The following is a 288358-nucleotide window of genomic DNA, read 5'->3' on the forward strand; positions in this document are numbered from 1 at the left end:
TACAGCTCTGCATCTCTGATTTGAGGATGGAGGCCTACTGTACGTGACTGACTAAGCCACTCAAATCACCTACATAGATTCTGTTGACAGATTTTCAAGTTGATCTGCTTTAGTCAAACTTATTTTGAAGAGTGCTTTTCCATGCAGCATCTGTTATTTATATGAGGAAACAACTGCAGCTGTAAGGTTAATCCAGTTATAGCCCTGCCTAGTTTGATGCTTAATACCTCCATATTCATGCTGTATAGTGTAAACATTTACATTATGATAAAACCCCAGTGTATTGTAGAACATTTGAATGTGTAATATCCTGTTTGTGTATTATGTTAAACTGCTGGCATAAGCACAGCCTAAATAGACATGCATCCTGCTTTCTGTCATCTCAGTGTCAGCTGTGTGCTGGAGCATGATTTAGTCAGACAGCACGAGGGGCTAGCACTGCTTGAAAAAGCTATTGAGACATAGGAACAGCTCCGAAGAGAGAATGCAGGCAAGCAGAACAGGAGTGGAAACATCACAAAACAAAATCGTCCTGTGAAACGCTAACCGACCTTGTGAAGAAAAATGAACACGAAAAATGTAGCAGCGAAGTTCCTTCTAGATCCCAAACCTGTAAGATGTCAATAATCTTATTGTACGTCAAATAATCCACTCAGAGATGTGAGGAAGTTCAAGGTCGAGTACAAAAATGCACAACACTCCATAAGCACAGACTGGATCTTTTCCCTCTCAGTAATGTTACCATAACAGTCTGGACCACTTACTTCATTGAGAGAATTTGCAAAATGAACTCCAATTGTGGTTCCTACCAAGTGTCCCATATATCAGGGGCCCATATATCATTTTAAACAGCCTGTGGCTCTCTGGCTTGTTTCCCTTCTTTTTTAAACATTCAGTAATCACACCAACCCTTAAAAAAACCCAATGTTGATCCTTCTCCATTAAACCGTTGCCAGCCTTTATCCAAGCCAACATTTTTTGTAGTTGTCAAAAAAATTCTTCATATTGCCAGGAATTACATGTTGATACCTTTAGCTCTATCTACAGCAAACAGCACTTTTAAAAGTCAAATTTTATAACAGCAGATGCAGGGAACTGCTCATTGTTGGGCTTTATTGGATCTTGTGGCTTTTGACACTGTGGACCACTCTGTTTTATTAGACTGCCTGCATGACTGGGTTGATGTCACTCTTTCTGCCCTTGAATTGCTCTGTCAGCATAAGAATTCACATCTGCATCCGCAGATATCAGCTATTGTGTGCCCCAAGGTTCAATCCTGAATCCTTTTCTTTTTTCTATTTTCTTCTTTTCAGTTCTGTAATATGTAGATATAAAATGTTATTTAATTGTTTTGTGGATTAGACATGGTTTTACCTAACTGTGAAGCAGAATTACCCCGATGGCCAGGAATCTCTAAGCCTATCTTGATGATAGTAAGTGCCGGAAGGCACAAAACGGAATGAGAGCAGGTGCTTTTTTCATTGTTTTGTGCTTTTCTTTCTTTTTGGTGCACCCAAATACTACTAAAAGTGGCTGTATGCAATTGTTCAAGCAGAGATAATGGTCTACAGTTTCAGATGATCTTTCCTGGAAGGAGTTTGTATATACTAAAAGTGGTGAAAGTGGTTGTGTAAAGAATGAACTAGAGAGCTTGAGAGAGTTTAAACCCTGTCTATACTACTTTCTCACCCCTGCACACCTTGCATGAAGCAGACTTTCTTGTTGGATTGTTGGTTTTGGAAAGTTTATTCGACTTTCAAACAATTTCTTACTGTATTCTAGACACCTAGAAGAAGTGGTCCATGCTGTTATTTCATCTTGCTTGGACTAATGCAACTGTCTTTACCAAAGCCACAAAACTCACCTTATTTACAACTTTTCCATAATGCAGCAATCTGGCTGCACATGTAGTATTCAGCCCTCTTATAGCCGTTATAATTATTGTAAACATTTGGCTTGCCCCCAGCCTCCTCCTACAATCTAGAAAGGGCCATTTATCTGTGTGCAGGCACACAAATAGATTGTATGTGGTCTGGAGAGAGAGAAAATAGAGGTAGGGAGGGGTGCCACCATTGAGTATTAACGATGGGGATCAGCTGTATTGTAATGAGGGGTAATCAATGAGCACTATTATCTCATTATGGTTTTGTTCCCTTACCCAAGCAGCCATTGCCCCTGTGGGCACTGCTGCCACTGCACGACTAACCTGTCATACCTGGTGTGCTCTCCCACTCCCCCCACTTCTCCAAACATAATAAATGTTATGGTTCCCCTTTGCCAGGGAGTGTTAAATTGAAAATGCCTGACACAAGCTGCCTGACTTTGCATCAGAGAAGAGGCTACCCCTGTCACTGTTTAACCGTAAGATTTTATAATCAAGTGAAAGACATTTGACAGCAAAGACAAGATGGCATCGCTGCTTCTGTCATGTGCACGTGATGACGGGAAATTAAATCAGGTGATGTTGTAAAGCGGTTCTAATTAACTAAAAGGTGCTTAACCTGGCGTGGTTTAAAAATGGTAATGCATCATGCATCTTAGGTTTATAGGCTTTTTTTAAGCAATGTAAGCCTCCCCAACAGACATAGAGGGATAATTTCAATGTGGCTCAAACACAGAGGACAGGCTAGGGATCAGACTTAACAGTAGCCTATGGTAAAATATTTACTTGGCCTAGATTCATATCTAATGAGCTTAAAGAAACCCAGTTATGCAACAGAGCCAATGCTAAATGATTAATGTTGTGTTGTTGTGAAGACACTGGAGAGACCTACACTCTTCTCGTCTTTAAATGAGTTCATCTTGCTTCCCCCATGCAAAGCGTTTGCAGAGTTTAGAATGAGCTCTTTAAGCTTTCTTCTTATGGAACCCTCTCCTGGTTGTCAATCAGTCAGTTTCAGTCACGTCATACATGCTTGACCTTCTCCTCCAGTGTGCCATCCGCTGAATGCGTTCAAATGTTTTACAACGTTGTTATTATTATTAATCATGCAATGTGAATTGGACTCCTACAATTGCCTGATAAGTTCAAAGTTTTCCTCCCTGTGTGTACGAGGCCCGTCTCAGTGGGAACTGTTTGGTGATATGAGCAGCGCCATTGTTCCTACACGTCTCTAATTATCTGCGAATATGCCAGCTCTATTCATGTAGCTTGTCTTAAAGTTCCACACTTTAAGGAGCCCACTCAGCACTCATCTGTGCAGATCTGTACCCCAGGGCTGGAGAAAGACAGTAAGGATGAAACGCAGAGACCCCGCTTGGTGGGTGAGCTTTTGATGAACCTAATAATCCAACAAAATCTGTCATTTTCATGGCAAGCTTTTTGATTCTGTTTTTGAGGCCTTTTCATTGCCTGGGCCATGTGTCTGTGTCACTAAAGGCAAAGTGTCAGAAGATGAGTTGCTTTGAGACTAAGAAGGCCCCATGGTTCCTTAGGAAATGTGGCTGAAGAGATTCTGCTTTATAAAATGTGCTTTTGTTGTGTCAGTCTTTCTTCAGAGTTTGACTTTCTTCACATTCATCAACAGTCGTCCACTAACCTTGCCCCAGTCAAATAGGAAGATGACAGCTGCCGCAGGTGCAGAAATCTACATTAAATAAATTGCTGTAGTTATGTTTGAAACTATGAACCATTTTTAACGTTGATTTGAATCATGGCAATCTATCCAATTCAATTGGTAGAATAAAGGTTGGCTTTGTACGTTTCTCCAAACCATTGATATGTTGAAACTTAACGTTTCTTTACGTTCAAACTTTGCATTTCCATTTTATGTTGTGGCTAAGATCTAGTTAAGTTGAGGCAGAAAAAAAACACTTGGTTAGGTTAGTAAAAGGCTAAAAATACCCAGTTTTGTGGGTGTTTTTACAAGACTGGAAAATGTCCCGACTTCTCTTTAACAGTGTGTGAAGTTTGTCCTACCCTGCTCTATGGTGGCTGCTAAAAAGGTGAAAAATGTGAAGACCCTCTCTAGAGCCAGGGTTTGTCCATTCTGTTCTACTGTAGAAATAATAAAATTGCAAAAAAAAGAACAGATATTCAATCGTGAACATTCATATTTAATTGTGGAGGAAAAAAACTGCACTATCACGACGTCTGTTCTTCGGTGGGCCCACACTGAATGTACTGCATGACACACATGAGTCACACAACCTGAATTTCCCTTATTCTGTAATTACATGGGTTTTTTTTTTTTTTACCAGAAAAATCTTTTGAAGTCTGAGATTTTATATAATCTCTCTGGTCATAATGTTAGATGTGAAAATATTTCGAGGCTACTCACTCGATTACATCACGGCCCATTTCATGGCTGCTGGCTGTTGCACCCTTGCTCAATACTGAAAAAAACTTTGTTGTCACCATTAATCGTTTACTCACAAAAACATGGGAAAATAGGGTCCATAATCACAGATAATAATTGACTTAAACTTCTCCCATTTCTCCAGGACATTAAAATCTTCCAGAAGGCATGGACAGACACCAATTGGAAACTGCACAAATGTCGCTTTCACTGATTGAAGATGAAACACTGCTCCTTGTGAGGAAACACTTAAAAACATGAGAATAGGCTAGTCAACTTGGAGCAGGACCGGGACGGTCAAAATCAACTCTAGTTGCTAAATGCACAAGTAAACTCACGCGAGAGTGAAGAACGGTTGGAGGCTATAAAACATAATCCGGTGATACTGAGTAGAGCTTTCCCTGGTGCATGTTTCAGAGCTTTTCTGTAGGTTTTAGCTGACTATGCAGGTTTTTGCTTGCATGCAGGTGTGTGGGGATGGGGGGGCAGCACAGCACATCTTGTCTTTGGCATTCTAGACAAAGCCTGAGTTACAACCTTCATCAGACAGTACTGGGAAATCTCCCCTTCATCACCAGAATACCAACACCAATCCACCAAGGCATTCAATTGCCACCCCCTCTCGATAAACAAGGGGTGAGATTGAGCCCAGTGAAGTTTTGTAATGCTGGTTGAAAAACATACTCTTTATAGTCCTCATTCTCAGAGTCCTCCCTTGGAACCTGGGAGGTAAAAACATAACAAAAGGGAATTTGCCATCACTGCCATTTCTCTCGCAAAGTGTTCTTAATTGTACACTAACAAGGAAGTAAATCAGAAGGTGTAATTTAAGTGAGCTCATCAGGCAAGCTTACATGGGGATTTAATGGGATTCAGGGGTAGAGCAATTAGTATGGAAAGCTCAGATTATTCATTGTCAGAACATACACAGATATCCTACCATTTAGACAAGCCAACTTCTGATAATTAGGATTTAAGAGACATTCAGTGAGCAGACCATTAAAACAGACTGATGCCACAGAATCAGTCCTGCAAAATAAGTAATCAGTGTTGCACAAGTGACAACCCCGAGTTCCAGGTGTTTCATTCATTCATTTATTTCAATATATTTTGATAAATGAAATAGAAAAATGATTAATATTTATTTTTGAACATTAAAAACAGGTGAAACATGGGAGAAAAATATAGATGGAAATTTTAAATTGATTTTGAAAGTTTCCCATTCAGTGTTTCTTTGGTTACACTTAAGAAAAATGTATACATCATAAGCGGGAAGACTAAGGAGCAAAAACTCACTTACCCAGTAGTTCTTGAATAACTCTGACTGACTCAAAGACAAAGATACTGTGTTAATGAACCAGTACCTACTATAGATACTCAGGTTTACACACGTGTGAAGCTCATCCATTACTGCAGACGGGATAACTTGTTGTAAATGACTCTAAAGCTCATGAGGTGAAGAATGTGTGAAACAATAGGTGACTGTGTTGTAGCAGCATGGAAGTATCTGATGGCAGTCGTGTCTTTGCAGACGGTAGCTCAGAGTGTTTGGCGGCCAGGGAAACAATTAAGCTGCACAATCACTATTGAAATGAGATACGACTACAGCTAATGGGGTGGTGTCTTGCTGTCAGAATGATATTTACCACATACTGAAACAGGGCAGATGCAGAAAGTGCTATTAATTTTGAGTTTATGGTGTGTGTGTGTGTGTGTGTGTGTGTGTGTGTGTGTGTGTGTGTGTGTGTGTGTGTGTGTGCTGGCAGAAGATCTAACAGGAACTCTCTTATGTCAAGGTAGGCAAGACATGCTCATACTATTTGACATAGACATGATATACAGACTTTGTACTAAAGGCTGAAAAATGTATTGTTTTCATCAAATATTTATTCATATGGTCGGAAAACCGATGGGCCTTTAACATCCCGTCGTGCACACTTACACACATGGCAGTTGGCCTCCAACAACTTCGGGACTCATCCCACAAGGAAGCACTGTCGTCTAATCCCTGCTCGCTCCTCACCTCCATAAATAATTCATTTAGCACAGCATGAAAAACGCATGTCAATTAGCCAGGTTTATTTTTTCCTCCAATGAAAAACAGCGGGTCTCTCTTCATGCCAGCCAGAGGAGAATGTAGTGAAGCAGTGCATTATTTAGGATTTCTGGACATGGCTGCTCAGACTGGCCTCATTCTTCTTAAAAAAAAAAAAAAAAAAAAAAAAAAAAAATTCGAGAACAAAGTCTGACAGTGTCAATTATTCTGTTTGATTTGAGTAGGCACATCTCTTTTTTTTGTTTTGTTTTTTATTTATTTACGGGGATAGATTCTTAGTTTGCCTGCTGTGTTGCAGCTGTGATTAACTATAGTTTCCATTCCTCCTTTGCAAGCACTCATGTTCTATGTATCAACATTGGCTGCTGAATTTAATTGCCAGATCTCTTCAAAGAGCTGGCTTGCTCTTTCCGTGTCTGCCTGAGAGAATAATCACACGAACAATAACACCAATAGCCTACACACTTATTTCAATCGACATTCAGAAATTCCTCATAAAGCATAAAATGGACATCAGACTTGTCATAAAAACATCTTATGATATGTGTACTCTAAGTAGACTCAGAACGAGCACCCAGTAATAGGCAGGCGAAACTGATGCACATGAGCTGCTGCTTTCCCGTTTGAGTTTTGACTTGATGTCATCTGACTGCATCCCCTTCTCCTATGGTTTAATGACACCTGGGAAATGGGACCTAACTACACTTCACTGGTTAAAGTTTGCACTTCATGTGGATGGAAACCTGGCTGATGTTGAAACACTTAAAAACTCAATTAGGTGCATTTCCATCAGCTGGTTGAGGCAAATAAACTGTCTGTCTTAGCAAGGGCCCAGGAAAAAAAACATGGGAGAAAAAAGACCTTGGCTGTCTAGGCTTTACTGCTGTTGAACGGGTCGTTTCAGCTCATATGAGATGATATTTTGTTGTTTTAGAGTGACACAGAGTAAGCAGAAAAAGACAAAATGTTAATTGCACTTATTGATATGACAATTAATCATCAATATAAGTTTCACAACAACTCTCACTTGATGCCATGTTTGCACATCTGGCAGCTGCCATCATTTCAACCGTGTGTAATTCACGTTAAAGTTAAAGTTCAAAGTTGAACTTGAACATCGGGGCTCAATAATAATTAAACAAAAATGATCGATAATTAAGATACAGAAGATGGCCCGTTAATAACTTGTGTCCGACACCCAGCCTCTCTATGAGTGGTGATGTCCAGTTACCGTTGGTTTGTTTTGACAGAAGCATGTCTTCACTCTGATCATCACATTTTTCATGTCACAACAATAGTTGCTGTACCTTATTAAACATCTCCATTGCTGTGCGCTCCCTCACTAAATACAAGAGCACTTTTTAATGATTCTTCTGGGAACAATAATGAGTATCCTTAACTTTAAGTACCCCTGTAATACACTGTAGCTATTATCACTAAATGTGTGTTTAGTGATTTTGTGAGGTTATGAGATTAAATGTGCTAAAAGTGCTTTGAATGTGAAACAGATGAATGTGGACGTTTTTCAAAGTTGACTTTTAAAATGGTAAAATATTGAAAAAAGTGACGTAGAGCCCTGGCATCATCATATGATTTTAAAGTGTCCCCAAAACTCTGATTTCTTCAGATTTTTTTCATGCATTTGCATCAAAAACTTGTTCTATACCTAATGTATTATGTCTAATATCAATTCACATATAACTTCAGAATCTTGTTATCTAGCACTCACATTTTGTCCTTTTGGATTACATCTTAAAAAACAACAACACCAAAAAAGGGCCTGTTTGAGCCCCGTTCAGACAATTTTGCCTAATACTGGTTTAACCTTAGCAGTAGCTTCCCCCAGTAAACCCAGGAGCCCCCATTGTTCTAGCCTGACTGCAGTCCACAGAGATGATGGTGTGTGGTTGTAATTTCAAACCTCTTCCCAGTTTCTGTTTCCCATCAGTTCCTCTCCTTTTTCATCCTGTTTCTTTAAGTTTTGTAATTTTGCTCGTCCAATGAAGACTCTCATAGGATCTAAGACCTTGGTGTACTCCTAGAGGAATCGAGGCCAGGAGATCCCAAAATAGAACATCAGTTTTTCATAATAACAAAGTAAGGTTAAATTTCACAACAGTGCACTTTAATCAAAGTGGGATTTGCAGACATACTGCTCAAGGCATAGGGGTCTACCTTGGAGTTATTGTCAGCAATGAACACCACAAGCAGTCCTGTTGCTTGGTTACTGTACCTGCAGTGAATCGTGACTCTGATGGCCTTGGGCTGCTGAGGTAGAATTAGCTCAGCTGAATAGGATTTGAGAATTTGCTCGGACAGAATTTGATATTTTCTGTGTCTGAGAAGCAGTCAAAGGAAAGCAAAAAAGCGGACTTCTTTCTCCTCTGGCTTGCAAGGAACTTAACAAGGATTTGTGAATATATTTAAATTTCTCACCTGTGCTTATTTTGTCTCTTTCTCTCTCATTCATGGTCTCACATCCTTGACCAACACAAACACTAAAAAAATGTGAGTTACACTAAACCAGCTGTTAAAGTTCATGTCTGCTAAATACAGCCCAGTTGTGCTTTTTCATCAGCAGTCAATGGCAACCGTGGATTATTCTTAGACCACATAGTTGCACATTTTGTCTGATTTCAATTACACTTTTTACTTCTTGACTGTAAATGACTAAACGTGGTTGTGCTGAAGTGTAATTCCTACAAGTGTGCATTTATATAGAATCTTTCCCTTACAGCACACTGACCTTTTCAGTCAGATGGTGCTACAGCATGTGTGGAAGTGACAGACTGACCCCACGTGTATATCTTTGTGCTACTTAATATGGTAGTTTATGCTGTTCTGAGGTGGATGACGAAGTGGAGGTTTGCTTTGTCACATGGGGTCCTCCCTCCCACAATAAATGTCATATTGGCAACCTTTGAGATTTATTACAGTAGATGTGCTTGTGCATTCAAAAAAGACAACTACAGTAGTGTGTGTGTGTGTGTGTGTGTGTGTGTGTGTGTGTGTGTGTGTGTGTGTGTGTGTGTGTGTGTGTGTGTGTGTAACTTTATGAAGCCCCTCATGGTTTTGACTCCACTCGCATCTGCACTGACAGAACGTAGCAGTTGGCTCTTTCAAACATCAATCATGACCCGATCAAAAGCAAGCTCCAACACAGTGGTTTAGATATCCCCGTTTCTGAATAATAGAACAATCCCTTGGGCTCCTGTATTAGGTGTTACGTCACTACCGCTGAGCTGAGTATGGAATAGCAAAAGTGAGACCACATTTGCTGTGCAGATAGGAGCTGCCCCCTCTTGCCTTTTAGATTTTTGGGTTTTATTCTGTGGATAGTGAGATGTACTATTTGTGGATCTTACTGTGCTATAGGCAGATGCAGTAGATGTTGCTTAATCAAAGAAAAATGTTAACCTGCAGAAGCTGAGATGGAGGAGTGAGGCTGGTAAAATCGGGTCAAATAGCTGGAGGATGGTTGCCAAGGGTTTGCAGGCAGATCAATACTAGTGGTCTTTGGAGAGTCTGTAAATGGAACCTTAAGCAGTTATGCCAGCAGGGGAACAAAATAACTTATAATAGCAATGCTAGATCAGTCGTTCAGAATAAATTTGTAGTTCATTCCTTTGTTTAGCATTTTACTATGAGTAACCCCAATGGCATGGTCATTCTCCAGTGTACCATTGGTTTTAAAGGGACAGTATCACTGAGCAGAAGGAACTGATATCTGCAGAACACTGCAACTCGCGCACAGATTTTGAAGTGAACGTTCCCTTTAATATGCATCTGTGCTACTTGCCATATTTCTGGTTGTGTTTTCTCTATTTGGAGCATTTTTTTCTAAGTGCTGTACATGTGTTGTCAAATTGGTTAAGATGTTTTTGGAATTTGCTTGTGGTTTGTGTATTTGCATGTGTTCCTCTCTTAAGCTGCAGTCCTTTGGGCTCTCAGGCCACTGTATATTTATCAAGATAAGACTAATTGGAGTATTGAGACCTGTAGCATTCTTGACAGGTTTAGCTTAAAGACAGCTGCACCACAGACATCTGCACTTTCTTTTGAGGTGGGGACTTAACCCTTTGAGTCATAATTTATGCACTTTCATGTATCTACACCTAGAGGCCCCACTGAAAGGAAGCTAAGCGGAGGAAAAGCACATGTTAAGGTTACTCCATATTCCATATTTCTGTCACATTCAGCAGTTTCAGTAGATTGTGCTCTGTTTTTGTAAATGCATAATGTTACCAGTACAACTACACAACAGTCAGTGCAATGCACCGTTTCAGAGTCAGAGTTTCTCAATAACCTTTTGGACCAAACTTGTTTAATTTGGTGGGTAACACTACACATCTGTGTGAATGGGCTGTTTAGAGTAGAGGCTCTGCTGTGGGAGAAGAAAGCACCCTGATTTTAATGCATGTCCAGTTCAAACACAACACACACACACACACACAGAGCAGATATCACGTTAGAGAAAACTTCATTGTGTTTTAGTGGATTCTTACATAACACAAACATGAACAACAAAATGTAAGCATGGGGGATTATTGCTATACAGAGTATAGTTAAATGCACTTAACTGCACTGATGTTTTAAAATTCAAAACAGCTTCAAACGCAGACTGTTTGAAACATACAGTATATACACACACATAAATCCAAATATATAAACAGGTCAGTTTTCATCAACCTCAAATGTCAAAGCCGGGGCTACAGGCTGGAACTCTTGAAAAATAAAAGTTCCTCCTCATCAGAGAAATGTAGACCTTATACGTGTTTACTATAGAGTTTTCAGCATTTTAATGTATGAATTAGACCATATCAATAAAAAAAAAAGCATTTGGCCAAACATTGGTATTATAGGAGCCCTGAAAAGTTAAATTGCATCTCATTCACAGAGGCCCCCCAAATTTAAAAAAGAAAATTAACCACTGAGACAAAAAAAAACAAAACACTAAAACCAGCAGCCTGTGAGGGATGTCAGTGCTTTATAGCTCACTTCATAGGCCATCAATAAAGAACAACTTTTGGACTGCCAGGTAGTGAAACAGTTCTTTGGCTGGTGTTAATCCTCCAAATATAATTCTTTGTTTTGTTCAGGTGGTTTCCTGTGGTATCAGAGGTCAAATAGACCCTCTATTTAACCTCTGACCTTCTGGGAAAGATACATTTTTAACAACCTTTCAACCCAGAAGTTGTTTGTGAATGGTTTATAATGAATTATTGTGCTTACACAAAGAAACAAGGAATTTAAAAAAAAATGAAAATTTGCTCCCACTTCATACTGCTGTTTTACAAAAGGAAGGGAACTTTAGCTCTGCTGGCTAGCCACTCTTTGTTGGCCATCTTTCTGCCGGTAGTGGAAGAGGCTGGTTGTGTCGAGCTCACCTGCATAGCGAATAGCCTCTGCGAACAACTTTACCACCTAAAACACAGGAAAAAAACAATAAGCCTAAGTCCAACAAGTGACAGACACAGTATGTGAATATTAATTTAGCATATCACCACTTTTCAGGAGTCACTGGTAACATGACATTTACTGACCTGGTAATTGGTGATGAGGGGAACACCGTGGTCGACAGCCATTCTGCGGATGCTGAAGTTGTCCTTCAGGTGGCGGGTGTTGTTATTGGGCAAGTTGACCACCAGGTCAATGTGACCCTCACTGATCAGTCTATAACAACAGAGATAACACAATCAAAGCAATAAATCTAAATTACTTAAAGCGCCCTATGTACTGTAATATAATACAGTTGAATCAAACTACTTCATGTGATTGGATAGAGTTGTTTGTACTTTTATATATTATATGTGATATTAGTTACCTCCACCGTTGTGTGAGAACACTCATTGAGTACGTTCACTGGAGTTGTGAATTTGTGCCAGCTGGACCAGGTGTTTTTTGGCATCAGGCATCATTTGAGTTTGTGAACTCATGTGGGCCATGTTTGTGCGATTCTGCAGGATTTAGCTGCTTTGATTTGGTTCGACAGTCAATACATTTATGTCTCCAATGGCTCTTACTGATCCCCTCTATGAACTTGTCAACAACAACAATTAGTCAACATTAGGGCTCTGCTGTAACTTTGTTTATAGGCCTCTGTAATCACGTGCCAAATAAAGCTGAGCGGCGTTGTACAGGTTGCACACACAACTGCCATTTAAAATATTCAAAGAAATCTAATTCCTAGAAAAATTGAAAGTTTAGTTTGTTAAGTTTCCTTGCTTGGAAGATTTTTTCATGTCACAAAAAGTTGTAAAATAATTTAGCAAAAAGGGCTAGAAACCTGATATTACCCACTATTTTAGCAGTGTTTGAATTAATTTTGTTTACCCCCTCTATATCTCACCCACAGTCTCTAACACACTCTCGCACTCACACACATACACACACAGAGCAAAACCCTGACTTGTGTATTACTGCTTTCATCTGAAGGCCTTTGACAGACAGCCTCGAATTAGGCCTGAATTCTAATACAAAAAATGGAGGACAGACAACATTGACAACAAAGGTCATGTTCTTCTCTATAAAGAATTGGCCTCTATGCCACCTTGCACAGCTGATGCCAGCTAACCTTGTGTGTGTGTGTGTGTGTGTGTTATTCTGGTCTGGGCCTATTAAATTCCTTTTACATCCTCCTCTTCACCAGCTCATTTCCAGACATATGGTCCAGATGGCTTTATTGTAGCATGATCATGACTTGTTTGTGGAATCATTACCTCAAAATTGCAGTCACACTCAACCTGCTACAATTATTCTACGTTGCTGGAATGTTTGAAAAAGGCTGTACATTTGACAACTGAAAGTGAATGGTGTAAAACTTATGCTTCATTCCAGCAATAACTGGAAGAAATGCAGTCAGCTTCACTTCAAGTGCATTGGCAATTAAAGGTTTTTTTTTTTTTTGAATGTTAAAAATATATCAGTTTTATTTTTCCTTTACTTTTTGGACCGGGCCAAATGAAAACCATGATGCTTCAGCTGCTTTTTTGATTTCCCCAAACTTAACTTGGCACTGCTCTGACGTAAGACTTTCCTCATCCTCCCTATTTGAGCCCTATTTCTGGCTAATGCAATGACTCTGGACTTCTAAGTCTGCTACATATTCTTTGATCTTGTCAGCATATTACAGAGATAATGAAGGGGCTATGCCCTTAGATCTTAAGGCAGTATCTGATTAGATATTAGATTAGATATCCCAATTTTGAATCTAATGAATCACAATTTATGTATAAGTTAAGCCTTGCCTCGGGAAACTATAAGCAAGTCTCAGAGCTTTGTCTCAGAATTTCACTTTAGCTGGCTTTGTTTTTATGTTTGTGAACGTGTCAAAAGAATTAAAACATCCATGTAGTGTTCAAAATAAATGGATGATTTCCCAACCTCTTAATACTGGGCAAACTGGTGTCTCCTCCCTTCTCAGAAGGCCAGGCAACTGGAGTGGCAGGCACATCATTGGCACACAGCCAGGCAGAAGTGGCTTCAGTGGCATAGAGCTAGAAGACAGAGATAAACAATGTTGGGGTGCGTCTTTTTTAATGAGGGTACAAGCATAAGAATCAGGAACCTGCGTTAAGAGTCATAGAGGAAAATATCTGAATTTCAATGAGGAGTCTGGTCTGTAGTGTTTGAAACATACAATCTTTCAATCCTCACCTTGAATCCCTCCTCTTTCAGCTGGTGGGCTGTAGCCAGGAAATTGGGTCGGAACGAATGCTGGCATGATGGGAGGGGAGCAGAAGGAAACAAAATGCAGCATTAGAAATACAGAGAAAAGACAACTTTTGCACAGGTCATCTTTGAAAATTTACTTTAAATCTCCCCTTTTCAAATCAGTAGTCATACTGTGCAATGATGGTGCCTTTAGCATGATGGTAATCAAGACCAAAGATGTCTAACTGTTAGGTTATTAGTACAGAATAAGACAAACTTTGGAGAAAATACTGCACCTGCAATTCTAAAACAACTTACTAACAATGTAAACATAATCCCTGGTTTTTGTTAATTTGCTCCCAAACTGGATTACTAGAAGCACTAAATCAGAAACGATCCTTAAACAGACAACAGGCACATAATATTTGAGAAAGGGTTGCTCTTAATTTGGCCTTACTATCCTGTGTATGGTGCAGCTCACAGGGACAAGTGCTGAACCGGTGGTTTCAGGAAATATTTAGACCCCTTCACCTTTTGCTATATCATAGTTGTTGCATTCTGTTGTCTGAAATGTGATGGCACTGTGGAGTAAAAGATGGACTGCAGTACACATATCGAGTGAATCTTACCAATAGGTTTCCAAACAGAGTGTGAGTGATGTGGAGTGCTATGGAGCTGCTTTTTTAACCATGGAGTGTTGGAGTTCTCTGACAGTTCGTGTGTTCGGTGTGACAACAAACAGTGACTGCATGTTACAGCTCAGGCTGAATAATTTCCAAGCTTAGCAGGAACTCCAGTTGTAATTTTCTTTTTCCTTTACTCAAAGTCCTCTCCTTCCTGCTCAATCATTGAAGCTCGGGTGAAAGTCTCAATGTCACTAAAGTAAAGAAAAAGAGGAAGAAGAAAGATACGTCCTTGGCTAGATACGTCTAGCCGTCTTGTGTAGATCCATAATGTTCACATCCCCCTGCGCCTCTCTATTGACTGAATCCATTCATGACTCTAAATACTGCTTTATCACTTCATGTATCATATAGCTGAATGGCAAATGCTGCTGTTCAGCTGTATTTCAAAAATCTGGCTTTGGTAACAACTGTGGTTTTTGGAGAACGTTGGTGAAATCAAGTTTGTGTATTTCCCATTCATTTAAAGGTTGCCATTGTTATGTCGGTGCATTTCATTCTTCATTTAGTTCTGTGTTGGTGACAGATGTGCCAGTCTATGGTCAGTCTGTTGACAACATTGATGTTGAAAAAGAAAACTGAGGCATATTCTGTAGTGGCCCGGCATGCCTACCCACTGCAACTAGATGCCGAGTTGTTGAAGTTTTGATACGTGTTGTAGCCCACCAGTGTGTTTTGGGTATGAGGAGAAATAAATAAGGAATCTTCCACAGTCATTGTTTGGTTTTCCAACACTGTGCATCAAACTGTGAACCCTGTATTGTGCCAAACTGTCAGGCGACTGTATTGTTCAACTCTAGTCGTGGGCTTGTGAGAGTAAAATGTTTTTCCGATTTTGCCCTCTTAACTAAAGGCCACTTTAGATCAAAGACATGTGACAACATGAGGAAAAACGTCCAACTGCCAATCTGCAGCATTCTGAAAACTTGGCAGTTTACACCAGTGAGACTAGACGACAGGGTGTGGGTTTTTTTTTTTGTTTCTTTTTTTTGGTCGACAGATAGAATTGCATCTTAAATGTGTGTGTAGAGAGTGTGTGGTTGATCGAGCCAAAGAAAGCAGGCTTTTATTTGGCCACCCAAGGTCTTTGGAGATTGGCCCTGAAGCCACTTCAGCATTACAGTGCTTTGTGTAAGGGTTGTGTTCATTCCACGTTTCAAATGATCTATGATTTCATTTTATTTTCAGTTTTCCTTTTTCTTTCGTGTGTACTGATGATTATTTTTAAAGATTTTTCGGACATTTTGTGGCTTTATTATCACGTCAACAGAAGAAATATGACCAACAAAAACAGCAAGTACAAGGGGGTCCCAACTGGTGTCCCCAGGTGAGGACTTATTAAATAATACAAGAGCCTCGCTTGTTGTTTGTGATGGCATATGTATTTATGTTAAAGGTATTCACCCTGCATCTGTCAAATTTGATTTATTCTTTTTCTTGTCATTGCAGTACCTTGTGAGTTATAAATTTACTTTATATTAAGCATATATAAATAAAACTTGGAAAAAAAAGTAAAGAAATCTGAATTACGTGTACAGATACTGTAGCTAACATGGTTCAGGATTAAGCTAAGTTCTGGTTGAAAACCTTGAAAAACGGCCTAATTTGTACAGATAATAGCAAGGTCTCTTTTGTATTGCTAGAATTAAACAATAAGGTATGCCTTGTTAATTAAGAATCTAGGGAAAAACATGCTTGAAAAGAAGCGAGGTCCCACAAATCCAGTTTCCCTGTTGATTTGGATTTGTGACGGGTTTAAGGCCTTAATTTCAAATATTGTCATAATATTTGAAATAATATTTGTCACATACACAACACAGGATTTAATGGAATAAAAACTATTTATGTTGTTAGACATTAAAATGACCTACTTATGGATTCCACCAAACATACTGAAAGTGCTGAAAGCTCCTTTGTGAGTTTTTGCAGTTAATTTGCAACTGATTATGCTCGAACTGGGTGCCCTTCAGCTTAGTAAACAATATGCTTGCTAAAATTACTGCAGTCTAACCCAAAATCATTGTGATATGGTTTGATATCTTTTGTATATTCTGCAGAGTACCATAATAAGTCTGATATGACACATGAGTTTCTAATTTGGTTTTCAGTTTTGACACACAGTCTGGGCATTGGGACAAAATAGGTGCAGCTAATTTAAACGACAGTGGAGAGAGAGACTGTAGACGACAGCAGATCTGGAGACAGTAACAACTAATGAGACTGTATGTCTTAGTATACTAATACCATGAAGTACACACTATGTGGTTTTCTCCATAGTCATATCAGTTTTGCTGTGAGCACATAAGACATTACGGATGTGCATCAAAGCACCTGCATCTATTGCTTTCTATGTAAACTGTCAAGAGACAGCAGGGTTGTGTCTTGACACTAGTCATTTTGGGTCGAGGCGCGTGAACTCTTCAAAATGTGTATTAAATAAAAACAGCAGTTTTACTACATTCACTCACTGTGGTGTCACATTGCATCGACTGTCCTTTTCTTCATTTTCTGTCTATGTGAAGCATCAAGTTTGAGCTACAAGCGTAAATTAAATCCCGTCGAATGACACAAAGTAACCAAAGTATGCTGCACTACAAACTGCATTATTTGGTTGTTTTGGCCAGTTGGGGGCTGGGGCATGACAGGGCAGCAGAAACAAGCTGAAAACACAACACTGATTCCTAATTATAACACTAACATATAACTCATAGGGTTGGGCAACTGCTTCTATTCTCATATCGTCCAATTATGAGCCAAACACCAGGGCGTGGTGGGAGTAGGAGGAAGTGGGGGGAGTTAAGTCACAGCACACCAGTGAAATGCCAACATGGATAAAATAGTCTTAGTGTCAGACACAAAATATTGTGTATTTGAGGATATTATGGGTTTACACAGCCTATCTGCAAGCTATATGCCATTTATAGAAGAGTGTGAACATTTCATTCAGAATATTTAAACTTTTAAATATAATGGCAATATGTCTTCTATTCTACCAATGGCTCCTTTTTAAAAGTCTGTGCTACTTGGTGCGACAATAACAAAGCATTGTGTTCCATTGAACATGATTATCTTAAGTTTAATATCGCAGTCCATAACATTAATCACCCTTATGACCTGCAGAGCAAAGTTTCGGTAAGCAGGCATATGGAGAATGTGGGGTTATTACACACATGGAAAAGGGATGGCAAACTGGTTTGCAATTAAGGATTTAAAATTCACTCATCACTTACGCTGATGAACAGGGCTTAGCAGGCAGACATGCCACTCTACCGGAAACATCGCCAAATACACAGTTGGGTGCAGATTATAGAGTTACTTAAAATCGTCTTTCAATCATCAATAAAGGATCCAGTCACCAATGAGCACAAGACTATTAGCTCATTAGCCAACAGCATCTTATTTTCAACGTTAGCATTCATTTGGGGTTAGATTTCTAGAGTGGTGAGACTGTACCAAAGCAGTAAAGTTGTGGGCTGGAAAACCAAAACAATTAGCTGAATGAGTCGAAAATGTTAAGTCAGGTGATAATTCTGAGTTTGTCATTATGTGTGCCGCCTTTCACATCACACATTGCTGTCGTCGAATCCATTTGTTAATGTACATAATAGGGATAAGAGCAGCTTTAATGTTCTTAAACATTTTGTCTTATCTGCAAATTATACTATCAGAAACATGCACCAATACATATAAATCAACTGTAAACTAAATAAACATCAGCTGTGGCTAACAATTAGCTTTTGACATGCCAAGCTAATTTATTAAACTGACCTTTTAGTATTTCCAGCTGATTCGTCTGAAAATGAAAGTCCTGAATGTTAATTTTGTAATCTGTACTGAAACCCCCAATCTGTGGATGGTAAGCTAACATTTGCTGTTTGCCTCCAAAGTTTGACCGACAAGCCTGGAAATGGTTGCTTTGCCATGAATGGACAACCAACCAGCTGAGGTATTTAGCAAACGCTCAACTGAAACACAGAGAGATGGAAACCGTGACAACCCTGACAGACGGACGGTGTTAATGTGTAATGATATACGACACATTTCCAATATAGTACAACCACACCAAAAGAAAGTGCAGAAATGGAAAAAATAGTTTTCTATGTTTTGCTTGTTTGAATGTAGGGGCAGTAACATATTAGTAAAATTTGTATATTGTCAGCACAATAATGTGAAACACTGCCTTACAGTATGGCAACAGTATAGTACAAGGGAGTCCCGACACTAACACATGTCAATGCCACCTGTATGAAACTGTGAAATTTGCTGCCCTCGAGCTAGAGCCCACAGTCCTATTCACCAAGATAAAATAAATGAAATAAAAAAGGTTTTAATCCTCCTTGCCACAATATTTCCCAAATTGGAAGTAAATCACATCTGTGTAGCTGTTTGTTCTGCACCTGTCAGCCTAAAGTGTTTCTGCTTGTCAGCCACGTTACGGTGAGCATGTGACCCCAGGTACTTGCCTTGAAGTGGACCTGTTCCCCAAGAGCACCAATTACACAGCTAGTGTTGTGAGTGCTGTGTTAGAGCTGCATTAGTCAAACTTGCAGTATAGCAACCCAGGGTGGCAGCAAGACTTAATTACCAAAACTCACGTAATGTGGTGTCATTAAAAAGTACAGTGCTCATGCTTACATTTGAGTCTTTTCTGCAGCTGGAAAAGGGAAATGTTTTTTGCCGCAGGTCTATCCAACAATGGTGATTCAAGACTTCTTTTGACAGAGGACTTGGTTGGTGAGGATGATGAAAACAGTCTTGTATTAAACTAGTCATTTTTTTGTGAGATGTTCCTCTTCACAGAGGGAGATCTATAATGGAGATTATTGCTTGTGTGGATAGTTGTTGTTGTTATAACATCAGGTTTACTCATCTTATCCAGTCATCTGACATGACATGACCAGATTTGCTGGGTCATTCACAGAAGGTCATTCGAGTGCCATTTTCTTTAAATTACGTAAGAGTTGTTAAGTGTTGCATGAATCAAGGTGTGATTCAGTGCGAAGCAAACTGAGGAGTGCCAGACTGGCATTGTAAGAAGCCGATAGCCTAAAAGATTTAGGCCATCTGTTCAGAAGGCACCTCGCATTTGTTGTCTTGTGGGCAGGAGGCACCAAAAGGAAACACAAACAGGAGGCAAGTGGACTTCCAGATGGCTGTAGTCTTACCTGAATCCCAATCAGGATGCCCTTCTGCGGTAGCTTAAAGCCTGTGGAGAGCATAGCCTTCAGGAAGGCTGAATAAATGTTTGGTCCAAAACAAGCTACCTGCAATAAAACACACAAGCAGACACATGACTAACTGTTAACACTGACATTATACAAGTATTAACACAAAACTTGGCTTGTGTGCCTTTGCGGGGCTTACTTCTCCTGTGGAGGCCATCTCACAGCGAAGGACAGGATCTGCATCCCTCAGCCGTGGCCAGGAGAACATGGGTGCCTGGTGAAAGAAGAGGAGAGGAAGGGATTTGTTTTGGCACGCTTTTGATGTAGAAGGACATCACTGCATGTGATGCAATGAACAGCAGTTGAAAGTACATCTCGTCCTTTAGCTGTGACCAGTTGTTACTGCAGGTCACTTGATCAGTTGGATCAGTTTACCAAAAAGGCAACGCTCATGAGAGTTAAACATGAACTACAACCATTTAACTACAAATTCCTCTTAATGAAAAAAAACAACAACTGTGAAGATATTATAAACTAATAAACACTGCAAAGACAGTGGCAGTCAATAGAAAATCATTTCCCACATAAATGGCTTCACTCCATTGGAATCATATCAGGGATTTTATAACTCTGCTGCCACCTAGAGGTGACACAAAGTTTGCATTCCCTTAAAAAGCAGGTGATGCAAGCCAGTGGCCTCATATGCTTATGAAATGTGTATGTGTAATGATGAATAATGGCTTATACCAAATAACACTAAAAGTGGGTTCTTCCCCATACTAGTCATCATTTCATTTTGCCTCTTCCAAACCACCATTTCTGCCTCAACTATGAAACTTGAAGGGCACATCAGAGAAAAGAGGGAGAGTTATGGTATGCATAGAAAGTTAAGGAGATTAGTGCTACTGCTACTGGTGCAGAAATACTGAAAACATGGAAATCTGTAAAGAAAGGAGGCTTCTCAAACTGGGGGCCACCAGTCGCACAGCCTGTCAGATGCGTCATCGTCACAAGGAGGAGAAGGTTGGTGGCCTGAGCGGAAGGGCGATGGCAGGGTGAGCCAGAAGAGGAGAGAAAACAAAAGAAGTTGAGATAGGGAGGAGAAAGAATCAAATGACAAGTAGAGAGAATGAATTAAAAGACTCCAGAGAGAAGAAGGGAAAAAGTAAGGAACAAAGAATTAAATGTAAAGAATGGAGAAATAAACTAACCAAAAGAAGATGAAAGGAAGGGAAAAGGGGAAGAGAATAAAATCAAAAGAGAGGGAAAGGATTGGACAAAATCATAAAAATAGAGATGCAGAGGAGAGAATGATTGAAAGGAAAGTGCCAGACCAAGAACAGAAGACAATAGCTTCTTGTTATTGTATTACAGAAGAATTAAGAATAGTTGGGCGCCATGTGGAAAGCTGTTCTTATTTCTCCATTTAAAAGCAGACAATCCCCATTACCTTGAAGAGAGGGAAAGAGCGGTGGTGGTGTGGCATTGTGTGGTTCATGTGCGCGCACACACTCAAAGAGGCGAGGGCCACTAGGGGGGGATTCATCCTTGAAGCGGGCTATCTAATCAGCTGAATGTAATGTTCGCATACTAATGTAAGGAGGGACGGAGAGAAGGGAATGCAGACGGGGAACCAGCATCGCTTATCATGGCTTTGTTCAAAGAGTCAGAGAAAGACAGAGAAGTATGCAGAGATAAAATGGCAGAATGTAACCAAGAAAGAAAATGAAATAGAGGGAGAGGAATACATATAGAGAGAGGGGAAACTTTTAAATGTGCATTAAAAGAGAGACAAGAAACTAGGTGGTGATTTTGGTGAAATACATAAAGACAGTAAGACAAAAGCATTTGCTTGTGGGTCTCTGTAAATCCAGAACAGTGGAACTGTATGTAAGAGAGGGGATCCCCATACTAAATGCAGAACCAAATCTGCAGCAGCCAGTTAAAACTATGAAGCTCGGTAGTGGAAGTTTAACCACCAACAAGCTAGAAAAATGGTATCACTTACACCAGTGGAGATTTAAACCACACACAAGCCTTCATGAAGCAAATAAGGAAAACCTCAGTGGTCTCATTCATAATGTTATGCCCTCCAATTGCAATGATTCGTCTCCGGGACAGACTGTATGCGAATGTCACAATAACCAAGGCTCTGTAACTACAACATCCTACCGACACACACAAGCACTCCTTCCCCATCTCCCTGTCCCACACCAACCGCCCACTCCCAAGAGACAGTAGAATTGTGAAGCTCCACAACATGAACAATGTTATCTCGGTGCACCAGCTGAGCTTCAGTGGAGACGGAAAGGAATAAAGTAAGACATTTCCACATAACGTTGTTGCTAATGTCATCTTGTTGGAGGGGAAAGTGGCACCTGTGTAAATGCGTGCAGCTGATTGGAAACTAACAGCCATATATGTGCTTACAGATTTTTGAATGACAGTTCCCACATTTTTTACTGATGTTGCAAATGATGGCTATTTCAACACTGTAACAAACGATTTAGGACTGATTGTTTTCTGAAAATTTACTGGAATGGGTGTACTAAGGAGAGCTACATGGTTGGCATTGTAGGGCACTACTAGGGGTTCGCTTGGGCTTTCATAGGTCATGAAAAGACTTTGGTAAGTGATTACTAGGTTAATTTTCTAGATGATCAATGCCAGGTGGTTACTTGTCTTTTTGGTTGTTATTCCTGGATATCAGTAGCTTTCTATAGGATATTTTGCTATGTTACTAGGTCGTTGCTAGTGTGCTTCAAGTGGCGTCTTTTGGCATTGTTAAGATGTTGCGAGTGGGTGCTAGGGTACTGGGACTGGTGCATTAGCATAATTAGTGCAGATAATTAATGCTAGGGTTCAGTGTTGTTGCTTTGGAAGTTTCGGCTGTGATTATTCTGGTTGGCAGATGGAGTATACTGTGCAGGTACAACTGTCAAAGAAGCAGTACTGGTGCTCGTATTAGTAGCATTGGAGAGTAGTAGCAGTACTACTGCTTTCTTTTCCCGTTCAGAAAACCAGATCAGCAGCCAGAGTGGGTGATATCACCATTAACATCCCCACTGTACAGTAGCTGGTCTAAAGTCTGACAAAAAGGATAAAACTTTAACCAATACAAGTAAACTTCAAAAAGTGATTTGAAGCAATAAAGTTCGATATGTAGTGACTTAAAGATGGAATTGGGTGGATTCTGTCAAATGACTCCCATTTTTCTCTACGGAGAAGAGGAGCATTATAGCAAACTTCTACAGCTGTATAATAGATTGCCACCAACAGTCAAAGCACACATCTCAGTGAGCAAATTTTTTTCAATGCATCAAAGGAATATGTGACAACACAGCACTGAGAGGTGAGATATGATAATAGTGCACATTGATCAGCAAGCACACTAGAAGGCATTATATTTGAAGAGGTGGACATATGCATTAACCACTATATTATGTCACCAACACATTAAATAGCAGATATTTCTGTGCCAATGTGTTTCTGTTCAGACAGCACTTAGTTGGTATTAACATGACCTCATACTGCAGCTTTTGAGATGTAATGGCCAGTGTGATGTTTTTAGCATTTTCCTCAGTCACCAGGCTCACAAGAAAGTGTCCTACCATAATGTCCTGCATGCCATGGTCAAGGGGACAAAACATTCAATGTTGGAAGTTATTTTTCTTCAGCCAATAAGTGTGCACTGGGGACTGACACCAAACCACCAAACCCACTTCCTCCTCCTCAGATGTTATTTTCGTGCCCCTCTTCCTCTCAGCATCATAAATACAACTGTGTTATTGTTCCTATGAGTTTGTATATAGAGACAGAAATTACACAAAGGGGACTTGTTAGTGAAAAGAAAACAATGTGGCTTCAAACGAGGGACTGTTGGAGAGAGAAAAGAGACAGCGCAAGCAACAGAGTGAGGTTGAGAGGGAATGAGACAGATAAATGAAGATGGTCTCTCTGGATGGCAATGACTTGTGCCTTGTGATGATATGAGGACATTGAGGATGAAGGCTTAGATAGAGTGCATTTTGATGGCACACACTTCAGGCTACTAAGGCTGGATAATGGTTTCAGACATCACAGTGTGTTTACAGAGGGGGCTTGATGTTGAGGCAGCAGTAATGTGTTAAACAGGAAGAAATTAACTACAGTCGCACTATTTCATTAAACAATCGTCATGTATTCTGTCAGGGTTTCCAGCAAGGCCCATATTAGTCAGGGGGTATGAAGTCTGTATCATAGACTCCAAGTAAACTCTGAAAGTCTTTTAAGCCTGGCGCCTGGAGTATTCAGAGCTCTGATTAATATTCTTCACCACTATGCAGACTAGAAATTGAAAACTTTGGGTGGTGGGGGAGAGTGGGGGATTATACCTGCGTGATTGGCTCCAAACTACAGCCATTGTTACAGCAGCTCTGTTGTAATTAGAGGGAGAAATTACTTTGGAAAAAATAGCTTTGGAACAGCTGGCGACACATAAACTCTCTCACATCCAATCTAAGAAGTAAGCCTCCCAGCCGGCAAGAGCAAGCACCTACTACACCCCCCCCCCCCCCGGCATCATGCCTAGGTAGAGGGATGGAGCAGTAGTTGTCGTTTTTGTTATTTCATCCAATGGAAGCTGTACGAGCAGAACCTGAAGTACCTAATAACAGACCATACATGTAGAGTTCTTTACATAGGAACTAATTTTCCAACCACACCTATTACATCGGGCTGTAAAACGTTCAGAGACATGGTTATTAGGACTTGAAAGGAAAATTGAAAGTCCCTTTTACACAGCAGGTAGCTATTAAACCTTTAAAATCCACCATTGTGTTGGTGGCAGTTAAATCTCTTAATTCTGAATGTACTTTAGTTTAAGAACAACATAGTCCCGTATGAGTTCAGAGTATTTTACAACTTAATAGGTATTTAAAAATCCTTTAAAACACACTGATTGAAAATCCTCTGTCACCAAAGAATGTTTGTCTTGTACAGTTTTTTGTGTGATTTAGTGTTACTCTTCACATTCAGGAGTCGTTTTCTTTTGTCCAGAAACTGGCAACAGCCTAGGCAGCACTGGGAAACATTTGAGCCAAGGATATTCCCATTCATTACCGTGGACCCTGCACATTGTGTGACTATGGGAAACACTATAGAGGCATGCTCAGGCTCAAGATAAGCAGTAAAGCAGCATCGGTTGGATGTAAAAATGGATGGTTAACCCGATGACCATGACCAAGCAAGGATGGAGCAAGGTTCACCACTTTGTGAAACAAGCGATTTTATAAAGGATATTACTACATGAGCTCAGGCACTCGTTTTACTGCCATTGACTGTAACAGTTCATTTGCAAATGACTGCATTCTGTTTGTATTTATGTTTTACACCCATCCCAACCTTTTTGGAAAATCTTAAACAGAATCAGAACAAATCCCTTCGTGAAGCCTGAACCAGATGTTTTAACGTACACACACAGACATCAAAGCTACATCTGCAAAGTTTGACGCAACAGCATAATGGAGCTAAAATGGGGGCATCTCTATGACTGGTGCCTTTAGCAGAGCTACACTTGTACTCATCAGAGGCACCTGGCCAATGAGACAGCGCTTGTGCTGACTGGATACTTTCACAGCAACTTGGGCTGACCTGGGGTCACATAGGCCAACCAAAGGGGCATTTGTTGAGTAGTTTTTGACCAAAAAAAGCACTGGGGCTCACTGCAAGGGCACAGGGACTGAACACACAGTCAACAGGCCCTTAAAAGGGGAACGTGGTGACCAGCTGTAACTTGGGCTGACCAAAGTGACACATGTGCTGACTAGTGGTTAGATCAAATGGGTGTCTGGTGTGACAATAGGGCAACAGTGTAAACGGGTTTAGCAGTAGTATGTCAGTATTGTCAGGGGGGATCCCTGGGCTAGGGCTCAGAACACGTTTTCATTTGGATTAAGGATTGTGTCTTTAATGTTGCTTCCTCAGTGCTTACTCAATGAGTCCATTTAGGCTACTTGCTTCCTATTCTGTGACAGTTTAAATGATCCAATCGGGTCAATCAATCAGGTCATGATCGTTACCCTTTCTGCCCCGTCTAACAGCACAGATTCAGCTTTGAATCATTCCATTAGGTTGTTACACAGGTTTATACAGCTTTATAGCATCACAACCACTATCATTATATAGTTTTTCTAACTTCTCGTTAGGAAAATTGGCAAAGAAAATAGGCCGTTTTCACGGCACAATAGGAAAAGCACAGGTGTTATTAATAATACGAATGATGGATTCATTCTGCACAATACCAGGACCGTGAATCATCTCTCATTTTATTATTTACACCTGCGCTTGTCCCACTTTGACATGTCATAGAAGTGGAAAAAAAAAACACTGTGCTGAACCAAAACTATGATGAATTTTGACAATGAAGACTGAATAAAAAGCAGAAATATGATTAATTTGGTTGTTCATACCCATTTTGTACTGCACTTGGGCCTTTTTTACAGAGGGCATTTTGACATGTTTCAATAGTCCATCATGATTATTATCTCTGGTACTTAATACTGCATGGCCTGCTTTCCCCAATAGAAAAACATGCACAAGGCCAGCCCATTGTATAGCATGCTTGTGTTCAAACCACAAATCTCCCTTACTTGGAACTATTTCAACTTTTAATACATTTATTTATCCATGCATCCATCCATTTTCTCTCTGCACTCTATAAATGCCCAACATTATATATAACAAATAATAAAGTTTGAAGAAAGCCAGTCAGGCAGGCAGTTTCCCTTCTCACCTTGATGCCAACAAAGTCAACGGGAATGATGGGTTTCTCCAGCGAGGGCAGGCTGGCCTCATCCAAAGGCTCTCCCACCATCACTTTGGTTGCCACATTGATGAAGTCCACACCAATTGTTTTGGATACAAACGGGAAGGAGCGCGATGCCCGCAGATTACATTCAATCACCTAAAAGGGTACACAACACAATTACTGTCATTTCAAAAGAGCACTCAAAAATAATAAGATGATAAACACGCTGAGTTCCGATATGTAAATTACCAGCAAACAAACATACAAATTGCAATATTATCTACGGTCACATTTCCTGTGTGTGCACTGTAGCTGAAACATCAAAGCTAAAGGCAACATAGATCAGAAAATCCATCCAGTTTCTGCAAACAATTTTTGCGAGTGAATTGCTTTTGATGCAACCGGGTGTGAAAATGTCGATCTATCATTTAGTCATAGCCTGAGGAAATATTACCTACCATGACATCATTGCCTTTAACCAGAAACTGAGTATTAAAGGGCCCCGAAATTTCAAATGCTTGCGCGATTTTCCGGGTTGCAATCTTAACCTGAGAGCGATGGAAAAAGAGCACACACACAACAATACGTATGAGGCTGTCATCAACAGTTCCATACCATGATATCTCTATGTACACAAATGGAGATTTTATCTTTCCATAATGTAAACTGTGATTTAAATGCACACAGCATATGAATGGAGTATCAACTGGGTCATATATTATGTATATATCTTATAGTATAATTCATATGGTGTGAGTCATTATGTGAATGCTGGGTGTGATTTAGCTGACCTTTTCTAGCGCCCCCTGGCTAATAGTCTGTGTTGGGAGCATTAGGGTGGCATCTCCCGAGTGTACCCCAGCATCTTCCACATGCTCTGTTATGGCATGGACCAGAACCTGGACAGACACATAATGATTATATATTTGCATGTAGATAAGAAGAAGAGCAAGCAACAGAAATACTCACTCAAGGCAGCTCAACTTTTGCAGCCTTGGTCCGTTCTCTGGTGATAACTTTTCAGATTTAGAGGCAGATGGCCTCCACACATGACGTGTTTATACCGACAGCATGTCACAGTGCAAACTAGTATACTAAAATGCAGTGTCAACAAGTGTGAGTGAGTGCAGCACTGTGCATAGAGAGGACTCAGGCCAAAAACTGAAAATCCATTCAAGACAAAGAGCTTGTATTTGCTGATGGACTAGCCAAGAAACAACGTATGCCGATGTGTAGTGTCAAAAGAATAACTTCCAACATTTCACCCAAAGGAAAGGAGATTTGTATCTCCAAGCAACTCTGTGAGTGTGTGTCTGTAAATGAGCTGCAGTATCATTAGCTCATTTAAACTGCTGCTAACCACAACATTCATTAGCACTCTTCAGATAGAGCCTGTAATTAATACGTATTATCTCTGACTTTTCCGCTCTCCCACACATATACTCATGCACACACACACCGCCTGGCCAGGAATAATGAGGCCTGTTTGGTATTCAATGAGTGGACAGCTTGTTAATGTGATACTGAAGATAATGGAGGGGCTGCATTCAGGGAAAGTAGAGAGAGAAAATCTACCATACAACTGGATTGCCCACGTTCAAACTGACACCCTTGAAATGACTCCCACAGCCTAAACAATAGAAAAACAGACGGGGCATTCAGGACAAGTACCTAGGTGGCTCTGTCGCCTACTGCAACTTAAAATGCCAACAATTATACAGACTTTTTCAAAGTTAAATCAGCTTAATGTAAAGTGACTCTTAATGTAAAACTTTAATGAACAGGAAACATCGATCCATGTGTCTCAGGAGTCATTTAAAATCTAATTTTGCATTCTGCCTTTTTGATATCCTCCCTAAATGTGCCCCATCTGTTTCTTTAGGTGATTTCTAAGTTCTCCGACTTCATCAGACATGAAAATGCCCTGCTGCTATTTGTGTCTAATACTGTATATGATAAATAATGTGGTTTTCCCACCAAAAAAACAATTGTCATTAAAAATTCAAATGGAAGAGTGACTTAAATTCTTTTTTAGATTTTCTTCTTAAAATGATTTATCATTTGTCAGGTGGCCAGCAAACATAAACCCAAGTGACGCTGTGGATCGAGCGACATCTTCTTACTCAGTTTCACCAAGTGTTGGCAGTAAGAGAACAGTTAGCTCACCTCGCTCCTATCCACAATGGGATTTTCATACCTTTGCGCTGACCATCCCAAAGGGAAAATTCTGATTGAAAAAATAAACCTAGTGTCATGTAGCACACATGTTTTGATTGTCAATGCGTAATTAATCTATTAAATTAGTACATAAATATTTGAATAAAAAATATCTGCGGTTTTTCTGACCACCTGTTGGTATCTGTTTACTGGTCACATTGAAAAGCTCTCATCTTCACTTTTCCAATCAGGCTCTGTGCCCTTTTATTCCTTTTCTTTGTCTGCCCTCAAGTTGGGAAGCAAAAAGTGAAAATTATGATTTTTTTTCCCCCACTGAGGTTCCATGCCATGCACGTTCTCCAACCTTTGCCACCTTTGTCTCAAAGAAAAAAAAGAGGAAAAACCCAGGCCCTGAACTGAAGTAATCTAAAAAGAAAAATTCATTTAGTATCACCACTTACCTGCATTTTTGTTTTAATGTATTCCATTCTCCCAATCAGATCTGTCTGGGCTGTAATGTCTTTTCAACGAAGATGAATGAGATTACTTCTACTTTATTCATCTGCTAGGCTCAATATCTGTCCTACTCCTCCATCTAAACTGAAAAATAATGGAGGACTGAAAAATGCCAGGCTACAGAGATGAATAACAATGATACTGTTATAAATGAAAATATGGTCAAATGGGGTGTCATTTTAAATGAAAGGGGGGCAAACATTGTTGTTTTCAAGGCTGTTACACTGTGCAACATAATCTTACATTATGTCAAAGATGTATAGTCATATTTTAAATGAAACAACACTTTTTACCTCACCTTCTGGCACTTCATGTAATTATTGTAGGCAGAACACAATAATACAGTGCATCTGGTGCATGTTGTGTACTTGGCAAAGCATTAAGTCTACAGTGCAAAGACTTCTTTACATTCACAGAGTGGGAACAGAATGGTATTAAAGCAAGTAAGACAAAAGTAACTGAACAGAACAAGTCAGTAATGTCTCACCTTGCCACCCTTGGCCACAGCATCCACCTCTACCTCTCTGGCGCCACGGATGAACTTGGTGATGACCACAGGATGCTCCTGAAGGAAAGATAGCAGGATGGTTCATCTATCAATGAATCCAAGGTAAAGAAGCCAAGTCTGAACAAGGTTGTTGCCTTTGTGTGTCTGTGTAGTGTGTGTAAACTTGTAAGTGAAAATCTTGTTATTTTTGGCTCTGAGCAAACTTCTATTTTGAGGGTGTTGACATGAACGTGAACCAGTGAGTTTTTTAGGACCAAGCAGTTTAATGTTCTTGAGTTGTTTGTCACCTAACCCTAACCCAACTCAGCCTGTTTCACTTCCTAAAGACAATAAATGATGAACAAGTGAAGATGGCTGCAGCACAAGCCTGGTAAAGCATCTCCAGGGAAGGTCCTGCTGGTGTCTGTGGGCCTTAATGTCAAACACAGCCATTAATTCAAAGACTCTGACACCAAATATTAAGTATTTCAATTACACTGGATGCTAAAAAACAAAGACTTCGCAATAAAATTGACACAATTCCTACACTGCTCATCTGACATAAACATGGCCACTCTTAAATTAAGCTGAAGGTCGTGAATTTCCAAAGCACAGAAAAACGTGTTTGGTTCCAAAAATGTGAAACAAAAGTATTTCAATAGTGCTCTGTTTGGACCTTTTAAATCACCATTAACAGGCTCGCTTTGGTGCTCTGCAGGTGTGACGTGTGTATGCTTCTAGCCTGAGGAAGGAGCTCTTGGAGGGGCCGGGTGCCCCCAAGCCACGTGGGTGTTCAGTGAAGTAGAGACGCACAGACAATACTAGCCAACAGCTTTGCCAGCTGGTAGCATTAGCTAATTGAAAGCAGAGGGAGAACGCAACGTGAAAAAGACAGTGTGAGAGTGCTCGTGTGTGATGGAGAGACAGAGATCACTTGTCCTAACATGTTAATTTAATACAACACGGCCAAAAAATGAAAAGCCAAGGTACGACTTATGGAGGCAATCTCTTCGCACACGTGCAGGCATGCACAAGGTGATCTCACCTGGGACACCTGAGTGGCCTCCTCCAAGAAGCGTTTCATCTCCTCCTCTCCGTACGCAACGTTCATTGCAGAGCCACTGGTGAGATGCAAGCAGGAGAGAGAGTGAGGGAGAGAAAACAAAAGGCCACAGGAGAGGCAGAGACGCAAGCAAACAGGAGAACATACAAGCTTCAAATGATCGTTCAAAACACTCATTATCTCTCCGTTGCATCACTATTACCATCGGGAACAAGGTCTGGAAACAGTCAAAATGAGAGAGAGGGAGAAGAGCTGCTATTTAGGTCGAAAAGCACTGCAGGCTCTTGAAGACGAGTTCAGAACTTAGTCATTAAAAAACAACAGATTTAGGCTAGTTTTGTTGTTGTTTTTGATTTTAGACTGCTAGCTGGGCTATCCTCCTGTTTGAAACGGAGCGGTTGAGAGAAACAGGACAGAGAGAGGCCACAGGCTCGGGATAGATCTTTATGCCTCAGCTGCCTGTTGCTCACAGGCAGACATATGTCCAACCCCCAAACGAATACTGACCCCTCATTTGAGTACCAACGATATGCATTTACATTCAGGCATATCCTTGACTTGGATGCCATCTAGTTTCTGCATGACTGTTCTCTGACATTTCACATGAATGCAGTTTTTGGGAGGATATTTCTATGGATATGCTAGCCCAGTTGGTCCCTGAGTCAGCCTTTTGCAAGAATAAAATCAGTATGCAAAAATGTGTTTTTCGGTTTATCTGCCCTGCTAATACTGCCAGTCGGAGCAAACTGTGATGAATAGGTTCATTGGTAACAGGTGAGTGTATCATGATTGGGTATGAAAGGGGCATCGTGGAAAGCTCAGTCGTTCACAAGCAAGGATGGAGCGAGGTTCACCACTTTGCGAACACATAATTGGATAAAAGATTTTATGTGGGCTCGTGAACTGTTGTCAATAAAAACAGTTTCTTTGCAGGTGATTGCTTTCTGTTTTTATTTACGTCTTACACAGCGTCCAAATGTTTTTGGAATCAAGGCTGTAAAGAAGACTGACCCCTGGTTCAGAGGGCAAAATATAAAGTAACTAAGGGGAAATTTTTAGAATGCCAAACAAACACTGGACTTAAAAAAACAGAATATTTTCTCTGGCAAACCATATTTTTGAGCAGTTAAATGGTTACTGGCTGATGCTCAGCATTATTATTGTTTCTGTGTAGCAGAGGGTGGCATATGCCTTAACACATTATGTGGCAGTAATTACATTTTTCAGTCTGTCTGAACAAATACTATTCAGTGGTCTAACCCATTTGTTCACCACCATGTCCTGATTTGATTTCAACTTCCAAAACATTGAGACCCAACACCTAAAAAAGTCCCCAGAGTGAAAGGAAATTCAACAGATACAACAATTCCAAAACAATGGCACCACAATCAATTCACTTGATGGATTTTTATGAAAGTAAGTTCATTTTCAGTCTTGTGTTTATTACTTAGGTCTAACTGGGACATTTGTCACCCACACAGGTTTGCTCTCACACAGAGAGAAATTCCTCAGAACGACTGAGCATTTGCATTTCACTCTCTTGCCAACGTCGGCTTTTGCAGCACTTGTAACAATGAAGAAATGAGACAGTTTCCAAATGTTTAAGCTTTGCATTGACATTTTGGAAGCTGTTTTACTAAAATGGCAAAACCTAAACTAGTTTGAAAACTGTCTTATTCCTTATGCACATCATGGTACAGATGTATCGAGCAGTGCTGGCATGTCACAGCAATTATACTGCTAAAATGTTTTCAGAACCAAAAGGAATGATGGATTTAAGTATGCAAATAAGATATACATTATATGGATCTTCCTTTTAAGTTACTGCATGAATATATTTCAAGGCAAAACACTTGAGTTTTGTTGTGTGTGTGTGTATCTCACTGCTACAAAAATATGAAGCACGAGTCTGACAAGGAAGAGAGTGTTTGGTGTGTAAATGTGTGAGTTTGTGCATATGTACCGAGGCTGGGAGGAACATTCAAAAACCATTAACAAGTATGTCAAAGGGGAAGAGTGAAAATGCTTTGGGGATGGGAAGAGATCAGAGAGAGTTCATCCCGCGCTGATGCTGGAGAGGAGAAGGGAGGGAAGCCTTTCCTCCTTAACATGGAACACAGTGAAATTGTGAATAATAATAAACTCTGTAACAATAAATAAACTCTTCATTATTAGCATGACCGTGGCTACATCAAGATGAAGTGGATTACTCTGATGCTAAATGTGACCGGGCGCCTGACACACAGGGATTCCCACCACGCTTAACGAGCAGGGACAGATTCCCTTTTTAAAACAACATCACAGCTCGCATGTAGAATCGCTAAATGTCTCACAAAACTCCCTCTTACACAAGTTTATTGTCTGTGACAAAACCCTGCTGGATGCAGGGTCTGATCACGACACCTGCTGGACAAAAGTGTCACTGCAAACCTGAATGAGCTGTGGTGGAGTAAAGTTCATTAATCATCATAACTGAAATTGTATTTTACTCAGTTAGCATTAAGTCTCCAGATTAGTTATTAAGAAAGCCTCTCAGCCAACCAGGACTGCTCTGTTTTCTCCCCTGTATTTGTTTAAATACTTTATTGGCTAGAAATACATAAAATGTGCTTGTTATGAAGGTGTTACAGTGAGTCATGATGAAGAGACTGCTCACATAATTACCTCATCTGCTGCAGTTTCAGTGTGTTTTGGCTGACATGTGTTTAAACTGACCTGAGAACGTAGGAGGGCCGGAGCAGACAGGGGTAGCCCACCTGGTTGGCGAAGGCAAAGGCGTCTTCCTGTGAAGGGAGAGGAAAGCGGAGCAGATTGTTGTAAGCTTTGTTTATCATTTGGAAAAGACAAAGAGTGTGCCGTGTCACAATAGAGGCGCCAGAAATCATCCAGGTGGTCTGTCAAACTTTGGAACCATTTGAAAGCACATGTTAATTTCTGATGATGTGGCATTAAACTTTAGTCTGTTTGGCATCAAGTTTTACACAAAGACTGTGTACTAACAGTTGAAATATGAGGAGGAAAATATGGTTAAAACTGACGTAAATGTTGGACTATAAAGTTACCATTACAATTTCACACAGCATATGAACGATCCACTGAACAGGTGGAACATTTAGTGTAGTCCTGATAGTTCAGAGGTCACTGGCTAAGACACCGAAGTGCATTAGCCGATCTGTTATTTATTTACTTTGTATCTGCTGTAACAAGCGGAGGAAACCTGAAACATAAATGTCACCAAGGTACAAATCATTTCAAGGCAGACAAAGAAGAAAAAGTATTCCAGCAAACACAAAAACATCAAACAAACAGTCTATAGTTCAACAAAAATGCATTTCTAAAGAAAAACTTGAAGTATTTTGTAAAATAGTAAAAATCGTTGTGTTTTTCTATGGATTTAACCTGAGTTTTCAAGTTGTATGCAACTTTCTGTGTTTTTATCATTAAGAAAGTCATAGAATGTTAGAAAGCTGTATGATTAAAACCACTTAAGACAGAAAACAAAGAACTAATATCAAAATCAAGTGTGTGTTTGCATTCGTCCTCATTCTCATACAAAGAAGTAAGCCCCATTTTACCCATTCTCAACACACACACACACACACACACACACACACACACACACACACACACACACACACACACACACACACACACACACACACACACACACACACAAACTAATAAAAGAGTAAAAAAGGAGAGTATAAGTGCTCCTGCAGTCAGAAAGAGGAGCTCAATTCATCTCGCTTTTGATTTTCTTCTCTTCCATTCAGTTCACATGAGGGATGAGACAGGAGGGAGTCGTGGAAGAAGTCTAGCAGTGAGAGAAAGGCAGTATGTCCTCCTCCTCCTCCTTATCATCATTATCATCATCGCTCTTTCTCTTCTCCGTCTCTCTGCACGTCTCGGCTTTTTCTCTCCATCATTACCCACTGTTCACTCGCCAGGTGGAGTACCATTAACAAACACAAACCAGCTTCCCAGAGACGCAAAAGAACCATCTCCCCACGGCTCTGCTGGAGTTATTCCAACCCAATAAAAACGAAACGCTTCTTCACAATCGACAGGGAAATAGAATATGTGTGTAGACTCTGGAGAGACACAGAACTTTATCCGTGTGTGCCGGCTAATCGCTCCTCTTGGTACCTGAATACATGAGCAACGGTCATGGAAGAGACGAATTTCAGCACTGACGGCAGACACATTTCAGCGCTCCACGTGTTCCACAGAGGGCCTGCCGGTGCTTCATTGTAACATAGCCTTGAGCAAGTTGAGAGGGCCAAACAGGATAAACAGTTAGCAAAAGAGTAAGTAGTGTGGCACGGTGCCTCAATGAGGAAGAAAGTCCTGAACATAATGAGACAAGTTACGAAGCAGAAACGCTGAAAAAAATAATCGAAAAAATAATGAGACAAGTTTGTCTGTAGGGAAAGGTGTGAAGTTATGGGGCTGCTGACTAAAGCTAATGTTACGTGTGTTCTTTTATATAAAAATAATCCATGTTCATAAACAGAAAAGAAGCAACTTTGCACCAGGCTGCAGTGTGTGACGGAAATCCCGTCTCTTAATTGTTAGTGATGTCATGATCCCTGCAGGAGATGCTTTGGTTCAATGACATACTTTTTCCATATTTTTTCCTCCATAGGAATAAGAACATGATTTCTTATTACACTACAAGACAGTATGGGTAAAACTCAAATATTAGATCCATATGTACACAAAACTATATTAGAGCATAAAAATGAACAAGATGGGGACGTCTTTTAAAAGCAAACGTCATCTGCCTGGACTAACGTTCTCCAAACACCACGAGCTCACTGCCTGTGTTAACTCATTTTCTGGAGGAAACCCTGATACCACTCAGGGAAAACATTCTTTTACTGTTTGCTGCCTGCACACATGCAAGCAGCCAAAGCAAATGGACTCAGCTCACTGAGAAGGAGCTTGACTAGGACACTTATCAGTCACTGAAACCGCTCCTTTTAGTTTTTTTTAGCATAGCGTCACCATGCACAACACATAATTCATTAACTCCCCCACTATCCAATATTTGTTTCCTCTCACCAGTGAGCTGAGGGCCCTCCATGGGGCTTGGGCCACCCCGAGGTCATCTAGTATACTGGAGAAGACGGAGCGCTCCTCTGCCCGGTCGATCTGCAGGGGGCTCGTTCCGAGAATCTTCACCCCGTTCAGGTGCAACGGGGCGGCCAGGTTGTTGGGGATCTGGCCTCCGACTGACACAATGCTGCCGGAACAACCCTGGAGAGGAGAGGATGGACAAATGAGAATGTGCAAGACAAAACGGATATAGCAGCAGGTAGGATAAAAGAATGAGAAGTGGAAGGAGGAGAGAGGACAGGAGACGGAGACACTCTTTCAAGTCTTGGACCTCCTGCCAGAGGCCTATCAGCCAAGATTAACAGTCTGAAACCTGTGGCCACTTCCAATTATTCTGGCCACTGATCACACAGTGAAAATATGAGACAAACAGAAACAGTTGATCTCAGTCGTGCCACGGGTTTAGTTATCACCAGGGACTCTGTGTGTGTGTGTGTGTGTGTGTGTGTGTGTGTGTGTGTGTGTGTGTGTGTGTGTGAGTGAGAGAGAGAGAGAGAGAGAGAGAGAGAGAGAGAGAGAGAGAGCAAGTGTGTGTGTTCCTTTTAATAACAGCATGCTACCCCTTTTCCTGTCTAGCTGATCCAGAGGGGATGCTGTTTCCATGGCAATGCCAGGTTGTATCTCTTCATTATTCATGGGCCTGCTCTCCTGCTCCTGTCCAGGGTTTATCTCCATGCTCTAATGTTGCATTTATCTCACAAAGACACACACACATAGAGGAAGAGGGGACTGTAGCTGTGAGAGAGGGATTGATGGTAATGCTATCACCCAGAACAAACAAACACTTAATCACACTCCGATCCCATCGCGACATTAACTGGATTACAATTCCTCTGCAGAGGAAAGTCAGACAGACATTAGTTAGCAAACACGCAACACAGCATAAATACACAGACAGCAGCAAACATATACACAGGAAAACCACAGTGAATCACAGTCATCACAGGGTCAGCTGGGCTCTGCCACAGAGCAACACATCGAAGTGATGTATCCTTATATACGTGATGTATCAAGTCTGCTCATGTATGTGAAATCTTAATTAAAATTAGATGAACACGATGGTAGCCTAACATGTTTCAGATAAAGTAAATGATAATTGCTGCACTAGGAGTCATTTTGTTGTTGTTATTCAAGTCTGCACTGGCATTATCATTAATCTAGGCCAGAGAATTTTGTGAATGTGAGACTGTATTGAAATGTGTCTCCATGATATTCCTCAGAAAAGCATATATAAGATGCTAGATACTAGATTAAATCAACATCTTCTAAGCAGTTCATATAAATGGTCCAGATTCTACATAGGGATACAAACCACCTAAGAATACATTCACCCCCCAAAAAATATTTATCAAGCACAACCATGTGAACTATGAGTGTTACAGAGGTTATTAAAGAGGTCAGTAAACCCATAAAAATATTCTTCATACCTGTGACTACACACCCCCAAGCTCTTAAAGCTTAGATGAGCCCATTGCTCTGCATAGTAAATGTCCCAATTAGGACTCATTCAGAGTTTTCCCAGTCTCTCTCAGACAGGGGGGGCTTTTGTTTGGCTGCTTTTAATGGCCAAGACCATCCCAGAGGATAAGGCAGAAAATGCTGCACGCTTAACCAGCTTCTGACTTTCCATAAATATGAAAAAATAAATATGAATCAAGACAGAGGTTTTGGATATTTCCGGTTATGTTTCATCCATGCCATTCTGAGCAGGGAAGGTTTTTTTTCTCTCTCTGCTTTTTTCTTCCCTCAGCACTGTGGAAGTCTGCTCTGTGAGAAATCCATAATAAGTCACAGTCATGCTGCTAATGTTTTATTTCTACTTTTTTTTATAATAAGAATTATTCCTGAGCAGTACAGTCACGTCAAAACAAATCAGAAAGCTTTAGTTGGAGAAATTATTATGCCATTATATGTACGTTGTGTGCCAGTCTGAGACCAGTAAATCTATTTGCCCATAATATTGGGCAAATATTGTTTTTGTTTAAATTCCACTAGTATTTCCTGCCTCTGACTTGGCTGACATGATTGATTTTTTATTATTATATACGTAATGTGTAATTGATCAATACTACTCTGCCGAGGGAAGCCTTGAATTGACTGCAGTATTTCAATCAGATTCCACTCAGTACACATGAATATATAAGTAGTTATTATCAGTGATATAACCTTTTGATAGATTGGTGCCCTGCCTCTCCCTGAATGCATGCTGGGATAGGCCCAGACCAGGATACTGTAAGTGGGTGTAGGTGCCCATCTTCTGCCAATACAAAAATCTTTTCCATGATAAAAAGGGATATATATATATATATATAAATAGAAATAATAATTTCATCAAATAAGAGATGTCCGTGTCCTAACCTCCTGTTGGGTGATGTCCAGGATGCGTTCTAGGGTCAGCTCCTCAAAGTAAAGGCGGTCGCACTCGTCAAAGTCGGTGCTGACCGTCTCAGGGTTGTGGTTGACCACCACTGTCCTCTTGCCCATCTGTCTCAAAGCTCTGATGCTGGACACCGCACACCAGTCAAACTCAACACTGCTTCCTGGTGGATCAAACAGTCAATGAATTTGTTGGCCATAAAACAGGAGTTCACAAATTCAACATAATAAACAGACAACTGTGAGACTGCGACATTCGCTTTCCATGCAAATTATATTCTGTCTTTGTTTCCTGGGCGACATTATTGCATCCTCCAACCCTTGACAATAACCTTTGCCTATGCACTGTAGCTCCTGTATGAAGGTATTACACTGTGTGCTTATTGGGTACAAACACCAAAAATCCTTGGTACATTTTGTTTATTATCTGGATTTCTTCAAATAGTGGCGAGGGCCTGTATTTACCTCAACTGCAGAGGGTACCAAGCTTGTATTAGAGACAGGCCTTTATTTCTAAATTCTGCTGTCTGACAAGTATATTTGATCATATTTTAGTACAAAGTGTTTGGGTTTTCCGATCTGCTCCCATTTCTATTGTTAAATGTGTGTTACTGTGCTTTTAATACAAACTCAACACTTACTGGATCCATTTCAAAGTAAAAGCCATCCAGTGGTTCAATGGACAGAATCACTTAACATGTACTTCAAAGATACTACGATCTTGTGGCAATAATTCTTTAGATGAGTAATCCAGAACAACAAAATAAATTACAGGGATAGAAATGTACATTATATTTAGCTGGCATGCACATTATATGTAACAGTTTATCCACCCTTATTTTTCCCCACCCTGTATATGACCACCTGCTTTTATTTGAGGAAATAGGATAATCAGCAAAAAATTTGTATAAACATGGCAATATAAAATGATATGAAAGCTTATTGTTGGACTCACCAATATGATAGGGCCCACAACCAAGAACCATAATTCCCTGGTCTGTGAAATCCAGATCATGCTCCTGATGTTAAGTTGGCAAAAAAAAAAACTGTTAATGATGCATCTCTGTCAGAAATATATCTATCACTAATTCTCCAGCACTATTATACTTTCTAATATTTTTCCTTATAAAATGTTGACATTTTTGCAATACTAATTTTATTTTCTATTAGACAGCCGTTGTGTTGGCTACATACATCAAAAAGGTAAAACAATACTTTTTTTCTTTTCTCAGTCAGCAGAGATGACTCACCTGACCATGATAGGTACAATACAGGTAGTTGGTCATGGCTGGATACTCTGCTGCCAAGGTGTCAATCTGAGAGGAGGGGTCAGAGAAAACAAGGTTGTGTGTCATTCATTCAGACAGTGCTGTTAGGCGACTACACTCACTTACTTTAGTAAATGTTTAACTTTACTGGTGATGGATATAATTACATTTAAGGTATTAACATTGGTAATTAAATCACAAACACAATTCAAGAAAAAGACCAAAGCCAACAATGAATTTATGCCACTAAAAGTATTGCCTGTGTAGACAAACACTGAACTCAAACCATTTTTTGAAACAATCTGGCAGCTGAACAATTAATAAATTAATTATGAGAATATTTGACAGATTAATCACTAATGAAAATAATAGTTAGTTACGGCCGTACTGGAAGCTCCAAGAAGGAGCCCAGACATGCTCACCTGTTTGACCCAGGGTTTGATGCCGTGGGTGAGCCTCAGCTCTCTGGCTGCTCTCTCATTGGAGCCCAGAATCTGACCAACCTGGCGGTCTGAGAAGCCGTCCTGCTTGGCCTTCAGCAGCAGGCCCTTGGGTACTGTGCCACTGCAGGACAAGACAATAAGTTAAAATGAAACAGCAGTTTCAGGAGCCACTCAGAAGCTTTATGGAATGAGCTTAATAGTCGGTTTTTCAGTGCACGTTGGATTTTGATTCAGTTTTCAGTGGTGTGCACTTTGGAGGAGGGTTTTTCCTGAAATGATGGCTCTACATTTGACTAATTTAGACATCAGGATCACTGCCAAAGACATTTCACTCCATTTGCACGGGAGCAACAAGAGTGTGCCATAACCAAATCTCCCTTCATGCCAAAGGAAAAGCGCATGATTTAGTGTTAAATTCATTTCGGTACGACACTATGTCACCTGCCAAGAAGAGGGAAGCAGAGTCTGTCAATCATTTGCTGAGCTTAAAAGTTTAATACACAACATGCCTGACATGGAAGCCTGGAAGCCTCCTGAGGTGCATGAACAAAACTGACAAGTAAGCTTATTTTTCACATTTTCTGTATGTACCCCCCTCATGCATCTGTGTACTTTCAAGACCACTGAACTAAGAGGGTCAATCCAACAAGTGGGTCATGACTGGCTCTGCTACCCAGTGGTGTGAACAGCAGGGACCGGCCCACCTCAGAGCGATCAATAAGGCATCGGCAAAAGAGGTGCGAGGTGCCGAAGCGCCAGGTTGGCAAGTGCAGCCGTTTTAAACCCATTTTAAATCGATGAAACTTTAATGTGAGCTGCGAAGAATGAAAAGGTGACAGAAATAAAGTTGGGAATCAAGAGGCGATTTTGAAGTGGAGCAACTGGACCAATATATGAAAACTACGAATTTGCTTCCTATAAATTCAAACCACTCTGGACGTGCAGCATGTGTCAGTACAGAGTTTATACACGGACAGTCACATCTTGTTGGTTCTCTTTCCATTTTCAGATATGGTGAATCCGAATGGTACAACAGAGTCAGTATCTTATCAAACCAAAAACACAGTTAGATCCTTGGATTCTTTGCTGTATAGATCGAAAGGACTGATATGAGATAAATTACTGAGCGTTGATTAGCACAGTTGAACAGTTAGCTTCTGCCATGAGTGGAAAAGAAAAACTTGTCTTTGCACCATGTTTTCAAGTAAACTAGCCCACAATACATCCAAAAGTCAGCTGGGGTTTAGCTCAGAGTTGGGAAAAGTGTGAAAAATCAGCAGATTCACAGTGAAGGGACAAGACAGGAGATATGCTGATGCATTTACTGGACTGAGCTGATTCTGTCATGAAATAGTTGCAGTAAATAGGATATCTTCTTATTACACTACGCTAGGCTGGTTTTCTGTTTCTGAACGTGCTAAATAAACTGCAAATACGACAGCTATGGAGTCCACTGCCTCCCTTTGCTTTCAGTTTCATTTTTTAAACTAAACACATGATGAAACTGATATTGATCTTCTCATGTAACTCCCACTAAGAACGCAACAAGCGTTGTTTCCAATAATGTCACAGTATTCCTTCAACCCTCGGGTGAGACAAAAGGAATTCTTATTTGTGGTAAACCACAACCTGCTCTCCCTCCTGCTTATCTGAATTATTTATGACCTTGTAGCGTAACAATATTGGAAATGTCAAGTGTGTTTTAACTCCCACTGCACATGGCTGGGCTGAGAAATAACAACGAAAGGCGCGAGCGGCGTGAGCTCTGAGTCAGAATCACAGGAAGGAAAGGAATTTGATCTGAGAGTTCGGTTTGTCTTGTGTACAATTATCCTCTCTGGAAGAGCAGTTTACAGCGAGAGGGAAATCTTTTGCATGCCATGAACTTCTGTACACACTCCTCACAGCAAATAAAACATGAAATACAGATTAAAACAATGTGTGGTGCGCAGAAAGTGAGGAAAAGGGACCGACATATTCTCACATGCATGCATAAAAACTTTTCATTTTGAGCATTCAAAGTATAAGAATGAGACCTCTGTGTCATGTAATTTCCTAAGTAAGTCCTTTTAATTGTAATTCATGTCAATTATCTCTGTTCTAAGACGCAGGTGTGTTGTCATGATGTCATATACTGAGTTTTGCTCAGTCATCTAACTTGAAGGGGCCACCCATAATCCACCTTTCAACTGGTTTTGGATGCAAAATCTGACACCAGCAGACCAAAAAGCTGATCCATGTGTTAACGGGAAAAAATTTGGAAGTGGTTTTGGTCATGTCGGCTTGGCTAGCCTATCTGACGTGGTCCTTTCAAGGTCTTTTAGTGAAAATATGGGCATGAAAAATATGCAGCTTAGTCATCAATGCAGATATAATAACGAAGCAGTTGGTTATGTAAAATGTGTGGAGCTCTGAATTCAGCCTCACACCGACATGTGGACAGAGGGTGGAGGATGCAGGCTGAACAGCTGTGTAACTGGGGTTGGGTTTGGACAGAAAAATGCGACCCAAGCAGCACTCTAGTCTACGAATGTACCTGATCATACTGTATTTTAAAGCAAAATGCTTGTACAAAATACTGACTATGCTAAAGGAACGATACAGGTGTAACATCTGTTTCAGTGATTTCCAAGTAAAAATGAGAAACTTTCTGTGGTTCAAGCATTGGCAGCTTTTATAGATCACATAATCAAATCAATAGTTGGAAAATTAATCACTAATGACAGTGTAGTATTGTCATAATAATATCAGCAATACTGCCAACTTCATGTCCTCATTGTCTCCTAACAAGATCACATTTTACCAAACCAGTTTCTAATCTTATAAATATCGATATTCATATTCATAAAATTGTCATATTGCCATAAAAGGATAAATTATTGGTTGCTGTTACTATCGTCCTCGTACCTTTACCAACCAGGATAAAAGAGAGTCAATGAAAGGCAGATCTTCACTGTCAGTCTGAACTACTTACTTCTAATCTTCCCTCTACAAAGAAATCCTAACACTGCATGTGACTCTCGTTCAAATGAAGGATAAAATGTCCTCGCTTTGAAGGCTTCTTCTCATCTCTATCAGTAAATATCCTCCTGTCCCAACTACAGCAATAGAAGATTCAACACGCCTCGGCACAGACAGAGCGAGTCTCCTGACCAGCAGAGCCTGAAGCCCACCTGCATTCAGCTCTACGCTCCATCAGTCTGGCAGTAGCCTACTGTTGTGTGCCCATCCCAATGTCCCCTGCTCCAGAGGCAGCGGAGACTACAACAGCCTTCCATGTGTCAGCGTGTTGCGGCGGGCGCCCACCAGACGGCCGGCCATTAATTATTAAACAGCAGAGTCAGAAGGAAGCAGCGGGTAACCTGTGACTGAGCCATGAAAATTCACAGCGGCTGTCCAGGTAAGAGCCCGAGGGCAGAGAGGGAGCTGAGAGGAGGCGAACTGCGAGTGAGAGAGAGGCAGACGTGAAGAGAATGGAGCCCATCTGATTTTTAAAGATGAACATTTTCCTACAGAGAAAGATTCAGTGATTTTTACATAGAACCCAAAATTCTACCCCTTAACACGTTTATCTGTTTCTAATTCCAACAGGCACCAGCTGAGCTTTTTTAACTCAACGCACAGTGTTGTGGGTGTGAATATAAGGTGCATTTGTGTCTGAAACCCCGCTGAGTAAATGCAAGGTTGGAAAAACACTCCAGCATCGACAAGAATCAAACGCACGGCTGTGAAACCATTGAACAAGCTATGGAAGCAGAACTTCCACATACGGTATGTGCATGTCTGTTTTCAGTCAGTTCAATTCATTGTTATATTTTTCCAGCAATAAAAGGTGGGGCCAGAAAAATGCAGTTAATTGATTGGCCAGAGAGAATCATCGTCTGCGCTTTCTTAAGCAGTCTTTTCTCAAACAAAGCTTGTCTCCCTGTTGTAGCAAACATCTACACACCAAGAACAAAGAACATGAGGCATTCAGTGTCCTTTGGAATTTCCCCTTGCGGGACAAATAAAGGTATAATTGTATAATTGAATAATTGAATTGAATTGAATTGAATTGAATTCCTTCACTGTGTTCTTGTTGTAAGTGTAGCCTAGATCTGTGCTTAAAGCTGCAGCAGGTAAGATAGAGAAGAGAGCAGACTCAGACCCTGTTTACACTCAGGGAAAACGCATATGTTTTCACACGGTTTGGCCTCTTGTTTACATGCAAACAGAGTTTTTTTTTCCAGGGAAAACGATCATTTTTAAAAACTCTGGCCAAAGTGGAGATTTCTGAAAACGCCAGCTATTTGTCACTGTGTAAACTGGGTTAAACAGCGTTTTAGGTTCCGAAACGTCGCAACATGCGACTCAATACTTGATGTCATGTGAGCGACCTGTTTACACTCACGCCCATAGGTTTGGCAAAGTTATGATGCGCTCGACGGTGTATTTATCCGGGTCCATGTAAACGACAACATTTTTGAAAACGATGTTGTGTGCACGATGTTATTTTTGAAAACGGAAGAGCCAAAATATCCGTTTTCCAAAATACCCTGCAAAGTGTAAACTTGAAAGCACTGAAAATTTGAACCAACCCAAGTTCACGTCACTCCCCCTCCCTCTCCACTGCACTCATGCCCTGCCTCCAAGCCCCTCCTCCCTGCGGCATCTGCACGGCTGCCGTGACAACCAGTAACATTAGCCTTAGCATCGGAAACAAGCTTAGGGACAGTTTTAGCAAATACTGTATGACAAAAAATACCTTTTATACAAGTTACCTACTGCAGCTTTAATGTGTTCATATAGCCAGTGTGTGGCTGAGCGAGCGTCAGAAATGTGACGATTAATGTGAGCGAGTCAAGGAAAAGGTTAGCAGTAAGTCGTCTGTCCAGCAGTAAATGTACAGTATAGGTCACAGTGCGTGTGGAAAATGGAGCAGAATGGCCCCAAAGGTCAGTAACAACCCCACCCACATTTAAGGGCTGTGTGTGGGGGAACATGTAGGTGTGTAGGAAGTAGCAAAGGAATATATTAATACATATGGAATATATTCCATCAAATTATAATAATCCGCAAGTTGTCTGCCTGTGGTGCAATAGACTGCAACCTTATGGGTGGATGGATGTACTGTACGTAGGGGGAGATACTTCCCCTTGATTAGATATTATCAAAGAGCAGAGAGTCATACAGATACTATACAGTTAGTAACTTTTACTCAAGTTCTGGAGGCCGTCACAGCACTATTTACACAGCGTGCACACCTGCACACACACACACACACATAGACACTGTTGAATGTGTGTGTTACCTCCTGTAGCTTGCCAGGTGCTGCTCCAGCTGCGTTATCCTGTGGAGTTTGTGGAGGAACCACTTGTCTATGGCCGTCAGCTGGTGGATCTGATCGACACTCATGCCACTGTGGAGGGACTTAAAAGCAGAGATATGAAACAGACGAGCCGTTACATTCATTATTCATCGTCGTCAAGTTCATCATTCATGCCCCTTATTGGAGCATTCTGGAAGCAGACATCAAATAGGTTTCACAAAGTTTCAACAGAATCCAAAATCAACTGCTTGTGAGCAAAATCATGTTACAAATCAGTCAGTGAGCCGTCGCTGCATCCGGACGGCCATTCAGAGCCGTCACTGTAAATCTGTTGTCATCCATTACTCCAAGGACTGCGAGCGAAATCTATCGCGGGGACAGTGTATTACTTTGCCAGTATTGGCCTGTTATTGACAATCAGACATCCAAAGCAAGTCTGTCTCATCAGCCTATAATATGACGGAGGCTGTGCCCTGAAAACAGCTTCATAAATATGTTTCATCATCTTTCTGTTAGATGTCCGAGCAGAGAAATGGATCCAGGTTCATGTGGGAGGGTTTCACTCAGCGGCCTGTAAAACATGCAGTGAAACCTGCCATGAGGAGCAGCTAATCAAGCTGCAAGTGATTATTACTGTGATTTTCACTAGTTTTAGTGTCAGAGAATTGATGACGACTGAACTTTAATCACATGCAGTTCATTTTCCTCTGCTGTCTTTTCTCTTTGCTCCTCATAATAGCTTATGCCTGAATAACTGTTTAGCAGGATAATACTACTAATACTAATCATAGTAAGTTTGTTTTACAGTTGTCAAAAGAACGCATTCATTTTGATTAATAGAAAAAATAGCATATCAAAAGGATTAATGCAGATTAATGATGCTCTGTGATTCCCCTTGTCGTCATGCATCCCTGAACATACAACCGTCCACATTAGCTTTGTGAACATGATGAAAGCAGGGGCACTTCACACCTCGCAAAGAGCAAAGTGCTTACATAGCAGCGAGCTCGGAGGTCAGACAGAGCATAGACCGTGATTCAACCGAGAAAGCCTGTTACGGACTAATTAATTTAGTTTACTTAATCACAAGTTAACAAATTTTTATTCACTCGACAGCCCTACTTTATTTACCTATTACCTTTACAAGTGCTTTGACAGGCCAAGCAAAAACAGGATATTGCAGACAATATAACGACAGACAGCTAAACTGTAAGGCTGAAAAAGAGCAAGATAACAATTAAGGTTAAGTTAAGCTGAAGTTAAAACAAGAAGAAAAAGGATCAACATGAATAAATACGCTCCTCCTTGAACTGCCACCTTATCGTGGTGGAGGAGTTTGAGTACCCGAATGATCCTAGAGGCTATGTTGTCCGGGGCTTAATGCCCCTGGTAGGGTCTCCCAAGGCAAACAGGTTCTAGGTGACGGGTCAGACTAAGAGCAGTTCAAGAAGCCCCTTATGAAAGAAATTAAAGCAAGGAAGCGTACGTCGCCCGGATTGGCGTCACCGGGGCCCCGCCCTGGAGCCAGGCCTGGGGTTGGGGCTCGCAGGCGAGCGCCTGGTGGCCGGGTCTTTGCCCACGGGACCCGGCCGGGCACAGCCCGAAGGAGCGACGTGGGCCCGCCTTCCCGTAGGCCCACCACCCGCAGGAAGGATCAGAAGGGGCCGGTGCTATGTGGAATGGGTAGCAGTCGTGGGCGGGGGCCCCGACGACCCAAATCCTGGACAACGACTCTGGCTATGGGGACATGGAATGTCACCTCACTGTGGGGGAAAGAGCCTGAGCTAGTGCGGGAGGTTGAGCGGTACCGGCTAGAGATAGTCGGGCTCACCTCCACGCACAGTCTGGGCTCGGGAACCCAACTCCTTGAGAGAGGCTGGACTCTCTTCTACTCTGGAGTTGCCCGCGGTGAGAGGCGGCGAGCTGGTGTGGGCTTGCTTATAGCCCCCCAGCTCAGCCGCCATGTGTTGGAGTTCTCCCCGCTGAGCGAGAGGGTCGCTTCCCTGCGCCTTCGGGTTGGGGATAGGTCTCTCACTATTGTTTCGGCCTACGGGCCGAACAGTAGCGTAGAGTACCCGGCCTTCTTGGAGTCCCTGGGAGGGGTACTGGAAAGTGCTCCAACCGGGGACTCCATTGTTCTGCTGGGAGACTTCAATGCTCACGTGGGCAGCGACAGTGACACCTGGAGGGGAGTGATTGGGAGGAACGGCCTCCCCGATCTGAACCCGAGTGGTGTTCTGTTATTGGATTTCTGTGCTAGTCACAGTTTGTCCATAACGAACACCATGTTCGAGCATAAGGGTGTCCATCAGTGCACGTGGCACCAGGACACCCTAGGCCGGAGGTCAATGATCGACTTTGTAGTCGTATCATCTGACCTTCGGCGGTATGTCTTGGACACTCGGGTAAAGAGAGGGGCTGAGCTGTCAACTGATCACCACCTGGTGGTGAGTTGGATTCGCTGGCAGGGGAAGAAGCGGGACAGACTTGGCAGACCCAAACGTACCGTGAGGGTCTGTTGGGAACGTCTGGCGGAACCCGCTGTCAGGGAAGTTTTCAACTCCCACCTCCGGGAGAGCTTCAACCAGATCCCGAGGGAGGTTGGAGACATTGAGTCCGAATGGACCATGTTCTCCACTTCCATTGTTGATGCAGCCGTCCATAGCTGTGGCCGTAAAGTCGGCGGTGCCTGTCGTGGCGGCAACCCCCGAACCCGGTGGTGGACACCGGAAGTAAGGGATGCCGTCAAGCTGAAGAAGGAGTCCTATCGGGCCTGGTTGGCTCATAGGACTCCTGAGGCAGCTGATGGGTACCGGCAGACCAAGCGTGCGGCAGCTCGGGCGGTTGTAGAAGCAAAAACTCGGGTCTGGGAGGAGTTCGGGGAGGCCATGGAGGAGGACTACCGGTTGGCCTCGAGGAAATTCTGGCAAACCGTTCGGCGCCTCAGGAGGGGGAAGCAGCTTTCTGTCAACACTGTTTACAGTGGAGGTGGGGAGCTGTTGACCTCGACTGGGGATATTGTCGGGCGGTGGAAGGAATACTTCGAGGATCTCCTCAATCCCTCTGTCATGTCTTCCGTAGAGGAAGCAGAGACTGGGGACTTGGAGGTCGATTCATTCATCACCGGGGCTGAAGTCACTGAGGCAGTTCGCAAGCTCCTCGGTGGCAAAGCGCCGGGGGTGGATGAGATCCGCCCTGAGTACCTCAAGTCTCTGGATGTTGTAGGACTGTCTTGGTTGACACGCCTCTGCAGCATCGCGTGGCAGACGGGGACAGTGCCTCTGGACTGGCAGACTGGGGTGGTGGTCCCTCTTTTTAAAAAGGGGGACCGGAGGGTGTGTTCCAACTATCGGGGGATCACACTCCTCAGCCTCCCTGGTAAAGTCTATTCCAGGGTACTGGAGAGGAGAATCCGGCCGATAGTCGAACCCCGGATTCAAGAGGAACAATGCGGTTTTCGTCCTGGCCGTGGAACACTGGACCAGCTCTATACCCTCCACAGGGTGCTTGAGGGTTCATGGGAGTTTGCCCAAACAGTCCACATGTGCTTCGTGGACTTGGAGAAGGCATTCGACCGTGTCCCTCGCGTCATTCTGTGGGAGGTGCTCCAGGAGTATGGGGTTGGAGGCCCTCTGTTGAGGGCTGTACAGTCCCTGTACAACCGGAGCAGGAGCTTGGTCCGCATTGCCGGCAGTAAGTCGGACCTGTTCCCAGTGCATGTTGGACTCCGGCAGGGCTGCCCTATGTCACCGGTTCTGTTCATCATTTTTATGGACAGGATTTCTAGGCGCAGCCAGGGGCCGGAGGGGGTTCGGTTCGGGGGCCGGCAGATTTCGTCTCTGCTTTTCGCGGATGATGTTGTCTTGTTGGCTTCCTCGAGCCAGGACCTTCAGCATGCGCTGGGGCGGTTCGCAGCCGAGTGTGAAGCAGCTGGGATGAGAGTTAGCACCTCCAAGTCCGAGGCCATGGTTCTCGACCGGAAAAAGGTGGCTTGCTCCCTTCAGGTTGGAGGAGAGTTCCTGCCTCAAGTGGAGGAGTTTAAGTATCTTGGGATCCTGTTCACGAGTGAGGGAAGGATGGAACGTGAGATTGACAGGCGGATCGGTGCAGCGGCTGCAGTAATGCGGTCGCTGTATCGGTCTGTCGTGGTAAAGAAGGAGCTGAGCCGAAAGGCGAAGCTCTCGATTTACCGGTCAATCTACGTTCCTACCCTCACCTATGGTCATGAACTTTGGGTCATGACCGAAAGAACGAGGTCCCGGATACAAGCGGCTGAAATGAGTTTCCTCCGCAGGGTGGCGGAGCGCTCCCTTAGAGATAGGGTGAGGAGCTCTGTCACCCGGGAGGAGCTCAGAGTAGAGTCGCTGCTCCTCCGCATCGAGAGGAGTCAGCTGAGGTGGCTCGGGCATCTCTATCGGATGCCCCCTGGACGCCTCCCTAGGGAGGTGTTCCAGGCATGTCCCACCGGGAGGAGGCCCCGGGGAAGACCCAGGACACGCTGGGGTGACTACGTCACTCGGCTGGCCTGGGAACGCCTCGGGATCCCCCCGGAAGAGTTGGAGGAAGTGTCCGGGGAGAGGGAAGTCTGGGCGTCCCTGCTCAGACTGCTCCCCCCGCAACCCGGCCCCGGATAAGCGGAAGATAATGGATGGATGGATGAATAAATACGAAGAAAAAACTTAGGCGATAAAAACACATCACACAAAAGCAAGTCTCTAAAAACAGGTCTTAAGAAGTGATTTTACAGAAGTCACTGATCCTGTGAGCTTTATGTCGTCACGCAGGTGGTTCCAAAGCCGAAGGGTCCTGATGGCAAAAGCACAGCCACCTTTAGACTGAACCTCGTCTTTGGGACAACTAGAAGAGCCCCACCTGAGGATCTAAGGCTGCGTGCTGGCTCTGTCTGTTTTCAATGATTTCAATGATCCTGGAAAGGCTCAGTCATTCACGAGCAAGGATGGAGCGAGGTTCACCACTTTGTGAACACATGATCATATAAAGGAGATTAGTGCATGAGCTCAGGAACACTTTATAAAACCGCTGTGGGTAAACACATCCCACCTTTTCTGGATTCGGGGTCATATGAGGGAAACACACAGGCTAGCAGCATTGTAGTGGACAAGTGAAAAAAACATTTCAGATTGTGTGATTTTGATTCATCCTCATCCACATTTGAACATATTTGAAAAGGCCCTGCTGTCACTTCACCAATCAAACACTGTTCATTCTGTATGTGTTACCTCCTGTGCATCTATTTCACTAAATCAACATTTCAAACACAAGCTTTCACAAGCAGACATGCAGGTGGACCAGGGACACATTTTGCTCCACGTTTCATGGTTTTTTCATGATCTTTTTTTTTTTCTTTTGCACTTCAAAATGTGATTTTAATGAGAAAAACTGGAGTCGGCGTCATTTATTATTTACGTTATGAAAGATTAGTGTACCTTGGCGAGGGAGAAGATGCGGGTGCTGGAGGGCACAGCCAGCTCCTGTTGCAGGTCCTGGGAGTCGGCCCAGGCTTTCTTGAGTGGCAGCCGGGGCACGAAGCCATCCACTGACGGATGACACATCCTCAGGGCCTTCTGTATGCTCTCCTCAAAGGTCCGGCCTACTGCCATCACCTGAATCCAGAGGAGGGAAGTACATGACAGAATAAAATAAGCGCGTGAGGAGAGTGAATGAGCGAACGTTTATCCATGGATCCGGCCCCAACCTCTCCGACGCTCTTCATGGCACTGCCTATTTCATGGGACATGCCCTGAAAGCGGTCCAGGTCCCAGCGGGGGATCTTGGTGACGATGTAGTCCAGACTGGGCTCAAAGCAGGCCGTGGTCTTCTCCGATACCGCATTCTTGATCTCTGGCAGGGGGATACCCAGAGCCAGCTTAGCGGCAACAAAAGCCAAGGGATACCTGTGAGACACGGGCCGGAAGGCAGGGAGACCAAAATCAGCTTGAGGTTGAAGTGTCTGTCATAAACTGTGATGCTGTATTGGCCCCTCAGATCTTTTTAACATTTAATAATTGTGGAAATCCAAAACTTTCTCCCAAAAGAAGCTTTTGTCATCTCATCTAAATTGTTTACAGGACAGCATTTCCTACATGTTGTATCACCAGCGCTCTGTTTGCATACATATATTCTCTCACCCGGTGGCTTTGGATGCCAAAGCGGAGCTTCTGGAGAGCCGGGCGTTAACCTCGATGATGCAGTACTCCAGGGACGCCGGGTGCAGGGCGTACTGGATGTTGCATTCGCCCACGATTCCAAGGTGCCGAACCACTTTGATGGCCGTCTCACGGAGCATGTGGTACTCCTCGTTGGACAACGTCTGGCTCGGTGCCACCACTATGGAGTCGCCTGAAGAAGAGGAAGGACAAGGATGAAGCTTGATGAGAGAGAAAGACAGTAGATTTTACTAAATACTAAACACATTGTTTGTTCTTTAAAACATTTAAGGATATATTTTGCATCACTTTCTTTACGGAAACATCAAAGCTTATATCATTACAGTTCTGTAAAAGTACTGCACGGTTCTTTAAATCAGCGACAAACATGTAATAATTGAACAGCTGGCGTTCATCCATCGTTTTACAGGAGAGGCTCTGGGGCCAGACAGTACCACGTTTTAGACACTGGTCTGTTAATCCTCCTTAAATCTGTAAGGAGCACTCTTTAATCTTAGGTACACTTTAAGTGTCTCAGCCTGCACAAGTTCAGGATGTTGGCTAAACCGACAGGCTTAAGTTTGCCGCTCAAGTATTGATTCTTAATGCTTGACAAAGGACAACAACAGCTGCCAAAAGCATCCATACATCCATATCCAGGTACACAGTAAATCTGGTCTACATGAACAATCTGCAGAGAGGGACAAGAAAACATGCTCGACCTCCCCAGAGAGAGAGAGAGGGAGAGGGAGAGTTTTCTTTGAGGACAACAGAATACAAAAAGCAAACAGACCTGAATGAAACAGCAGAACAGGAGACAGTAAACACAACCAGCCTGAAGACAGACGCGTCAGCATGTGGTCGTATGTTTCAGTACCTGTGTGAATGCCCAGAGGGTCAAAGTTCTCCATGTTGCAGACGGTGACGCAGTTATCAGCCACGTCTCTCACCACCTCGTATTCCACCTCCTTCCAGCCCAGCAAAGACTTCTCCACCAGGATCTGGCTGCTCATGGCCAGAGCCTGCACACAGTGTTAGAAACAGAGACGCTGCGTGGCCACATTAACCTTTACACCCCTGAAATATCATTCAGTACATCCATCCATCCATCTATCCCTTTCGGGGTTGCGGGGGGCTGGAGCCTATCCCAGCTGCAATGGGCGAGAGGCGGGGTACACCCTGAACCGGTCGCCAGCCGATTGCAGGGCCACATGTAAGGACAAACAAACATTCACACTCACACTCACACCTACGGACAATTTAGAGTCATCAATTAACCTAATGAGCATGTTTTTGGTCTGTGGGAGGAAGCCGGAGTACCCGGAGAGAACCCACGCATGCACGGGAAGAACATGCAAACTTCACACAGAAAGGCCCTGTCTGACCCGGGGATCGAACCGGCAACCTTCTTGCTGTGAGGCACACGCACTACCTGCTGCGCCACCGTGCAGCCCTCATTCAGTACAATCGCTCCCAAATATAAATGCTACAACTGGAAAACTTCCAATCATTGGTGGTAATTTTCTGAGCCTCTATCTAATACTTATTAACGATTGATCGTTTAATTTTTCCAATAAAAAGGTCAGACATTTGCTGGTTGTTCTGCCTTTCTTTGGCATTCATGATCAGAAATGTAGAGTCTTTGGACTGTTTGTTGGACAAAAGAAGACGTCTCTTTGGGCTCTGGGTTAATTTTAGAAACTAAAGGATTCATTAATTTAATGGTGGAAATATTCAGCACATTGATTCATAATGAAAAGTCGTTAGTTGCAGCTGTACTCATTATCCAGAAGAGATGAATTAGATGTTAGTTCATGTAAGCAAATAAACTATTTGCTCTAATGATTTAACATAATAAACACTTTGCCGGACTGCACTGATGTGTTTTGTGCTTAATTTCTTTCCAGTGGAGGATACAGGAAGTGGCACAGCAGCTCCAAGAAGCTAAATCTTACTGTTATCAAAGGAAGGAAACCTTTACAAATAATGCAATTCAATAAAGCCACACCATGAACTGCAGCCTGAATAATTATCATGAGGTTCAATGAGCACATCAGTCTCATCAAAAACTAAAAACTGTTAAGTTACACATGCTATTGTCTATTTGCAGGATCCCTTGTTGCACTGCATCAAACTCCATTGTGTTACTGTATTATGTGTGCCACAGTCTCCAAATGACTTTCCACACAAACTGCAATAAACGTGCCTTTTGGGGGAAGAGGAGGGGGGGATTTCTTTTGTTTTTGCTGTTCAAAACATATTAAGAAACTAACAAAAAAAACATGCTTGCAGCCTCCCTATATAATAAAATACGTAATTAACACACAGCAATTCTCCTTTTGATAATGCTGAGGATGCGGGATTAAAGGAATACGTGTTTAACTCCATCTCTTCTCTGATCTTGATACAAAACGGAGCAGACCTGGCAAAGAGACATTTGCCATTCAAACTTCCAAATGAAGCAAAAAATGAGGAAAGCAGCAGAACGCACAGCGTTGCATAACAAGTACGCTCTAAGTACGATCTAAAACAGTGTGGCACAGACAGTTCATTTTGCAGCCTGTGATCACAGATTAGAACCAATTGAGCTGTCAGACATAATGCTGGATACTGAACGAGCACAAAAGAATGTTGCTTAGCAACAGCAAACTATTTCTTTCCTGGCGGAGCACCAAAGAAACATATCTAAACAATTTCAAAGCTTTTATCTTCGTCCGGGTTAATACCGTAAACATGGGCGAAGGTATAAAATCAACAAAGTTCGTCAGTGAAAGTCGTGGTGAAACGCTTCAGATGCTCATTTGATCAATCAAACATAAAGAGAGAAAAAAAATGACAAAGAGTAAGAATTATAATTGTGCCCACATGCTGACACTGCACCATTTCTTCTGACCTTGTGGGCGGTTTCCTCCAGTTTTTCCTTGTTGGCACACAGACCAGAGCCCAGTCCTCCCAGTGCATAGGCCGATCGCAGCATCACTGGGTAGCCAATCTGCTCGGCTGCTTTCAAGGCGTCAGACACCTGAAAGACACACACACATATTATACTGTAAAAAAAAGGTGTTAGTTTATGTTTTAAACACGCAAAACATCCACACTGTGTGCAGAATGTATAAACCGTTTGTCTCACAAGGTTTAGAGAAAGTAGGTCTTTTTTCTTGTTTCTGGATCCTTACCGACTCCACAGCGATACTGGGTGCAATCTTCTCACTGATCTCCATCAGTTTGTCAGCGAAAAGCTGTCTGTCCTCTGTGGCCATGATGGACTCCACCGGGGTTCCTAAGACCTTCACGCCGTACTTCTCCAGCACGCCACGCTGGAATAATTCAACTCCTGGCCACCGCACAAACACCAACACACACAGACGCGTTTACAGGCAGTTTAAAAACGTATGAATGAATCCATCTGGAAGTTAAGAGCCTTTTTGTCATAGGCCGCTCCTGCTGCTACACCCCCTTTGTGCCAGTTAGCATGAGCAGCTCATCAGCTGTCCTTTCTGAGCCAAAAAGACAAATTCATGTATAAAAGCCAGAAAAAGGAATGAGTATGTTCCACTACTTGATCTCAACAGGGTGAAACACTGAAACAGGTCTCACCGCAGTTGAGTGCGGTCTGTCCGCCCATGGACAGCAGGATGCCGTCTGGACGCTCGGCCTTGATGACTTCAGTTACAAATTCCGGCGTGACGGGCAGGAAGTAGACGGAGTCGGCCTGCTTGGTGCCCACCTCGTTGGTCTGAACCGAGGCGATGTTTGGGTTCATGAGCACTGTTTTCAGGTTTTCCTCCTACAACAGCGTGTGAAGACAGAGCAGGAACCACACAGTTATTCAAACTCGTTTTAGGAACTATTTTCAACATATAATCTGCCCGTATGTATCTATATTATGTTCAGGTGTCACAGCAAACCGAAGCTTTTGATAGATTTCTGTGGGTTACAGGTTAAGCTGCTGCTTTATCGCTTACCTTCATGGCCTTGATGGCCTGCGATCCAGAGTAGTCAAACTCTCCCGCCTGACCGATGGACAGACCACCAGAACCCAGAACCAGCACCTTTGACACCTGCACAGATAGCAGCAGCATGAAATATAGTAACAAGGAGCAAATGTGAAGCAAGAAACTCAATTTGCATTGAAACACAAATAGATTGTCTTTAACATGATGAACATGCTGTGAACTTCCTGGTTCCCAACATCCTGGTATTTTCCTGTAAAGTGACCTATTTGATAAATTCTCTGTTCAGCTTTTATACTTCGAGTTAGTCAAAGTCATAACCTTCTGCTGCTCATGCAGTTGGAGGTGAACCTGCTGACGTACTGTACCTGCGCTCTGGGGGGGATGTAGGGTTTCTTGGGCATGACTGACACTATGTTTGCGTTTTTTCCTTTCTTGATCAGGGATATGAAGGCATCAAAGAGGAACTGTAGAAACAAAGAAAAACGCCAACATAACCATGCCATGAATCACATATGCTTCATTACAATGTACAGAAAAAGCACACAGAGGAACATCTCACTCATTTTATCATTTCAAACCAGTAAGAAGAAACAAAGCAAAACCATTTATTTAGCATTATTTGTACAGTTAAATGCACTTTTCCCTCAGCCTACTGATAACGATAATAGAGTAAACGCTGTGTTTCAGTTGGAATGAGTCTGTGTGGTGATTGCCAACAGTCAAAGTAATTACCAGACCGGCAAACTCTTATTTTATTCGTTTGATTAATGTTTGAGAGAAACACATTAATAAACAGCACTTTCTGCCAGTCAGTGTGTACAATATTTGTCATGCGCACCGTGCAGAATATCTGTGATGACCCCAAAAAGTCAAGCCCAGGTGGAAGGCTAGAATTCTCCAGCAGAGCTGTCAAGAGGACAGGACTCATTATTCTGCCTTAATATGACAGAGGTCACAACATACTTTGACCAGGATTTGACCTGCAGTCTTTGCCTGCCGAGCGGGAGACAAGAACTGCAGCACGGAGTCATCAGCGCTTTATTGTAGGGACAGGCGCGGGCAGACGGCCGTCTTCCTAAACACCTGCGGCCCCGGTGCAGCTGGACATCAATCAGGCACTGATGTGGCGACCGGTTATAAATCCTGTTATTTTTCACTACAGTGACTGGTTTACATACAATATGCATATAAAGAAATGTCACCTCATTGCTGCCTGCAGCTGCTGTAACTTCTAATACAAGTCTGCTTTTGCAAGTTTCAGTGACAGCTTCAACTTTTACCAGGTTGCATCCTGTTAAGATACCTTTACTTAACTCAGCTTCAAAATTTAGATATTTCACATAGCAGCCTTTAATTACCTCTGTGTCGGTGGGACCGCCTTTAGCCTCTGGATGGAACTGGGCCGTGAAAACGGGCTTAGTGTTGTGCATGATGCCCTGGAAAATATGCAGAGTTGATATAAGGCACTTAAAGTAAATCCGTCAGTGTTCTGCATTTCATGCGTCGTCTTTTCAGCAGCAGGTGAGTCTATTTTTGTAAACTAAGGTCTGCGGACTTATTTGCTTGACCACATTCAGTCTGGAAGAGAAACTGGGTGCTTTTCCCAGAAACCCATGCAACACAAACATTAAAATGCCAGGCTGTGTTAGAAAAAGGCTTCACACAGAGAGAAATCAACCTCGTTGGTGCCATCATTGGCGTTGATGAAAAGCGGGCTCCACCCCGGGGGCAAGGACCTGCTGTCTATGCCGTAACCGTGGTTCTGCGCCGTGATGAAGGCCTGGCCCGACATCACATTCAGCACCGGCTGGTTCTGGCCTCTGGGGAAGCGCAGACGTGCATAAAACACAGTACGTATTTATGACTCATTTAAGGCAGACGACTATTTAAATCTTTGAAAACCAGATTAAAACTTAACAGCACAGAGAGTATAACATGACAAATAAACAGTGTTTATGTACGGCGAGACTTAAAGCTTCCCTGTGGAGTTTTAGACCTCTAGAAGCTGCTGGAGCTGTTTTTCAGTGAGTGTCTTTTGATGATAACATAACTTTTGTTTGTTTACATGAAACCTCCAGAGGGCCCCTTTAAATCGTTATGAGGATGCTTCAAGAGCGTGCATGTTGTGCTTTAATTAGCTATTAAAGTTTCACCTGTTGCCCATAGGTAGCTTATATGACTTCGCTCCTGCAGCCAGAGCGGTGATCTGGTTGCCCATGCAGATCCCAAACACCGGCTGGGGACGGTCGCTCTCCAGCACCTTCACAGGACCAAACACTTATTTTATTATCATATATTTAAATAAAAGAAAATACAAGTCAGATTACTCTCAAGTGTAAGAATATATCTTATGGGTGAATTATTCAAGAGCCTTTATAGCAAAGAAGAATTCAACTTGCGGCAGTATAAATAACACCGTGTCCTACCTTGCCCACATTGCTGATGAGCGTCTTGGCCAGAGATGGATCTCCTGGTCCATTGGAGATGAACAGACCGTCGTATTCTAGACTCAGCAAGTCCTGATCCCACGGTACGAGGTGCACCTCTGCACCCCTCTGCATGCAGAAACATACGGAGAATTAGTTTTCAGAGTTAATAATTACTGAGATACCTTTTGTCTCAAAGTACCAATTATTGAACAAATGAGAGTGTTCAGACGTCCAGAAACTCACCAGCAGAACAATAAACGGCAAATAAAGGACCTACTATTACAACCTAGCACAAGTTAATATATTCATCAGAAATAAGTGGAAATAAATGAGAAGTCCACTTTCTCTTGCACCTGCAGGACACAAACAAATCCTGGAGGACGTCTTTTTGTCTGGAGCTCATTAGATATTACCATCTAACATTGTCCCAGTCAGGTTGCAGAAAACATGCAACAGGACATGTGCAGAGAGAGTCAATCAGGGTTACGTCATAAAACAGTGTGTGTAATCCAATGAGGACGCACACTCAACCACTCCCTCTGCATCCATTCTCACCTTAACCAGCAGGCGAATGATGTTGTGTTTAATACCACAGTCAACAGCCACCACCTTGATTGGGTTTCCTTTTCCAAACACCTTGGTTTCCTGTTGGTTGAGCGGACACAGCAAAGAGAGGTTAGCAGAAAATCTGATCTGATTTGCTCCAGGTCTACCTGTTGTCATGGGAGGAACGATGGTTTTAGATAAACAGTTAGCAGCTGTTACCTTGGTTGAGACTTCTGCCACCAGGTTTTTCTTGTTGGGGTCAGATATCTCAACAGGCTGTCCATCAAATTCAATCTTCCCCAAAACCGTGCCCTGAGGAGAAACCACGAGCGGAACAACCGTGAGTGATCAGCCGCTCCATCTGGAAAAGACGCAGCAGTCCGGGCCTGGATTTACCTTGTCTCTGATGACTTTGGTCAGCATTCTGGTGTCGATTCCAAACAGTGCAGGAACCTTTAAAGAAGGAAAGCAAAACTGTAAATCCTCCAGCAGCAGAGTCTCACCTGCGAGGAGCTCTGAGATTACAGCAGATATTTGGACGCTTGAATCCCAACCTTTTCCTCCTGCAGCCATTGTCCCAAAGACTTGACAGAGTTCCAGTGGCTGTACTCATGGCTGTAGTCTTGAACCAGAAGAGCAGATACCTAGAAACACCAAAGCACAACACCAGTGACAGAAAAATCATTATTTGATTCATCGTTCAGTCCATGAAAGGTCCGAAAACAGTATTCAGATCACTATGAGAGGAGACCGAGATCCAACCTGTTCTCTCTCTCGCTGGAGGCTCTGTGTGCTTTGAGCTAAATGCTGACATCAGCATTCTAACATGCTCACAATGACAATGCTAACATGCTAAGGTCTCCAGGGTTTAAAGGACTTTTTTTTGTTACACAGTGAAATGGGAAGTTGCTCTTTCTTATATTGTGGTTTGCATAATAAACATAGGAAATATTCAAAAGTACTATATATACAACTAGAAAATAAATGCAACAAAGAGCGGATAATATGTGCAAAAACTATTAAATAGTGATATAAATATGTAAATTTTTTACCATGTACAGCATGACAGTTTAGCATGTTAGCAATGTACTGTAATATTTGCTTATCAGCACTGACATATAAATTGCAACTGGGAGGGATGGGAACATTTTTTTCTAAGAATTAAGTCATAAAAAATAACAATAATAATAAAAATGTTAATGAATGAAGAGATCCAATTTAGTCTTTTTTTCAGCTTTTCTTTGGAGCACTAATTGCTGAATATTATATGGCCATAACACAAGTCAGGGCAGTAACAAGGACAAAAAGAAAATTAAAATATCATAATGATGTGAGCGGGTCAAAGCAGGAATATGAAATAAATACCCTGCAGCACTGAGGCCTCCGCAAACCCTGAAACCATCAAATCGCTGTCGAGTTTCCTACCTGGATGTGCTCTGACTCCACGTGTTTTCTCAGGCCCAGCTCGTCCAGCTCCTGGGTGTTGGGCACTCCGTAGTTTCCTACAATAGGGTAGGTCAGGGTCAGGATCTGACCCCTGTAGCTGGGGTCAGTCAGGGCCTCGGGGTACCTAAAGCAGGGAAACAGCAGGACGAGGATATTGTGATGTGATGAAGCGTGTCGTGTTGTTGGCTCGTGGTATCTAATGAACACACTTAAGATGCATGCTCAAGGCAAGGTTGATATTTTGGTATTTGGTATCCTAAAATGTGACCTGCACTTGTTGAAGTGCACTTTTTTCAGTCTAAAATGTAATGTAGTTCAACTCGTGTCAGCACGTCTGCTTCTTACCCCACCAGGCCAGTATTGAAGACCAGTTCCCCGGCTACAGAGGCATCGTGCCCAAAGGAAAACCCTTTCATCCTGGTGCCATCCTCCAACACCAGGTGAGCTGTCTGGGCCTGGGAGTTAAAAGAGATCGAGGAGCAAAATCTCACCCAAAAAATAACACATTCCCTTTTTATGAGGCAGGTTTGGACAGACCAAAGGCAAAACTTTGAAAAAGACATGTCGTAGACTTTGAATTTAGGAGTGGTGGCAACCAGTGAGCCTCTAGGACTTCATGCTGAAACTGCAGCTCAATGTGAACTGTGCTGTGAATGCTGAGACAGACAAATCTGTTCTCCTCTGTGTGTGCGCGTGTGATAAATATGCAAATATAAAGGTTGGTGACCCACTAAGACCTCCAGCCAGTGGCCATCAACACTACTCTTTTTCCCTCTTCCAAAAGTCTCATTACAGATAAAATGTTATGTATTGATATACAGCGTTGATGCAATGTGTTGAAACCATAAAGTTTCTTTTCAGGTTCAAGACTTGAGTTAATTCTAGCCTGCAAATAATAAGGTATGCAATCTGAAACCTGACCATCCTCCACTCTCACCACAAAATGTATGAGCTTTTCTGTGGAAGTGTGACAGGAGAAAGTAAGGTGTTGAACTCAGGGTGGATCTCAAACGTGATGCAACTCTGCCTTTGATTAACAGACATGATGCAACGAAGCATCAGCGTTTTTCACTGTCGTTTTATTACTACACAGGAAAAGATTAATAGTAACATAAATGTGTCACATTTAAACTCTTCTGACTCAGTTTAACCTGATTTACAGCAGGTTCCTGGTTTGCAGCACATGAAAGAGAGAATCATATTACAATCCAAAAAATAAATAAAATGAAACAAGACTATAACAAAACATGGGCAGCTATACAGCCACTACAGAGGAGAAGATGGTATATGTGCAGACTGTGCTTTGGGTCAGTGGTTGCAGATGTGTCCTTCCAGCAGACAGCATCTGTATGCTACACATGTGCCTGCAGTCTGACAATCTCATCAACTAACAGCAGAACTTTTTCTGTGAGTAGGTAAGTAAGTAGTAAGTTTCCTTTGTCCGTCAGCGCTCCAAACTGCACTTAAAAATCATCCAATTTACTGCATTCTTTCTCAATGGCACAAGCACATACATCAAACAAATTACTTACAATACTTTCTAGAATCACATGTGGCCACGTGTCAATTCGGCGTGATGACAGTGTACCAGACAGAATTTATTTCAATGCAATTCCGATTTTTCCAACTGGCCCACGCTGCAAACTGCCGCACATTTTGCAGCATTTCTGATGCAAGAGTGGTTTAAGGTTGACTGGGAAACTACAGCAAAGCTTAAATTATGTTAAAATAGCTGCTGTTTCTTGTGATGGACCTATGCCGAATGTAGGACTAGCTCCTGCTTTTGGGGGGGTAACAAGGTGTAATAACTTTTCATAGTTTGTACATTTGTGCATAGGCAAGATATCACAGACTTTAAAGTTTTTTCAGCGGAGTTTGGCCTGAAGCCCAGAGGCACACTGCGGCGTTAGCGTTCAATTGGCAGCACTTCTGGATAACTCTTCAATGTAACACTGACAGCAACAACCGTTTTCACCCATTTACACATTTTCTTACCTTCACGCTAAAATGTTTGGTAGTTTGAAGTCTCAGCCAGGCCGACGTGTTGGCCACCCCTCTGCCAACCACAAATCCATGTCTCAGAGATTTAACCACGCTGTAAGCTAACAGGATTTTTGTCATGTTAGCTTGAGTTACTCTTTTCGTAAAGTTGCACAGACGCGAATGAGAAGTTGCCCGATATAAAAAAAAAAGAAACAAACTGCCAACTTTACAACTCCGTATATTTCTTCTGCGGACACATGAGTTGACTTTTGGGCCGCCCTCGTGTCCACACACACAATCCAACTGTGCGCTTGAAAAGTTGATCGGGATTGGCCGCCGGGCGTTGTTTTCCTCACCGCGCCAGGCGCACAGCGTTTACATTGGTCCTCGGGAAAACACCTCGTTTTTGTCCAATAAAGAGGAATAAACGTGGGATTTACATCTGTCTAAACTCCCAAACACTCAAAGTTGTCGGTGTGAACAATAAAGTGATTCTGCAGATAATGAAATTTAACTCTTTCTGCTGTGTCAACCTGTCAAATAGACAGAGTGCTAGTTTATAACTTCTTTTTTTTACTTCTTCTTCTTTTTTTATGTGTGTTGAGTTTGAGCACATTAATATTGGATAACTTCAAACTTCAAATAGGCTTTCTGAGCAAAATGTTCACATTCTGCTGTTTTTCAACCTGCTCCTGTATTGATGCTGTAAAAGAAAAGTGCCACAATGGCGACTTTATAAATGTGGACTCGTGAGGAAATATTGATTACACAAAGAGCCTACACTTTAGCACACTGAAAAGGAACTGAAAGATGGCTGACAGAGAATGAATCCACCTGCTCACAGCAAACTTGTGTATAGTGCTTTCAATGCAACGAACTCTTTGCAGCCTTTTCTTTGAGGCCAGTTGCCTGCAAAAAAAAAAAAAAGGGCAAACTGACTGTGGAAAGGCTGCACGGTGGTGGGATTAGAGCGGTCTGTGTGTATTTGCTGATCACTGCAAGACTGGTCCTCTGTGGAGAAGGCTGCCTGACTGCCGCTCTGCTGGGTTCAGCAGTCTGAACAAAGTGGGTGTGAGTAATGGGACCTGTGTAGATCAGGAAATACCTCTGCACTCCAGAAACTGGACTCGGAACAATGGGCCGTGCGCTCTGTGTAACCTTGTATTTCACTGAATCCTCTTACATTTACCTGCTCATAATAACACAAACATACTCTAATTCCTGACTTTAGGCTTGTGTAGCTCCTCCACATTCGTCAAAACAAAACCTCCCCCTTGATAACTCCTGATCATGTTCCCCCTTCAGTCCAAATTTAGCCTGTGCTCCTCCTGGATGGTACATCTGTGGAGCACTGGTGACATCCAGTGGTTATGTTTGTTAAAGGGATTCAGAGTCAGTAAATGTTGCTCTGGTGGCTTGATGCGTAGGTGACACTGCAGCTCTATATATATATGAGTTATAGCAAGAGTGAGAGGCCTCTAGTATCATTTAGCTGCCAGCGTGTCAAGGCTGTAACAGCTTTACAGTTGACACAACACCTACATTTAAGTCTTTATATCTACCACAGATATATGTTATGTTATGTTATGTTATGTTATGTTATGTTATGTTATGTTATGTTATGTTATGTTATGTTATGTTATGTAGGAAGTGATGCATTAAAGTACACAATATGTGTCTTTTTGCACTATGAGATATTTACTCTCCACAAAGTACGATTAAGGATGATGAGGATGACGGCTTCCTCCCACTACCTGCTGTCTTCAGCTTGATTACAAGCTCTTATCTATTACTTACAAAAGCCTGAGAGGCTCCAAGATATCTAGCAGGTTTTTTATTTCCTTGCGTCCCTTCCCACTCCCTGAGATCCTCACATAGGTCGTTCCTCGTTCTTCCAAACTCCAGATTAATACACGAAGGTGAGAGACATCTTCGGTTCAATCAGGGCTCCTGGACTTTCAAATGACCTGATGATTAGGACTCATGTATGTGTTGCCTCCAAGACAGCAGCATTTGTTTTTATTGGATTTCTTGTACTGCCCATGACGCTAGATAATAATGAATTTCTGATGCCACTTAAAGGAGAACACATGGACAAAAGAAATACAAATCCAGTAGTTGGTGGGAGTTTGCACCTGAGCAGAATCCATCAATGGGAGGAAAAGAACATGGTCCATTCATAACAATGAGTTGTTTTTCAGAGATCCATAAGTGTTGAGTAAAGGGGCAGCACTATTTATCTAAAACACACTAAGCTACTATCTCTTCCTGATTCCTCGCCTCCATTTAATCAATCATGAGCCCATTTAAAGCTGTTCTTAATTTCACAGGCTTCATATTAACTGTGTAAATTAGAGTTTATCTCCACACATTTTAAACCTTTAAAATACGATTATTAGTACTGAAAGTTTAACAAATGAAGCTTTCGTAAGATGTTTGAGGGATGTTTACACGCTGATTTACACAATATTGTCCCGCTATCCTCCCAGGCTTCCTTACTTCCATTATAATAAGCTCTACACACAAGCTTATTTTAGCACCAATCAAATGAGATTTTTAATTATTATTATCCTCATTTCATTTCTATTTTCAAACAGTCACGCTCTCAAAGCTATCGCTCTCAATAATGACAGAATCGCACACAATGGAAAATTGCTAGGTGATGATTGGGAGAACACGAGAAGCCTGTGCAATGTACTGTATGGAGCTTTATTACAGCGGAGGGCTGTGATTAGCCGCCTTCTAAATTCCTCCACTGATTGGCCGGGGTGCAGCCTAATGAGCTCCAGCGTCTGTCCTCGGCAGAGGGACCCCACATTGTCTGCGGTTTCAAGTGTGAGTTTCAGATGGCGGCCAAGCTTAAGAGCGGCCGTGAATAGACAGACAGGCTCCCTCGCCTTTCTCTTTGCCAGGTTTCCAAGCGCTGTCTTGGCCTCGAGACGACAGAGAGAATAGATGACTGTTTCAAGGGTCCATGAGGATGTTTGTTCAGCGCAGGATTAGACTGATATACCAGTTGGAAGATACTGCACTGGCATATTATTCTAAGGCAAGACAGGTTTATTTGTACAGCATCTTTCAACATCATAAACAGATTAAACAGGTGCATAAGAGTCACAGTGCAGTGCAGCATAGAAATGGATAGTATGGCATTTAATTTAATATGAGGGAATGGTAAACAGCCTCCATTTAAAAGAACTGAGAGCAGACTTCTAGCACAGGCTTGTCTGTGCTTAGTTTTGACTCTGGGGACGTATCACTTCAGATGTCTGGATGGTTCATAACTCAGCTGCAGATAGAAATGTATTTTTTGCCGTTAAACTTTCAGTGCTTGATATAAAATAGCGTTTTAAAAATCAGTTGTTTAACACAGAGGAAGCCAGTGCAAAAGAATGAAAACTCCTTTATCGCTGTTTGAGCCTGATGTAGTTCTGCGAAAGCACACTTCAGCTGGGTTTTATACATGTATTAGCAGTACTGAGTTGATCATTGTACGGTCACGACCAGAAGTAATCCACGCAATGAACAATTTATTATTTTAAATAGATTATGTGAATAAAAACCGCTTTAATGGGGTTCACATGTTTACTGTTACCTCCATCTTTTGAACTGCACTTTGCTCCCATCCTGATTCAGTGTTACAGTATGTGCTGTCAAGTAAGAAGACCCACATGCCGCGATCTTGTTTAGGGTGATGGCGTCATGACATTAAGACACTGTGATTGTCCTGCAACTTCACCCTCCAGAGCGTAAAAGGAAGACCAAGCCAGCGGCCGGAGATACGAAGGAGGAGACCGTCCCTTTAGGCCGCTGTCGGATTCCCTGCCTCTATAGTGATGTAGTCCCCCCAGCGAAAAGGGCAGCGAGTGGCTTTGTTTAGCCTGCCCCCATCTAATTCCTCTGTGGCCAGTGGAGGGCTTTCGAGAGAGAGCGAGAGAGGGAAAGAGAGCATGCGGGCCACAGAGGCTGCATCAGCCCCCTTAAGGAGCCATGGCCCCCGCTCTTAGAAATCCCAAGAAACTTCACACCTCTCTGTAGGGGCTATAAATAGGCTCCATCTGTGCCCCCGGGCTCAGTTACAGCCTCATTCCTTTTGGCATGGTTGGAGGGCAGGGAAGGAAGCACTCAGGGCTTGAAAAGGAGGGGGTGGGGAGGGGATCCTAAATCCAAAATCTACTCTCTAGTCATAGCTGACTGGGTGACCTCTGCTGCATGTTTTGTGGCAAAGGAAGTCCAGCGGCGCTCTCTGTCATTTCCTTCCCAGCAGCTATCCTCTCAACGCTCCATCTCCCCGCAGAGGCAAAATGCCAGTGACCTGGGACCATCGGCCATCTTTGGAATCTTACACCACACAGCGCACAGCGTCGCAAGATTGTTTTTCTCAAGCTCAGGTTCTTCACATTTCATGAATCAGGCTCAGCGCAGGAGGGCTCCAGGGTTAGGACAGGCTGGCCGTCATTCCCCCCTCACAGGATCCTAATTCAGACCTTTTTTTTCTGGTCAGTAAGAGTTCATGATCCAAATCAGAAACACTGAGAACTGAGGGGGAATTTGAGAGATTACTACGAATGCTTAGCAGCAAGTTAAGCTCAAGTGCTCCAGATCACACCGCCGTTCCTCGGAGGAGACGTTATAGCGTCTGTCCTGAAGCAAATCTGGAGGTGATATCATGAAATGCCCTGCTCGTCCCACCCAAGGACAAAGCCAGAGGGTGAGGAGGGGACACAGAGGAAACAGATCCAAGCAGGCTCGCTGGCAAAAGAATATCCCCCCAAATCCCTTCCTCTCTCATCTGTCTGTCCTTCAGTCTAAACAAACACAATCCAGGAAAGCTCCTTCGTCTCAGCTGATGAAAATCAAGCTTGTTTAGCACAGTCTGCGCTTCATTCGATTAACATATTTTTCATCCCTGCGTGTGAGATCTTGTATCCCGCAGCATCCCTCTCTTGGCTGTAATATCTCTCCAGGATACTCATGCAAATTAGGCTAGATGATTTAAATAAAGCCAAGTAGCTGGCTAATAATAGCATTTTGTTTAAATACGTCCCATTTTGTCTGTACAGTTTTGTACTCCACTTTGGTTGTTACGTCCCATTTACTGATGCTTAAACATCCCAATTATCCAATTAGCTCAAAATAATATTTTTGATGTTTAAGACACAGAAGCTGACTAACTTCAAACCTTTGTGTGTGGAGGGAAATATAGGTATCAATACATAGCAATTAACGTTTTTTGAACAAATCAATTTCCACCACAACAGCATTTTATTAGGACTTTTTGCACACATTCTTAGCTCAATTGCCCTAAAGGAAAGAAAATATATGACTGCTTGAATTACAGGCTGAAGAACCTCTCTGTTAGAGCTCTTTTAGCGTTGGCCTCCTGAAGACCAGACGGCCAAAGAAGGAGCACAGGTCGTGACAGAAATGTCAGTAGCTCTGACAGCTGTCATTATGGTCTTGACCCTAATCAGGATATTTATAGATCAGTATTGTTTGAGCTTGGAGGAAGACAGGCTAACTAGCTGCTTGCATCATTTATGCACTGTACTCTAAGCTTATTTAATAGTACAAGCTTCAGCCTCTCTCTAATACTTTTTCCACTGAGCTCATCCTTTAAAAAATCTTAGCCAAGCTATTTCATTAGATATGCTAGATGTTACGATGCATGTGCATTGTGCAATGGCACTGGAGGAACTACTTCAAGGTGATGAGGTGCTTACACTGGAGGGGCACTGAACAACTTTTTTTTTTAGCCGTGCTAGCAATGTGGCTCTGGGGATGACAAGCCGGTCTTTCCACCAGTCAGTTGGTTCACCACTTTGGTCCAGACTGAAATATCTCAACAGCCCTTCTGTGGATTGACCTGGAATTTGCACACACGCTCATGTTCCCCAGAGGATGAATCCTGGAGAGTTTGGACGTCCTCTGACATTTCCTTGAGTGTCAACACACACACACACACACACACACACACACACACACACACACACACACACACACACACACACACACACACACACACACACACACACACACACACCACAAAAAGACAAAGTATCATTTATCTTGTCAAATATCTCAATATCTACTGGATAGATTGGTACATCCATGGCTCTCAGATGATGTATCCCATTGACTCTGGTGATCCTCTGGTAAAACATTTGTCCGATATATGTTAGCATGCATTTGGCTCAAAACACTGCTTCACCTACAGAAGTGTAGCCAAACAGAGCCGTTAGCATGACTGTAGTGGACTGTCTTTCTTTACAGGTGATTGTATTACAGATCAGCGCCATGCACCGGACGTTAATTGCACAGGCACTGAGTGCAGTAAAATCTTCGCCTTCCCAGTATTCCCATAAAATGGTGGCGGTAGTAATGACTCGTGCCTCTGTCTTGGATATATTTGTTTGGTCAGTAAAGCCAGTAAAGCAGGATTTAATATAATGCCACCAACTGTATTGAAGTGGCTACACACTGGTCTGTGCAAAGCAATGTAAACAACTCAAAAAGCTCTGTCTTCCACAATAATATCTCCGATATTCTCCTCAATAACACACTTTGCTAAATTAAAGCAAAAGGTAGAAAACACCGCCGGCCGTGGCCCAGGGACCTTCGATTGGAATTTCCTCTTTCTGCACTCCACCATCATGGAGGGCACAGGTGGTCACTAAGAGCGGTTGCTGAAAATCATCTTCACCTGGCATGTGTCACTGTAGTGGCCTTTACTGTACAGCTGAAGCCCCCAGACCTCACATCCCAAAGGAGCCACGAACGAATAAGTAAAGTGCTGAATGTTTAGTCAGAAGGGGATCGTTATCTTCACTAATGTGATTCTTAGAATGACTCAGTAACAGTATACTGACGTGTATTCAGATCCCTGTTTGTTCAGGCTGTTGGAGCAAACGTTAACCACACAGACTTAGTTATTTTTGTTGTTTGTCATGGGAACTGGCAAACTGGAGTAACAGCGACAATAGCAGAAATATTGCAGACTGTGTTAACACGGCTCACACACTGCATACTAACTCACTTTGGATTAAAAAAAGCACTATTTAGAGACCTAAAATAACTGTAAATGTCTGGCATTAATAATAGATAATTCACACATTAAATGCCAAATGAACTTCACAAGATGCCCTGCTATCACGTCTTAATAAAGCCCAGCTCTACCGTGCTGCTGAATCCATTAAGATTATATAGTGGACCTCAGACTGGACTCCAGCACAGGTGCGGGGACTGGGGCAGATATTCTATAGGGCTGAGGGAGTGAAGGGAAGTCAGACTCGGAGAAGGTGCAGCGGGGTGCCGGGGGTGAGCCCAGATGACAGCTGAGGGACTGAGGATTTCTCTGGATTGCCCTAGTGGAGATGGGGTCAGTGAAAGCAAGTCGGGGGCAGGGTGGGGGGGCTGTAGGGTGGAGGAATTTATGCAGTTCCTTCGTCACCAGCCCCGGTCACGGTGGTGGGGGGAGGGCTGTGCCGCTGGCACTGAGAGACAGATATAGACAAGAATTAAGGAGACAGAATTTGCACTCTTAGCCTTGTCTGGGTTACTGGCATCAGCAGCTGAGAGCTCCACTAGACCTCCATCTCCTTGTGCCTTTACGTCACATCCTCCCCCGGAGCGGTGGTGGTGACTGCTCGCCCCACCAGCACAGAGCCCTAAATTGAACACAGGTGCTGCTCTACCCAACACACACATTGTCAGAGACTAGAAATAAACAACGGCTCATTATTAGATCTGAAAGACACCACTTCCACCACCTGTCCCCCCAAAGCCTGACCCTCTGACAGTTTCCCCAGTACAACTTTGAACTACTTTGGTCAGTCGATTCTTCGCATTTCTTTTTCTTTCCACAAACACTTCCACACTGTTTGGCACTGAAACATATTCATCCAAACATGCCGCGCTCTTATAGCTGCACCATACCATCAAATGAAGATATCCCACATATGCTGTGCATCATTTCATACACATTTAGCCCAAATTCACGCTGATGTAAACGCATTTATATTTTTGAAACTCTGGGATCTATGCTGTATTTCAAATAAGGCTCAGTGCAATGCTTGGATACACAGCAGCTGGTAAAGATGGAGCCATTTATGAGTCCAGCAGAGCTGCAGTCAGAGTTGAGTTACTCTCACATCAGTAATATTACGCTGAATTTAATAAAAAAAAAAGTTAAATCATGACGAGGTAAAAACACTAAAATCATATATTGATGTTTTGACTTAACAACCACTCTTCTGAAGCTGCTTATGATGTTTGCTGTGACTCCTGATGAGCTTGCTTAAAGAATAAATGTAGATAAAACCATCGAATGAGACAGTCACTTCTAGGAAACTCTCCTCGCCTTAACTCTGGCCATTCATTGAAACATACATTTCTACCTGACAGACGCTGGTGTTTACCAGAGTAAGGTGTTATGTAATTCCGCACTGGATTGGCTCAGTGTTCTTGTTATTCCTTAATGAGCAGTTTCCCTTCAGAGACTAGTTGCCGATCAGAGTGTTGATTTCCACATCACATCAGATTAAATAAAGGCCAAACATTACTCGTCTTCTAACGCATTCAAATCTCAAAGCTGTAATCCATCCTCAAATAACCTAGAACGTTCCCTACGTTCGTCCGGATTATGCGTATCGTGCGCAACGCTGTGCGTAAAGCTGGAACAGCTCGCCTGTGATGAGGAAATTGCGTCCCCAGGTGACACGCAGAGTTTCCAATGTTTTCGTTTTTTATTACAGATATATGGCATAAATAAACACTCTGTGGGCCCCGACTCTATATTCCATGTTTAGAGAGGACCCCTCAACACACATACACACCCCTCCCATCCGCTATCCAATCCTCACACGGGGCCAGCGTTGACGGGGGTCAAGAGACAAAATAGCCTCATATATATACGCCCAGGCGGTGATTTCTTGCTCCGAGTCCCCTCCACTCTGAGCTACACTCCTTGTGTTGTCAAGCGAACCGGGATTTGTTTGTGCTTCAAGGACAAAGCAGTTCTACTATCAGCTGAAATGGCACCCAAGAAGGACCCTAAGGCTCCCGCCAAGAAGGCCGAACCTGCACCAGCACCTGCACCAGCACCAGCACCCGAGCCGGCCCCTGCTCCTGCAGCTCCCGCTGTCGACCTGTCCGCTGTCAAGGTACAATGAGCGTGAAAGTTCTGCTGTGGGGAGGGCTGGAGATAAGGATGATGGCTGCTCGGGAAGAGCTGGGACTTCATTTTTCCCATTCATACTCAGAGTTGCATGACAGAGCTAGAGCGACTGTAGCGGTTCTCAGAGGGGTCCTTGAGGGAGCCCCCGAGACATCAAGCAACGTTTTTGTCATTTTTATGGCACGCACTTGAAGGAGGGACAAAATGAGAGTAACAGGATCATCACAGTGTATTTACAGTGTAAATGCAGCCAAACTGCACACCCAGAAAAAGATTCATATTAAATTGGGGTCTTTGGTTTAATGCACAAATATTTTCAGCTTAACATAACTGGCTGAGTACTAAACATGTATGAGTGGATGCACAGTTCATAATGGGGTAGTGGGAGCAGCCGCAGGTTCTAAGGACCACGTTCAGAGGGGACTGAGGAGAATGACTAGAACCATGGATAGCTCACAGGGGTTGAGACCACGCCCCCCAGCTCCCTGGATTGGACTAACAGAGTGGTGACTAATGTGTGATGGCACTGCAGGGTGACTCCAAATGTGGACATGTTAATGTAGCTAAAGATGGACCTCCACAGATCAAGTGCCACCAGCTAATTTTGGCAAAGAGACAAGTTTAATCCCTGCAGAGACCTGATTAATTAGTCTAGATTAAGTGTAAATGCCTGCTTATTCTGGCCTCTCCAATAAAAGCGGCCGCGTTGCTGATAAAATGGCATGTGACAAGTCTGCCATTTGTATGTTTTATACTAATATGGCTGCTTTGTATTGGCTTCCAGATCGAGTTCAGCCCAGACCAGATTGAAGGTAAGTACACGTCATTTTAACCATCTTTGCTCTCATGCAGTCTATAAAACTCATCTTCCCTGACATGTCTCTCAGCAAAGCCATCAGTATAATCAATCACTATGCAAAGAGCACTGCAGAGCCCTTTGGCCTTGTCTTTAAGATGAACACTGGCTCAGTGCCAGCCTTGTACTTTGTCATATAGTGTTGGTGACAGATGGTCACCTCTGTCATTTTTGTGTTTTGACATTCAATGAGAGTAGCAGATGTCTTGTGAAATCTGATAGTGGATATGAAGCTCAGAGACCATTCAAGCGTCCCGTAAAGTTTAAGTAAACTTTAAAGCGTCACTAAACAAAAGAACAAGTGAGAAGCTGAAGAAAAAAAAAAAAACCACATACACATACATGCACATTCTTGGCTAAATGTGTTGCTAGTTATATTTTGCCTGTAAAATAAAGAAGCGTGTTGTGCAAATGTGCTAAACATCTGAGGCTTTGATTCCAAACACAAGCTGATTTAACTAATTATCACCTTCAACCAGAGCAGGTAAACCTAATGCAGGAAATTAGCTGGTTTCTGGTTAAAAAACATTCACATTATATCATTAATCATAGCAGACCACAAATGTAGGGGGCCTTATTGAATGACTGGCGGGCAAATTAATTCAGCCAATCGCTGTGTCCCGATATGAACTGCAGGTTGTTTATTGGCTGCTTGTTGGTGACATGGGACTCAGTGACAATCAGTGATATCTAAACATTTGCCAACTGGTTTTCATAGCAGTCGGAATTTTCAGCAGCTCATTTCAGGGATTAAAGGAGGATCGTTTAGAATAGATAAAAGTTTGATAGGAAGAAAATCGTACATGCTGTTAGTCTCTTCTGATCCTGGACTGGACACCCCCGGACCAGACCTGTCGTCTGGCCGGCTGCTTGTTACACTGCAGTCAGCATTCCCTACTTTTACTCCGCTCGCCCACAGAGGGCCTTGCCTTTAAAAGGAGGGGGCTCATATTCTCAGCTATGTTTATCAATTCCAAGGTGGTCTTTTAAAAGAGCCCATAGCCGTGCTGAGAGAGAGAGAGGGAGAGGAGAGACAGCTGAGATAGAAATAGAACAAGAGGTGACGGAGCTCGACAGGAGTCTGTCCATTCAGCCCAAAATACCACAACCTATAGAGACGTCTTGTCCTTGTTATATGATTGCCTTGTCATTTTGTAGAGGAGCTGCCTCCACCTGCTGGCAGGCGTGGAGCAGCCTCAGCTCCACCTGCTGAGGTGCAATCCGCTGTCTGGAGTTGCAGGGAAAATGCATTTATGCCATCTATAGCAAGAGCAGACATGAAGTGAATGAAAATACATTCTGAAGCTGAAGCTTGGATTGCATCGATTATCATACTTTAAAGTATGTTAATTATCTAAGCGCAATATGATACGACTTTGCAGGAACATAAAACATATCACAGAAATAACAAAAGCCATTCACGACGAGATAGATCCACTGTGGGTTCCAGTGTTATGTTTGGTACTAAACGTGAGCCTCGGGTGTAAGCTAACTCAGGTACTCTACATTAATATGATAAAAATTAATAGAGAAAAAGAAAAAAAGGATTACAATTATTGTTTTAATTCAGCGCTATAATAAAAACTACACACTGAAGAAGTTAATCTCCCACATGAACTTTCATTTTCCAAAGGAATTAACATAGTGGATATAATATTCAAATAGTTTAAAGTCCCTCAGGCAATATTATAAAATTATTATATTTTACAAAACAGACATTGCAGGGTGCTTCTTCATCGTCCTGCACTCACTGCTGAACAGTTTACAAACAGAGGTGCATGAACATGAGCGCTAATCCCGGATTCATGGTGACGCCTTCTTCTCCCTCCACTCTGCAGACTACAGGGAGGCCTTCGGTCTGTTCGACAGGGTGGGCGACAACAAGGTGGCTTTCAACCAGATCGCTGACATCATGCGCGCTCTGGGACAGAACCCCACCAACAAGGAGGTGACCAAACTGTTGGGAAACCCCACCGCTGATGGTGAGACATACATGTTTGTCCCGTCACTCTTTGAGTCACTATCACGCTCAATCAAATCAGTCTGCTCATCAAAAATGTGTTCTAGACGAAAATTTCCCTGAAATGAAGCCATTATATATTTTGAGTAAATAATCAGGTTGCTGTAAATCCTGCCTACAGCAGCAGGCTTTATGCACGATGGTCTGTGAGGTCAGACATGCAACAAATTTGAAATTCAACCCTTAGAGGTCAGCGCAACAGTGCTTCTCCTCCAGTTAAGAACTGCTCGTCTATACTGTATATTTTATGAAGTTTTGCTTGGTAAAATCGTAAAATCATGCCTCTGGTTCGCTGTGTGCAGACAGGAGATGAGGCGTGTGTAAATGAACAGAACTAAGGTGCAGATGTATTATTGATGCTGAAGATGTGTTGAGGGATCGTGTCCATGTGGTCTTCTCAAACCCACCTGGCGTGTTCACCTCTGGATGGAACTGACTCACTTCTGTCTCCTCTCATGCAGACATGGTCAGCAAGAGAGTAGAGTTCGAGGGTTTCCTGCCCATGCTCCAGACCATCATCAACAGCCCCAACAAGGCCGGATTCGAGGACTACGTTGAGGGTCTGCGCGTCTTCGACAAGGAGGGCAACGGCACAGTGATGGGTGCTGAGCTGCGTATCGTCCTGTCAACACTGGGTGAGTGAGGCCAGGCTGCTGGTGTGTCTGTCTGTGTGTGTGTATTTTATTAATACTGATTGTCCTCTGCTTCCCCCTATAGGAGAGAAGATGACTGAGGCTGAGATTGATTCCCTCATGGCAGGACAGGAGGACGAGAACGGCTGTGTCAACTACGAGGGTGAGCCACAAATAATGACATAATGACTTATAATATATACTAATATCATAATATTTTGTATTATCTTTATTTTATATATATCTTTATAACAAAATCTGAATGAATGCTGTGTTGTATTATGGGAAATGTAGGACCCAGTATATTTAAATGCAAACGTAATCCAGGAAGTGAGGTGTCAATTTCCATATTCCATAATTACTCCAGTAAAGAATATACAGTATTTCATATGGTGCATAAATCAATTTTTATAGTCAACATCTCAGCTGTGCTAAGCTTTCACACATTCATCTCCTCACTCACTCACTCACTCACTCACTCACTCACTCACTCACTCACTCACTCACTCACTCACTCACTCACTTCCCCTCTCTTCTGTCCTCTCTGCGTGCTGCCCCCGGTGTTCATCTGCAGCCTTTGTCAAGCACATCATGTCTGTGTAAGGACCCTGCCACTGCGGTGGTGAGCATCGTGTATGTGCAGACGACCCCATGGTGTCGAGACATCCACTCGCTGTTTCCTGTACCACCTGAGGAAGCAGGGGGAACAAAGGACTATGAGATGTCATTTCCTGAACCCTTTTGTTTTGTTCTACTCTTTTTTTTTTCTTTTTTTTGTCCAAGTGGTGCTTTATTTGTCTCTCCTCCTCCTGCTCTTCCGGAAGCCGTCCTGATTTCCCACAAGATGTTTCTTTCCTGCCATCCAAGTCTCATTGGGGTTTTTTTTAATCATAACTGGTTTTCACAGTGGAACAGTGATGGAGGGGAACACGGGATAACGATGACCATCCCCTCCTGTCACTTAATGTCTGGCTAGCTCTCTATCTGCCAGTGAAGTGACTGGTTTTGACCTGGACTGACCATCGAAATGAATCCACTCCTCGCCCAACCCACCCCTAGGTCTTAACTTATTGTATCCTCTGCCGTTTCACAATAAACTTTTCACAAACTCCCATTTTATTTCCAGATTTTTGACTCTATTCATTTGATGCAGATCATTTTTATACAAAAAAAAAAAAAAGCCAGATGCATGATAAACGGAATAGTCTGATGTTTCAGGAAATACACTTATTTGCTTTCAAGCTTGAGATTAAAAGGTTGATACATGTCTGTCCTTCAAATATGAAGCTAACAGATTAGCTTAGCACACAAGTTTCAACAGCTGCTAATCAGGGAGCTTTAAGAGCTGGTAGGTACATTTTGTTAACTTCGGACAAAGCTAATCATGTGCTGGCTGTAGCTTCATATTTACTGCACAGACAGAGCATGGCACTGATCCTCTCATCTAACTCATAACAAGGAAGCATATTCCCAAAAATGCCATCCGACTATCAGATGCGTGTCTTAATCCGAACAGAAGACAGTACTGCAGTCTCACTTTTTGTCCTTTTTATTGTCATTAATTATTGTAATTGGTGTCATATCAACAAGAGAAAAACTGCGTACATCTACTTGACCTTTTAAATACATTTACAGTTGCTGTAGGGTGGAGCAGGAGGTGGGAAGGGGGCACACGGAGATGGGGTATGCAGAAAAAACACAGAAGCAAACAAACAGTCGCAGGTGAGGGCAGTAATTAGGCAGGAGGCAGGATATACCACAAATGGTGTCTGAAAAAGAAACTAGATCACCCAAACACTTTTTTCCTAACAGATGTAACAGGATCCGAGCGCCCTCGGTCATTTTATTTTTCTTCAGTAATTGTCTTTTTAAGGATTTTTTTGTTTTCAAAAGATTTTTTTTTTTCCACTTTCTTCTCCCACATATTGCAACAAAACATCCAGATACGGTAGCATACGTCGTAAAACGGCATGGGATCTGCACCAAACGCACACGCACAGACAGGTTTCAGCTGCAACTTCTGCTCAACCTCAGCTCGCCTCCGCATCTTCGTCTTCCTCTGCGGCTCGGACAGTCCTGACGAGCGCCACATCAGTCGGCGGAGGAATGTCTGTGCTGTTCGTTCACGTGAGCTGAAAATCTGCAGCTGCAGAGACAACATACTTTTAGCTGTTTCCTTTTTGGATGGAGGTGTGTGGAATGAGCTCCGGTGTTTAATATTGCTCTGATGTATAAACAGGCGTCTATATTGAACTACTGAGCAGGTACAAGTGTATGATGCTCGTCAACAGGAGATGCATTCCTTAGCAACACCAATTCAGCTGTCTGACATTGTCACCAAGCATTACACTGTAAACAACTAATAACTACAAAACATGAACTTGTTTTATCTTTATCCAATAATTGAGGAAATAACTTACTAAAATCCTTTTTTCAGATTACAAAATAGCCTCTTTTCATATTGGAATCAATACATGCTTGTCATAACATGACCTAGTTCTTGCAGTAATGCAATTTTACAGGTATATTTTATAGCCATATTGTCACTTCCTTTTAAAAGGTTTTTAGGACATGTAGATGGCAAAAAGAAGAACTCGTAACTTGTAATTTTATACATGTTTCTATATATATTTGTTAAATATATTATATATTGGATGACGAGAGTGATTTGCAGTAAGGATGCTTGGTTTGTTAGGGGGGTTTGGCGTCCATGCACGCTTACTGAGCAAGAACAACACGTGCTGCGTGGAGCGCTGGCCACTTCTTATTTAATGTAGAAAAAAGGCTGTAGCTTCTTCAAAACACTGATCCAGGACCAGTCAAGCCAATACCTGGTCCCCACTTTTTGTACTTCCACTTAATCTAGGGCCAGTGCGCTGAACTATTCTATGCAACATCATTCAAAAAGAGAGAGGCCAACAAAATGAATCAGAAAGAGCACATATTTGGATTTAAAATAGGAAATAAGAGGACAGTACAGTAGCTCCTAATTCGAGTCTCTACTTAAGAGTTGAGTGATGGATGTTGAGGTGATGTTTGGAGGCTGTGGTTCGGCTGAGTTTGGCCTCGGGGTGGCAGAAGTGGGCAGAAAAGTTTGAAGGGATCAGAGTGAGGATATCCGGGGTGCAGAGATCCAGTGTTCACAAACCCTGCTTGGCCAGCGCTGCAGTGACATCCTCAGCCAGGGTTGCTAGCTGCGGCGAATCCATCATGTTGAGACTGCCGGAGGAGGACAGGTGGCTGTCCCGGTGGCGCTGGGGGGACAACGAGCCGGACAGGCCCGGGGACTGGACGATGATCTCGGCCCCGTGGTCCACTCGCGCCTTGGCGTGGTCGCGAAACAACAGCCTGTGGCTCTCGATCTAACAGAGGCGGGCGGCGTGACGTGAGACGTGGGTGAGGAAGAAGAAACAGGTCATTTTCACGTCATGGCCAATAAAAACATTTCTATGTATGTTTGTGAGTGAGCTTTAGAGCAACTGCAAGCAGAAGAACAGCAAAGTTGAACTCGAGAGAGCTGTGCTCAGAGGCTGCTGCTCTTGGTCTTGTGTGTTTGATGATGAACACAGTTTCAAGTGTTTGGATTAAGCTCTAATGATTCACTCATAGCGGCGTATACTGTACCTTTCTCTCACAGGCAGATAAAGGAATCCAAGTTTTTGGAAGATTGGCTTGTTTATATTTCTATTTATCATATATTACATGTGTGCTTCATCAAGTTTTATTAAATCTTTACTGGTTTTACACTACAGAGCTGTATATCAGACTATGCATCACTCTTCAATGATTACAGTAATGTTTACGGACACATGGATGATTTTTCTGTCGACATTCTCGTCACTTTACAAATAAAGTGAGACACTGAAAAGCCTGTGCTCCATGACATAAAGGAAATTACACTCAAAGAAGAGGGAAACGAGTTTATATCTAAATTGACTGGGAAGACAATCTCTCAAAAACTTGTTTTCCTTTAAATCATGGATTGAGAGCATGGAGCTGACACTCACCATGACGTGGCCTCCACCAGGAGTGTGGTGAGCATTATCCAGGGAACCCACCTTGGCTTGGGCTTTGTCTTTGAAGTCCAACTTCACAGTCTCTATACGCACGTTACCGCCCCCTGGGGAAAGGGAGGGAATGGATGAAGGTGATGAAATGCAAACACAGACAGGGGGGAACCAGCAGAGGGAGCTGCAAGACCTGAATCAGTCATCAAAACATCATCTGAGAGGTGAAAGGGGGCTTGCATGCCTCAAACCTCTCTTTAGTCTTGCTTATACAACATATATAGCTTAGTTTGAATCAGAACTGTAACAGTAAGGACTTAAAGGGCCAGGTCACCCTAATTAAAAATCTATAATCTGGATCGTTTTTTCTACCGCAGCAGCATTTGATCCCATACAGAGCAATTGTGCTCTGCTGCGCTAAAAACTGCACCTGAGAAAGTCTTAGACAGGTGCTTCAGATCATAAACTCTGCCCGTGAACACACTGTCCTTCCTTACTTAATGAACACCTGAAATAAGTGAGTACAAGCCACTGAAAGTTAGATTTTTCTGGTTCCTTTACAGTCAGTGACTTGAACGGAAAATCAAAATTGGATGTATAACCGTCTCCAGGTGTGACCCGACACAGTTCATCAACAATTCATCAACATCCTGCTCCACACTCACACACTCAGGGTAGAAACACACAGAACACAACAAGGCCGCCAGGAATCACAACACCTCCCACATGCGGCCGCCTGTGGACCGATCCATCGAGCTGTCAATCCAAATGAAGTTTACTGCTTGTTTCCACGGATCAGTTCCGGAGCTTCATCTGACGGGAGTGTTATTTCAGGAGTTGGATATCAACCGCAAATTACTTTCATTATTTAAATTGGATTAGATTGTACTTTATTGCCGGTTGACAAACAGCAGCAGTGCATTAAACTTCATGGCTTGCTCTCATGCTCGGTGGCTTTCAGTATGTACAGGTAAACAAGGCTGAGAACACCTAACCTGTGGGACTCGTTCTGTCCTCACATATATTCACGACCCTGCACAACCACCGTTTGAGCAGCAGCTCATGGAAGACAGGCGCTTTGATCAAGTGCATCTCAGCAGAGCTGGGCATCCTCCATATTACAGACTGCACCAGTGACCTTTTGGCCGCAAGCACGCGTCTCTAAACTTTACTCCATCGCTGCCACCCCCCCTCGGTTCTCCCTGAACGAGCCCGGGCTAACTGTTACCTGGCCGATGATGGATGTTGTCTAGAGAGCCGCACTTGGAGGTCACATGGCTCAAGTCAATCTTCTTGTTCTGTATCAGCACCTGGAAGAGGCAATGTGAGGAAGAGGCAAGGTTAGAGCTCACAGTTCGCCAAGAAGACACAGAGGATCCAAACAGGATCGTCCCTTTTCTAAATTATAGAGGACACAGCATATCTGATCTGGACTAGACTGTGGCTGCTGTTTGAGGAAAATGATTGGGTACCAACTGAGACATAAAGGCTGCCGTTTTCCGCATTCACACTGATATCTAATTGCATGTAATTATTAGAAAACACAAGCAAGAAAGCACAAGAGCAGGAAACCAGTGACTATTAGATAACAGTCCTTGTGTTCTGCTGCGTGGAGCTGCTGGTGTCCAGCAACCAAACGGAGACTGACGACAAGCTATGTGCTGTGACTGTGTCAGAAAACCTGTCGAATACGCTCGACAACAGCGAGGATTCAGCGTTGGACAGTAAAGTGGGAGCCCATGGTTGAAAGTGGCCACAGGCCGAGAGGAGATAAGGATATGTAGTTAAGTGACACACCCTGGGGATCCGAAGAGAAAACCACAGAGGGATATATAAAGAGCGAACCGATGAGACGGCAAACAGAGCGGAGCTGCAAAGTTTTAGACGCAGCGCAATGAACATGAAAAGAGATGCGCCGCCACGTCCTGAGACGAATCGCTGGCACACGCCTGTGGTCAGCAGTCACTTTGCCAAGTCACCGATTCGGCTGATACATCTTTTGTAAGCAGTGATTTGGTTTTCGTTTTTGCCTTTTGCTTTCTTACATGGCCTGAGGGAAAAAAAAGGAAAAGAGGGACGACAGGAAAAGTGAGACGATGACGGACAACGCAGGTCGTGAGCCACAGTACGAACCACAACACCATGACAACAAAGTACAGTCTGCACCTCAGCAGTGGTGGAATGTAACGAAGTACATTTACTCAAGTACTGTACTTAAGCACACATTTCTGAGGTATTTGTGCGTTGGGTATTTCCATTTTGCACTACTTCATATTTCGTTTCACTCCACTACATTTGTCTGACAACTTGAGATACTTCCTGTCCAGTGAAAACCACGGATCTCCAAATATGGTGAGTGTTTGTGATAAACTGAAGGATTAAGTGTTCCTGTATGGGCTGAGAAGCAGAACAAACTATTCAAAAACCCTTTGATTAGGTGGAAAATGCATTGTCACAAAGCTGAAAACAGGGCTGTAATTCTTTTTAGAGATATGTGGTTCTCACAGGACAGTGACGCCACAAACATACGATGATCTTACAGAATATGAGGCATTGCTGTAGATTAAACTACCCAACAGTATAAGTGAAATGCAGCACACACATTAAACTAAGAGTAATATTGACCCAAAAACACTTTTACTTGTAGTGGAGTATTTTCACAGCACATAGACCGGTACCACAGTACTTTTACTTAAGTACAGGATCTGAATGTGACTTCCACCACTGCACCTGAGCCTGTTCGTCTACCAGGAGTCCCTCACACATGCACAACACTGGCACAGATACACAGCATGAGCGTAAAGAGAGATGAGGTGTGGTTTGTGTCAGCGTGGGTGAACGTCAGGCTGCAGGTTCGCTCGTCCACTCAGGTGTAAAAAGTGTAAAAAGCATGAGAGGAGCGGATACAATATACTAGTCACTGAGCAACCTTTAGTTTCTGCGATTACTCTTACAGACTGTATGTATGTCATATATGTACAGTTTAATAGAAAAAAGAATGAAATCAGACAGCTGAGGTTTATTTCACTTTCATTTTTGGGTAAGCAAGTTCGGTAGTTGTTAAAAACCTTTAAAATTAAAATCTTTTTTTAAACTTTATAATTTAAATTTGGCTCCATCCACTGGCCCAAACCTGCAAATTCAATCCAATTCATTCAATACTCTTTAATCTATGTAGACCCAACACTTGGCGACCACCACATCAGTGATTATTGTGTTTTCTGTGTGTAATGATACACAATTTGGAGTTACGATGATCCGCAGTCGCCACTTAACCAGAAAATAAAGCAACGACTGCAAAAGGAGGAATGACGGCACACACCTGTTTCCCCAGTAACCTGGAGCTGTCGCAGGCTAATATAAAGTGAGGCTATCTGAGGGAAGCTATTTAAAACCAAGAGAAAAGTTCTAATTGTCTCATTTTAATCATCAAGCTTGCATAACTGTGCTTTGATAATGTGCATTACTCAAATCAGAGACTGCAGATGGAGCACACGCTGTACCAGCCACCTTCAGATGGCTGTAATTGCATTTAATCAACTAAGAGGGAAGCGCTTTATGAGGCGTGCTACCTGTTGTCGATGACGGATGCTGAGTCTTTTTCTATGCATTTAGATCTATTGTGCGACTAATGTATAATAAAGCTGAAATACATGGGCACAACATGAATAAAAGGTGTCTGTGTTGCTCTTTTTAGAGTGTTTTAAGAGCGTGCCTCCAACAATCATAGTAAAATTAAATATCAGAACACGAGACAAGTGACGTAGGCAGTACATTTAATCCTGACGCTGAAATTATAGTGCACTGATGGATTACCAGATGACACCCCCCTAAAGTGCCTCTCTTCTACTGTGGCGCACAGTGAGTCACCAAAGAGACACAGCTGAAGCCAAAAAGAGCCAAAACTACAGCTACAGTGCTGGAGAAGAAGATATTCAGCCTTTAGTATCAAGACTCCTCGCAGGACACAAACCACCTCTGGAGAATGCCGTGTCCATCAGGTAAGGAGCGCTGCTGCCTTAGTGAGTGAGTGAGTGACTTCATAACCAATAAACTGTAAAGCCAGGTGAAAAAAAACAGGAAGGAGACACCGAAAGCACAACACAACAGAGGAATCACAACGACATGAACACTGAGACAATGGACTTGCGGCACAGGACTCACGTTTCCACCTCCTGCCGAGTAGCCCCGCCTGTCCAAGGACCCACACCTAGACTGAACATGGCTATAGTCCAGCTTAACACTGGGGATGAGAACCTGCAGGGGCGGAGGTGAGGAATGAGGTGGGAGAAGGCTTGGGCTTTTCTGGCATGGCACTTCATTTTAAATGTCTCTTCAACAGCTCGTGTCCTCCCACTGTTTCAATATTCTGTCCTAGACGTTTGACAGTAATGTTTGACCTGGTGGTTCCCTCGCTGCTCTGGACAAACATCATTGAGTGGATATAGAGACTCCAGGCAAGACAGACTCATCTCACTACATGTCTCCCAGCATGAGCTTTGTTCCTTTGTGGCAGCCTGGCTAATGTACTAAACCTACGCCTGCTTCCAGAAATCAACATAACTTTTAAGTTGAAGGCAAAACTTGTTAGTGAGCCTTTTAATCGTAGGAGGATTTTGAGGTAATAGATGGTTTGTGTGCAGACTATCATGCTTTGAGATATCACTGCGATTAATCTGACTTTGAGTCCATAAACAATTGCAAAACCTCCAGGAGAGATCACACAAGAAGAGACAAGAATGTGCTTAAATAAGTTTCCTTCATGGTTTTGCACTTCCTGTTTCAGACGATGCAAAATAAAAGCAATGAACTCTTGAGACCATTAGTTTAGGGTGCAGGGATGATAACGTGTGAGTGAGCTGCGATGGTAAATTGCGCTCTGTAGCTGCAAGGAGAGAGAGCAGGAGTGAGAAGCAGACACAGCAGAGAAACAAGAAATACATTTTTCCAGCGGCACAATAAAAGCAATGGCAATTAGACTGGGTAGCGAAAAGACATACATATTCAAGGCATTTTGTGGAGAAAGGACAACAGAGCTCTAAAGGAGAGGAAAGACCACGAGGAGGTAACTTGAGTGGACCAAAGCAACACTTCTAAATGCTTTGAAAGACTGTAACATATAACAGACAAGAAGAGGAAGCTTCAGTTTTGAACGAGGGGGTTGTTCAGCAGCATTTGTTCCCGTCGCCTTCCCTTGAGTGAGCCACATAGTGACAACGCTTCTGATAAGTGAGTCCTTCTCATCTTAAGTGAGAGAGCAAAGGCAGGGAATAAACTGTAGCTGAAATGAAACAGTCCTCACAACCAATAAAGCAAAGTGCTGCCATAAAAATTGCTCTCAGTTTGAGCTGATAACAGTGTACACTTCTGAATGTTGGTAAAATGCTGGAAATTGGAAGTGGAACTGCACATTCGTAGAGCTGTTTCCAGAGAAACGCTCCTCATTTCTTTATGATAATTAATTAGGGCTGATGTTTCATCATCTGTTCCTAATTAAAATAACATAAACGCTTAAGGCCTTTCTTTCTTACAGCACTGTGAATGAACGACGGCAGAATTCACACATTTGACTTCAAAATTTAACAAAAATGACTTGAGCAGCCAGTTTTTTAGCATCAGACCCATAAAACCTCACACTGCTGTGAATCATGGGACACGCTCCAAGCTGGAAGCATTTATTCCATCGCTGGCATGGAGGAAAAATAAGCGAACAAGGAAGATCAAACTAGATTTAACCTTTTCTGTAAATCTCATCTCTCATTTTGGTGGAAATCAGAGCCATCACCATGGAGGGAAAAAGCAAGAAACTCAGTGTTTGCAGACCCATTAATAGTTTTTAGGAACATCTACAATAGCTACAACATGACAGTGAAAACTGACCACCAAACTCAAGACAAAACCTTGTATGTGCAGTATTGAAGGATTCAATGACAAACTAAACACAGAGCAATTTAGTCCCCCTGCCAATGGGAAGTGAAGCCACAGGTGCTAGATGGAGCTGGTAGGACTTAAAGGGACATGCTCAAGGATATTTGAGCACAGCAGACGTTTGCCAGCATATGGCAGCCTTTGGTCGTCTGGCTCTCTCTAACCATGAGGCCACCTTGGTGCCAGACAGTTGGGTTATTTTGAGTTTTATGGCACTGCTCGCACAGCAAGAAGGTGGCTAAAATCAGAAGCCGTCCGACCAGTTGCTGTGCTCCTATTGGCTGTATGTGACCAAAATGTAATCCTTAAAAGAACAACTGCAAAGTTAGAGACAAAATAAAAGGTGCAGAGGCAAGGGACAAACTACAGCACTAAGATACTAGACCATCAAGCTAACCATGTATCCAGTTTTGCAAGAAAAAGCCACTTGTTGCTGATTTAATAAAGAAATATACATAAGGAACAAACTAGAATTAACTACAATAAAGTTCTTTCTCCATCGAAGGATCAACGGGGAGGAGAAGAGTCGGTCAGGACAGAGGGGTACATACATTTCCTCCAGGGGGAGAGGGCTTCAGATTATCCTTGGAGCTGCACTTTGACAGTACGTGACTGAAGTCCAGCTTCTTGTTTAAAAAATGAATCTATGGAGAAATACAGAGATAGTGTGGGCCTCTTACATGGTGTATGGGAATGAAAGCTTGTCATAACACCACTGGGAAGAGAGACTATAGAGGATACCGATGTACGATGAATTAATAAATGTTTCCAACTATCACAAAAGTCTTAAAGAATCAGTGTGTGTGTGTGTGTGTGCATGCCATGTACTCCATTGAATGTATGCTGTATGAATGCATTAGGAAGGTGTTGGAGATCATGAGCTTGTGGGCACTAGTGATTTTTAATAATGTGGCACTGCTGTTAAATGCATGAAACAAATACACCAAGTTTTCGGAAAATTGTCCCATCAATCATCCATAAACCCCAATATAATATAATGATAGTTGCTCTAGTTCTCTAGTAGGTGCGCAAAAATATATTATTTCAGAGGAACATGCAAATTGACTGTAAACACAAGTACATCCTACATAAAAACTTTACAGTACTTTGGGACAAATTTTCTTTACTTTGTCCTATTTACAACAATTTCCTGCTAAACCTTGCAGCACATTTCAAGAGATCCTATAAACTGTGCTTTTCTCACCAACCTGATGAGTCAGGGGAATAGACGCTCTGTCATTCACACTAATCATCACTGCCTTCCCATCAGGACTAAGTTGATAAAGCGGCCAGAAACTTTAAAGAGATTCCTTTAAAGAGATCCTCGGCTGAAAACTACGGAGCCTGGAGTGTGGCACTCAAATAAATATAAACTTTTTACAGTCCAGTTATAATCACAAATAACTGAATAATAGTCAGTTGGTCACACTTTATATAAAGGGACACATATTCACATTTACAAGCTGCTTACTAGCATGCATATGAGTAGCCTATTGCCTCTTATTAATGGCTTATTCTTGAGGTCAGGGTTAGCTTATTTAGATCATAATTCATGTGTTATGGCCTAGTAGTTGTAGAATATGGTCATGCAGAATAAGGCATTAATAAGTATTTTGTAATAACTAATAAATAGCCAATATGCTACTAACATGTACAGTATGCTAAAAAGCTACTAGCTCATTGTGAATATGTTCCTTATATATCCTTCTATTTAATGAGCGGTTAGTTTAAAGACAAACCTCTTGAATTTAAACATGTCTGAAGCACCTGAAAGTTAAATATTAAGTCTAACCCACAGAGCTGGAGCTCTGATTAGCTTTATCCCACACCTCCTACAAGAGCTGACCAAACAGCTCTCACTGCTGCTCTGTGGGCTGCACTCAGTTCAACATCTGAAAATCAAATATCAAGTCATCATGTAAAGTAAAAGACTTAAATGGTAAATTAAATGATTTGCTTAACGTTCTTTTCTTACTTTGACTTTATTAATGCGTCATTAAAATGCAGCTGTAATCATTTGTATTAATTGATTAAAACTTAACTCTGTAAAGGTTTTTAATTATTTCAGTGGCACACTCTTATCCAGGCTCTCTAAATGGTGCTATAATTAACGGCGCTGAGGTGTACCAGCAGGTCTTTGGTCCAGGTCACACTGTGTGCTGCTGACAGACACAGAGTAACGGAGATGAGGCGCAGCACTGACTTCCATATCCAGGAGGCCCTGTGTTTGGCCTCTGTTGGCATGTTCTGGTCCGTGTGCTTCTATGAGGACAATCATTGGACATGTCAGTGGCTGGGCGGAGGCCTGCTACGAGCTGGGGGAGGCTCACTACAGCTGCCAGGAAATTGGAACTACTTGGACCATGGAGCTGCTGGGAACTACTAAAGGTCGGGAGAGGAGTATATTCCTGCTTCGTGGAAAGTGTTACTCGTCCACTACGGCTGATCGAGGATTTTACCATCCCTAAGCTAATAAAGGCTGATCAAAACCCACAAGAACACTGAAAAACTAATGAGAGCTGAGCTTAAAACATGACTGCACTTCTCGGTTCTGACAATGTGGAAATAGGTCCTACTGTATTGACAATTTGCTACAGAAGGATAGTTCAAGAATATTTCAGTCACGGGGGGGAACAAAACAGACAAGTGTGTTGAGAACCACAATTGAACCATTTCAGATTATTTGAGTGGGCAGGAACTTAGAGATGATGTGACGGGTGGATTTTGTGCATCTGTTTCACTCCACACTTTCTGCCGAGGAACAGCAAAGCCATCCTTACACACCTGATCAGGTGGAAACAAAGCAAAAGGCTCCAAGCAAACTACCGATTTCTGTTAACTGCAGCAGCTAGTTTGGCTTGCTAATTAATAAAAATTCATATATATAACCCCGATTTCAAAAAAGTGATAATTTTTTCACTACTTGCCTAACCCTAACCCTTACCTTAACCAGTCTCTCACAATGTGACAGTGTTAATCTTTTGACCACTTGGGGGCAGAAAAAATAAAAAGTTGTGAATACAACATTGACATATCACTTTTCAAGCTGTTATGGCGATTTTTGACAAGTAGTGTCTATGTTCACCTGATCATTGCACGCCTAATATTCCCTCTCTTTTGGGTCTGTTTTTGGTTTCTACTCCTGAGGGAGCTAAATGCTCTGATACAGTCACCAACTCGTCGCTAACCTTGTAGTCTCACTGCAATTTGTGAAATAGACAGGAAACTCAATCTGTAATGTTTGTGTGCATGGAAAGTCAAGCTGATACCGGACCGGTCTGTCTGCTGTTTGGTGCTGAGCAGGTAGCGTATACCTGAAAATAAGACTATGAGCTGAAACTTGATATTAAGCCAAGAGGAGCTGTATATTCAGGTGATAATTCTCTGCGGGTTCATCACCACACGAGACACCTTTTACATTGTCACAATGTTTTCATACACTGTTGATATAAAAATATTGACTTAAATGCTGATGTTAAAGGAAAAGTAGCTGTGAAATCTATATTATTTTGTATGGTGGATAGGAGTTAATATGCAGTACGAAGTGGTACTCCTGCACTAGATTTATGCGGAACGATGAGGCTGATTCCAGATGGGTTATAATTTTTCCAACATCTTTCATCCGTCATGGCTCTAAAGCAAAGAAAAAAGAGTATTAAGAGGAACCACCCTTCAACTCCATAACAAGCTCAATAATTTCGGAGAAGATTTCTGTACAAATTCCCAGCTAAGGTTATGACAAGAAATACTTTAACACTAAACTGTTTGGTGCATCAAATGAGGAGGTAAAGCTCTTAGAGCACACCCTGTGTTGCAGATCTACAAAAGCCTGAAAGCCAAACACAAGCACAAACAAAGGACCCAAACTCCCCCTTAAAGTATTGGCCAGTTAAAATGCCTTCAATGTGGCACTACATATGCTGTAAAGGCAACTGCTCGCAAATGCTCACATTATGTCAGGTAACAAGACATAAACAAAAAAATCACACCCAAAATAAAAGTCGAGAATAAAAATTTGTAAGATTCAAGTGGAATTGTCACTTTCTCTGCACAGCGTGCCACTTTTTCACCCTCTACACGCCCCCACTCCAAAAGAGACTTGCATGTTAAGAACAGCACTGCCAGCCTTGATAATGCATAGTGACTGATTATGACCCAGCATGCACGCTTGCACACATAAACACACATGCAAATATGCACAGAGACTCTGCTTTCTCCGTTTCTCCTGCAGATGACAGGCAGGCATTTGGAGCATGATCCCTCCCTATTTTGTGGCTGGCTGCACAGAGCAGCGCAGAGACCTGGCAAGTCATAAAGATGTCAGCCAAATGCTTAGACTCCTAATCAGGTCATCAGAGGAGGCCTGTAAGAGGTGATGGCTACAGACACACTGCTGTTTTCATCACTAGCATTTCCGTTGCAGTGCTGACTTTGTGTTTTAGATTCATGCTGGAACACAATATTTGTCACACTGTGGGGTATACACTCCCAAACACCCTGTTAATGCAGATTCTGTGCAGTGGCAGAAAACACGATTTGAAATGCAGATTTCTGCTCAGCTGTCCTCAGTTCACAGAGCTGGGGGAAAAACTGAAGGGACAAATACTGCTCACAGTTCCCACACTCAGTGAGATGTCAGGTCACTTTTCTCTTTTATATAAAATATAACATAAGTACACCTGATATCATAGAGGCATTCGTTTTGTCAACGTAAAAAGTAAAAAATAACCATCTAAGCTTTTATCCTCAGGATCAGGAGGATAAATCCATGGATGACAACACAGCCAGAGATCTGAGGCACATTGGTGCGTTTGGGTGTTTTCAACATCTCAGTGATGTTAAAGCAGCTTTAAGTATTTTCTGACTAACGTGCTCTCAAAACTTCTATTTCTTGACATTTGACAAATCGGATATTTTCTCACCTTTCAGTCCCAAATTCTTGCTACACAGCTGAATCTCTTCACTTACCCCATCTCTCTGCCATTTTACAAATGGCATGAAGTACAAAACCATGTGTGTGAGCACACATGTCAGGAGCAGCTGCCTATAGGTTTATACAGGGGAACTGATGCCAAAAGTAATATCAAAAGTATTGTTTAAAAAGCTTTTATCGATTTTTAGGATCTAAGGAACCCTGAAGTGTCTGTCACACTAGCATTTCATGCACTGTAAGTTAAGAAACAATGTGCAATATTCAGAATTTTAATCGTTGCATATTCGGTATATAATAAATAGTTGTGAGAATTAACACTTTTTCTTAGACAACACACCACTCTTTCTTATCTCATCGTTCTTGCACACTGGTGAGTCAGCAGGGTGACTGAAAGACTAACAGTAGAGAGAGGTAACTAAGACTAAAAACAGACAATGAGTGTGGAGAGGTGGGAGAGAGGGGCCATGGGAAATAAACATATCAAGGCAGAGGAAAAAGCCAGATGATGTTAGACAAAAACACATTTTACAATACAATTCATACCAGAACATTTACCACTAGCCTTGGTACATACCAATGATATATGTTCTGCTGATATTTTCTCTATAAATAGAGGCATAGCTTATAGGTTATTCTGTGTCTCCCTGTCTTGTCATGGCCGTTGAACACTTTGCTGTTGCTTTATGGTTCAAGGACAGAATCCAGGTTATTCTCTACCTGCACAATGTAGTGTGACATATATCCGTTTACACATCTGTTTACTTCCTGTCAAGTCCACAGTAACATTACCTTCACCTCCATTGAAGTGACTGATGTATGCTGTCTAAACCTCCAAATTTTAGACAACTGTATAGACACATACAATTCAAACCCCTTATATGTCCAGCTAAATCTTTAATTTAAAAATGTTAACTTCCCACTTTACCCTGAGCTCAGCATTAGCTGGAAAGGAGTGAAACCTCACAGAGGAGAACTTAATTTGTGCTATCAACAATATGTACAAAACTACTGTAACTCTGAAAAATGAACCAACTTAAGGATGAAAAAGCACAGTGTTCCCTAAGACTGGAGGTGAAAGAAACATTACTGTAGAGTTGACAGGAAGTAAACAATCCATAAAACGGATCAACATCACACTACGTTTTGCAAGTAGAGAATAGTCTGATCAGCGATAATCACAAAGTTTCTTTATATGCAGATGATTTCCCCATTTATATTGGCCAATTCTTCATATTATATGAATCTACAAAAATACTTTTTGATTAAGATAATCATCCCTGAGACCATAAGTGAAACAGAGACATGTAGGAGAAATAGAAACCAGTAAAAAATAGGAATGCAGCATTGCAGAGATCAAAGAAATAAGTGAGCAGTTATATTGGAGCTACAAGTTTTGGGGGAACTGAGGGAGAAGACTATCACCTGTCCTCCTTTTGGCTGATACTTGATGTTCTCTGTGGAGCCGATCTTAGACTTGATGTTCTTGAAGTCAGGCAGCGGCTGGTTGATGATGCGGAGCTGCTTGGGTGTCGTTGCGGGCGATTTGGGTGGGGTGCGGACCACGGCCACCTTCCTCTCCTGGGAAATCAAGCTGAGAGAGCGTGGGGTTCCAGGGGTCCTTGAGGATGATGAGTAGCTGGGAGGGGTACCTGGGGTGATGGCTGTGGAGCCAGGGGTTCGGGGGGTGGAGTGGCCACTGCGAGCGGAACGGGAGCGCACTGATTCTGTAACTGGTGGGGAGGAATAAAAGGATGAGGGTTGGAGCTGAAGCTGTAGAGGTGCAGTAAAAAGTTCAACTTTTCTAATTGCCACAGAAAACACAGACTAGTTCAAGTCTCCAATACAGTAACCCTACAATAAATCATTTTCCCTGTCAGATTATGAAAGTATAAAGAACGCCCTCTACCTGTCATACTAGGGGCTCGTCCTGTCCTATGCTCTGCCCTCATCTCTGTGCGAAACGCTGCAGGAAGCAACAGAGGAAAGGTTTCAGATTTAGAAAGGGAAAGGATGAGAGGGAAGAATACACACATACATACGCATACAGCTGTCACTGACATTACAGCAAAGACTCATGCTATGCACATCTTATTGTTGTTAAAAAATATCACGTCTCACTTCAAATGTTTCAAATGTTGCTTTGAAAGTAGATAATCACATACAGTATGCTACATACAATAAAACACAGACCTCTATGAATATGCTTTATGACAGTTGAGGAACAGAAGCTAGCTGGGAAACGGGACAGTACTTGAGTTCTCTTAAGCTAAACTCACAAAATAATTTATCAGCACTGGTACACCATTTGCTTTTGTATTGGTTGAATTTACTAGTTTTGATATTATTTTTAAACTATCGCATACCACTTAAATTAGATACTCTGTGAAGATTAAAGGAGCTGCAGCCTACATGTGGGTCTGCGAGGAGCTGTGGAGCCAGAGCTGGTGATGGAGGTCGAGCTCTCCTCCTGGTCATGGTATCCACGGCGACTCAGAATTGAGGCATGCCGTGGCAGAGAGGACCTCTTGTCAGGGCTCCATGACCCACCGTCCTGTAGAGAAACAAACACCAGAGACAAAAAGCAGATCCTGTAGGGCCAGTGAGGCTTTGATTTGTTTTTAATACAAGGTGAACTGACAATGGACAATATCGCCAAGTAAAAATAATTTTTAAACATGTTTTCATGTTCTTTACAGCAGTTCTGCAGCTACAGTGCTGCTCTATCATTCACCTACCTTGATGAGGAGTCTCTGTGATACTGGGGAGCCTTGAGGCTCTACTGAGGATGGCCGGGGTCTATCTAATGAGGCAGCCACTCTGGATATGGAGGTGGGGATCTTTGTTATTGGCAAACGATGGGCATGGCACTGAGATGATACAACGATGAGGCCCAGAGGGTGAGTAGCATGGCACCAACAAACAGGACACAGGGTGACACAAGAGTGATGAATATAACAGTACTGTAACAAATTATCCATGCACAAGATCTGATGCACAGATGTATCCTTTGGGGGATGAAGGATGTGATACTAACATCAGATCTTGTTTGTTTGGCGATTAATCATAGCCCATTATAACAGCCATTTAAGCACACTTATTGTGAACTTGTACAGAAATAAAAAAACATATATGACATCAAAATGCTAAACAAATAACAAGAATGTGAAAAATATTGTTGGCCATGCTCATGCAAGATTTCATGTCACACTGCAGACAATAAATCACGTTTCCACCACAGGAACTTTCCCCAGGGACTGGAAACCTTTGGATGAACTCACTGTCCACCACAGGAAGCAGGGTCTAAATTAAGTTCCAGGGACATTATTTTACCTCCAAAAAGTTCCTGCTTAGGGGGGTAGTACCTTGCAAAAGTACAGGAACTTTGAGGGTGAGGCTTGCATCCTCAAACCAATTTGTTGTTCATTGTGCTTCACGAAGCAACATATGATACTAGTAGAATAATAAAATGCCTGTCCATCACTTTATATGGCATCATCATTGTTGTATAGTTGCACATGTTGCTTTCTCATATTTCAGCGGACTAACTGGCCTATTCTTTGTGGGTGCTTAGTTTGCAGTGGAGATGCAGAAACAACTTGCAGAAGGAACCTTTTCGTTCTTTTCCTGGCCCTAAAAGTTTCTGTTACTTTGGGTGGAAACACAGCTATAGCAACAGATGTATTGGAAGACAGTAAATTGAAAGTAAAGTGAAAAATAATGTGGGTTCAAAGTGACAGAATACACTTACAATATGCTGAAATGACATGACATTTAAGAAATGCAGAAACTGTGCTGTTTTAGACACAGTAACTGTCATTAGCATGGTGGAGGAGTGAAATGGAGTCACGACCACAGACGCTAGAGAAAAGTCACAGGGTGCTTCAACACCCACTTAGTAAAAAAAAACAAAAAAAAAACACTCTAAATGGATCTGTCTTGTCTACTTGTGCAAAAACCCATTTAACAAGGCAACAATAGGAAACATTTTACAAAAAACAACTAATGTAAATATTATTTTTTTCATAAAATACAAAGGAAAATGAGCTGTGGTGCTAAAATAGAAATACACTACACTGTTTTCCATGCAGGGATTAGGGTTTAGACAGAGGGCAGACAGCGCTCACTTGAACAGTGTGCAATGTGTTCATCTGAACAGATGATTAGGTTGCTCTGGAAGTCACACGAGAAAACATTTAATAGCTTTTTAAGAAGTGTTAATTCTCTTGATAATCATTCTGCTTAATTGATGTGATGTTTATCCTTTTCAGTGTCTGCACTGCAGAGTCTCGAGGCAGCCTGTGTATGAGCTCCATGTTGGTAGAAAAAGGGGACAGTTTGAAAACTTGAATATGCTGTAATCGCACATTAACATACAATGTCAGTAAACCGCGCACAGCATGCTCATGTTCACCAACCTTTCTGTTCTAAGACTGTATCCCGAAGGATGCCAAAAAGATGAGTGACAGCAGATCTAACGTTGGAGAGTCCAGTTTTGTGGAGGCAGAGAAAGCAGGACTGACCTGCTGTTGAGGAGAACGTTTTGGTTTCTACCTTCAGTGTCACTTTGTCCTGACTCATATTTATTTAGTTGCTCTACTGAAAGTCCACTTGGTGATTCAGGCTGTGTGACACTACAGCTTCGATATGGTATTTCTCTGTCTGGTTTTGGTGCCAGAGGTCAAGCCATTGCTGGGCTGGTGGAGTATACTCACTGATGCTCTGTCGCGAGACTGTCTGGCAACACTGAGAGGCTGACGACTGTCTGGCAGTGCCTCTGAAACAGACAGAAACAAATTTATAGAAACATTAGACCACATAGACAGAATTCATGTTTTAACCTTAATACACAGAAAGAGAGGAAGCGAGAACCTTTTAAACGTCCTACAGAAGAACAAAAATACAACATTTATTCCCTAACCTGGCATGGTAAAGCTATATGACAAATCAAATGTTCTGTGGGAGCGGGTTACTGCCCCCTTGAGAGCTCTGTTCTGCAAAGATTTGGCAAGATATCACACAGAATGGGGGATTTTGTATTATGTAAGGCAACCCTGGAAAATAATCTAATTGGGGCAATGCAGCAGTATACTGGGCTTTCATCATCAGTGACACAGAATCCAGTCCGTCAGGGGAAAATGAAGTGAAAAGTGCCTCTGGGACAAGGCAGCATTACAGAGTCTTTATATTATCAGGTCCATAGAACAAAACCACGGATTACTTGTTGCCTGGCAACCATGGTGAAGGTTGAAAAGAGCTCGAGAGGATATGTAATCTTTAAAAAGATCAGAGAGGTCAGGAATAGATTTTTCACAACAAACAGCTTGTCCATGATTGTCAGAGAAACTTTAAAATATCTGGAAAACTTAATTATTAGTATATTAATGTGCAAAGCATCAGACCACCGAGAACATTAAAACAGTTGGTTGAAAATGGTTAAAACAAGAAAGGATGATTTTTAATAGTAACTTAACACCATCTGAAAATCTTGTTTTTGCTGACCTTGCTGTGGTGATGTAGAAATGTATTTGGAACATGTTCAGTGAATCCTGAAATCACAAATTTTAGCCAGAGGACGTCAGTGAAACGATGCTTTCAGCTTGGTGTCAAGTCGAGAAAGAATGTGCACAAAAACAAATGAAGCCAAATGAAACACGTACGGCAGTCAACCTTTATTGGGATCAAAAACAAAGAAACACACGTGTCCAAAGCAAAAGGCGGTAGCCAATAAAAGAAAATGGATGTCAAAACCAAATGGAAGCTGACAGTGGAGGTAAGACATGGTGGGAACTGATGGTCTGGTGGCTCTCTCAGACCAAGGCAATGTGTCACCTGTGGGTCTCCTTCTAGGACAGGAGTGGTGCTGGGTGGGGCGGGCCTGTCGGACGGCTGGTTTCATCACAGTCCTCTTGGAGGGGGATTGAGTCTGAGTCTCCATTTTTTTGGTAAGCTCAGTCTTCCTGATCACAGCTACAGTATTAGAGGAAGCAGGGCCATTGACAAAAGCAGAGACACCACAATAAGCACAGACAGATGCTGAACCTAAAATATGCAGCACTGCAGGATAAAAATTCTACTTATAACCGCTGACTCAAATCAATGTGTCAGGTAGATATTAAGACAACACATTTTTTGACACAAAGTTATATAAATAAGAATTATGAATTTAGAACAGCAGAGAGCCCCATTTAGGCACATGATGATTTTGAGCCTTTGAATTTCTTTCCTCAACATACAGGACAAAGAAGAAACGTGTTATAATATCACTTCAATAGCAAGAACTACAATTTTTCAGCAGCAGATAATGATAACAGATAACAGATAACATGTTATTGTCATGTCATATTATTACACACAAGGGGAGGCATTTAGATATTTAACTAACTGAATTCAATGAATCAATTAATTCAAACTGAGGATTTTGATGAAGGCTGTTTTATATTTTAGGGTGATGAGGTCATAAAATTACAACAGGCATTGTAAGTGAGTGTGATAATATATCACTACAATATTTAGAAAGAACAACTATTTCAACTATGAAAATAGTTTAAGAAATCAAGTGTCGTGAGAACCTTTTTTCTTCTTGACTTCCTCTCTGGGGATGTAGACCGGCTCCTTGCGGACAGGTTTGCGTTCTGGTGTGGAGATTCGACCTTTGGGCCGCCCTCCCTTGGCTTTTGGTTTGACCGGCTTTTCCTGTTTCTCTGTCTTCTTCTGTTGTGTCTGCTTGTTCTGGACTGCAGCAGGCTTTTTGGCTGGGCTGAGAAGGCTGGGCAAAGGCTCAATCTGCTCTGTTGCCATACTCTTATCATCGTCTGCGGTGTGTCAAAAACAGGACATGAAAAACATGAGACAGTATTAAAGGTGTGTATTTGAAGCAGACAGAACTATATGAAGGAACAAACCATCAAAGAGACTGAACCCAGAGTGTCAAATACCAACATTTTGTCATGTCCACTGGTGTCTCATACGGATATACAAAATAGCCTTCTGTGTGAGACTTCAACTAATCCTAATGTAAACACATCTGCAGCCATATTAGACCACTCATAGCAACTGTTCCACCCGACATAGCAGAAAAAGCGCCACATACAGGACTGCCACCCAGGAGACCAGGTCTTTGAGGAGGCAAAGCAGTGTTGGTATTTGACATGCTGGGAGGAGAATGTGTTGAGAGATCTCACCTTGTGTGTCCACCCAGGAGCTGTCCAGGATGGAGTCGTCCATCGTGGTTTCGTCTCTATCGTAGCTTTCCGTCTGCCCTTCAGTTTCTACGGTTTGAGCCTCTCTCTCAGGAGAGGCGGGGGTCTCAGGAACATCACCCACCTCCTCTAGACTGGCAGCCTCTATGTCCGCTTCTTGGGCCAACTCCACAGACTCCTCCTCTTCCTCCTCTTCCTCTTTCTGGGCAGCGACACAGAGGGCTTCAGCCTCAGGTGGAGCAGAGAAACGAACGCTGTGTCCCGGCTCCTCCGCCTCATCGATGGTCTGGACCACAGTGATGAAATCATCTTCGACTGTCACCACTGATTCGATGGCGGCGCGAGTCTCTGGAATCTCCTTTGCTGCTCCTGCTCCTGCCCTTGCTTTCTCTAACACATTGTCCTCAACTTCCTCTAGCTCCTTCTCAGACTCCACAGGTTTTACAGCTTCTTTCTCCTTAGGCTTGTCCACCTCAGCCGCTTTCTCTCTCTCCTCCTTCTCTTTCAGCTCCTTTTCTATCTTCTCTTTCTCCTCCTTCTCTTTAAGTTCCTTGTCTATCTTCTCTTTCTCCTCTTTCTCTTTTTGTTCCTTCTCTAGTTTCTCTTTCTCCTCCTTCTCTTTCAGTTCCTTTTCTCTCTTCTCTTTCTCCTCCTTCTCCTTCAGTTCCCTTTCTATCTTCTCTTTCTCCTCCTTCTCCTTTAGTTCCCTTTCTATCTTCTCTTTCTCCTCCTTCTCTTTTAGTTCCCTCTCTATTTTCTCTTTCTCCTCCTTCTCTTTTAGTTCCCTTTCTATCTTCTCTTTCTCCTCCTTCTCTTTTAGTTCCCTCTCTCTCTTCTCTTTCTCCTCCTTCTCTTTTAGTTCCTTGGCTATCTTTTCTTTCTCCTCCTCTATTCTTTCTTTTTCCTCTCTTTCTTTCCTTTCTCTCTCTTCTTGCTCTAACTTTTCCCTCTCTTCTCTTTCTTTCTTCTCTCTCTCTTCTTTCTCTTTCCTCTCTTGCTCCTCTCTCTCCTTCTTCTCTTTCATCTCCTGCTCTTTCTGTTCTTTCTCTTTCCTCTCTTGTTCTTCCCTCAGTATTCTCTCCGCCTCTTCTTTCTCTCTTTCTTCTTTCTCTCTCCTTTCCCTCTCCTCAACTTCTTTCATTTCCCTTTCTTTCCTCTCCGCCTCTTCTTTCTCTTCTTTCATTTTCTTCTCAGCTGCTTCCTTCTCTTGTGCTTCCCTCATTTTTCGTTGTGACTCTTCCCTCTCCTCTCTGTTTATTGCTAACACTGGTGAAGGTGATCTTTTGGGGGAACCGTAAACTTCTCTCTGTTTAAGCTTGGAAGGTGAGAGCACTGGGGAGAGCAGCTTGTCATCATCGATGTTACTCTCCACAGACGAAGTAGGTGAAGTTTTGACAGGTCTTGCAATTCTGTCCTTGGCCACGCCAGTCAGCTGGTACACATCTTCGGCATCCACTTCCTCATAGGCCTCCTGGTGGACGAGTTTCACCTTCTCTCGAAGCTCCTGCAGTTCTCTTTCCTCCTCCAAACTCAGAGGCCTGTCCTCCATCTCCAATTTGCGGATCTGCCGCTCGTAATCGGCAATCTCTGTTTCTGATACTGAGCCTTCACCGCTGCCTTGTCGTTCAGTCTCACTCTGTGACCTCCCGCCTTCTTCTAGAGTCACGGTAACTGTTGGTGTCACAAAGGACTCACTCGGCTGAGCGTGGGGAATTTCACTTACAGTTTTACTCAGCTGATCATCTTCAACCTCCTTGGCTTTTTCTTCAGCAGAGTCTTTTCTCTCTACCTGCTTCTGGTCTTTCTCCTCTGTGACACCAGCAGCTTCTGATGGCTGGCTCTTGTCCTCCACAGATGTGTCTCTGACTGCTAATTTCCTAGCCTGCTCAGCCACTTTCTCCTCCAGGACGGAGGGGGTGAAGACCTGTGCAGAAGTGTCTGTTGGGCTGAACACATCGGCAGGGGAAGGCATGGGTCCTGAATATTCACTGAAGACACAGTAGCCCATCTCCTCCAGCTGGCTGTCACTCTTTCTGGGACTTTGTTCTCCTGAAACTAGGCTAGCCAGTGGGTCATTAGAGAGGGCAGGAGCATCAGCTTGAATTGACTTTCTTCGGGTGATTTCTTGGTCATTGTTTTCTGATGCTAGTCTGGAACGGGTACCAGCAAGATCCAGCATCTCAGGCAAGTCTTGTGCCATTACTGTGCCATTTTTAAAGGTGTTCTTAAGGGGCTGTGGCGATTCTGGCGACTCTGGTTCAGGGCTGGATTTTGAAACTGGTTCAGTGGTCCTTGGTGGAGATGATGAATCTGAAGTGACGGAAGCTGCAGTCTCCAAAATCAGGGGAGGGAGGGATGGAGGTTTATCCACAGAGGGTGTAGTAACTGGGAGGTAGTCTGCTGACTCATCTAGACTTCCACTAGTGTATGACATGATATCTGTGGCTAATGGGGAGAAGTTCCTTGGTCTGCCTTGGCCACTCTGATCCATTGCTCCAATGGTGATGTTAAGTGAGTAACTCCTCTGCTCTAAGGCTAGTTTACCCGGGGAAAGCCTGCAGTCATTACTCCTGTCAGGAACTGTGAACACTCTACTGTCCTCTGTTGTACTTTTTATAGTTTCAGGTTTATCCTGGGCTCCAGCTAGCGAGCTGTAGCTGATCTCCTGAGATCTGGTATCAACTGTACTCTTCTCTTCACCAGCTGTGCTCAGTTCATAATAACCCTCACCTTTACATTGGGGAGCCTCATCGACCTCCATGGCTGATGTTTCAAAATATGCTGACATACCAGATCTGTCTCTTTCATCTCTTGATGAGTCTCCTCCTTGCACTTTATCTTCTGAGAAGTCAGAGATGCTGCTGAACTCCACCACCTCCACCGACGGCTGTTTCTCTGACACTGTGATCGGTTCACCATATGTAGGCTGAAGTGTGAGTGATTTGGCAGATATATTGGCTTGGTTTTGAACATTAGGTGGCACAAAGGATGGCATATCCATGGTGGGGCTCTCTGGCACAACTCGTTCACCAGCAAAGAAGCCTTGGACTTGGGGCTCAAAAAACTCCTCTGGGCGTTTCTCCGATCCAATGCTGTCTGGGCTCATGGAACCACTTTTCTCACTGCCCTGCTTGTCTGAGTCCATCTTCAAAGCTGAAAGGACATCTGTAAGTTGGCTGTTTTGATCAACACAGAGAAGTAATACTTTGGCATGCTGCAAGTGAGGTATTTATTAAGCCAGGGACTGGGAAAGCCGTTATCACAGAAACAGGCAAAGCTTTCCTCAGAAACTTACAGCACAATGATACGGCCATCACTGAAGAAGTACGGCGAGTTTACGGAGCCCACCAAGTCACAGATGGATGAAAGTATGGCATGGTTTGTGACGGAACCGGCATGAGGCAACTGTGATGCTGATTTATGGGAAACAAGCAATAATAGATGGATATGGATATCCATGCGACTCTTCAAAACATCAAATATACAATGAGGAGCATTTCTGTCATTCTTTGTAAGCACAATGAAATGTTACGAGAATTTGACCGATTCACACCTATCAATGTTCACTGTTTAATTAACACCAAATTAATGTTGGTTCTTAATAATGATTGTCATATGTCATTACATAATTCGAAGAATATTAGCACAAATACAGAAGAACCTTACTGGTGAATGGCAGAGAAATGCTGTACACTGTCACTAACAACAACAAAAACAAACATACCAAAAAAAACAATGAATCTGCATATTGCTGATAGATAATGCATTTGATGAAACAACTGTACCACACTTAACATGAGACAGCCAACACAAAATCCTCTGCAAATTACGCACACAGAATTATGATAACAATATGAGTGATCATACTAAGTGTGATTCATGGTTACAGAAAGCGCGCAGCACCGGCACACCAGCACCAAGCCACGTGTAAACATACCGATAAACCTGTAAGCCTCTAGCTTGTGAACAAAAGCACTGTTACGTTCAGCAACACGTCACTTCATCATACCAATACAAAACGGCCGGCCCCGAAACCACAGAACAAAAAGAAGACACAAGCGCAAAGATAGCACACAATAAACCCAGGTTAAGTTAAAAGAATGTGACTCTTTTCACCAACAAGCCTGTGTTGCCTTGCAGCCACAGCAGAGCGCAGGGAGGATTACTTGCCATTCCACCTGAATTATACTGCTTATGTTATATGCTTATGGGTTCCTTTTGACACATCTGGCATTCTTATACAGTGGACAATGCAGTCACATGCAGGCAAGGAGAGCAGAGGGCAGGACACACCTGTCTCAGGGCTCTCCTCACCCTCTGCTTCCTCCTCCTCTCTGTCCATCGAGCTTTCTGCAGCAGCACTAGCTGCTTCAGTCGGCTCCAGGTCTAGATCCTGGGCCTCGTCTATGTCCTCTGCCTGCTCTAAGGGCTCAGCTTGGGGGCTGTCCAGCTCGGGCTCTTCCCCGCTCCACTGCTGCTCATCAAGAGCTGCCTCGGATTCTGCTGCCTCTGCACTCTCCTCCTCCTCCTCCTCCTCCTCATCCTCCTCCTCTTCCACCTCCTCCTCGTATTCAGCTGTAAGAGCCTCCATGGCCTCTTCTTCTCAAAAACAGGGTGAGAGGGGTAGACATTAAGACTACAGGCAACACAGACTTGGGCTATGTGAGAACAACTTATGATGGGACACTTTCAGCTCTGGGAAAAGATGACCTAAAGTGTATGTCTGCTCACACATATAGGTACATCACACATATATTACAGTATATATGAGTGTACGTGGTTTTGCATATTTCCTTATCAGTATTTACTGTATAATCAAATATAAACCACTTCTCTCTTTCTGTTGCACACACCATACCTGCAACCCAGACTGGCCTATCATCATTTATGACTGGGGAAAAATGGAAACATAAATGAAATAGCAACGCTTCAAGGCCTAACATTGCGGTATTGCGCAATCACCTCTGCTCATAACACTTCTGAAAACCCTGACTCTTTAGAGAAGGCAACCATGAAGAGCTGCAGTCCAGTTTAGTAAAAAGCAAAGTGCCTCAGATTCTTGACATTGCACAGACTGAGTTTTTAACTGTGTAATGGTCAGTGAGGGGTTGTGCAGCTTTCCTCTTCAGGAGCCATCGCTGTGTATCTTTTTGAGTTATTTCGAAGGTTATACTTATTCTATTCAGCAGCTTTGCAGCCAGATGTTGCTGCATGTGACACAGCTGTTGGTAAAAACAGTGTTTCCACTAAATTTATTTTGTCAGCAGTGACGATGGGGGTCAGGGAGGCGCTTGATAAGCATGAAATTAACATTATTGATACAATTCATACAGTTTCACAGTCACTGACATACTCTTTTCTTTGTCATTGTTTACTGAATTAACATGTACATTTAAAAAAAAAACAAAGATGGATCGATATAGCTTTTGGGAGATTGGTCAATACTTTCTTTTGCATTCTAGTTTCAACCACATCAGTGTTATGAATTGTATTAGTGTAGCTTAGACATGCTGCTATGCAAAGGGAGTTGAATTCTATCAGTTTAAGCTTGGCAGAAGGCAGAGGTATAAATGAAGTTCTTGTCCACTGCTGAAGCTGCCCAGCCAAAGGAGTTATATTGATGGATGGATAACACAGAAGGCTATATTGTGTGTTTGTTAAGCCTAAGCGTAAATGCACTTAAGTCCTAGGTTCCCTTACATAACTGCCTGCATCTTGTATTTCTAAGTGTAAGGCTGTATGTGAGTGTTTGCCAGTGTGCTGAGCTGAAAGTCTTCCTCGTTGCCACAGTGTGTGAGAGTAGTTTAGGATGAGGTTGGGGTTTGACATGGTGAGGGGTCATCTTGAGGAATGGACCAAAACACAACAAATGATTGGTATAGAGAAATTTGTGCATGGAGGTCATCAATGCACTGTCTCTGAGATATTCATGAAAGCCATTTGGACGTTAACGCATGACCCAAAAGTAAGCCATGTGGTCTTACTGATGAGAACTGTAGTGTATTATGTCCATTGAGTGAATCACAATTGAGACATTGTCTTACTTAGGAGACATCACTGAACGGAGTGGCAACCACAGGTAGCAATGGCTTTGGGTGAAGTAAATAAAAAAATTAACAAAAAGACTGTTAAACAAAAAGTTAAATTGCTCAGGTTGTGAGAGCACAAACATCACAAGGACACAAACATACACAAAGACGGACGAGGAGACGAACTGACGGACGAAGAAACGAACTGACGGACGAAGAGACGGAGGGACGGAGATAGGGAGGGATGGAGGGAGGGAGGAGGTCAAATCACAGAGGAAGGAGAGGTAATTGGTGTTAAAAAGAGAAAGAAGAGAAACAGAGTGAGAGCGAGAGAGAGAGGAATGGTGGGTGGGGAAATGGCAAAGAGGAACCATGCGTGGTTCACCTTCAATCTGTCTAAAGGCCACGGCCTGCCCTGTGGGGCGAGAGCCCGAGTGCGTCCACTCTGGGCTGAACAATGGGTGCTCATAGTACTCCTCGTCGGAGTGGTAGGGGTCGTCCTCGGGCACGGAAACTGAGATGGAGGGGGCGAGGAACTTGCACCTCTCCCGAGAATTTTGGAAGCGGCGGAGAGGCCCCGCCTCCTCCTCATCCCCTACATCTACAAACAAGACAGACACAAGGAGAAGAACTGCAGGGAAATCTGGACACACGGACTGAAAGAGAGAGTGAAGAGTAGGAAGAAGATAAAGGAAAAGGAAGAAGGGAACAATGAAAGAAAATGGAGAGAACACCAAAGAATGCCCATCTTAGAGGGGATTTAACATATCTGAAAAACAGTGACAGGAGGCCAAGTGAACAGGGGTTTGCATTGTTGATAAAAAGAACTAACAAAACAAATGTATCATGGAAACATTGTCTCTCAACATAGATATGTATTAAAGCAATGTATTAAAGTAAGCCATACTTGGACCATTGCAACAATTTATCTATCTTTTTCTTTATTTTTTATGGCTTTTTAAGGTCCTCAGATGGAATTTATAGCTATGAGATGATATTTATTTGAATGGGAGGTCACACTAAATCAGAAGTTTAACTGGAGTCAGCTACAGTCCTTGAATTTTTAGGAAATGGTCAAATGTTCACAATGTTCTTTACTAGATAAATCCTACAGTGACTTTTTAAGATGGACATTTTTTGCAGTGAAAGGGGAGATAAAGTTTGAGGGACAAATTCAAAATAGGCAACAGAAAGAGAGAGAGAGTCACCAGAGAGGGGAATGCAAGAAAAGGACAAAGCTTGGTTGAGAGCAAGAGAAACATAACACACAGGACATTGACAAGGAGACGGTGACAAGCAACTCAAAGGTGACAAAGCTTTGGGGGCCAGCCATACTCTGAGAAGGACAAAATTAGTATGCTGCATTGTTTGATGAGGGTATCAATACAATTCCCATATGAACGATTACACCTAAATAAAAGACATACAACAGAAAACGTGATTTAACACGTATAACAACAGTTATAATACTAAAACAGCAGTATTTGTAGTAGTAACAGCATCAGAAATGTGTGTGTTTTGTCATTTCCACAACACAAACAAGCCTCTATACCAGTACTGTACCAAACCTATGGATCCAGTTAAAGACACCATCTAATTATCATTTTTAAAAGACATATTTGCAACATCTCTAAGGTCCTGAGATGACTGAGCCTTTTCAGTAAATACCTGTTCAGTGTCAAGACCACAAACACAACAACACCCCTAATAACTAAACCTCTATCTCTACATTGTCACATTCTGCAGGTACCACTGTGACTGAAAATCAGCTGTTCTACTATACAAGCAATACAATGTTCACAAACCTGACTGTATTTAGTGCATGGCTGGCCCACCTACAGGCTCACCTCATGACATTCCAGTCACTTCAGACTCAGCAGACATGAAAACAAAGGCCAAGCATAAAGCAGTGACGTTTTAGATAACACCGTACAACCATTTCTTGCAGGCAGCTGCACAAAAGCCACTGCATTGCTTCAACTAAAATTTTGAAGTGAAAGATAAAGAACCACACAGTGTCACAGTGTGATTGGGAAAAACTGAAAGGCAAAGAATTGTTCTAAATTTAAGGTATAAAATGAGTTCATTTCAGTCAATTTATCAGCATATTTAAGGCTAGCTAACAGTTGCCCACTTAGCTAAATGCTAGTATGCCAAGTTGGAGCCTGGATAGTCAGGTAGGCTCACCAAGATTATTCAATTCATCTTGATTCCATTTCTACAGTCCCCAGTGGATTTATTATACTAGTTAATTTCTTCTTTTAACCTTACTTTCGTTACTGGGCTTCAGTCAGAAAATACTTTGGCTTTAGCTTGAGCGCAGCTATGTCTTCAAGTAATGTTTATAGAGCTAAACCTCTGATCTGTAGCCACAGCCAAACACATATAAAAAGACTGACAGTGGACGACGACAAGAAAACACAACACCATGATTGTACATGCAAAACTAAAGACATAATTCAACAAAAAAGACAAACAAGAAGTTGGACGGTTACCTAAATTGGCTGTCATATTAGTGTGTGGGAAGACAGCGATGTGTGGAGGTTAGAAAGGGAAATGGGAGAAGAGGATGATAAAAAATGAGTGCCCTTGTAAAAACAAGGTGGTCACGCATGTGAGCGCTTCCTTCTTTAAGAGATAAATGATGATGATGATGATGATGAAGACACAAATTGTATTCGCTCCAGGTTGATGATGAGAAGGAGATAGTAGGGTTTCAGAAGAAATGGATGTCTGAAAAATGGAGAACATGTTCCTGCTTTTAGCAACTCTGGTGTGTACACGTTTCTTGACTGGACGCCAATGTGTGGTTTGTCCCCTGTAGGTGAGGTGTGTCCAGAGAGGGGGGATTAAAGATTACACCCAGAGCCAACCCACATCAGTACCCCAATGTGGTGGCGATCACCATCACGGAAAACAAGGAAACCAAACTCTCCTCCATTAGAGACACACTCTCACATCCACACAGAAGTTCTTGGCCTACCTTGTTCCAGAGGACCAAAGTGCTCTGCAGCAGGTGAAGGGGGAGGAGAGGGAGGCAAATTTGTGGTGTCTTCAACTACAAAGGGAGATAGAGAATGGAGAAAAAACAGTATAATCATATAAATCATATATTTTTAACAGACAACAACAACAAACAAACTGACAGCAAAAAAAGTACTTTGCGGTGTTCCACAAGGGAGCTGCTTTGGCCTCTTTTATTTTAATCTTTTATAAATGACTTACTATATGGTTTTAATGATGACTTAACTTTGTTTCATGTGTCAGAGAGAGGAGCAGAGAGAGAATCTACTTGTCGAGTTACATAAATAAATGAACTAAAAAACTAAATAGATGAAAATTAACAAAGTAGCACTCGGCATTGCAAGAACTAAATGTATTTGGCAGTCGGAAGGTACTTGTTGAAGCGACTGCTTGTCTACAGATGTGATATGAGTTGCGCAGGCCACCAAAACCAAATTACTGGGTGTTGAATTAGATATCTTGCTGTCTTAGTCTGACCAGATTGATTACATTATCTCAAAGACAGTAAAGGGCATGGCAATTTCATGGAAACGTGATGCAAATGATCCATCTTCTGTTATGATTGATGTTGTTTGGTCACTTGTTCTGTTACATTTGGAGTACTGCCCAGTCATCTGGTCAAGTGCTGCTGAAAAATATCTTTAAAAAAAAAACAACAAACCTCCAAATTGTACAGAACAGAGCAGCCAGATTGGCTTGTTTCCATCGCTGTACTCTTGTATAACATTTTACACAGCACAAGATAAAAACAAAACAACAAACAAGACAAGCGCAGACAATGGAATTAACATATAAATAGAAACAGCAGGAAACACGGTAGCTTTGTCCACATGGTCATGTTTTCTTGTCCATGAAAAATTTCAAGTTGAATGGTACATGGTATTTTACTACCATTTCTTTAAGGCACTTTAAACATGGTCTGTGAAACATTCAATTTCAGATTTGTGGGCAAATTATTCCAGTGTTCTGCAGCTCTGTAGAGAAATGTGCTGTTGTCCATAAGAGTCTTAAATCAAAAGGGTCTAGCTCTTATGAAGTAGCTATGACTGTCTCTTAGTAGTAAAAACAGATCAATGTTCAAAAAGGAAACAATGAGGCTCAACTAGATGTTATTTTGTTTTTTTGTTGTTGCTGTTTTAGGAACCTTTTTGTTTCTTTTTTGGTGCTTTGGGTGTAGGAGTGAAAAGTGTTGTTTCTGTTTCCACTGTAGGCTGCTGCTGTTTGCAGTTGTGTAAAGCTTGTTCACTTGTTTTCTGATCTTTGTTTCTGGCTTGTATTGTGTTTTTTGTTGACACTGTGTGACTTTAATGGTTGTTTTCTTTTTTTCTTTTTTTTTTTAACTGTTCCTGTTTTGTACAGACCCTAGGTAGACAAGCGACTTGTGGAAGCTAGTAGGGATCTGATTAAAATAAAAATAAAAGTACTTTCTATTATGCTTCTATAATATTCTAAACTCACATCATTAGAAACTGACTTGGCAGAACCAAAGATATTGTCTTTTTATTCCACACATTCTTCCTCTTTCTCAAAACCTACGTTAACCACATCCAATCTGGAGTTTCTATTTTCTAACTCAACACCCCCACATTTTTTAATTTTTTCCTCTTCAACTCCAACCACAACTGACTCAAGTGACATCACTTGAGGCAGGTTATCAGATTCCAGGCTGCTACCTCAGGACACACAAAAGGCTTTATACATCTTTTTACAGCTTTCAGATTCATGTGTAAAATCTAGATTTCCTTATTTGTTACTATATGTAGGATGCTTGATGCGTAAAGAAATCTTTTACTAAGTCTTTTCCTGCCTAATCTATCCTCATTTACTGCCAAAGTCTTCTATTGGTGTGTTGAGTGAATACAGCAAAGCCTATGAGCAAGCTCACACATGACATAATCCTCTCCCACCAAGATATTTTTTTTTCACCATATGCATATGTTGGGCTTTTCAAGCTAAACTACTTTGTAAATATGCTGTTTTAATCATGATTTCAAAAAAGAATTAAAAAAAAAACTTTTTTTTAAATGAGAGACCTGGCTATTTTGTCCCATGTAGTTTGACTGGCCACCTATCCAGTATGTAACCTGTCTAATGCCTGGCTAGAGAGGCTCTAGTCCCCTACGACCACAGGAGTGATGTCCACTGCAGCTCTTGTACAAGTGTATGTGTCAGTGTGTGTGGGTGTGAGTGTAAGTGTGTCTGTGTATGTGTCTTACCTGATGGCAGCCTCTGAGTCTCCTGTTCTCCCTTCAGTACCGCCACTGCCTCTGCTGTCACTTCCTGCACAATCCGCGCTGACACTTGCTCTGAACACACACAAAAACACACACAGTTAATAAACTCTTAGATTATTGTAAAAAAAAAAAAAAAAAAGTCGCAGCTTAAGTTGGAAAAAATAGGAATTAATTTGGTTTAAATCTAGAGACTAGTTGGGAAACAAAGGTGCAGCGAATCCCCAGCCTCTCCAGCACATCGGGGCACTGTGGTTGCACTGAGCAGCTTCCAGGTTTCAGTCTGTGAAATAGCTGTGTGAGGGTTGCTGAAGGACAGCATGCAGCCCAGTCAACCTTCAAGGGATATATGGATGAAATCTTCCATCCATTTTGTATTACTGTATTTTCGAATCATTTCATGAAACCCTGAGATGAAAGCCAGTGTGAGGGAGCTGAAATTGTTTCCATAACTGCGGGGATGCTAGGGCTGCTGGAGAAGGCTGTGACTGTCACCATGGAAACCCAGCATCCCTAAACAAGTGCAGACTATGAATTAAGCGTGTACAGTGTACAGTATGAGATAAAAGACATCTAATTTCATTTTCTTTTCATTTGCGAGGACGTGCACTCTTCAGCGCTTCTGAGGATGTGAGGTTTCGAAAAATGATACTGACCCTGGACCAGATGCACATGTTACACGGTCAAAAATGAATCCATGGTGGCCTTAATATTTGCAGTGTTAGTTGTTCACTATTGCTTTTTCTTTTTTTTTTTTTTTTGAAGATTTGATTTTCAGCGCTGCAAATAAAAAGCAAAGATTGTATTGTCTTTTTTTATTTAGCTACTACCAAACAAACTGTATACACTGTAATTCACACTAACACCATTCACTCTGGCCTGAATCCAACCGTATCCCTTTTTTTAATTGAAGCGTACTGGACAAAATGATCAGTGTATTGTTTCAAGGTGTTGTTTGGCATGTTTTGCTTTACTTAATAGTGACAGAGATAAGCAAGAAAGATTCCCCTGAATCAAACCGTGCAAGTTTGTGCAAGATAAAGTGGGCTGGTGAATATTTTCAGCTGCTCAAATGACTGCAGTGGACTGTGAGCAGCCAGACTGCAGATGTCTATTACAATTCCCCTACTTGCTCATTTATCTATTCATGGTGGAGGATCTCATCCCTTTTGGAGGTGACGCTGACATCCCATTTCAGCTTGCATACAGTTAACATTCCTAAAATTCAATATCGAATTCAGTCTTTTACAAGAAAATTGAGCCAAGATGAGATTTTCACTCCTCATGACAAAACTAGAGTCAACATTTAGAAAGAAGCTGCCAGCACCGTGTGGTTGTCTGTCACTGCTGGGCAACGAGGGATGAATGAGGACAGTCCTGTAGGACAAGTTTCAAGCTTACAACTACTAAGACCAAACAGGAGATGGATTTTTAAGTTCTGTGACAATGATGTACAAATATATTTTCATGTAGAACTCTTGATAAGACTGTTACCTGAAGCTGTCTGCTTGTCTGTACGGATGGACTGGTTTAAATATTGTCTGGATGGAAAAGGGGGGGGGGGGGGGGCTGCACAGTCTAATCAAACCAGCCTTCATTTGCATAGTAACAGTGGTTATGTGGGTTTGGGTGGCAGTGTGGTGCTTTTACTGCTGCTGTTTCAGGACCTTTTTCTATCCAACGTCGCCCACACATCAACACAAACAAGCTGGCAGGCATACACACATGCAATTACACATATACACACTTCTTCCGGGAACACTTAACACAACCCACTCACCAACTCAAAGCAGCCATTTCCCATTTTCAATAGCAAAGCGCAATGAACGTGTACCACCTATTCACTGCTTACAGGCAAAACCCATTCTTTCAAAACTGGAAAATAGAGCCGCTAATGTGCCAATGCCAAACGCATTCAATGGCTGTGACATCAAACAGCTACAAGCAGCCCCTAAAGCTTAAACCTGGGGTCATGTAACCCTGCAGATGTGTGTGAATACTTCCATTTTGTTAGTGAGACAATACATCCAAAACAAGTGCTGGAACACTTTACAAAATGTTAGTAGTCATCTGCCATCCATGGGCAGAACCCATGGCTTTGGGATCATTTTCATGTTCTTCTGTAGTTCAGAGACCCAGACCCAGAGAGGCAAGATGTAAACACATACAAAGGCTCTTCTAAAGCTAGCATCGAATGATGGAAGCAAAACTAATAAATAATGAAACAAATCATGACATTGCTGATTGCTGGTACGTTGGCAAACAAGTAAAGCTTCTACGACCCAGCCAGAGCACACTGTTCTTATATCAAAAATCTTTCCTGTCTTTCCTTCTGTATAAGAAAATATAGTTTATGTAGGCTTGAACCAACCAGTTCCAACCAATAACATCGTGACATTCACTCACTAATCAATTTTCAAGTTTTAGCAGCACTGACCTAAGATTCATTCATTAGCTAGCTAGCGACAGCATCGTACGCCGGAGTGTCTTCACATGTTCGCCACCCAAACCTTGTTCCATTTCCCCAAAATACTGTGGTTACGACCCTGCTGGGCAGAACTTGCTATCCTGCTGGTGTACACTGTCGCGATAGCTGTAATACTCCTCCTCCTGCAGTTCGAGGGGTTCGAGGGGTCTGCCTGCTCCAGTAAAAGGGTTGATGAAGGTGAAGGAGGCGAGCAGTCCTCTACAACTGAAGCTAGCATAGGGTTAGAAGCTAGCATTCAACTCTAAATCACTGTAATTCTCCATGTTTGTAATGACACACTTTTTAATGTTCCAAACAAATTCCTCCCAAATTTCTGTCTGCCTATCCTGTTTCACTCAGAAATAGGTTTAATATATTTGCAAACATTTTGAAAGTTCTGCCCTGTCATGACAGGGCATTGAGTCTAGATTGAAGATCAAAAAAAACAGTTTAAATGATTTCATCATAAGGCTGCAACATAAAATGTGAAAAAAGTGAAGGAACAGTTTCGGAATGCGCTGTGTATTCAAAACTGATGAAAGCAGTGTTTTAAAAACTCAGTATGTGGAGACAGCAAATGAAAAGAAAAAGAGAGCATATCCTACCTGCCCTGCTGTTATTCTAAAGGGGCTTCATGCATGTGCCTTGGGAGGATGAAAGCAAAATGAAGTCTCTTCCAGACACACACTTAAAGGTACATTAAATTGGATCATCGAGGGCACTGGGTTCAAGACATCGTGGAATTTTAGCCTTCCAGCCAAATCCACAGAAATGCACACTCACAAAGCAGCAGCGCTGTAACAAACGACCTTGTCACATCCACAAAGCGAGCCGACAGTGATGACAACTAGTCTGGTCCGGTTGTCTCAGCATTTCTCTGATAGAGTGATGTCAAATGACGCAGCAGACTGCCCTTCTTTGGCTTTGACGGGAGAATTAACCACATGCACAAACGGCTGCACTGAGATACAGAAGAAATCTGCTGATCTACATTCATAATCAAAGGTAACCACATACATACACAGACGCACTCTCCCAATGAAGTAAAAGCGTGAATTACCTGTGTGACAAGCAAGCTGAAGCTGAGGCTGCTTCCTCTCTGAGCAGAGAGGACGACTGGAAGCCCAGAGTCAACGCAACACACACAGCCAAACACACACACACACACACACACACACAGCAGGACTGAGAGGGCATGGAGAGAGCAGGAGTGCTGTTTGGTACGTTACCAGCCGGCACCCCAAATGTGTAAAGCAAGGGGTTACCATAGCAACAGACTGGTGGGCCACTGATTTGGGTCCCAGTGTAATTCAGATGCCAGCAGCACGCCGTTGATGTTTCAGCCTCTGTGTCTGCAGCCTTCGGCATAAAGGACACGATGGCTGCGACTCGGCTGAACGTTTAAAAAGACGCTGTCCAGAAGGCAAGAAAACGTCAAAGTAGTTTATTACTTAATTGTGCACAACGGGTGTGTCTTTTTCCTTTTTCTAGCAAGATCTAGCAAACTTTTTACAGAAGGGTGTGACGATCCCATTCCCAAGATTTCTTCTGCTCCCTCTAGCTTAATATATTTGTGAAAGCAGGTGATATGGATTCAGATTTATGGGATGATGAACATGTTGTAAAGTTCACATATAATATATGTTTGATATTTTGAAGTATGGCTGAATTGTTCATTTATTTTAAATCCTGGGCATTTTGGATGGTTAACCACACCTGCCACCAGCAGCAGTCAGCCTGTCGGTGTGCATGATATGTAAATATGGGTGTGTTTTCCATTTTTCAAACACTCTGAACCGACATGTGGCATGCAGTAAATGTGCAGGCATTAGCTTTTTCATGGATGCTGTTTTCTGACAGCTTTGCGCCTATGTGACGAGCATGTGATTAACACGCTACTGAAGCAAAACCTAATTTTTTGTAAAACATTTAGCCTTTTTTTAATCGAAACACAATCCTATTAAACCATGAATTGAGTGCAAAATATGTATTACTATTGATTTTTAATCAGTGAATATTATTTCTGCTGGAGGGTCTGTGCTTTGACACAACAACCTCTATTCTCTGTGACAGCTTCCTGAACCCCTCCAGATCATTTTGTAGAATAAATCTGTTAACAAATTGTACGAAAAAAAACAAGAAAGAAAGATATTTTCATGGTTCTACAAAGGACACTGTTTGAAATGATCATAATGGAGCGCGTTCATATAACATTACCGTTCATCAGTGTTTGATGAGCATAGACCTGACAGCCAGCGTCTCTAATTAAAAAGCTGTAACTGATCATATAATTGATGTCTGTGGGTGTCAGAGGTGACCACTCTGACAAACCATATTACCCTTAATATTAATTTATGTTTGTATTTATGTATCTAATGTTACGTAACACAGTTGTGGGTAATGTAGTGTGTGGAATTAAAAAATGGTGATATTTCAGGTTCTGCAGCATCATATTTAATTCTTAAACTCTGTCGCGAGTGTGACAATGCTACAGAAGTACAATGCCGATCACTGGAGTTCTCTTTTAATACATAAAAATACATTAATACATTGTTATATTTGCATTTTGTGCTGAAGTTCTAAAATGTTTTGCAAAAAGAAGACATCCTCAAATTTTGGATGTGTCCCTTATTGTTTATGTCCATGCTTAACACCACAGCTTCATTTGGTCACATATCCTCCCTGCTGCAGCATACTTATTTGGGCTGATGAGATCGAAGGACAGAAAATCTTGTCCAGGATTCTTGACACCAAGGCCAAGTTTCTTCTGTCTTCTGTCATATATCTAATATAACACAAGGGCTTCTGCGATTTATGCAAGCCAACCACTCTCTAGAATAAGCTCAACAACAGTTTCTATTCTTTCTATTTCCATTAACTCACTCTGTTTCTTTCTGTCTCCCTCTCTCCATGTCTTTCTCTTGACCACTTCCAGCACGGCTGACTGGCTTTTTCAACTTTCGTCTCAAAGGAAAGTCAAGAGGGCAATTTCGTGCTTCAATAGGATCTTGTTGTGTCTGAAGAGCTTTTCACAGGGAGAGAAGGCTCACCGAGTGCCAGCATCAGCCCTTCTGTCACCCATTCTGCCCCACTTACCCCCGCCCTGCCCTGCTCTGGAGCAAAGCTAATGTATGCTGACAAGGTGCTCGGCAGACAAACACAGCTTTGGTTACACAGCTGCTGAGAGGATGTCATTTTCATGCAGATGATTAGAAAACATGTGCTGAAACGCTGATCATTATCATTATTACAGATTACTGTCTAGAAAAGCTGGAGGAGAGGAGAGAGTTTCTCTTCATGTGTAAGGCAACTTTCATATGGAACATTTTATCCATTTCATACAGCAGTGCACCATTATTAGCTATTGTTTTCGAATTACGTTAGCTTCCACTTGCTTCTAGTAGATATATTTATTAGTAAACTGATTTTCAACACATCCTCTCACTTGATCTCAGGATTCATTAAAGCATTTGATGCAGGCTGGTAACAGAGTGTGAGGACAAACTCTTGGAACAAAAGTTGCATTGAAAGGATTTATATCATATCTAAGTCTGTTCAGCTTGCTAATGAACACAGGTTTAAATGCTCGCCTATGACTCAGATTGCAGTACTGTTTTCTTTTTGATGTCACTTTGAAGCTGGAAGGAGGCTGTTATCAGCTCTCATGTGTTTGATACATGCTAATAATGACCCAGAGGAACACACAAGGCATTGGCAGTTGCTAATTACGTTGGCCCACTGGCTAGCCTTTTTATGAGAGAGCAATAGATTGAGGCAATGTGACAAGAGCTAAATAAATGGACTGTATTTATATGACGCTACTTTCATCTGATGACCACTCAAAGCGACTTTTAACAACACAAGTCTGAATTCATGACAACTTACTGTATTCACTGCCAAATCTAGAAATCTATTCAAATGTCATAGCCCAATATTTTGATGAATCTGTCAATTCATGATATTGTTGGAAAAGTAGCATCAAATATGAAATAAAAAAAATACTTTTGTGAACACATAAGTTCAAATGATGCTGACAAAATGCAACTTGAATTCTGGAGTGATGTTGGCATTTGAAGGGCCGAGCAATCTGTCAAACTGCATTTCTTGGACTGAAAGCCAATGTTTTTTTTGTTTTTTTTTTTTAAAACTGACCTGTTAGTTCTATGTGCACATCGTAGGATAATAGTATTAATTATATAAAACATGAAAAAAGAACAAATGCAGAAAAGTTTAATACTATTAAGGATAAAAGGCATCAGATGAATAGTTGCAATGTGTTTTGTCTCTTTTCTGTGTCACAACACTCAGAAGAAACAACTGTTGACATTTTCAGGAGTGTTTTTCTACCCACACATTATGTTTGCTGAAAAACAAACAAAAAAAAATTTGTGGTCACAGCAGGCCAGCAGAAAAAATGCACAAAAGAGTAGAAAGGTAAATGTAATAAAAGCACTGGTCAAGGATTTTTTTCAACAACAAATCAGTTGTGCTGCTTCTTTTTCACCGGTGGAGAAACTACCCAGATTCCCTTAAAAAATAGCCTAATTTTGTGAGTTGCTGCATTCGGTGACACTTAATAAACTTGAAAAGCTGCTAATGACAAATTCTTCAGTATTTTGGCCTTCTTGTAAATTCGGTATGTTATATGTTACTAAATTATTTCTTCCTTTGTATAAAAACATCTGTGTCAGCATGTTGGCTACTACTGTTGGGCCATCAGGTAAAAACAACATTGCATTTGGTCTTTGCCAACAGAAAGATGAAGATGTGTATTTGCATGCAGAGCAGGGAGGTTGACATCTGATCAGAAGTGGTCACTCGAGATGCATTGTAGTGTCAGGTGTGAGCTCAGATCAGATCACCAGGATGCATTTTAACACCAGGTGTAATCAGGTTCATTGTCTTTATGAGTGTTACAGTTTGCTGACATGTACTGTAAGCGGCAGATATTCAGTGTCCGAAATCAGAAATGTAAAAAAATTTAATCTAATCTCAAAAATCATTACATGAAGATTGTATTTCAATCATATTTTATATATTTTTTTCATATAACAAATAATCTCTGAATAGCTTTTGTTCCATAGTTACTAATGCAAATCTACTTGATGTGAGGGTCTCTAATCAAGTGTCATTGTGTGATAATATAATGCAGTGATCTGACTCTTTCTGCCTTTTCAAACATTTTAAACACCTCAGACAAAACATGTGAAATGTTCATCGAAGCAGCTGTAATCACCTCGCAATCATCTGCACATTGTCGGAAAATTTGATCTGAACGATAATAGATAATTAAAGTTGGGCATTTAGGCCATGAACACGGTCAAATTGCAACAGAAAACTTGCCAAAAAATACTTATATCAGCCTTTAAGGATGGTGTCAGTTAAGCTCTAATAATGGGAAGATAGGAGGTTAATTGAGCTCATAGCATGCTGAACGGCCTCGTCTGTGGCAAGCTACAGGCGAAAAGAACAAAAGCCCTAGCAAAGTAAATTGTAGGGGAGCCGTTCCCATGGTTACAGCATTGGTACATTATTGTTCTTGTCTCCAGGGCATGAGTGAGGGTGGGGTCGGGTCGAGGGGGCTGAGGGGTAGAGAGACAGATTTTATGTGTTAATTATAGCACTGTTAATAACAGTATGTGATTCTAGTGAGGACTCAGAGTGCTGCAAGCCCACGCACAAGAAGAGACGGGACACACATGCATTTAATAACACTGTCAAAAGTCGTACACACTACTGCAGCACACACAAGCATGCATATGCAAACACACACACACACACACACACACACAAGCCCAAATCACAGACCTCATTTTGTCTTCACTTATACATTTCCATCTTTTAAAAGTCCCAGCAGATCTCATTAATATGTTTCCGATTCTCTGGACTGGGACCATGCACTGGCTCCCAGTTGTCTTGGATTTGCATGTTTTGCTGTGCATTTACATGTCTGCACTTGGTGAAAGTGGGTTGGAGACACATCACATTTGCACTTTGCTGATGCAGTGAAATGCACCACTGAGCACCTCCAGCAATGAAGCTTACAGCATGGTTTACTCATACATATCATGGGCCAGATTATAGTGCATGCATGATACACATGTTTCATTTGATTTGTAAAAAAAAATAAATAAATAAAATATTTCAAGGTAAATACTATGAATGAAACTCAAGTGGAAAAGGATTTAATGTTACTTAATTTGTTTTTGAACTAATTCAGAGGGGATCTAGGGATGCCCATTTCTGTCAGCAAAAGAAAAAAAAGACCATAGGTTCAGAATAATGAAATTAAAAACTAAACATGATCATATTAAATAATTGTTAGAATTTCTCTAGGGGTGTCCCGCTGGTCCGGTGTTTGAAGGCAGCACCAATAAAGCACAGCGTCCTTGGTTTGAGTCCCGCTGAGATCCTTTGTTGTATGCTGTTCCTTGTGTTTCTCTCTACTGTCAATTCATTAATACAGGCAAAAAATATCAGTACTTTTAAAGTCTAAATTATGGTGAGCCTCTGAACTTACTTCTATCAAGTAAAACAGAAAACACAAAATATAAAAACATGTCCTACCTGCAGTTACAGCGTGAGCCCCAGTCAGCTCCCCGTTGAAGCCGTTCTCCCTGGCGGAGTAGGAGGCTGTGGCCATGTGGGCGGCCCCAGGCTGGCAGGTCCTGTAGGCAGAGGAAGAGTAACCATTGGCCCCATGGGTTCCAGTGGACTCCTGCCCCCCTGATGGGTCCCACTGGGGGGCACTGTCTTCTGGCTGTCGACTGTCTGCCATGCTGGTGCTAGCTAGCAGCAGGGGAGGGTGGGCAAGGGATGGGGTCTGTCCTTCTGGTTGGGAGACATGAAGGGATGGAGGAGAGAAGGCGAAGCACAGTCAAAACTCAGTGTCCTTAACTGCAATGTTAGCAGTGCTTCATGAAGGAGAATGAACAGTGTGCAGACCAGAGGACACGCTGCATCAGTCACATTCACAAATCTCTTTTTGTCACTCATAATCCCCGCTGCAGCTCCACTGAGCTTCACTGTCAACAATTCTGAAAGTGTATCTGTGCTTGTGCGAGTGTGTGTGGAGGTGGTTGTGTGAAATACTGTCCTTGGATGTTAGCGGGCAGGTGACAGCCACTGGATTAAACCCTATTGATTTGTGTGTGGTTGTGTGTGTGTGTAATGACTCATACAGCCAGCGGCCCAGGTGGAAATCACAGCTGGCTGAAAATGAACAGAGCAGACCTTGGATTGGTGTATGACGCACACAAGGTTGTGGGGACGTAAGGTGGGCTCTGATCAATCCAATCTCAAGACCCAGCCCAACACTAGACACATTTCAAGTAGCAGTATTGTTGAATTTTAATCCAACAGCAAATATACCGAAAACAAAAATGCCATCCTAACCCTAACCAATATGGAACGGGGAGGACGGGGATTCTGATCTGTACAACAGGTCAGTCTAGTGTTGACGAGAAACTTACAACCACTGTGGGGCTTACATGTATATGGAATCCCATACTGAGTGCAGACGATTGATCAGAACTGCATAGGGAGGAGATCAAGCAGAAGCAAAGGGGGGAAAATATTGATCAACACACATAATCGCCTGAGGCAGGGACGGGCAGTAAGATTCAATGATCCCTTAGACGATACTGGGCAGAAGGTGGGGGAAGCAGATGAACGGGTTTGATTTAGCGGAAGATCAATGCACAAGATTGTGTATGTCAGGACATAGTGCTCATTGGAGGCAGTGTCAGTCTCACCATAGCAGCACCAGTACTGGCCTTCAAACACTCAAATTAATGTTGCTACTGTATGTTGAGAGAGAAAAAGAAAATTGTGAGCTTGCAAGCAAACGCAAAGACAGAAAACGCTTGAAAAAGGAATGGTTTTTGCAGGCGGTTTGTGGCCGGTGGTACTTCAAGCCTTTGCTGAGCAGACTGTGTAGTTGTGCATAAGGGGATGTGTGAAAGAGCAATTTGTCATTTAGCTCTGCAGTCCACAGAGACTCGGAGAGTGAAGGGAAGTCTGCAGGAGAAAACAGGAGTCAATAACTGCAGCCTGGGACCAACGTATTGCTACAGTGAGCACTAGTCACTGCATCCACAAGACATTCAACACTACTGCTCGCTGTCTGCACACTGAGGGAACAGAGAGGAATGGAATACAATAACATAGAATAATGATTTCCATAAAAAATGCAAACATATTAACATAAATAGCATCAGGAAAACAGTGTAAGGCTGATCTTTAGCATATTAAATAAGATTATGCCTTTCATTAACCCAAGTAAGCCATACATTGAGTGTGTTTACATGCATGCTAGTACCCTGGTTATGATCCAACTGTTGGAGAAACCTTGTTATTTGTTACACATGTAAAACTCATATCGTGATTTCCAAACCCTGGATAAGACCTTGAGAAACTTAGACATGATGAACACAGTGACAATCCTACAATGCTGGTGTTTACCAAGCATAATGTTTACCATGTTCACTATCTTGGTTTAGCTTGTTAGCATATTTGCTAATTAGTACTACACACAAAGTGCAGCAGAGGCTGGCGACAATGTCATTAGGTTTTGCACATAAACCAATGCACTGGATGAACTGACACCTTGACCTTATGGTGGCACTAAAGGAAGATAAAGCGGACTACTGGCGACTACAACTCATCTTCTGGGCACCATGAATATCCATCCAATACCTGTTGAGATATTTCAGTATTCAGTATTCATTAATCATTAGACTACATACTGGCCAACAGAACGACCAGCCGACATAACGATCATTGAAGCCATCCCGTCTGTGTGGCTGAAAATAGACAATGCCAAAACACCTACAATTATATGACTGGCTTTGTTTTGTTCAATAAAAATCCAACAATGTTCACTTTTATGTAATTGATAGTGTTAAATAACAGGTTTAAAACCCATTGAAAAACACATTTGGAAGATGTTGGGCGGCGTCAGTACAGCTGAACTGCCAGGTCCGTGGGGTTACATCACACAAAAGCTCGAGAACCACTGCAATAGAATACCATGAAGATAGAGCACAGAGGAGCAGAATAGCATTAAACAGACAGAAAGAGGAGAATAGAACTGAGTAGAATATGTGACGGCTGTAAGCCCTTGCAGTCTAAATGGATCAGAGTCAGGAGTCAATGGAGCTTTGCATGACTCAGCTCTGAGGGGAGCATCAGTATGAATGAAGCCTCTGCAGAGACTCCACAGCACACAAAACTGCACAGTCTCCTCATTAAATCCCCACCCTGTGTCGAAAAGCCACAGCAGTATATTTTGCATCGCCCCTAACTGTCAATATCCATTCTGTTGCCTGTTCCACCACTGTGTCCCTGCTCGAACGTCCATAGAACAGCACTCTCAATATTAAAAGAGCCATAAAAAACAGAGACAAGACGGCTGTCTTGATGTCTCAGTGCTGTCTGCCTGACGACGAAGGTCACTTTGGGCTCTGTAGCTGATTTCCAGACCCAACAAGGTCATCCTGACTGGTGGCCAGGCTCAGGAAGTCAGTGGTGGGTCATGAGGAAGGAAGGAAGGAAGGGGGTGCGGCCTGGCTTCCTGGATGCCTGCTGAGCTGCTGATGACAGTGCTTAATGTATGGTCTGTATGTTTGTGAGCACGGGTGTGCTGCATGTGTGAATAAAACAGCACCACCTGCTGGGCGAACGTCTGAAAGAAGCCAACTGGGGCCATTACCAAGCATTTTGAAAACTCAGCATGCTGGGTTTAGAGATTAGAGAGGCATTAGGCAACATTATCATGTGAAACTACGCTTCGCTCATCAGCTTGAAACGCGAACCGGGGCTGCAATGCAGTACAGCGCCTCATCCTTACTAATTAACATGCCAGGCATTTTGCTGTGTATTCAAAAAACCAAATACTGGTTTAGAGTATGATGTAAAACTGTTGCAGACTGTCAAGGAGACCAGAGCAAATTTAATGAGGACAGAGGTGCAGTAGGTTTATAAAGTCTAGCAGAGGAGCAAGAAACTACAAAAAGGAGTCTTTTCAAGTTCACTTTAGAGAGGAATGGTGACATGTGAAGAGCAGAAAATTGTAGCTCACGGGATACCAGACAATGTGGTATATTGTCCAGATAATATACTGTCCTCAAGGCATTGTGTCCAGTGAGGAGTGAGACTGTATGAGATTGTGATATGATAGAGTTAGACGTTGGGTGTCTCAGGAGACAGCGGGTCTGTTGCACTTGGCAAAAAGCCTGTGGCACTTTGCCAGAGGGATGGCTGACGCTGATACGCTCCCGCTCTGTGCCAGAGAAGAATGGAGCTGAATAGTGAGCAGACGAGTGAAGCTGGACACCGCTGGACATTTTGGACAGTAACTTGTCATTCATGAAGATTCTAGAGTAGTGTTACTAATCAGCATTTGGGAAAGAATACTAAGCTGCATGTAAATGTAAGCTTATGAAGAATGCAAAACCTGATGTTTGCATTGTGTAAACAAACAGACAAACAAACATTAGCAGAATTCATATTTATAGTGGTTGCTGACCACTGCTCCTGCTGGTTAAAATGACCAATGGTGGTAGATTTTATCAGCTGTAGCTAACCAATGTTATTCCATAAGAGCTTCACTCAAACATGTGGAGTCTCGGAGCAGCTGACTGTACTCGCTCTGTAACATCACTCTACAACAGTGAGTGAACTGTGTAGTTCAACAGAGTGCCGACTCTTCTTTGGAGAAATAATTTAGCTGGTCGCGACACATTAAATACACAACTGGTATCTCACTGTGTCTGAACAATCAAAATCAATCAACAATCTTCTGATGCTAATTTCATTTTCAGGTTGTCAGAGTGTTTGAGTTGTTTGCCAACGATGAAAGTTAAACAGACACTGCTAACTCAGAGCACCCAAGAGCACCCGAAGTTGCAAGGACAAGCTACCACACAAACCACTCAACAGCTTGAGATCTCACCTGGTACATTGACAGAATAGCAAACAAATACAACAGCTAAACACAAAAGTTCTACCAATTTGTGATGAGGTATTTTCTCAACAATTGCTGCCATCCATCTACCTTCACTCACTTTCACTCCAGTGCACAATTTAACACTGCTACTCAGAAACCAGCCTAATCCACAGCTGCACCCTTTACCCCCCCCTTTGTTACTTGAGGCTACAATGATTTTACAACAATGATTCCAAAAAAGGTGGGACGCTGTGTAAAAAGTAAATAAAAACAGAAAGCAACCATTTGAAAACATTTGTAACTGGGTAATATCCATTATCCAATCATGTGTTCACAAAGTGGTGAACCTCATTCCGACTGAGCCTTTCCAGGACGCCCCTTTCATACCCAATCATGATACTATCACCTGTTAACAATGAACCTGTTCACCTGTGGAGTGTTCCAAACAGGTGTTTTTGGAGCATTCCACAAATTTTCCGGTCTTTAGTTGCTCCTGTCCCAACATGTTTGAACCGAGGTGTTGGCACCAAATTCCGAATAAGTATATATTTGCAAAAGTTGATGAGTTTTCATTGAGTATATGTCAAAAAGGATAAGCAAACTATCAGATTTCTGGTATAATGGTATAAAGGTATGATACAGACAATCCATGTTCATAACAAGAAAGATTCCATCAAGCAACAAGATCATCACATATATTTGCTGCTGTAGAAACAAACCTATCGCTGTGATATATTTATAACCCTTCTAAATGTGTAATGATGCTGGTTTAATGTTTTGACCCCCACACTATGCAGTGTTTTGAACAGCAGTTCATCAAATGGGTTGCTAAGCAACATGTACGTATGTCTGAGTACCAACAGTGATTATTGGTTCACATTTGGATGTGTTCTACAGTGCACATTAATAATTCATATTTGTTTTATACTGACAAACTAAGGCTGCGCATGCCTCTGCAGTTTGAGGCTTTGACTTCTCAAAGTGTTACAAGTGCACAGACAGCTGAGTATACAGGTTCGGTATATCTGCTCCTTTCACCTACTGCATATTGACAAACTGATCATTTCCCAGGGATGAATCAGCAGTGACAAGCTGCATTTTCCAACACACGGTGGATTTGAGGTGATGAAAATAATCCAAGAAACATGTTGCATCTTTTACCCTTATGCAAGGCTGTAATGCAGCATTACAGGAAAAGCCTGAAAAGCCCTCTACAGATTCTACAAGGGACAATTTTCTTCACTCTGTCCTCAGAATAGAGCACTCAGGGTACTTTTCCTCCCCAGACTCTGTATGGCTACAAGCTGTGGCCTCAGAGGATTATTCAGAGGAAGCAACAAAGTTTGCTGTTTTTGTTGAGTTTTCATTAGATTTCTAATGTTGACAAAAGTGTCTTGTATATTTATGTATTTTTCATTCATTTGTGTCTTTAAGGAAACATGGCAGAACATCATGATGGCTTCCGGCAAGAACCCACTTCACATTCAGACAAATCCACACTGTAAGCTGTATAATCACTGTGTTTTATTGATGTCCACTGAGCTGCTCCACCAGAGCAGCTGGGGGTTTAGTGCCTTGCTGAAGGGCACCTTGACAGTAATTGTCAAGGGAGGGAAACGTGTGACTCCATCACTTTTTCACCCGTATTTTCCCACTGAGGCACAAAAAATAACTGATGTTCAGTCAATAGAAGGAAGATATACTGGCAAGGACACACTGTTATAGGTAGTTGAAACAGACCACACACACACACACACACACACACACACACACACACACACACACACACACACACACACACACACACACACACACACACAGAAACACTTGCTCCACTTAGCCATTCCCATGGCCTCAAAATAGCAGGTGGGCTGTCTGCCTGAAACAAAAATATAGTCCATTAAGAGATGGACGGTAAAATTTTAAATTTTGATCTGGTACTTAAATGCACTTGTCACTCGTCACATAGCAAGAAAGAGCTCGGTGAAGTAGAATTGTGGTTTTTGTTTGAGAAGCTAATAGTTTCTATTCCTGACCACTGTTGCTTTTACTGGCCCGCGATCAAAGATTAGAGCTGGATGAGGTGGAAATGGAAAAGGTCCAAATTCCCCTGAAGTCTTCGAGCCGGATTAAAAGTTACAATGGCAACTTCTTAACCTTCATTTGTCATAACTGCCAATAAATAAGTGCAGTGTTTCTGCAGAGTGAGAGAGGCTGATGTGCTCGGTTGGTTTATGCTGAAGTTACAGCTCATCGACTAAATGCAGTGCTTTCTGTTAATTGTGTTGTTGCTTTACTGTTGAGTGCTGTTTTGGCAGTTTTTATAGACTTACATGAATTATCTTAGCTCAACAAATTATCAAGCAAGAGCTTGCAGATATCAGCGAACTGAAGGCTAATTACAGGCTGTTCCTACAGAATATCTCCTCACAACAAAAACAGCAATTAGCAAAGCAAAACCTAATCATGACGTCACTCGGCAATCAAAAGTTTTCTGAGACGAACATGCTGGCTGTGGGAATATTCTGCTTTATTTTCATTCATTCATTTCCAGACAAACGCTCCCTCGTCAGTTCAACCGCCACAATGTGTGTCCAGTTTAGAGATGAAGCGGGGCTGATAAACTGTCTGTGAATGCATCAGACATCAAAATTCTGCCCAGACAAGGTAATCACCGAGTTAATTAAGTAGTCCATTTGTCATTTCCATGGCTCTTATCTGGTTCTTCTTTTCATCTTTTGTCTGACTTCTTAGCATTTTTTCACCTATAAATCTTCCTCCCACCCGTTATTTCTTCTTCCCTCTTCACCTTCCTCCACCTCCTCCCATCACTGTTCCTCCTCCTACTCAGTCCTCCTCCTCCTCCTCCGCTTCTCATCAGGCTTCATCTTTCCCCTCACTCTGCTCTCTCTCTCTCTCTCTCCTCATCTCCCTCCTACGATCTGAGCACTTTCACGCGCCACCATCGCACTGTGAATGCCTGTGTGTGCGTGCATGCCAGTGTGTGTGCCCGTGTGTGTGTGCGTGCATGTGTGTGTGTGCATGTGTGTGAGTCACACAGATGCTGCATTGCAGGGCTCTCCTCTCAGGGCCGTCTCACTGCAGGAGTCAGAGAGCAGGAGAGGAGCTAAGGCATGCAAGCTGTAGTTCCTTTAAGTGTGTTTTTGTTTACTGTACACACTGTATGCTGGATGGATGAGTGTGTGTAGCTGCATGTTTGTAGATGTGTGAGGGCATGCAGATATTTGAAAGCAAGGGCAGGTGTAGTCGAGTTTAAAAGAGTGCTTTGGCATTTTGGGAAATATGCTTATTTGCCTTCCTGGCAAAACCAAAGTCTAAAAACAGCAACTTGGTTACGTCTTTAGTGGTTGCCTGCGCAACGGGTTGTGATCAAGAAATAGTCTGGCACAGCAAAGTATCCAAAAAGCAAAAAAGCAAATAAATGTATAGCCCAAAAAGATCAAACTATTTTATTCTATAGTCTACATTTTTGTCATGTTAAAAAGCCCTTATTAGTCCTGAGGCTGGTTTTACTGGAACAGGAGACACTGGAGTTTCTTGTGAATAACTAAGCTAAAGTAGTTCAGGGTCAGGTAATTTTATCCTAAACAGCTGGACAAAGTCCGTCCCTGCAAGGCCTACAAATGTCCTTGTCACGCTATATGTACACGGCCGCTGCTACAATCTGTCTTGACAATAGTTCTTCACAGTAAAACATTACAGAATGAATGATCTATTCAGGTTAGATTGATATATTAAAATCATGTTCTCAATTTTGTCTAGTTTTTACTGTGAAAAACTGAAATAAACCCACCTAATGCACGCTTTAAGATGATTTGAAAAAAAGACCTTAATAGAGCGCATGTCAGCGGAGAGTTGTAGTGAAGCGTACGGTAAATGCGGCTTCAAAGGCTTTTCATCTAAGAAATACACACACTTATGATTTTTTGGGGGGGATGAAAGCAAAAAGATGCCGAACAGCATAAAATAATGCCTCTTAGCAGCTTAATCCAAGAAATATGCTATTAGTACTGGATGGGCCTTAAAAACCTATGACCACGTACTGATACAGTAAAAGATAGAAGGTACAACACAGGAAGACACCAGTTGCTTTGAGCCGGCTTCTGGCCACCACTGACCCACATATGAGCTGGAGAGGTAACTCATATACATATACATTCATCTGTAGTGCTAATTAACAGTAATATGTTCAAACTGCCAACCAGGAGAGAACACTGCAGTTTTTACTAGACGCATTTCCAATCACCTGAAACAAACATAAATGCCATATTTCACCATTTGAGGTTTCACTGGCACCCTTAACTATGTCTTCTTCTACGTCCCCGGGCGCCGGTTGGATGGCAGCCCACCGCTCCCGGTCTGCCACGGAGGAGGGACCAGGATGGGATAAATGCGGAGGACAAGTTTCACCAATTGCATGTCGTGTGTGTGCATGTGCATGAAAAAATTGTGTGACAAATAAAGGGGATTGTCCCTCCGATTCTTCTTAGTCGTCTTCTTCTTGCACCTCCTTCATCTACGATGGTTTAATGACACCTGGCTGGAGCATTAGCGCCACCTACTGTTTAGCTCTATTGAATCATCTTCTGAGAGTCACACAACAGCAGTGGATGGACGGATAAAGTAAAAATATCTTGGATCAACAGTCATTTATTGAAGAGACAAAGTAACCGGCATTAGCACTGTCAGCCAGACAAGCACAATGAACACTTCTCAATAGCAGCGTGGCTAAATTCATGATACAAGTCTAAAACTAATTATTTGTAATGATTATCAGCCACTTCAGGCTGCAGCATCCCTCTTCAACAAATTTGATCTTTTTGACAATATTTCACTTCAGTTAGTCCTTTGTTTCATTACTCCAGCGCACACTTTTTCTCATTGCCCATCTCTATATTGAAGGATTTTCTCATGTTATTTCCAGAAAAATCAGTTACATCACAGTGTCTTCAGGACAACTCGTAGCACATCTTCGCTAAAAGGCTTCTTTTTATACATGTTTTGAACATAATGTGCTGTTTCTGCCCAGTCTATTCAGTTTATTCTATAAAGTTTCTGGCCAGTCTTGTACCTACAGTTGATATTTTATTATTTGCCTGAAAATAATAGGAAGGAAAACCAGAGACTGACCGGCACACATACACAAAGAAACAGACGACGGCAGGCTTGTATAAAAACACTCTTATCCATCATCCATCACCAACCTCACTACATTTGTACAAGTGCAGAAAACAAAGAGAAGCCATGAAAGCGTGACTGCCTTTCAGCAGGCCTTGGTGCTGATCGTCTCACTGAAGCAGCTCTTCTCTTCCCACTCAGTACCAACTTCCCACTCACAGCTCCTAGCAGCCTGCACTCACATGTACATCCTCCCACACAGCCATTTCATCTGTGGAGGTAACAGGCATTCTTTCCGTCTCTCTCTGTCTCTCGTTGTAAATGTTTCTTTTTCGCTTTCTGACAGGTATTCACCACATCTCAAACATTTAGGATACATGACTGTGGTTCAGAGCAGACTTACAATAATGCTGTATGAGGTTTTAGGTGGTTTTGTTTTCACTCATTCATGGTGCGCTGCCCCAGCACACGTGGTGCACAATAACACTTAATTTCTCTTCATTATACATATTGCAAGCAATGATTTTCATGCTTCTATGGTCAAACCAGGACCCCGGCCAGAACTACATTCAGGTCTGAGATGCCTGTGTTAAGAGCTTGTGTGGCTACTTTCAACTGGATCATTTAGCATGAATTGTATTGAGAACAAAATATGATTTAGCTATAATGCAGTCACCACATTTGGTAACACACATGTCAGGTATCCTTACCTGGTTAGGTGGTCTGGGGCGGGATGACGAGTCAAGCTGGGTGGAAAAACTCTTCTCTCCAAATCTCACAGGGCTGATGTCAAAATTGTCAGAGGAATGCTGCGAGCCAAGGGGGACAGCCTCCTTGTCACACCTGGAGATGATGAAAAGAGAGATTGATTATTATTTCTTAAATTAACCCATATTTTCACATCCACGTACATGAGTATCCTCTGATTATCAATGATTTCACCCTGTTAATAAAAAGGACATCACATAATAAAGAGAAAACGTTTTTGTGATAAAGCAATTTCAGAAAAGCTCAAAGGACAGAAGCAGGAAAGGAAGCGAATCAGTTCACTGTGAGACTTTCCTCACAGATGAAGTGTACTTCAACAGCAACACAAACAACAGCCTCTGAACACCCCTCTCAGCTGTGTGTACCTAATAAACTGGCAACTGAGTATAAATGGCCATAATAAGCAATCATCTGTAGTAGACACAATTTGCATACAAACAGCACATTTTATTACAACCATTTGTTGTTTGTGTGCCAAACCCAGATGGATGCACGGTGCTGTGCAGGAATTGTGGAGAATTAATCAAAAAGATGGGCACAAACAAGTTACCAAACATCCCAGAACAACAACACCAAAAATGTCCGACAAGCTCTACAAATCCACAACTCCACAAGCTACAGCTTGAAAATAGAATAAATGCCTCGAAGTTGTTTGCCTCCGCAAACCATTCAAGTTGCTGTTTACGTCCGTGTCTGTCCAGACTCATAATATCTGCAGTGAAGACTATGAAGGAATTCAATGAAAGGTATTAAGTGTAGTTTCTAGGTGAAATAGAAGTTATCACAATATTGACATGTATGATTCCAGTGAGGGGGCGGCACGGTGGAACAGCAGGTAGTGCGCGTGCCTCACAGCAAGAAGGTCGCCGGTTCGATCCCCCGGGTCGGGCAGGGCCTTTCTGTGCGAAGTTTGCATGTTCTTCCTGTGCTTGCGTGGGTTCTCTCCGGGTACTCCGGCTTCCTCCCACAGACCAAAAACATGCTCATTAGGTTAACTGGTGAGTCTAAGACTACCCTTAGGTGTGAGTGTGAGCGTGATGTTTGTATGTCTATGTATGTTAATGTTGCCCTGCGAACGCCTGGCGACCGGTTCAGGGTGCACCCCGCCTCTCGTCCGTTGACAGCTGGGATAGGCTCCAGCACCCCCCCGAAAGGGATAGTCGGGTATAGACAATGAATGAATGATTCCAGTGAGAAACATGCTGTCTTCACTTAGAGTCTATTTTTAAAGAGAAGGACAGGGGACTGGTAGAGAGCTTCATCACATGGTGCGACAACAATCACCTGAAGCTCATTATCAAACCAATGAGTTTCTGATGCTTCAAATATGGATGTGGCTGCAAAGAAGCTACAGACTCCATGTTTTACCTGAATGCTTCACACACTTCAACCCAGCAGCACAGAAGATCTAAACAATCAGCACAGTTTCAAGGTGGACACACAAGATTAGTGTCACCAATCAGTATCTGACCAAATGTGAAATACGGTCACAATCTCCCCTTCTGTGTCTGAGTTATGGGAAGCTGACCATTGACCTTCTGGATATAAAATGACGTCATTTCATCATTTCATCCTCTGAGACATTTGTGTGTTGTCATTTTTGGTTGTTGAGTTATGGTCAAAATGGTCCCAGTGAGCTTTGACCACTGCAGTCTAATGGGTTCATCTTTGAATGCAAGTGAACATTTCCAAGAAATCCAAGAAATCCCCTCAAGGCCTTCCTGATATATTGTCTTTATGAGAATGAGACAGACAACCACTGCTGTTGCCAGCGTGGAGGCATTAAAACCTTTATATAGTTGGCTAAACACCAAAGTGACACACTTTACAAAGGTACAATTAAATCCAGAATTAATTTGATGCTTACTCCATATTTATTACTTCGTCATAGGATTTAATATTTGATTAATTGAATGTTTGACAATGAGTATGCCATGACTGCTGAGCTCAGATGAAGGTTACCATTAGGAGCACATGCAGGTGCAAAATGAGCAAATACCTGGAGGCTAAGAACACTTGTTGTTTTCTACCACTAATGTTAAAACCTGCATTCAAAACTATATTTTCCGTCAAGCAGAACTGATGGATGCAAGTAGATCAAAACATTATTCCTAACTTGAAATAATTTGAGCGCACAAGAGATGTGTCTCTCGTCTGCCAATATGTAAAACATTAAGAGCCATACACGACAAATATCAAGCAAGTGCTTTTAAGCAAATTAGTTTCAGGCATCTTAATATTTCAATTAGAGTACAGGATTGGTATAGAAACACTTCCACTGATGCGGACACTTGTCTATAGTTTACAGGTTTTCCTGAGCAGTGTCCAAAAAGGTCTTTTTATATCTCTACTCCTGCAAGAGGATGTAATCTCATTTTCCTCCAGCAGTTTTGAAGAGACCAAGACGAAGATATTCCATTTGAATAATTGTCTTTAGTCTGTATAAGCAAACTCTTCTTATCATTACTGCTGTATCTTGTCCAAAGCAATCAGCTAATGCCTGGACCCGTGGACCAGGCAGTGAGTTCAGAGCCTCTATTGTAATTTCAGAGAGAAAAACATGACGATGATCAACGCTTTCATAAATTCAATGGTGACAAATAGGCCACGCAAAACATTTATCAAAGCTGCAAATTCAATAATGTACAGTTTTGGTTTTGTTCTGCGTAGCAAAAAATCTACATCTTAACAACTAAACAGACGGAATGAATCAACATTTCTGGAAAAACGCTTTTTCACGTTATTGCAAAGAGTTAGATAACAAGATCGATACCACTCTACCATTTGTCTGTTAAGCATCAGACTAGAGCCAGACTAGAGAAACTACTAAAAGCTTCCTTTTCCAGACACAATCAGAGTCAGTCATCTTCGAAATGGTTCTACATTTTCAGCTCTAATTCGTACTTGATGTAATCAAGGTGACTCACTGCCACAAGCATGGAACACCAGCGTAACTCCTCCTCATCAAAGTCCTGCTACAGAACTGTGGCCAGTACCTCAATAATAATAATACATAACACATCTTTATTTGCAGAGTAGTTTACGTGGTGATGAGGGTTGCTGCTTTTTCAGAAAGGATCAAAGCTGAATGAGTCAGCAGCACCACAAGCCTTTTCTTTACCGTATAACAAAAAGTGGTTTATATTCTGTGGGAGTTCTGGGGGAGAGAAGCAAAGGAAAAAAAGATGCTTGCAGACTTTGGTTGCTAGTATACTTTATTAAAAAGTGCAGGAGTGCCCTGATAAACAGACTGGATCTCCCCATTGTTTCATGTCATTCATTCAATCTCGAAATCTACCTGAATCAAAGCTCTTGAACCAGACTTGTGCTGCAGATACATATCTACAGCAAAATGTACATAATGTATCAAATAACAAATAATTTAGTGTAGCATTCGACATCAGGTGTTCTGATTCATTCTTTCAACTTTGTAAAATCTGTTCCATTTTCTCTATTTGGCTTCTTCTGTCATGTTGTGGTGTCGGCCCCTTAAAAATGGTCCTAACTTATGGAATAAAATGATGTCAGTACATTGGCAGATTCAACACATGGCACATGTCTGTAGATGCCCTTTTGCCCTCATCTGACAGCACTGGCAACATGGTGGCACGCATCTTTTTGGGAAAATATGGTCCATTAATGTGATAAAGGGCCACCCTGATGAGTTTTCTTTTGTCTTACATTCATTTTTGACAAATGCTGAATGAATAGCTATACTTTTCATACTGAAACAAATGCGGCAATCAGAGAATGTTATTCAAGTTTTCTCTATTATCAAGAACCATCTTATCTCAGTGCCTTCTGATGTACTTCACAGTCAATAGAGAAAGCAGAGTGACTGAGCTGAGCCAGCCTGTGGCTCAGAGAGCCAAAGCCTCAGAGTCGAGAAACCAACGATGCTTAGAAAAGCAGAAGACACTTTTTTGTTCTTTGCTGTGGTTTCGACAACAGCTGAGGGTCACAAGTGAGTCATGCATCAGACAAGGACCTTGGACAGGCCTGTATGTTCTCTGTGTAAATATGCAGTTTGGTTCCCACACAGCGCGTTACACCAGGAGACAACACACCTCAGGCACACAGCACATCTCTGGACCTTATTATGAGACTTTATGATACTCTATGGAGCACGTCCTTCTTCATGAGGAGGGAAAGTTGTTTTATGGAAAAATACAGGTCATCATTTTTATAGGACCATAAACATATGAGGCATGAAACAAGTCCTAAAAATGAATGACCCAGTGATTACTGTGCATCTAACAAATGTGTAAAAAGAGGCTGCGTTAAAGCTCACTGTGAGATGTACCACACTGCCCTACATGATCAACCCATGTAACTTCAATTATGTATGGTCAAGAGTTTCCAATAAAAATGCAAATGAAATGCCTTGAAGCGAAATGAAATTAATAGAAAGAGAAAGAATGAGACAGAAAAACCTTTGGTGGATGCCTTTAGCAGAGACAAATTTGAGCTGCGGCGACAGGACAGCAGACAGCAGACAGAAACCAGAAGCAGGTCTGGTGAAGCTCTGGAGCCGTGGCCCGTCTCTGGCAGCCACACTCTCCAATTTGTCCACGACGTCATTACAGCCTTTTGCGAAGCACAGTGGGTCTAAATTATACCGTGTGTTTAGCCCACCGGAGTTGTCCTCCAAGAGCCCATGAGGAGTTTCCAAGTGGTCAACCATCAACCAGAAGAGAGATCAACTCTACTGTTATTTCTGTTGCAGAGATAGCAGGCAGACCAGGAATTCAGTCAGCATTCACTTGAATAAAGACACGAGGAACTATATTCAGGCTTTATTTGTCAGTTCATCCACTCAGTTATTTCCATTATGTTACAGCTTTAATAACTGGGAAATGAGAGTCGAAGTTTTGGTCTACTAACACTATGACCGAAACCACGTGTCACACATCAGGACACCTTGTTGAGCATCATGGCTTCTATAGGAATACTCTGATTAGTTTTTTACCCCACAAAACCAGTTTATATTGCAGTTAAACCTCAAAATAGTTACAAAATACGTCATATACATCTGTCATATGGAGGAAAACTTCATACTGTGCAACCACAGCACGTCACTTCTTCGGTGCTTCAGTTTATCTTGTTTAATGCTGAAATCACTAACTTTTCACTCGCTGTGACTCTCAGTAAACTCCTGGATGCTGTGTTCTTGTATAACAGATGAAAATGTTTCGGTTCTAATAAAATCTTCACTGCACTGACTCATTCAGTCATTTCGGTTTTTGCCTCCATATTGTAAGAAACAGCCTTGACTTTCTTATCCTACAGCAACAGACAGAGCACGCACATGCACATGCACATGCACATGCACACGCACACGCACACGCACACACACACACACACACACACACACACACGCACGCGCACGCACACCCAATGAAAGTGCTTTGTTCTGTCTCCCAGGACTGCACATCCAGCAGCCACCTGTCAGCCCATATTTAATGCAGTCTGCAGGGGGTGATGTGTGTGCGTCTGTGCACATTTGTGTGTTTCCAGTGGCCGAGCATTTCCCTGTTTAGAAAATCCGAGGAGCTCACGTATTCACAATGTGACCGGTTTGAGGAGTTAAAAGTGTATTTGCTGATTCCTCAACATAATAAATGTCAAGCTTTGGATTATTCAGTAATACTGTAAAATGAGTTCCTCGAAGGTTTGATTCTGAGTTGTTATGTAAAGCTTTTAAATTTTTAATGAGTGTGTGCCCTGCAGGCTGCATTAAAAGAAGTCCTTTACCTCTGGTGGTACGATGCCGATTTAAAACTCGAATAACGTCATCAGTTTTTTCAGTAAGTTTAAAGCACATTGCTTTTAAAGGCAGACAACAATACACACATTTTTGGCAGAGAAAACCAAATGCTCAATTATTTTCTCCTGCAGTGAGATCCAGGAACCTTAAAGTGCTCTTGAAGATGACAAAGCAAACAATTACTGCACGTGTGAAGCTTCTAGTTCAATCGAGAGTAATCCATCTGTTCATTTCAAGCTATTCCCGACTATGTCCACGTGACAGCCTGCAAAAAGCAATACTGAAATATAAGTGATACCGAAAATGAAAAACTGTGCTTTTACAGTTCCAGCTGAGCAAAGTGATTATTCTTCTCTATTGGCCTCTCATCTATCATCCCCTCTCCTCATTAACCTGCTCTCCTTCTGAAGTACTGGGTGCTGCGATCTACTGGAAATGTACAAATGTGTGAGTCCATCTGTGTGTGTGTGTGTGTGTGTGTGTGTGTGTGTGTGTGTGTGTGTGTGTGTGTGTGTGTGTGTGTGTGTGTGTGTGTGTGCCACAAACGCCCAAATGAACACAACTTCAAGCTTCAATCATTAAGGAAAGATGACACCCAAAAAACTGTCACTGTATTAAAATGCATTACATGAATACAGTGAGTTTTATGTGCGGGTTTGGAGTTTGGAGAGATCTGTCCTTGAATTTTGCGGCGCTAATTTCATGTTATTAGGTACGCTGAGATTTTAGAGAGTCAATTTCAGAACCATTTGCCACTTCATTCACACCAGTTGGCATTTTTGGCCGAAAATGTGTTGATGGTCGACAGAATACACTCCTCCAGTACAGTTTATGGTTTATGGCTGAAATCCTGTGTAAGTAATGAAATGAATGAAAGGACTGCAACCTTGAATGCAAAAAAGCTGTGACTAAAAACAGAAAGCAATTATTTGCAAAGGAACTGACAAAGGTTTAATGAAGAGCCCATGAAGTAACATCCTTTAACAATCATATGTTCACAAAGTGGTGAACTTCTCTCCATCCTTGCTTGTGAGCGACTGAGCCTTTCCAGGACGCCCTTTTCATACCCAATTGTGACACTATCACCTGTTACCAATGAACCTGCTTTTTTAACCTGTGTTTTTGGAGCATTGCACAACTTTCCCAGTCTTTTGTTGCTTTTGTCCCAACTTGTTTGAAACGTGTTGCCGTAAAAAGTAGATATTTACAAAAATCAACGAAGCGGATGAGGTAAGACTTTAAATATATTGTCTTTGTACTGTTTTCAACTGAGTATATGTCAAACAGGATTACCAAGTAATCACACTTTGTTACACAGAGTCCCAACTTTTTTGGAGTCTGGGCTGCATTATCCATGCAAGAGTTGATTACTGTCAGTATGAACTGTTGAGTCTCTTTATGGTAAAACAAAATCCACTGAGGCTTAGTGAAGTACTATTACAGGTCGTCATTTCATTAATTCAGTCCATCAGACTTGAACAATACAGTCCAATAATGAAACATTACAACATTTCTGTCCATCAATGACGACTGTCTGCGGCTCAAAGCACATTATTTTATCCATACAGTTTCTCTTCGGAGTTTGAACTATTGTTCATGACCCAGTCTTAAAGTGGAATGTAAATATCTCAGTCATATTACTCTGCTTATGTGGACATCCGAGGAACAGAAGAGTGTATATATGTATGTACTTAAGGGTTTATAGACAGGATGCTTTCGGCTCTGAGCGCCAGCCTCTACAAGAAGCCTCGTCTACAAGAAGCTGAGCTCTTCTGGGTTCATAAGGATGGAAAAAAGCTTTTCTAAGGCTTTCAGGCACAAACTGTTGCTTTCTGGCTTTTGAAAATGAATAACATGTTGCGCCCTTTACTATTTCGGAGTGTATTGTTTCTAACACAGTCATAGCTACAAAGCTTTTGAATGAGACAAAGATACATATCTGCAAATACCATATGGAGACCGAACATGCATTTATGTGAGTATATTTCATAACAGTTGTTAATATGTATGAGCGCCTTGACAACAAAGGGAGCAAAGGACGCTGGAAGACCGTCGGGCTGCTGAGTGAGATGGAAATAAAAACAAGAGACAAAGAGATGCAGGGGAGAGGTGGTCAAGAAGAGAGAGAGAGAGAAGGGAAGAAAATGAAAGTCTAGCCTGAGGAGTGGGGGGAGTCTGGGCCATTACATCACTGCTGCAGTGGCTGTCATTACTAACACACACTCTCTCCATGTCTCTATCTATGGGAACTGCCATTGAACAACATATGGTTGTGAGAACTATTGTGATGATGATTGTGAGAACTATTATTTATAAGAAATATTCAAAATTTCAAAATTAGCATTCAAACCACATCGAAGATAATCCAGAATGAAACTTGGGCAGGACTTCATACACTCAAAAAAGTCATTATAAAATATTATCTCGATGTTAGAAATGACATAAAAGAATGTTAAGTCACTAAACCTACAAGATATGCTCAAAGCCCTCGTGGAGTATTAAAGGAATGTTAAAGGAGGTTTGATTTGATTTGACTAAGTGAAGTCGTGCTCAGGATTTTGGTTTAATTTTTTAATAATTCAGAACTTGTTGATAGCATTTCTTGCCCTCACACTGCTTACATTTTTAATGCGGCCCTGTTGAATAATGTAACACATCCCCTGATGCTTTCATGACACAACAAATATAATGATAACAAATCGAACATTTAGGCTGTTATTCTGTGGATTTGGTTCGGTAAACCGCCCAACACTAAAAAGAAGGTGACACAAGGTTCCTCTTTTTTAAGAAGCTGGAAAAAGAGGTCCTGGAAATGAATCTCTAAAGATTTATGACCAGGACCTCAGGTGAATTTAATGTGTTTGTGCGGAGGCTAAGAGATATTAGTAGAGTTATGTTACACCATAATGAGACTTAAATAGCTTTTTCAGTCATCTTAGCAGCAGCTTTGCACATTACATCACTGGATGTACTGGAGGCCATCGACTGCAGTGCACCAATTTTCACAGGATTTATCTAATTCTGCTACGGCATCAAAATGATCTGAAAGATGCATTTAAAGTGCACACAAAAATCTTTGTGGCTTTCAGGCTGCAGACAGATTGCCGTCATGGTTCAGTTTAGAGAAAGATCATGATCGCGCTTAAAAGGGCTGACGTTGTCTGTTAGGAGGGAAAACTGTGGTCTCAGATCAGTCACTTTGTAAGCCATCCACCCAAACCTCCTCCCTAAGACTTGTATGATGCTGCAATCATTATTTGTATATTTGCAAGAGGTTACTTCTCTGGTGAGGCCGGTCTTGAATGAAAACATGCACCGTAAAAATAGTCACATCTTCAATATCTTTAATAAGGTAAAATTAATAAGATAATAGGGAATTTTTTAAAACATGTTGTTTTAAACATTGTGACATTTGTGCATGTAGACGATCCAAAAACCACTGTATGCTGTACTATAAAGTACTGTATTGTATTAAATGCACAAATTCTACCAGTCCTCTCTGTCTGCAGTGGCTTGTCATTTGTAATGGGTCTAATAGCTGATAAAGGAATTGAATAAATGGTTAAGATGTAAACAAAGTGAAACTGGGGTCAGGATCGCCTCTCTGTCTGGTTCAGCCACCAGCGTGTTGGAGTGGGTGAGGAGGAGCGGGCAAAAAGAGAGGCTAAACAAACACGAGAAGGTCAAACAGACCTGCTGGGAAATGCCACTAATGTTTTCCCTCATGAAGACAGCGGGGGAAAGGAGACGGGGGGAAAAGCTTACATGTTTTCACATCAGATACTTTCATTGTGTTTGAATGTACACGTCGTGGTTGAAAACGGACAAACAGTGCCCTGCCAGGCCACGCTGAATGTCAGTGTTTGTGTGAGTTTAAAGGGGGGCAGCGTGAGCAAAACAGCTGTTAGGGGGCACTAGAGTACACAAACGAGGTGAATGATCAATATTTACTGTGGAGTTCTGAAAACTTGAGAGGCAGCCGTATGAAAAACTACTGGTGAATGCTGTCACCTGGAGTCGGTTCGGACCATCTGAGAAGTAAATGAAAAGCCTCGCTGATGTGCTGTCACTGATGAAGAAGCTGCTTATAACAGGGATCCCAAAAAGGACTGTTTGACACTGACTTGCTGTGCAGCAGCCAATGAGTGTGTGTGTGTGTGTGTGTGTGTGTGCGTGTGCGTGTGCGTGTGTGTGTGTGTGTGTGTGTGTGTGTGTGTGTGTGTGTGTGTGTTAGGTTTTTTATCTCCCCTACCTCCTCAAAAGAAACTCTCGAGCAATTTTTTTAGCATGCTAACATTTGCTGATTACAGTAAAAACCAAGTACAGCTGAGGCTGATGGCAGGTATTTGGTCATAAACAAAGCAGCGGACATGTTATAATGTTTGACGGCACTGCTTAAAAAGTTAAGGATCACCAAAGTTATTACAATTCATCCTTAGGGGAACGTGAATGTTGGATCAAAATGTCATGGCGATACATGCCATAGCTGTCCCTCAAAATCACAAATGTCAACCTCATGATGGCGTTTTGGGTTTTTTTTGTGTGTTTTTTTTTGTAACTCTTGCTGGCTCGTGGCACAGACTGAGAAGCTAAGTATGTGATGAAGGACTGATGATTGATGACTTGTTTGGGCTCATCATGTTGATTTTTCTCAACTTTCTTAAACTTTCTTAAATAACCCTTCTTGGTTGATGATTGCACTGGCACTTGGTCTTATTGCTGCAATTAGTGGTTTCTAATCGGTAATCTAATCTAATCTAATCTATGGGGCAATGATGAGCTTTTAGCTAAGCGAGTTGCTGCTGTTAGCATGCTAGCACACAATTGCAAACCTTCACATCCAGCCATTACAGCTGGCAGTTATCTTGTATTAATGGGAGCAGCTCCTTACTGTTTTCTGGTATTTTTTTGTTTGTTTCTTGAGCTTGTTGGTCCAGAAGTTGCAAAGTTGAGTGTTGATTATAACTGCAATTTTAAGTATCCGCAACACTCTCAAACAGGTGAGTAATTTCATACAATGTTAATATCGAAAATATTTCTTAATAGTAATTTTAAGGCAAAAAAAACTGAGAACAGCAAGCTCTGATATATTACACAGTATTCATTTAATCAACACACAGGGCACTATGTCTAATTAAATAAAGTGTGAAAGCATAAGCAATTAGCATAATCTTACTTACACACCCAGCAGGCCAACACATAAGAAAAATGTTTCTAACTCTCTTTGGCTTCCAAGTTTCACCAGACATTAATTTGCATTTGTCTCCCCACCATTTCATGCTGGCGAGATAGAATGCAATCAGCATGAGCTATAGCTAAACATAGTTGATGACAGCCAGCCACTCAAGGCAAAGCACAACAATGGCCTGCAGAGAGCTGTGGAGTCTTGACTCTCAGTGGGATGGGCAGTACCAGCAGCCCTTTCCCATTAGAGGGGGTCGGGGTTAATGTAAAAATAAACGCTCAATTACATTTTGTCCAAAGAATTACCTGCTTACTTTTTGACATAAAAGCATTTCAATGAAGGCGTGCATTAAAGTTCAGCTGACTCTAATGATGCGTGTTGCATGTTGATGCGGTCGGTATTGACTTGACAGAAAAGAGGGCAATTTCGGGTGCACATTGTGTGAAGGTTGAAAGTGTCAAAGCTGCACTTCTTTGGTAATCTTTAGGTTACTGCACTCTCAAAAAGCTGAGGTAACGTCAGTTAAGTACAGCCAGATTATGACGCTTTAACCAGTCCATCTTCTGTCTGAATGGGGTACTCGACAAATTGTACTTCACCTCTTTAAGAGGGGTGACCAGACTTTACACCAGAAATGAGTCTGGACAAACAGAGTGAATCTACAGTGTCTCAATTAGTGAGGATGATGTGTATGATGTAGCACCTGAGCCATGTGAGAGTGAACCTGAACAGAAACTGACAGAATGACTGTCTGGGAGTGTCTAGACATGTACATGTACACACACACACACACACACACACACACACACACACACACACACACACAAAGCACTAATAAAGTGGGTTGTTTTCACACTCACACGCTCAACAAAAATGACTAAACTAATGTAAGACAGAAACGCCTATTGCTGTAAATGCTCGGGGTCTTCGATGATTCATGAAAACATACGAAAAGCATTCATGAATTCTGCTACACACACGCAAACACACGTTCCCCAGTATGGCAAGGTAACAGAGATACACAGCGAAACAGGTGGGACAAAAGGGGATGCATCTGTTTTGCTTTTTCTGCCACTTCTGTCCTACAAAAAAAATCACAACCGTGTCTATATGAAACCGGCACAGTGACGCAGCATCTTTGCAGCAGCACCCACATCCATAAGCAGTGAAGAGAAGGGGAGGGGGGGAGACAGAGACAAGAGGGTGAGATGACAAAACAAAGAGAAAGGGGGAGATACTGACTCACCTGGCTAGACGGGATGCTGTCCGCGGCTCAGAAGAAGGGATAACATCCGAGACCTGGAAGGATGAGGGAGGATAAGGGGAGAACAGTAGTGAGAGAGAGAGAGAGAGAGAGAGAGAGAGAGAGAGAGAGAGACAGAGAGAGACAGAGAGAGAGAGAGAGAGAGAGAGAGAGAGAGAGAGAGAGAGAGAGAGAGAGGAAGAGAGATTAGATTTGGCTGCCAGGACTTTGTGAGTGCAGTGGCAGGTGGCACCGTGGTTAATACACACATGCATGCATGCACACGCACGCACACACACACACATATGTTTCCATCACATTTGGGGACATTACATTAACCCAAGTCTTCACCCTAAAATGTAATATTATAGGGACAGACGTTGTAAGGACAGTGAGTCCCCACAATGTGACTGCGTAAACAGATAATATGTCCTCACAATGTGAGTAATACATGACCACAAACACACAAACAACACCGTCAGTGTATCTTAGAGACAGTTGGACAAGAAGACGTAGAGGCAGAGGTGAGAGTAGTAAGAAGTCCAAGGTGGGAGAGTATGACTGATAGTGGTGTCCAATCAGTTGAGGATCTAAAGGAAGCCCTGTGCTATCACCCAGCTGAGAAAAGCAGAGTGCACATGAGAAAAAGAGAGAGAAAGATAAAGTGACTGCAAGAAAGGGAGAGCTTATCAGTGTGTGTGTGTGTGTGTGTGTGTGTGTGTGTGTGTGTGTGTGTGTGCGCTTGTCAATGCCACATGTGCAGCATTCATTCGACAGCAGCCACAAAGACTCAGACATATCTCTGCTTCTCCTCTCTCTCTCTCTCTCTCTCTCTCTCTCTCTCTCTCTCACACACAAACACACACACACACACACACACAACACACACACACACACACACACACACACACACACACACACACACACACACACACACAGTTGCAAGCTTCATGAAAGGGTAAACAAAACCAATGCAGCTCCAGTGAACAGACACATAGTTGCACACAAGAGCACACACACACTAATTGGCTTCAGTCCAACAGCCAGAGTCTGAACATACTGCATGTGTAGACACTGTGGGCCATCAGGGGTATCTCAGCAAGAGGGCAATGAGTTCATGTCAATGTGAATCGCACTGAGGTAGTAAAAGACTATAAATCATTCATGTCAAATACTTAGCAGCCAACATTCCTACTCAGTCCTTCCCTATGATCAATAACAGCAAATTTCTTATACCGAATCTTGAGGGTTAAGGGAAGCTAGTCGCGCTCAGGATGGCTGAGACATGGAGGCCCTTGAACATATCATGAACGTACTCTTACACCAAAACCAACCACGCTGACAAACCAATGACCAAACTCATTGAAGAGGAGCAGCATCGATGCCGAGGTCTACAGCTGCTCCTTAAATGTCAGTGATTTTTAGCATGACAAGGCGTAAACTGTGACAGACCTCGCCTCAATATTGCTTATAGTCACTATAACGGACGCAGAGAGGGGTGAGGAAACAGATTCTGCTCCGGTGCTGAATGCTACAGCAGCAAAGTCAGCTAAACACAGATCTCACCTGCCATCCAGCCTGACGGGCTCATAGCACTGCCAGGAGCCATGCAGGAGGGATGCACGGCATTTCTTATCTCTTTGTCTGCGTGAAGAAGACATGTTTTCTCATCAAAGGTGATGACCGTAGGCACTGAAACTCTGTTATAACTGCACAGTAGTTCAGTGTAGTGGAACACGGATAATATGTTTCTCATACTCGTAGGTGCACTGAAGAAAAAGGATCAGTAATAACGCTGAGTATTCATAAACATAGAGGCAAACAAAAACAATCTACTGTATTATGTTGTCCTCCCTAAAAAAATTTATATTCAGCCTGAACTGCTGACTCATTCGGGAAATTCAAATTCAGGTAGAGCCCTAACAAGGTCCTTTCATTGAACTCAGCAAGGACATTCACCTCTGAATAAACCTAATCTTGAATGCCCAGAATCTCATTCTTGAAGTCATTACACAAAGCCGGTGACCATGGACACAACAATAAGTAAGCTCATTGTTGAAGCCATTACACACAAGTAGCAGTGCAGAGCCACCTGAACCTGAACTCTTGGCCCTCCTTCATAATTCAGAAAAATAGTGTTCATGAGCCTTTCTCGGATGCTGGCAACAAGCCATCACAAATCATGTATTTGTACCATGGCCTCAGACATGGAATTACTGATGCTCAGCCTTGGTTCATCCAGAGCACATCAGAGGTCAATGTCCAATAAATATGGAAGGATGTCATCACCTGGAGATGCCATCCCCATAAGTGAACTGAATCCTGCTGCGCCACGATATTCTGTCTATGAATGTTACAAAACAGTAAAGAGGAGGCACAATTCAGGTCCAACGGCCCTAAATGTGCGAGACGTAGAACACATGCTGTGTTCATAGTCTTGGCACTGACTGCATGTGGACTGACTTGCAGAATGCATTCAGCATAAAGCCTCTTTTACTCCTGCAGCACCTCCATCTGGAAAAAAACTGATTTTTGCACATCCAGGCAGCAAAACATAAAATCCTATATGAATTAATCTCTGAGATGGCCCCCAAAAAAAAAAATGAACCAGAACGGAATCAGGATTCTTCCTCCTGAAGCCTCAACAGTCTGTTGCGAGCTTCTGTCCAACACCTTTTGGTGGGTTTCTCCCCAAAAAAAAGTGTGATTCTACAATAACTGTAACTCACTGTTTCAACTCAAAAGTCCCGGCTGGCTGGTGCACAGCGCTGATGCACAAGGTGCAGCAACATGCAAAAGATGTCAAGGTGCTAGTCAAGGTCTTGGGAATTGAAGTGTGATGATTTTTTGCACAGATTAGCTGATTAATGCGTTTTTTGCATTTGTCTCTAAAGCTATTAGATAATAAGTTTATCAACATTTTAAAAAATGCTTGTTTGGGAGGTTTTCAGTGGACTGATGAACTTCAGTGACTGACTAGTTATTTGAGGCTACCAGTGGCTGCAGCCCTCTTTATTGTGCCGTCAGACCTCCACAAGCACACATACTCACACAATCCCCCTCACAACACACACACACACACACACACAAACTGACACTCAAACTATGCTCAATCTCAATACACACATGCTGTCCACACAAGATCTGTCTTTTATTCCAGCTCCAATAGTAGCTTATATGATTATACTGTATTGTATTTTACAACAGAGACAGAGAGACAACAGAGATTGTATTTGGATTGTTTTTGCAAGAAAATTCATCACCTGTGGCTGCAGTGCGACCACAAGGCCTCGATCATACAAACACAGTATAAAGCATGATATATAATAGGCTGAAGCTTCATTAATTTCAATCAGAGCGCTTCAGTGGTGCAAGACAGTTGTGACCACTAAAGGCACCAGGGAAGAAAAAAGCAGGGTCACTCAACATCTGCATCATCTGTAGACACACAACATCTGCGGATCATTCCAGGAATAATACCTAGTGGTGCGTAATGTGTAGGTAACCCTCCTGTTCAACTGATGGAAATCAAGACGGAGAAACTTCCTGCTGCCAGGATAAATTTCCTATAGAATCCTGCCTGAAAGGACTATGAACTGTTGTGCCATGTCTTTGTGTCTGAAGAGTCTTCAAACTGGACTTCCTGCTTTGTCTTCTCACCGCTATCTGTAGCAACATGCCCACACAAACACATCCCCTTGTGTTGTCTTTTTTTCCCTTTGTTCCAGCTATTTTCAGTCTCAACACATGTTGCCCAATTAGGCTGAATCTTGTACCCCTGAAAGGACAATAGGATTAGAAGAAATGCCACAGAGCACCAGCAGGGGGGAGCACACAGGCCTGTAATTACAAGGCTGAAGTAAACAGCTGTAACACTTAAAGCAGTAATGGTTCTTTTCTGTTAGATGGACCTCAGATGGGCGACTAAAACATATGGATAACATGGAGGGGCGAGAGGTAAAGAGACGATGTAGGAAGGCAGGTTTTCCAAGCAGCTATAATGATATATTGATTAGTTATTTAAGCAAAAGTGAGGGCAACATTTGAGGCCAACTCTGGGAAACTCAACTGGCCATGAATTTTGTAGAATAATAATAGAAATAATTGGTAGTTGCAGCCTGAGAAGCTCAACTGTCACACAGAAAGAGAAACACGGATTGGCATATAAGATATTAAGTGTCTTTGTAATGTAAACACGCAGTCAGCAGTCATTTAATGCGTGCTTGCTTCACAGCTTCATCAGACTCTTCATCAGACAACGCCACTCTGATCAAAAGGAAGACAGCTTTTCAGGAACACACCACTTCCTGAGGCTTTGCACCATTACTGCACAGTGTCTGTCTGAATTTCCATCATCATTTAAAAATGTCTTTAAATCAGCAACCTTTTACCTTTTATGTGAAGCTGTTCCAACGAGCAAATTTTCTCGAGTTACGTGCCAGGTTTTTTTTTTTTTTTTTCATTTCCAGAGGCGACATTCGAGAAAAAAACAAATCATTAGTATAAAAGCTTGTCAATTTAATTTCATGTCTTGCTGTTGCAAGACCACACGTGGTAATACGAACCAGTCCAACAGCCCGTGCTCTCTGTGAGCTTATTGCAAACATCCATCAAAATAACAGTTTACATGTGTATATATGCTAATTTGGTTGCTCTTTGTGGGTTTCTCCAAATGGATGGGCACTTACACCTCATCAGAGACCTCAGCAGGCTGTCCTGCTCTGCTTCCTGTCTGCCCCGCTGTTATCATCAAGAACTATTCTGAATCTGATCAAATGATGTTTGACAAAGACGCTGGATTCCACACATGACGCAGCTCATGACTGACCCCTGGACCTGGTCATTGTGTCAGAAAAATTACTTCTGCCACATAAAAAGTTTTAATTTGTCAGCTAAAAAGGCCAAGTGAGTGAATAGAAACAACCAAGTGACATTGGATCTGCAGCCATGCTGTGATGACACACGCGTGAATACACCTATAAATACATTTCAAACGGCCTCTGTTTATTATGCAGTTTAACAGTTGAGCATGAACATTTTTATGTCTGCCCTTTCAGGGACCTCCAAGCTGTCATGTAACTATAATTCACCATCAGGCCAAAGCCCAGAGAGTCACACACAATCTATGATGAAGGCAATCAGCTGGTGGGACAGTACTGCAGAACGTCAGCTCTGATATTGTGTTGTCAGTGAGCTGAGGACAGATAGGCATTTTTCAACATGGAGGAAACAGCAGGTCATTATGACTCATAAAATCATCGTCTACTTCAGGCAGGTTTATTCATCCAAAAGGCAACACAGGGAATTAAACTCCTATGTGGAGAGATTAGATTTAAGCAATTTCATCAAAAAGCAGACAGAAAGAAGACAGACGTAAACTTGATCCAGTTTATGTTTGTGTCTGCAAAGTCCCTGAAATGAGATTCGGAAATCAAATTATCCGCTATCATCAGAGGACATCAACATCCAGAGGAATAATAAATGGATTGATTCCCAAGGGCACTCAGCAGCAGATTTTTCTTTCTTTAAATGGCAAAAATGAGCAGGCTGTGGCAAAGAAACGTTTATCCTCTACATATTATTTAACTACGTATTGTCTTAGTATCAGCACCTACACGTGGAGCTCCCACAGTGCCCAGAAGAATGGGTGCATTATTCTTAGTTATGTTGAATACTGTTGACAGAGGAAGGTCGCACTCAATGACAAGAAGTCACTTTGTTTACATATGTGTGCATGCAGATGTGTTTGTGCATATGTTCGTGTCACAGCTGTACATAGCTGTACGACAATGATGAAAGGAAATTGGTAAAATTGTGTAGAACTATAAAAAAAAAGAACAAAAAGAACACGTGAAAGGCCAAAAAAAGGGAAACCTTATTTGTACAATCAAAGTCACTTACATTGACTCTTGATCACTGTACCTGCTGTGTCTTCCAAAGGCTGAACTGTCATTTAATAGGAGGTGCTCATATATTGTGCCCAATTTTATCCCCTGTTTTCCTCAACAATCCCAGCCACTCTCACAAAACAGCACAAAGAGTAGTTACGGCCCTACCTGTATTTTGGCAAAGCAGAAATAGGACACCGGGGTAAACAGAACAGACTCTGCCTTCCTAGAAAAGCGGCAATGGCTCATTATACCAACAGGATATACACACCGGGAGGCAGCAGGACAAAGAAAGCAGGGAAGAAACTGGGGAGAAACAGAGAAACTGGAAAAAAAGGAGAAGAAATAAGAAAAAAAAATCATGGCAGCATTTGGTTGCCATGATGCGTAGGGAGATGGGAGTAAGTATTCAGCGTTAACCTGTTTAAACACTGCTTCATCGTGTGATTGGACTCATTTAATTTGGATCTGAGTATCTAGGAAGATGAGCCAGAAGTGTCAAAACTGTGGTTTTATTAGATTTATTAGATTGTTCTTTGGACAAAGCAAGATTTTTAATGCCTCGCTTTGGCCATTTTTGACTTTTTTCAGATATATGATTGGTTAATAAAGAAAACAACCCTCAGATTAACTGATGTAAACTTCTGTTCAACAGTATTTTTCTTATGCCTTTAAAAATCAATTTCTACCTGAACCCTTCATGAACCTTTTAACTGGTTTACTGTAAAAAAAAGTCAAAGATTCCTCAGGTTTGTTTAGACTGACGGTGTGGCTGCCAGTGTCATTCATGCTCGTGATGACAGACTGTTTTTCCTCTGTCCTACTCTTTTTCAAGAAGACAGGATATTCGACAAGTGTGAATCGAGTCTTCTCAGCACTATTTCCAAGGCAGGACATAAATAAAGGGAAATGCAAACAAAAGGCAATCCTCAAAGGACAGAAAGAAGCTTCGCGTCATCCGTAAGTGTCACTGAACGCTCACCTCATCAGGTATGATGCATTATTACACGAGTCAACAGAAAATTCAATCTACAACTTTAATGTCACTGGTAGTGAAGTTATGAGCGACCTGGGCGGTATTAAATCAAATCAAAATGTCTGTGAATCTACTGGTGGCGACTCACAAGTGTACAAGTTTTATTATTTGCCAGTAAAGAGTTATAAGTTAATTATGTGAGGTCTGCTTCTATTCAAGTAAAATTCTGCCCACAACTTTTCCTTTTGCTGCAGGCATCTCGCTCCATCCTGGCATTGCTCCCTTGTGTTACAGGAAGCAACACAGTCATGCTTAAAATACTCCAAATGTTTGTGTGTAAACAATTGGATTCTTTCAGGTTTTCATGCATGAATATTCCCAGAATTGTGGCCATATTTAAGCCTCCTTGTTTGCACCGTTGCCTCTGTTCTACAGCATGTGTGCATGTGTGTTTCTATGTGACTGCTGGGATGTTGGAAAAAGTGAAGCACAAGCAGCCAGCTGGTCGGGTCCTCCCAGGCCTCTGTGGTCGGTTCTGAAGCCACATCACTCGCTCCTCGGCTGGGTGGGGTTTGGAAGATGCTGGCGCGCACACAGGGCCCACATTAAAAATGACTGCGAACTGTCACTGCGATGATGTTGTTTGAACATGAGGAGCATTTGTTCATTTGTTTCAATTAGATGGTGTCTTGATTATGTGCAGTTGCTGTTAATTCTAATTTAACAGCGGCTAAACACAGCTAAATATGGAACCGTCAGAGAGGTCTAACTGTAACACAATGGAAATGATGTTTGCAGTTTGAGTTCATACTTATGGTGGCACTAACTACTACAATTGACAAGAGTTATATCTTTTACTGGGCAGGATTTCAGAGGTTTTATTCATGATATTTTATATTGGCACAAAAATATTGGCGTTCAAAATTTCAAACTGGCTGATTAAGATATCTCAGTATATGAAGTCTAATTTGCTGGTACTGGGCCTTGTTCGGACTGCTGGCCTAAATCCCTTTTTGGCATATCCGAACTATATGCAGTGTGATTCTAGAAAGTCTGGACTGCAAACAAAGAAACAAAATAGACCCATAAAATCTGATTTCGCAATTGGATCCATTTGGAGGTGGTTTGAAATGCGATTCAAATTAAATTTTCACAGATGCGTCTCAGCCCAGATGCTCTAGCCACTCAAATTGGACTTCAAAGTGTCTGGAGAAAAGTCACAACGCGAAACACAATGACGACGTCAAATCCAGAGTGATGGAAGCGCATCAGAGCGGCTGAGCAGAATCCATGCTGCTACTAGCACAGCGGTATGGAGGACAACACAGAGAACGACAGACCGTGGACGGACACTGAAATAAGTTGTCATGCGTACTTATGACAGTATGCAGATAGGTCCGTGATGTCTAGATGAACAAATCCAATCTGATCACTTGTAAATAAGTGCAGACAGTCTGTCTTAAAGATCGGATTTGAGAAACAAATCTGATTTGCTCGCAGTCTGAACAAAGCCTGAGGTGCAATCACACCAGAAGCCTTTACTGTTACTTTTGGCAGGAACACGTAACATGACAATTCTTGCTGCTGGGATGCTCTTTAGCAAACATGTATAGACTAAATGGGTATATATGCAATATCAGAAGTTCATTAGTTCATTAGAAGTTCATTAATTTGTTGTCTAAAGTTGTTTTCAAGTCTAAGTGAAGGGAAACTATTAGTTTGTAGAGAATCTCATTTTTCAAAAATGAAAATCTAAAAATGTTTTTGGTAGCACAAAAAAAGTTTTGCAGCCACCTTTTCAAAATAAGAGCTCATACCCCAGTTGTTCAGTATTTACATCAGACCCCAGTGAGCCAGCGTTGGTCCTAGTCAACATACAACCCTGTATTTAGCATCCAGGGCCCTAGATCAAAATTATATCTTCTGTTCTCTTCAATGTCATTTCTCAATGTTTTGGTCACAACTGCAGCTTTTTACATTAAGCCACAAAACCACAACAAGAATTAATTCAGGGGGAAAATGTCTATGTGGTGAGGAGTGAGTGATGTAAGGAACGGTGTGAAAAGAAAATGTGGTCAAAGCAGTTTAAAGTAGCTTAATGCAAAGAAAATACACACCACCTCCCGTTTCTGCTGCACAGTAGTGAAACACCATATGGGTGATGTTATCACAGTGAAATACTGTATCCACAACGCATTATGTGTGAATGTGTGTGTTTCAGGGGGATAAACATCCTGCTGAAACACTGTGGCGAATTCAGACAAGCGTTTCCTCCACAGCCGACCAAAATAACCCCTAATTTCCATTTGCAAATGAAAACAGAAAAAAGAAAAGAAATGAACTAGGGGGTGAGAAAGGAGAGAAACAGAGGGAAACTCTGCACACAACCTTTCTGACTTTTCTCTTTCAATGCATTTCATTTATTTGCTGTGTTTAAAAACAGGAGGAAAAGAGTACAAGTAATTACAAAGGCTCCACACACATTAAAGAATAAATGACTTTGCTAAAATTACCTTTTTCTCTTTTTCCTCTATATGCCTCTGTCACCTGTTATCTCTCCCTAATTTTGACCCGTCCCCTGGCCTTTCTCTCTGTTTCAGCGGCACTTACCAACAGCCACAGTGAAAAGAAGCCACCATATGTATCGTCAAATAAAAAGCTCGTCCTGTCGGTGTCAGACGTCGTGCAGCTTCAGATGGTGGTGCTCTTTACAACAGAGCAAGCGTTTTCACAGCTTCTTTATGAGTTCGCGTGGGCTGCAATATAAACAGCACCACTCAATTATGTTACCAGCAAGCTGATGAACACTCCCTCGTCTGTGATCTCGCACATGTACCTACAGTGCACGCACACACGTGCACAAACACCCACTAGCGGACACATATGGAGAGCTTGTGGTTGTGATTGCTTAGTATTGTTCTGTGGCAGCAATCTTTAGATCATCGTTCATATTTTTATCATGACAGCACCAATGGTTCTGGTGTGTGAGGCTGGTCGCATTCCCAGAGTGTCAAATACAGATGCAGAAGGTTCCCATTAGTGTCTGTATGAGACGCACCAAGCTGTCAGCTAACTCCAACGTAAACCCATCCATGGCAATATCACACAGACATAACAACTGGTCTACCTGATGTAGAAGAAACAGCAACAAAGTCCTTAGAGGTGTGGAGGCTGGGTTTGAGTAGTGGGTTATACACATGAGCCTCACGCAGGAGACCAGAGCTCATGTCCCATATATCTGATAGCTCAACTAATTTGGTCTTTCTTTATCATGCAGCTACAAGGTTGGTAAGTGAAGTAAGAACATAGCCTGCTCTGACTGATTTTTTCAGTAATTTTATGGCAAAAAAAAAAAAAAAAAAACTATGGAGCAATCAGAAAACACCCTCCTAATCAGGTGCTCTGATTGCCTGACAAATTTGTTAACATGCACATAATCAATACATTAGTATGTCTACAGGATGTTAACATGCATTCTACGCTAAGCAAATAAAAATAAACAGAAAGTGAGGCGTACATAAGAACCATGCAAAACATGAAAAAGGTGCTTCCTACAACTACAGACATGTCCTGCGTGATCACAGCCTTTATGTAATTTCCATCCTCTGGCCTACATATATCACACTAAAGATAATTTTAGCTCTACAACATTATTAAGAAAACTGTGCTAACACACTTGAATGTAGTCCAATATTGTGTTTAGTGTATCCTATATTAAACACCATATGGGACTCATTGCAAAGCCTGTTCTGTGGGCCTCCTGGGCAGTGTGCAGTGTGTGTTTTGTATATCACCACCACAGAGACAACTACCAGGGGAGCAGTGAAACGGTAAACCACGGCAGGCAACACAACTACTGTTGAATTAATAAACAACTGCAGGCAGAAAGACCTGCTCAAGTGTGTGGGTCAAGCAACATCTCAGTGTTAACACAACTCTACTGATGCCAATATTTAGTCTTTTATGTTATTTTCAAAATTCCAGAACTACGATCATTTAGTAATTCACATTAATTTGATTACATTATTACATTGTAGTACAGTATATTAATTGAATGTATTTACAGTGATTTTATGGATATAAAGCATTGTTGAAAAAATAGAAGAATGAGCCCTATAACTGGTTAGTGACGTAGTACACCTGACAAACTTTACTTGCACGATATTGCAAAAAGCAGGCAGGGCAAGAAATAGTGCAGGGAGGGCTGTAAGAACAAACAGCTCAAGGCTGGAAGCTGTGGGCTTTCATCATTCTACAAGTTCTACTTTATCTATTCACTGTCATTAACCTCTATCGCCTGCCATTCACTGCAGCAGAGCAGCATCCCTCCTTTTCTGCTATTATTCTGCCATGCAGTCACGTAAAGAAAGATGTAAACAATCAATACTTCTTGAATGAGAGGCCACTCCCATTAACTCGCTCAGACTGTCTGAGCACTTCGCATGTCAAAGTTGAGTCAGACTGAACTCTGACTGCGTGAGGCCAACGAGGCACGAGCAAATTGTGAACACAAGCGATTACGTCTTGCTCACTTCCTCACAGTCCATTCTCACGGCAGACATTTTGACATGCCGCAGCATGAAAAGCACAATGTAAATAATAAAATTAACAATGGCTGAATTACATTTAGCTGCTTCAGTCTCAGGGTCCTGGCGTTATGCGTGCTGGTTCACTGTCACGCTGTCAGGGCTCACTGGGACACTTGAATAGAGCTGTGCTTTGACATGTGAAAATGACCTATGGGGAGCACCTGGAGGCTGTGTTACAGGTGCGGCTGATTGGATTGCTAAAGAGCATGTCGATTAGTGATTGACTTCTGTGTGCTGCTTTATTCTAAACATCCAAACAGCGGCCAGCATTCACTGTTATTCACTGTGAAAAATATATATACCAAAACTTCTCAAACCTTTGTTGCAGCACAGTCTCTGCACTCAGTCTACATGTCCAGTGTGTTGGAGACACTCAATTTGACCAAACTGTGGCTAAACACACAATTTCTGTGCTGCTGCTATTGTGCTTTGTGACATTAAGGATGAAAGGAACAATACATTCAGTGATGTTGACCAATGAATCATCCTCCATGTCTCAATTCAATTTAGGCCTCACTGTCGCATGAATACAGCCAGAGCAGCACATTCGTATAGAAATACATCTGTCTGTGTCTGTCTGTGAGGTTTAAATAAAAGACACGCACCAAATCTGTCATATTGACAACTCTGCTACATCATAAAACACATGTCTGAGTGTCCATAAGTGTGTGTGTGTGCGTTTAAATGTGTGTTTAAATGTGTGAGGTGCTGGTTGGCTGAAGGGAGCGGGGAGGACTGCTGTGGGCGGTGACGAGCAGCCACTCAGTTTCCACAGCAACACCCTAACTCAGTCAGTCTCCATGGCAACTGATAACAGCATTAGCTGATTCAGCCTAAGTGAAGGTTCATATGTTCATATCACAGGGAGGAAAATGGATGTCTTCCCCTTTTTTTTTCTTCTTTTTTTTTCAAAATAGGCTGCTGATGACAAATGGGTGTGGGGTGTGGGGGTACTCCTGGGATACATTAGCAAACTGGAAGGGGGCTCGCAGAGGGCTCACCTCTGCCATGGCCAACAGCTCACTCTTTTATTAAATGCAAATCGGCAAGCACCACCACTACAAGTCTGGATATACAGCATTTCCAAAACTATAAGAATTATGTCAAAATACCGTTGTGCCCAGCTGAAGCCTCATCATCTCAGCTGTGCAATTATCGACTTCTAAACTGAAAATATTTAGTTAACAAACATTTATGGTATATACACTGCATACTGTGTGAGCGTGTTAGAACAATCTACCTATAGCTTATATAAAACAATACCTTTTGGCGGTCATTGCAAAATGCCAGCACATGCAATCAGGGTAAACAGGCAAGCTCTAACGATGGTGACAACAATTGTATGACAGGGTAACTTCAGCTTACATTTAATTTGTCTGGCTTGGGTCAGGATCGGACATTAAAAACAGAATGCCTGTCGGGTTTGGGTCGGGCTAGGTTACTACCCTCTTAGACTCGGGTCGGGTTTGGACAAAAATATGCTGCCTGAGCTCTAGTGAGGACCTCACTGGGTATCTACCAAAGTGACATGTGCAGGTATGTTTACACCCTGGTAAATACACTGCAGCTGAGCAGCTAATTAGCTACTTAGCCCACAAACTGACATGAGCAGTGCACTTTCCCCGCTGAATGTTTGTTTGGTGGCTCATTCAATAAGCTAAGATGCAGGGGGAGACTTGTGCTCTTGTTTGTGAGTTACATATTAAGGAGACCTAAGCAGGAAAGCTAATGTGGGTTGTTTTCCAATCTCGACACCTCTAAAATTCACTTCACACTGAGAGCGAGCACATATTTAGGGGACACTGGTGAAGGTAATGAGGTGAAAATACATGGGAAGCCTCTGGGGCCAAGCAGAGTCTATAACACAACAAAATCTATGTAACGTCAAATAACCAATAAGTAGTGACCAAAGACACTGAAGCGTAACTTCAACAAATGATGCAGCACTGTGAAATATAACCCAATTAACACAAGCACAACCCACAGCAGATGAATACAATAACTTGACCTTGGTATTAATTTTCCTTTACTCTCGCCACATTTATCATCACAAAGTAAATAAGGAGGAGGGATTGGGTGGGATGGGCGTAAGGTTAAAGGAGAAATGAGAAAATGAGGAGGAGGAGGACATAGCATAACAACTGGTAAGACACTCAAAGATCAGTGACAATAAGGTCAGAAAGTGCTGAATTCACTGTGATACAACACTGCAGGTTTATTTGTGACTACAGGTCAGTTATGTTAGTTCATGTGCTCATTTGTTTTGTAGTGTTGTCATGCATACTATGAATTGTCCAATAATCTAACTTGTCATTTTTGCAGGCCTTATACCTCTTTTTCATGTTAAAAGAAGATCAGACACAAAAACTGGGATTACATTATCAATACCACACACACTGCTATTCAATTCCAATCAATCAAAATCAACAATTCAAATCAAGGAGTCATAGAGGAGTTCTGACACCTGTTTTCCTCCTAGCTTTTTGGACACTGGGGGGATGCCAGATGCAAGTAGAATACATGGAAATAGTCAGAAATGATGATAGCATTGCTAATGTACAGCATGCTCACTGTTTCATGGCCGCCTTCCAAATCAAAGATAAAGTGGACACAAAGTGTAACTCTCCCATCTCTACCCCATTAAAAGAGCCCGAGGGGAAATGCCTTGCACAGCTCAAATAATTACTGCTGTTTACTTCATTTGGCACCATGTATCCGCCTTGTTTTTCCAGTGAAGATATGGGACATAACTTTGACCGTCTCTACTGTTAATAAAAATGACTCAGTTGCCAGCCTGCAGTCATCATTGGTTTTCTACTTTAATTCTTTCCTGTGTATGTTACATAAATGCAAATAGTGAGCAATAATTATTGTTATCTCTGCATTACTAGCACCAGGTTGCCATGGAAGCAAAAGAGGCGGTTGATGCATCGGCTGAGCAAACACATACTTGGCATACAAAATATGCAGAGGGAAACAATGAGAGAGAGAGGGAGAATGATCATGCTGATCTAGACTTGCATTTCCAAGGCTGTTCCCTGCAAGCAGCTACTATATATAAGGAAAGAGCTGGCAGGGTGCGAGCGGTTGCACCTCCAGGATTCCTTCATCCCTCCCCTCATTCCTCTAGCCCCTGCTGCTGAAAACAAGAGAAAGGCACACAGACCCATCACTGCAACACAGCAGAACACCGCATTGAGCAAATCAAAGAGGATGTGGATTGGATTGCATTAATGGATTGGAGACTGTTAAGGAGCAGCAAGCTTAACTGTGTGTCTGTGTGTGAGTGTGGGGCATGTGTGACAACGGTGGGTGGTTTGACTTAATGGCTGCCACTGGGAGAAAGGAACAAGGCTCGATATACAATTTTAGCTGCAATTGTAACGGCTGGGATGCGCTGCCTACCTGAGCAGTGCGTGTGGGTCGCAGAAGCTCTTGCTTTTCATTTCGGGGGCCATGTTAACAGGTTAGAGAAGCCACACAGCAACGTGAGCAAGACGGCTGCAGCACGGCTACAGCAGCACATCATCTAGAGAGTCGCGTGTGTCACCTATTTTTTCACAGTCCACAGCAAAAAACTGTGAAAATGATTTGATAGTTATATTGACATCATACCAGCTACATTACACCTGTCACTATAGTTTTAATGTTTATATCTGTAGAATATTCCACAGAGCTTGGGCAGCTCTGGTTTAGACAGCTGGGGATGTATCTGGGCTAGTTGGAGCTAGCTAAGCTAAGTATGAGCTAGGTGAATATGGGCACGACAGCTAAGGTCACAGTTTCATACAATGTTTCAAAATAACTGTATATGTTAAAAGTGAAGTTTCATGCCAGCAGTGTAGCACAGGGTAAAGGAAAAATATCTGTCAACACTTCAACCAGAAAGGTAAGCAAAACAAAAGCATGGCTGTTAACTCTTCAACTCGAATCCTGAAAACTCACTGGCTTTAAAATCTACCAATGGATTCACTAAATTCAGATTGTACTAGAATTAAGAATTATTTTCTGTATGCTGTTGCATTAATCAGCCATTTTGTCTTTGATAATGACATTAATTTCAAGACAATTCCTGAAGGGAAGCTGTGCCGGAACAAATGCCGTTATCTAAAATGGATTTTTTTTTTCTTTTTTTTTTGGAAGGCTGAATATGAAACTCATGACGAATGATGAAATTACTCGTTAAAGTGAATATTTTGAACTTTCAGGATTAGTCTGTGCTCGATGTGTTAGATGTGCTTGGCTTGAGTCATGTCACTAACCCCTGAATACAGGCTGGCAGGTAGATTGGCTAACCGTCCATCTCTATTTGTTTTGCTTGTCACTTGGCTTGTAGTGCATGACATCTTTCCTGAGAACGGTATGTGTGTGCAGTTCAAAGCTATTTAGTCTGAATTATTCTTTCCTGCCTTTTCCCAGTCACCTATTCCCTCCAAGACATATTCTTCCTGCAATAGGTTATTTCTTGCATATGTGCAAGAAATGTGTGTGTGCATATGCGTGATCTGCCAGTACAGTGATCCCATCCTCTGTTCAATTGGTGTAATCCTGTAATTTCCTCCAGTAGGGAGGTTCCCACTTGCACTTAATCTTATATAAACTAGCTCTTAATCCGGGAAATCTAATAACCATCGTATTGTTTGTGCTGCTGTGTCTGCAGGTTCTTCTGTGTGCCTTTACTTCTGGCCTCTATGGTTTTCATTGAGTGTTATCATGTTAAGACAGGTGACTGACAGGGGAAAGTCAGCACAGGCACATGGAGACCATGGATGGCAGGGTTATGTGTATATTATCTGAATACAATTTCATGATGAAAGGATCCAGACACAATCCAGTAGACATTCAGTCCAAAATGCATGAACAACCCACAGAAAGCTGTTGATTCATTTCAAATTAACTGGCAGACATGCTTATCTGGAACCTTTTCTCCATACAGTAGGTACATGTAGAAAATACATCAGTTCCAAAGTTTCACTGCACTCTGACTTTTTGATTGACACCTCACTTGACCAATTAGGATCTTCCATATCTTGTCCATAGTTTACAACAGCCAACAACAGCCAACAAGAGTCCACATTGAAAAGAAGAGCCTGGCCCCCTCTTATGTCATGTCAAGATCAAGCCAGTTGCAACTGTTTGTGCAGAGGACTGGTGCTTCGAACAGCAAATGAAATTTTGAAAACGACGATATGCTGCTTGAGTAGGTAATTTAAAGCCAAATCAAGGAATTCAGCGCAAATAGGGTTTGAAATGATATATACAGTCAATGGCCTCAATATAAAGATGGATTGCCTAAATATAATTCTAGATATTTATTTGCAGAAAAACAGTGTACAGATTTCCTAAATGTAAATATTGATGTTTATCTAGAAGCCAAGAGAAACCCTTACAAAAACATATGGATAATATTCATTTTCTGTGGTATTTTTATCAATTCTTACTGAACTTGGACCAAAGGTGAGGCTTCATACTGTGGTCTTGTTGTTTATAGTCATCTGTAGGCAGATATTTGAAAAAAAAAAAAAAAAAGTACTCAGGCAGAAATAAACCTTCTCCTTCAGTGTGTTCACACTTCTATTACTCAATGTCAATAGTAATCACCTCTCAAAGGTGACAAAAACCATGCATGTACTCCAAAGTGTTCAATAACATCTTTAAAATTACTTATTTACCCCTTGAATAGGTGTTTTATTCTAATTTTACAGGAATGCAACTTCCATACTGAGCGCTAAAATGACATATATTATCCAGCTCAATGAACAACATGCAAACTGTGCACTTTGCATACATTTGTTTGACTGAACAGCTACTTCAGCATACATACAGTCAGGTGCAGCATGTTGCGTAAGGTTGGGCGTGATCAAAACGGAGTTTGGCTAGAGCAGATGGTCAAAGATTAAAGCCTAAAAGAAGGGAGCTGCTTCCCCTCCCCCTCAAGAGTCAGCCCACAGGTTGCTTGAGAGAAGAAAGGACACACGCGCACAGTGTTGTGTTGTGTTTCCATCACTTTTGAGGACATTACACAGGCTTAAATTCATTTCCTGGAGACTTACCCTAACCTAAACATAAACTTATCCTAACCCTAACACAGGTAATGGGGACTTTTGTTTTGTCCCCATAAGGAAGGCCAGGCCCCACAATGTGACTGTGAAAACAAATATACGACCCCACAACATGAGCAATACACGCTCACTCACACAAACACAAAAACACATATTCACAATAATGGATCTGTGATAATCTTTGGTGGTGCCTCAGTTGTGACAGTGGGTATCTGAGAATAAAGCTCTGTGGTATTTGGGGGGTAGTCTGGATCCTGCTCTAAATCGGATTTGGTGACAGCCACACTGAAGCTATCTGATAGGATTGGTCTGTCAAGAAGAGAAAAGTCTAGAATAACACATACGATGAGACACAGCTATCAAAAGTGTTCAGAAAGTACCAGATTAAAGAGAGACACGCCATCTAGTCATCTATTTTAATTGACTACCAAGGGATGTTTGTGTATTTGTACATCCAGTGAATGTGTGAATGTCTGATTTTGTTCTGTGTGGGTCTGTATGCGTGTAGGCACGAGTGTTTATTACATAACCGAAAAGGGCCGACTTGCCTCCCCAAAGACAACTGCTGAAAACATGAAACGCAACCTTCAAAACAATGAGGGGATCATCCACGTTCCTTTCTTGTGTCTAACTTGTAAGCTTTTACGCTCTGAATTCCCACAGATCTCCAACAAGTTCAGAACCGCAGATCACACACTTAACAAAGCGTCTGGCGACACTTTCAGCATTATGATGGGAAATGGGAAAAACCAGCACGCCAGGCAATGAACAAAACTCAGACATCAGATGAGGCCAAACTGTGACTCAGCATTTTGTACCCTCACTGTGTTTAAATATAAAATCAATTAATTTAGCTCAGTTTAAGTTACATTAAATTTCATCACCTGTATTAAAAAGACATTTTGTTTTCTATCCTTCATCAAACTGCGGACAAATACACACATCACTGTCTCAGGTAACATTTACCCTTATAATCGGCAGTATTATCCGAACCTTGCTTGTTTCACAGCTACAAGAAGCCTGACATTTCCTGTTAATCTGAAACATAGTGGCATTTCATTAACTCTCTGTTGTTGTTAATGCAACGAAAGGCATCTCTGACTATCCCTGGAGAAAATAAATGGACTTTTAGCAAGTCTCAGGTGCATTTATGCCTGAAATTGATGGGATTTTTGCATTTTTCTGAACGAATGCTATTATCCAAGACGTGTGTTACTTAACGCAGGTATAAAAAAAGGTCATAACTTGGTATTCACTTGAGTGCTCTCGGTCTCGGGCTGTCATTCAGCAGCTCCTGTACCTGTTCTGTGTCGCAGACCTTACGTTGTATCACCATTAACCTCTGTGCTCTACCAAGAAAAAAAAACACCGAGAGAAGCAGAATGGAAGTAAGAGCAGTAATATTAAAGCATTTCAATGAAGTGATGTGAGAGGCAATTATCCTGACAGAGACGGTAAAACAGGTTTACAGTGGTGTTCAGTATCAGCATGTACAGTATTAAGACTCTTCCCTCTTGTTAGGAAGGGATTCGAAAAAGAATGGCTATATACACACAGTCAAGGAAGATCTTGACACACCGCACATAAAAAATGGCATACCAAACAATAAGCCAGGGCTTAATAACATTTCCATTTAATTCTGCAGGGAACCACCTGAAACCCTGTCAGGAACCTTTAGGAACCGCTTTTCTATTCATCTCTGTCATAGATTATTGCATCTTGATTGACAGGATCTCTCAGATGAGTGCTGGACTCTGCAATCAGATTGCGAGGCCTGTCATCAGTGCATGAAGGATACCTGATAGAGAGACGAAAGAGGAAAACATAGAGAAAGCATGGGGATATTACATATTTCTTCTTTAAATCCTTGGAGACCATGAGGCGGTGGGTGGTGGGAATTTGATGGGCACTAGGTGGGAAGATCTCTGGATCATCTTTGATCATCTCGGGGGTTTTGACTCTCTGATAATGAGCGAGTTGAGTCCCAGTGTCTGCACTGCTCACACACACACTATCAGTTTGCTGCATTTTATCAGGTCTATAATTGTGTGATGCTGTCAATAAGAAGCCTGTTTCCCAGTAAGTACATGTGCTTATGTAAAATTATTCATTACTAATATGTCAATGGAAGCACATTGAACATGCTAACCCACATTCGACAGCATCACCCATATGAAAAGAAATGTATCACTATGCATTTTGTTTTTTTTTTCCTGATCTACCAAATAACACGTGACTCCCAAACTGGAGTATGAACCGAACTGTGTACTGGTACATCCCTACTGTACTACAGTGGTGGTTGTGTTCGAGAGATATTTTCAGTGCAACCACAAAGGAGTTTGCTTATGGGAAAACAATCATAAACCTGAGGTATCTCTAACTGACAGGCCATTTAGCTGCATCTCTATGCCCACACACTCCTCTATGGAGCTTGTTATAAGGCCTTCTGCAAAATGCAGGAAACCACTCAGTGTAACTGAATTGGATGGAGCAGGCTGAAAGAAATCAAATTACAGCATTATGTCACAAAATAAAGCCTGAGATGCACTAAACATCACACATGAGGTATCAAAGTGAAAGACACAGAGGGTGATTTGTTTTCCTTTAACACAAGCACAGAAAACTGTAAATGATACCCACACACAAGCATACACTCCCACACGCAGACTGAGTGATACAGCGCATCAACACTGATGCACACACACCAACACACTCTTAGCTATCGCACAGATGCAAGACACATACACGCGTACTTGTTTCCTTGAGCAGAGGAGAGGCAATACTAAATAGTTAGGTGAGCTGTGACTCACCCTTATGTTTTTCCTGGTTCAGCCCACACATGTTTCTCTATGCGCTCTCTATCTGCTCTGTACTGTTGGGTGAAGAGAATATGGCTCTATAGATATACTTACATCCTATAGACTTCTGACATCAGGCTGGTGCCAAAAATAAAATCGCCATTCAAAATTCCATTCGCATCTTTTATCTATTTCTTTACTGCTTTCCTATATGTGTTATGCAGCAAGAGCACAAACACTTTCACAGCAAGTCGTGCCTCAAAATGTGCGAGGATCTTCTTATGCTCTGAAAGAGAAACTCCAACAACACCTGTAGAGGGTGACAGCTGACCTGTTGTCATCTCTGCAACTTCTTCAGTCTACTTTTAACTCTAGAAGCATTTTTTTGGAGCTCTGAAGCACACAGTATGGCCTAAACAGGCTGACATTTGCATGAAACACAGAAATGATCGTGCTGCATTTTCTATATGTGTAAATACAGACTTCCCCAGTCCCATTTCATGCCACAACTTAAGCAAGAGCTTCGATCTGAGTGTGCGGGATATCGTGAAAGCACAAAACGCTTGCATACCGGAATAACACACTCAGCTGCCAGTGAATTAGGTATACCTTGCAAAATGTCTAACAGTTGTATTAGTCTACACTACTTTAGTTGTTATTATGATAGTAAAGCCACGTAGCAAAACTGGACCCAGGCTGCTGAGATAAGGACTCAGCTTTGATGCATGGTACGACCTGTGCCAGGTGAGCTACCGGAGCGGCCCCCAACTGAGTGTATGAATGAGTGTATTAATAATCTTTGGGAACATACTGTTAAGGCTTCAGCATATTAACTCCTGGAAAGGTACTTTTCTAAGAAGTGACATTCCCTCTAACAGTTTCATCAGTGGAGGGGTTCACTTATGGAGGTTCAGTATACTACACACAGCAGTGGTCTATCCTGAACTCAGAGCTGTCAGGAAGACAGATATAGCCCGGGTGTTGGGATGGACTCTTGTGGGTTTGACTGGTCTCAGCCTTCCACAAGCTAAAGGTCAGCTAGTTTGACTTCAAGTGCTCCTCAGGGCAAAAAAAAAAAAAAAAAGACAGCTGAACATTGAAGAATCCAACAAGACACTAAAAAAATGGGAATATCACTGTGCTCTGTAGCAGGTAGAAATGTGTCAGTGTAGTAAGTAGATATCCTTTAGCTGAAGATCAGGTGAGAGATCAGCTATACCACTCTACAGACAAAAAATGGACTTGAGCTTAGACTTGTCAGCAGCCCATTCCCTGACAGGACTGTCAATGCACAACAACTGAGCTCAACGTTCTGCAGTCCATCAACATTTTAATGCAAATCCAAGATTAAGACTTAAACTTTTTATTTTCTTTGACCATGGAACGATTGGTGAGCATTTCATTCTGTGGACATGAGATGTACTGTACAAACGCAGGACAACCTGAGTCTCAAACGTAAAACATGAAATCTGACAGGGAGGCTATTAAGTGGAGGTACTGGATTGGAGAAAAGTGCTTCAGTTCAGTGCACTTTCTCAAAAAGCAAAGGCAGGCATGACTTTTCTCTTCTTGAACCCACCATATGTGACCTTCACTGCCACCACAAAGTTAAAGTTCCATGAATACACAGATCCTTTCTGACACTAAATCCTTTATGAGCCATCCACAGTCCACAGACCTCACTGAGTAACCTGCTGTAACATATAATATAGGTTATTTTATTTTATGTTCAGTAGAAGGAGCATTGCTCAACCAGACATTCAGTCAGAGGTTAAAACCCTGATGTCCGCATGTGCTGAAGTGCCCTGGAGCTTGACACTGACTCCACCATTTAATAACTGCCCTTCGGTAACTGACCATGACCTGAAAACAACCTATAGATGTCAATATCAGTTTATTATCACACAGGCCATGTAGGCATCTGCCCTCCACTGTGAAGCTGAACATAAGCAACCAGCTAATGTTCAATGCCAAGCACTTTATCAGTGACATGCCAGCTGTTTATGGACCCTGTGTTCCAGCTTGTTTTTGTTTACTCTCCCTACCCTTGAGAAGAGGAGAGGTCAACTTCAAGAGCAGAGAGAAGAGTGCGAAATGGCTTTTGAAGTGACATGTGACAATAAATAAAGAAATGATGATGTCATTTATTGATGACGTCACTTATATGTGCCTGTAAAAATACTATTTCTCAAATGAAATGAAAGTGCCACAGTTTTGTAGCTCGAGCCTTCAGTTTATTTCTGTCCTGAACATCTGCTACTTTCCACCACTCTCATCCAACCTCAAAATAAACACGGCTGCATGGAGATGGGGGATTTTCCCTCATGGGTTGCCATATTTTAGTTTGGCAACCCATGAGAGTGGCCCGTGTGAAATATATTAAGTGAATATGGGGTACATAAAATACCACAGTGTTCAAGTTTTGAGGGATTATGTCTAGAAAATCAGAACTCATAGCAACTCTACACATAAATGGTAATGCTATAATAAGATTACCAGTTTTGTGTATCAGATTGGTACAGTTTAAATTAAATGTAATATACAGTATACGACATAAATACAGAACAGCACATTCAAGCACGTTGACCAACAAGCTTCTCTCCTAAAAAACCTGGAGGACTTCACTTCGGCACATAGAGAGGGAGCGAGATTGGCAGCTAGCTGGCAGACATGCCGGCTGATTGTGTTGGTGCTCCTGCCAAAGCTACCACCAAGTGTCTCTCTTCTTTCGTATACAGAGCCTTTCCCACATTCTCCGTCTCACACACATAACACACAAACACACACACAGCAGCATTACGTCAGTCGCTGAATGTGACAAGTGTTGGTGTGTTTTTGTGTATGTATGTGTGTGCCTGGCTGACTAAGTATCTTTGTAGGAATCAGGATTAGGTTGTCTCACTGGCACACAAGGCTTATGTAAATCTGACCTACAGTACGTGGCACCACATGAGTGTGAACCGGCCTGCTGCAGTGCTACCTACACTGGCACCTGTGCCTGGACAGCTCACTCACTGACAGCCAACTGGACTGAAGACAATGAAAATTATCAGTTCAGTGAATGTTTCCTTTAGATACCAATCAAAGAAATGTGATTGCCATATTTTAATGGTCTTTAAAGGATTATCTTTCTACAGCCTGGGCCATACTTTTCCATTTCAATCCAATCCTAACAATTTCACACATGCTATAAATGTAATTGCCGAGTTAGGAATGCAGTGACACAGCAAGACGTGGGATTAATGTACAAGAGTCCATTAGGGCAAGCAACACATGGTCAGACAACAAATCCCCACTTTAACCTAATTATCCAAATTATCTAATCAGGAGCTGAACGCTACATTTGTTACCTAAACTGTCCACTGTTTGTATCCACTAGATCGTCTCTGTAGTGAACTACAGACACTGTAACAGAGGGGATGCTCGCCATCTTTCCTTCACTGTCTCTTTGTGTTGAAACTGTAGTTTCCAACTCGTTTTGAGTATAAGATGTTTCCATCTTACAGCTGATCCACTGAAACATACAGTGATGTTGTGTCTGAGGGGTGAGAGGCGTGTATGTAGAAATTGTCTGTGCCTTAATCTCTGTCTGTCTTGATTTCTTTCTACCTCTGCGTCTGTGGGAATCAGCCAGTCTACTCTGCAGGTGGTCTAAAATGCTGCCACCAGGCTCCTGACTGGCACCAACAAGAGAGTCTATTAATTCCTCAGCACTCGCCTCCCTTCACTGGTTATCAGTCAAACAAACAATTGGTTTTAAAGCTCTGTTTTAAAAGTGCTGCATGTTTTAGGACCATTTTCCTTCTCTGAGCTCCACTGACTTTGCTCCACTTTCAGATTCCCTCACCCAATTACTGGTCCCCAGTAGCCGTTTGCCAGTGAAAACCCAGGGGAAATTTTAGATCTGAGACTGTCTGTCCTTTGTTTTGTTTTTTTGTTGTTTTTGTTTTTAAGTGTTCTGTGTAGAATCCATACCTCCTGGACAGACTTCGACTCTGAAATGGGCTTTATTATCCTATTTAAAGTGCAACCCCAGGCTATGCTAGGCACTCACCTCGTGGTTAATTTACTCACAGAAAAACTCAAGCTATACCTCTACGTTCATCCACACTACTCCTGTAAAAGTTGGATTCATTTGGTACTGCTGCAAACCACAGGAGCAAAGAAAGACCATGAAAAAGACCCTCTCGTATAGGAAAACCAGTCAGCGCTCTGGTTCATCTTGATTCCTCACGCTGACATCTGACTGACATCCAACCTCCTGCTGTATCGACCGCTCACAACACAGGCAGTGATTCATTAGCTCAGGTATAGACCACCAATGCATCACCTTGACATATGCACTTTTACCTGACGTCTCTGCACACGATGAATAATTAATGAATATTCACTTATTATTCAATTGCTTCTATAAATCAGATTGTAACAAGGAATTTTCAGGATGAGTTTTGAAATGAAAGTACTGCTAACTCAGTGGGCAAAAGAACTGGTTACTTCTATCACTGGTAGAGAGCAAGTACGTCATTGTAAAGACAGGCCAGCACATCCCATCTCAGAGGTCCACCTCTCTAAGGCCCTACCAAAGTTTCACAATATCTCTATCAAGTAGTCAGCACTAGAATTAGGTATTTTTGCGTACACAAACACATGCAAGCATGATCACAGAGTTGCAAACATGAGATGCCAATGATAATAATTATTAATTAACCATAGAGAAATTATATAAGAAGATCAAGAAGAAGATACATTTCCATGTTTCAACAGACACACAACAAAATATAGACATCAGCTGCGACATATGTTTGCGTCACCTCTCGTCTGTCCTTCCTCACGGTCTGGCTTGAAACGCGTAATGGCCAAAGAGTCACATGAGTGTAAAACTGAATCTCCTCCTGTGCTTAACAGTTACAGGAGGCAAAAAGTAGACTGAGGTGAAACAATAGAAACTGATTGACAACCAGCCTGGCCCCCCAGGAGTACGAGCCCACACCATCAATGAGGAGGAGCTCCGAGCTGCTGCCTCATCCTGAATGCATCATGCATTTAAATGCATCTGCACGTACTGCTGGCAAAGTGGGCACAACAGAGGGAAATCAAAATAGCCAGCCCCTGTATGTAAATGAGACTGGACTGCAGCCCACAAATTTAATATCCCATCAGTATGAAGTAAAGGATCTCCGAGGTGGAACAGCCCAGACCGCTTTAGCTGCATTTACAATTGGTGGGTTCATGATGAAGCTGAGGTTCAGCGGAGAGATCTGATCTTAATGTGAACACCTTTCACATATGAATTCAAAATTAAATCAGCTCAACAACACGAATGCAGCACCTAAAAACTGGTCATGATGACAATGACAAACATGCACTTATTAAGGTTTAAATTGTGTGATCAGTCTGAGAATAACCAGCTAATATGACTCAGCACCTGTATTTGCACCCCTCTCTCTCTTTCTGTCTCATTAAGCAGCTTTGCTCAGCATATAAACCACTATTTCATTTCCACAGGGGCGTATTCTCAGTGAATTTTTAACAGTGACCTCATGTTATAGCGCTCTATAATGTCTTACAGGATGAATACAGCCTGGTAGCCGTGCACTGCCACCGCAGCAAGCCAAGTTCCCGCAGTGACCGCAATAGGTAGAGCCTTTATGTGGCACAATGCAGACATTATCCTTTCAACTCATCCACAAAACAGGCAATTAAGTGCGTAATTGGACCATTAACAGCTAAGAAATCAAAAAGTCTTACCTATCTCAGAGATTTGCTTGCTTGCTTGATCTGTTGCTCAGCTGTGATTTCATATCAGACTAATTCCGCAACACTGCTCATTTAGACCTGGCAGAAAACAGAGATGAGACAGCGTAAGAACCCAGACCCAGTTCTCCTGTAGACGAACAATGCGTCCTTTCTCCATCCACACAGAGAGGGGCACCTCATCATTTCAGCTTCAATGCCTGCTGAAATACTCATTCACTGCCGGCGAAAGCCTCCCTCTGACCGCCAATGTCACAAGCTTTTGTTGAGTCATTGCCATTCAAACACATTCGCTTGTATTATCACGCTGCTATGCAAATAAATAAGTCATCTTTTTTTTTTTACCTGTTCGGCGCAGTGTCTTTCAGTGCAACTCCCGGTCTGTCGGACACAGAGGCTCCGCAGCCTGTATTTACCGTAATTACTAGACTAGTCACACCGTTGTATTTTGACTGTGCTGTGGTAATTACGGTGTTGCGCTCCAGCAGTTTCCGAGAGATTAGAGGCAGGTTTAACATAAATTGCGTATATTTATTTCAATTTTGGAAAAAGTTAAATGCAACCCTACTGTCTATCTATAGTTTTGCCATCCGGGTTGTCCATACTGTATTTTCACTATTTTCCTCTATGACAGCTAATGCCTATCTTATCTGTCCGGTGAGAGGGAGGGCCCGTCCTCTGCTACCCTGCCCCAGGTTTCTTCCATTTTTTCCAATAAATAGGTTTTTTGGGGCGGGATTTTTTCGTTATCAAACAGGGTCTTGGATAGGAGGTCTCATATGCTGGAGTTAACACTGTGAACCCCCTTGAAGCAACATGTACTTAAGGATATTGGTCTATATAAATAAAGTTTAACTTGAATTGAATGTAACTAGCTTATAGCGTAGCTCGGCAGCACTGCTAACATTAGCTAACGTTAACTGATCAAACTCACCGCAAAAATCACTGAAACTAAATGATGAGAATGTGGTCACTGCCCTAGCTTGCAGGTTATTCAAAGTAAACTGTCGTGTTTTAATGGATACCACATACTTCAACGTCATTTAACGTTTGACCATCAAACTCAACGGTTCTGCTGCAGTTAGCTTGGGGTATTAGCGTTAGCATACAAATATTCGCTAGACTAGCTAGCTCCTCTCTCCACACCCTTCCTATTAAAAAATAAATGTATTTTACCCACCCCTTGTAATAGCCCACTCATCCAAAAGTTGCAGTTTATGTCTGTTAAACTTGCCTTTGCCACCTCTGGAAACTTACTGTGTTCAATTTTTTGTCTAAAATCACTTCGAGGTTGGACAGGTGCCCCTCTTTCAAAAACGCATTTACCGCGAATTTACATAGGAACTACTTTCTGTCAAAGAAATAGTCCCTATAATGTGAAGTTGACCTTTTAATTTCATCAGATATCATTACAGTGCAGCCACAATATTTTCTTTGTGATTTAAAGTAAGTAGAAATATAGGTTATGTATGGACAGACGAGGAAACATAAACTTTCATTTCAATTATTATATGGCTGCATTACTTTATACTGCATCTAACGTTGGTTTGTTCAAACTGTTCTTGGATATGTAAGAGCACCCTCTAGAGTGGAAATGCTGTAGATACAACCATGTAGAAATAATGTAGAACAAAGTGCTGCCCTTCACAGTTGTGTCCATAATACATACACAATCATTCATTGGGCTAATTTAAAGAAATACTAATATACCAACAGGTTACATACAGTTTATCCTGTTAATTCCACTTACATTAAAAGTTGCTTGAGGAATTCTGTCACAGTGTCGACTGAAGTTGACTTCTGAGGAGCAATATGGCCCCCATGTGGCCACCAGAGGCTCACTTTGTCCGCCAGCTATCAGGATCAGACAAATGTGCCTGAGCAGAGCTGAGGTGGATCTCCTTCATGGAGATGAGAGGGTTTCCTGATGACAGCACCCGAGCAAAGAAGCAAGTGGCCAAAGTGGAAAGTGGTGGAGGAGGAAGAATCCAGCTGTTCATATATGGTGGCTTTTTTTTGTTGTTGTTTTTGTGCCACTGTACATTTTACATGGAATTTTTCCAGTAAATATGTTGTTTTCTGAGAACCCAGGAAATATGTTTAACATCACCAAAGAGGGGATCTTGTTTAAGAAAGAATCAAAATAAAGATCTGCCTCAGCCGACATCTAAAGCAATGGAGATGGAAAACTCGATTAGCAGCTAAATCCTGTTCACCTCCAGAACCAGATAATTACTATGTATAAATTAATTTCATGTGATTGAGTTTCTAATTCTGGACACCCACTCTCTCATATCTGGTATAAAGGAGGTGACACACATGCATGTGGATGGGAAGGATGACCTTGAACCACCATCTGCCCATTAAGCCCCATGGTAGCTGTGAAGGATATTATAAGAGAAGGGTATGCATATGGGATCAAAGTATGAGCTGTTTCACTGGGGCTATGGCTCTAAAAAGCAATGACCTCCATAAATGTTTATCATCCCAATGACTGAAATGACCTCACATTAGTTTGTCCTTCCAGTATTAGCTTGTACAGTACCAATGACATCTAAGTCAAGCACACTTGGCTGAAGTTGCAGACATATTTCATGTGGTTGAAATAAAAAGCTCCTGACTGATGAGATGCTTCACTTAATATTTCAGTTTTAGGTTTTCTGTGTCTTAACCTGTACTTACACATGCATGCCATAATTCTATATTTCCTTTTTTAATTTATATATTTCTGCTTAAAGACTGTGAGATGTAACATGGCTTTGTACATTTTTCTCCCACACAAAGGTTTGTGCAATCCAGTGATCCCTTCATAAAACTTGAGAAAATGTATGTAAGTATGACATCCACCACTAGAGTATGTTTACGAATGTTAATATTTACTAATCATATTTCGTTCTTCATAAAAAATACATACCAAAAAGACAGTGTCAACACACAAAAAATCAAATAGCACATGTAAATCAGGTGAAGGTTACATAAATATAAGTATGTTCTACAGTCTTTCTATACAGACTTTTTAAGACAACTATGAAAATAAATAGCAAACGACAACTACAAACAGTATACAAACCTGAGACTATAATAGTGTTGTGCTGGCACATATTTCTTTACATACAGTACCGGTTGTACATTAAAATCTGAAAGTGTAGAAGAAACTAAAGTAGTCAGCTCAAACTATTGTGACACATTACAATACTTGCTAAATAACACTTTTGCTTCAAAGTATTAAGCAAATAACATCAAATCTCTGTAGTGGTGGAATGTATAAAGTATCCCAATTAAGATTCCCAGGGCACATTTTCTCCTCGTGGTCCCAGACGTGAGGAAATCTGGAGAAGAAAGAATATAATCACTAATTAATTTAACTTCCAAACATAATCATTTAAGTCACTTTCAGAAACACTCTTGTATGTCGACTCAATCTTTGAGATCTGCTGACGGACTGTGAACTTTTCTTACTGACTTCCTAAATTACTTAAATTACTGGACTCCGAATGAAGGAATGAATGAATTATGCCTTTGTTAATGACTACTGCATGTATGTCCTGAAAAATGAAACCAGAAATCCATTAACAAATTAATAAACCATTTGTGCAATGAATTACTTATTGGTCAGATGAATGAATGCACAGATAATTAATTAAATGACAAAATAGCTTAATGAATGAACGACAAAGTGATTTAATATATGAACCCAAGGACCAAATGAATAAATTGCTGTAAATTTCAAAATTGTCTTGTTCATAAACACCTTGCAGCTGACTCATTGAAAATCAATTATTTACAAAAAAATGATTGAACAAAATTATGAATTTGTTATGAACGAAAGATGTATCAAAAACATTCTTCAAAAAGCTCCACTGGGCACAAACAATCTTGTGCTACAGCGTTTGAAAGCACTACATATGAACATATTATTCAACGGGGCGTTCTCTGTATTTCTCGACTTACATGTAGAAAACGTAAGGCACTGCTCTCTCAGTGGCCATTGGGTGTTCTGCTCTTGCTTTGTCCACCAGACGGCACTGAAGCACCAGAGGACCGAGAGAGGGAGAGATGGGAGTTGGAGTTCTTTGATGTGGAGGAGGCAGAGCTCCACTCTGACTGCCCCGATGGGACTTTTTCTTGGTTATCAGAGAGCAAGGCTTCTTCGTCATCCTTGTGCAAAGGAAACACTCGTGGCTCCCAGGGCGTCTGAGGCTGCTGGAGGACAGAGGGCGCATAATGTAACTGAGTAAACGTTCACATACTGTTCAACCCTGATTCCAAAAAAATTAAGACACTGTGTTAAACATGAGTAAAACATTATGTGATAATGTGCTAATCCTTTTTGACATATACTCAATTGAAAACAGTACAAACATATTTAATGTTTTATCATCATCAACTTTTGTAAATATCTGCTCAGTTTGATGGTTTCAAACAAGCTGGGACAGGAGCAACAAAAGACTGGGAAAGTTGTGGAATGCTCCACAAACATCCCACAGGTAAAAAGGTTCATCGGTAACAGGTGATAATGGTACTATCATTATTGGGCATGACAGGGGCATCATGGGAAGGTTCAGCCGTTCACAAGCGAGGATGGAGGGAGGTCTCAGCTCCCTGGCTGGACATCCCCTGGAGCCGACAGCGGAGCACTATGGAAGGTAACTTGTTGGAGAATCACTAAGCTGGTCTATTCAACACAGGAGGCATCACTTGGGTATATTTTAATTGGCCAACTCTTGCATTGAGTCTCAAACTGAGTATTTTTGAGTGCTTCCTGGGATCCAGAAGCAGGGTTTTCTTTTTGTTGAGATAATGACTCATTCATTAGTAGTTGAACTGTGACTTTTGTACTGAGCACTGACTGCCTCCTTTGCAGTTCTAGTTAAGTATTGATTTCTAATTATTATTTAGGCTAATTAGGCCTAAATCATTCTACTTTTATTTGAATGTCTGGCTCCCTCTTTGTTTGCTTAGAAAATGTCTGGCCTTTGGACAAATGTAGTTGAGGACCCCTGGTATAAAGGCTATATGGGCTCCCACATTTTGAAAAAAACATTGTCAGTAAACACAATTCACTTGCAAACGATTGGATTCTTATTTACGTACACACAGTGTCCCAGCTTCTTTGCAATCAGGTGTGTACACATCTGTAGGTTGAATATAATTAATTAGGATGAGAATATAATACATTTATCAATAAATCTGTAATGTAATGAGCCTTAAAATTTCATAAACTTAATCCAGAATGTGCCTGGTATTAGACTGTGAAATAATGTCCAAAACCATAAAAAGTGTTCCTCCCATTTCAGTCCCTTCATTGAGTTTTGACTGTTTCATAGGTGTGCATGACTCTAATGCCAGTATGAAACCAACCTATGGTTGTGCTTTAATCAATGTTTGTATGGGTGCTGAGTGCTCAAGACGTGCAAAGGAGTGAAGTGGGGGATACTCGCGGTGTGGAGAAGGTTGATTAGGACAGTCTGGTTTAGGGGCAACTCATTCCTTTTCCAATCAATGCAAAGTGGTGCAGAGCAATCATGCAACTGGAGCCGAGTGGAGACAAGTATCTGTGTGGGCTCTCAAGGATCCATCTCGGCTTTATAACTCACACAATACGACTGCGAGAGAGTATTGATTAGTCTGCGGTCCATTTTTGCCACTTTAAACTCCTCCTCCCTCTCCTGAAGAACACATAACACAGCCTTATCTTTGACTGGAATGTTACAGAAAATATCCTTCAGGGGCTGGAGTGGAAAAATTACCATTTATAGGCAATATTCTTCTCATTCTCCTCTTTACACAGTGACACTTCCTCTTTAGTCAACTCATTTTACCTTTCTGGGCCTTTCATTTTTTCGGCATTTTTAATGTCACAGGGATCCTCGACCCACTCTGACCATAGACTCATTATTGTTTGATTTTAATGGCATTCAAGCCACCAGTTGGCATCAGTGTGAAAACACTGACTCAAGTAAATCAGTAACACTGTCCATCTTTTAAAATTCTCCTTATTTAATGAGAAAATAAAACTCCAAATGTAATAAAACCCATATGTAATATATCATTGGATGCATTACGGCCTTATAAAAAGCCTGTGATGTGTTTTTTATGTGCATACAATTACCATGTGTCACTATGTTGGAGGCAGATATATGACAACAGAAAACTGCTGTGTATGACTCTGCACGAGCTCCCTCCTATGACACCTGGATCATCATACTCTGATATTCCAAGTTTGTTTGGGGGACTTGGGGTTTCAGCTGTGGTGCTTTTGATCTTACCAGCCACTCCTCCGAGCTTTGCTGTTCATCAGTATCCAGCTGAGCGCAACTCAACTCCACAGAACTCTCCTCTCCTGATGTGCACAACCCGCCCCCACTGCCTGACAACCTGCTGCCAGATCTGGAGCAAAAAAACAAACACACCCCATGAAACTGCACTGGGAAATAACTCAACACTCCACTTTCACACGCGCTATATTTACAAGCGCAGAGACGAGCGAACAAAGTTGGAAATAGTTGCACTGTGCAGTCAGCACGGGCTGTGGGTTTAGGATTGAATCCAATTGTTGAATGCGTGTCTTCATTCTCTGTATCTTCTGTTAAAGCATGAAATAAGACAAACACTGCCTGACCTTTCTGATGTTTGAAATATTTGTTCCACCTGATGTGCATACACCTTATATTTTGGTGCCACCTGATGCATCAGTGATCAATGAAACAGTTTTCAATGCTGCATTTGTGAGCCTGTGTGAACGTTTGTGTGCATGCGATTTCCACCTTTTAAGACGCCTGCAGCAGTTTCTCTCTCCCCAGGATCCCCAGCGCAATTTCTCTCCTTGCTCTAAAGCCGCGTGTCTCTGGGCAAAGATTTCATCAGTGAGATCCTCCACCTGAAACACACACAAATCAAAGTCTATATTTTATTCCACAAGTCACAATAAAGAGCTCATGTCCGAAGGGATGAGATACTACCTCTCCCTCCTCACTGTCCTCCCCCGTCTCTGCCTCCCCAATCGTCAGCGGTGACGTGCCAACCACCCGCCAACTGCAAAGAAAGACACATTTTGAGCACAGCAAATTTCATGCATTGTTAGTCGATTAGTGTAATTAGAAACTCTGTCATGGGCCAACGCGCTGTACAAAACCAGGACCTGGACCAGGAGCTCTAACTCTTTTACAGGCAGTATTGTTCCATACCTGGGAGTCAGAATGTCTTTGTACTGCAGCTTTTCCACTTTAGCCACTGACATGGGGATGACGACGTTGTTGATGTTGTACACACTCTCTCCCTGGCGTTTGCGAGCAAAGCCCTGAGAGGAAACATGGCCAAGTTGAAGTGGGAGCAACGGGACAGTTCGTACCAATAATCCAGAAGTGTTCACACATTCAAAGCACTTCAACGGCACTGAGGTTTTCTGAGGACTGACCGGCTTGTTCACATGTGACACATACGCACGTCAAGTGATGCATTTTGTATTGTTTCCTTCATTTCACTGCAGTCCACTACCAAACCTTGCAAGTAAGATTTCTAAGAACAGTTACCTGTGGGGTCTGCTTGCGTGTAACCTGTGAGAAGCTCTCCTCCAGGACTTCATCTGAACTGTCCTCTGTGTCGCAGAGCTGGTACAGAGCATCTTCTTCACCTGGGTATAGCACACACACAAATCCCCATGTTTCACCGGGATCTACTCCTCTAACTACTACTACTAATATAATTTTATTGAAGTTACATTCAATAATTTCAGTTAAATTATTTAATGTAATTTTAAAATGGGTGTGTTTAACAATCCTGCTTCTCAGAATCAAGAGTGTTCAGTGTGTCTGGGTTTACTGTAAACCTGGAAAACAGGGTGAACACACACCTTCCACCAGCCTATGGATGCGTCTTCTCTTCCTTTTCCTCTGATTGGACCTCCTGTGCTGACTCTGAGCAGGGCCTGCCATCCCGATTGGTGACAGACCCATAACTCTGCTTTTATGATGCCTCGTATGCTTCTTGTATTTGTGACCTATAGTGACACACACACACATGCACACAAACTGATTTAATACACCACAGGAATTTCTTTTCATTCCAATCTAGCCTTCAGTTCCTCTGGGATTTTACGCTTTGGTTGTGTGTACAAAAGCTAATCCTTAACCATTAGTCCTCTTATTTTGGCAGGTGACTGCCTCTCAGCTCTCTGTTCCTTGCTCACATCACACCAGCAGCTTTATGTAAAGGAATCCTACTGCAGATTACTTCACAACCAAATGCAAAAAAAAAAAAGTTTAATCTCGGGATTCTCCTTTTACATCCATAATACAAAACATCACATGTGCTGTAGTGCTTGTGCTCTATTCTTACACCATACAAAAAGCTGCCATAGTTAACTATTGATTAAGTTACGTCATTAGACATTATTCTCCATGTCATTTGCCAATATTTCATCTCCTGCTTGCTTTGACTGTTGACATAATCTCCTCTATTTTAGCTACAATCGGCTATGAAAAGAGGTTTGTATCCATGTTCCAGGCTATTATTTCAGCTGACGTCTACTTGACAGACTGTCTTCTTCCTCTGCTATTGACAAAAGGAGAATAAGATCATTCAGGCTGACAGGAAATCGACAGAGCGGCGGGTGAGTGACGTCTTCGCCAATTTCCAATCTGCCTCCTTTGTGAGTCCTCCGCTGCTCTCCCTACTTCTACCACATCACGTCTTGTGTCTTTGTTCACCTCACCGTAGTGCTTAGTCAAGTTTAGTTCCCTGGATAAACACAGGGCAAATTCCAAAATCAACCAATATACAATGGGCACAATTTGTGTGAGCAAGGGGCCGCTTGAAACCCTGAAACCACAGCTGCCACATGTATGTAAAGGCACGGGTAAATGATCGCTCAGTAGCTTCAAACTAATACACGAAGACATGTATTGACATTGGTGAAACACCAGATGATTTAATCTCCATCTACTGCTCAGCTGGAAGCCTCATACAGAGCCAGTGGGGTATCTGATATGCTAGGAACCACTTATGATGGTGCACAGGGAGATAACAAGCAAACACAGCGGTCAACTCTGAAGCAGCCATTTTATTCACAGTGGCGTTGTTCCTTTCACTGAATATTACCAAAGAGGAGCATTGTCTGAACAAGCTGAATTGATAAATTACTATTTAGCAACAATTTCAACAACTCGATATATAATATTTAACTTTGTACAAATGATATGTTAAAAATGCTACAAATGCAATAAGATATTAAGTGCGAGTTATTCACATTATTCTCTGCCATGCCTTATCAAATTGGGACCAAAGCGGCACCAGAAATGATGTAGCTAAGCAAGTCTATTAAAAGGCACAGGCTATTAGCGTGAAGCTGCAGCGAGTAGCGCTGACTTTGCATTATCATCAAATTAGCACAGACTTCAAAAACAGACTCCACCACAGCAAAGAGGAGCGGATCAAAAGCCGGTGAGGCTCCAGTCTACTAGATGAATAACAGTAACAAGAATGCAGGTGCAGTCTCTTAAATGGCACCTCTGCCTTCCCGTCGTCATGCTCATCAGTTGAGACATCAACACAGCAGGTCATAGTGCTCACAAGCAGCACCTAAACGTACTGGCACAGCAGACGTGCTATGCTGTGGCAATGTGAAATGTTACCGAGCGGAGTACATGCCGAGCGAAAGAGAAAAGACAAAGCAGAATGTAAGAGAGGAGAGCACCAGAGAACAGAACGGGATATGTAATCAATAATGCTAAAAGGTCAGGATCTCACTGTTGTGAACTGGCGTGGAGCTGCGTCTGTTGTAGTGCGCTGGACTGGATGGTTGGACATTGACAACCAGAGGCCTTTGGGACCATTCCGGGGCCCTCTTTACGCGGTGGGACAGAGGAGCATCTGGAGGAAGATGACACAATTTTAAGCGTGTGGTCAAATATAACAGCAGTGTCAGCACTCTACACTTTTTATAAATCAGAACATCTCTAAATGCAAGCATGCAATCAGGGGCAACACCCATCTGCAGTGTCCAAGCACCCACATCTACTGTTTTCTGTGCAAACCCTCACACTCAGCAGCATATTAATGCAAAACAACACATCAGGAAATGCAACGGTTCTACTCCCAGGTGCCCGTTTCAAAGAGAACTCCAACAGGTTTCATTGAGAGAGAAGAAGGATCGAGAGACAGGAACTAACTGACTGATGCCTGGGATCCATCTTTTAGATCAATACCGTACATCCCTTGTGTTGTGGTGCCTGTGCTCTCTATTCTTACACTGTACAAACAGCTACCATAGTTAACTATTAATTAGCCGTTACTCTCCATGTCAGTTGCCCATATTCTCCATCTCCTGCCTGCTTTAACAGTGTGTGTAATCTCATTCTATTTTAGCGACTATCAGCTATGATAAGAGGTTTGCATCCATGCGCCAGGCTATTATCTTAGCTGACGTCTACTTGACAGACTGTCTTCTTCTTCTGCTATTGACAAAATGAGAATAAGATCATTCAAGCTGACAGAGTGGCGGGTGAGTGACGTCTCCATAAATTTCCAATCTGCCTCCTGTGTGTCTCCTCCGTTGCTTCTACCACATCTCTTCTTGTCTCTTTATTCACCTCGCCGTTGTACCTGACACAGCAGACTCAGCGGGGTTTCTGACGCGTGCTGATGCGAAACGACACATCAGGATACGCCACTGTTCTATTTCTATTTCCCTACTGCCGATGTGCATCGACGCTCCTGAAAAGCAGCAATTTTATTACATTTCCTCCCCAGAAAGGCACATCGAGCTAGCACTACTTCTGCATGGCACGTCTAGTGTGCTACAGGCAACTGACCCAACATAGCCAGTGTGTGTTGCACCTCAAAGTAGGTCTACTGTGTCGATTATGAAGTCAAGAAATGCCTGTTGTGAACTACGCCCTTCAGAAAAGTGTACCTGAATCAACATCAGCAATTTCTTTCAAAAGGAAAACATGGCTTTGTGGACTGTAGCTGTTTCACACTAGCCATGTTATGCAGCTCTGTTGATGTCTGCCCTACCAGATGCAAGAGAAAACGCAGGGTGAGGGGTGGAGCTGGGGGTCCTGGAGGTCAGGGCACGACTTGAGCTGCAGTCAGGATCAGAGCACAGGAAGACGGGATCACAAGACGAACAACATGAACAGGACGACAATGAGAGAGAGGAGGGGAGGGTGGATTTCCCCGAATCCTGAAGCAAAAGAGAGAGACGAAGAGAGAAAGTTAGCATTCACAAGATGCCAAACCGCCAACAGAGCTTCTTTAACAGCAGTATTAACTTGGCTTTCTCTTGGTGTTTTGTTAGAGTATGAGTCATAAGGGTTTAAGAGAGCCACTCTCAGCTTAAGCACAATGATTAAAGTCATTAAGTTGTTAAAGGGCTTTCTTTGTCATCTGGCAATATCACAATGGCGGTGGCTTGGTGCCGCTTCTTATTATAATGGCGACAATCGCTCTGGGCTCTGTGCACGAAAAGTAGCGTTCAGCAAAATGTTAACAACTTGACTGGAATGTCGGCATGTCAAAATGTTGGACTTCTATCAGAGAAGAGAAACCTGTGTCTGGTTTAAGTGTTTGGATATGAGCTTAAGAAGGAGACTGGTGAATGAGGCTCACACTGCATGTTTCTATCACAGGCATCCGCTATTTCTATTTAGTTATGCGTCACTGACTCAAAGCCCCCGCTGACCATCTCAGCCACAGCAACAACAACAAAACACAAGATCCTGGCTCCACTAGTGATAGCACTAACTTGCCTGTTAAATCTAGATTATAATATGCTATATTAAAGCTGTATCCATAGATTTATTTTGGCCCCATGGGGGGCAGCAGAACAAGCTGTAAACACAATACTGACACATTATTTATGCACAGTCTTTGCAGCAAATGTGTTAGCAATTACTTAACTATTCACCAACCCAGCAGGCACAGAGCAACATAAAACAAACACTGATTTGAGGTCAGTTTTTCTGGCCACCTGACAAATGGTCCACTCTCCTTTAAGATCCGTTTTAGTCTCCATCAACTGTAAACAGCTGTCTGGAATTCAATGTGGGTTTGTCACTAAGAGACCTTTTACATTACACCTAGTGATGATCCACTGTTAGCATAAAATACTGATTGGTGCAGCTTTAAATAAAGATGACAAAAAATGAGCACACAGCTGAAATGTCTGAATAAGTGAAACCGAATATAATCTGCAATGATAGAGTATGAATTCTTGCTACTAGAACCTGTGTGAAGTTAAGCAGGTCACTGCCAACCACTTGACTCCCAGCGTTATCACCACCCCCTGATTTTACTGGCGGTAAGAACGCAGCACTGTGCAATGTCCCGTGGTTAAATAAAGGCTTTCAAATAATCACATGCACTTGCTTATTTGAAACAAATCCAAGGGATACTACTGTTTAATTAAAAGCAGGTGTCCAGCTTTAAACATTAATTCCTGTTTAATTTGAGGAACTATTTTAGTGATATGGCATTCCACTGCTGAAGCCTGACTTGGAGCTGCATTTGATATGAACGCACCTTCATTAGCTTTTCAAACTTTATTAGAAAACCCCAAAACGGGTTCACAGTTGGATTTTATCAGTGAGGCATTGCAATGAAGTAAATTTGGGCAGCAATACAGTATTTAGGCGGAGTGCACTGCTGTCTTTACTGTCACATCCTCAGAATAGAGATGGGAAAATATGCAAATCCGGCTGCTGTAGTTTAGCATCCGTCCATTACACCCACTTACACTGCGCAGGGACATGAGAGGCATTAATGAATAGAAACTAATGTATTCCAGCGGGGAAACTGAAATGTTTCAGGAGCACAGAGTGGGATTGAAATAAAATTGTGGTGCAAATAAATATTAACACTGGCTGGACACATTGCAAATGAATAACAGGTAATCCCAGAAATAAAGACAACAGGGGCGGACCTCCATTGCTGAAGGGGATGTGTACATGTGTCCTCCAGCCATTCTAAGTATGGGAAGACGAATCTTGAGAAACATGTCCGGTTCTGCAGTATAATCTACCCACATTATCTGATTTACACCTGATTGTCATACAGAATGTGCGTGTATGCCTCGAGAGTTGACTAAGTAAACGGTTCACATGGACAGACTGGGACACGGAGGAGACGGGCTACCTGTGAAGCGCTGGGGTTGTAGGTGCTGAAAGTAAACAGTTTGGGCTTATGGTAGGTGACCAGGGGTCGTGTCCGGGCGCACACACACGACACATCCGCTTTGAAGAGCCTCCTGGTCCCAAGTCTCCTTCTCTTAGAGCTCCCAGGCGCAAAAGCTTCGTCTCCTCTCTGACCGCTGTGGGAAAGAGATCAGATGAGGTCATGGAAATGTCAGGGATATGACTCATGCTAAGATCCCAAGCACTAAAAAAGCATTTCAAGGTGTTGTTGGTTTTAACTAATTATAACCCCCTTGTTTCATGCATGAACAAGCAGAACGTCTCTTTTTTTTTCATCATGTGACTTTTATCTTCACAGCCAGACGGCAGCAGGAAGGAAAGACGTGAAGGGATGATTCAAGTAGGGCCAGATGGTGGGGCCAAGCAGGCTGTTTCACTGGATTACATTACAAACAGGGAGCATCCTTTCAACCCTGATACCTTAGACGTTAGCCTCGGCCTAAACTGGACAATGGACAAACCTTTATCAGTGCGTTTGTCTGTTTTGGTCTTCACAGTAGATGGATTTTTTATGTTACTGCAAACACAGAATAAGTGTTTGCTTTAACTACCTTCTACGATCTGCAAGCCATGAAAGAAACACAGTCGATTTAGATTTGTCCGTATGTGTGTGTGCTCTCTACCTTGTGAATGCCCCCTTGCCTTTCCAGGTGTGTGCTTGCTTTGATAGCGGCGAAAAGCTGAGAGGAGGCATCAGACTGTTGACAATCTGGCTGAGCTGAGCACTCTGCAATGAAGACATCACCCAGACAATGTGTTTCACGACTGACAAATCAAACAAAACACGATCCACCTCTTTAGCAGCAGCGAGTGCGTAAGTGTGAGTAAAAAAACGAGCTGATATTATTCATACCTATCTGCTGTTCACGCTACCATTTGCCTGCTGCAGCACTAAAGGATTATTCTGCGTCTTATTCCTCTACTTTTGTTCTTATGATGATTGACATTTTGATGTGGCTCAAATGTGGCCACTGGTGCCCGATACTTGCTGATTTTAAACAGCACATACGTGCATCCAGTGTCCAACCACTTATGAAGAGAGTGGAAAGCTAAAAATATATGCACACAAATATGCACCTATGATGGTTTAAAATCCAAAGAACATTTGCTGCATGCTGGGCTCCAAACTCACTTCCAGTGAGGTAAATGAAGGGCTGAGGCTGCGTTAATGCACATCAGCTGGTGCAGGGCAATTTTGTACTCATTATGGTGTGGTACTGTACATGGCAATCTGCCTATTGAGACCATGTCTTAATGCAAATTTTAACACAGGTTAAAATGGAGATTAGTTAGTGGGTGTGAGCGGATTTTTTTTTTCCAGTGTGAAAGGGTTTTGAGACTAACAGGCGAATCTCATCTTACCGTCTACGGCTTTCCCTTTGAGTTGATTAAATACCTGCTGGCTTTATAAAGCAGCAGGAATTCAGCATATTAACACACTGGAACAGCATGCATACCATACTGAATTAATCCTCTCAACCTGGCACCGGAATATAAGTTTACAGATTCGCATCAGACTGACAAGCCCACAGACTCAAAGGATAGTGACATAGTGTACTGAGTCTTCATACTACAGGTGTGCGTACCAGTTCCTCCCCCCTACCTGTCTCTCGATGTTGTGCAGGAGGCGTGTGGGGCTGCAGGGCTCAGTGTCAGCATCCGAGGCGGTGCAGGATAACCCCGCCATCTCTCTCAGCAGGGTCTGCTGAATCTGTCTGTCTGTCTGCGGCTGGGACTGTGCGAGCACCACACCACGCTTCGACACACACGCAGACAAATGTTAACCTTTTAACGCTCACGCTCCTTTTGTGGTATGGTCTGCCTGAATTAAAATATCTGGATTATTTATGACTGTTTTGGATACTTGCACTGTACACACTGACAGGCATTGTACCTAAAATGACCATAGCAACCACATAGAGGAGAGTCTAATCTACTGATACATATATTACATGTTCATATTCATACAATTTTTCAAAGTCTATGAAAGTTGGTCGCATTGCTTAATGCATCTTTAAAATGTGCCTTCTACAGTAGCTTACCTTTCTATAAAATACTTCAGCTAAAGTGCTACTCATTTGTTACAGAAAGACAGCCAGACTAAATGCCCTCTATGGCTGCCAGTTGGCATATGACTTAACTTGGGTGGTTACAGAGGACGTTTGTCTTACCTTGGTAGACCGGATGTGCTTGTGGAGCTTCACCAGTTGTTGTATCCACTCCTCCAAATCGGCCAGGCGCAGCTGTAACCAGCTCCATCTGCTGCCCAGCTCCGCTCTTTCTTCCAGCCACCGCCGCTCACAGCTGCAGGGGTAGGTTCGGGCAGGATCATGGACGACAGCGAAGGACAATTAGATCCATGAAGCGGTATTACAGCATTCTCTCATTTTTTGTCAAAGGTTTTAAAACCCTGCTATAACCTCACAAGAAGGTCATGCACAATGCTTTGGAATTTGGCCATGAATGCAGAAAAATTGCAAGATACTGAACACAGTCATAAAATCCAGCATGACCATTAAAAATTGACCACTGGAAGTGCGTGAGGAGGTTAACATGTGAGAATAATTGGCTGGAAAATGTGTCACCAGAGAGAAAAGTAACACAAAAAAGGGAGGAGGACAAAGGGAGCTCTGACAGACCAAATCATTTGTCAGTTCACACATTTGTGCTGCAGCACTGTCACCATATGACCTATTTTACAGTAATGTTGCCATGTGTAAACTGTTCAGCATCCTACCAGCATGGAGGAGGCCACAAAAGCTTATCTAGGCCACAGAATAAAACAATGTTGACTTGTGTGGTGTGTATCTATAGCATGTTTCCATGGCACTAGCCTGTTCGGTTAGCATTTATCTTCTCTGTGTGTGCGCATGTGTGTGCATGCGTGTGTGTAGTTGGCTGGCAGGGCAATAGTTGCTATGGCAGTGTTCTTGGACCTTGGCTAGGACTGGGGGGGATTACCCCACCTCACACACTGCTGCAGGACAGAGAAAGGTTAGGCCAGCCAGCAAGCAGCTACACGGAGTGTTTGACAATACCCTTTGGTATTATGAGGTTGTTCATTTAAGATCAGCCTATTACGTCAAATACCCAAAATGTTGTTTGCTTGCCTGATTACAATTACACTCAGTCTGTGGTTGATATGAAGGAGAACAAATGAAAACGAGGCCTATGATTGGCTAATGACTGCTTCCAGACCGAGTTTCACTGGACCCTGAGCTAATGTATGTTTGTTTAGGACTCGGCCCTCTCTTCCCTCCAGAGACAATGACCAGACCTGGCGGCCCTGCTGCTCTTCCAGCTGTATAATTAGAAAATTCCTGGAATACTTGCCAAGCAGTGGGCGAGACAGGAGGAGACGATGGGAGAGGAAAGTTGGCTTTATACCTGTTAGTGTGCAAATCACATATTAACATAGATATTTTTCATTGCTGTATAAAATGAGGGGTCTACTAACCCACTGGCTACCTTCCACAGAGAGAAAGTTCTCCAAGGCCAAATCCTGAATAAAAGGCCAGCCCCAGCACGTAGTTCTGGGGTTACGAATTCTCCTATTTGAATAGTGTTTCTTGGCTCGTGCAGAGGCTTTTGGGTGTGTCCTGCACTGAAGCTTTCCAAAACATAGCCTTTCCGAACGCTCCGACGCTGTTCATTTAAAATTACAAACATACTGAAAACTGAAAATGAGCAGCAGCTGGAGGTGTGACGGACTGCTGCCAGGCCAGAAAATGAGCAATGTGGACACATGGTTTCAAATTAGAGTCAAACCATGTCACTGCCTCGCAAGTTCACACTTACAATGTTAAAGGCCAACTATTTCCACATTTTCTAAAGGAGGGCAAGGAGCTGTAGCTCCTCCAGCAAGGAGATGCATCCTCCTCAAGGAGGAACCTGCCATAAAAACTCCCCAGGGGAGGTTTAGTGACGAAACACAGAGGATTGTTCAACAGACTGGAACAAAAGGCAAGCTGACACTTCCAAGATGACTGTAGCTGGCCAAATAAAAAGACACACACACACTACAAACATAAAAAACCCCTTTCTCCTTCTTGTTCACAGTACTAATAAACATGCCCCAGTTTTGTAAATGGCTCCTGTTTATTGCACTGATTCAGGAACCATATGAAACAAACAGAGGGGCTGAAGGACTAAATGTAACTGAAGAAATAAATGGCACTGCACTTAAACCAGACATGACCTGAATGCAAAAAGAAAGGTTCTAATTGGACTAAAGCCAACACCAGGATGTTACCCGTCCTGACACATGGACGTCCCCACACTGAACCTGGTAACATGACGTTGTTAGCATGGTGCTAAAATGAATTAAACTTGGCCATCTGCACAGCTCTGCCTTAAATCTTTCAAAATAATCTTATTTCCAAGTGAAGATGTTGCACAAAGAATCTGGTTTCAGCTGTATTTTTGGGACTGTTTATCAGTTTAATCTTCAAATCAAAGGATACGCACTGCACGGGCAGGGACAGACAGACTGTCCAAGCTTGACACATTACATTGTCCTTAGATTCTCTGAAATATTTCAGACTTTGTGCATGAACACTTGACATCCTCATCCTAAGCAAGGTAAATGTGCCTTTTCAGGATGTCCTGGTGGACAAGCAGCCAAAGACAGACAACAAGGTCTGCAGCTCAGCTCCAGCTCTGGGCTCTGTTTGGATATCCCTGTTTGTCTCTTTTTCTTCTTCTCTCTCCACAAGTGTTTCCTATCACTCTCTACTGTCAGCCAGAAAAACAAACTTCATAAAGGAACAAAAGACTCTTTCTTCCACAGAAAATAGATTTGTTGTGTTTGGGTTTCGCATTGCTGCTGCTCCCTTTCCCTGTATTTAATACTGCTGTTTTTCCCACCAACATATGCCAAAACATCAACCTGACCAATGCAAAAATAGAACCTGAACTGGCAAAATATATGTAAAATCCTCATCATTTCAGCGTGGAATGCGCACAGTCGATACTGTCTTGTGGATTGGCGCATGCAAAAACGCTGCTTACACACAATCACACACCGTCTTTCTTTGCCGGGGGAAATACCAGCAAGGACATAAGTACAGCAGCACCGCCCATCCGAACCACACACACTGGCACGCACTTCAAAAGTTGTTTTTTTTTTTTTTTCGCAAGAAAGAGGAGGAGCACGACGGCACAGAATGGATGGCATGCTACAGGCTCGCCTTGTGTTATTTCCTAGCCTGTGGGTAAAGAGAGCTCGCTAGGCTGATGAATGTGTGATGATTGCAGCATGGAAAGAGAATGTGTGTGCATGGTAAAAAAAAAAAAAAATATGTCATCACACTCTCCACAGCTGGAAGGACAAAACCTGCACTCATTACAACCACACTGCAAACTTCACTGAGGGCCAAGTTAAATACATGTGTAGCACTGCGGACGCACAGCAGACCTCATACGCTGAGAGAGATGACCAAACATATACTGTCCTCCTGAAATAAGTCTTTCTTGTGTCAACCTTGGCATCTGTAGATGTGTGTGACTTAATGCCCCACTTCTTGTAACGTCACATAAACTTAACTACACGTGCTCCTTCTCTCCAAATTCCCCCATATTTGTAATTTTTTTCAACTAGTTCCCTCACTGTGCTCGCAGCGTCCTCATTGTCGTGAACTGAGAGGTCGCCTAGAGTGAATTAAAACAAGGCCAGTGGCTCCGGTGTTAACCACAGCTGGCTTCTGGCAACAAAATCCCAAGCAAAGCACAACAAATCTTTTGGCAGTGAGACGATAGTGAAGTTTGCGAAGTGGTTTCTTCTCGCTGTTTTCTTCGACGCTAGCTGGGAAGCACATGACACGGTGTGAAATGATGTGAACTTGATAAGCGAAATACATGGTTCAGGGGATTTCTAAAGACTAGGTTGTTTATTTGACTGTAATAACCAGCTGTGGCAACCGCATACACACTGTGGTTCTCAAAAATACACAAAGTTATAAATAAGAAACAGGCCTCAATTTCAAAGTGGCCCACAACTCAAGACAGGAGGAAACTGTTCTTATAACTTGCTTGTAAAAAAGAAACCAACCTTTCCATGTTTTGGTATGGGTGGAAAACAAACTTTGAACAGGAGAATATGTCCCATTAAACAAGTAAGGCTTAGCTTGTTAACAGAATAGAATAAGAAAGCCATGATGTGTTATGAAACTAGTATTTCTCTAATAATTAGCAGCTGGTTTTTGTCGCCAGCGTCAGTCTGTTTGTACTGTCCAGCACCTTTGTTTTGACGAGTATTATCCTTTCTTTCTCTAGCAGCCACCTTCAGAGCTTTAGTCTTAGTGATTCATGTGCATATTTTCACAGATCACATGCAGCTACATATAAACTACCTCCACTTGCTGCATACTCACAGGGGTGAAGTCTTGGTTTTGCTGCGACTCCTAACCTCCTCCTGCTCCTCGTCAGAGCTGCTGCTGGCCGTGGTCTCAGAGTCCAAAGCCTCCTGCAGGCCTCTCAGCACCGCCTGGCTGCAGCAGCTGAAGTCTATGAGCTCCGTGAAGAAAGACGAGGCTGTGGACGACTCCGGCCAAGAAAAATGGGGTTTGCTGTCCGCTTGTGGAGGTAGTAGATCGGGATTCACAAAGTCCAGGCTGTCCAGAGACACACCTCCAAGTTGACAGTGCCTTTTCAGCCCCTCCAGCTGCTGGTTGCAGTGTTGCACAGCATGCTCTCCTAGCAGGGCTTGCAGCCTACTTTGCAGCCCCTGAGCCCGGCTGTGCAGCCCTGCCTGCCTGGAGAGCCGCTTCTTCACAGCCTCGTCCTGCACAACTCTGGATTCCAGCTGGTCAGAGTTCATCCTGCCACTGCAAGGCTGCACTGAAAATGGAGGAGGATAGCCCATGCCAGCCACTTTCTCCTGTGTCGATGCAGGCGGAGGTGCAGAGACAGAAGTGCAGCCCTGGCACTTTATCTGCCCGTGGGAATATGAAGGAGGAACAATGGTAAGGGTAAGAGGGGAGTGATGCACATCACCACCATCTGGCCCGCATTCGGGAGCAGCACTGTGTCCATGAAGCAGACAAGCCTCTTGGCTATTGTGCTCAGGGACAGGGACTAAAAATGTGTCTGGTACACCTGGGAAGACGGAGGCCACCTGGTGAGAATCTCTCAGGCCTTTTCTGAGGGAAAGGAGGCTGAGGAGGGAAGCAGGGCTTGGAAGGAGCACCGTCTCACACTGACTGGCAGACGCCTGCAGACATGGGGAAAGCACAGGGACGTCCAGGGGGCTCACAGGGAGACAGGAGTCCAGAGAGGGAAACGAGGAAAGGTTGAGCCACATCTTCTGGAGGTCACCGTCATCCATTGATCTCATCTGAGACTCCAGCTCAGCAGTTCGCATGGCTCTGCCATCTGAGTCCATTCTGACAACGGCAGGAGGCGAGGACAGGTGGATCCCATGGCCATCTTTCAGGATTTTGGTCAGGGCTGGGGCCATACCACTTTCTGAACCACAGACTCTAGGTGGCCAAGGCAAAATCACCTACCAATGCAAAATAATACCTCATAATGAAAGTGTAATCTCAGATTTGCATAATACAGTGAATACACACTGAACACTGAAGCCATACCTCTAACATGCAGTGGGATAAGTCTGATAAAGTCACTGGTTAGAACCACTGGAGACAAACTGGGATTTAATGATAGGAAAAACACACGGCACAGGAACAGCAGCTGCAGTCACATAAACTGTCCATTAACGTCAAGCAGCTTCTGTTGACGCATTTTTACGGTTAACGGGTCTATATGTGGGAACTAACGACTTAACGTGAACAGTCCTTCCTCCGCCCTGTTCTGTCCTTATCGGGACACATATTTTGGAGATGACACGCATTATTGGGCACAGCAATTCCTAATTTTTGCTCCTACTGTTCAGTCTATGTGGGTTAACCCCGGTCGCGTCCGTTTTTCCCGCTGCCAGTTGTAACGGTGAAGTTAACTAACGCGTTAGCTTCACTGACCGACTCGAGGCGCAGATTCTCGCCTTGATAACAAACAGCGGCTTAGGAGGAAAGACATGAAAGTGATGTGAAACGATAAGGTACTAAAAGAACAACAAGCGTTCAGTACGCAGGTGAGAGCCCGGAAAAACAAGGGGATTTAAGCTCTGCTGGATACTGGTTTTTGATGCTCCATGCTAACGTTTGCTAAACCGTGTCCAGTAACGGAGGTTAGTGTTAAAAAGTCTGACTTTACTCACCTGACCAGGAGGTAAACCGCTGATTTAACATCGTTATTCCGGTAAGATGTGCGGCTGAATATGTCACGATATTGTTTTGTTACCTTCGCTAATTGTTTCTGAAAATCATATCTGACTGTCTTATCTGGTTATCCAACGAAACGTTTATTTTGCACAGAATAAATCTCTCCTCGCAGCTGACATTAGTCCGCCTTCCCCTTCACTCATCAACTGCCGACAGAACAGAGTACAGCTGAACGAGGAGGGGCTGGACCAGACGCATGATGCCTTCACGACCCCTCAGAAGCTCACATTTATGCCCACGAGGAGTGAATTAAATTAACCTAAATTGAATTTACTTTATTATATTACATTAAGAAGGCTAGGATTTGTGCCTGAAGCAGCCAGTTTGTGGTTTTCCCAATTTGTCCGATCTGTATGCAAGTGCACTTCATTCACAAATGATCACTTTGCTGTCTTGCCATTTTTCGACTTACCGTCCAATAAATTCTAACCTTTTCATTTCAAAATTAGGGCAAAATATCCCATAATTAGATCTTGTCTCATAACCACAGGACAATTATCTTACAATTGCATGAAACTTATCTCATAATTACAAGACATTTGTCTCATAATTACATAAAACTGATTTCATAATTGCAGAAAAGTTCTCTCATAATTACAAGAAAATTATCTAATATTTACAAGAAAACTGTCTCATAATTACATTACAAAAGTCGTTGATGTGCGTTTAACCTAGACTGCAATATGTCCGACAGACATTGAAGGTTACATCTTTGAGCGTTTGACCTCTGTCAGCATCAAAGGGCAAAATCAGTGACAGAAATGTATTGTTATCACTCTTAATGTTTTACTGTTGAATCTTTGCAAATTATCAGTAGTGGAGGAAGTATTCAGGTCCTTTACTTAAGCAAAAGTAGCACTATTACACCTCAAAAATACTCTTTTACTACAAGGAGGCTCTGAAGCTTGAGGAGCAGCTTGTAATGTATGTGGGTTAAATCATTCGTGATCTGATCTTTGTCCAGGTCCTCTGGTTTGAGCTTCAGTATCATCTTTGTTCAGACTGTACTTCAGGCTCCTTGCTCCACTGTGCTGCCCTGAGCCGGATGTCTGCTGCTCTCTGCCTGAATACACCCAGGTTGAACATATTGCCTTCAATGTACAAGGTGATGACAGTGAAATGGGTACATGGACTGATGAACAGGGAGGAAATGGAGTCACACACAGTCCACACAGCACAGAGCACATGCAGGACTCCCTGCAGATGTCAGTGACAGTGACCCTCACCTGACCGTTGAACATGCGGACAGAAGGGCTGAAATAGAAGTGTCCTCTCCTGTTGTAGTACTCTTACAAATAAAACCAGCGAGGCATTCAAACTCTGTGCTGAGGCATCTACATCTCATGCCAGTCAGAATATGTTTTTTCCCAACGTGATTATTTTCCATTGTGTTGACATAATTGATTTTACAATCACAATGACTTAAGTTTTTAGAAATTTAAACATGAAGTTGCAGCATCTTGTGAGAAAGCTCAAACAGTATCAGTATCATGTGAGGTTAAAGGACCAACATCAGGCAAATGATCTGAATTTGGTGCCTGATTCTGACAATGCACCCAGATGTGACAGGAACAACAAAAAAAAAAAAAAAATGCTGACTAAAGTAAGGGTTTTCAGTGATATGTTTATTAAGCAGACGCAGCACAGAAGCTGTATGCAGTTAAGGCTTCGACACATCTTAGATGTGTACATGTCAGATCACAGACATTCCTGACTGATCATGAAGGCAACATCTTTAACCTCAGCATCAAAGAGTAAAATCACTGACAGAAGGTATTGTTATCATTTACAATATTTTGCCCTTTAAGTGCCTTAAATGTGATTTGGAGGATTTGCCAGCATAAACACAACATGATGTGCAGTGACAGCAGCTGGTGGAAGCATAAACCCATTAACCAGCATTTAGCATTCAGAACCGCTATTTAAACATTTAATATGGCTTATTAATAATGAAGTTGTAAGCTGATATGAGGACATTTTAAAGTGTTCATTGATGTACAGTAATCTCTCCAATGGTGGCATATTTATATTGTCATTCATTATCTGTGGATACACCAGCCTCTGCTTATGGGTGCCATATGAGGAGTTAGAGTTCTTGTTCAATACAGATACTATACAGATAGTCACTAAATCTACATGCAACTACATTGTAGTGTGTTAAAAGTAATTTATTTCATGCTTATATATATGACAATGCTAAATGGGAGGACTTAAAGTAAAGCGTATACTTATCGAGATTCCATCTTCACCTAACTGTATTTTACAAAATAATTGCTCCTATACATTTGAGGTGTAAATAGGACCTACATTACACATATTATATCTGAGTAAGAAAAAAAGCTTAAAGCGAGCAACAACCATGCAACACACTTTTTTGTTGCAAGACAGAGAGTTAACATGAGCAAATATTTTGTCTAAAAATTTCTTATAAATGCTCCTAAATTGTGTTGACACAAAAGCAAATCTACATGTTTTTACCTTTAAAACACAACAGCAGTCATTGTGTCTGACCTCCTCCATTAATATTACAAGTTACAGGGGCAGACTGCATATATGTAGATTCATAAGAAAGTGCCTTAAAGTAAGTTCATCTCACCAGTGTCATCTCCAATCATCCTCCTTGTTCAGACTCTTGTACTTTAGGTGCTTTGCACCACTCAGCTGCTCTGAGCCAGATGTCTGCTGCTCTCTGCCTGAATACACCCTGACCGGCTCCCAGGTTGAACGTCGTACCTGTCATGTACAAGTTGATGACAGTGAAATGGGCATACGAAAAGCCGTATATGGTTGAAATTTGCCCAGAAAAAATTTTGTACATAGTCCATATAGCACAGAACACATACAGGACTCCCTGCAGGATGCCCGTGATGGTAACCCTCACCTGACTTCTCAACCGTGGGCAGGAGAAGGGCTGACCATTTGCTGCCATACGACGCATGTGTTTGCACAGGTAGACTACAGTAGAACCACTAGACATCACCATAACACACAGACAGATTAAGTAGTGGGTCTTCAATAAGCAAATCAAAATTAGGAGCGCAATTCCCAATTCAGGTGAAGGTATTTGGGAATATACCATGTTGTGATGCACTGTGGAATTGTAACTGAAACCATCGGGAGTAAGATAATTTGAAGCATGAAGGTCTATAAGCACAACCGCACAATCACACAAAGTGAGTATTCTCTCAAAAAGCAAAATGCAGTAGATGATGGCTTTGATATTCTTCTTAATCCACATGAAGAGGGCTCTGTGTGCAGGTACAATCTGGGTTTGGTAGAAGAAGTTCAGCCAAACAGAGGAGGTCATACTAAGAGAAAAACTGCAGACAAACACCATGAATGAGGCTAGCATGAAATACAGGTTGTCGTCTGTGGTCTTGACGAAGAACAGCACAGTGGCTGCAGTCATGTAAGTCATTGTACAGGAAATCAAAGACGCCAGGAGACTCTTCAGAGGCTGCTTGATCCTTTCTCTGTGAAGTGGGAAGACCATGCAAAAGGTGAAAAAACCATTAGCTATGATGTTGAGAATAATTAAAGTCCCATTAATCAGGCCACAGGTGAGAAAGTCCATCCTCAAGTTTGACTCTGATGAAGACGCAGCCGTGTTGAAACGTCAGTCTGTTTGCAGTATCAAAGGTTGCAGCTTGCAGGTCAGTCAGCGAGCTCCAGTCCTTTTTTCCCCTCTGAGGTTTCTCTGTTCTGAGAGGCACCTGATTCAGCTGCACATTGCTGGAAGATCCCTTTCATCCATCTTCACTTTGTTGTTTCCATCTCGGTGTCTTCTTCCCATATAGTGCTCTTACATACTAAACCTGCGAGGCTCTCCAGCTCTGCTCAGTGTAGCAAATCTGAGGTATTTGCATCACATGCAAATTAGAATATGCAAATAAAGCCTATTATTGTGAAATCATATAGAAAACGCCATGTTATTAATTTATTTATCGCTATTGCTATTCCATAGACCAGAACATTTCACCAAATGAAACCTCACACTGTATAAAGATGCTTGTATCAAGCACTACCATATCATACGCCCTCCAATCAAAGTGACATTTGGACATCGACAGCTAGAGGATGAGCTATTTCACCGGATGTCAACTAGCTGGTGTGCATTTTCACATCATTTGTTACCACGCCAACACAGCACAGGGCTTTGAGTGCTTTCCACACCTCGGCTGCCCTTTTCCTGAATGTGGTCTGACCGATGCCCAGGTTGACCGTGGTGCCTGATATGTACAGCGAGGTGACTGTGAAGGAGACCCAAAGACTGACGGCCATGTCCGAGAACAAGATGGAGGCGAATGAATCAAAAAGATAGAAGGTGCTGTAGAGGAGGTAGAGCGCTCCTTGAGAGACCCCAGTGATGGTGACTCTCATCTGACTTTGAACCCTCGGAGTGCCCTGCGCCACGCGTCTTATGTGTCCCTGCAGGTAGTGGAAGGTGGAAAAGCTAGATAACATCATTATACACAGACAGCCCAAGATATGTACTTTGACAATGACGACGCAAATGCTGCTTGCAAGGTGCAGTTCATCAATCTGACATCCAATCCATGTACTGTTGATTTCAGTCAACGCCTTGGAGGATCGGACTAACATATCAGCAACACTCACAGCACTGCTGATGGAAAAAAAGGGCCCATCAAGAAACACAGCAATGTAGATGACAGGCCTGATGTTCTTCTTCAGCCAGACCGAAAGAGCTCGCCGTGAAGGGACGATCTGGACGTAGTAGTAGAAGTTCAGCCAAACAGAGCACGTCATGCTGTTGTGCACATAGCACAGAAACGTCATCCACAGAACAATTATCAATTCAAAGCTTCGATTTTGCTTCACCACACCGTAGATTACGACCATTGAGACAGAATAAATAATTGAGCACCAGACAAGAAGTCCCAGTAGCATCTTTAAAGGCTGCTTGAGTCTTCGTCTGTTGGACGGTGGGAAGATCAAGCACCACGCATAGAAGATGTTTGCAGCGAGGTTGAAGCAGATGAGAGGACCATTGACTGCTAAGAAAGCCTGCTCGTCCGGTTCAGCGTATTGATGTTCCATTGGTGGTTTAGAAAAGTCAGAATATCAGGCGGAAGCTGTGCCTCTGTGTGTGTGCTCGTGTCTTTCCAGCCTTAGACTGCACGAGACCTTATAGGGACACAGGAAACAAATGGAAATGGACCAGAGCGGCCAATAGTCAGAGCAGTCAGAACAGAAAATCATTATGTAAACGACTGAATCCGCAAAGGAAGGAATATCAATGTAGCATATGTTTCTGACATGCACCTTACCCGATAACATGTATGTGGAACGCCGCACAGTCATGTTAGTCATCATTTTCCAGTTTTAGAAATAGCATTGTGTTGCTCTCTGGGGGTTGCTGGGGGTTGGGATCCTGACATGCAGACCAAAAACAAAATCATAGACCTGTTTTGGACACAATACTCATGCAAAGTTTACTAAATTTGAGGCTTTTTGCATATTTCATTACGCAGATATGCTACATTAAAAATCTTTTCCCTGTGCCCTGAACGGCATTCAGCTTCAGCCTTTTGTTTATACAGCATCTAGAAAGAAAGAAAAAACAGCAGAGAAACAAATAATATGGTGGAGATATTCAGATTACAGGCCTGTCATTGTCACTTGTCAACACAGTGAATCTGTTGAAATATAATTCATGTTTTTCCCTTTAAAACATCATCCCTCATTAATGTTATTGTGCTTACAATGTTTGCCCTTTTGCCTTCTTCTCTGCTGCTCACTCTTTTATTACTACATGTGGATCTGAAAGAATCCATGGATTTGACTTACTGTAACTGAGCGAGTTCCTTCAGTATCTACCATCAGTCAAATAATGGTATATTTAGGAAGACGCCATCCAAATTTTAGATATTTATATTATTTATTTTTTCCTGTTTAGGTAAACTTTTCCAGTGTAACTGGGGCTTGGAGCTTATCCAAGTATGCACTGGGCCTTCAAAGTACCCAAAGTAGTGGTGAGCTATATGTTGCTTAGCCAATAACTACACATCCCTATAGGAAAGCAACTTCAATGGACCAGAGCACATGTAAAAACTTTATCCATATAGAATATCTTTGTCTTACAAATTAGGGGAATGTTTTTGCATCTCTTGAATATGGAACTGATGCTGCTGTATATTAACAACTAGGAAGTACCAGTGTACTGTGCAGAAGGGACACCAAAGACAAATTATTCTAATGTGGACAAGATGGTACCACTGACGCAAAGTCCAGAGACAACGTGCACACATAAGAAAAACACGGATCTGTTTTAGATAATGTAGATATGTACAGGGCTGCACGGTGGCGCAGCAGGTAGTGCGCGTGCCTCACAGCAAGAAGGTCGCAGGACCCAATTCCCGGGTCGGACCTTTCTGTGTGAAGTTTGCATGTTCTTCCCGTGCATGTGTGGGATCTCTCCGGGTACTCCGGCTTCCTCCCACAGACCAAAAACATGCTCATTAGGTTGATTGGTGACTCTAAATTGCCCCTAGGTGTGAGTGTGAGTGTGAATGGTTGTGTGTATGTGCCCTGCGATCGGCTGGCAACCGGTCCAGGGTGTACCCCGTCTCTCGCCAGTTGACAGCCAAAATAGGCTCCAGCCCCCCTGCGACCCCGAAAGGGATAAGCGGCATAGAAAATGGATGGATAGATATGTACATTTTGTTTAAATCACACAGATTGCTTTCATTTTTATGCTGCAGTTACACATCCCTCCTGATTTTAAAAAGACTTTAAACAACATCCAGCTGTAAGCACTGACTGCTATAAGTGGGATTTAAAAATGTAAACTAAAACATGAACATTATTTGTTTCAAAAGTATATTTTATTGTTCTGTTCTTGTTGCTCTGTGTGGCATTAAGTGTGCAACACATTCAATTTTGTGGGAGCAACTGAAAGCTGTATAAATTCAGGCTCGAACTGTACAAATTGTGTTGATTATAAAGTAAAATAAAAAAAAAAAACCTAAAAAAAAGACTCAGAGAAAAATTGTGGCGCAATTTTTTTTTATTTAAATAAGCACATCTGACTAAAACGCCAGAATCCACAGATCATATGAACACACAGAAAGAAAACACAAAAAAATGATTCTCCATGTCAGAAACTGCAAACTAATTATGATACATCTTTACATTCAAGCACTCACTGACAGCTATGATCCTTCTGGGATACAGATAATTACTCCTCGCACGCATACACACACCTCACACACACCAACACTTCAGACACGCGCTCTCTCTCACACACAGACAGACACATACACACTTAAGGCCACAGATCTACCCCTCTTTAGTCCGTCAGTGTGCTTGCATGAGATGTCCATTATGCTACGTGTCAAGGACGTGGACATACGGGGAATAAATAAACGTTGGCATCAAAATTCGTTCCTCAGTTTCTTTTGGCATAAAACCGAACTTTGTGCATCCTTCAGTGGTTTGTTGATGTTTCCTACTTTATATGCAGACTATTAGCAGAAATGGATTATTTTCAAATCACAGCAGTGGCACGCACATTTTATTTTAGATTTCAGCACTGTAAGGACCATTTCAGTGTTTCTGCACGCTCCAGCCCATTCGCTGCACATCACATGCACTTTACATCACTGCCATTTTTTTCCCGCCTTCCTGACTTTGAGCAACACTGATTGACTTCAATCAACAATTCACATTCATTTCTGTGGGTGAGTCTGCTTTTCTCTATCATTGTGCATTAATGCAGACATTTCGAGCAAACCTGCACTGCATTACCAGACAGCAGCAACGCATCAGCAGATATGCTGCATGTTTATGATGCGTGGATCACGCACGTTTCAAGCGCCTGCAAACTGTCTGTAAAAACACATCAGGGACTCTTCAGCGCGACTGCAGCAATGTGACGCCTGAGCTGAAGTAAACGAGCTGAGACATGCAGAAACGCTGAAACGTCCACACAAGAGCCCTCGCAGGAAACATTTTACTTGCAAAAATGTGCACTTTCATGACATGCATGCACGCACACACACGCACACACATATTTTCATACTGTAGTTAGCATGCAGCCCTGAATGCAGATGGGCCCACACATTAGAATGGACACTTTGACAGAAAACCATCGTGACACATCAGTATAAGAGATGGTACGTTTCTGTATGTGTGTGCGTGTGTGTGTGTGTTCGTTCAAGGTGGAGCATTTAGAAGTAGTCTCTTCGTCGTGAGTCGTCACTGATGAAGGAGGGGTTCCACTGGGCGGGGTAGATACACGAGTGGCGAGAACCCGGCAGGCCGGTGAACGGGTACAGGCCGTTTCTCTCCAGGTCTGAGTTACGCAACGCAGGCTGGAGGAAAGAGCACAGAAAGAGAGAAAATGTATCAGATGTGTTTAATTAACAGGCTCCTTTTGTCTAATATAGTGACTTATCAGTTGTGTCCAAACAATGAGGACAAGTGGAGCGGATAGGAGACAAAACGGATGCTGCATGTCTACTTACCGAGTAGTAAATGTCGGTCATCTGCAGCAGGTTCTTGGTGCTGCCGTTCTCCTGCATCTCTATGGTCTCCCTGCCCCACTCCATGGATATGCGGTTACTTTTGGGGAAGTCTGCGTACGGGGACATCTGCAGGTCTCCACTCTTGAAGATGATCTTGTTAATGTCGTTCTTGTCTTTCCTTGGAGATGAGACATTTTCAACAAGTTAAACCTTTGCTGAACTGATCCTTTAAGTTACTTAAAAAAAGAGAACTGCATTGTAAACCGAGCGTAGTTTTTGTGCTAACAGTAGCAGCAGTCATACTTGCAACAGGTGACAATGAGAGCGATGATGAGGATGAGGAGCACAGCGCCCCCTGCAGGTGACACCACAACTGCAATCAGCTTGTAAACTGCAAAGTCAAACAAGATGTTAAATGCTAAGCTTTAATGTCGAATTTGTGACTTAAGTTAACAAAAAAAGTTTGTCCTGTTGAGGATTTTTTAGGGAAAACTTACAATTTCCACAGTTGAATCCTCCAAATCCAAACATGCACCTGAAAAGCAGAAACACAACCTGCAGTGAGAATGTGCTCTTAAATCTCTCAGTGTTACTGGATTCATCCGGAGACGAAAAAAAGTGTTGAACTTACGGAACACAGGTGCCGTTTTCCAGCTTGTAGCCGTCCCCACATTCTGAAACACATCCAATTGCACAGTTTGATAAAGAGTTAGAAAGCTAATGTTGTTTTGCTAATATTCTGTGTTCCTTAATTTCAAGCACCACACGCACTCACAGTGAAGCAGCTGACACACACTCACCTAAGCAGGACAGGTCTTCTGGGTTGTGTTTGTAGTATCCTTGAAGACACTGACAGTGGGCGGTGCCGCTGCTGTCTGCGCAGGTGGAGCGCTCAGTGTCACACTGAGTCTTCTGGGCCACACACAGACTTTCCACTGCAACACAGAGAGGACACAAACAGCCGTGAGTACAGCTACACAGGAATCTGACCACGGCTTGGACCACATGGCTAGTCCTATGTAAAACTGTGACTGAATATGTCAGCTCAAGCTCATCATCCTCTTTTTGAATTCTGTGCAATATTGTCTCAAATGCATCACGGCACTAGTCACGATGAAGCTATTTATGGCTAAATTGTGCCCTCTGGTGGCTGTAAACATACTAACAGCTACTTTTGGTGATCCGCCCTCACTTAAAATAGTAAACACTGTATTAAACTTAGCTAAAATGAGTAGAAATACACATGATAGTGTTCATTATGATAACTGGCTGCTGCGTTTACCGTGATAGGTGAGCTGGTGGTGCAGGACCATCCGACAGTGGGCCAGCGAGGAGCTGCAGTTGCTGAGAGACATCTGGATGCTGTTGTAGACCTCAGCACTCGTCACATTAGTGGAGATGGAAAACATGTTGACAGCTGAGATACGAACCCCGTCCTCTTCTCTGTGGACAGAGAGCCCAGAGATCAATACAGAGGATAAAATGGCCATGCTGCATCATCATCATTGCGATCCCAACAAAAACTAATTTTCCAAATAGATAACTATTGAAAGTATCTGACACGGTAGATTTACACTAATGAAGGCCAAATTCTGCTACAGTAAATTTCTAAGCACCTTTTTCCTGATGTGATTTTGACAGCATAACAAGAAATTACAGAAAATTTGAAAAAGTGATGGCAAGAACTTACTTCTTACTCAGCAGTGAGCGGCTGTAACCTCGGAGGACTGACAAAGAAGCATTGAGCTGAGGAGGAGGCAGGAAGAGAGTGTGTGTCAGACATAAACAGACATAAGCCCGATGGAGATTTTCTCAGCAATGAGACGATGCAGTGATGTTTACTGCGTCTCACCAGCTGAATGATCTCTCTCTGGATCTCATGCACGGTGCTGCTCTTGAAGATAGTGGGGTCATGAGGCAGCCTGTTGACGCTGAAAGTCCCCAGAAACGTCTTTGCTGTGGAGGAAAAAAAATATTATTAAGAAGCACTTTCATCATCTGTGACTAGATTATAGGTAGAAATTTAAGGTTTTACCTCTGGTGCAGGTGCGTCCGTCCTCCAGGTCGAAGCCGAGCGGACATGCACAGCTGAAGGAGCCTCGGGTGTTCACACACCTGGACCCGACGGGGCAGGGGTCCCTCTCACACTCATCCATATCTGAACACATGCGGGTTACAATATTACTATTGTTATTACAATATGAATACTAACCTGAAGCTATCAGAATGTCAGGGAGAAGAGGAGAAACTCACCCTGGTTGCAGGTTTGTCCTGTCCACGCCTGCTGACAGTGGCAGGTGTACTGATGCTCTTTATCGCTCACACACATCCCCCCGTTCATGCAAGGGTTTGACACGCAGGGGTTTCCTGGAGTTCAGAGAGGGGAGCGGGCGTTTTAAAAATGAGAGATGAAACTGATCCCTTAAAAACAGTGTAATCATTCGGCACATGCAGTGGTTTCACGCCGAAAATCATTTGGTCTCACCAATCCTAATGGCAGTTATTTATAGCGCATATTTCAGTTTAACTGCAGGATTTTTCTATTTTTGTGAAAGGTGTGCTTTTTGCATCATTCTCAGTGCTGCTCTCATACAATCGACTAAAAAGGTCAGTGCAGTATAATAAGCATCATAAGTTGCACATGAGAGGAATTTGTGCATCACTATCACCTTCTTCAGTGTTATTCTTTTTTCTTTTTTGTTGCTATAAACTGAAATCTGTTACACTGCCAATCATTTTTTGTGCATTCTCAGTCTAACTTTATACCTTATAATGGCCTAAAGAACAACATTTACATCCACATCCGCTGAAAGCCGCATGCCAAGCATTGCTAGTTAAAATGATGGAAGCATGTAAACCACTGACTCGGTGGTGGAGGAGGTGCCTTGGTGGATCTGACATCAGTGGGTGATGTCGTCACCACCGGCTCTGTGGTTCCTCTGTCTGTCTGCGTCCCGGTGGTCCGCAGAGGCTCCGTACTCTCGGTTGGGGTGCTGTGGGTGTAGGTGGTGGTGATGTGCTGACTATGAGCTGTGGTGATTCCCAGAGTGCCCGTGCTCGTTTCTATCTGCAGGGTGGTGGCGTTTGGGGTGTTAGCCATGCCCGTCGAGGGCCCCTGGGTTTGGCTGGATGACGTGCGGTGGGTTGGGTGCGCTGCACTGGTCTGCAGGGCCAGGGTGGAGGCTGTGGTGGAGGGAGGAGTGTACGGGATGGTGGCCGCGGTAGGCGATCCTGGAGCAGAGCTGCTGGTGGTGCTACTGAACCTGGAGGATGAGGATGAGGGTAGGGGGGATGTGGTAGCGGCGGTGGTGGTGGAGGCAGGGGCTTTGGAAGTGTTTTCCTCTGTTACATGTGGTCTGTTAAAGAGAAAATAAATCAATCCAGACTGACAAGAACTCAAACGAGAACTATTTTCATTAGAAAATGATGTCCTCATTTAGAATTTGATGCCAGCAGTTTTCCACTTCGCCTCAGTCCATCTGAAATGAGCTCAGAGAAGGCGGCAGCTCTCTGGATCTGGTTCATACTCAGCTTCATTTGTGGATGCAGCCATGAACTGTGCTCACAGACGACGGGTTTTGGAAGAGTTCTGAGCACACGCAGTGATGTCCACTACAGAATCGTGTCTGTTCTCAAAGCAGCGGCCTGAACATCACAGCCAGCCAGTGTTGGTTTTGGGCCTTGTCCCTTGTGTTTTTTAACATCATGTACTGCAGACAGTGAAATCCCCAAATTCTTCGCAATGTACATAGAGAAAACAAATCCTTAATTTGTTGCACTATTTGGCAGCACAGAGTGTCACAGACTAATGAACCTCTCCCCATCTTTACTTCAGAAACACTTGGCCTCTCCGGGAGCCTCTTTTTATACCCAGTCAAGTTACTCACCTGTTACCAGTTAACCCAATTAACTGTGAGATGATCCACCAGCTGTTTCCTTTTGTTGCCACTGATAAAAGATTTTTGTAACATGTTGCTGGCATCAAATAGTAAATGAGGATATCATTTTCTAAAACAGTTTCAACATTTGACATGTTGACTTTGTGCTATTTTCAATTAAATCAATTAATAACCATTAATTAAGCACAACCTTCAGTAAACAATAAAAGGTACCTTTCTGTGACGGTGACAGGTGTGGTGGTGAGGAAGACCTCTGTAACCAGCACTGGAGTGTTTGTTAGAGAGTTGCCCAGGTCAGATGTACTGCTGCTGACTGTGGGGGGTCCTGTGGTCAGACCAAACCCCACGCTTTGCTCGCTGGTCTGGGATGAAACCCCCTCAGTGCCCTCCTGGTTCTGAGTGCTGGAGCTGTGGACTCCAGTGGAGGACTCAGTGGAGGTTCCAACACTAGACCCCAGTCGCTGGTCTGTCCCTGAGGTGTATGTGGGACCCTCTGCGGGTGAGGTTACGGGAGGTATGGAGGAAACAGACACTTCAGATTGGTCAGTGCTGGGCTCTGTCACTCTTAGAGGTGGTGTTGAGTCTGAGGTCTCCTCTGATGTTGAGGCGTGTTGATGCTGGGTGGCATTAGCTTGTCTGTTGAAAGTCTGGGTTCCTGTGGGGCCCCCTGGGCCGCCAGTCTCTGAAGACATCCCACTGAAGGAGTGGGTCATATGCTGGTCCGTGGTGTCCCCGCTCTCAGTCCTGGTGGACGGAGCACTGTGGGTGTAGTCCTCAGTCTCTGTAGCGCTGGAAGAAACACCCCAGGTAGAGGGGTTCTGATGGGACCTGGACTCCTCTGTAAAGGCATAGGAGGTGCTGTTGCTGGAGGAGGAGGTGACAGACAGCAGGGTCCTCTCCCCTGCTCGGCTGATGGTGGTGGACGTGTAGGTGCTGTCAGTGTGGACGGCTGTGTGGGTCATCGAGGATGAAGCATCACCTTGTCGGAGGGTGGTGTCTGGGCTGTCCTGGGGAAGCCTGGCCTCCTCTGTCAACATCCAGGGACTAGCCTGCTGGGACACAGCAGGAGAGGCGTCTGACATCTGGTCTGTGTTAACCTTCCAGGTCCTCCAGTCGCTGCTGCTGCTGCTGCTGCTGCTGCTGCTGCTGCCGCTGCTGCTGCTGCTGCCGCTGCTGCTGCTGCTGCTGCTGCCGCTGCTGCTGCTGCTGCCGGCGGCGGCGGCAGCAGCAGCGGTGGCTATAACAAGGGTGGAGGTGAGTGGCTCAGTCGATAGACTTACGGCCTCTAGTGGCCTGCTGCTTGTTTCTGTCAAGGTTTGAGTCTGCTCAGTTTCTATGGAGAAAGAAAAAAAGAACATTATCAAGTCTAGCTTTTCTTTGTGATTTCGAACAGCAGCAGTATAATATTAGAAGCTTTTAGTAAATGAGGGTGGATGTTTCCTACAGAATGTTATCTCACAGCATTACTGCTTAAACAGTTGGTTGATTGACAGAATCTTTTAAAAGCTGTTTAAGCATTTTATCAAGCTAAGATACCAAGAATGTCATCAAGACTTCTGAGATACGAGGATTTGCTGCTTTTCTATCTGTTTTACATCACGGTAAGCAGAATCATTTTTGACAGTTTGTTGAACACATGGGAACTTGTGACGGCATTCTGACTATTTTCCCACACTTTACAGACTAAACAATAATCCATCAACTGAAAAAAATAAGCAGACTAATCACAAAATGAAAACAATCTTTTATGGCAGCCCTAACCAACAGATTAATTGTCAAAACAACTGTTAGCTGTGGCCTTTCACAGTATATTGATGACTCCACTACTCTTAATGCCTCGGCTGACCTTCAGTTCTTCAAGAAAACAATATTCATTATGTTATTATTAGTGCTGGCAAAATTATCGTGTTATTAACCCGTTAACACAAATCAATTTTAACGGCGTCATTTTTTTTTATCGCGAGATTAACGCTGTTTGTGACCTTGTGAACTTGTAGTTTTTTATAAGCTGTGGCCACTGCTAGTAACATAAGAAAACCTACAGGATCCGATTGTAAACCGGAAACAAAAAAATAGGCACGCCCCACGCACGTGCTTGGTCTTGTCTGCTCGCTAGCTGTAAAAGAGTAGGCTACCAGTTTGTGTGGACGTCAAGCGCGAAACGCCGAAATGGATGCGAACAAGATTCTGAATGGAAGGTTTAGTTTCAAAAAGTTGCCAGGTGGGTCGACTGACAAGACCAAAGTTACCTGTGTGTATTGTTGGTGTGAACTGAATTATCACCATAGCACATCCAGTCTGAAATCCCACTTGATGGCCAAACACACGGCGAATGCGAATTCTCTGCTGCCTCCTTGTCAAAACCAGGCGACAATGGATGGCTTTCGACCGAGGCATATGGATACCGCAACTAAGAACAAGCTTACTGCAGCCATAGCCAAGTAATGTTCATTCTTTCTGGAAAGAAACAAGAGGCTGGGTTGATAAGCCTCTGGTGAATAAACAGAAGAGCAGTATAGTTTGACTGCTTGTATGTTCAGAGGAAACCTAAGAAAGGAAAGTTTAAGCCATGGTTTAACTGCACTATAGGCTGAGTCCTAGTTTACAATGATGTGCACATTGTAACTTTATCTTGTATCACCCTGTTTTGATCCCTTAGAAAGGGTTGTTGAAGGGGCTTTTTGGTAACCAAGTATTTATTTTTTTTGAGTTAAATTGTGTGGGATTTTGCTTCAAATGTGAATGACTGCTCAAAGTGAGGATGTTAGTATGAAATATAACACTACACATTGTTTTCAATAAACATTTGCACAAAGCAAGCCTATCCACTTTTCCATGTTGATATGAATATTAAAATGATAATTCAAGAGACTTTTAGAATAGATAAAAATGTGCGATTAATTGCAAGTTAACTATGACATTCATGAGATTAATCGCGATTAAATATTTCAATCGATTGACAGCACTAGTTATTATATGTTTCTCTCTCCTTTGCATTACAAACTGCTACTACTGCAGCTCACTTCCATCTGTGGCCACCAGAGGGGGCTCACCAGCCTGTGCACAGGCTGCAGAAAGGCAGAAGATGCTGTCAGAAGTGTTGCTTGCTGCAGGGGCAACGATTTTGGGTGGAGAACAATTGGCAACGGGGCTCGTCTGCTCTAACAAAGGCATGAGGTCCTAAATATGGCGGTGACTGTCTCCGCTGGGAATCAGCCATTTCCTTCCTAAAGCTGAGTGAGCACAAGGCACAGGCAGAACAGTGTCACCATGGATCTGGGTGTGTTTTCATGTTCAGTGTCTGTGGAGAGGGTTTCTTTCTTTTTTTTTTTTTTTTTTGCCTGGCTCAAAGTTGTTGTTAAGTCATAAAAAAAACACCCAAACAGAACCAGAAGTGAAGTGTCAAGAAAGAATGTAGCTACAGGGACAGGGATTATTGTTTTAATGCTGTGTTTTCAGCAGATTGCCTTTGACAGCTGACAGTAGAGACAGGCAGGAACCACGCAGAGAGGTCAACCTACACTGCAATTACATTAGACAAGGCCTCTGGAACTCCCCCAAAACATTTTTTTTTATTACTTTAAAGCCATCTTTTTGGGCCCCTTGGCAGTGGAGCAAGCCGTAAACACAGTATTGACACAGCATCATCTTTTAAATTTATATGGCAAACATTTCTACACATCCAGTAGACCACAGGTAACATTAGCATTCATGTTTCTGGCCACCTGATTATCATAAGTCCAATATTTACTTTCCTTTCATCTCCACGCTCCGTTACGTGCACTAAGTAGCTTTTTAACTTTGCTCCCCTGTCATCTGATGCCTTATGGCTGACACTGAGAAGTACATGCTGCAGGTGCAGTTATACTAATGGGTGTGAAAGTGTCCAGATAAGCTGTGTGTTTGCTGCTGCCATGCTTCATCAGACTGCTCCACTATTTGCTGCAAGCCAGGCCACATCAGTCTTAAGAAACCTTAAGTGCTCCCAATTACACAAGACAGGAAAAGCTACGTAGCTGCTAGCATATGAAGTCACTTGAAATGCCCATCCCTAATCAAAACAATGAGCTGAAAGACGCTAAAATGCACCATAGAGCTGAGGAGAAGGGTGTTAATTCTCTGCAGGTTGATTGCTGTGAGGGATCCTTTTCACATTACACAGTCATATCCACTGTGCAGCTTTAAATGACACAGTGAGCATCCAAGGGGCTGAACAGAAGCGGCAAAATATCAAGTGTACGTGAGAAAATAAACTCACACCCAAGTCTGCAGGGCACGTCTGTGTGAGGTCTTTCTCTGGCCTAGAGAGGTTTTTTTCTCTGCCTGTCAATGATGCTGCGCTGTCTGACAGACGGTCGTCTGGCCGGCCTCCAGACAGCCCAGGACCGGAACGAGAGAAGTCCACTGAGGATGAGCGTTGGCGCTGGACGGCATCCCGACCGCCAACACGCAGCGACCAGCAGCCACCATCCAAAACCGGCGGAGGGGAGAGTTCAGCTGCAGAACAGCCCGTCCACTGAGAGTCTGAGGGGAGAACTGGGCCACTGCACTCTAATTCTCTCTCTCCCTCACTTCCTCTGCATGTGTCTATCTCATTTTATTATTTTCTCTCTCTGGATGCAGTCTGGGCAACAAAACTCAGACTGGAACGCGGTGCTGGCAGCGAGTGGCGGACACTCCCAGATTCTCTGCTGTTTGTCTCTCAACTGTTAACATGGCTGTCAGTGTCGTCCTCTCACATCTGCTACGCTTCAGAAACTCTGCGGCCTGCATGTTAACTTCGGCAAGTGCAGCGCGTTTAGCATATTAATGAGCACGGCGGTGGTGTGACGCAGCAGCGTTTGATGTTTTAGTGCCAGCAGATCATATTGGTCATTGACCACATGCTGTGAGCTGATTCAGATCCAGAGCTCAGTGTGTGGGTTTGTCACCAGATGACTGTGATCTGAAGACCTGGTTCAGGACAGGAAAGGTGAATCTGGGGAAGGAGAGTGAATCATTTCCACTGCATCACAACTGCTCTTTGCCTTTGAGCAAAGCATTTTGCCCTCGCGTTGTTTCTGCAGAATGATACTGGGCAGCTCCCAGTGTGAATGAGTCAAGTATGACAGAAACCAAACACAAATCTCACTGGACAAAAATTTTAAAAAGTTATCACTGACGTCACCATCAAAGCTTGAAAAAGTACCAGGACCTCAGTAAAACGGTCAGATTCATGCATACTAAACTTTGTGTATTTAGAATTCAGGCTCAATTTGGGTTTAAATGCAGAAGCCAGCAACACAAAACATCATAATCTGGATGGCAAACTGTCGCACTGGTAGGAGAGCAGCAGTAATAATGGTAACATATTAACAGTAAGAGACGTCTCTTGCTGCAGTTGCATTGGAAGCAAACTCTAATAAAGGTCTGATGCTGGACACTTTTATTGGTGTCCTGCTTGCCAGTGGTTGGACGGCTCCACCATCGTGATTAGACATCGCCAACTATTCTGAACTCAATTAATCGTTTCTGTTATTTTTCAAGAAAAATCTGCTGGTTCCAGCTCCTTAAATATCAGGATTTGCTGATTTTCTTTGTCATAAATGAAGAGCATTTGGGTTTTTTTGGGCTGCTGGTTGGACAAAAGGAGCTGTCTGAAGATGTCACTTTGGGCTCTTTGAAAATCCTTCATTCACACAATTTAAACCTCTTCTCTCTGTCTGAGGTTTAGGTTTTGCAGTATTCTGCTTCCAGCACTGCAGCACTGCACCGAAACCCTCAATATGAAGGATAAAAACATTAACTAGACTGCTGCTGGCTCTCCTATAAACATACATCTATTAGCTGAAGCTCATGATTCTTCCACTATTTCCTCTTTAATTGCTTTGAGCTGATGGTGCAGGTGGACAGCAGGTGCAATCCACAAGTACAGGCCACATGGGTGACTGTGGCTTCTGCTCAAACCAACACTGCCGTCTCTGAAAAGCAACGGCTCGACCAGCACACCTTCCCAACACCTGCATGAGCTTCCGAACAAATGTCAAGACTTTTTCTGGCAACAACGACGCCTCTGCTTCATCAGCACCACAAGTCAAATTCAAAAGAAGTGAGGAGGCTTATCAGATGTGATATTTCCCTCATGTTAGGCGTCATCCGACAGAATGAATGGGTCTGACCAGATAAAGCAGTGAAACACATTTTACGGGTTAAGTATAATTCCTTAAAGGTGTGTCGAATGTCCCTTAAGGGGTCAGAAAAGTATTCGATCTATCTGTCTATTGAAATGGTTTAACTAAAAGAGCTCATAGTATGAGCCTTAAAAACACTTTTATACTGAAGCAGAGCTGAATTAGCTCATTGTTTGACCATTAAATTCTTTAAATTCCTTCAATTTTTAACCAAAAATGCCAAAAATGTACCAGTTCCAGCATCACAATGCATGTAAATAGTTTCTTGTTTTCTGTCTTCTATGATACTAAATGGAGTACTGGTGGCCATTGGGAACACTGGGGAACTATTTCTGAGAATTTAAAGAGCAAGGGAGGAATAATAAAGAGGTAAATCTACATTAAAAAATAACTTATACTGACGCACACACACACAAAGCAATGCACTTGTTTCGTTGTGTCTCAGGATGCATCCCAGCAGCAGAGATTTCACTTCAGCTATCTTTTTCATTCATATTTCAAGGCGTTACCACACAGCAGGAGAGCCTCACTTTGGATATATAAAGTTGTAATTATAATTGCTATTCCACGCAAGATGCTGAGATAGCTGCTGGGTTTCTATTGTACCCTCCAGCCAGAGCTCGTTTTAACGGGGTGGAAATGGAAAGTGGACATTTATAGAGCCATAACTTCGCGGGGAAAAGAGGCTCTCAGACGGGATAATTTGGGTAAATGAAGCCAAGTGAACTAACTTCAGTCAGTGTGTGAACACTTGCCCCTGCAGGCCTCGGTGACAGTGATCTTACCGAAGTTTCCAGCAGCTGCAGTGTGTGTTTCTGCAGAGTGTGTGAGCAGGATGTTCCTCTGTGATGGTGATAAACTCTCGCTGGAGGATGAAGTTGAAGTTGCATTGTTTTCCGAGCCGTTCAGTTCATCTGTGGCGCTTGAGTAATACAATCCTGCCGTTACCGAATCCGTGCTGTTGTTAGTGGGGGTCCCTGCCCCGAGGGGCCCCGGCAGACCCAGCAGGAGGACCGACAGAGACAAACCGAGGACGTGATTCAAAAACCACGTTTCCATGATTTTCAACAGCCCGAAACGGTCGCCGATAGTTTCCGTGAAGTCGAATAGAGGCCGGGGAGTCTCCCGGGGACACCATGAGAGGAGCGCTGCTGCTACTGATGAAGTTTCATAAGAAATGAATAAATCCTGAAGGAGGTCCGGAGGAGGTCCGCTGCTCCGACGGCGGGGAACGGAAGATAACAGAGCGGAGGCAGCAGCCTGTTATCAGAGCGGAGGAGCCCGGGCTCCTCCTCCTCCTCCTCCTGCTGCTGCTGCTGCTAACACACACACACACACACACACACACACACACACACACACACACACACACACACACACACACACACACACACACACACACACACAGGTTTTCACTCAGCCTTTGCTGCCTTCAGGTGTTATCGGAAGTCCGGCAGTTCAAAAAAAAAAAAAAAAAAAAAAAGGCAATGTTTTTTCAGCCACGAGAGACTGATGAAAGCTTTGAGACAAATCAAACAACGCTTCGCTTCACTGCTCTGCTCCATCACCGCCATTAAAAATAGTCAAATTAGGAATCACATCGTTGAACAACTCCAAATTTCAGGCTAAGCTCATTAAGCAGTACCATAATAAAGACACAGTTATGACACTAACTTTTCATTATGATCTGTCCCATTAATTAAAAAAAAGCATAATTTTGATTGTGACCTGAAAAAAATGGCTGGTGAGACACAATGAGTGCCTTAGGTTACTGAAATACAAATATAACTATTATATTTTGTAACCTGGGAACAGATGCCTGTAATGTTCAGATCATAGTTGTATTTTTTTAGATTAATATAAAATTTTATTGATATAGTAGTGGAAGTTAAAGCTCCACCTTTACCAGCCTCAGCATTAAAGTGATGTGCATATTAATACACCAATAACTATCATGCAATATTATAATGAAATTGGCCATTCTGCACATTCATAATTTTACTTTTGACCTTTATTACAATACTTCAAATGCAGGACTATTACCTGCAACAGAGTATTTCTCTACTGTATTGCTACTTTAACTTAAAGTCTGAGTACTTCTTCCAATATTGCAAAAGCACAAAGACCCTCAAGTGTATTTCATTAACACTTCTGACATGTCAAGGCAGCAGACTCAGATTTTACAGTTATACGCTGTGCACTGCATCCTTCAGCCGACCCATCCAGAGCTTTGTCTCCCGACTGACGACTGTGAACAGAAACAGCTCGACTCCAGAGAGGCACCAGGCAATTTTCTCAGCACTAACACAGTCATCTAAACATTGATGAGGAAACAAAGTACCAGCCTCTTTACAGATTATCACCTGCCTGTTGAAGCTCTGACAACAAAATGCTAAGAGGAAGTGGTTTTCACTTTGCTGCTGTTGATCTGCTGCATCAGTGACTCTTCAATGCCTGACATGCAGCCTATTCACCCAGATTACATGACCTTTTGGAATACAGGCGATGATGTTCAGCACGTTTAACAAATCAAACGCTGTCTTCAAATGACCTCTTATTTTGAGCAATTAGCTGATCTGACGTTCTTTGTCGTACATCTGTCTCACAAAACTTATTTTCTTAACAAGATGGCAGTGATTTTTAACAGGAGAGAGGTTCACATTTATGTAGAAAACTGATTTAACCCACTTTTTTTTTTTTAGGCACAGCATCTTTTCCTCTTGACATCGGACACCACTGGTCTGATTGTGAAGAATTCACCTTCGGCACTGCATGTCAATAAGCACAGATTTGTCTGATGGGTGTGCCATAATTTAAAGTCTGAACAACATAACATCACATCATGTCTTTCTTGCGAGAAGCTTGCTGCATTATTTATGTAAAACACTGTTCACTTTTGTTATTTTTCTTAAAACCACTTGACGCTTGAGCTTATTTTACCACCTGATCTTGGTTATATATTCTCCTGTAAAACATTTAATTGTAAAGAAATGACTTTGATTTTCTTCTGAGTCTGATTGACATTGCAGATGCCAGTAGGGAATATGAGAATTTACATCTGGACGAACACCTTGGCCACCTCTGAAACATGACTGTCAACAAGGAAAAGCAAAGTAATAACGACCTGGGAGTGAACTAACATATTTTAATTTTTGGAAGTGACCCAGCAGTACAGTAATCTGACAACAAAAACATTTAACAGTGGAGAGTTTCAAAGATTTTGATAATTCAGTCAAGGTTAAAGCTATGAAGTGTATTAAGACAAAATCAACTTTTACAGAAGGAAATCTCCAGCTGCCTCCAGTCCACAAATTTCTCCCTCATCCTCTTGCACAAGCACACACCGTTGCCTCCAACAACCAAAGGAAAATGATTAGAGTCACTGAAAGTCTCTGTTAAATACAATATGTGTGCAGAAATCCCATAAGGCAACAGGAAGCACGGTTTGAGGCAGAAAATGTGGTTTCAGGCTGTGACATGTACCGGAGGCAGCATTTCAGTCAGTCAGTGGAGCGATGGTTGCACCATCTTGTCGGCCCTGATGAATGAGGATTGGTGATGGCGGTGACGAGAGGCAAAGTCAGCGTTTTCCTCTGTCAGCTGCTTGGTTTTCAGTCTGATGCTGGACACAGAGGGCGTGACAACCATCTCATCCCGAGGAGATCCTTTCCTCCTGAAAGAACCGAAACAGTACAAACGCATAGGTATCAGGTCACACACATAACTGGGAAAAAAAAAAAACACCTACAGAGAACATTTCTCATCTTAGATTCTTTGACTTAGAAATACAAGAACCAGCAGATTATGAGAAGCATGAACAATTACTTTAGTTTCAGTCAGTGCTGGACGGATAATTGATGAATGACATTTCATTTCAAATCATAACAGCAACACACAATACCTGCAAATGCTATTCAGTGTTGATCTGAGCCACGTGAAGAAGCTGAATCGAGCTGCAATTCCTGCAAAAAAAAATCTGTTATTTCAAGAAATGAACTCAGTTACAGCTTACAGCAGCAGCAGCAGCAGCAGCAGCAGCAAGAAAGAGGTACAAATATGCACTATTAACAATGATAATGCGTTTAAATTTCCTATGGAGACCATTTTGATTGTGTCAGCATTAGACACAACAAGTCCAATAGCAGAGCGAAGTGAAACACACATTGACCACCTGTGGGACAAGTGGGTAACACTTGCTGCGCTTGTGCTCAGAGATGTCATGACTCAGGCTTTTAAGGCATGCTGTAACGTGGTGACTTTAATGCACAGATGCTGGGTGTCCCCATCCAGCTATTCTAGAAATCCTAAGCCACAACAGCTGCCAGCCTGCCCGGCAAAAAGACCGCAAGTGAAAGTCCCAGCAATGTGCCCGAGGACATTACGAAGGTCACACAATGACTGAGCATGGGGTGACCAAATGTAACTAGAATTACCGCCTCACACCTCACCGCCAACCAGTCAAGTTGTAGTTTACATCCATGTCTGTCCAGACTTGTATAACACATGTAGTGAAGACTTTGAAGGAATTTGATAAAAGGTATTAACTGTATTCTTTTGGTGAAATGGAAATGATCACAATCCTGACGATGATTCCAGTGAATACAGAGGACTGATAGAGAGCTCCATCTCATGCACATGCAACGACAATCACCTGAAGCATCGGCTCTGGTCTAATTAGGTTGATCACTTAAGTTCAGATCTGGACTGGAACCGTGTTCAGTCCATCACAGGAAATAGGGATTAAGGCAACAACAGCAGGCTAATATAAATGGGAAAAAGGAAGTGAACTGATGGAAATCACCTATAGGTAGTCCAGGACTTGCTTTTCCGATGTAGAGGAAGAGCAGAAAGGCAACGACTATGTTTGCAAGGGCATAAGCCCACTGAATAACAAACATAATCAATATGGAGCTCAATGCCTGAAAGAAAACAAATATATTGACATTTAATTCTGTAAACATCACCTTTATATGCGATGAAAATGAGAACAAAAAGAAATAATGTACAGCATGAAATGTGTGACCTACCCCGATAAGAGCAACCCAGTGGTTGCAGAACTTTGCATAGAATGAATCGTGCATGGGTCTGATTTCAAAGCTCTGGTGCTCTGCTTTACTGCCAGCATCTGAAAGATTTAACAAAGGTCCAGGTTACTAAAAACTAACCTGAGAATGACGTCTACTCCTGTCTAGTCTCGTCAAGCCTGGTGTTCACTGCTCAGAGCTGATCACCTGCGCTGTGAGGCTCAGATGATGATGATTCCTGCTCAGCATGGAGTGTCTTTGATCGGCATTTGACTTGTGGTTCTTCTGCAGCACCCGGCTCCCCGACGCCACACTGCACCTCAGCGTCCTCGTGAACTGGGGCTGAAGCCATCTCCTCTCCTTTCTCTTCTGAGAATGTATTGCTGTTTAGGTCCAAACTAAAGCTGTCCATCAGCTTCTGTTTAACATTAGCCTTTCTGCCCTTGCATTTACTGCTTGGCTCTTGCATGGAGGTCTTCTCAGCCCCAGCATCCCCATTTGACGAGGTTGGGAAAATCTGGTCCATGTCCTTAGTGAACTCCAACAGAGTGCCTTTATCCTGCAAGCTCTCACCTCTGCTGCCATAGTTTGGGAAAGTGGCAGCGATCAGAGGCTTTGACCTCTGCCTGTTCAGCCTGCACTGGTTTCCTTTGGACGGGATGAGGGGGTCCGTCTTCTCTTTCTTCTGCAGCTGGAAGGTCATGGCCACGCTGAAGTAAGAGTAATCGATGAAGCTGTAGGTGAGCATGAAGTTGATGCTGACGATGGGCGCCAGCACGTTGACCTGTCCGATGAAAATGAAGGCCATGGTCAGCAGGCTGGTCAGACAGATAGCTGCCACTGGAGTCCTGTTTGGGCCTTTCTGTTGGAGGGGGAGAGAGTGTCACAATACAGAAAGCGACAACTGCACTACACATGAACATCCGCAGTTCACCAAAGAGGGGATTTTTACCTTTTCAATGACACTCCTGCTCCTGCTAAGCTGAATGAAGCATTAAATTAATGAAAAACCCATTTGATTTTCAAATTAATCTGTTGTGATGAAGCTTTTAATTAACTCATGAAAAGTTAATCAAAATAGAATGAAGTTAAAAATCTCATGTTTTGGAGATACATGAGTTTCACGGAACAGGATGTAAAAAATACTCAGCCCGGTACGCAGAAAATTGTCCCATTCCTCCACACTGTGATTCTGTAGATTCACAGCTTCAAACTACTGCTCAAACTTAAATTTCAGTAACATAAAACCAAAACCAGCTGAAGGTTAGCTCTCCATCTAGAGATATTTGGCTTCTATTGTGCATAAATACCACTAAATCTTCTGACAAATGGGTTTACCAACAGTAGCAATGGGATGATTAGCTATACGTTTACACTATATATTTGAAACTTTTTTTTTTTTTTCATGACAAAACTGCTATAAACTGATCTACAAAGTCTTCCCATGACTTCATCTGAACTTTCACTGGTCAAAAGTCCTGCTCAGTCATTGCTTACGTACACTAACCTGACTCTGGATATCTGAAAGGCCTATGAGGAAATAAGTCCCCTTTTTAGACTCCATAAGTGTCTGCCTATATTACATAAAACTAAATATGTTAAACATGTGTTTTCTGCTCCACAACAAATAGCAAAATTATGGGTAATCTGACTTTCACTCATCCCTGAACTGAATCTGATCATCTAAAAATCATTAAATATACACGAAACACCGTCTGTAACAGGACAAAACCAGTGGCCCAACAATAATACCACTCTCAAACTGGACAAATTGTTTTAACATGTGGTTTGTTAGCCAGCTTGCTTTCACTTCCCCAGTTCTATCACACAGTTTAAGGAGCACTGCTGTGTGCCTGGCGGGCCTCCAGAGCACACAGTACAGGGAGCAGGGCCCTGCCTGTCGCCCCCTTCCTGCGTTTGTTCTGAAGCTTTGATTTGGGCCAAGATGTCTAGGGCCTCATTCCAGCCCGCTGAGAGAGGTCAGACACTGCTGCCATCCAGGGAAGTCTGAGCAAAAGTGGAGGTGGACGGGGTCGGGACGTCAACGTGACTGTGTGTGTGTGCCTGTGCATCAGCGGGGAGTCGTAACTCATTGCTGTATTGCAGTCAGTCAAGCCACTTGTATGGAGTGGAGTCTGCAGTCTATACTTAGGCAGTCCTGTCACTGTTTCCTGTGAGTCCGCCCACCACACCCCCCCAATACATCCAGGCTACACACTTATTAGGTTACAATACATCAATCACAGCAGGTAGTCCGGGATGGTATTACTATTACAAACTTTGCATGACTCATGTTAACATGATTTATCTGACAGTTCAGTGATCACACAATTTCAGCTTTAAAGACGTAGTTTAGTTACTGGGAACTGGGAACTGAAGTGGTTTATGTTAAGGGTGACGTTAGACTGAGCGGTGTGTCATTTTACTTCACCAAATCTCAGTTTCATTATGCAAAGCTGCTTTTTCAGAGTGGCTTGCTCACCACGATTGTCGGCCCACTTTCCCTGAGGTGAACCTCTCAAGTCCAACAGCTCCTTCGATCAAATGTGAATGTTTAGATTTCGATTTGGGTTAAGTTTACCTTTCCTGTTGAAGGAGGCGGGTTGAGCACATCCTGAGAGCAGCACAGCCTGAGAAGTCCAACTCAGCAAAGCATGCTGTGTATGTTTGCACATGCAAACAGGAAATACTTTGAAATCGCAACTTCATTTACATGTTACAAGTAAAATGAAGAACTTTGTGTGCAAATCATAATTTTAACTCAAGGTTCCCTCACTAGCTATTTAAAGAGCCGACTTAAAAGTTAAGCATCAAAGTTTGATGCAATACGGTTGGAAGCTCTGCATAAATCCAGTAAGTGGACCACTGGTTTGGATTGTTTTGTCTATTTGCTGTTTCTAAGGCCAATAAATGAACTTTTGATGCTTGAATTATGTTGTTTAAAAAGACCATGCAGCAATAAATCTTTTCAAAGCTTACAGTGTGAATCTCTACCCATACACTTCATGAACTGAGCTAAGCTAGGTGAGGCTAACTGAAGCCAGAGACATGAGATTGCCTAATTATACTGTAATAAATCGTGCACATGCAACAAAACATTTGTCACAAAGTTAGTAAAAAGTCCAAATAGTCCCAGAAAAGCATTGCTTTAAATTCTGTAAGTGAACTCACTGGTGCATAAACACACACCCTCACTAAGTAATCCGCATTTAATCATGGTGACTGTGTCTATGTCCGAACATCCCCCTCTCTATGTCTCCATCCACCCATCCATCCACCCACCCCTCTTCCTAGGAAGGCCAGAGCGGGGATGACCCTCTCTTGGGCAATGCACTGAAGGATCCTGGGTGCTCCGTACAGGCCGCCCATGCAGGACGCCAGGGAGGAGATGTAGAGGCCCAGCAGAAAGAGGAAACCCACCAAGGAGACCTGGAGGAAGAAGGAAAACAAACAGAGGGTGGAAGAGGATGGGGTGGGGTTGAGAGCTCACAACAGCTACACCCAGTTGAGTTCCGCTGCAGCCAGCCCCTTATGAAAACAATGAGAACTAAGCACTGATGGAGAAGTCAAGGTCTTTGAGTCAGTGATTAGTTAAAGCAAAACCTATTTTCCATATGGGTTAACATTAATGGTACATTAATCACAGCTTTGCATTAATGTTACACTGATTGTACACGCGAGCCCACAAGTCAGTGACTTTGTCTGCAGCTGGAGGCTCTTGCTGCTGTTTTCAGGAGCACCATCTGCTGAGGTCTGTTCACTCCCACCAGAACAATCCCTGATTCAGATCTCGCCCTGACGCAGATGGCCTAAAACGCAAACTGACATCTCATTCATCACAGTCACTTACTCTCACTTTTCACGACACATCACAAAGCCGTGAACAGTCTGTGCGTTACTGTATGTGCGTGAATCTAACCTTTGGCTCACTCTGCACAAACTGAGCCGTCATGCCCGATCCCTCGAACATCAGCTGTCCATATGGAGCCAGGCTCAGGCTCAATGTGGCGAAGAATTCAGAGTTCAAATGTCAAACCTCCATTCAACAGACATGTAATGCACACAGCGTGTGAGACTCTGTGTAACAACAACCGAGGCCAGACAGTGGAGACTTTTGTGCTTTTGGAGTGCAGTGATCCCAATTTACACAAATGAATGAAAGGCTCAATAATAAGTGCGACAAACTTGTCAATTTATGACAGAAAAAGAAAAGTCAGTGATCCAGTCAAAGCTGTAGCCTTGGCCACTTTCACTACAGATCTGAAAGCAGCATACGGACTGCTGGTGAGAGCTAAAGCTGTTTACTGCATACACCATCACAAATACATCCTCATATCACATCTGACTGGTCATTTCCTAGCCTTGTACAAAGTGTGTATTTCACTCATTTAGATGGCACATGAATTGTGGGATACACTTTGTTCTGAATGCTGCTTGAAGCAGTATTAGGAAAAGATTCAATGGACCTGTGTGTTAGTATTTTTCCCCACATTGGGACACACCTTTCTACTACGTGGCAGCGCTCAAGACCGCAAGTGTAGGTACCCTGTATTCTTCATATGCTTGAACCTGAGTATGGTGTAAATTACTCATATTTCTTCTAAAATGGGTCCTGCGTGTCAAGTCTGAGAGCATGTACACAGTCAGAACCTGAACCACTCGCACCACATCAACAAAGTGAGGCATCATGGGGAATCCCCTCACCTCACCCCGTCTGTTCAGAGGGCTTCTCTAAACAGGGCAGGATGGAAACAGTGAGAGAGAGAGAGAGGAGTTTACCTTTTCTGCTATCAAGAAGTCATAGCGCAGAGCTTCTCTGGTGCAGATGGCCCCCAGGAGGAAGACAAAGACCAGATACAGGAACCACCTGTGGGTCACCAACAGTACACCACGCAGGATTCTGAACAACCGCTGCTTTCTCACTATTAATAGAAGAACTGTGTCATGACACCTTCGCTGTCCGATGGGGCTGTGCTGGGAATGTGGAAGGGTTCGTTCCCTCCGATGAAGGAGGAAAAGATTGCATGTTCGAAGAGACCCCAGAAGGTGATCTGAAAGCACCACTAAAGTAAAATCATAACAATTGGAAAGCACCTTTCTGGATGATTCATCCCTGGAGGGAGAAACTCCAGAGTGTTGTATATGAAATCTATTCTTGTAGCATAGCACGTAATTCAATAGATTAAAATTTGTAAGATTTTTATTTTCTTACATGTTGATGCTACAACTTAACACTTTTCCAAAGGGCCACTTCAGGCTCAGTCTGTATGATTCCACACTATGTCTGTCAGTGAGCACTTATGTTTCTTGCTATATAATTACTTTCACTCTAGGTCATTCTGTTACTGTCGTTGCAGTCTTGTGTACTTAATTGTGTCGTGTTTCCAAGTGGTATTTTCTTATTTTAAAGTATTGTTGTGTGTTTGTGTGTGTGTGTGTGTGTGTGTGTGTGTGTGTGTGTGTGTGTTGAGGTGTCACCATACGAGGTGAAGACAGCTGCCAGCGTTCCCACAGGGATGTTGTGTTCAGGCCGCTGAAGGTCTGAGCTCATGTTGAAGCCTGCCATAACCCCTACACACACACACAAACACACACCACAAAAATGTACACAACATAGTGTACAATACAAAACATATTTTTATACTGCAGCTGCAAGAAATGAAAGCAGTGTTGACAGTCAGCCTTCATGGGCAGCTAAGACGATTGTAAAGACATGCACACAATGTTAGATCAAAAAGAGACGATGGGGGCTACCTCACCTGTAGCAGCAGGGAAGAAGACCCCAAAGACCGTGAAGAAGCTTTCTCCTGGGCTGTAATCTGGCTTCACGTTACTGCTGAGCACCCTGGCTGAATAACCAATGAAACCATGCTCTGAAAGTAGAGACAGCAACACGCAAAGCGCATCATTTCTGATCCTTATGGCAGTAAACAGTGAAACAGCATAAACCTGTCACCTGCTGACCAGATTTGTTGTTAAGCCAAACTTAGTGATAAAATATCTATTTTCAATAAAGTCCTCAAATGTAACAGAAAATACTTCTCATTTGATGGAAATGCACCAAACCTTGCAGACAGAATTCCCATGTAAGATTCGTCCTCATAACAACAAATTCTGATAAAGGCCAAAGCCTTTAAATCAACCTTTTCCCCAGTGGCCATGCTGCAGGACTGCAGACTGGCTGCTGTGTTACTGCCTGCAGGCAGGCAGGCAGGCAGGCAGGCAGGCAGGCAGGCAGGCAGGCAGGCAGGCAGGCAGGCAGGCAGGCAGGCAGGCAGGCAGGCAGGCAGGCAGGCAGGCAGGCGTAAAGTGATCATTATTGTGGTGTTCTCATCTGCTTGCTTCTCAGTATTTAGTAATCATCTTTAGCCCTTGATGATTATGGGTGACTTTTTGCAGTGCACTTCCTGGATAAGTTGAGACTTAGTGGAAACATAAACACATCATGCCTGCACCAGGGGACTTTCCTAGGACAGACACACAGTCCCAGACAGCAGGTGTTTAAAACAATATCTACAACTAAAGGATTCTGGTGGCCCAAATAATGCTTTTAATTTTTATATTCCTCTGACTCAAATGCCAAAATTGTTACTGATTTGTTAAGGCGACACCTAAACTGGGATCTCCTGTCTGCAATTAGAAACTGCCAGATGTCAGAATAAATGATAACAATAGGCTGCCAGACACTTTAAAAGCACTTTAATGTCTGGACAGGTCAGTTCAGTGTCGGTCGGTTTGTTGACTGTGCAGGAGGAGACTGTTGTGAACTGGTGGGGGCCATTTAAAAACCACACAATCTGAAGGGCCCGCCTGTGTTACAACACCGGACATTTCCCCTTGGTTATCTTGCGATGGGAAAGAATGTGTTCTCTCAGATTAATGACATGTTTATCCAAAAGGAAGTCACCACCCTTTTCAGAAGCTCAGCAGCTTCCAAGTTTGAGTGAAAGAATGAGAGCGAGCGAGAGAGAGGGAGAGTGAGAATGCTCATTTTTGCTTTTGTTTTAGACAAAAGCCAAAACCTTAAGGGCTGGATATAGTAGTTAGTCCAAGTGCACATGTTCTCCAGGACAGGAATTTAACAAGGCTGTGAAAACCAACATCAAATGGGACGAGGAGCCCAAACTCTTGTTCACTCTGTGACCCGGTGAGACCGCCCTCTGTCCAAACAATCAGAATTTAACAAATCCAGGGCAGTCAGTGTCCATGTCTGCACCGCGGGCTCCCCACCCATATTACAACATCGCACTCCAACATCCAACCATGCCTGACTCTCTAAGTATTCAGCTGAGGGCGTTCACATATTTACGAGGCGAAACTCTTTCTATGAACATAAATTAATTGTTCCAATATAACCTTTGTGGAAGCTTCCCATTCTCTGGTGGTACTATATACAGAACCCCCCTCCCTCCTCATACTGTGCTCGTATATAAGGCACGGTCAAATTAACCTGATTGGGAGCCTCAGGTCTGGCTTCAAGTACAGCGCACACAGCAGGCAGTAGGTGGAGGCTTCATTATATTTTGCACAGTGATCCAGAAACCAATTGTGTATATCACCACAGTTTGTGGTAATTCGATGCAACACAGCTTTATTTGGGAATATGCACCATGTGAGGACAATAGAACTAAAACAATAAAAGGTGCTTGAACCAGACAGACACTGAGCTCATCGCAAGGCAGGACTACAAGATTATGTAATGATGCAAGGCCCAGTTGATGTTGTACTTTGCCAATTCCCAAACACGAGTGATCAAATCACAAGTGACACTCCTCGACAGAAGGCTTTCGGGGCCCATCAAGGTCTGGGGCCAAGTGGCACTTGCCTGCTTTCACTGGTTGGTAATCTAGTCTTGGTTTTAGCCATGCTAGCAACAAGTATGGCAACATTGATCTGTCCATCGGGCCATCACTTCGGTCCTGACTGAAATACTTCAACAGCTATTGGACTGACGGCCATACATGTTTGTGCAGACGGTTCCCCTGAGGATGAATCCTACTGACTTTGAGCAAAAGGTCTTGACAACCATTGAAAGGACAGCACAGACTTTCATGTCCCACTCAGGATTTGTCCAGTACTTTGGTTTATGACCTGCACAACTGACAATCTTCATGATTGCTAATTAGAGGTAATTAGAAAATGCTAGCTAAAATGAGATGCTGAGAATGGTGAACATTATACCTGCTAAACATCAGCAGTTTAAAGCTGCCACTGTGAGTATGTTAGCAGATGTTTGGATGTAGCTGAAAGCACTTCTCTGGCTACTCACTGAGCTGCTAGCATGGCTGTAATGCTGGAGGTTTCTTACCAACCACAATTTGAAATTCTTTCTTAATTTTGTATATTATATGACTGATTGGTGTAATCAACTGTAAAGTGAAGTGGGCTGACCTTAATCTATATTAAAAAAAACTGCAAAACAAACTGCAAAACAGATTCAAAACAGTCAAAGCTGTGGTAAAAACAATCATAGTCAATCATCAGTCAGCATATTGTCTGAAGAGCAAGTGTATAGGCAGACAGGGGCACAGCATTCCTCTATACAGACTGGAATGTGCAGTCAGACTGACTGACCTCTCAATCTCCCACACTAACCAGTATAAACTGCTGTGCAAACTGCTGTGCATGAAGAACAGAGCAGGCTGTGATGTTACAGAGGTGGGGCACGTCCCACTGGGATGATTGAGAACTATATATTACAGCGTGGATCACAGGGAGAGATGATGTAGCGGTCTCTGGAGTAGCAGCAGGCCTCAGATCTCAGTTCCGGCTCTCTGTCTTTGTCATTTTCCAAAAATGTGGGTGAGTCTGGTTAACACCCTAAACCCCAGACCCAAGGAGCACATTATGGCTTCCTGTTCTGTGGGGAATAGGCTTCAACTAAAGGGTCTGGGACTGGGTAAGGCGTGTCAGACTGTATTTCATCTACACCACACTCAGGAGGTTTTGTGTTTGAGTTGTTTGGCTGCAGAGACAATACGCTGGCAGAGTTACTGTCCAAACTAAATCATTTGCTGCACTCGAAGAAAACAATTGAGAAATGAGTCCTCCCATTAGGGATGATAGAGCACTATTTTCTGCTGTCTTACATATCGCAAGCATGCAGTTTTTCACTTCTAACTCCACTTGTCACAGCACTGCAGGAAGGACATGTCATAATCCGTCACTTAACAAATACTTGTGGCAGGAGAAATGAGGAAGCCAGGCCAGTCTACAGGTGAGAGCTCATGTACATATAATCATATACGTACTGGTTCAAGTATTAGTTACTTAGAGGAGAAATATTGACCAAACTGATTCATAGTATTTAGTCACTAAAACCAAATCTAGCCATGTTCTGCCTGCCGATGAAGAAGTGTGCATAGTTGGAGGTTGGAAGACTCCAGTAATACTATATTACGTTTTATCCATTGTTGTACTTTTAGCGTATTACATGGTTTTAGTCCTTTAATTATAAATCTCTGTGCATGTGATGCCAAAAACCCCAATGATTCAGTCTTTCTCATTCAAACATCTTTGTCACTGAAACTGCATCAAAATGGAGAAAATATGATGACTTGAGATGATAATGCAAATAAAAATGACAATAGAAATAAAAATGACAATACACACCAATTCTGACATATTCAGCTTTGCAATAAATACATGATTAACTCAAAAAGGACAGCAAATAATGACTCATTTCATTGCTGATTATTCTGACGATCATTTTCTTGATTAATCATTTGGCCTATGAAATGTGAAGAAAAACAGTTCATCACAGTTTCCTAGAGTCCAAGGTGACAAATAGCCAATATGCGCCGAGCATACTGACACCAGGCTGACGATAGCTTTGCTGTGGCAGCGATGGTGATGCTTTGCCAAGTGTTCATAGGGGACGTGCTATCAGACTGTGACCACGTGATTTTGGCAGCCGCTCCCTTTCCTTCAGGATGCGCCTCGCCGTTGAGCGCACGCTAATCTGGGCTGTTTCTAGCGGACCTGCTGGTCCTCTGCCAACCATGAGGTCACCACAACACACACAGCAGCTCTTAATTGGAAAAACCTGGAGAAGCCATTACGGCTGGTTCTCCCACAGCTCTTCAGGGCTGCAAACTGGCCTACTGTGCTATGAGGAAGGCTGGAGGTTGGGAGGGGTGGACGAACAGTTTTTGCTTGTTTTTTTTAAAACACAGGCATACGAGGAGTAATCTTAAACTGGACACTACCCACAGCTGGACAGGTACACTGAGTTCCTTGTGATTTGCTGGGAAAAAGCTAAAAAACAAGAGTTTACACCATGTGTTAAATGTTTTTTTCTGTTTCTCCTTGAAGGTACAGCGACTATTTTGTGTCTGGCTTGATTTCTGGAACACTTTTGTCTTCTCGCTGGACAGGACGTTGATAATCAGTGAGAACAGGAAATGTGGGGAAGGACTTCCTGAAGGGCAGCAAAAGAACACAATCTACTCAAAAAAGGCAACATTTCCTCACCACAAAAGAAAAAAAAAAAAAACATCTTCTCGATAAACAGTGCCAGTCTCAGACTTTGTTTAAGCCAAAGAAGAAAAACAACACAGAAATTACAGAGATTTCTCACAAAACCAACCAACCACTGATTGCAAAGAGAGCTCTCAGCAGAGGAAAACCGGTTAACTGGCAAACAGACAGTAGTGTTTGAGAAAGGCTGTTACACAGTCTGATGAAGTGAACTGCAGCGGTCCAGTCTCTGCAGGATATGAGCCTAATACTGCCAATAATAAGTGATACTACAGCTACACCTGCTGGCCTGAGCAGACACTCGCCATTCTGGTCACCAGTCGAGTTCAGAGGCTTTTTGCTGTTCTTTTTGGAAGCCAAACTAGATTTCACACACCCCTCTCTGACATTACTTAACTGTATCTCTAACGACCAGAAACAACACTGTGCAAACAAAAGGAGCTACGCTGAATCATACTAAAACATGATTATCGTCAACGTGACCTACTGACTTACTTTCACAACCTTCTAAGGATTCAAATGATGTGCAAAGTTTCAATTTGTCGTGTGATGTCGCCCCATTATCCTAAAGTATGATTGGCTCTCTGCCCAGTGAGAGGCGGGACCTTAGTTCAAACTAACAGTTTGACAAGTAGTTTTGAATGTGCATTGTTTTCTTTTATACGTACCCTGTATGACTCTGGCTAAAAGCTGCTTCAAAAGCTTTGACATTAATATAATTTGGGGGCAAACACTGAATAATGTGATGATTATTACAGCTTGAAAATACAAGACACAGATAATTTGCACAAACATCTTGACTAATTTAACCCTTCATGTCTATATTCATGACCCCCAGCCCTACCTGGGTCAAGGTGTGTGAAGGTGCCAATAACAAAGTCCAGCGTGGAGATGGCCAGCACAGCCAGCAGCAGCAGCTGGAGTCGGACAATCCACTTGACACCGGCCAGGTTGATTCCCAGCAGCGCCAGCAGCACCGCCGCCGACATGCCGCGCACCGCCCACTGGCTCTGCAGACCCAGCACCTCCGCCACCGACTCAGAGAAACCGGTGATGTACATGGCTCCGGCTACACACTGCAAGGTGGGAGGCAGCACGAGAGGACACAGCATGGGAAAACGTGAAGGCTGCATTACAAACCAAAAGTTTTTGACTCACCTGTCCAAACACGTAAAGGAGGCCCACAGTGCCCCCCACCCTTCCACCCAGGACGGTGGAGATCATGGAGTAGATTCCTCCGCTCCCAACGCCACAGTGCTCACACACCCCGATCCCCGACATCACCGTCACTAAAGCAACCAGCACGACCAATGAGACGAGCAGCATCCCGAGCAGCACGCCTGTGTTCCCCTGGATGATGTTCGAGGACAAAAAGGCACAAAATACTGAGTCACATCTGCAGCTGACAAATCTGCTGCATGCAACTTATCTGTAGCTTTAAACTGAATATACTTAATATAATGCACAGCTTGGACGACACAGATTTGCACACTGCACGACCTATACTGTCCCTACGCTCACTGCTTTGTATGTAATTCACTGCACATCACTAACTGGCTTCTTAGAGAAATAGTCAACGTTTCAGTCCTTTGTATATGCTCCTGTATTCAACCTGTCAGCATCTCTCTCTGGAGAGGAAACCCCATCTCCCAAATGACGTTGTTGTAGCTGTCAAGTTGAACTTAAACGGATGTCGCAGTTGAGATCACAGGGTCTTTGCAGCTGTGTCCTGTGATGACACGTGCACATTAAAGTGTCTGTGATCAACTGACAGGATGACACACAGTTAATGACGGTTGCAGCTGAAAATAGAAATCAAAGCTTCCACAGAGCAGGACAGAGACGTGCACAGCACACAGCCATCACCAGGCACCAGGCTTGATATTGTATGGTGGAGAAGAGAAAGCAAACATAATTTGAAGAATGTTCCAGCCATTGATTCAGTTCCATAATCACTGTCCTCTTTGTCTTCTTCTTCTTCTACCATTTTTAGTGCACATGCTCTGGGGGCTTGTATCAAGCAAAATTAAAGTTCCATACTGACTCATGAAGTGAGGGAGGTCTATCACACATTTGCTCGGAGCAAGATGCCTGTGAGCAATCCTGATTAAACTCACTGCAGACATCCTGTGCTACCTCCTGAACACACACACTGACTTAAATCCAAATCTGGTGCAGGGGCGGACAAATGACGGAACTTCCAGTGCGCAGTTATTGAAATGCTGCGGGCTTTGTGATGATGCGTTATTGGTGTTACTCCTTGTTTAAACAGAATTAAACAAACTGAAGTGACTCCGCTCACCTCTGTGCTGTCTGAAAGCCACACGTTGCTGCTTGTGGCTTTAATTTCAGTCCGTTGAGCAGCTTCCCTCTGTTGATTTGCTGCTTGAGGCTGTATTTTCTAAATGATTGTGCTTGATTTGATTTCTTTCACTGTGAAGCGCTTTGTGACTGTTGTCTGTGAAAGGTGCTCTATAAATAATCTTGGCTTGCTTACTCTTTAAAACTGCACACGAATGCTTTATTCAAGCACACCTTTTGGCATAATTGAAGACATAAATACAGAAATATGAAAATGTATCAATGGGGGATTTGGAATAAGAGTCTACTGAATAGCAGATATTTTATAGATTTTGGTTAAAATTCAAATCTTTCTGGTTTGTTATTTTGTCTCTTTAATAACAAGAGTGCAGTTTTTCTGCCTGGATATGGCGACGCCAATGTGCATGATACTTAAACATCAGGTAACATTAGAGTCATCCAATGATCACAGTTTTCTAGTATTCACAAAAAACAAAGCAGCACAGTGTATATACACTAACCACAAGGTAGCCGGTCCGCAGGAACAGCACCACACCGAAGATGTTGATCATGCAGGTGGTGAAAACTCCATCCCAGGTACCGAAGAGCACCGGCTCCCACACGAACAGTTTGATCCTCCACCACGGCTGGCTGGACTGCTGGAAGCCCTGAACGAAGGGACACAACAGTGAAAGCACTGGCTGGTTTAATGTCAGAACTCCTTATCGTGTTTATTTTGAGCCATCAGGAAAGTTACTGTAAAATAATAATGGCATTAAGACAAAAAAAATCATGGCTTCTGCACTGCAGTTTATGGTGCTTTCAGAGCACATCACCCTACCTGAGCATCTTCATGAAACAGATCGTGGACATGTGTGTTTGTGTTGGGGTCAGGGACTCCCCCCTTCAGCGGTTCTGCCCCGTCTCCCTCCTGGTCACAGGTGTGCACACTCCAACCTATTGGCAGGGTGTCCATTGCGGGCCACAGGTGTGAGCAGTCCTGCAAGTGGCCCTATGCGCTCCAGGTTAATCATAAGCTGAATGTAAAACACACAACATGAAACAGCTTGAGGTTTCAATTCAACAATAAGTGACCGCAACAGTCTGTTCTGTGGAGGAAGTTCCGGGTAAACAGCAGCAGGAGCAGCAGCAGGAGGAGGACACCCGGATACAGCAGGGTGCTCCTGTCAGCACAGCTGATAGTGAGTGAGGAGCCAGGCGGACGTCTCACTCACAGCTGAGTCAATGAGTAAAGACGAGCCGCGGTTTCCAGCGGCATGATGGATGGCGTTGTTAGCATCGAGCAGGCGTCATTTCTACAACAGTTTGCCTGCACTGTTAGCTGTAAATTAACTATTCCGACACTGTCCTTTTAAAAATAAAAAAGTATTTGTTTGTTAAAAACTATAATCACCGCTAAGGTTATCTTATCTGTCCTCCTCTGATTAAACCCGCGGCAGCGACACTGTACGCCAAACCTCATTAACAAAATTGTCAATTTAAGGTTTTCTAGTGGCGAAAGTAAAATAAACTCCAGTAACCTTCTCCTAAACACTCGGATTTACTCTTAATACAGTTAATAACCAATACGGCAGCTTTATACATACATACAATACAGTTGTATTGAAATTATCTGTATTTTGTCTAAATTGGTTTACCGAGAAAGTTACGTTTATAGGACAGTGAAACAAAACAAGCGGTTGTTGGTGAGCTAACGCCAAAATGAAAGAAAAAAAAAAAAAGCCAAAAGGCCCTTATTCAAATTTTACAAGGCAAATACTTATCACTTAAAATGACTTTTCTTTCAATGGTCTTTGGTGTGTCTAAACTTACCTTTCAGAGTCCCATTGTCATTCACGCTGAGGAATAACCAGCTCTTAAAACGGCAAACGTGTTCATTATTCCATTGTGCCTCAGTGTGGACAGGACTTCCAGCCCCTCCTGCTGTCTACAAGGTGTGTTAAGGAAAAGCGACAGTTGACAGGTAGGTTCAGAGGCAGGCGGTGTCACTGGTTACCTTCCAGGGTGTGTTGCTGCCTCGCACAAAGATCCTGTGTTAGTTTTGGCAAGACCTGCAGAAGCCAAGGTTGACTAATGATTAAAGCTGAGAAATGCACACCCCTCTCAATAACCTTATCTTTTATTTGTGGAATTCTCTGCCACATGTTTGGACTCAAGCTTTTGGGAAAAGGGATTTGGTTTTGGCCCCCAAAAAAGCCTAATGTGAGGATTTTTCTGACTTTTTCTGCCTAGTTATTGATCTGTCTAAATAGAAGTAACAGGCAAGAAACAACTAGCAAATATTTGCTGGCTCTTAGTTACACGGCAATTTCAACAATTCAATAAATTTTCCATTAATTAGGTAATTTTTCAATTGAAAACAGAGAGAATAAACTTTTCCCACCTTCCCCTCAGTGAGGATTTGTCGCTTTTCTCTATTTTATATCACTGTAAAGATAAATATCTTCAGGTTTTGCACTGTTTGTGGGATAAAAATGACATTTAAAGGCTTCAAATGCCAACATTTGTCTTACTCCCTGACATTTCTGAATAAATGATCATACTGTAAATAGTGAATAAAACTTGCCTTTGCATATCAAAAACAAATCCAGGTCAAATACTGTGAATTATTTTATTTATAAGGACGTGACACACAACAATCAAAACAACAATTTAATCAGATTGTTTACAAATCATAATATATTGCAAAAATCTAATCATATGGGTTACTTGACTGAAATGAATCAGCTACAATTAAAGCTGCACATTATTCATAAAACAAGTTCACTCGACCCAACAAGTTAGAGACCATGCAAATAATCCTAACTGTCTAACTTGAGATCAACCTTGTGGTGAAGCTGCACGGCTTCCTCGTCAGGGTCTTTAAAAGTATGAAAAGTCAAAAGTCCGGACTCGAGAAGGACATTCCCATCTGCATTTGAAAGATCTTGACACAAACGACTTGTACAGAGATAAATGAGCAACAGTGACTGCATATGATATACTGTACATATCAGTGCCGTAAATGACATGTTTCAAAAATAGTTTTTATCAAAAAATTCATAATTCAGATCTTTTTACACAAAACAAATATTTTTTTCTGTAGCTTATACAAGGACACTTATGGCCAGGTTACTGACAATAGTTAATTAAAAGGAAAAAAATACCATAGTACTGCTCATATAACTCGTGGGATACAATTTATCAAAGCAGAATTCCTCATCTGCGCTGTGCTTTCAAGAACTGCTTACAATGAAATGGGTAGCTAGTGGAATATTTCAACCACAAAACGAGTTACGCTCCATCCAAAATCTGTTTTAACTGACATGATCGTGACCACAGCTGAGGTTAAACATTTGATGCTTAAAAAAAAAAAAAAAAGACTTCATGTGGAGTATTACTTTAAAATCTAATGGACACTTTCTGTGGGGTTTTCATTACCAACAGCTGTATACAGTAAATCCCATCATAACGCACAACTCAACTCACACACACACAAAAAAAAAACACTTTAACCAATCAGCGCTAAAATTGTAAAGAAAAAGTGTCAATTTTCTTCTGGTGACAGTGGTGAGATATATACACACGCCTCAGAAAGCCACATCTTGTCAGCGAGTGAAATGGATTAATTGTTGAACGCAAGAAATGCTGGAAAACTAATTACTGTGCCTTCCACTGACAAAAAGTGTCTCTTGCACAAGACTTGTCACTCTATTGACACAAAGATCTAACAGTACTTCTCAGAACGTAAAAATATACAATGTATTTACAGCAGAACATGTTCTACACATTCTAGAGGGAATGATCGACGAGGAAAAACAAAGTGTTGGATGATTAATGCGGGTGCCGTCCCTGATTGTCAGTAGAATTGTAACAAGAGGGAGCTCAACATCAATTTCCAAACCCAATTTGATGGCGCATATAAAAACAGTGTTTTACGCGATAGCACCGAAGAAATCACACGTACACATGGAAAACAAGCAACGGTGCGATGAAGCACAGACGAGACCGTCGCATCGTATTCAACAAGGCCGGGACAGATGTGGCTTCCTACTGGATCCTAGCAAATAATTATCAACATGATTCTGTACTCATATACGCACACCGCAGCACAGTCAGTGAACAGTTTGAGAGTAAAACTTGGTGCATTTTCTGGCTAAAATTCTTAATACGACGGGCAAAATGGCATAAAGCACCCAGATCTCGCATCGCATCTCGATGTATTACGGACTGAATAGTTTGATAGCTTATGTGTTTGCTGCTGTTGTGCATGTGGAATAAGTAGCTTTTGAGCGCTGCCGAAGAAAAAGAGAAATATACAGGAATGAGTGAAGGAAAGGCTGGAATTAAAAAAAAAAAAAAAGAAAGGCACAGACGCAAAATAAAACAGGAAAACCAAGCACCTCATTTCCTCGAATTTTCCTTGAAAACTTTGACTTTCAAAGTCGAATCGCATTATTCCCCCGAATCCTGCACATCTTCCAGCAGGAACAACAATCAACGTACTACAAAACTGAGGCCACAAGAGCTTCGTTACAAATGATGCAAAGCAAAAATGTGAAGTTTCACATGACCCAAATCTGACATGATGAGGGTTTCCACTGACGGGCCAGTCTCACGAATAACAAAAGGTTGCCTTCAAAGTAAAGGTATTTTGCATTTCCTCCTCTGTCAAAGTACACACTACATTCCCTGTAGTGAAAAATGTGCAAATTGTGCAAAAATGAAGCACAATCTAGTAATTTCACTACAACTCGCCTATACTTGTGAAGGAAAAGAAGAAATTATCCTGCAGTCATTACATGTGTGCAGCTATTTGATACCCAAATCTTAAAAAAAAAAAACAATAAAAAAAACTTTTAAATCTAATACTGCCCCAGCCTTTTTATCACACGTAAAAACCAGTGCCAAGGAATTCAAAGGGAATACATTAATCCTTGCTCCAGCTTTGAATGATTTAAAGACTTTCTTTCATTTTATGTTCCACCCAGATCAAAAGGTGCTCCGCCACTTTTCATTTAAGTGTTCCTCAAAAGCGAGGCGACAGTCGTCTTGTTTTTAAAAGGAAATGAAAGACGTACGTTTGAAATCTGTCTTTTAATTTGAAGTAGCTTTCTTAGCCTTACTTTTTAAGTTTTAGTCATTATTTTTTCTCTGTATTGATTCAGTTTTGCTGTGCGAGGCACTTCTGGATGCACGGTCGTATGAAAGGTGCTGTAAAAATAAAGATGAGGTGAGTTAAACCACACAACATCAAACAATTTCTAAATGAAAACTACAATTTCTTCTTTTTGGCCATCAAACCAACCAAATTAGGCCCAATCTGTCAATGGAAAAGATTCCATATAAGATTAATACAATCAATCTTGTAGCATTCACTACACATCATGTAGAAACACCCATTTCAGGTGACATTAAAGTGACTTCAACGTAAAGTGAAGAATCAGCAATGATCGAATCACGGCGTCCTTTCAGGAGACAATTTAACAGGAGTTACACGGCTGGAATTAAAAAGGTTTTGAGGAGTGAACTCAAATTTAACCCGATAAACAGCGAGGGGAGGTAGATGCAGTAAGAGCAAAATGGCATATATACAGTAAAAAGGGGCCTATGTTTTAAGAAGTGGAAATGTTGCATGAAGCAGCAAGAGCGACTCATTTTTTGTGCAAGCAAACGGACAAAACGTGAAAGACGAACGCTGCGGGAGGACATTTCTCTCTATCTCTTGCTTTACACTTTGGTCACTAAATCTCTAAATGTACATTCTGGAGCAAGAAATATACCCATGCACAATTACAATTTAGTTTTTAAAGGGGAAGTGCTAATTATAAGTTAGAAATTTTCAGCATTTCCAGTCTATGAGGTTGCGTTTAACAAAAAAACAAAAACAAAAATGCTTTGAGAAAGAGCACGAAGTTGCAACGGAACTTGTTTTGGCAAAACAGGAGACATGAAATAAAGTGCTGCTAAAATCATAAACAGAAATGAATTCTTCCCCCTTCCCTTCAGCCAAAGGTTTCACTGGATGAAACATCAGGGGAGGAGCTCAGTTGAGACCTGGTCTCAGTGACTCTGACTAAGGGGAACTCTGAGAAGTCTGTGCTGTGTCCTCGAAGACTTAATTGTCCATTGGCAACAGTAAACTGTGAGGAGGATCCAGATCTTGATGCCTGGAAATGAGATTTGAAGTTCTGATCGAAGGAGCTTATTTGAAAAGTCTGCAGTATGCCTTGAGAGGAGTCTGTCTTTTTGGAGGGCGAGACCTGCTCCAGAAAGTCCTCCTCAGCTGGGGACACTGCGGAGGGAGGAGTGGTCTCATCACCTGAAAATGAAAATGAGTGCTGGGAGTCCCCGACCAGTAATCCAAAGTGAGGTTTCTCTAAAGTGGACCTCAGCGGAGAGCTCATCCCTGATTTGAACCTGCTGGGGGAAGGAAACTGTTTCTCAGTGGAGAACAGAGGTTGTCCAGCTAAGGTGGGGTTTTCGGAGACCAAGCTGAGGCTCTGGCTGGTCAGGTAGCTGTCGTTCTGGCTGGTCCTCTCCAGTGCTTGCTGGAGAAACTTGGAGTACTCTTGCAAGAGGCTGACCTTCTCAGTAGCGGGCTGAGCCTGGGCGCTGGAGGCTCCGAGGCTCTCCACGGGGCTGCTGTCTGAAACATCAGAGGAGTTGATGGATATACTTGACGTCACCTCTGTGTCAGCCACACTGAAGGAAATGTCCGATTGCCCATTGGCTTTGTTGGAGTAATGGTCCAACAGCGTCTGAAGAACCTCGTCCGGCAACACATTCTTGTCATGCGTGGCTTTAATCTCGGCGTTGATGGGCTGGGGCTCCAGGATGGTGGCGGGGACAGTCTCGTCGATGACGGCTGACACCACAGTTTGCGCAACAGGCGGCTGAGACGAAATGCTGCTTGTGTTCAGGCTGTAATCCCGACTGTTGTTGGCCATCGCGGCCTGAAGGTAACGTTTCTTCTTGAGAAACTGCATGGCATCGTCGTAGTTTGTGCTGCTGGCTGCTGGTTTTGCTGGTCCTCCTTGAAGAGTTTCTACCGACTCGAGCTCGGCATTGCTCTCTACGTCTAAAAGGCCTTGCTTGTCCACGATTTCAAAGGTGTACTGCGTGACCTTCGTATTTTCCTCAAAGGAAGACAGAGTGGACAGGCAGGGAGGCGTCTGTTCACTGGACTGCTTCAGACTCCTCTTGGTGATTTTCTTCAGGACTAGTTTGGGAGGAGTCGTGTCGTCTGGTGACACGTCTCCCTCTTGGTGCTGGCTAGCCGTTTCTTCAGGAAGTTCCACAGAGTAGTCTGCAATCACGTACTCGTGTTTGACTTTGGAGGGCACAGCATAGAGAGGTAGACCTTCAATTTTATTCTGTCTCTGCTCCTCCTTCTCCTCCGTTTCTACAACAGTGTGAGCGTCGGTCTGGGCAGCAGTGGAAGCGCCTGAACTCTTGTCTGCGCACTTCTGGCGCTTCTTCTTGGGCAGTGAACACTCTTTGGCGAGAAAAGGGAGGCCTAAAGAATCTGCTTCACGCAACGGCCCAACTTTACCAGCAGCCTTGTTGGACTTTCTCTCTCTGTTCTCGTGACACATTCGCCTGTGCTTTAAAACCCGGTCTGTTCTGGAGAAGTACTGTGGATAGAGCACAAAATACATTTATTCTACTGCACTGGTGAGCGGACGCAACCTACCGGTAAACCTTTGGGGAGTCAATGCAGACACTTCAAGCCAAACACTTTCCAACACTATCCAATGGTACTCACACATACTAGTCTCAGTGACCTCTCTTATCTTATATATGCTCCGTTTCCAATTAAATACCTGTTTTTCCACTATACTTGACTGTCTTGTCGCTTCCTGAGGCGCTAACAGGTTACCTGGTGACAGTAGTCACATTGGTAGGGCTTCTCGCCACTATGAGTCCTCTTGTGTCTCTCCATGTGGTACTTCTGGATGAACCTCATCCCACACTCATCACAGCGAAAAGGTTTTTCACCTAAATATAAAGACAAGAAATGGGAAAAAAAAAAGAAAAAGACCAGATGACTCACTTGAAACTGAAATGGCAAGTAAAATCCTAATACATGCTGATTGCATTCATCCGTCACTCACCGGTGTGGATTTTCTCATGTCTCTGGAGAAGATATTTCTGAATGAAGCGCATATCACACTGGCTGCACTGAAACGGCTTCTCACCTGGAGTTTTAATAATATAAATAAACATCATGGCATGTAAAACAACCACTGTCGCTAACGATATATCGAATTTCAAAGCAGATTAAAATATAACGCACGAGTGAGCAATTCATACCAGTGTGAATGAAGACATGCCGCTGTAGGTGGTAGTTGGTTCTGAATGCAGCATTACAGTGAACACAGACGTGACACTTGGGGTTTTGTACACCCAATGATCCATCATCGTTGATGCTGAGGATCTACAACAGCAAAGGGAACACAGACACATAAGCCATGCTTTCGGTATGTACCAAACCCGTACCCACATGTCCCCCTGACACTCAGGGCTCCAGAGCTGACACCCTTCACTTACTACTTTCCTTTATTTACTGACACACTTTAACTTCTACTGTGCATTTACCGCCAGACTGACAACTCACTGCTAAGCTTTTCCTCTGTTTTCTCCCATTCACCATCACTTTCCTTTCACTGGCACGCTTGCTCGACCACACGCTGGTATTAAGCGCTGAACTACATCGCTCTTATTAAAACAAGAACACGGTGGAAGGCGGTGAATGTCTTGTGTTCTTTCTTCCTGGTATGTGGCTGCTTATTACAACAAGGAGAGAAGCTCTGTTTGAGAAAAGGCTGCAGGCAGCAAGATAAAAGACGGCTGAAAAAAAAAACAAAAAAACGGAGAGCTGGAAAATCCTACACCAGAGCGCAGATGATGAGAGGACTCTGGCTGCACCGATTCTCTCTGACCAATCAGTGGACTGCGTTGTTTCCAGCTCCACCTGGACGCACGGGATCACTGTGCTATGTTCCTCGGCAGACCATCTGTTGGTACCATCTACACGGAAAATCACAGTTCTAATGTGTAACAAACTGAACTGATCTGGACGGCTGGGTACCACAGCAGTGTTTGCTTCCATCTTACAGCTACCACTATGGAAGAGTCTCACACACATGCAGGTCAGACCATTTTAAAAATGTGACTTCTGAAATAAAATTGACTTGTACTTTTGCTGGTGAACGCTGCTTCCTTTTTTTCTTCTTCGGACACACCATCAGGTCCTTCACTCCTTTTTTGTCCTTCTTTATCTGGACCGGTGGCTCAGACAGCTTCAGCTCCTGCTTGATGCTCAACTGTAAAAGCAGGACCATAGATAGGCAAGACATTTAACAAGGCACATGACCTACTTTAAAGCCCACCCACACATCCAGCAGCTTATCCGGGTCAGACAGGTGCAATAGGGCAAACAGAGGACAATCTACCAATGTGAGGGGAACTAACCGTGGAGCAGCTGCTCCTCCTAATTTTAAGAAGCAAGCTGATGTGCTTCAAGCATCCTCTGAGTTTGACTCCCTGCTGGAGGTAAAATACACTGGAGAGAAATCTCAAGTCCTAGAAAGCCTCGAACATGCTGAGAAATCACATCCTCCAGCTGGCCTGGGAGCATCTGCTGGTCTCCAATCTGACTCAAACAATGTTGCCCTCATTTAAGCAAGTAATGTAGTGAGCACCATGTTCTTCTTACCAACAAAACCAATGGCTAAAACTATGGAAATTACATCCATGCTGAAACAAACAGGAATTATGTTTGAAGCAGCCTCAAGACTGATCCTGTGGATCAGCTCAGGTTATCCCTGACGATCACATTCAGGGGTAAAAACAGCCTTACATTCACCACCTGTGCTGTATCTTTAATCTGTTGTAATGGAAAAGATTGAAAAGCGCAATCATTTCGGCTAATGCCTCTCTCACTAGAAAGACTCCTGATAGTGTGAACCAAGAACACAATTACTACAATATATCATCCTTAATGTTTAATAATGTTATTTTCAGTGATGTTCTGTGGGGTGCCAGGCTTTCTTCTTCTAATATTTATGTTTTATACTTCATATAACTGTCCTTGACTCAAGTGTTAAACACAGCCTTCTATCTCAGACTGCGTGAACAGTCAGTGCTGCAGGAAGTGATGCCCCATGCCACACATTGCATGGGATGACACGAAAGGAAACTCACTACGATGAGGTGGAGACAGAATCCACACAAATAATCTCATCACGACCTCATAACCAGCATGAACTCACTGGCATATGAAGCAAGCAGGGCAACTTATTGGTGAGTTTTAGGGGGAAATGGACTCCCACCTCGCCTCCTCCCTCCTCTTCTCCTCCTCCTCCTCCTCCTCCTCCACCATTCTTTGTCATCTCCTCCTGCATCATCAGCTGCTCCGGAGGGACCAGGTCATGTGTAACCAGCGAGCTCCCAGTCAAGTCCTCGTCTTCGTCTTCATCGTCATCGTCCTCGGCCAACAGGGGGTGGTTTGCCAGCGACCGTTCCCCCAGGGTCATCACCACCAGTCCTCCTCCGCTGACCAGACCGACTCTCCCTCCTCCATCTATTCCTCCACTGCTGCACTTCAGCAGCATACCGTCCAGCTTGTCCTCAGTGTTCATTTTACATAGAGTAGTTCTTAAGTCTGTAAAAGTAAACAGAGAGATGACAGGACAGATAAGGCAAGCCAAGAGTCAAACGTACATACTGCACACTGTGGAGTATTTGACATTATGAGAAGGCGGATGTGAAATCGCACACAAAAGCAGCATCCGGGGATCCTTCATGGAAAGAAACCAAAAACGCAAGAGTAACAGCTCAAGAAACAGGGAGCCATGTTGGTACTGAAGCCTGGCAAGAACAAGTCAACAACAGTGGGGATGGCATGAGTTTTTCCATCCCCATGAAAGTGATCTTTGAGATACTCAGAGGGCTCTGTTGTTATAAGTATTAAGTATATTCTTGTCCTAGTAAGCTTCATTCACCAATTCACTAGTTGCACATACATGACAGACTGTAAAGACTGTGCTCCACATCTTATTCCTCTTCTCTCTCAAGTGTCAACTTTTCTAACTGGGTCAGATGTTGTTTCTGTAATCTCATCTTACAACATGTAACTTAACTTACAACACAGTTTAAAGTGATAGCAAGCGACGAGAAACAACTCAGAAAGTGGAGAATTTATTGAAATAATACACTGCTTTTATGAAGCGAAGTCATGTTATATGCGTTAGCCTTAAGTTAGCTAACGTTAGTGTACTTGACTCGTGAACTATGCAGATGTTTTAATATTTCTTTCAAAGACGGCTAAATGTCAGTCTACGCTGACAACAGGATATTTAAAGAACTGACAGAGAAGTCAGAAAATCAACAACACATTTTTTACTGCAGCATTACACTGGTGTTGTCCTTTCTTGCCGTCACACTTCAACGAGACCTAATTAGTTAACCAGCAATCACTTGATCTTAAAACGGGAACGCTAGCTAACGTAGCACTTGTGGGCCATTAGTAATAGATTTGACACTGTAACTAGCTAGCGTAGACTGACCCACGAGGCAATAAAGCAGGTAAGTACCTGTCAAGGTTTAAAAACACAACAACTACTACTTAGTCCCATATGTAAACACACTCACGCACTGTGTCACTTAGGTTAAGTGGGTTAAGTCTCTTGCTAGCCAGCTAGCTAGCTGCGCTTGTCACATCACATTTCCAACGACTGCTGACGAACTGTAGGAAGAGCGGCGAATGTGCCTTCAGAGTAAAAGCTCGTTCACCATTTCAAATGGTTTAGGACGAGCAGAATTAACTTTCCACCTATTATTACATTTACACATTTACATTACAATTGTCCATGGTAACATATGATTAGTGCCAGTATAACTGGGCCACAAACCGTATCGACCATACAAATGCAGAGTCTTATATTCCAACCATTCTCACTGTTAATATCTAGGATAAAAATTTGGTTAGCTTAAAACCAACAGAGGATTTTTTTATCCCTCGAAATCACAATAACTTGAAACCTCACCAAAGCTGCCAAACTAATTCAGCATGTTATCATATTTGCATTAACACTACCCCCCCCCCCCCCCCCACCGCATCACTAAATACTTTACTTTGACGGCTGAGAACGGAAGTTCTATATGAATTTGCACTCCCTTGACAAATGTCTACGGCCTGTTTGAAGCTAGTTCGCTAGCTGTTAGCAAGTTCCTGCAAACATTGGTCTATCTCTGTTGCTGTAATCTTCAGATGACACCGCATCCTCATAGCATTAGACGTGTCTTCTCACAAGCAGTGTTCAACAATAAATTCTGGCTCACATCAAACGACATGCATGGCAATAAGCACTACTTTCGTTTGCATATTTCACCAAACTTGTCAGCAGGGCTACTTCGCTTTGGCGCTAGCGCCTCAAGCTTCCTCAGCCACTCAGCCCAATAGGCCACAATGTATTGCCTGCTAGTAAAGCTAACGTTCGCTAACTAGCTAGCTTGCTACTAAGACAAGTAATAACATACGTCTGAGTAGCGCAAAAGCGATACGGCAACTATTAAAGCTGCATAATTTGTTCTTACCTGCTATGCGTCTTAAACCCGTATAGCTGTCATGATTGTTATGCAAGACTACAGTGTAATGATGGTGTGCGGAATAATCAAATACACCATCACGTTTCATGAAGGTATGAACATTTCTATTTGTCGCCATCTAGTGGTCAACATTGGTCAATGATGAGCAGTGCGCTGCGCTCTTAGTCACTGCTGCTGATCATGATGTTCCCTCGCGCTTCAGCTTGGCAATTTACGTCTATAAATGATTTTTTTAGTATAGTCTCATCTCGCATTTCTGGCCTTTGTTGTCATCATTGGCCTTTTTAATCAGTCACACAATAATATGTAGGCCTATATCAACTTATGGTGAAACATGCATGATGCTTTCTAGCCTATTAGGCTAATAAGCTCCACAGTGGCTAAATATGATTTGTAGTCATCTGATACAGTCCATGCGGAAATTAAACACGACCCTATTAGTGGGTTCCAGGCTGCATAAAAAGTCAGTTTAATGCAGTCATGTCATGTGATGTGGTGGTTCTTTTTTTCTTGCCTGTAGTCAAACCGCAAAAACAATGTTGATTTCCTCTTTTTGGTGGTCCATAGTGACTGTGTAAGTTGCAAAAGTGCCATTGCAGGTTGATTACAGATGGTTGGTAGAAACCTGCAGCCCTCTCAGAGAACAAACCCATCTTTTCAATTATGACCAGGTCAGGCTGAGTACCGTTTAACTCCTGCATCTACAGCTACATCGGGCCTGCGACTATGACTTGACAACAGTTTTTCATGTCATTTATAGACCATCTTCCCTTTATTACGGGATTAGAATGGGATTAATTGTTTTTGAAAGGGTGCGTTAAGGCAACAGTATTAGTATCAGCACTATAAGAACAGTGTAAAATAGCAATAAAGGACAGATCAAGTGGAAAACGGATTTAATGCAACGCAATCATTTATCTATTAATCCTTCGACTGACAGCTTTGCCGAAAAAAAGGGATGCTGAGGGTCGTGATAAGATGATAGCCTGTCATGCCGAGCCATCACACACACACACACACACACACACACACACACACACACACACACACACACACACACACACACACACACACACACACACACACACACACACACACACACTCCGCTGTGAGGAATACTAATCAACCTGTTTGCCTACAAGTGAGGCAGCGCGGCGCGCAACTTAGGACTTCTCCATTCTGTGTCTAGAAACGTCTCTTCTGGCTTCAAACCAAAACCTCCACCTGCTGAATTTCATCAGTTTTTTTTTGTGTGTGTAGCGCAACCTTCTTTGAACGGACCACGGCTGTTATCACTCCTGTCTCCCCTGTCTGTCTCTTCTCATGTGCGACGGGCAGCCAGGGAGAGTGGATCTGGGGACAGACAGTCCAATCCCGCGCCGCTTCGAGCAAGGGAAGCCCCCCACGCGTTGCGCGCCTAGATCGCCGGTATAAATTCGCGTCGCGGAGTGCGTGTGCATGTGCGTCAGGCTCTTAATGTGTGTGTTCGCGCGCGACAAAGCCCCGGGCTCCGTCCTCAACAGTTGCTACCGGAGCGGCGGAGAGGAGAGGTGGAGAGCGAGAGAGACAGCAGACTGAGGACGGACGGACGCGGAGCCCCACGCCGCTCTGCCCGGCTCTGCTCCTGACATGCAGTCGCTCATCTCTCCGGTGACCAAGGCCATCCTAGTAGCGCTCTTCATCTTCGCCATACTCCTCATCCTTTATGTGATCCTTTGGTACATTTGCAGAGACGTGGACTGCGACCACGGCATTTGAGGATTCCGTTAAAACGGGAATAACGGGAATTTCGCAATGGGGCGCACAGAGGAGCCCGCAGAGCCCAGGGTCATCCCGTAAGTCTACTGTCTTCCTTTTGTCTTGTCTTTCTTTTTGTGTACGCGTGTTTCTAGGTTAACTGTGTGTGTGTGTGTGTGTGTGTGTGTGTGTGTGTGTGTGTGTGTGTGTGTGTGTGTGTGTGTGTGTGTGTTTGCGTGTGTGTTCGCGTGTGTGTGTGCTTGCGCTCATGTGTATGTGCGCGCGTGCACTTTCGTTCTTGTCGTGCGTAATGTTAAATGCGCTCTGGTTAGAAGGTGATGGCCGAAGTGCGTCTCCACCGGCACCCGGTATCCCAAACCCCAAATGAGCAGAGCCCCAAATTTCTTTCTGTTCAACTTGACAGCAGCCATCCATCATCGGCGGCTTCTGTACTACACACCCGGTGCTGTTACTGATAGTGAATTCTCAAAGGTGATACAATGTCATCAGGAGGATATCGAACTGGTGTCAAACGGAAGACGGCGCGGGCGCGCGTGTGTGGGCTCAAATGGAGTATGAAGACCGCCGGTGACATTGCGGTAAACGGCGTGGGTGTCCCTTAAGGTCAAGAACAACAGTGTTTACATCAGGTTGCCAATATTGTTGCCCCCCCCCCCCCCCCGTATCTGCGGCATTAGTTCATGTTCAGTTCATCTTGGTCTCTGAGGATGCTTCCACATTGGCATTTTACATCCAACGAGATAACAGGATTATCTCTATTGGCTCCTGTGCGCCTTTTACCTAATCTGCCTTGTGCCATGTTTTGGACTCCTTATCATGAATACCCCGCTAATGCCTTTACGCATAGCGCATTCATATCCCCTTTGACACCAGAGAGCTTGTTCAACATGCTATGTCCGATCTTAGTTCAGGTAGATGTTCTTATATTTACTTTTGCACACACACACACACACACACACACACACACACACACACACACACACACACACACACACACACACACACACACACACAGACGCACTACTGGCCGCGCTTAATGACGGACTTATCAATATTGCAGGCACGTTGGCCCCCAATGCCTACATGCTGTCACATGGCCTATAAAGCTATTTAGCATTTGCGGTATGATTGCCATTTTTCATTTGTTTCATTTGAGTCCAAAACATTTTATTTTCATCTCCAGCAACCCTGAAACAAGGAAAATCCACAAACTGTGTGAGTTTTAAAGTGGGTGATGTGAAGGACACACCAAGGACATGTTGCCTTTTAAAGATTTTTAGGACATTTAAGCAGGAATGTAGTGAGGGACATACCAAAACCCAGTTTATTTCCACCTTTCTATGCACAAAAGAGTTTACTCATCCTTTACATTCAACTGAAGCCTCATGATATAAATTTATGTTACACATCTTGAGGTAAAACGAGGGTGGCCTTTTTAGAGGGAGGAACAGGGTGACTCAGTCCCTTACAAAATATAACGGGTTGGTGATTGCTGAACGATAATCACCGACTGCAGCTCATGCGGTACTTTAGCCACCTTTTTATGGAACGCCATATCACCATTTTCCCCCATGAACACTCAGAGGATTTAAACAGCCAACCATCTACCCCAACTCGCCGAGAAAGTGCGAGTTCAAGCTTAAAATTTTTAAACCCTCTTATTTTGAGCAATGGGCCCCCACACTCTTGTATTTAAAAATCCATAAGCAGCCTAAATTCTGGATGCAGCCAGGAGGAAGAAACCCTGCAGCCTCCTAAACTGTTGTGTGTACTCCCCTGCAGAGAAAGAGAGAGTCTGGTGGGATGGCAGATGCCCCCTTTGACCGGACTACAAAATGATTCCTGTCAGGCATGAGAAGATATGCAACTAGCCTGTGTCTCCCCTCAACACACACACACACACACACACACACACACACACACACACACACACACACACACACACACACACACACACACACAGATGGTAAATGACAATTCAGACTCTATCAGCTGCAGTAATGACAGAGAGAGACAGAGAGAGAGAGAGCAAAAAAGGTATATGACAACTGCTTCAGCTCGTGGTGTCTGTCAGTTTAAACCGGTGCCCTGGATTGTCTGTGTGTGTGTGTGTGTGTGTGTGTGTGTGTGTGTGTGTGTGTGTGTGTGTTAAGGTGTAAAGAAGGGAAAAAGCTGTTGTACGTTGTGTACGTTTGTGCAGTTTGTTAAAGAAGAAAGACTGTGCATGTGTGTAGTGTGTGCATATGTGTGTGTGTGTGTGTGTGTGTGTGTGTGTGTGTGTGTGTGTGTGTGTGTGTGTGTGTGTGTGTGTGTGTGTGTGTGTGTGTGTGCATTCATGTTAGCGTGGGAGGGGGTTAAACACTGACATGCTCCAGAATGACAGATGAAAAAAAAAGTGGAGCAGGAAAGGCTCAGCGGGACTCAGCATGGGAGAATGGGAGACAGGTGTATGTGTGTGCGTGCGTGTGTGTGCATGCCTTTGCATGCATACATGAGCATGAAATTCACTAAAGTTTACTGAATATGTTTTCCTCTGTTAAATACATGTGTAAAGTGTGGCATGGCTGTGAGGTAATGGTTTATGTGGTGTGTGTTTCAGACCTAAAAAGTTAATGAAAGAACAATTCTAATCATACACACCTTAAGGACGGCGTCAAAATTAGGGAAAAAAGTGATTTTACCTCACTCTTTCCAAGTATTTCTTCTGGTTTAATCTCTTTCATCTTAAGTCATGTGTGTGATACAGGAAATTCAGCCCACAAACACAGCATATTAGCATTAGCTGTGATGCTGTAAGGCGCTGACTGGAGGGCTCCTCGCAGAATGCTTGAATGTTAATACACCTTGATAGATCCAAGTTAAATTGACGTTGAAGTCATTAAATATTTAGGAATAAAAGTAAATTATTGAAGCTTGAGGTGGTGAAGAAGGGATTTGTTAACCTATTCTGGCCTGAGAATCTTCATAAACAATATATGACTAAGTCTGTGTGTGTGCGCGTGTGTGTTTGTGTGTGTTGCCGTCAGCCATTCATACCCACAAAAAACTTGTACTATAAACAGAAGTTGGAGCCGCCTGCTGATGAATTCTGCAGCTCTATACAGTACTGCCTTCATACATATAGAAATAATCAGAGACGTTTCCCATCCTCAAACTGTAAATGTGACTCTAAAGGTCAGCGATTTCCGTCTGGGTTGCTGAGATGTGGCGTTTAAGGTCACAGAGCAGAAGCTGCATCAACAACTGATGTCAAAAGCAACACGTATAATGAAGCTATTGTTTGGCGTTGACTGTGAATAATTCATACTTTGTATATTTCCATTTTCAATATTTGTCATTCAAGTGTAAAACAGCTGCAAATACAGTTGAACATGCTGATGATTAATTTAGCTACAAATGTTGCACACCACCATTACATAACAAGTACAAATACACAACTTAGCCACTAAATTAATTAAAATATCATATACATGTCTAATGAAAAAATGTCTTCTCTTCACTGATTTATCAAAAAGAACCCAACCCAAATTAAACCTACAAGTCGCAGCATTTAGAATGGCTGCTGTTGATACGTAAATAATATAGTTTCAGGATACATGTAAGCTGTTTTATTACTTGGAGGTCAGAGGTCATGGTTGACTACAGAATGCCACTGCAAGCCAGAGAGTGAGTGTCTTTCTCAAGGACACTTCAGCTGGAGTGGATACTTTATGGTACAAGGACTTTAACATGACGTGCTGAGCTACGTGCTGAGCTGCACGGTGAGCTCCGAATGTGATGTTACAGCTATTCAAATAGTGTTAAATAATAGTGAAACAATGCTGAAGCATTTATTGGAATGGCTGCATAGAACACATTGCTGCTGTCATATCAGCCTGGTCTTCTACAGCAGTGTTTCCCAACCTTTTTCCTTAATGGACCCCTTTTCTGCCACTGAGTAAAGTGACATATTTTATGCACATTTCATATTATATTTAATGCATAACAATAACAGTGCAGAACAACTGATAAAATGAACAATTAACCCAAACTTTGGATGCAGGAACTGCAGGGAGTTTGTGTAAAAGGAGTGATTTGGATGAATTTTGAGCCGATTATTTAGTGTGAATATTGCATCAGAGGAGAGTTTTCTTGATATTTTTAGGAAGCTTTTGCACAATTCTCTGTCTGTATTAAATATTTTCTTTATTCCTAAAAATCATACATACATAATAGGCTTCTTTTTGCTGAATTCAGTGTTTTCTCCCCCCTGAAACTTGTCTATTGTCTATCTACTTGATAAAACCTGGATTGTGAATTCTAAAATGAGACCTTTAAGCTGGAAAATCACTTAAGGATGTTTTGTGAAATGTTAAATAGGATCTAAAATCAAATAAAACCCAGTAAATGAATTTGAATGGAAGTCACCTTGTTAATATCATTGCGTGTTTGTTTCCATTTCAAAGACCCTCCAGAGACTTCATTCATTCTCCTCGACCCTAATCCTAACCTCATAGCTTTGTGGTCATTGAAGTGAATTGCATTTAATGAATTGAATCTACATTTATAAATTTTAAGCTCTGTTAAGTAGCATTATTACCTTGAGGTCATGCTTTTGATCCCGTTTGTTTGCCTGTTAGTTAGAAGTTACCGCAAAAACATGTTTAATGAAATCTTGCAGGGTGTTACGGGCCAAGGATCCAGATCCAGGACCCGGACCAGGAATTTTATGAAGGCTTTGTTAACATTATGTTAACCCTAACATGTAAAGAGACAGAGGACAAACTGGTATTCTGGACAGACTTTAACTGCTTTGATCGTGCGTTGCCTTTTTCTGCTTCATATTTCATATATTTTTTAGGTTGTTTGTTTTTTTGTATGTTTTTTAGGTTCAGGTCTTTCTCTGAAACACACTTGTTGTGTGTTTTTTGGATTTACTCATTCACTATCACCAGCACTGCATGCCTGGGGCCTCCTGTTGCACCTCACCCCCTTGTCTCTCACCTCTCCTTTCCTATCAGCTCTCTCTTGCCCTCTCATGAAGCCCCCCCAAAACAAATACTTAAAAAAAGCACACACCCTGAGCCTCCCTTAACCTTCCTCAATCCTTAAATTCAAAACCGAGCCCCTGAGCAGAGCCTGAAAGGAGTGACGCCTGGCCGGGATGACCTGACGTCACGAGTATGTCCTCATTCTGAAGGTCTAAAACTCAAATTGGCTCTCGGAAAGATAGAAGCGCTGGAACACTCACACACACCTCAAAGCCATAAAAATAGATTGTGAGTGACTCAGCCGTTATGTAAAGTCCATCTCTGATAGGGCCGCCTGGGGCTGTTTATGTCAGTTTAGCTTGACGGCACTGGAGCTGAGGTGACACGTGTCTGCTGTGTCCGAGCTTCGATACACACTCGCACGCATTTGCACACACACACATGCTTTTCCCAGAATATGCGTGCAAGCCTCTCACCCTCTCACTCTTCCTTTTTCTTCTTCTCAGTCTATGCTCCCCAGTGTGCGTCCCCCGATGGACAAAGATGTGATACCGTCAGCGTAATGGACTCCCTCCAGCCCAAACAGCGTACATTATTAGCATTTCAGCGCAGACTGGGAGGGAAACACCACATTAGACATGAATCACATCTGCCACCCCTCTGGCCAGGTGGACAGTTCAATCAATACTCTTATACATGAACAAACCAATCTAGAGCGATACAGTACAGCTTGCTGTTGTCTTCAGACCTCCTCCTGTCTGCATCAGCCGCTTCTCATAAGGCAGATGTGATGCAGGGTGACTGTATCATCTGCACAGGTTTCCTATGGGAAAACATTAACCTGTGTTAATTATAATGAGACCCCCTCCCATTAACCCGGGTGTGAATAGAGACCTTTATCGTCCCATGGTGGTCGTAATGCTGGTTCAGAGGCTGCTTTTCCATCCTCACTAGAAATTCATGGGGAAACACTACAGAGTGTTTTTAAATAATTTAGCTTGAAAGTGGTCACATTTAAATATCTAAATTTAGCCGTGTTTCTTGCCACCCACTAACCCGCACCGGTCCAGCCCCCTCCTCGTCTGATGTGTGTGTTGGATGAAGTGGAGACTCAAATGCTGCAATAATCTCACTGTCATAGCACAAATAATCAGAGGCGGCATCCCGCTCAGATGGGCGATATCAGATTTAATTTTCTTTTACGCAATCACGCACCCGAAGCAAAATGTGTGAGTGTATCTCTACGACGGCACGACTGAGCTGAGGCAACGGTGTTGTCGGGTTAAACGGAGGGGTAGGCGAAGGGCTCGAAGCAAAGAAAGCAAAGCACAAGCGCGCACACGCAGACACACACACGCCGCCTCGGAGTCTCTGTGTGCACACAGCCCTGGAGTGAGAGACGGAGGGAGAGAAAAGCAGAGGGAGAGGGAAAGTGTGAGAGCAGGAGATGCAAGGGTCTCCTCACAGTCCTGATTCAGTGACAACAGGTTTCAGAGAGAAACAGAAGCGCACACACACACACACACACACTGACTCACAGACTGTTAAATTAAATGTGCTAAATACTGTGTATGTGTGTGTGTGTGTGTGTGTGTGTGTGTGTGTGTGTGTGTGTGTGTGTGTGTGTGTGTGTGTGTGTGTGTGTGTGAGTGTGTTGCACATAGTTAATGACAGACTTAATTGGTGCAAGCAAATATCCCTCCCACTGCTCCTCACTCTACATCTACTAATGGAAAGGCATCCACTCCCTGAAGACTGTGAGGGGAAATGATGTATTTGATGAACATGAGCGGGCAAACACACACACACACACACACACACACACACACACACACACACACACACACACACACACACACACACAAATTTTTGTCCCCATCATGATGAATTAATAGCATGCTCAACTTAATTTTATGCACACAAATGTGCCTACAGATGTATGAAAATATAAAACACATGAAAAAACAGTTTCAGGAGACATTAAATGCACCACTAGGCTCTCTCACACACACAGGAATGTACGTACGCATCCTCTTAACTCAAGACCACAAACTCACGTTTTGCTGGGGATTTGGTCTCTAAAAAACAAGTCACAAACAATCAATTCAGCCTGATCAGGTTGATGTCGGAACTAAGACTAGTTAATGATGTGACACACTGCTTCTAAACTAGGTTCCTCACCTCAAATGTAATCCACGTTTTGGAGATATCAGACGTTTCTAGAGCTGCTTTAACACTTTCTATCCTGGACAATGAGAGCAAAGACTGGTTACAGGTCCGGGAATGATGTGTTCAAGTGGTCATGTGGACGGACGTTAATATTGATGAGTTGTGTAAAGCTGTGTGACGCTCACAGCGACATTACAGTAGGTAAAATAAACCAGCAGTGCGGCTATTATAATGGCTAAACAAAGTCGACAGTACCACATGCTTAAATCTTTCTAACTGATCGATAAACAGTCACATATGCAGCAGTACTGTACGCCTCTTGCATGTTAACATTCTGAGTGACTTTTAGCCACTCCAAAAATAAAAGTGTATTGCATCACTCTTGGGGCATTTATGGCTTTTTTGTGTCGCAAATGCCTGTAAGTGAAAAACAGGGACAAAAGCTCCAGGCCGGAAGTGAATCCAGGATGTTGTTATATAGTGTGTGCAGTCTTCCCACTGCAAACACATTCAAAAATCTCAGGTTTCACTTTCATGTTTACAAGCTGGCCTTTGGCTTCTCTCCCCATGGAAAGCCTGTGGCGGCTGCAGCTGAGGCGACACAACAATTACCAAATCTGTCCTCGTAGTCCACTGCCTTTTCCCACCCACAGCTCCTAGCGCACATCCGGCCATCTGTGGAGGGGGATCTCTCACTGCCTCTCCTGAGGGTTTCGTCTATTTTTTTCTCTGACTTACAATCTCAGTGTTGAGTAGTTTTTCTCTGTCTTCATAGAGAGCGGGTTGGAAAGCCCTTTGAGACACTGTACGTGATGCTGGGCTTTATAAAGAATCTTGACTTCCTGTAAAGAAGACGTGGAAGTACTCATCATCTCATCATCTATGTTAGATGAGAAGATCAATACCGCTCTCTTGTCTGTATGGTTAATTTGTGGCTGGAGCCAGCAGGTGCTTACTTAAGCTTAGAGTAAAGTCTGGAATCAGGTGGGAAACAACAAGCCTGAGTCAATATGAATGAAAAAAAAATCTTTTTAATAGATCCTGTTCACCACAGACATTTTGACTTGTCAAAGAAAGTGAAGCACAAGAGTAGATAGGCTAATATACGGTGACCAGACGTCCCCGTTTCAAGCTGTGTGTTCCAAGTCCTGACAAATATCTGTAAAACACTAAAATGTCCTGGTTGTCGCCACAATTAAAATAATAATTATGATATTATACTTGTTTTTAGCGCTTACTCCTTTCTCCATATAAAGCACAGAGCAGTGAAAATGCTGCATTCATGGCGTCCGTGGTGTTGAAAGGTGTGCTTTGTAGGTTTGCTAAGTGCTGACATAATTGTCCTCCATCCTGATGGGAATGCCTATGGAGCATGCATAAGCGTGATGTGTGGTACACTTAAGACCCCGCTTACACTCAGGGAAAACACATGTGTTTTCATGCAGTTTGGCCTCTCGTTTACCTCAAACAGAGTTTTTTTTCACGGAAAACGATCATTTTTAAAAACTCCGGCCAAAGTGGAGATTTCTGAAAACGCCGGCTATTTGTCAGCGTGTAAACTGGGTTAAACATGCGACTGAATACTTAACGTCATGTGAGCGACCTGTGTTTACACTCGCGCCCATAGGTTTGGCATAGTTATGATGCGCTTGGCATATTTAGCCGGGTTCATGTAAATGACAACATTTTTGAAAACGATGTTGTGTGCACAATGTTATTTTCAAAAACGGAGGGGCCAAAATATCCATTTTCCAAAATACCCTGCTACGTGTAAACGTAGGCTAAGACTCCAGGTTTCAGGGTTTGAAAACACAGTCACCCTAAAATGCGTGCCCCAGTAAACCGTGTCAATGAGTGACTAGAGTCCTGGAGCTGCTCACCTGAATGGGACGCAGCCATCATTAGTGTTATGAATTCCACCTGTGCTTTTCCTGCTTTGACAAGTCAACATGTCTGCTGTGAAAAGGGTCTCCATTTTTTAAGCCATACACAAACAACATTGTACGAACAATAAAATGTGTTTTTACAGGGAGTTGGCGCTGAAACTTTTTCTTCAGTACAAATGTTCTCTCTCCTGCTTTCCACCCTCGCTTCCGTTGGTGTCACGGATTCCCTCACATTTTTCAAACAACATGACAGCAAATGGCACACTTGCTCGACATCAACTGATATACAGACCCAGTGGCTTGTTTGGAAACATTAAGCATTCCTTTGTCTCCCTCACTCTTACCACCACAGACAAACACTGCAGACACACACCTGCTCTATTTACACACTCCAGATTTACTCCGTTTCACTCAGTGCACACATGCCTTTGTTCATCAGGTTGCAAAATAATTCCCCTTGGGGTTTGCTTTTCCAGCGCATACATGCACGTGTGCTGTCTCATTAGGGGCTGGACACTGCGTAGCCTGCAGCTCTGGCTGAGTCTCTGAGCTTTGAGTCCATCCTTGATTGTCTGCCTCACAGATGGAGACGGCTTCTGTTGAAAAACTCTAAAAGAAGCAGAAGGACAGCATCAATTCACACAAGCTGTTGCACGTTGGAGCCCAAATTGCCCGTGACACACCTGGAAAATCCACTTTCTTCACGATATGACACTTCACCTGCCGTCTCCCCTGGGTGGCAGTTGATCAGCAACGAAGACAAACGTGGGTTAAAGTGTTAAGGAACAGCGTGTCGAATCCGTCCTATTTGAAAACGTTTAGTGGCATTTTCTGCTAAAAATATCTAATATCATCTACCTTCTCGTCTCACCAGGAATAAACCTATTTGAAACATGCAATAAAGATTACATTTGAACTGGCAGCACGCGCGCGCACACACACACAGATCCTGTAGAGCTGTTGTCAGCCTGGATTTACAAAAATAAGACAAGTTGGGCTTTGCAGCCAGCCAGTGGTTGTCATATAAGACTAGGTGACTGTTGTTAGGAGCTATTTTGATGCTGTTCACATGTTATTTACATCACACACCCTCCTGTCATGTCCTGTTCCCAGCATGTCTCGTGTGTGTGTGTGTCCATACATCTTCATGTGTGTGTCTGTGCGTGTTTATGTGTGTGAAGGACTGTCTCCCTGATGTCCCATCATCCCAAATAATCATCCGATAGCCATGCGTGAGATGCGATTTCCTTTAAACAATAGCAGGCCATCTCGCCTCGCTGACCCCCAACCTCTCAGGCTGCGGCAGAACAAACGCACACACTCACACACATGCACACATATCCTCTCAGCTTGCATTAAAGGCAACACATGCACATTTAAATACACACACACACAGCCTCGACCGCTCAGCCTCCATCACAGCAGCGGTGATGACACAGTCTCTTTATGTTGCTGCTCATGTAACCGCCCTCTAAGCAGACTTTAATAACTGGTGCCAACGTCTTGTCAGTGCTGCTGTTACAGCCTGACCCTAGCTATTGGATAGAAGGCAAGACACAAACTAATACTAATGATTTCCCTGCCAAAGCGGCAAAAGGGAAGTGATTGTGAATGCCCCAGACCTGTCTTTAACATGGATGATTGTAATTTAGTTGAAATGAAGGACTTGGAGGACTTTGGTTGGCCTACTTTGAGTGCCAGTGATAATTCAGCTGGCTCTGCCCTGCTCGCCAAACACAATCCGTCACAGCAGCAGGCCGTCTGTTCACATTTGTGTTGTGTAGACAAGAGCGTAGTTCCTATATTTGGCCTAAAATCTTTTTTGGTTCTGGTGTTGTCTCAGTCTTTTAGGCCGAGCGTTCTGTCATGTGTCGTGTGTCAATCACCTGTCAATCAAATGTTATGGCAGGATTTTCTGTTGAATTATCAGACACAGTGCGTAAGTGGTGCTCGTTCTGTGTCTGCTCATCCACTGGGGCTATAGCTGCTCAAGCTGCATTTCCACCTTCTTTTGTCTTGAATAGGGTAAATACTACGCTTTATAGTACTCACATCTCAGTACAGTAATTGAATATACTCCATTATGAGTAAAATCCCAAATTGAGAATGCATTGTATTTTATATGCACCTCTTTTTTAATGTAAAATATTAATCTGTGAATCTGTTAAATAAAAGCAGTGAAGTAGAAATTTAAGTGGCAAAAGTACCCCATACTTGTATTTAAGCACAACAGTGAGTAAATATACTGATATTGTATAGAAAGTAGTATAGAAAGCCCTTTTCTATTTAACATTATGCATATCGTACAATGCAAAATGAAAGACCTGCTTCAAAATGCAAAGCTACTCACACATGGCAATATATAAAACAGCAACCAGATGTAGATTCAGTAATTACCCTTAATCAGTTTCCACTTTCACACAGGTCGCATTGATTTAGCGATGGCCATTAGCATTTTAACATTTTGCTATGGGAAGGTGACTCAGTGCAGCAGGTGTCCTTTCATGCTATTCCCAAGAGACTGAAATAAACATTCATGCTAGATGAAAAGGTTGAATGACAACTTTGCTCTTTTAATCACTCCCTGACAGCTTCACAATCATCAATTACACACATTGGGGCATTCATGTAACTACTTTCAGCCTGTAACCACTTTCAGCTGAGCATTTGTAGGAGGGTATGCCTTGTTCAGAAACAGGTGGGTGAATGAATTTCATTAATTTTGTAAAAACCCGACCAATAAGCATATATTTACAAGGATGCTCTCATCGTTGAAGTCTGGCTTTATTTGGCTGCTCTTTGTACTTGAGATAGCTGCGCGTGTAATTAAAAAATTCCATTTATTCACAGATAGTAACTTTGTGCATATGACAAGTCTTTCAGCATCACTCCAGCACTGAAACAACTGAGAATTGCTGTTCTCAAAAGCGTCAGGGGGAATGTGTCAGTGACGAAACTTGGCTGCAGAAAATGGGGTAGACGTCTTTAACCCAGTAAAATGGTCCAAGATGTTCAGTATCAGCTGCACACATTATTCACTGGTGCTGATCCTCATAGTGTATGGCATAAAAACAAGTATGTCTGTTACTCAAGCAGTAATTAATGCTGTTATGTGTAACACATTTTTATTGGAGGTTATTTACTAAATCTAAAAAAAATGCACAGAATATATGCAAAATAGATATGTATTTGTAGACAAATCATGAAATCTTGTGCAAACAACTTGAGGCATATCATAGTTTCATGCATCAAGTTGCAGATGTTATTGGAAATCCTCTATAATTGTTTAGGGAAAACGTTGCACTGATTAAATCAGAAGAATCAGTGCTCAGATTGCAGCAAAAAGTCACGATTTTGACAGCTGAGGTCCTACTTGACTAATTATCACAGCAGCATGACTAGCCTCTAATAAGAGTAGACTGGTGTGATGGACTCAAGTGATCCCAGGAGAGGAAAACCTAACATCCAGCAGTCAGCCGAAGTGCAGCTGCTGCAGACAGGAGCCGCACTGCTCCAGAAACATGGCCTTAAAGCCTATATATCCTGGGGAATTATGGATCAAACTAGTGTGTCATGCCTCTGTTGACTCTGCCGTGTGTGACCTATGTGGCAGCAGTTAATAAGATAGTCAGTGAGCTGAAGGGAGCAATATGCTGGATCTGCAGTGAAGGATCATACGGCACATCAAGCAGCCAAGCAGCAGCGACGACTCCTCTCCATCATACACTAATAATTCCACCTCTGCAGATAAGTGATAGATGGGCTGCAGGGGATCCGTTTATTTTCAAGGTCAACTAGTCAGTGAGCTGTCGGAACAATTAGCCAAGTAGGCAATCTCGAGAAGGGCTTATTTTTAAAAGAGGATTCAATGTGAATGGGGTTTCAAAATAACCTTCTATACTGTCTTTTTGTAGAAAATTCTTACTGAAAGGTACGATAAGGAAGGGAACGAGGATGGACGACTTCATATTGGAACGCATCCCATAGACGGAACTGCACTTTTTCCCCGGAGCCGCTCCCCCTCTGCACCGCTCGCTCCTTCACGGGACAAGGCAGGGATGTTGTCTGCAATTCGGTCTTATGTGTTGCCAATTATCAGACTTTACCTGCTTGGCTTGAAGGTTCTGTTGGTTCAGCTGTTCAGCGGACCTTTCAGGTTGCCAGGTCAGTGCAAGTTCAAGTTTAGCCAGGTGTCACGTTCTGTAACGGGGCAACCTACTGGTCTTATGAGTCGTGAGCGGTGGTTCATTACAAGTTAGTGGCCACAGAAGGAGCGTGGCATTGACTTTGCTTGTAGGTTTATCTCGGAGTAGTTTCCATCTCTCTGTCAGCCGTGGGGGAATATCTAACGTTAACGTAATGCTAGCTATGCTAACGCTAGCTAACCTCAACGCTGGTTCAAAGTTTAGAAGTCGAAACAAGAGTGAATTAAAGTGTTGTGGTGTGTTTTATGAATGCCGAATTCAACAGAAGAGATTAAAGATTCGCCCTCTTCTCAAGTTAAGTCCTTCAAAGCGTCTACATTAGTCGCCAAGTGATTTGGGTTTAAATTTCCATTTTTCATAACGCAGTTTGGAGCGTATCTCGGCTACAGGTCAATCAAGGCGCTGGATTGACAGTATAGTTGAAATGAGGTACATAGCTAACAGAAAGGAGCAGTGCAACAACTGCCACAGTTATTCAATAGACTGTCACAATCATAGAAGGTGATTAAATTAGTTATCCACTTTCATCATCATATGAATGTACGCAAACCCCTGATGCAGACCAGTCCCTGTTAAAGCACTGCCATGCTTAATAGGGCTCAGGAAAACTAGAATATGGTTATTGTCTACTCATGACCCAAGAAAATAATGTTTTATATTGCAGTACTCTTTAAAACAGTATCATAGGAATTTAAAAACCTTGATGAAGTCCATCTGAGTTCGACAGGTCTAACCACAAGGACTTCTCATGTCCTGAAATAGCGGCCCATCTCGAAACAGCTTCCTTATCAAATGACATCCTCCCTGATATCTGTGTGTCCTCTTCTGCCTCTGCCAGTGATGCCCAGACAAGATGGCAAGGTTGCCATAGTGACAGGAGGAGGCAGGGGAATCGGCTATGAGGTGGTCCGCCACATGGCCAGACTGGGGGCGCATGTTATCATAGGTACAGTATCAAGCACCACACCACTGACGTGCAAACAGGACTGAAGGCCAACAAAACAATGGCTCACTCAGAAATGGATATAGGAGGCAATAATGTATACTAAGTGCAATTTTACACAGTAAGCTGGATGTTTTCGTAAGTGGTAGTGATTATTTTGGATTTGTACTGCATAAAAATAAGCTGATCACCACAGTGTCTGAGGTCAGAAGTCACCTGTCCGTGGCAGCAAACACGACAAAGCAGTCTGCCAAAGCACTTGCATGCAGATGTGACACTGATGGCAGAATGCAGTCTTGTCTCATCACAGATAATGGTGGGAATGCCTCAATCACTGCTTAACAGGCTGAGATTAGTTTCGCCTGGTTGTGCAGCAGTAATACAGTGAGAGCTGAAAAGACTTGTCGGGCTGCAGAGAGGACAGCGAACTGTCGTGTTATGACTTTTAGCATGTAACACAAAAGTGCCGTAATGAGTCTCTTTTCTTGTTGAGTGACAAGTTATTATAGGAGGGAAATTGATGACTTTTTCAAAATAACACTGGTCAGGAATACACACAGCGCTGCTCAGGACTTCACTGTGGAAAGATTGAATCATTTTATACCTTTAAACACTGTTGCCAGCAAGGTCTGTGGAAATATTAGAGGTGCATATCTCAAACTCTGGTCTATTAAAATCTATTTGCATGGCTGGATTCCAAAAGAGTCGAGTGGGAACAGTCTTTTTCAGTGTAGTGCGAGCGGGATCCATGATCCATCCGAGATACTTGGCTTCAGATCTTCTTCTAATTAAGTAATGCGCGTTGTCGAGTCAACAAAACCTTGCATCTGCAGCTCCAGTCATATTAAAGGCGTCCTCTGTGTGTGCCTGCTTAAAAGCCTGTCGCTGTCAGAGATCCTTACTTAGTATCAGGCGGTCAACAGCGCGTTCAGATGCCTCTCGACACCCCGTTGATCCGTCTTAAGGTTCGGAATAACATCAGCGCAGTTTGTTTTCATCGTTAGGAAATATGTGTGATGCTCCACTGTGAGATTAGGGAAAGACTTTTTGAGCTCTGCAGGGATTAAAAGACTGTTATCTAACTGAGTGTTAAATGCAAATTTTAGGATTATGAGAGGCTGTTTTGCATCAAACAAGGTCTGGTATTGTTCCATTAATTATTGAGTAATATTTATGGTTTGCAGATAAGTGCAATAACACAAGGTCTTACAAAGGAAATGGCTAAAATGCTTTATACCATGACTTCTTGTCCTGGATAGGACACTCTGTAAGCGGATGAAATAACATAATAACAATATAATTGATGCTGAATTAATAACCATCAAATGTTTGATACAAAAACAGATATAAACATTTACTTATTGTTAGATATTAAACATTTACAACAGTATTTCTATATATATTTGTGTGTGTGTGTGTGTGTACTGTATACTGTTGTCCATCTACAGTATTCGTCTGTCTTTCTTCCTTCTTTGAAGAGCGTACTCACCGACATGATGCACTACATCAATCATTCACTTTCCCCGCATCCCCGGAGCCACTTGCTTAAATATGTTGATCGCTACACCTCTGATGTCTTCCCTGTCTTTCTCCTTCAAGTTACGCAGTTCAAGGCTCCATCTGTGATTAACGCTTCGGCTGCTTCACACACTTCAGCGTTTTGTTGAGCCCTCTGACTCGAGGCTCTGAAGTGAATTGTTTTCTGCACGTTGAGGAATTCGTAACGAGGCCTTTTTCTGAGCAGGGAGCGTGTTTTTCTCTCCGACGGACGGATTCGTCGTCATAGCCGCGCTTGCTGCTGTCCTTCGCGGTGTAATTTTCTCATGCGCCCTCCAGACCTTTGCAGGAGGAGCCTCTTGCTGTAAGAGAGTTTTGTATTCTGGGTGTGATGTTGCTGTGTTGTTCCCAGTGAGCCAAGGCGTGGAAGTTTCTCTGTGGCAATTTAGTTTTCAATGCTGATTTATGGTGTGTGTACAAGAGTTAGCTTCACAGGTTATCTGTGGGTAATGGATCACAAATCCCTGGGATCTCACGGTTTTGAGTCACGGATTGGATGATTTTTAGATCAGCAGAAAATAAATCAGTTGACAAGAAGAGCTCGGGAAAACAACTGATGTGTGGAGCAGTGACAGGCCGATCATAATGAGCAGGATCTGCAGCTGTTCGTATGCTGATCGCTTGCATCTCCGTGGAAGAGACACAGGAGGGCCAGGATGATGTCCCGTTTAATCATCTGCATTTTGCTTTGTTCTGTTGTCCGGAGGGTTTTGCTGGGAATTTATGTTTTCCTTTTCATCTAAGATTTCTCCCAGCAGCATGCCACCACTGGCAGCTGAGCTAACTGCCATTAGCATCTCCTCAAATGTACACTCTCGTGGGGCTTGATGTCATTTCTGCTGCTCGCATTAAACTAATAGGATCCTCTCAATTCTCTGTTGGTAGTCTTCAGTTACTGGGTTTGGTTTTATCTAAACTCAATCATCAGGTCGTCAGAGTACACCACAGACTTGACTTGGAGTCGTGAAGAGAGTGTTTCACTTGTACCAGCTCATCAGGGATTTTACATTGAACATTGTGTTTAAATACCTACTTGAACAGTGTTACCAAAGTCACGAAATACAGAGAATAAAATGCAGGTGAAACATCAGGATCTGCAGGAATTGCAACTCTTAGTTGGTCAAACGAATGTTACATTTTCATTACCTACTTTTTTCCAATCAAATATGCCTTTTACTAATGCTTTTCCTCTATTTTAGTTTTTTCCCCAGAGAAAAGACAGTAGTGGTTTCAGGCATAAATTAAAAAAATATTAAATAATTAAAAATTATGCAGTTTCTTCAGCAGCAGGGGGATCGCTCATTTGACATCAAATAAGCAGAAAACTGAAGTCAATGAGTGCGATTGTTTTTTGTGCAGATCATTTACGCAACTTTAAAGAAATGGTGAAAAGCTTGCACGTCACTGCACGGCAGTCTGAAATGCAAGAATAAAAACTGCATTTTATAAAGTTGGTTTACTCCTTCAGAGTCACATTGATCAACAGAAAAATGATTGGCATCTATTTTGATCATTTGAGGCAACGGTGATGAATGCTGACAGGGGCCCCTAAAAAAAAACCAAAAAAACAACAACTGTTCCAATGCTGTGAAAATAAAAGTATTTATTGATTTGTTTGTCTTTCATAAAAGCCCTTTTCCACTGCAGGATCTAAACACCTCCAAGATGCCGGGACGTGCGCAGAACAGGAATATGTTCTCACGAGCTCGGTTTCCATGGCAAGCCTGCATTTCCCATTCAGTTCACGAGCTTCAAAACTTTGAAGAAAACTCTGCTTTATTCATTCAGTGTGTATACCGCAAAGTCAATGTCAGAGTATCCGCCGAGACGGTTTGAGCAGAACATAAATGAGACTTGAGCCCGACGTATGATGACACGCACAGGATCAATACATGAAGAACTTGATTAAGTGTCTGTTGTAGTGGCAGACAATCCGCTGAGTACTGAAGCCGATCCCGCAGGACGCGGAGTGTATCTCCATTTCAGATATCTCCGACCTGTTGAGATAATTCATGAAGTGAGAATATTTATGGTAAAGTGGATCCGTCTCTGGTAATGGAGTAGATGCATATTTCAGGTGGAGTGGCAGCATAGAGCCTCTGTGAGGAGAGTTTATGATTCGAGCTCCTGCACTCTCGAATACCTGAGCTGGATGTTAACCAGCGTGTAATTGGGCTTCAAGTGTTTTTGAGTAGATTTGGATTCAAAATGAGTCTTTTTAAGATCAGATAATAAACCTTAAATTAGTTTGAGGTTGGGAAATGTCGAAAAAAGAAAATAAGATGAGGAGAAATTAGGTTGTGTTGAATAGAGGAATGCATCAGTGTGAATAGAATGACTGGAAAGATGTGAATTACTGCGCACATGCCAGGCGTGACGTTAGGGGCCTAATGGGCCGGGGCCCACCCATTTGTACAACTGGCCCACCCTACATGACTTGTAGAATTTTCTTAACATTTATTTTTAATGATTAAAATCAGAATTTTAATAAAACCCTTAAAACAAAAATGTTTCCATTTGAAAAAAAAAAAAAGCAACACTTATTCGGCTATTATCACGTGAGGCAGTTGTTCGGCAAAAAACGGTGATTGAGAGTGGATTCTATATCGTAGGCACAGGTTGCTACAGTTAAATGAACGCATCGCTATGACACAACAGTTTCGTGCGTTTTTAGTCAGGCTTTCACCCTCTGTTTTATGTTGAAGACAGTAACACAGTGTTTCTCAGTTCCGGTCCTCAGGCCTCACTTCCCTTCATGTTTTAGATGTTTCCCTCCTCCAGCACACCTGATTCAAATGATCAGCTCGTCATCGAGCTCTGCAGCGGCCTGATAACGAGCCGCTCATTTGAATCAGGTGTGTTGGAGCAGGAAACATCTAAAACGCACAGGGCAGTGAGGCCCGAGGACCGGAACTGAGAAACACTGCAGTAACACGTCATTTTCCACCTATGTAGAAGTGGTGTATTTAGGAAATCATATCATTGCTTTTTTATATACCTGCAAATGCATTTCCCATCGAAACTAGAACTTGTAGAAAATGTAGACAATACGGAGGTAGAGCTAAATACTCCACAGACAGTTAAGGTCATGAATGAACAGCGCAGCGCACCGAGCTCTCTCTCCTGCTAAAAGTCATTGTAGCTCACCCAGCGCTGATTGCTCTGTGTCTCCCTCTCATTGCAATCAATTTAAAGAGTAATCCAGTCAAACAAAATGAATTAACATGCATTAAAATGTTTGTTTTCGTAATGAATTGACGTATTGATCCATAGCGAAACATAAGGAGATAAGCCACGTGTGCCACTTGTAATAAATACAAACTGTCGCGGTGAGATAATAAGCTACGGCATTGAAAATGTTTTTATTTGAACATCATACAACAAACATACACACACCAGTAACTTCCCACAATCATCATATTTTTCCTTTCTTCAGGCCTTTCATTTGAAATGACCTTTTTCCTTTTTTTCCCCCCTTTTTTTCCCTTGTTTTTCTTACAGTCCAGTCATAGTAATAATTGTGATTGTTAAGTACAAAAATGTGCCTCACTTCACAAAAATAATCAACGGCGAAAATGCTTTTTAAAAAAATTTTGAACAAGTCATAATCAGCTAGACGTACTAGTCGCCCTCCACAGCGTGATAGCAGTCATTTTCGTTTAAGTGAGACTACCAGTTGAAAACAGTGTTAACTTTTGTAATTAAGAGGCCCACCCAAAGTTGAAATCCTGGTGCCGTGCCTGGCACATGCATGCTATGCATGGAAACCCCAGTGCAGCCCCAAGTCCAAAAGAGGCTGTTTAAACCATCCATCCACCCATTGCCTTTTCCCAACTATCCCTTTCCGGAGTTGCGGGGGGGCTGGAGCCTATCCCACCCTGGACCAGTCGCCAGTCAATCGCAGGGCAACATACAAGACAGACAACCATTCACGCTCACACCTAAGGGCAATTTAGAGTCACCAATTAACCTAATGAGCATATTTTTGGTCACGCATGCACAGGAAGAACATGCGAACTTCACACAGAAAGGCCCCGCCTGACCCGGGGATCGAACCGACGACCTTCTTGCTGTGATGCACGCACACTACCTGCTGTCCCACCGTGCCACCCCTGTTTAAACCATGATGTGATAAATTGCTAATGCTTCTTGAGATATACTCAACTGAAAACAGTTCAAGACAATATATTTAATGTTTAACCTCATCAGTATGTGCTTATTCTGACTTTGATGGATGGGGCGAGGTTCACCACTTTGTGAACACATGATCCTATGAAGGATAGAAGGGAACGCGACGCTGTAATGCATCGGCTTTGTCGTGGCTTAAAAGTCTCTCACTTAAATATCGGAATAGGACTGCTAGTTTGCAATTTAGATATCTTAAAGAAATCAGAATTTGCATGCGTCTTGTTTCCAGTGCCAACCTCCTACAGATCATAAAACCATGAAATGTAGGAGGCTGGCTCTGGGTTTATGTAACACATTGTGATATGTGGGATTGATAAATTGGGCTCGCAGAGGACGTCGTATCTGTCCTCTAAGATCTACATTATTGCACTAACTATAGTGGAAGAAAAAGACCTCTGGAGGCCAAATTTGTCAAATGAGACTTGATGAAACTTATCAGTGAGTAGTCAGTCACACAGCTGCGATGAGTGTGTCCTGTCCCATTAAACCAGAAAGTACAGATTTATCAGATTTACAGTGGGAAATGTGCTCATCCTCTCACACCAGAAAGCCAGGTCTTGTCAGGGGTGAGAAATTGCTGCTCTCCTAGACTAAGAATGGACAGCAGGGCGCACGTAGCAGCCACAGTGACGATAACTCATATGAACCCCCCATTTAGTAGCACAAAACACACATGCCAGATGCAGAAAGAGTCCAACTGAAAAGTATATAGGAAAAAGTTTCACATTGAACTTAATTTGTATTTTTTTAAGTCCATATTTTAAAGGAGCAGTTCAGCATTTTTGAATAATGTCATGTCTGTGTATTAAAAACCTTTAGGCTAGCTTAGCATAAAGTCTTCATGGTGAACTTCACTGGCTCACTGACATCTGGCAACCCATGCTATAACCGGAGATGCTGCTGTTTGAAGAAATAGCTCCAACATCTGTGTAAGTCAGCCTAAAATGTGTTGCATTTGCAGGTTAAACAAGTTAAATGCATGAAGAAGACAGTTTTAGTTTAGCGTCTCCAGCTCTGTAGTTAACACACAGACACGAGATTAATATTGGCTTTATCACAGGTGTGAGGTAAGGTGTCATTTTCCCAGTATGACGCGTTCGTCAGGACTTTCTTGGTCTGTGTCACACTCGGTTCATCCATTTGTTCAGCTGCAGCAACGTTATTAAAGTCAATTAATTAGGTTACAATTTTAACCCCAGCCCAAAATATTTAGTAGGCAAATTAATACCTCTGGGCATGTTTTTAATCAGCGGCTATTTTAATGGAGAACTTTGATATGTGGCGTTCTCACTGACTGTTGGTCCATAAGCAGAGACGCCTGTTGAAGAGCGACTGTTTGTGCGAGAAAAAAAGAAAATCAGCGTCAGGTCGCCGTGTGTTTGTGCGTGTTTGTGCGACCCCGGCGACACGTCACCCAGCAGAGCCGCATCCTTCGGCACAGCCTGAACCGCACTGCATCAGGCTAAATGATGCTGTGCCCTTGGAAAAGGCCTGCGTGATAATCCAAGATTAGTGTGTGTGTTTGTGTGTGCGCAGAGAGGAGGGTGGGTGTGTGTGGGTGAAAAGAGAGTTCGCGCGCATGTGTGTGTTCTTACAGTACGTGTGCGTCTCTGTACCGCAAATCACTGCATTTGGGAAGCTGGAACCAGTTAATGTTTTAATGTTTTGTCAATCAGCGTTTTATTGATTGGCAAATCGCTTGATCGACCAGTTGTCAGGAGTGATTTGTCGGCAGCGAGAGTATCAGATCATCTGTCTGTGTTTCCCGGTGGCCTCTGAATGGTGCTTCCGTAAACGAGGGTCAATAAATGAGACACCAGCTTTCCTTCTCCTTCTCCTCTATTTGTCTTTCTCATATTCTCGCCGTCTGTTTCAAAGTGTTTTCTTCTCTCTCTCACAGCGGCGGCCTTCATTTGTATGCAGGCATCCTCTGTAAACACAGAGTCTGTCCTAGAGTCATAGAGTCAATGACGGTGTGTTTCACCGGGGCATCTGAGCGTGTTGAAAACCTATTAAAAAGCCGACCGCGCGGTATCTGATGTTCAAGTAACACACAGTTTTGTTGTTTCTGATCCACTGACCCATTGTTTAACACGCATGTTAATTCATAAAAACGTGGATATTCAGGGGATGTTGTCAGGAATTTATTGATCCAGGACTCCTGTTGTAAAGTTAGTGCTCTTTATCTTACTAGAGGGGAAATCCACAGTCGCACTTTGATATTTGGTGTAGATTTTTGTCAGTGTTGCTTGAATCATGGTGTCGTTTAGCCATCGGGCTCACTTTTTGTAAGAGCTGCAACTCTTAGATTAAAAATCAATGATTTTGATTATTAATCATCCATCCATCCATTATCTATACCGCCTATCCCTTTCGGGGTTGCGGGGGGCTGGAGCCTATCCCAGCTACAATGGGCGAGAGGCGGGTACACCCTGAGCCGGTCGCCAGCCGATTGCAGGGCCACATGCAAAGACAGACAAACATTCACACTCACACCTACGGACAATTTAGAGTCATCAATTAACCTAATGAGCATGTTTTTGGTCTGTGGGAGGAAGCCGGAGTACCCGGAGAGAACCCACGCATGCACGGGAAGAACATGCAAACTTCACACAGAAAGGCCCCGCCTGACCCGGGGATCGAACCGGCAACCTTCTTGCTGTGAGGCACGCGCACTACCTGCTGCCCCACCGTGCAGCCCGATTATTAATCATTGTTTCCATTAATCATTTTGGATCAAAAATGTGAATGTTTTCTAGTTTCTTTACTCCTCTGCAACAGTAAACTGAACATCTTTGGTTTGTGGCTAAAACAAGACATTTGAGGACGTTTTTATGGACCAAACAACTGATCGATTAAGCAAAAAAAAAGACTGATTAATCGTCAGTGAAAGCAGTCGCTAGTGGCAGCCCTACTTTTTGTTTTATATCTTATGCATATTTGATGGTATAATTAATTGTATTTTTAAAATACTGTGCAGTCTTTGAAGCCAGGGGAGCAGCTCATCCTCAAGGGCTAAATGGTTGTATCAAGTCCTCTTTCCATTTGAAAGTATTTCTTGGAAATACGTTTTCACAAGATGAAAGAACACAGGAAATAAAGGAGAATCAGTATTATTTTATTTGAGGCCTGTAAGGGCTTGTAAGGCATTGTATTAATCTGTGTGTGTGTGTGTGTGCGTGTGCGTGTGTGTGTCCTCTTTCAGGTGGGAGGGATGAGCAGGAGGGTCTGGCAGCCGTCAGAAGGATCTGTGAGGACTACAAAGAGGCCAAAGGTAACATGCGAACATGTCGGAGGACGCACGCACACGCGCAGGCGCACATGTGTGTAGTTGTTTTCGTGTGCCAGTGTTGGAGATAAAGGGCAGAGCTGCAGCAGTGCGTCTCCGGTTTTACAGTCGGGTGTACAAACACACACGGCTTCCATGCTGGCTTTACAATGTCAGGCGTGTTGATGCGCCGCGAGGAAGAGGAGGGTGCAAGGGAAAAGGCCACGAGAAGAAGAAAAGGTGGGGTAAGTCGAGAAAACTGCGAGAGAGGAGGACATGGAGGGAGGCAGAGGGGTGGAGGAGAACATGATGAATGAGCAAATATAGGACAATAAAGGAGGGAAAAAGAAAGACGAGGTGGAGTTAAAAAGGAGGCGCAGAGGAGGTGATGGAAATGGGAGGAGACAAACGATGCAGCGAAGAGATTTATTACTTCATTGACTGAATCTTACAGTGTTCTCTGTTACTCCCATGTTGAGAAATTGACTCGGCTGACCTTGGCAGCGCCATAAATTCCACCATAGTCTCATGACTAAAAAGCCTCGTGAGTTACTCTCTCGGTAAAAAACAGCCTTGAGTCTGGAGCACCGCGCAGGGCTTGTTGGCGGCTGTTTACCTCGGGGGATGTTCAGGGATTTGTACTAATGCAAAAATCAGCAGCTGTTTAATTATTGATGGTTCAGATTTTAAAGGAAAAATGAAATTTGCTCTCATGACACTCCGGCACAGTCTCGCTAAATATTTCCCCCACTTTTTAACAGAGTGCACACCTGTGGTCAGACATATTTATAGAAGCGGCGTCTAAACCTCGAGGCGCAGTTGTTCCGTGACAGGCTGTTCACACATACAGACTCAAAAGCAGGGAGGCTGTCATTCATTATGAATGGGACCAGGCATTACGTGTTGTCACGATACCAGAAGTTTAAACTGGGATGCGACAGCGAAAAGGAAAGAAAGAATGCACACAGTGTTGGTAGAGAAGAAGCCATTGAACGCTTACAAACAGAAATGGCCGAGGACCAGTTGATCTTCTTCCCCGTTCTCTCCTCTGTGCAGCTTCGCTTGAAGTCTGATTGTAAATCTGTCCAAGTATCGATACTTTTGACAACTTTAAAAGGCACCCAGTGGCACTACAGAGGAAAGTTTAGAAGAGCTCAACTTTATGCAGATGCACTCCGACACAATCGCACTCGTTTCGCTGCACGCAGAAAGAGAAGCGCGGAGTCTTTCCATTTCCTTTGGGTGCCGTTGTTGTTTCAATGTTGTGATAACAAAAGACAGCGAAAAAGGCTGTTCTGGAGTCAGCAGAGCAAACTGTACAACAAGAAATAAACAACTTCTGTGTGCGGTGCATCAGAACAGAGCTGCATGCTCAGCATTACGCTCAGGTTCACGAGAGGCCAGAGAGTTCCCGCTTTGCATCTGTATGTGCAAACGCAGTGTGACGTTGATTGACTGATACCTGAGAGCTTGATGAAGCAGCCTCAGCTTTGTCCTTTTCATTTTCAAACTGTCCAAATAGCAATCTGCCATTAGCAATTTCAGCTTTACGAGTGCTGCGCTAACCTCATGAGTGCTATCGGCAAGCTGCCGCCGCTGCTGTGTTCGTCCCAACAGGAGGTGTTTTAACAAGCGATGTTATCATCCGTGAGTCCATTTTAGCATGACAAATGACCAGACTGTCAAGATTCACGGCAGCGAGAAGCAGATACACCCAAGTTAACACAATGGTTTGTTCAAAACTGTCAATATTTCAGGACAGCCAGATGGTGCAGTGTTTGAAATCTGGATTTAGGAGACAAACAGTGGGGAGTTAAAACATTGCTCTTATTGGTAGATCAGTTTGGACTTACACAAAGGTGACCAAGCTCAGTTAAACTACATTTAACTACCCTACAAATCAAAACAAATACCAAGAATACGTATTGCTTTCTTGAATTTTGTTAAGTTAAACTTAATTGTTCATAGCTCGCAGAGTAATAAAGATCCTGTGCACGTTACTTGCACGAAGACTAGTTCTTTCGATGTGTATTTAATTTCTCCTAAACACACATTTTCCCTCTCTTGTAATTGAAAATGAGTCAATTGTCAAGAGGAAGCACGGTTCATTAACTCACGCTTTGCTGAATTAGAAAGGTAAAAAGAAGTGAAATCTGACCTTCTGCCTGACGATTAGCGCTAATTTCATGACCTTGTGTGAACATGCTGTTTCCTTGTTGCTGATTCGTTATTGCCGGGCCAATAAAACTCATTCATCATCGGATAACAGCAAACTGTGCTGAGTACAGCTTCCACGTGATGCTGAATGAAGCGCTACCTGTTGGGAAGCGAGCTGCGGTTCGTCCTGCTCGGCCTCGCGGTGGAGAGCAGCAGAGAGCCGGCTGGCTGGGTCCCTGCTTGTGTGTAAGTGGCTGTCAGGTACAAAGACAGCGGCCATGTAGCTGGTGTCATTGAAGTCGATTTCCCTGGACGGGGCCGTGGTGGAATTGATTACTTCTTTTGTAATTGGCAGGCACTGAGGCATAGGGGACAAGGGGGGTGTCTGTAGCCAGATGCTTGTGCACTGAATGAGAATGTGTTGATGTGTGTGCGTGTTTGAATGAGACGGTAATGGATTCTCATTAGTATGTGAGGCAGGAGCTTTAAACATCTCTCTCCAAACGCCCTTTGGCATCCTTCCTAGTGTTTGCACGTTTGTCTGTTGTGAGAAATGGGAGACAGCTGATAATATACATGTGGGCTGCAGAGGTGGTTCTCAGACTGGGGATCTGTGGACAGTTGCACACCTGCAGGGGATTTCAAGGTGTCAACAACGAGCGAGAATCTAGTTTCACAGAAAGTGTGATGGTTTATTTTACAGAATAGAGAAGACAGAGTTCACTGGAGCTGACTCCGAACACGAGGGAACGCTCGGTCTTATGCTCTTAATTGTGAACATTAATGAATGATCATGCTAATGGAGAACTTGCCACCTCCGCTGTAGAGATTTGGGAAATGCAGCCCCAGCAAAACTTTATTTATTGGGGTAAGCAGCATGAGCCTCCAAAGCTCTCCATACAAAATTAAATTTTTAATAAATAATTTGGAACTCTTATCTCTGAGCCTTCCTGAAAGCAAACACTGAAATTAGCTGCCTGAATGAGCTCACCGAATGGGGATCTGCTTCCAGGTAAACTAAAACAAAACCAGCTGCCCGTTCATCTGCACACGGCTGTTTGTTGACATGTTTTCCTTTAAAGGAATGCTTTGACTCTTTTGGGGAGTGCACTTAATGACCCTTCTTGCCAAGAATTCGACGAGGAGAATGACACCACTGAAGCATCTGTCTGTTAGACATGAAGCATGTCCCTCAACTTCATATTGAAACGGTATTAAAGGGTGTTTTTGTGTTGTACTGTTCTGCACACACGTATGTTTTGATATATTGTATGTATGTGTGTATTTTTGTATGTGAAGGTGCGTTTGGTCTCATCTGATATCATGGTGTCGCTGGTGCAGTCCCTAGAAAATGTCAAATACAATCCTGTGGAAATATGCTAATGACGGTAGACTGCAAGTGGGCTTTAGTCAATGAGGCTTAAAGCATTTTACTTTAAATTATAAACACACACACACACATACACACACACAGGCAGATAAAGGGTATTTCTGTATTTTTGCCACAGGCAGCGCTGTCTGTCCACTAACTTTAGTCACGGTGCACTTGAAAGCAACACTTTGTGCCTCAAACCATAGGCCTAGATTAACAGTGTGAAGCAACGGAACCTGTGTGTGTGTGTGTGCGTGCGTACGCGCATGTGTGTTTATCTGCTTAACACACGTAACATTTCCTCGCTTAGGTAACCCAGCTGCTCCCCCCCTACAAAACTGCTGTTATTTTGCCTAAGCCCTTTCACTCCAATTAACATCATTTTTAGTCGCCTTTGTCTTTATTCAGTCATAAAAGTAATTGAACCAGTTTATAGAAGCATAACTTTGTTGGAATATGTTCTTTTATGACTTTGTGTGCATGTGTGAAACGAGGTGTTGCATATAGTTTCTGAGTGTGTGCATACGACATATGTATGATGTGTTCATGGTCATGGCTTTGGAGAGTGTCATGCCTTTGACACTACAAGCTGGAGCTGACTGGGGCACATCAGGTGAATGAAAATGTGTGTGGAGGAGCCAACGCTGGCACGATGCCCAGACCTAATATTCATGGATATCACTGCATTGTTTATCAGTTAGCTCAAAGTGAAACTATTTATACTTTTTTTTCTGTGTCACCTCATAATAAATGGCTTCAGAGGGAACAGTCCATTCATCCTGTTTGAGTTTTCTCACTTTATTCAGACAGTGTTGAACAGGGGAAGAGAGGCGAGGTGAGGGGGAGGTGACCCAGCATATGGCTTAAGATTCAGGAGTATTTTTGACTTGCCGCTCGCCTTTTACTGTGAAAACTGATCATCCAAACGCATCTGAAGACGGCCACTCACATTTGACCTTGTGTCCGTGGTACAAACATCGATGTGAGGTCCTTGGCAGTAAAGTTTTTGCCAAAAATCAAGGTGTTCACAGTCAGTTTTTAAGCATGTGGGTAATGAAAGATCTGCAGCCTTTTGGCAAGCAGAAGGGAAATTTGATGTGTTTCACCAGCGATGCATTTTAATATCAGATTCAGGTGTAATCCAGCTTAATCATATCTACTGTAGACACAATCAGGACACAAGATTCATGTTAAAGCCAGGTGGAAAGAGGGGATTTACGGTTTTAAGAGAAGCGGGCGGTCTTCTCTTATCATTTCTAAAATTGTATTTATTTTTTAAAGTTATTCATTTTTGCGAAGAAATGCAAATTGAGCAGAAGAAGATACTGCAGCATGAAATTGGACTCTCGTACTTGAGCTATGAGTATGAGGCGTCGGCATTAGCCGACTTACATATTAATTACCTGCTGTTGTAGATGTAGGATGCAGGATGTAGACTGTGCTCGTATTTGTTGGGATATTCCAGGCGGTCTGTGTTTAAGTGCAGCAGGGGATGTGAAAGTGGGATTTTGGTGGATGTGTACTGTTGCGTACTGAAGCCTGGCTGGACAAACTACTCCAGGGTGCATTTGTCCCTCTTCACAAAATCTTATCACAGTTGGACCGAGCGAGATGAAACAGGTTTCATGCTGCAAAAGAGGCACAACATGTTTCAGTTCACTGCCTGAGCTGCTATCTCAGCGGCAATATTTAGCTCAAATAGATTCAACTTTGAGAACTGCTGGATGACTTTCTGTTGCATTTTTCAGGCTAAAACATTAGTGCACACACGAAAAATCCTAATGAAACTCAGTCTGAATTCAACGAATAAACACATTTAGTTTTATTCGTAGAGTTCAAATGCAAGAAGAGCTAAACGTCATTCTTAAAACGAATAAACCAACACCTATTTGGTTGATATTTCCTACAGTGTGCAGTGAAAAAAACATGATTTATGACATATAAAAATATATGAGATACCAAAAAAACAAAAACAGTTTGATTCATGCTCCCTGGAGTGCACAAAAAACATGCTTTAGAAAAAGAAGTGAATAAAATCATTCATTCGTTCTTTCCCTCTTCTCTTGTTAGCAGAATTATTTCACCTCAAAGCTGAACAACCTCTAGAAGCCCAGTATCAATTAAATTAATTTTGAGTCATTTTTTATTTTTCAGTGGCTCTTGCGGTGCTGCGGTGGCTCTGATTGTGCGCTGATGTGGCAGGAGCCATTTCTAATCACATTTAGAGTTCAAAACGACACTGACGCACCGCTTTTCCATCCACACAGAGCATCGAGTGGAGATGCAAAGACAGCTGTTTGTGAGGTAGAGGAAGTGGAAAAGTGGGAGAGGAGGACGATGGTCCACAAGCTCTGAAGCTCAGTTAGAAATCGTTAGTCGTCCATGAAACAATCCTTTGACTTCTGCCCACTTCAAGACTTCACAAGTCATAAATGTGACATGGTGCATTCAAGTGTCTTTGTATGGAAGTAATACCAAAAAGCACACTGCGGCAAAAAATCACTTGTGTTGTAGGCAACAGTGAAGCAGGATGGGGAAACAGCAACCAAAATGGCAGCTCCACCTTTCACCTGGAGCAAACATTTTGATTTGTCGTAGTTAAAAATTAACGACGGCTCTGTTCTGTTTAAGTGTCCCAGTGAGCCGTGACGGCGTGACAGTGAGCCAGCGCGCACAATACCAGGACCCTGAGACTGAAGCAGCGAAGTGGAACTCAGCCGTCATTCATTTTATTATTTATACCTGAGTTCTTCCTACATGTCAGAATGTCTGTCTTTAATAACATGATTAATGAACGCTAACAAGGAAAACGTCAAAGAAGTTGCCCTTTAACAGGAACATGCCACAAATTTTACTTTATTCTAACTAAATAATAAGACGGGCATCAATGAATTTTCTTTATTTTAATGATGCAGACTTGTTACCAGTGATCATCTCAGTGCACATGCACATTGCTTGTCAGTTTAGATAACTGCACCATGTCATTGAACTGTAGATGGAATAATTACAGAGCATGCTGTTATCGTACATGAATAATAATAATAAAACTGGTTTTTAGGCCGTTTAAAATTAGGGACCGACAATTCATTAAGTTAATGTCTAATTTAAAAATGAGAAATTTTGTTAAAATAACAGATAAGACGGCTAAGTTATGCAAATGCTGAAAATATGGACATAGCGTGCTCGTAACTCGTGCAAAATGAAGACCCGTATGAGGAAGATTTTATGCTTCTTGACTTTTTTTACTCTCCATCACTGAAAAATAAGAAAACCGTAACCTGGCGTGCCATACCAAATGTCTGCCTGTCTCTGTTTTATTAAACCACTTTAACACTTATATTAAAAGACTCAAACCCACTTTGCTCTTACATTAAGTCAAAATTGAGTCGCAGCTCACAGCTGAACTCAACGAGCAGCTCAAACAGTAATGCTGATAAATTAGAAAAGGGACGAGGGACGGAGGAAAGGATCCGGCGGGCCTGAAACGTGTGTCTCCAAAGGCACTTCCTGTTGTCAGTTTCATATAATGCCTCTGGAACAAAAACACAGCCCGTGTGCGTTTGACTGTTGAGTCGAGGAAGCCGAGCTTTATGGAGGATCCTGGGGTCTTAATTGAGGGCTGGCAGCAGCCGGACCGTGCCCGATCGATGGCATTTCGCTCCCACCGGGCTTTCTTGATATGACTGGCCTATCTGAAAGGACCCGGCCCCAGGGGAGCCAGCTCAAGACGACAGGAGAGGGCTGACTGGCAGAGGACACACGTGCGCACGTGCACACACACACACCTGTTCTCCGGCTAACAAACAGTTGGTTGCTGGCAAACAATCCAAATGCACACACTGAGATATACTCATGCGTACGGTCAATCAAATGAACAAACTGGCTTTGTCTGCCTCTGTCTTTCTTTTCCTTTCTCCTGCTCTCTCTCTCTTGCACGCACACACACACAGACACACACTCTCAGCAGGAGGTGAGTGGCATGGCTTGGAGATAAGGCCGCTATCAGACCTTCATCGCGGACGGCTGCACTCTCATCTGTCACAGCGGCCTTTTTCGATATCAGCTCCATCAACCCTCCTTCCTCCCACTCCTCTCTCAGTCCTTGCTCTGTCTTTGTTTTATTATGTTTGACCCTCTGCAGCCTGACTGGAGTTGTTAGCTGCTAGATAGAAACAATGCATTATTTCTTGATGTTTGTCTCCTTTGTGTACGATGGCAGTGCACTCGTGTTTTAGTGCTTTGGCAGCAGCTGTTTAGCCCAAAAGGATTTGTCAAATACTAAAGGAGTCAGGTGGGAGTTTGAGGCCAATATTATGACAATATTATTAAAAACTGTGGATGAGGCAGCTTGAGGCATATATATCAGCATGGCTGACCTCCCAGTTCCTCATTTTCCGTTCTCACTGCTCTCTCTGATGCTGCGATATAGAGATTAAGCCCCGTCACCTGCACATCCGGAGTATGTTAGAGAGGAAAACAATGCCACCGCCTTGTATTATAACTCTACGGCTTCCCCTGCCAGCCTGAGGCGACACGTAAAAAACAAACACGTCAGCTTGTTGCAGTTGCAAACAAACAAACTGAAGTACGGCGCAAGGGAACGTCGTTCAGTTAATATGTTTTATATTGTTGATATTTGTCTTCATCGATGTTTTCGATGCAATTTAGTTTAGAAATTTTACAAACAAGAAAACAAAACAAATGTTACAAGTAGGACATGCAGTTTTTCCATTAGAGAAGGAAATGAAATCAAAGCCTGCAGCAGACACGGCGAGGAGGATTTAGGGCGGAGGTACAATTTAAAGCATTTCTTGAAGAGACAAGATTTCAATTTGCCTTTCAAGATGAGGAATGACAGTCCTGTGGATTGGGAAGGTCATTCGATCGACGGAGGGCCTGTTGGGAAAAGAGATGAACATTTACTTTTATTCATCGCAACAGTAAATAAAAGGAGCAGGCAGACAGGGCTGAAAACAAAGTCTGTACACAAAGCTGCGGGCTGGCCAGAAATAAGCATGAAACATCCAACTGAAATTAAATTAACCCACCAATTTTTAAGTAGGTTTGACTCTGATATCCCTCCAGTTGCAGATTTTTTTTGCTTAATTCTAACAAACCGCTCAGATTTGTTAAAGGTTAAAGGGGCACAAGAGGGTCGAAGGGGACCACATGTCGAATCTTGGCAAAAAGACCAAAGATTTAACCTCAGGCTGCCAAGAGACGCATCAAGTGCTGGTGAGAGTTCACTCGGAGTTCTCTGAGAACTGCACACATGCAGTAGATGAATATAGGCTGAACTGGAGTCTAATCTGTGTGTGCATTCTGAATTATTAAAAGAAGCTTGCTAAGATTTTCTCTGTTGACCAGCAGCGGTGCATAAAGGGGAGCATCATGCCTGAACAACAGGATTGACTTCTTCATTTAGAGGTTCTCTAAAAACTTTTCTACATCACTTCTGAGCTGGGACGCCTTGCTCTGGATTTGAGTTTACTCAGTCTGTAGTCATGTGAGCGCGGGGATAGACATGCATGACGCCGCAATCACAAAACTATAACTCTAAATAGATCGCAAAATGTGTGTCTGTCGAGGTATTTAAGTATACTCCGGTGTCGAGCGTCCCCAGAGTAAATTCTCTGCATACACACACTTACACTTAAGCACACAGAGTCACTGTCACGCTCTGATGGTACCAGCTGCTGGGCATTGCTTTCTTACCTGTGTCTTATCATACATTAGACTTGATATAACAGTGTGTTAAGCTTTGATGGCGCTCGGGAAGAAGAATTAGGTTTGATATAATGTGCCGGAGCTGCAGAAGCGTAGCGCTGCCAGTATTGTAGTGTAAGAACCCACCGAGCCTGCTGTAAGAGATGATTAATACACTCTTTGATGTCTTACCGCTTGCAGAAATAATCCGTTTACAATGGCTCTGATGTGTGTGCTTCTGTGTGTGTGTGTGTGTCCTTTCCAGTGGAGTTCACAAAACTGGACCTCGCCTCTTTGCAGTCCGTGCGTCAGTTTGTCCAGAGCTTCAAGGAGCGGGACCTGCCGCTGCACGTCCTGGTCAATAATGGTGAGTGACGGAGGTGTCATGCTCTTGCCGTGTGCCGGCTGTGTGCTGTGTACGTAGAGCGAAATCCTCTGCAGAGCAGTGCAGTTTAGACCCGTCACCACTTTAAAGGCTCACGCTTCAGCATTTTTGAAAGTACTAGAAGATCAGCGATGTTCTTTGCATGCGCTACGTCAGGCTGACTCATCAGTGTTTCCCAGCTTTTATGTCCTCATGTACCTCCGCAGCCTCCTCAGATGAGCCCCTTCATCGACACCACTCGTCATCCTCCACATGTGTTCGATTGCTGATTTTAAGTCTGATGTGATGCCATTTAACACTATTAATGACCATGCATGCACCAAGTTTGCAAACTTCAAACTCTGAAATGTATTTTTCTGTGCTTTAAATGTCCGTGTTTGTGCGTGTCTCCAGCGGGCGTCATGCTGGTTCCTGAGGGCCGCACTGAGGATGGATTTGAGCAGCACTTTGGCGTGAACTACCTAGGCCACTTCCTGTTGACCTGGCTCCTCCTGGACACACTGAAGGATTCTGGAAAATGTGGTCGCTTCTCCCGTGTGGTCAACGTCTCCTCCTCTGCCCACCGCCTCGGCGAGATCCGACTAAATGACCCAAATAGCTGGTAGGTTCACACTCATGCACACTTCAGCAATCACAACCACGTCAAATGAAGCAAAGCTGGATGAAGAACATTAAATCAGTACGGAAAGTTTCCAGTTTGTTTGAAGTGGGATCATTTCTGTTAGTAATGATGATAAGATTTTACTCATCAGGTTAATGGATGAGGTCTGGGAACATGGTGACATCAGTTTGATGGTCAAACAGCATGTAACCAATAGAGCAAGCTACTAGCTGCAGCATTAGCTGCTCTGGGTTTCTTTTTGTTAGAGCATTTCAAGCCCCAACATTCACACTCACCTGCTCTGCCTCTGTGCTGGCATCTCCTGCACAAGTGCACAAAGTCTGATTTTCTGTTGGCATCAGGTGGGCAACCGTTGGCTCAGTCTCATTCCAGCTTGCCGCACTGCTGTCCAGAAGCGTTAGCGGCCTGAATATCTTCATGGTGTTGTGGCGTTACCCCGACCAGTATCAAAACAGGGGAAAGCTGTGACCAGATTTCACTTCACAAGCTGGCATTTTTAGTTGTGAAGTCCTTAATGTAACTGGCACCTTCTGTACAGGAAATGAAAGTTACAGTTGCAGCAGCAGCAGCAGCAGCAGTTTAGACTTGCACATACGGACGTCAGCATTGTCAACAAGAGGGAAGAAAAATATTAGCTGTGTGTCAACATCATTATCCTCAAGTGTGCATTAAATAATCTACTTGTTGTCTTGTGTCACAGGTGTGCATTTCAGTGGGACAAGCTTTGTGACATCAGTATGATATCATAAGGAGTCTGTGCATTAAACAATAATCAACAGATTTTAAACATTTCAATGACATAAAAGCAAAGTTAAAATGACTTCACTATCAGGCACACATGTGCACAAACAGCAGCAAAAAACTGCATGTGTGCACCTGCAAACCTGCGCTGCTGTTGCTGTTACTTTGACTGCAGATAGATGGCACAAATTAAACTGGAAGCGCAGGTCCTGCAGATCTTTGTGAACTGCTGGCACTGCGGCTCTGCAGTGGAATGATGCTGTCTGGGCCTGGTTTCAGATGCGTCACATCAATGACACTGTGTGTCCTTGTTTACCAAATGTGCCCGTTGAGCCAGAGGATTCAGAGAAGCCTTGTTAAGTTTCCACTGTAAAATGAATTTGTCCTTGTTCAGCAGGACAAGTTTCTCTTACATGGAAAAATGTTACCAACTGAGGCAACAGTTGGAATGAACTGAACAAAACTGAAAGAAGCAGCTGCTGACCTGTCTTTAATCCTTGGTATATTAAAAAAAAAATACATTTCATGTTTTTTTTAAGTAAAGGTCTAACAGTGTTTCTTGCTTTCTTTCTTTTCAGCCATTGTTATTCAGCCCATGCAGCTTATTGTCACAGTAAGCTGGCACAGCTGTTATTTAGTTCCCACCTGCACCAGGAGCTGCAGCATGGAGGTTACCCACTGAGCTCATGTGCCGTGGATCCTGGCATGGTTGATACCGCTCTCTATCGCCACCTCTGGACGCCTCTCTGCTTGGCACAGAGCGCCATTGCTCGCCTGCTTTTCAGGGTAAAACACTGTTCTGACTTTCATGTTCTTTCATTCAGACAGAAACCAGGCTTGATTTATGTCATCCAGCAATGGAGATGATAGAAGTATTGAACTACACTGCCAATCATCCTGCCAGTCATCCTTTCCACCATCTCTGATCAGTAATTTGATTGTATAATCTAATTAACTGAATGCTTTCTTTCCCAAGTGGTTTCACTGCTCCATAGTACACTATCACACAGGATGTGTACTGCAAATGAAAAAAAATCCATATTTCTGTATTTTATCACTGAGATTTTCCCTCTCAACTCACGGTATTTTGTCTCTCACGCTTGATTCAGTTACTTTATGGTTACAGGAACATTTGAAGGGCGCTGAGGCCTTAATCTTGGTTACTTTGATTTTTTTCCTTAGTCCCTTAAACTGCAGTTTCTTCTGTTGTTGCCCTTGCTAGGTTTCTGTTGGCTAAATGACTGGAAAATAAATGCTAGTATTTAAGTTTGTTATCTTAAAGGTTTGCAAACCAAAATATCTACACTTCAAATCTTTTGCAGTCATAAAGCACAATCCAAGAGCCAGAAGAGCTCATGTTTTAATTTCAAACCTTAACAACTGAACCAAACTGCTTCCTCCCTCACTATGCTAAGTTGAAATTGTGGATATCTGCTGCAAAATTGTCCAGTAAATGATGAATATTAGCATGTTTTCCTACCAACAGTCATACAAAGCACTCTTTCTAAAAGTCAGCAGCTGTGCAGTTTGCATGTTCTACTCCTGGAAAGGATCTGTTGCCACCTTAAAGTAATTCACAGTGACCTGAAACAACACCCTCAAGTGCAGACATTGTTCAGGTTTTTTTTATACAAGATGAAACGCACGAGACTCGTGCACGTGCGCACGCACACACACGATCCATCCACATCGCTGAAAATGGAAGTGCTGCAAGGCAGGCTGTTCACTGTGTGTTACATTTTAAAACACTTCTTGCATGGCTTAAAGCGCTGGCCGCAGGCGGCTGTTAATGTCCCTGGGATTTAATGGAAGGAGACTTGTGTGCGTGTTTGAGCCCAAAACTACAGTTGTCACAGGCATTTGCCTCCGAGCGCAACCTTTGGGATGATTCTGTCCCACATACACAAACACATTAATCACACAAACTCATGCATGTAATCATTAACATACACACACACACACGAACTGTGATTCTCGCCTTTCCCAACACCTTTTTATCTCACGCCATAACATTTAGATGCATGCAGAGCCAAAGGCTAAAAGGTCATTAGAAAGAGAAAGAAGACTTTATTAATCCTAAATTACAAAAACAAGGGTAGTCGAGGTGTCTTGAACTGGAAACTCAACCTTACTAAAATTAGGATCATATTCTAAATTTAAATATAATGTATTTAATGTTAGTGCACTGTACACTGTAATCTGTCTAATATGCTTGTGCACTGTGCAAGTTTGCAATCTGCTACAGAATATATTGATGATTTTTGTGTTCAGGGTGATCCAGTGGAATTGCATAAATGAGTGTTTAGAATAACTAACAGGTATGTGGTGGGAGTGTATATTAGACTGTGCTTCTTATAGCAACAATAACACCTCATATGGGATTTAATACTGACTGTGGAAGCACGTGGGCGACCCGTCATTTATTTTATGTTAATGAAAATCTTTTATTTTATCTGGATGTGGCTGTGCTCACACGCAACAGTTTTTTTTATTTGAACACTGAGGGAAAATAAAAAAATAATAAAGTAGATGCAAGGCACTCGCAATCAATGTTCGGAGGAAGTAGTCTTTGTGAATAGTTTCAAAATAATGCTGTTTTGCCAGTTCAGTCAGATACAGCAGAGCAACAGGTGAGCTGGAATGAGCGACCCATTATTTTATTTTTAGAGACAACTTGAGACATACACAGGACAGATCCACGGTCATGGAGGGGGGGGCGGTTGGTAGAGTGAGGGGTGTGAAGGTGGAGACACCGCGAGCTCCATCCTCCAGCCTGGCACCCTCACAAAAAGGTCAAAGAGTGCAGAGCGGTACCCTTTACATCAGAACAGATCATCAGCAGGCTCAAACACAGCAGCCGACAAGCTTTCAGAGGTACGCACGCTGTTCTGCTCCTGAACAGCTGCTGCTGATCGTCCCACTGATATCAAATCATCTTTGAACCAGCTCTCCAGGTTGAAACTATTTGGGTTTCTCAGTTTCCAATAAGCAAGTCGGGTCCACAGAGAAACTTGCTAGCTGTTGCATCACCCATGATGTTATGGACGTCATTTAAATTGTACTGCATTTTCAGTTCATTAATTTCAGTAATATTGCCACCAGAAAGCAATTAATGCTGAGTCAGAATAAAAATCGTTTTCCCTCCAGCTGTAAAAAGTGGGTTCTTCCAAATTGGACAAGAAGGCAAAGAAAGGACGTATATGAGCTTTGTCCCAGGAATGTAGAATTAAGTGGTTGATAGTATTTCTGTTATGTAGGGAGGTATGACGTGGAGCCAAGTGAAATGTCTTTCTTATTTTCTGCAGTTGTCTTTTGCTCCAACCATCCCCAACTACCCGCCACACATTGCTCTTTATTCTGGGATGGATGCTGACTTGATGCCGCTCTTGACATTATATGAAAAAGTCCTCTCATGTTAAGAGCGGTGAGGCGGCCAGCGATGAAGCCCACTTGATCTGTATGGATTAAAGATGAAACCAGTCTCTCAAGACGCGTTGCAAACACTTTATAATCAATATTTAACAGACTCAGTGGGTGAAAATGAATCATCTGCAAATGGTCTTTGCCTGCTTTCAGCCACAGAGAAATCACAGCCGCACTCGTACTGCACACCACTGACTGACTGATCATTATATAGTAAAGTGAGGAAGAGGATCGATACACCAGATACCACGTTTAAGTCCCCATCGAGCCATACGATATCTCCGGTAAACTTGGAAAAGGCGCCGCACAAGGTTGACATAAAGGCCGTGTGTTTCATTAAGAAGCAACTTTTTTTCAAAATAAGATACTTCCACCCTTGAAAATTTATTATCTGGGACAGAAAAGGCTTGACCTGCCAATCTTTGCTTTAATTTCTGTGATTCAGGCTCATTCAAGTGGGTTTCTTGAAGCACCGCCTGCCAAGGACTATAAGTGTGAGATTATTTTTATAGCGCTTTACCCCATTTTCATTCCATGATATCATTTTAATAGTGTTGGAGCTCATTTAAAACACTGACTTTGTGACCTGCTTAGGTTAATACGGGTCAAGATATCTCAGCAGTGAAGGGAAAGGAAGGGAAACACTCACAAAAGCAAAACACTCAAGACGCGTAAGAATGCCACTGAGCAAAAAAACGTGACGCCACGTGACCAGAAGGGTAAACTGTGGGATCGATAGCCCCTTTAAGGCGACCAGACAAGATTTTAATCAAGAGAACAAGACAATCAGTGGACAAAGGGTCCGACACTATACTTTCACCACCGCAGAGTCATAAGCAATCAAGTGTAATGAGCGATGAAAGCAGTGCCCTGCTGTCATGGAGGGGCTTTAGCGCTTCCTCGAACACTTTTTGTGAGAAGAAAATGAAGCAGAACATTTCCATGTGTGAACAGACCTTTAAACTACAGACAGCAGCATGAATAATGAAGTGCAAGCTGTGTTTTCCTGTATCGTCGCTCGCACTGAAACATTTAGCCCTGCAAGCAAAATAATAATTCATTCAGAGGAACAATTAAAATTCATGTTTGGATATATTGTGGAGTACTACAATGCACACACACACACACACAGACACACACACTGATTCACGCACAAAGCATGCGAGCGGACTGTTGACGCTCGCAGGATGTGATCCCCCCTCTGCTCTGAAACCTGCTCCTGGTCTCACAGCTGACACTGAGATCATTGTTAAAATGCATCAACACTTGCACTCACACACACTTATGTATGCACACACACACACATGCACACACACCCTGAGCCGCCTTTTCACTGATGCTAACATACAGTGACATCAGCCCCCCTCTGGCATTCAGACACGCACACACACACACGCACGGATGCATTGTTTGTTTGTTGCAGTGATAACTTGTTGTTGAACTTGTCATCCTGCAGTCACTTCACATCCGTTTGTTTATCTTTTGTATGCGTTTGTGTTTATTTTATTTGGCTGTGTGTACATTTATGCTGTATTTATATGTTTTTTTTTGTCCTCAGACTCCCGCAGAGGGCGCTGCCACTGTGCTGTACGCCGCTCTGTCACCGGCCCTGGAGGGGGAGCGCGGAGGAGGCTACTGGGCTAATGGGCGCAGGGAGATGACAACACCGACCTTTGACCCCCAGCTGCAGCGGCGCCTTTGGGAAACCAGCCTTCGGTTGCTGGACCTGCAGTAGCGTGGGACTCAAGGACGACTGACTGGACTAAACCTCGAAGTAAACAGTCGGGCGAACCAGCCACCTTCTCCTTCTCCCTTTTTCCGTATCTTTTTTTCCGTCCGCACCTCACCTTGAGGTGTCCGTCGCCATTTACGTTGACAATCTCACAATCCGCCGCCGGCCTGTGATTGGTTAAATGGAGAGCGAAGACCTCCTTTTTGTTCCAGACCCGCCAAAGAAGGGCTACAGGGAATGCATGACGTTTTTTTGTTTGTTTGTTTTTCACTTTGAGCGAGCAAACATACGCACACACACACGTACACACTAACTCAAGGGTTATATCGATTAGACTGCCTTGAGTTATGAACAGATCAGTCGTCCCCGATAGCAGCCGACCTTAAATGTCGTTCCACAGCGTCGCGTTCAAAGACCTGCAGTGACTCCAGCCTCGCTCTGCCTTAATGTCGTTAGTCTGGCTTTGAGTGAAGACCTCTGTTGTCCTGCATCGAGCTAAACGCTGTTTCCATCCTAAAATTGAAAATCGAAGCAAACATTGAAATGCTCCTCGGTTATAGAAATAATGCAATTCAAACGCTGAATTCTGGAGTCGTATATTGGCTTCAATGTCACCTGTTGAGTCAAGGCTTAGCGCGCACACACGCGCACACACATTCATGCACCATGACATTGATGTGATTCTTCAGGCCTGAATCCACCTCGCTGTGGCAGGGGAATGAGTTCTTACATCGTCTTGCAACTGCGCTCGTTTTGACTGGGAGCGCTTTTGATTTTTTTTATTTTGTGGTGCATTCGTGTGCTTTTACTGGTTACTACTGAATCCTCATGTTAACCGCTGGTTGGTGGTTGAGAAGGTGTTCTTTTCCTGCCACGCTCGCAAAGATGCTGGGAAAAAATCAGCTCCTCTCTCCTCTCTCTCTCCACCACTCGGCAGTCCAACAAAAGACGCTCCTTCGGACTGATGGGGGGATTTGGGAAGACACTGACAAAAGGAAGCGATCCCGTGTTAAAGTAGGCCTGAATTTAGAATAATTCCCCCCATAGACCTGAGGGTGATGAGGCGTTCGGTTTTGTTCTGGGGAATTTTCTTTGCTGTTGTCATTTTCTGATGCCGGCATTTCCAGAGGTTTGCTTTTGTGTCCTCGGAAACAAAAAAGGGAAGGGATGTGGGAACCAACGGCCACGTCACTCTGTCCCCATTTTCCTTTGTGATCCACGTTAATCGGTTTTACCGTGTCTGTGATACATGTGTGTTTTTATGAGTTAAGACTTAACTCATGCTATAGACCCAGCTCATGTTGATGGATAGCACAACAACGGCCACTCCTGGAGGAACGGCGACGGGGCGAAGAAAGAGAGGGAATGCACTTTATTTCTTCCAGTGCTTATGCTGTGATTGGTTCCTCATTGCTGCTGCCGCTGCTTCCTCATTTGGCGCAGCTCCCAGTGCATTGTGGGATTGAGATTTCCCAGTGGTGAGAATCAAACTCCATCTGCTGAGCTGACACACACACTCACACACACACTCAGTGGAAGCAGTACATCCAGGCACAGGCTTATCTAAACAAGCACACAGCAAACAAACATGTCTGTTACTCATGCAGGAAAATAGTCACACACACACACACACACACACACACACACACACACTGCGCCATAATGCCATCTCCACTGTGATAAACCATTTTAGCTGTGAAGATGAAAAGTGTTATCTCAAATTAAAAAGTTTGGGCTAAAAATCCTTCCCCACATGCCTTCCCATTGGCTGTACTGTATGTGTGCATTGTTGCTTTGAATACTGCCACTGAGCATCCAGCATTCGTTATTATCTGCCGTATGTGGAGCAATAGTATCACTGTGGTAGCTAATTCAGCCAGTAGCACAGAGCCAGACATTCAGAGGAGGGGGAACAAATGGAAAAAAGATACCAGCTTCAACTTACCCATATATCAGGAACTCAAAACTTCTATTGTATCTATTGACTTGAGTGGTTAAATTTAAAGTTTAATGTAAAATTTCCACATTTTCCAAGCAGTTTGAAGATGTGTCGCAAATGAGGCCCACAGCAGGTCTGGCTGAACCCCCAAATCCCCTAAATGAGACAGCGGTTTAGACTCACAGAGGCAAAGACTAATGGTGTGTTCGGGCGCTCCTCGTCAGCTCGTAAAGTGGAAAATGTCCATGTTGCAATCAAACAGCCAACGTAGTTTGTTGTTCGAGCTGTGATGCTTAACATCAATACAACAGCAGGCAAATAGTGGTCCAGGTTAAAGGTGAATGCATCCACATTACTTCCATTTATTTGTAATGCCCTGTGATGAACATGTCCATGCTGCAAATAGTGGAGTTCGTGCCTGGCTTCCATTATTTACGACCTACTGTTGGTTTACTCCATGTGATATGATTACAAATGATAGATCACCCAAACAGAAATACTGGGTTTAAATGACACGATCACATGAATTTATGAGTTGACAGAGAGTGCCTGAACACTCCATCAAACAGTCGAGCACCCGATGTGTCGTCCAAATTTTGGCCTTTCGTGGACAAGCCTTTGAAGTGGACAGGTCTTGTTGGCTCACTGTGGAGGGTCCATCTTTAGACGAGTGCTGCGTTCAAGTCGCTAGGGACGGATGGTCGAGATGAAGAAGATCCTTACGTTCACATCACTGACAACATAAGACGGTCGGTCCTATTAGTGTTAGAAATACTGTAAATAAATGACAATATAACAGTAAATCCATTTGGTTTAACTAACATTGAATAACTTTAGCTGCCGAGAGGCGGCCATGTTTGTATGGCTTTCAGACGCTTCTGTATTTTTTAGCATTTTTTGAACATTTCAAGAGAAAACTTTCAGAATTTATTGCATTATTTGGATTTTACAAGCTGAAAGCTGACAAATACAACGTTCCTATAGGACATCAGACATGACATAACTCCAGGAAAACATGTCACACCTTCGCCTGATTGGCTGCCATTGTAGAATGACTTAAATCTGTCCAATCAGGCCTGTTTTCGGTGTTTGAACTGCTCCACCAGCAGGTTTTACCTCATTTGAATGAGAGTAGCTGATTCCAGTCAGCCAATCAGGGTTTTGGGCTTCTATTCAGATAAACAAATTCAATCCACATTTTAATTTTAATAAAATTGTATCGCAAACGATCACAATCCAGAAACATAGTTGAATTCATGTTTAAAACTCTTATTCAGAGCAAGAGGTTTGGTGTTTGTTTGTTTTGGTTTTTTTTCTGTAGCAGTTGTGTGGATTCGACTCTAAATGCCAGCAGTGTTCCTCAGTTTTTCTTCGACTTGTCAAACTGCTCGGAAACAAACTGCTCATCGCCTCAGTGCTTCCGTGTTTGACTGTGTGGTTCCCCGAGGCTACTGTAAGGTACTGACTGAATAACAGAATAACAAACAAACCGACCCAGTCCCGTTTAAACAAATGCGCTCGCTTCCCTTCACACAAATGAAAACACCAGCTTACTACTCAGCAGTGCTCATTTAGAAAGTACAAGGCTGCGGTGTGGGCTGCATCCTGTCAAAGAGCTATTGTATTTTTCACAGTCCAGCTGCTGCAGCAGATGTATTAAAGCCTGAGCGGGGGGGGGGGGAGAGGGAGAGCATCGCCAACCATCTTTCCTATCTGAGCACAAGGTTTTCCAAAGACGAGGGGAGGAGACGCGTGAGGGTCTGTCCTGGTGTTCTTGTTGTGTCAGTGTGCAGAAGAGGGCTGCTAAATTATCAATGAATTACCTTGTTATATATTTAGCGCGCTCCCGAAGCGTTCCTCACAGGCAGGACAACACAGTGAACTCTCTGAACTTGAATTGCAAATATAGAAAAAGAGCAAAAACAGCTCAAGTAACCGTCTGTGATGTTGTCTGTATGTGATTTACTCGTATATGATTATTTCAATGCGTTGCCGCCACTGGACATTGACAAGTGGAGCTGTATGTAGACTGACAGTGTTCTAATAGCCATTCTTCTGTCTGACCTGGGATTACATTTATATTAAATGTTTCAGTCCCAAGTTCTGCAAATCCTAAATGTGTATATGTATAGGAAGAGAGATAATATAAAGATGTATACAGGGGGTATCCAGATGAACTGAGTCCTTCCTCTGGTGTGAGTCAAACATGCTTTCCCCCCCGCCGAACCATTTCTCCTTTGGTGTGAGTGCGACCCATCCCCTCAACAAATCGAGGACGTTCCCGCCTCAGATCCAGCGTGAACACTCAGTCCATCTGGGCCCCCGAGGACTTAATGAGACGTGCAAAATGTTTTATTTTCAATCATTATTTTGTTGTTGTTGAGATACACATCTTATTGCTTTTGCCGTGCCTATGAAGAAAATCTCCCTCATATATGTGTAACTGTGACTTTTTCATGTAGATTTGAGCTTGTAGAAACTGTGATTACCGTCTTGTCCTGTGCATTGCCGTAAGTTTTTTCTCTCTTTTGGAGCGATGGGAGTGTGTGTGCGCGCGTGTGTGTGCGTGCGTGCGTGCGTGCGTGTCTAGATAAGGGAGTTCATGTTCATGTTTTTTGTCAATGGTTGTGACATTCCAGCAGCAGCCACCACCTTTTCTATTATCCAAAGCTTCTCAATAAACATATCATTGTGCCACTCTGGCTTTCCGTCCTTTCAGCTGTGTGTGAGTGAGAAACTGTCAGACTGATGACACGCAGCATGAGACAGCAAGCCTCGAGCGCAGTCTGAACTTTGGAGATATTCTCAGATCCATCAGTGAAATGCACGCACACACACACACACACACACACACACACACACACACACACACACACACACACACACACTTACTATCAGGTCAATGATTAACTCTTTCCTATCATAAACATCAAATATGCTCCAGTCACGAGCCAAGAATTTCACTACAGATACATTTACATACTCATATATTTATTTTTTTTATTTAACCTTTATTTAACCAGGCAAGTCATTAAGAACACATTCTTATTTACAGTGGCAGCCCGGTGAAAGGCAAGAGCCTTTTGAGGAGAGGGGGACAGGGACTAGAGGGGTACCAAAAGATAAAAGAAACAGCAACACATACAACGTGCATTACATGAAAGACAATAGCATAAAACACAACCACGGGTAAGTGGCTAACAAATAGCAGCATCAGGTAGTACAGCAACAACAAAAGCAGTGCACACATGCAGCAGGACGGGAGAAGCAACATCAGCAAAAATAAAAGTAGTAATGTCGTAAAAGTAATGCAACAAATATACAAACAGACCGACAGACCAATAGCAAGACAGACTGGCAGAGCAATAACAATAGCAGCAGAAACAAGAAGCATACAATGAGCAAACAGAAAGCAGCCGACACACAGAAGTTTTAGAAACCAAAATTACTGGGTCAAGAACAGTTACATGTTTCAGTGAGAATGTCCAAAATCGAGTTTTTGAAAATTGACTTAGGAATGAATATTATTACTACTACACAGTGGTGGGATGTAACTAAGTACATCTACTCAAGCACTGGACTTAGGCAAAAATTTGATTTTGTACTACATCCATCCATCCATTTTCTGTACCGCCTATCCCTTTCGGGGTCGCGGGGGGGCTGGAGCCTATCCCAGATGTCAACGGGCGAGAGGCGGGGTACACCCTGGACCGGTCGCCAGTTGATCGCAGGGCAACACACAAGACAAACAACCATTCACACTCACACACACACCTAGGGGCAATTTTAGAGTCACCAATTAACCTAATGAGCATGTTTTTGGTCTGTGGGAGGAAGCCGGCGTACCCGGAGAGATCCCACGCATGCACGGGAAGAACATGCAAACTTCATACAGACGGACCCCATCCGGGGATCGACCTTCTTGCTGTGAGGCATGCGCGCTATCTGCTGCTCCATTTGTGCTACATTTCAGGGATAAATATTGCACTTTTACTTCATTACATATGCAAAGTATCGTACAGCTTTCGTTACTAGTTTCTCTATTTTTTAAGATTTTTGCATACGAAACATGAAGCAAAACATCTGGTTGATTTGTCATTCATCACTTGGCCACAGGAGATTCAATCAGTGTATGTACATTTGTCATCATAGCGTTACATTAGTTATTAAACCAACCCTGTCAGTTGAAATGTGGTCAGTGTGGCATAATGTGATTATTTTCTATTTCTGTTGAGTTAGTAACAGAACTAATTTCCTTTGTTCTTTATAGTAGTAGTAGTAGTAGTAGTAGTAGTAGTAGATAGTTTTCTAGTCCTTCACTCATGCTGCAACATACATGTGTGGTGTCAAATTTAACTCACATGCTTGATACATGCAAGAAAATAATCTGTAAATGTGATATTTAAACCATGAACATTGCGCACAAAATCTCAACGAGCAACTAGTTTTCAAACTGCAGTCAAGATACTTTTTCTGTTTAAAATGAAGGTTTGGGTTTCTGAAGAGCTGAAGGAAGCATTTTTCTTTTGTTGTATTTTTAATTCATTTATGGTAATTAGCAGAGCGTCACAATGTAACTGTAGAGACTGACTGAGGATCACGTTTCAGAAAGGAAAGCACTCAAATCTGAGAAGAAGAACACAACACACATCCCTCTCCTTTGCTCCCCATTAAATGTATTCATAAACCTTGGACCCAGACAGTGTGCAGCAAATGGATCAGACATCTCTCTTTGCATATGTGACAATGGAGTTCCTGTCAGAAGAGCTACTATCACCACGTCTTCAAGAAAAGTGTGACTAAGACACTTAATTAGGCAGCTGAGCCAACATGACGGAGCATGACTGAGCAGAGCTGTGAATGAAAACGCCGGGAAAATGTAAGAGAACTCATCAAGGTGCGTTTGAATGGCAGGCGAGCGGCGTTACATCATGTACATGCCAACTTGTTAGGATGAATATCTGACACAAAGAGGAGAATGAGGTGCTGTCTCCTCGGCTCTTTGTAACATGAGGACACACAATACTGCTCTGAGCTGACACTCGTCTGAGCTCACCCAGGCAGAAAACGCACACGCACACACACACCAACCTGGAATGACAAAATGATCAACCTCATTCATGTCTTGGTAATTGATGCTCATGTGCTTGGGACAGATTATGGTTTATAACAGTGAATATAATCCACAAAGCATTCTAAACACACTTAATAGGTCCTTACTCAACCATTAAGTGGCAGCTCTCCCTCCATAAATTCCTTATGGGAGATTTAATGAACTCATTGCATGCACACTCATAAACTAGGAAGTGGCTAATAAGCGTTCATTTACGTAATTGCTGCCAAATGACTGAGAAGACATTATTATTCATGGCAATATTCAAGAGGGAGCTGGTTGTACACAGTCACTCACCTGTTCTACCTTCACTGACACTGTCTCATCGTCCACTCACTGCTGTGCAGGTCTTCATAGGCCGGTTCCTCCTCTTCCCAAAGGGTCATAATAGGTAGTGTGTTACAAACCTGATTCCCAAAAAGGTTTCATTCTGTGTAAAACATAAATAAAACAGAATGTGATCACTTGCTAATTCTTTCTGATGTAACACTCAATTGAAAACAACACAAAGACAATCTTTAATGTCTAAGCTCATCAGCGACATTGATTTTTTTGTAAATATATGTTTATTCTGAATTTAATGGCAGCAACACGTTTCAAACAATCTGGGACAGGAGCAACAAAAGAACAAAAACACCTGTTTGGATCATTCCACAGGTAAACAGGTTGATTGATAACAGGTGATAGTATCATGGTTGGGTATGAAAGAGGCATCCTGGAAGGGGTCAGTCGTTCACAAGCCAGGATGGAGCGAGATTCACCACTTTGTGAACACATGATTGTCTGAAGGATATTGCTACATGAACTCAGGGACACTTTGTAAAACCACCAAATTCATCACAACACTTTTCTATTAACATCTAAACTGCAAAAAGTCTGTCTGTCTGTCTGTCTGTCTGTCTGTCTGTCTGTCTGTCTGTCTGTCTGTCTGTCTGTCTGTCTGTCTGTCTGTCTGTCTGTCTGTCTGTCTGTCTGTCTGTCCCCATAGAGCACCTTGCTGGTAGCTGCTATGACTCTTTCACTCATTCCCTTCATGTCATTTCAAGGCTTCAAATCTAATCTAACCCTCTAATCACAAGCTAACCACCAACCTGTTCACTGCTTTTTCCTCTTGATTTATTAAACATAGTTTAATGAGGATTTTTTTTTCCTGATCTGAGGTCAGTGTGCGAAACAGATGTTCCCAACAGATGTCTAATAGGTGCACTGATGAGTTTTCTCAGTGACTGGAAGGAAAAACAGAATGACCTTTGCTTCGTTTGACCTTCGTACAACAGGAAAATTAGAGCCGGAAAACCTCTGTGTTACAGCGTTATGAAAGTGCACAAAACAGCCACAGGTGAACATACCAGGACAGAAATATCAGTATAAAACTAAGGACCAAACTAAGGCACAAGATTTGTCTTTTCTTCATATTTCTGGCCAGCTCTCATCTGATGAATTAATAAACTAAAGCTGGTGTGGTGGTCATTAACAGGCCTCTGTGGTGTGTGCAGGAAAGCATACCTACAGTGCCCTCTAGGGCGCCCTTTCAGTGGAGAAATTGCAGCGCAGTGCATGGTGTACTTTTCACCTTTTAGCTTTGGGACAGTGCATTTTATAAATAATGACTTGAGCTGTCAGGCAATAAAATGGAAATGCTCAAAGTACAAGTACATAATGTATGCAATACATTCCACCACTGATTAAAGTGAAAACATAACCGTAAAATTTTGTTCTTGTATTTATTTGATTTTAACAACTTTTGGTTTGTGGTGTGTTTTTAATTTACAGTACAGCTACAAGATTATTTTAAGTGACATTTTGCAGTAAATTACTGGATACTGGATTACTTTCACAGTTTATACCGCAATTCTACAACACAGTAATTTGCTGTACATTTTACTGTAAAATCATAATTCATTACTGTAATTTTACATTTGCATACTGCTGGCAGATTATAGCACAGGGACATAAAAGATAGGAGAGGATTTTTAAAATGAGGTTTAAAATTTGCTAAAATTGAGAGAAAATACATGATAACTGATTCTGTAGGTCAGCTTAAATTCATTGTAAAAGTTTCTTAGAGCAAGTTTGAAAGGATTTCTTTTAGGATGAGAATAAAAGTATGTTTTCAGCCCACCAGTTTCCCTGTTAGATGAGCACAAACGCACTCTGTTGTGTAAACTGCACCAAGTGAAGTGTGGCAGACGTTCACAAGGTGCCGTCCCAGTGGAGGAAATGTGACAAAGTGCACTAATGGGTGCCATTAAAATGGAACACGATGCAGTGTCACATAAGCTGCCCTACATGCTAGAAAAGGGTTTGGAGCTGTTTCATCATAAATGTGTCACGACTTCCTGCGTGCTTTTTATTTATGATATTCCACCACTGGCCCTCAGACAGCCTGAGCCCACCATCTCACAAAAGGTATCTGAAATCACAAAACATACGAAACAAATGAGGATGTCTTGTCCTGCGGAGTGCGAGAGAGGTCTGTCTGTCTGTCTGTCTGCAGGTCCACCTATTAGCAGTCTCTGAGTGTGAGATTAAGATGGCCATTAATCTTCCAGGCAGCAGTGGCTTATGGGAAAGGCCTGACAGCCCAGGGCTAAGTGATACATGGACCTTGTCAAGGCTCCTGATGGAGGGATAGATGGGTGGACAAAAGGACACACACACACACACACACACACACACACACACACACACACACACACACACACACACACACACACACACACACACACACACACACACACACACACACCTCACCTGGCCAGTAAGATATGAGAGGTGAAAGTCAGTACCTGCGAGATTACTGCAGGCACGATTAAGTTTAACAATACAATACAAACACTGGCTTTCATTGTTGCATTCAGATGAATTCAAACCAATGTAAAACAGCCATCTTTGGCCTTCAATCCACTATACCTACAAATGAGACCCAAAATAAAGCAGCAAACATTTGAGGACAGCAATGCTTCCCCGAATAACCTGCTTTTCTGTGCAACACCGCCTGTAATGAACAACCTCAGTCACTTGCTGTTACAGACAGACAGGACACAGAGGTCAAATCCTGCTTCAGAATCTGGAGCAGGTTTCTGAACCGCATCCTGCTCCAGTAACAACTGCTCACAGGGCGCAGAGCTCACACCGCACGCGGGCTTTAATTCTGTGAAGTCCTGCTTTGTTTGCTGTGCATCTCTGGTTAATCTCTTTCTAATGATTACCATTCTGTGAGGCCAGATTGGTTTGGACTTGGCGGCGGAGTGAGACCAGTGGGAATACAGATGGAGATCTTTGTTTTATATTTCAGATTAAATACTGTTTGTTTACATTAGTGGTATTTTAGGAGCATGTGATTTTGTAGTCTGTATAGTTTTGTTATATATTACAGATATATGGTATGGTTTGCTGAAACTATATTTCTCTTTGATGTATATAGATGTGCCATATGCTGTTAGTGGCACTTCCATCCATGCAGTATGTCAGGATGTTGCATCCATGTTGCAGTTTTATCTGGTTGCTGTCTGAGAATAATCTGAGGAGATGAAGGTCTATTATGCATGTTTTTAAAGTAGAAATTTAGATGGCACATCTTTCGTGTTCATGAGTTTGAGTTTGCTGGAAAATATTGATTGTTCAGCTGTTGTCGCCATGTTCAAAAACATCTTGTCGCTTTTCATGCTCAACACTCCAAAACTTGTTTCAGATAATGGAAATGCCAATCATACATCAGAGTGGCAGCTGTGTTTTACCAACAAGCTTGACCTTGAAAAAGCAGTAATAAAGTTCAGCACGTTGGACGGCATTTCTTATGATGGGATGAAGTGAGGTGAGATAAGCCTTTAAATTCAAAACTCTGCTTAACTTCACTGTAATCCAGGCTCTAATCAATTATTTACAGTCTCGATTTGGGGCTAAATCTGAGACCTCCACAAATTTGGAAGCCATTTAAAAGCTGGTTTGCATGGATTTTTTCCAAACACGGTAGACCACAGATGCTGTGGTTGGATATAAATGTCCCAGATTTTAACCCAACACCCAGAATAAATGTAGGCATTGTACATCACAGATATGTTGAAGATTTACATCTTTTATGTTTCAGTTTTCAATTCTATGTTCTGACAGCGCTTTGGTTAATTTCTGCTTATGTTTAGGCACAAAAACCACCCAGTTTGGACAGCAGATCATGTTCTAGCTTAAAACACGACTGGAAATTGTCCAGACGTCTTGTTAAAAATACCCAGTCAAACACAGCTTGAACACT

General features: G+C 42.6%; 9 protein-coding genes across 23 annotated transcripts; 2 read left to right on the forward strand and 7 right to left on the reverse strand.

The window, feature by feature from the left end:
- Positions 1-10818: 10818 nt before the first annotated feature.
- On the reverse strand, positions 10819-62043 carry cps1 (carbamoyl-phosphate synthase 1, mitochondrial). Its single transcript, XM_070975766.1, has 38 exons — positions 61918-62043; positions 60268-60377; positions 59902-60046; positions 59031-59120; positions 58873-58929; positions 58696-58788; positions 58486-58575; positions 57928-58056; positions 57655-57761; positions 57180-57321; positions 56860-56937; positions 55867-55965; positions 55511-55606; positions 55143-55332; positions 54722-54879; positions 54439-54567; positions 52423-52567; positions 51528-51738; positions 51095-51293; positions 50826-51002; positions 45361-45479; positions 40050-40191; positions 39610-39675; positions 39315-39378; positions 38342-38523; positions 35930-36124; positions 33581-33648; positions 30848-30923; positions 29803-29880; positions 27434-27541; positions 27101-27190; positions 26628-26798; positions 20055-20129; positions 19856-19954; positions 14011-14070; positions 13738-13850; positions 11898-12027; positions 10819-11778 (listed from the first exon to the last, which is right to left on the reverse strand). The coding sequence occupies exons 1-38, from the start codon at positions 62041-62043 to the stop codon at positions 11665-11667; spliced, it is 4521 nt and encodes a 1506-aa protein (XP_070831867.1). The 3' UTR covers positions 10819-11664.
- An 8813-nt stretch (positions 62044-70856) lies between these two features.
- myl1 (myosin, light chain 1, alkali; skeletal, fast) lies at positions 70857-75379 on the forward strand. The gene is made up of 6 exons (XM_070976744.1): positions 70857-71066; positions 71865-71892; positions 73775-73918; positions 74418-74591; positions 74674-74751; positions 75163-75379. Exons 1-6 carry the CDS (start codon positions 70938-70940, stop codon positions 75189-75191), a joined length of 582 nt encoding a protein of 193 aa, XP_070832845.1. The 5' UTR covers positions 70857-70937; the 3' UTR covers positions 75192-75379.
- A 742-nt stretch (positions 75380-76121) lies between these two features.
- Positions 76122-166224, reverse strand: map2 (microtubule-associated protein 2). Of its 11 annotated transcripts, none has more exons than XM_070976728.1 (20): positions 165869-166224; positions 165518-165604; positions 139460-139512; positions 127204-127336; positions 116974-117237; positions 107925-108014; positions 105668-105742; positions 103070-103285; positions 100949-101254; positions 96638-99808; positions 96026-96268; positions 95286-95423; positions 94169-94230; positions 91866-92007; positions 91363-91419; positions 90879-91186; positions 82760-82852; positions 79824-79905; positions 78647-78708; positions 76122-77950 (listed from the first exon to the last, which is right to left on the reverse strand). In XM_070976728.1, the coding sequence occupies exons 5-20, from the start codon at positions 117182-117184 to the stop codon at positions 77729-77731; spliced, it is 5478 nt and encodes a 1825-aa protein (XP_070832829.1). In that variant the 5' UTR covers positions 117185-117237; positions 127204-127336; positions 139460-139512; positions 165518-165604; positions 165869-166224; the 3' UTR covers positions 76122-77728. The 11 variants fall into 11 exon arrangements, with proteins under 11 accessions (XP_070832829.1, XP_070832826.1, XP_070832832.1 ...); XM_070976725.1 differs by having other exon boundaries at positions 78596-78708; XM_070976731.1 differs by lacking the exon at positions 103070-103285 and having other exon boundaries at positions 78596-78708.
- Positions 166225-168379: 2155 nt separating this feature from the next.
- kansl1l (KAT8 regulatory NSL complex subunit 1-like) lies at positions 168380-187172 on the reverse strand. 2 transcript variants are annotated; one of them, XM_070976505.1, is made up of 16 exons: positions 186935-187172; positions 185088-186217; positions 180888-181020; positions 180320-180472; positions 179340-179443; positions 178658-178832; positions 176540-176708; positions 175271-175393; positions 173376-173522; positions 173056-173156; positions 172711-172823; positions 172486-172558; positions 172291-172403; positions 171793-171913; positions 169475-169726; positions 168380-168852 (listed from the first exon to the last, which is right to left on the reverse strand). In XM_070976505.1, the coding sequence occupies exons 2-15, from the start codon at positions 186170-186172 to the stop codon at positions 169502-169504; spliced, it is 2835 nt and encodes a 944-aa protein (XP_070832606.1). In that variant the 5' UTR covers positions 186173-186217; positions 186935-187172; the 3' UTR covers positions 168380-168852; positions 169475-169501. The 2 variants fall into 2 exon arrangements, with proteins under 2 accessions (XP_070832606.1, XP_070832607.1); XM_070976506.1 differs by having other exon boundaries at positions 168386-168852; positions 169475-169723.
- A 2437-nt stretch (positions 187173-189609) lies between these two features.
- Positions 189610-190305, reverse strand: tas2r201.1 (taste receptor, type 2, member 201, tandem duplicate 1). Its single transcript, XM_070976556.1, has one exon. The coding sequence runs from the start codon at positions 190303-190305 to the stop codon at positions 189610-189612; it is 696 nt and encodes a 231-aa protein (XP_070832657.1).
- A 3703-nt stretch (positions 190306-194008) lies between these two features.
- heg1 (heart development protein with EGF-like domains 1) lies at positions 194009-206787 on the reverse strand. 2 transcript variants are annotated; one of them, XM_070976647.1, is made up of 14 exons: positions 206339-206787; positions 199597-200716; positions 198350-198840; positions 197738-197851; positions 197520-197642; positions 197337-197440; positions 197175-197230; positions 196767-196927; positions 196285-196419; positions 196116-196158; positions 195982-196019; positions 195788-195875; positions 195485-195662; positions 194009-195331 (listed from the first exon to the last, which is right to left on the reverse strand). In XM_070976647.1, exons 1-14 carry the CDS (start codon positions 206610-206612, stop codon positions 195188-195190), a joined length of 3069 nt encoding a protein of 1022 aa, XP_070832748.1. In that variant the 5' UTR covers positions 206613-206787; the 3' UTR covers positions 194009-195187. The 2 variants fall into 2 exon arrangements, with proteins under 2 accessions (XP_070832748.1, XP_070832747.1); XM_070976646.1 differs by having other exon boundaries at positions 198350-198842; positions 199593-200716; positions 206339-206738.
- Positions 206788-208999: 2212 nt separating this feature from the next.
- slc12a8 (solute carrier family 12 member 8) lies at positions 209000-227571 on the reverse strand. Its single transcript, XM_070976557.1, has 14 exons — positions 227554-227571; positions 224199-224357; positions 223879-224025; positions 222215-222406; positions 221901-222132; positions 216337-216450; positions 216061-216148; positions 215357-215444; positions 213860-214006; positions 210785-211439; positions 210581-210678; positions 210355-210472; positions 209455-209515; positions 209000-209226 (listed from the first exon to the last, which is right to left on the reverse strand). Exons 1-14 carry the CDS (start codon positions 227569-227571, stop codon positions 209058-209060), a joined length of 2286 nt encoding a protein of 761 aa, XP_070832658.1. The 3' UTR covers positions 209000-209057.
- On the reverse strand, positions 225976-236072 carry znf148 (zinc finger protein 148). Of its 3 annotated transcripts, none has more exons than XM_070976021.1 (7): positions 235961-236072; positions 233695-234026; positions 232561-232686; positions 231674-231797; positions 231475-231558; positions 231240-231358; positions 225976-230994 (listed from the first exon to the last, which is right to left on the reverse strand). In XM_070976021.1, the coding sequence occupies exons 1-7, from the start codon at positions 236058-236060 to the stop codon at positions 229363-229365; spliced, it is 2517 nt and encodes an 838-aa protein (XP_070832122.1). In that variant the 5' UTR covers positions 236061-236072; the 3' UTR covers positions 225976-229362. The 3 variants fall into 3 exon arrangements, with proteins under 3 accessions (XP_070832122.1, XP_070832121.1, XP_070832124.1); XM_070976020.1 differs by having other exon boundaries at positions 233635-234026; positions 235961-236055; XM_070976023.1 differs by lacking the exon at positions 235961-236072 and having other exon boundaries at positions 233635-235059.
- A 14716-nt stretch (positions 236073-250788) lies between these two features.
- LOC139340391 (polyprenol dehydrogenase) lies at positions 250789-277188 on the forward strand. The gene is made up of 7 exons (XM_070976185.1): positions 250789-250919; positions 251799-251906; positions 260854-260922; positions 270417-270518; positions 270930-271137; positions 272478-272685; positions 276881-277188. The coding sequence occupies exons 1-7, from the start codon at positions 250814-250816 to the stop codon at positions 277055-277057; spliced, it is 978 nt and encodes a 325-aa protein (XP_070832286.1). The 5' UTR covers positions 250789-250813; the 3' UTR covers positions 277058-277188.
- Positions 277189-288358: the final 11170 nt, after the last annotated feature.

This window comes from Chaetodon trifascialis, chromosome 12 (genome assembly GCF_039877785.1).
Source record: "Chaetodon trifascialis isolate fChaTrf1 chromosome 12, fChaTrf1.hap1, whole genome shotgun sequence".
Classification (NCBI taxonomy): domain Eukaryota; kingdom Metazoa; phylum Chordata; class Actinopteri; order Chaetodontiformes; family Chaetodontidae; genus Chaetodon; species Chaetodon trifascialis.

Excerpts from the sequence above, each read along its gene's own strand:
- slc12a8 (XM_070976557.1), bottom strand. Across the intron at positions 222,133-222,214 it reads TCCTTTACGTGTTTGGACAG|TGTGTAGCCGGAGCCATGTA; the intron begins GTGAGTCAAAAA and ends CCCACCTTGCAG. Across the intron at positions 210,679-210,784 it reads ATCTGAGCCTCACAGCGCAG|ATGCTGGCAGTAAAGCAGAG; the intron begins GTGATCAGCTCT and ends TAAATCTTTCAG.
- myl1 (XM_070976744.1), top strand. The coding sequence starts at position 70,938 with ATGGCACCCAAGAAGGACCCTAAGGCTCCCGCCAAGAAGGCCGAACCT. Across the intron at positions 71,067-71,864 it reads TCGACCTGTCCGCTGTCAAG|ATCGAGTTCAGCCCAGACCA; the intron begins GTACAATGAGCG and ends ATTGGCTTCCAG. Across the intron at positions 74,592-74,673 it reads TATCGTCCTGTCAACACTGG|GAGAGAAGATGACTGAGGCT; the intron begins GTGAGTGAGGCC and ends TTCCCCCTATAG.
- kansl1l (XM_070976505.1), bottom strand. The coding sequence starts at position 186,172 with ATGGCCCCAGCCCTGACCAAAATCCTGAAAGATGGCCATGGGATCCAC. Across the intron at positions 176,709-178,657 it reads ACAACCCCAGCGCTTCACAG|GATTCGGGGAAATCCACCCT; the intron begins GTAGCCCGTCTC and ends CTTTTGCTTCAG. Across the intron at positions 171,914-172,290 it reads TGCTGCAGGCGTCTTAAAAG|ATCTGGCAGCAGGTTGTCAG; the intron begins GTGGAAATCGCA and ends TTTTTGCTCCAG.
- heg1 (XM_070976646.1), bottom strand. The coding sequence starts at position 206,612 with ATGGAAACGTGGTTTTTGAATCACGTCCTCGGTTTGTCTCTGTCGGTC. Across the intron at positions 197,441-197,519 it reads CGGACGCACCTGCACCAGAG|CAAAGACGTTTCTGGGGACT; the intron begins GTAAAACCTTAA and ends TTTCCTCCACAG. Across the intron at positions 196,020-196,115 it reads GAAAACGGCACCTGTGTTCC|GTGCATGTTTGGATTTGGAG; the intron begins GTAAGTTCAACA and ends TCTGCTTTTCAG.
- LOC139340391 (XM_070976185.1), top strand. The coding sequence starts at position 250,814 with ATGTTGTCTGCAATTCGGTCTTATGTGTTGCCAATTATCAGACTTTAC. Across the intron at positions 250,920-251,798 it reads CGGACCTTTCAGGTTGCCAG|TGATGCCCAGACAAGATGGC; the intron begins GTCAGTGCAAGT and ends TGCCTCTGCCAG. Across the intron at positions 272,686-276,880 it reads TTGCTCGCCTGCTTTTCAGG|ACTCCCGCAGAGGGCGCTGC; the intron begins GTAAAACACTGT and ends TTTTGTCCTCAG.
- cps1 (XM_070975766.1), bottom strand. The coding sequence starts at position 62,043 with ATGACAAAAATCCTGTTAGCTTACAGCGTGGTTAAATCTCTGAGACAT. Across the intron at positions 58,789-58,872 it reads CCAAAGTCATCAGAGACAAG|GGCACGGTTTTGGGGAAGAT; the intron begins GTAAATCCAGGC and ends GTTTCTCCTCAG. Across the intron at positions 55,607-55,866 it reads ACATCCCCCCCAGAGCGCAG|GTGTCAAAGGTGCTGGTTCT; the intron begins GTACAGTACGTC and ends CTATCTGTGCAG.
- map2 (XM_070976725.1), bottom strand. The coding sequence starts at position 117,184 with ATGGCAGACAGTCGACAGCCAGAAGACAGTGCCCCCCAGTGGGACCCA. Across the intron at positions 108,015-116,973 it reads GGCTCACGCTGTAACTGCAG|AGCAAGTGTCAGCGCGGATT; the intron begins GTAGGACATGTT and ends GTGTGTGTTCAG. Across the intron at positions 95,424-96,025 it reads GGAAGTCAAGAAGAAAAAAG|CTGTGATCAGGAAGACTGAG; the intron begins GTTCTCACGACA and ends CTAATACTGTAG.
- tas2r201.1 (XM_070976556.1), bottom strand. The coding sequence starts at position 190,305 with ATGACCTCCTCTGTTTGGCTGAACTTCTTCTACCAAACCCAGATTGTA.
- znf148 (XM_070976021.1), bottom strand. The coding sequence starts at position 236,060 with ATGAAACGTGATGGTGTATTTGATTATTCCGCACACCATCATTACACT. Across the intron at positions 232,687-233,694 it reads AAGAGGAGGGAGGAGGCGAG|TTGAGCATCAAGCAGGAGCT; the intron begins GTGGGAGTCCAT and ends CTGCTTTTACAG. Across the intron at positions 231,798-232,560 it reads AGCAGCGTTCACCAGCAAAA|ATCCTCAGCATCAACGATGA; the intron begins GTACAAGTCAAT and ends TTGCTGTTGTAG.